Source organism: Kogia breviceps, chromosome 3 (assembly GCF_026419965.1).
Source record: "Kogia breviceps isolate mKogBre1 chromosome 3, mKogBre1 haplotype 1, whole genome shotgun sequence".
NCBI classification, from domain to species: domain Eukaryota; kingdom Metazoa; phylum Chordata; class Mammalia; order Artiodactyla; family Physeteridae; genus Kogia; species Kogia breviceps.
In genome coordinates, this window is record NC_081312.1 from 150,107,373 (window position 1) to 150,329,968 (window position 222,596).

The following is a 222,596-nucleotide window of genomic DNA, read 5'->3' on the forward strand; positions in this document are numbered from 1 at the left end:
TCAATTGTAACAAAAGCGGATTTTTAAAAAATCTCCCCTTCCACTGTTGTAAATTCCCAGGAAGACTGACCTTGTGTCTCACTGGATGCTCTGCGCCAGGCCCTGGCTGGAGCTTGGTTAATAACAACCAGCACTTATTAGATGTCAGGTTCTGGCATCTAATTAATTAATCCTCGCATTGACCCCTAGGATAGAGGTACTATTATTATCCCCTTTTACTGATGAGGAGACTGAGGCACACAGAGGTAAAGTAGGGTGCTTAAAGCCCTACAGCGGGTAAGTGGTAGAGCTTCCCCAAGATTTGAACCCAGGGAGACCTGCTCTAGGGGCAAGGATTTCAATAACTGCGTTATACAGTAAACACCCACTCACCCTGAAAGCTGAGTACCCCAGCTCCAAGGTTATGTGCCAGACATGGGCTGGGGCTGGAGATGCAGGCTGGTGCAGACTCTGCATCACTGCTGCTGACTAAGGGACTCTTCGGTCATGGCCTGCTCCTCCAGGGTACCTCTAGTGAGCTTACTTCCTGGTGACTGTTTTCTGTCATGTTTGCCAAGACCAGCTTCAGCAGTTTCTGCTTCAGAGAGAAAATATCACTGTTCTACCTCTATCAAAAGCTACCACTGCCAAATGAAACAGGCTAAACATTTTAGACTACCATCTGCTTTAGTCCTCTCAATAACCCCTTTGGTACTATTGGTACGTAGGTACTATTATTATTCCATTTTACAGAGGAAAAAAGAAAAAGTCTCCAATAAGTATGAGGTTGACTCACTTATCCAAAAATTACACAGTGAGTGCAGGGCCTGGAATAGGACCCAAGCACTGTATGATTCCAAACCCACCAGGCATTTCTGCAAGCCCACTAAACACCCCACGTGCGAAAGGGAGTCTGAGAAGACAGAAAGCCAACCCTGATCCTGGGTTTGCTACTGGCTCACACCAGAGTGACTGGCGTAAGATCCCAGGCCATGCTGATAGCTGCCCCAATATTTGTCAGAGGCACAATGAGTTTATTTTTATTTTTTTTTAACATTTTATATTTGTATCTGAGTGATACAGGTCTTTTTTTTAACTTTTTCTTTTATATTGGAGTATAGTTGACAAACAATGTTGTGATAGTTTCAGGTGTACAGCAAAGTGATTCAGTTATGCATATACATTTATCTATTCTTTTTCCAATTCTTTTCCCATTTACATTGTTATGTAATATTGAGCAGAGTTCCCTGTGCTATACAGTAGGTCCTTGCTGGTTATCCATTTTAAATGTAGCAGTGTGTACCACATGTGAGTTTATTAATATTTTTCACGAGTCTTCCTCCTTTGTGCTTGACCAGTGGGACCCCCAAGGGAGTTGGACAAGAGGAACAGGATGAAGAAGGGGGAGGGGTCTTTTAACCAAATATTATTTGCCATGCAGTTCATAAGTCTCCTTATCTGTAAAATGGGGACAGTTATAGCACCAGCACCAGGGAGTTGCTGCAAGGGTCAAATGAGCTCTGCGTGTAAAGCATTGAGAACAGCGCCCGGCCCAGAGTAATTGCTCACAAAATGTAAGGTGTGATTATTCTTATGTCAGCACCTCCATAAAAGCTGTGCCAGCGCTATGAGCACCTCCAGGGCATTTGTCCCTGAAATAACCAGACCTGCACTACCTACCGGCCTTCAGAAAGCAGAAGGCGACCATCTCTTTTGAGCTGTTTCTAGCAAAAACACATGGGAAGGGGAGGGCTCGTTTGAGGTCAGCTCCTGCTGTGCCAGGTCTCCATCTACCACTTGTGGGATCAAGTGGGCATGTGTGTAAAACTGGGGATGAGAGGTGTGGGCTATTTTCAAAATGTGCTTCATATTTCAGAGGGGTAATTGTTGATGTCAAACCTGTGTAGTTTAAGGGAAAAAAGGGAATTAATGGAAATGCAAATCATTGGTTTTGTGGATGAGAAGCTTCCTGACCAGAAGAGACCGTGCCTCGACCATTTGTGTGTCCCTAGCATGGAACCTGGCACATAGAGGTGGACGTTTATTGTCTCCCTCCACCCCACCCCACCCCCGGCCAACACCAATAGTCCCTTCCTGACTCCTGGCCAGGGCTGAGGAGCTGACTCAGTCCCCACAGCCTGGGACTGAGCTTATTAATGAAGCCAAGCCAAGCAGGCATTCCACCAAAAAGTGAACAGGATTTCCTTACCATCAAATAGCCCATCAATGTTGAAATTTCCAATGGCAAGAGACCCTTTTTGCTTTAGCTCATTTGGGTTGATTTCCTGTTGCTTGTGATGGAAAGAACGCTCACGGATTAAGTACTCATTAAATATTTGCTGAATAAATGATCGCACTTTTCTTTTTTTAATCTCTTTAGCTAAATTTCACCGAAGTAAATTTCACCAAGATAAGACCAGGCCATACACAAGATTCTCCACAACAATTTATGATACTGGAGATATCTCTGATACAGAGAAGTATTTAAAAAGAAAACTTGATTTATTTCTACCATAAATTGAAAACTATCACATAATAAATATAATTTTAATACATACAGCTACAGAATACCAAATTTATACATTAAATATACATTGAATGTATAATTCAACATATAAACTTAAAAATAACAGACACCAGCAAGAAATTCAGCTGGTTTACAAAAATCCACACCTGAAAATAAGTTCCTCCCTCAGAAGAATGAAACATTATGAACACTATGTAGTAAGGAGACACTCAGTTAACGTATCTTAGTTTAAGATAAAGATGAGGTTCTCGGTCAATAAGACAATTTCATTTTTAAAATGTTGATGTTAATCGGCCCCAAGCGTCTCAATCCACATGTGCATGCCACGAGAAAGGCAACTGAACTGCCTTCTCTGATATACATTTGCATACTTGTACATACTTCACACACTAAACAAATGCCAACTTCTGGAAGTGACATTTCTACAAATCACTGAAAAAAAAAAAGTCCCCACGAGGATCCATCCTGGGGGCCATGGCATCAGTGCAGTGTGTCCTTCCAGACAGAGAAGGGCAGAACCCTCAGTTCCTGAAGGATTGAAATACCCACGGGCTCCAAGCCCTGGCCAGGGCCCTGTGGCCTGTTTTGCCAACTGCAAAATTGCATATCCCATGTCCTAATCTACTAGATCCCGGCCAGGCCTGGCTTGGCGAGCAGCGCCCCCTGTGGGACGAGCACAGCACCACCCACGGAGCCTTGACCTGCAGTGACTATTCCGCATACCCGCCAGAGATGGTAAATGGGTTTCTTGCCATTTGTTTGTCACTAGCGATTTTAAGCTCAAAATATAGGCTGTGGGATTAAAAGAAATGCATATTTCTCTCTCGCAGAGACACTTCCTTAAGTTGGGCTAAAGTCTAAGCACCTAGAACTTGTGTGGAGATTGTCCTGCTCTCCTGTTAAAAGGGGACAGACCCCATCCCATCCCAGGTACAAAAAAAGGTTTAAGTCATTCATTCATTGGGGGATAAATGAGAGCAAGACTCTCTGAGATCAGGTGTTTACATGTAGGGGAACATCTCAGGTATCCTGCTTCTGGAAGAAAATGGTCATCTTGCCTTGGCATTTAATTGTCAGGGTTTCAAGACAAGATTCTGTCTGTTGTCCTTCAGGGGAAATTGTAATGTCTGATAATTGTAATGTGCCATTCAGTTTAGATTGGTCTGGTTATTTATTTATTTAGTCCCTCCCTGCTTTGTTCCAGAAACACTGTCAGGTGGCAGAGATTAGTTTCAATAACATAATCATTACCATCAGAGCATAAAGCCGGGAAGCAGCTCAGGTTGGCATCTGGTGGGGTCAGCAGACTCTAACCACCCAGTCCAGGTGCCCTAGCCTCCTGCAGGAGGCTAACAAAGGCCTGCCATGCCCAAGGCCCCACTACCCAGCAAACCAGCTGTGCTCCCCTGGCCACAACTGGCTGGACTCAGGCAGGTACCTGAGTCAAGGTAGCTGTGGACCAGCCAGGTCTGAAAGAGACTAAACGTCGATGAGGTGACGCTTAGCCCATGGGGGTGATCCAAACCAGACGGTGACCAAGCGTCCTGATTGCATCCTCTTTCAGGAAGCGTGAAGGGGCCATGAACATTCTCATCTGAGAACACAGGATGCCCAAGGTCACCAGAGCTACTGCTGCACCCACGTGGTGATGAGCCTGGAAGGCCATCCCAGCCTGGGAAGCTGAGGCAGCTCTCCCCACGACACCGGAGTGCCACACTGATGCAAAGTGGCAGGCACGGCTGTGATTGTGGCAGGATGGTCGCTTTGCTAGAGGCCCAGTTCTGGAAGTCATTCTGGAGGCCCAGCTGAGAGCCCATCCCCCAGCCCTTCCAAAGATCTGTAAGCACCTAATTCCCTGTACTAACTGCCTTTTGTATTAAAATATCTGGAAAGGTCTCTGTTTCCTGAAACTGAACCTGACTGATGCCAGGACCCTCCTCTGGGCTCCCAGCGCACCCTGTGGTGTAGATCACATGGCCGTGGTGGCTTAGCTTCCCCCCCGCCCTCACCCACACACCCACCCAGCTGTGAGCTCGCTAAGAGCCATGTCTGGTTTCTCTTGTATCCCCAGCACCCAGCACAGAGCCTGCAGGAAGGAGGTGCCCAATCCACATATGTCGCGCGAACCAAGGAATCTCCCCAGCGAGAACAAATTCTTTTTCACCTTCATACCCGTATCATTCAGAGTAGGAACTAGGAAACACTCTGGTTATTTCAAGCAAAATGAGATGTGGTACAGAACTTCACCAGCAAGAAACAAAGATGGCTGGAAGGGCTGGCATAGTGGGTGTTAGAACGTGACTTGCTTCAAGGTCACGCCACTGCAGCTGGGATCTGGAGCCAGATTCTAGAGGACAGGAGGCCACTGTTGCCACGGCTACCACCGTTGCTGCCACCACAATGCAAATGCAGTGACTAGAGAGTGACACACCAAGTTGGGCTGCGACAACAGTCTTGTCCTCCAGAGCTGGTCTGTGCCAGGGCCACAGGAAGACGGCCCCTGCCTCTCTTTGGCCTCTCAAATCTCTCACGAGTGTATCTCACAGGCAGAATATAAATCACACCCAGAACCATAGCTGCAAGGGCATCTGGGAAATGCACACTGGCTCCCAGCACTGAGGGCAGGGGCTGTTTCTTCATTACCCTGGGCCTGGTTCATGCTCAGAGGACAACAAGTGCTCCATCCATGTTTCTGGCCAAGTTCTCTGCCAATTTCTGTGGGTTCCCAAGAATGGGGATCTAGGAGAGGGACTTCCGGGCTACCCTTAAAAACTGCTAGCAAACCAGCAGCACTACCTGACCCCTACTCACAGGAAGGGAGAGGCCGCAGGGAAGAGAGGCTGAATGCCTGGGCCTGGGGCCTGAGGCACCTCAGCTCAGGGACCGGCAGCATCTTGGAAAGCAGAGGACACAAGCTGGGAGGAGGGCAGGCCTGGACCAGGCAAGCAGAGGAACCCTGGGCATCTTGCTGAGGAAGCCTGCTGGCTCCAGACAAGGGGGATACCCAGTGTGAGGGCCCTGGGCAAGGTGTGTAACCCCAGGAACCCACAGCAAGAGAAGACAGGGATCAGCTGCCCCTCCTTGGGTTTGCAGGGAGACTCAGTGACTCCCAACTGGAAGCTAAGGCCGCTGAAGTATGACTGGGCTCTGAGAGGCAGGACCCCGGGGGAAAACTGTGCCCCCACTGCAAGGGTCAGAGAGCAAAGGTGGCTGCTCTGACCCACCGGCACGGGGATCCTCACCCCTCAGCTATCGAGGTGGGTGGGATTTCGCTGTTCTGATTCGGCACTTCCGAACCAGAGTGGGTCAGTGTGTGTCTGGTTCCTTCAGCAACCCACGCCTGGCAGACAGCGGACTCTGACCACCCAGTCCAGGTGTCCTAGCCTCCTGCCAGTCCTGGGTCTGATGGGCTAGGAGGAGACCTGGGGGTGGGGGAAGCCACGATGAGGCCAGCCCTCAGGATTGGAATCTAAGCCCCAGCGGGGCAGGGTGGGAAGGGGAGGGCGTCGTGGAAGCTGCTGACACACTCCAGCCCCAGGGTCACCCGCGCCTCTCCCGGGGCTCAGCTTGGGAGGACAGAAGAGCAGGGGAGGCCGGGACCACCAAGAGGCAGGCACGCCCCCAGGACCAGATGGGAGCAGCAAACACTGGCTCTTGGTCCTCTCCGTGACTCCCCTCCACCCTGGAAGTCCTGAGGGGAGCTCCGAAGGCTCTTTGCCTTTCCCAGAATGCAAGAAACTGACACCATCGATGAACATCTCCAGGGGGCGGGGACACGGGGAGACTTTTCACTTCAGTCCTGCGGTAGCTTTTGAATTTGGAATGGTGAACTTGTTATTGGTCAAAAATCATACATTACACTAAACTTTACAAAGAAAAAGAAGTCATTTTTCTCCCTCCGTACATTATCTACTTCCACGTTTAACACACGTTCACCTTGACCACAGGGGACAGTCAAATCACTATGGTTCCTCGGGCAGGACCCTCGGTGTTACTGCTCCCCACCCAGCCCGTGCCACCCACAGGTGGTCTGTAAAGAGCTGCAGGCACCACCTTGGCCACAGGGACAGATCTAAAGGTGGCAGGTGAGCCAAAGGGGGCCCATCAGGCTCTTTGCCTGGGATTTTTTTTTAACGGTAGCTAGAAGAGAGGGTCAGGTCTCAAATCTGCTGCAGCCATGCACCTGTGGTGTGTAGAAAGCTGGTCTGACCCACGGGGAGAGGAGAGGAGCACCGGATGAGACCCCAGTGACGTCAGGTTCCCGTCATCCCTTCCCTTTCTGCAGTTTGGCTGTGTGAGCCAAAAAATCCCCTTTGTCTGCCAAAACTGGTTTGAATCAGGTTTCTGGTGCTTGTAGCCAGAAGAATCCTAAGTGACTGGCCTTCCCCTTTGTAAAATAAAGGGGCTAGGCAGGCTGGTCTCTGGGGTTCCTGGTGGCTTTGGCATCCGGGGTCGCTGTGCCCTGGAGTGAGCCGGCGTCTGGCTTGGATGTGACATAGACCGTTGCCCTCCATGTCAGGCAGAATGGTTCATTATTGGGACACTGAATTCAGGAGGATGGGTCAAATGAAGAAAAGGTGTTTGGCCGCCTTCTCTGGCCCTATCCTGCCATTACCTACCCTGCTGCTGGGCCAGCCAGCTCGGGGGAAGCGGACACACAACCAAAGCCTCTCGGAATAGGGAATCAGCGCATGTTACCGCCGATAAACCTCACAAGCTCCCTCTGAAGCCATGACTTTCCCCTTCTAGACATGAGGACACTGAGGCCCATGGAGATCCAGCATAATTTGCTTGAGGTCACATAGCTTAGACAGGTAGAGTCAGGGTTCAAACTCATTTTTTTCATAGACCTCTACTTGGCATTGCCACAGGCCTTCCAGGTCCTCTAGTCAGACCCACCTGGAAGGGAAGAGAAAATCCACTCTTTTCCAGGGGCTTGGCGCCCAGGGGCCCCGAAGCAGCACTGACTGCATGGATGTCAGCAGGAAGTGTCAAGGTGAGAGGCCTGAGCCAGTGTAGGTCACGTCCAGCACTACGTGGCCTAAGCAGGGGACCTCTGAGAACTACCATCGCTCATCTGTAAAATGGGGAGAAAATGCCTCCTTTGCCTCCCTCACGATCAGGTGAGCCCTCCAGTGTGGAAGCCTCAGGACACTGTTCAGCTAACTCCCTGCCCTCGTCAGAGTTCTGTGTGCCTTGTGGGGAGAGCTGGGGCCTCCCACATCCCCTGACCACAGCCCATGCCAAGGGTCACCTCCTGGGACCAGCTAGGCTGCTTCCACTTTATCTCTGCACGAGGGACCAGGGTGGCAAATGGAGTTAACAGGGGAGGTAAAAGCTCAACGGCTCCCCCCAACCCCTGCCTTTTTTTTTTAAGCAACTAATATTTTTTTCTGTTTACCACCCCCCTACACCGAAAAACTCCCACAGACTAATCGTAGAAATTTTAGAAAATATATCTTAATCAATATACAGTCGACACTCATTATTCATAGATTCTGTATTTGTGAACTCACCTATTCTCTAAAATTTATTTGTAACCCCAAAACCAATACACGCTGGGATTTGCACAGTCATTCTCCAACATGGGCAGAGCCAGGAAAATTTTGAGTGGTGGAGCGCTGGCGTTTCCAGCTGAGGTCCAGCAAGGCAGCATTGTGCCTTCTTGTTTCAGCTCTCAGATGCCAAACAAGTGTCATTTTGGCAGTTTACGCAGGGCCACTTTTTTTTTTCACATCTATACGCTTTTTGTGGGTGATTTCGCTCTTTGAAATGACCCCCAAGCCTAGTGGTGAGTGAAGCGTCGTCTGGTGTTCCCAAGTGGAAGCAGGATAAGATGGGCCTTAAGGAGAAAATACGGCCATTCGATTAGCTTTGTTCAGGCATGAGTTATAGTGCTGTTGACCCTAAGTGCAACGTTCATGAACCAACAATAAATATTAAATAAAATGTCTTTAGGTAGAAACATCCCCCAAACAAGGTTATACAGCTACCTATTGATCCACTGAGAAAAATGCGGTGACCTGAGGCTGGCAGGAACCCAACCCCGTGCTGCCCTAGGAGCGCTGGTTCAGCCTTCACTTCTTCCCCGTTTTCGCAGGACTTTACAGAGCGTGACTACTGAATAATGAGAATCACCTGTTCACTAATCTAGAGGGAGGGTGTGATATTCAGTTCAATGAAGACTGAAGGTTGCACAGTACTGAGTATAGGATAATCCCATATTGTAAAAAGTAAAATAAATAAAGCAAAGTTAAAACAAACAAACAAAAAGTCCTTCACCTGTGTGTTTGATGTTTGCTGGAACTTGGAGAAAAGAGTGGAGAGGTTCAACCTGACTTTCCTGGGTGGAGGGAGAAGAAGGTGTGTGTGGGGGATGATGAAGTCTTTTCTTTATACACCTCTGCCTTGTTATGAGAGGCGTGTGTCACTTTCGTAATGTTTAAAAGTTTCACACAACAGAAAAAAATCAGTATCCCTTTCTCCTGGTGGCGCCACCTTGTGGATACAGATGGAATTACTGACATTACTGATCCTCGCTCTGACAGGTGTCAGCCGGGACCCCAGCCCTCAGCCCCAGGTGCTCCTCAGAGCCTCTGGGGACATCTCACATGGGTTCAGGGACAAGTCGCACAGTTTGTCAACCCATCGAGGCCTCTATGCATGCCAGCACGGCACCCTGAGGGCCTGGCTCCTCTGATGGGAAGATGGAGGGTGGTCATTCCCGAAACCACAGGGAACTTTGAAGGGTGGTCAGCATGAGTGGTTAAAAGCTGGGTTCTTAAAAAAAAAAAAAAGCTGGGTTCGTAGCACTGTGTGACCTTTGATGAGTTACTCAACCTCTCTTGGCCTCAGTTTCCTCCTCTGTAAAATAGGGATGACAGGGGTACCTATGCATCAAAATCAAAGCAAACTGCTTGGCAAATACCTGGCCCATTGTAAAGACTATGAAAGCTAGCTATTATTATTGTTATTACAGAATTTATAAACTTTCAGAAGATTCCTGTGATGTTGTGATTTATAAGAAATGAACATTTGGTCCTTATCCATGCTTTCTGGCTCACAGCTCCCCAAACCCTTGGAATTTCCTGAGCAATAAAAGCAATGGGAACATCTCATGTTATAATACTTGGTCTCCTGTCCTCAGTTCCTGAAATCACTGCAATAGTGGTGGGGGCTTCCCTGGTGGCGCAGTGGTTGAGAGTCTGCCTGCCAATGCAGGGGACACGGGTTCGAGCCCTGGTCTGGGAAGATCCCACATGCCGCGGAGCAACTAGGCCCGTGAGCCACAACTACTGAGCCTGCGCGTCTGGAGCCTGTGCTCCGCAACAAGAGAGGCCGTGATAGTGAGAGGCCCGCGCACCGTGATGAAGAGTGGCCCCCCGGCTCGCCGCAAATAGAGAAAGCCCTCACACAGAAACGAAGACCCAACACAGCCAAAAATAAATAAATAAATAAATAAAATTTCCGTTTAAAAAAAAAAAAGTGAAATGGGTGTCTGATCATTCACAAGCCCCTTTCCACCACAACTGGCTTTATGTTAATGAGGCGACTTGGGGAAGTCCTCTAAAGACGGGGGACCTGGTTGCCAGAGGAAGCAGCCCTGAATAGAGGGGTGGAACTTTCAGTCTCACCATCAATTTCCAGGGAGGAGAGAGAGGCTGGCGGTGGAAGCAATCACCAATGGTCAATGAATGAATCAATCATGCCTATGTCATGAAGCCGCCATAAAAACCCAAAAGGAGAGGGTTCAGGGAGCTTCCAGGCTGGTGACACATAACCCTTCCACATGCTACCTTGCCAGCCCCCAAACTCCCCAAACTTCACAGGGACAGAGGCTCCTTTATTCAGGGCCTCGTCCTGTGTAACTCTTCATCTGGTTGTTGATTCACATCCTTTAATATCCTTTGTAATACATCAGTAATCTAGTGAGTAAATGAGTTTCCTGAGTTCTGTGCGCCACTCTAGTAAATTAATCAAACCCAAGGAAGGGGCTGTGGAACCTCTGATTTATTTCCAGTTGGTCAGAAGCCTAGGTGACAACATGGACTTGCAAGGGACATCTGCAGTGGTGGGTGGTCTTGTGGGACTGAGCCCTTAACCTGTGGAGTCTGATGCTATCTCCACAGTGTCAGATTGAGTTGAATAACAGGACACCCAGCTGGTGTTCAACAATTGTGTGCTGATGTGGGGAAACCACTACACACATTAGACTCGGTTATCAGGATCCTGGTTGGTGGGATTGTGGAACTAGAATTGTAGTTCCCAAAGGTCACATGAAAATAGCCTTCTGGCTGTAAATCCTGTTAGTCCACAAGGCCAGCCCAGACTGTATGAATCCCATTTAGACCCAAGCTGCTCCTCACCACCACCCCCATACTGACAGACAAAAAGAAGAGAACAAGAAGAGAACTCAAAGGGCTTCCCCGAGCCCATCACCCAGAGATAATCACGCTTTGGTGAGTGCACTTCATGAAGCTGGTATATTTGTACTTTTCACTACATGCAGTGGACCTACACCCGTGGCTTTCACCTGACACTACAGAGTGATTATTTTTCTGTGCCCGCAGGTAATCATTTACACAAGAATGTATGTGACTGCCTGGACACTTGGCTGTTTTCCACTGATTTCTCGCTTCACTTGGCTTTCCTCACTCCAGATGGTTTATGCGGATCTGTGGGCTCTGCCAAGGTGATGACTAACTGGCCAACAGGGCTGGGAGGTGCCCCTGTGGCACAGAAGGGCGGCATCGCTGCGTTTCAATTTAGCTGAGACGCAAACACCCACAGACGCCACCGGCACAGGCTGCTGAGAACATGGCCCTGATACACGCCACAAAATCTCTCCTGATCTAGAACCAGCGTATATCTAGAACTAAAAAGGCTTTGGATAGATGAAAATAGGCCTTTGGGGAGATACATCTTACGACCTGCTCTAGCTTGGAGTGAGATGATGCCCACTGCTGTCCCTGGCTGGCCACAGAGCAGGGGCAGGACAGGAGAAATGCAAAAGAACAGAGCCTCTCTCCCCAACCAGGCAGAAATTGGGGCCAGCATCAGTCTGGAGCAGTCTGAGTTTCCAGGGTGAATGTGGGACTTGATGGCTAAAAGGAGCTGATGGCAGATTTCTGAACATGTGTGAGGTGGGGACAGGTGAGTGTGGATCAGGGAATGACAGCGGGGCCCTCAGGGAGCCACACCAGGCTTCAGGGAAGGAAGGGAAGGGGAGCAAGAGAGTCCAGTGACCTGGTGACCAAGTAAGACCCGTGGACCTGGACCGCATACCTTAGGACATGGATGGGCAGGGTCTTTGCATCGTGATGGCCCCTCTGTCCCAAACCCACACTGGCCCCAGCAAGCTGGAGTTCACCAGCCTAGATGGGAAATGGGGGTAGGATGGAGCTCATCTATTATGGGTTAAACTGTGTCCCCCACAAATTCATAGGTTAAAGTCCTAACCCCCAGTACCTCAGAATGTGTCTGTATTTGGAGACAGGGTCTTTAAAGAAGTAATAAAGTAAAACTTAGGTCATTAGAGTGGGCTCTAATCCAATTTGACTGGTGTTCTGATAGGAAGAGGGGATTAGGACACAGCCAGCACAGAGGAAAGGCCATATGAAGACACAGAGCAAAGAAGACAGCCATCTACAAGGAGGGAGGCCTCAGGGGAAACGAGCCCTGATTTACTAAGTGCCAACTCCATGCCTGGAACTATGTGAGGCACGTGGTCCCTGACAGGGAATCCACTGCTTGTACTTAGAGCACATGCTCAGATGACCTCTACAGCACAAAGAGCTGGGCCACTTTGTTTCCTTCCCCTTCTTTTTTTTATTTTTTATTTTTTATTTTGCGGTATGCGGGCCTCTCACTGTTGTGGCCTCTCCCGTTGCGGAGCACAGGCTCCGGACGCGCAGGCCTAGCGGCCATGGCTCACGGGCTTAGTTGCTCCGCGGCATGTGGGATCTTCCCAGACCGGGGCACGAACCCGTGTCTCCTGCATCGGCAGGCGGATTCTCAACCACTGCGCCACCAGGGAAGCCCTCCTTCCCCTTCTTAACACAGCATAGGATCGTTATTGTTGGTATTCTTTGGGGTGGCTATAGAAGGCTGTTGGAGGTTAAGCGGGGCCTAAAGCCACCCCTTGGCAGACCCCTCCTGCTGGTGGCCGGGTCCCCTGCCTTTTTACCCCGTTTGGCCCTCCCCCAGCCTGTCCAGCGCCCTCCACCGTAAATTCACCCCCTGTTGAACACCAGAGGTGGCAGCCAGGAGCTCGCCCACTCTTTGGGACAATGAGATTTCTCAACATCTTCCTCTGATCGCCTTTTAACAGACATAAACATCTCCTGCTCTCCCCACACCAGATGCACACACCATTGAGAATCAAGATCTTCTCCACAGGCCCCATCAGAAAAGAAGATTTAGTCCACCTTTACTTTCTATGGTTGTCTTGCCTAAACAATGCAGGATTTCATTTTCTCAAAAGGAAACCATTTTTATATATTGAATATATAAAAATATATCCAATGATGGATATATTTTTTAGGATGACATTCCTCCTCACCTAAAGGTTCTGATATGCTTCCCTTCCCCCTGCAATAAGCAACCCTGGGAGGAAGGACCAAGGCACCCCCTGGAGTAATGCAGTACCCAACCTGCACAACTGTGCATGGTGGCCCTGGCTCAGCAGGCAATCCTAGCTGAACAAGGTTGCTCTACAAGCTGTCAAAACTGGACTGTCATGGTGCGGGGACTGCAATCACCAAGACAGGCAGAGACGCCTGCAGAGAAGGAGACAGAGTGCCTGCCTGGCTCCTTCTGAAGCCAGAGCAGGGACCTGAAACTCCTTGTTTCAGGCCCGAGGAAGGTATTCAGGCCTTGGCTGGCATCCCTTGGCTTTAGCTGGGAGGGTGACTTCAATCACCAAAGGGGACAGAGAAGCAGCCAAATCACAAGGGCTTGGCAGAGAGAAAATCAGGGCATGAAAGCAGGGAGATGGAAACCAGCAACCCTTTACAGACTAAAATCAGGAGGGGTCTTTACAGTCTGGACACATAACACACAAGCTTTAACACAGTTCCTGAAGCCCCAGATGAACTGTAGCCTGAGGGCATCCCTCTCTGGTTCACCCATTCTCTTGGGTCTGTGTACATACCTCCAACAACAGGGAGCTCACTACCTCAAGCAGGAAGCCCATTTCTTGTTTGGGCAGATCAAGTTACTGAAATCTCTGACTTGTGTAATCCTAGTATCTCAGAACGCACTCAGAAGGAGAGTGGGGCCATTGCTATAGTAAAAGCTGGCGGCTAACATGGACTGATCACTTACGTTCAAGCATTATCCTCAGCGCTTTCTTTTTTGTTTTTTTGCGGTACGCGGGCCTCTCACTGCTGCGGGAGAGCACAGGCTCTGGACGCACAGGCTCAGTGGCCATGGCTCACAGGCCCAGCCGCTCCACAGTATGTGGGATCTTCCCGGACCGGGTCACGAACCCGTGTCCCCTGCATCGGCAGGCGGACTCCCAACCACTGCGCCACCAGGGAAGCCCCACAGTGCTTTCTAACAATTGTCCCATTCAATCCTTTCAATAACCCCCATGAGGAGGGAACACCACTAGCCCCATTTTACAGACAGAAAAGATTCAGGTGCAAAAAAGTTATGAGTTGCCAAAAGTCGCAAAACAAATAAGTGATGGGTGGAGATGAGAGCAAAGGACTATGAGAATGTTGGTCTCAGGCTCAGGGTCCCCAGTGGCGCTGCTGGGGAGCTCCAGCCCCCGCCCTTGGCAGGTGCCACAGAGGTCAACACACCTCCCTGGTGACGCCAGGAACGGCTCTGGAGTCGGCCACCCTGCTCTACTGCCCTGTGGCCTCTATTCAGTTGCTGAGCTGGGGTCTGGGGTGGCAGGCCTGTCCTCAGTGAACCTTTGGGATTGGTTCCTGCCATTGACCTGCATGTCCCTGGGCCGTTGGTCCTCCCCCCCCACCACCCGGGACCTGCACTGCCCTGGCTTGCCAGCCTTCCTGTGGTGGATCCCGCCGTGGTGCTATCAACATAAAGCCTGCCCCTGGCTTGGGGCAGGTATTAGTCAGAGTTCTCCAGAGAAATATAACCAATAGGATAGATATATATTAAGAGATACAATATATATGAGAGAAAGAGAGAGAGGGAGAAGGAGAGGAGGAGAGAGAGAGAGAGACATGTATTTATAGATATAGGAACTGGCAAGTCTGAAATCCACAGAGCAGGATGGCAAGCTGGAGACCCAGGGAAGAGTTGATGCTGAAGTCTTGAGTCCAAGGCAATCTGGAGACAGAATTCCTTCGTCTTCAGGGGACCTCAGTCTTTTTCCTCTTAAGGCCTTCAACTGATTGGACAAGGCCCACCTAAATCACAGAAGATAATTTGCTTTACCCAAAGTCCACTGATTTAAATTTTAATCACATCTTTTAAAAATACCTTCACAGCAGCATCTAGACTGGTGTTTGACAAAAAAAAACTGGGTGCCAAGGCCTGGCCAAGTCAACACACAAAATTAACCATCACAGGGCAGTTCCGGCTTCTGGATGCATCCATGCCGTTCTGCCTGCTCTTTCACAGTCTTGCCTTTCAATGGACAGCATCCCCTTGGTCTCCTCTTTCTAGGCCAACCCCTTCCCCAGCCTCTGCTATTTACACAGCTTGAGGACCAAAGTCCCTAAGGCCCTGATCACTCTGTCAGTCAATGTCCCTTTTAAGTTAAGAAGCCATCTTTGGTCAGCTTTCCCCAAAGCAGACCCCAAGACAAGGATCTGCAGGCTAATGAAGTGCTCCAGGAGAACTGGGCAGGGAGTTGGGGAAGCAGGATAGGGGAGGGGTAGAAGCCCAGCAAAGACGGGATTTCCAGCAAAGTCCCAGCCTCAGTGTATTTCTGCAGAAGGCCCTGGGATGTGAGTCACACCTCAGAGTTTGTCCTTGAGGGAGCTGGGCTTTCGTATTTCTGCACAGGATATCATTGGTTACAGGCTGCTCTGGGGCTGGAGTCGAGGCATAAACTCCCAGGCACTTCAGCCCTTCAGTATACAGCTGACAAAGCTCCATTCTTCTGAAGGAGCTTGCAGGTGCTTGCCCTGGAACGTCAGATGTTATGAGAGGAATAGGAGGGGAGCTGGATGGGGACCCAACAGTGTCCACTACAGCGCCCACCTGAACACAGTGCCCCAGGGTGGTGTGACCACACAGCTCTGGGAGACTAGCACGAGGCTGGGCCTCCTTGAGGGCAAGAGCCGTTTCTTTACCACGGCACTGCCTGGTCCGTGTCCCCTATTCAAACAACATTTGGGAAATTAACAGAGGAAGGAACAAAAGTTATATCAATCAGGCATCTGCACAAGAACAAGAAACCACTCTGGTATGTTAAGCGGAAAGGAATTTCAAAGAATTTAATGTAGAGAATTAGGCAATTATAAAACTGCTGGAAGGACTGGGGAAGCAGTTGGAGGCTAGACTTGTAGGAGTGACTCTCAGAATGCTGCAGAGCTGGCCTGCCAGAGGAGCTTCCACCACTGTCTGGAAGGTAGGAGGTTAAGAGGTGGCCCATGGAATGGTTGACTTTAACAACACCCTGCTGCGGTTGTGATCCAGGAATCAAATAGTCACCCCCCTTAACTATGAAAACGCCTATAGATTCTCAAGAAGCTAAAGACTGTACACTGGAACATGTTGCTGGAAGTCCCACATCTCCGCTGCATTGCTCAGAGGTGACCGGAATATGGCCCTGGCCTCACTTCCGCCTTGAAAATTGCTTCTATCCAGAATACGAGATGCCAGGGAATCTGGATAAAGTTGTTTTAGCTTTCCAGTTTGTGCAGTACCACCTAACATTTCATGACCTTTGTTAGCGCCCTTGCCACCAAACCGTTGGTTTATGAGAAGTTTGTGGTCCACAAGGAAGATCCTTTTTTTTTTCTCCAAAACCTGCTCTAGAGTATACCATGTGAGGATGTTTATATGCAATAATTCAAAGACTTCTGTTGCTGTCTCTGGAAGAGAGATGCCAGGATTTGCCACGGGAGTAATGAAAATAAGCAGAAATATGCAAAGTATTTTGGCAGCTTTTTCTCTCTAGGAGGGTGCAGCTTCTAGAGACGTTGCCCCTGTCTTCTGAGTTAGGAGCTGAGAATGTGGAGATGAATAAGACACGATCCCTGGACTTCCCTGGTGGCGCAGTGGTTAAGAATCCGCCTGCCAAGGCAGGGGAGACTGGTTTGAGCCCTAGTCCGGGAAGATCCCACATGCTGTGGAGCAACTAAGCCCGTGTGCCACAACTACCAGGCCTGCACTCTAGAGCTTGCGAGCCACAACTACTGAGCCCACGTGCCACAACTACTGAAGCCCGCCTGCCTAGAGCCCGTGCTCTGCAACAAGAGAAGCCATCGCAGTGAGAAGCCCATGCACTGCAATGAAGAGGGGCCCCCGCTCACCGCAACTAGAGAAAGCCCACGCGCAGCAACGAAGACCCAATCCAGCCAAAAATAAATAAATAAAAAATAAACACATTATTCTGAGCTGGTTGTGGAGTGGACTGCAGACTGTGTCACAATTGCCACACAGTGACTCCCTGCAGCTGGTTCAGCAGAAGCACTTGTATTATGCCAGCTGTGAATCTTGCCCGGTCCTCAGGAGGGCTGCTTCCATGAGATGTGCCCACGGCCAGGCGCAGCCCGCGTGGGAAGGCACACGAGGCAGGAGGGCCAGGCTTGACAGGAGGGGTTTGGGTCAGGGAGTTGGCAGGGGCAGAGAACAGAATCCTCCTCCAAGCAAGCCAATGGAAAGGGGTTTATTGCAAGACTCTCCTGGGAGGGGAAGGGCAGAAGCCCTCTGAGAAAGTCTCAGGCACTCTCTCCCTGGAGCCCCAGGGCCTTTTCTCTGCTGACTTCTTTACCCATCTGCTCCATTCTCCTCTCAGCTTCTCTGCTCCCTCATCACCTGGGCTGACACAGCACTGACTCCTTCAGGCTCATGCAGACCTTCTCAGCCTGGTCTCACTTCAGTGCTCAGGAGAGACTCAGGTTGGGCCAGGGATTAGTCCCAGTGAGCCAGTGGCCATGCCTGATAAAATCAATGGATCATCAGGGGGAGGAGAGAATGCAGGAGGTGCAAACATGGCCACTTAGGCCCATCTGGTCTTTTATCTGAAGGAAGATATGTCTGGGTAAGGTTTTATGGAGGAGGTGACATTTGCCTAGAATCTAAAAGATACTCCAGAGGGACTTCCCTGATGGTCCAGTGGTTAAGACTCCACACTCCCAATGCAGGGCTTGGGTTCGATCCCTAGTCAGGGAACTAGATCCCACATGCTGCAACTAAGAGTTTGCATGCCACAACTAAGACCTGGTGCAGCCAAATAAATATAAAATACACTAAGTGTATAAAAAACAGAATTACAGGAAAAAAATTTTAAATAAGAGATACTACAGATTCAATGCAATCCCTATCAAATTACCAATGGCATTTTTTTACAGAACTAGAACAAAAAATCCTAAAATTTGTATGGAGACACAGAAGACCCCGAATAGCCAAAGCAGTCTTGAGGGGAAAAAAAAGCTGGAGGAATCAGACTCCCTGACTTCAGACTATACTACAAAGCTACACTAATCAAGACAATATGGTACTGGCACAAAAACAGAAACATAGATCAATGTAAGAAGATAGAAAGCCCAGAGATAAAGCCATGCACCTATGGTCAACTAATCTATGACAAAGGAGGCAAGCATATACAATGGAGAAAAGACAGTCTCTTCAATAAGTGGTGCTGGGAAAACTAGACAGCTACATGTAAAAGCATGAAATTAGAACACTCCCTAACACCATACACAAAAATAAACTCAAAATGGATTAAAGACCTAAATGTAAGGCCATACACTATAAAACTCTTAGAGGAAAATATAGGCAGAACACTCCATGACATAAATCACAGCAAGATCCTTTTCGAGCCACCTCCTAGAGAAATGGAAATAAAAACAAAAATAAACAAATGGGACCTAATGAAACTTAAAAGCTTTTGCACAGCAAAGGAAACCATAAACAAGATGAAAAGACAACCCTCAGAATGGGAGAAAATATTTGCAAATGAATCAACGGACAAAGGATTTATCTCCAAAATATATAAACAGCTCATGCGGCTCAATATTAAAAAAACAAACAACCCAATCCAAAAATGGGTAGAAGGGCTTCCCTGGTGGCGCAGTGGTTGAGAATCCGCCTGCCGATGCAGGAGACACGGGTTCGTGCCCTGGTCCGGGAAGATCCCACATGCCGCGGAGCAACTAAGCCCGTGAGCCATGGCTGTTAGGCCTGCGCGTCCGGAGCCTGTGCTCCGCAACGGGAGAGGCCACAACAGTGAGAGGCCCGCGTACTGCAAAAAAAAAAAATAAATAAATAAATAAATAAATAAAAATGGGTAGAAGACCTAAATAGCCATTTCTCCAAAGAAGACATACAGATGGCCAAGAAGCACATGAAAAGCTGCTCAACATCACTAATTATTAGAGAAATGCAAATCAAAACTACAATGAGGTATCACCTCACACCAGGTAGAATGGGCATCATCAGAAAATCTACAAACAACAAATGCTGGAGAGGGTGTGGAGAAAAGGGAACCCTCTTGCACTGTTGGTGGGAATGTAAATTGATACAACCACTATGGAGAACAGTATGGAAGTTCCTCAAAAAATTAAAAATAGAATTACCATATGACCCAGCAATCTCACTACTGGGCATACACCCAGAGAAAACCATAATTCAAAAAGACACATGCACCCCAATGTTCATTGCAGCACTATCTACAATAGCCGGGTCTTGGAAGCAACCTAAATGCCCATCAACAGACAAATGAATAAAGAAGATGTGGTACATATATACAGTGGAATATTACTCAGCCATAAAAAGGAACGAATTTGGGTCATTTGTTAAGATGTGGATGGAACTAGAGACTGTCATACAGAGTGAAGTAAGTCAGAAAGAGAAAAACAAATATCGTATATTAACGCATATCTGTGGAACCTAGAAAAATGGTACAGATGAGCCGGTTTGCAGGGCAGAAGTTGAGACACAGATGTAGAGAACAAATGTATGGACACCAAGGGGGGAAAGTGGCGGGGGGTGGCAGTGGTGGTGGTGGGGTGAATTGGGTGATTGGGATTGACATGTATACACTGATGTTTATAAAATTGATGACTAATAAGAACCTGCTGTATAAAAAAATAAATAAAATTTAAAAATCAGAAGGAAATACACCAAAAAAATTAAAAATAAATAAATAAATAAAAGATACTCGAGAGAGGAGTATTATAGGCAGAAAAATGGTAGGTGCACACAGAGGCAGGGAGTGAATGGTGCTAGAGTCTGGGCCTTGGGGAAATGAAGACATCTGGGGTGGTGGGAGTGTCGGGGACACAGAGAAGGGGACACAGGTCAGGTCACAGGGGGAGCTTGTATGCCTCTGAGAAACATGGGCTTTTATTCTGAAAATAGTAGAACCCCACTGAAGGATTTTAAGCAAGGAGGAGATATGATCAGACTGGCATTTTATAAGGGTCCTCGTCCAGAAGCGTGGATGACACATTGGAGGGGGCTGAGTTCTGAAGTGGAGGCCCAGCTAGAAGACCTCTGAAATCACTCAGGTGAAAGAGGAGAGTTGGAAGTAGGGTGGCACACATCCAAAGCTGAATCCTGTCTCCAGCAATTTTTAGCTGTGTGACTTTCAGCAAGTTACCTACCCTCTCTGAGTTTTGTCCCCGGAGGCATATAGTAGGAGGTCAGCACAGACTTGTTGAATGAATGTCAAGAACCTATCAAAATGTATGACCAGAGAGAAAGCAGAACACCATACTGGGGCGGGCAGAGATGCTCCTACCACTGGAGGTGTGAGCCTAGGGGGAATCTCAAGACTCTCCAAACCCCAGGGTTTGCCCACAGATCCCACCATTTCCTTTACCCATCTCTCATTCACCTTTGAAACAAGAGGCCCTTAGGCCTAATGAGAAGTTTTTTGTTTGCTTTTTTTGGTTTTGTTTTTTAAGTTTTCTGAGGTCCTACAGGTATGAAAGGGACTCTGCCTGAAAGGGAAGCTGCAGAGGTGGGAAGGGCAAGCCTGGGAAGTGACTGACACTGCCACAGAGACAAGGGGCACAGATTGCCTGGCTACAAGAACCCTGGGGAAGGTCCTGAGCCTGCCCTGTCCACCTGTCTCCATGGGACCTTCCTAAAGGAGGCCAAGGTAGCAGAGGCTCTCGTCCTAGGTAGGAGAGGAGGTGAACTTTAGGCTTGCTGACTGGCTGCCTCACTGGTGACCCATTGCCTACGTGCCTGTTTCCTGACAGGTGAGAGGACCCCATACACATGAGCGGCTAATCTGCATTGAGATGCCTAGAGGAGCTAGCAGTGAAAATAGATGCCCGGTTCTCTTTAGGCTACTGCATCTTTGTCCCCTCTATTGAGACCCCAAACCACAGCCAGGCGCGCCGCGGGTCCGGATGCTTCTCTGCTCAGGCGGGAATGCACCTGTACCTTCCGGGAACGTCGGCCAGAGGGCGCTGTTACACAGCGCTCGGAGCCGCGCTCCCGAGGGCGGCGAGGTCAGAACGGTTAACAGGAGTACCCCGGACGCATAGAAAGGACGGAAGGAGGAGGACTTAGGGTGGGAGGCTGGAATATCCTCAGTAAGTCCTGTGTCATGTAAGAGTCCTGTCGTTGTACGGCCAGGTCTTAGGGGTGCGCGGGCTTCAGCCTCCCCAGCTTCAGGTCTGGAAGCCAGGGGTAAGGGGGATGGCCGGGCAGCACTGTGCAAGCTCCAGCAGAGACGCCAGGGGGCGCTAGTCTGGCCTCCTCCGCTATCCATCCAGGCAGCAATCCGTTCTTGGAAGTCTCCGCTCTCTGTTCCCCGGCGGTCCCAGCCCGGGGGTCCGAGTCATGGGGCTTCGGGGACGAGGATCGTGCCGAGGAGGTCGCCCTCCTTCCCTCCCTCCCTCCCTCCCCGGCCTGCATGGCCCACCACCCAGCGCTCTTCCTCTGCGCCCCGCGCCCTTATACACTGCCTTTCTCCGGCGAGGGGCCCGGCCCTCCTACCCCGCCCCGCCCATGGGCTCGTCTACCACTTTCCCCTCGAGTTTTGCTCCTGGGAAGGGCGTGCCGATCCTCGAACTGGACAGGGCAGGTCGAAGCAGAGGTTTGAGTGACCTCTGAGGCTGGGTGTCGATATTCACCCGGGAGTCAGTGACCCCATAATCCCGCAGTAGGAGAGCAGGATGGTGGCAGTGCGAAGAGAACCTTCGGGAGCCGGGAAAAGATATGCTAACAGCAACTGACCCTTTCCTGGGCACTCGTCCTGGGACCTCGAGGTTTTTCCGTGGGTTCAAACTGAATGCTCGGACTATCCTAGGCTCTTCGGGGCTCAGAGAGAGAACACCTCCCTACAGGACCCGAGGGACACTCGCTAGAGCGCTCGGCAGGGCACAGGCGTCGGAACCCGATCCTCAGGCTCGCACCACCAAGCTGAGTTCCCGGAGGGGTTCACACGCTCTCCGTCTCCTCGGGTCCTGAGGCAGGAGAGGTGAGGTCGCTGCGGAGCCAGCCCTGGCACCCTGGGAGCCTGGAAGTCATGACTAAGACCAGAGCATCTCTTGTCCTTTTCCCAGTGGGCTGGGAGAAGACCTGTCACGCTGAGGAGACCAGCCTTTGAGGGCAACACGGAGCTCACGCTGGGCGCAGGACGAGGATGGCGCGCCCTTCTGTGCTTCTGCCCGAAAACTGGACCGCCTTTTTTCACACCCTTAACTCAGGAAAGGCTTGATCCAACTGGAAGCTGGGGGTCTGGGCCCCGAGGAAAGAGAGGAAGGGGAAACTCAGGCTGCAGGAGTGCAGCGGGAGGGTGGGGAAGTCGAAGAGGTGCGCTGCTGGCTGTTTCCCCTTCCCCCATTCCTGAGGCCGCGGCCACTGCCTCCTCAAAAGCTGCACAGCCGGCAAACAACAGGGTTCGGGCAAGCCCCCGGGTGAGAGCGTGCAGACTGGGAGAGAGTCGGCGAGAATTACACTAGGCCTGCACCCGTGCTCGTTCCCTCCAGACCGGGAGAGACCCAGATAACCCCGTGAGGACTCCGCCGCGGCCTCCAAAAAGGGCAGCTGAGAGCGGGAGTGGAGAGGACGGGAGGGGGCCGCCAGGGCCCGGGTTTGGCGGGCGCGTCAATGGGCGGCAGGGGCCAGAGCAGCGGCCTAATGGATTCAGGCCTGCTTGGCTGAGGCACACCCGCCCGCCCGCCCTGAGCTCTCAATAGCGGACAATGGAGTCCCGGGGTGACCTGAACAAAGAATTTGGAAGTAGTTAAACTGCAGAACACGTTCTGGGCCTGGGTGCCTCCTTTCAAAAAGAGCACAGGGAGAAGAAAAGAAAGCACTGGGGGGTGGAGGGGGTGAGAAAATGCCCAGGGGAAAAGTTGGTAGGTCGCCCTAGTTGCCGCCAGCCACCAGACGCCAGGAATTCAATGGGAAATGGGGGGGGGGGGGGAGAGTGGCCCAAGTCGGCCGGACCGCAGGGAGAGGCCGAGAAAGTTCTCCCAGAAATGGCTAGGGTTCCCCAGCAAGGCCGAGTCTTTGCTCAGGGTAGGAATCCTGACCCCAGGCTTCCACTCTGGGCCAGGCTCAGGAGCTGGGCTGCCCAGGGAGACTAGGAGAAGCTTCTCTTGGGCTTTGGATGCTAGAATGGAGGCCAAAGGGTGGGAGGGGGGAGGAGGGAGGGAGTGACTGGGCCTTGCCCTTGTTTTCCGGTGGAGATTCTAAATGCACTCTCTCTCTCTCTCTCTCTTATGGGTCCCTTTGTCTAGCCCTCCACCTCACTGGGTCTCTCCGAAACTCCTCTAGCAGGATCTCTCTGGACAGGTCTCCCTCTCTGATCCTTTCCTCAGAGCTTGTTTTTGTTTTTCTTTCTCCATCCATTTCAGGAAGGCTAGGTGCCCTCCCCCACCTCGGCTCACCCTACTCCACACAACCAGCAATCGAGATTCTTCCAATGACAATATTCTCTCTCTCTTTCTCTTTTAAAGTCAGGCCTCTGGGTGTAGAAATTAAGGCCAATTATTATTTTTATCTCATATTTTTCTGATCTTTCTCAATTTTTCCACAATGAACTGTCACAAAGCAGAAGGGGAAGTCAATTAGAAAATCAGTCAGTTTCACTGTTGTCAAAGTAATTTAGAAGAGGAGAAACAGGAGAGGTTATAGAGACCAAAAGAGTAAATAAAATGACAGAAAAAGAATGGTCAAGAAATGCGTTGGGGTGGTGGGGTGGCGAGACAAATCATCTTTCCCTCTTCTAGACCTTTCCTCAAGTTGTTCAGGAAAGAGAGAATTAGGAAGGAAGAAAGGCACTGTGGCGGCCAAAGCTTTTAGGGGGCAATGCCTCTAGAATCGGAGAGAGCGCGCCCCAGCCAGGCGGCTCCCTCCTATGGGAGGTGCTCAGTTTGCAAGGGGTTAACAGCATTGCTCGTGAACTTGGCCTGTCTCTCTGGCTCGTGATGGATGGTGAAACCCGCTGACAAGTTCAGCCGGAGGGACCTCCCCTGCTGTGGCGGCGGGAGAAACACACAAGCAGAGGGGACCCGGGACGAGCGGCCAGGGCGCGCGGGGGAAGACGGTGGTTCGGCGACAAGGCAGGGCGACCGACAAGGCGCGCTGCTCTTCCTGCCCTCTCGGCTCCCGCCTCTCCTTGACCGCTCGCCTCCTTCCCTGAAGCTTTCCGACATCACCGTGGAGCACCAAAGTTTCCCGGGGTTCCACTCTGGGTGTCCCAGAACCCCCTGCCGGCCCCTGTGAGCAAGGCTGGGCGAAGGGAGCGGGACGTAGGGAGCCAGCCTCTCAGGAGGCCGAGTTCAGCATTTGGACAGCGGCTCCGGGGCGCCGTCGGCCAAGAGCATGGAGTTTGCAGGTGCACAGCCCAGGACAGGGCGGGGAGAGGGGAGGCGGAGGCATTGGGCTTTGGAGAGGCAGGACCCAGACTGGAGCGCACCCTCCGCTCCGCACGGGACACGTTTCCCCGAGCTAAAATATCCCTTCTGAGCACACACTGGGGCTCCGGGACCGGCCAATCCAGCGTGGATACCCTCAGCCTAAACAACGCTTGCGTAGGGGAAAAGGTCAAACGTCCCCTTTCAGCCCAGAGAGTAGACGCCCCCATCCTCCCAGCTCTCCATTCTCCCCAAAGCATTCTCCCCGGATCCCTTAGCTCAGAGCTGCCAGCGAGGCTTCCAACCCGCTGCTCCCAGGTTGTTGTTAGCTCTGGACGAGTCTGGCGACGCCAGGGGAATGGAGGGCTCGAATGGCGCCGCGACTCCCCGGGAAAAGCTGGGAGGCAAGCGGGGCGGGGGAAGGAAACGCCGGGGCGCGGGGACGAGAGCCCCTAGCAGCTTGCCTCCGCCCCCTCCATTCCGCACTGGTCGGGGTGAGGGGGGGCGGGGGGAGCCGCGCTGACGTCACTGCGGGCCGTGCCCGCCCGAGAAGGCGGCGCTGAGAGCCGCTCAGAGCCCGGAGAAGCCGCGTACCGCCAGGAGCCCCCGAACCACCGCTGCCTGGCTCGCCTCCCGCGGCTCTCGGCCGTGCGCCCGCCGTGGCAGGGGCGCCTGGAGAGCGGCCGGAGCCGGGCCTGAGCCTGGGTACGCGCCAGATCAGGGGCCGCGGAGCCGCTGTCCCCGCAGCCGCCCCACCCCCGCCGCTGCCTCGCTGGCCCCCGGCCCCCTTCCCGGTCCGTAAGTGCCGCTGTTTGCTGTGTCTCAGTGAGGCTGGGGAGAGGGGGCTAGGGCGCCAGGATGGTAGTCTCGCCTAGGGCGGCATCAGGGAGCTGGTCTGGACTGGGAGAGGGGGCTGGGGCATCCCTGCTCAGCCCCCTTGGGCAGCACGGGCGGCTCTGGGCTTCCCGTTGCCGCCGGGCAGGGTGTGGGGTGCGCTCTGACTGCGGGTGGAAGGTGGGGTCAGTTTCTGGATCCTGACCCATCATCCCCAACAAATCATCAAGGCCAAGGTCAAGGGTCATGGGGCAGTGGCAAGCGCCCAGCAGTGAGGACTTTGGGTGTGAAGAGAGGGGAGGGCGCAGGGCCGATGGAAGTTGTGGGATGGCAGACAGGTTTAGCAGAAAGGAGGGAACGTTTCCGAAGTGAGGTTTCCTGGAGTCCTCCGATCTCCCCCTTCCTCCCCTCTGCCCCTAACTCTCCTCTTCCTTCGTATCCCCTCCCCCACAAAAACAACCCTGAAAGTGGCTTCCTGAAAAAAATATTTTAAGAAATAATGCAACACACAGTACCCGCTCTAGACAAGATTTATGGTACGCTTTCCCCTTCTGTATTGGGAAGTTGTTGGAAAATCCTTTCTGCTCTACTCCCCTTTCCATGCCCCAGAACAGGCCTCTTGGATCTGTCTGAGGGTGTCTCTTCCACCTCCTCCATGCCAGGCTCCAGTGAGCTTGGAAAGAATGAGGGTGGCAGTGGAGGTTGAGGCTTTGGTGAGGGGCTTCTCTGGGAGAAGTCTGAGGTGGGGGCTGTCCAGGCTGGCCCACAGCAAGGCAGGGAGGTAGCAGAAGCTGGGAGTGGCTCCAGGTCAGATCGTGGTGGTTGTGCATGTACCCAGAAATACACAGTCTGATTCTTTGTGACTGAAGAGAAATAGAGACGCTGGGGCTGAAAGGGAGCCCCTTTTTGAGCCCCTCATACCCTGAAAAAGGTGGTTTCTCTGGCTATATATATAGAGAGAATGGAGTTTAATGGTATGGCTTTCAATCAAGGAAAAGAGGCCAGAAGGTAGGATAGATAGGTGGGCACGGAGGTAGGGGTATCATGCAAAGCTCCACCGCAGGAGCCTCTGTCAGCAATGCTAGCTGCTGGGGACCCCAGGTGAGGAGTGCTGCTCTGCCCATGCCTTTTCAGGAGAGGTGTTTCCCAGTTCCTGCCCAGCCTGGGTCTCTTCAGAGCCCACACCCTGGGTGCCTAAGCCTTAGCTTCTGAGGAAAGGGAGGCTAGATGTGGGAGCCATAGAGGGCACCACAGCCCAGCTGACCAGGTGTACATGAAGGTGGATGTGGAGGGCCCTGGGGCCCTGGGAGCAGGAAGCTGTGTCCATCTGAGTTAGTCCAGTGCTGGACTTTCAGACTCCAGACAATAGGAAGATCAGCTTAATCAAACCTTTAGCCTGACGAAGGGGCAAGGGAGGGAGGGGGCAGTGCGGAAACAGCACTGTGGACTTGGCCTAGGTTGTGACCTGAGATACTGTCTCCTAATTAAGGCCCAGAGGGGCCCAGGAAAGGAAGGCTAGATCCAGGCTGAATGTCAGGTCCCATGGCTAATGGAGCTTGGGGAGGTCCATCGGTCTCAGGCTCTCAGTCTCTGGATAAAAGCAAGTCTGGTAGCAGGATAATGGGTCTCTGCACAGGGCTGTTGGCTAGGGTCAGAACTGCCTACTCTCCTTCCATTTAACCTGTTAACTCACTGTTTCCTAAAATGGGGGGGGTGGAGGGCACCCTCCTGCGGGTAGTTAGGGCCCTCGCACTGAGTTGTGTAACCACCAAGAGGAAACAGGAACTTGGGCCAAAGCCATCCCGGAGCCGAAGCAGCTGAGGTTGCCAATGGGTATGAGAGTGCTTGTGTACACGTGTGCCTGCACGGGCAAGGTATCTGCCACTTGCCTTAGGCAGGCTGCTAGATGGGTGTTTGGGCCAAGTGTGGGAGGAGAGATTTTCAGGTTGTGTGAATCTGAAGGGGTACAGGGCATATGTGTGACTGCAGCAAGAATGGGCAGATACAGGAGTGGGGGGGGGGCAGGAGCCCTTCTGTCCTTTGGTGGAGATTCAAGGATGAAAAATGAAGTCTCTGGCCCTCGGTGGAGGTGCCTAGGAGGGAAGCTTCCTCATGAGGAGCCACCTGCCAACGGGACTCTCTCTTTAGCTGTCATTCTTTTCTTCTGGTAGCTGCTGGCACCCCTGGAGCTTGGTTGGGGACTGTGGGGAGGAAGCCAAGGATGATCGGGGCAAAGGGAGTGGTGGCAAGAGAGGTCCAGCTGGCGGCTCTCAGCACCATGGCCAGGGCTCAGCCACCACCGCTGGCGCTTTAGTCTCAAGACCCAGCACTCAGTCAGCCCCAGTGCCTGCTTTCGAATCACCTTAGGGCCTGTGCTGGGCCCACGGGCCAAGGCCAGGGGATTGGCGTGGGACAAAGCGCACAGATCCCAGACCCAGTCCAATGTGCAGACAAGAGAGTGATCGGGGCCAGGGCTGATCAGGTTCTCCCCACTGGGGCTTGGAATCAGCCTGCTCGACAGCCTGACACCTCAGCTGGCGGTGCCAGGCCCACACAATGCACCTCCACTTGGCATCAGCCTGGACCATTTCCTGCCCCTGTCTAATCTGTGCATGGAGGCCGGCCATCAGACCAGGGAGACTAAGGTCAGCCCTGACCCACCAGAGCAGCCTCCTCCCCGATGCCTATGCCCTCAAGGTCGGATTTTTCTGTGGCCTCCTTCCTGGGAGTAGTGCTATAATGGCCAGGTGCTGGAGGGGGAGAGGGAGGGGGAGGGGTCGCTCATCTGGGACAGTCCCACTCAAGCAGGGCATGGGACCTTTGCTGGCTGGCCTCACCTGCCCCCCGCCAAGGGACTCAGTTTCCCATAAAGGGTAGCAGAAATGTGGCCCTGATAACAGTGGCCTCTCGCATCTGAACTCAATCCAAATCAGGCTTTTAATTCTTCCTCCCAGAGCCCCCACCCGCCCTCAGCTTGCCAGTCGGGCCTCCGGCGCCGTTGTGTTACCGTGAGCCTCGCTGAGGAGCCATTTTGTGCAGCATCCTGCTTAAATCACACTCCGAGGGGCTTCTTCCTCGCTTTCCCTTCCCCCACGCTCCCTCTCTCCCCTTCCTCTCTCGCAGGTGAGCAGTGCTTCTCCGTCTCTTCCAGCCTCCGCAGCCCCACCCTTCCCACCCGGGGTGGCCCAGAAGGACTAGGGCTCTGGAGGCCACCCACACACACCAAGAAGGGGAGACAGTGCAGGTTCCTGGAGCTGCAGGAGGAGGGGAAGTAAGGGGCGCCTCCCAATTATGGTAATCCTTTGGAATTAACTGTCTCGGGCCCAAATTCGGGTGGTTCCTTCCCCAGGGCTGCTGTCAGCCTCTCTCTGTTCCTCCACCGTTGTGGCTCTCTCTAGTTCTTGTTCGCCTTCTGGAAAAAGGAATGTGTGTGCAAAATGGGATTGGGAGGGAGATATGTAAATGCTAGGTCTGGTCTGGCATAAGATGACTAGGGTGGGAGTGAGATGCAAGCTGCCTTGGATTTAGGGTCAGGATGAAAATAGAACAAACCTGAGACAAGCGGTGGGGCTACAGGCACTTGACAAAATTGAGACCTTGGCAAAATGGAGATGTGTCATTTTTAGGGGCAAATAGGAGAGAAAAGCATTTCATGATTTAGAAAATTTCATGATTTAGAAAAATCATGAAATCCTTTCCAAGCTACCTCTTTTGCACACTTGTTTGGAACACATCCTGTGGAGATTTGCCTGGCTGTGAGTGGCTCAGTGCCCCAGGGCCCACTAAAATGGATCCTCAAGGGTACCTCTGCCCAACCTCTCAGGTGCTCTGTGCAGCAGTCTCTGATCTGAAAAAACTGGTGTGTTGACTGCTGGAAGTTGAGAATCCACTTGCCTGTTCCGCTGCCAAATCTCTCCCTAGCTCTTGGACTAAATTTTTTTCCCTGGGGGCATCTGGGAGCAAAGATATCACATTTTTCATATTTAATCTTTTGCCTCCCAGGGATGGCTGGTGTGAGAAGGTGAATCTCAGCACCTAACGCTGGAGGGTAGCCACACATCAAGGAGGAAAGGGGTGATGGTTGGGGTGAGCAAGAAGGGACGCCCATGGACCACTCACCTCTGGGAGGCTGCAATGGGGCCTCCAGGTCTGTGTCAGGCTTACTTGGGGGTGACTCTGGTAGGTCTTGGGTGGCAGCCCCTTCCCCTTGTTGAGCTACTTGCAGTGAGTAGGCCAAGTGTGTGCTAAGAGCCCTACAAGGAGGGCCGAGGCAAAGGTTTGTGCTTTCATTTTCCGGTGGAACACGAATTTAACCAGCATCGCAGTTAGGGCCTAGGATATCTCCAAGGGGCCGGCCACAGTCGGCTGTACCCTCCTAGACTTGCAGAGAGAGGAGGGACCCAGCAGCCTGGTACTGAGCGCCAGGGCCTGGACCGAGTGTAGCATGTCTCGGGAGCTTCTGCGTGCCAGGCACGCACTAATGGGTGGGAAACCGACCCACGCGCACCAGGACATTTAATTCCTCCTTCCCTTCTCACTCAGTCTCGGCGCGTGGGTTTGGTCGACTGCAAGGTGCTGGGCGTGAGAGAGGGAAAGGGAAGTTAAAGGTTAAACAGCTCCTACTCTTTGGCTCTCGGCCTCCCAAGTGCGCATCTGGCCGCTCTAGAGAGACCTTCACCACGCCCCACCAGCGCGTCCCCAAACCTTGTCACCGTAGCTCCCTAACTCTGATGGTCCACGGTGGCTGCTAGGCTCCTAGGGTCTTGGGGGAAGGCAAAGGAGTTGGGGGGAAGGCCAGACGGTGCGCACCCTGGCGCGCAGCCCTAATGCTTTCGAGAGCAGCGGGGGCGCTCCCTGCCCTCCCAGAGGGGAAGCTGTGAATGCCGAGGCCATTGTAAGGCTGGGTGGTGCGGAGCGCGGGAAGGGGGCTGGGATTTGAATGAGAGCCTGTGATTGGCCGATCCCTGGACTGACGTCACTTCCCCGCGGGGCGATTAGCCTGAGAGAGGAGGGCTGGCAGTCCAGTGCGCTGGGGGCGGTCGGGGCGCCCTAGGCTGCCGAAGCGCACCGCGCGGGTGTTCTCAGTGCGCCCCGGGACGCCGTCGGAGCGGGCAGCCGGCGCCGGTGTCCGGACGCACAGAACGGGTACCCGGGGAGGAACGCGCTAGGAGGGCGGAGGAGGGAGGGATGGAGGGAACTGGGCGGGGGCTGCCGGCCTTGGTTGTGGAAGTCAGTGTATCTGTGTGTCTGTCGGTCCCCTTTGGCTCTCCGCGTGCGCCCGGGGCTCCGAGAGCAGCGCCCGCTCCGGTTTCCGCGCCCGGTGGACAGCGGCACGTGGGGCCAACGGCGCGGCAGAGGCGGTGGCGAAGGGAGGCCCGTTTCTGTCTTTGGTTATCTAGCTGTATGAGTGCCACAGAGCCGTCATAAAGCTAGATAACCGAAAGTAGAAATGACTCTCACAACTTCTGCGTGCGAGCGCCCGTCTCGCCGGCCGCCCCGGTCCACACAAGCCTGAGGAACCTAGAGGAGCCCAGTGCCGGCCCAGCGGACTCCAGCCCGGCCGAGCGGCCGCGCCCGGACCAGGTACCTGACCTCGTTTCTCTCTCCGGGGACACTTTCCGAACCCTGGAGGAACTTGCCAGCTTTCCCCCTACTCCTCTTTCCCCGCCTCCACCCATCCCCCGGCGCCAAAGTAGGAACCCCAAAGTGGAGCGGCCCGGGGGAAGGGAGGGGGATGGGGTTGCAGAGGGGTCGCTGGCGGGGAAGGCGCCAGCCTTCGCCTTCACCCCATAAATCAGGCTGGAACAATCCTCTCCCGGAGCTGCGGACGGGGATTTTGGGATGCAAATGTGGTCGGAGTGAGACAGCGGCCGGTAGGGGGTGGGAGTGGGGGTAAGTGAAAGGGTGGGCAGGGGTCTGCCCTGCCGCTAACAATGCGTCCTTTATCGAATTATTCGACGAGTCAGCCCCTGAGCGTCATTAGCATACGGCTTGGGGGTTGCCGGAGCCTCGCCCCTCGGTGAGGTCAAGTTCTTGATAATTTGATCACTTTTCACGGGCTCTGGCAGCTGCCTTTGTGTGCAGTTGGGGGGTCTGTGTGCAGCGTGAAGCGGAGCAGAACTGGCGAGGAGTGCGCTCAATGGCTAGGGGCCGGGGCGGGAGGCCTCCCTCCCCGACGGGCCGGCCCTGCCCTGCATACAAACCGAGACGCCAGCGAGCGAGCGGGCGGGAGGGACCGAGCTCCACCCCGCCAACCTCTGCACGAGCCCTGGCTCGGCCATTCCCGCCCGCGCCTCCCCAACTTCCCGGAGTGGTTAGGCTGCAGGCAGGCTCCCGGCGCCTTCCCACTACTCTCCCGCACCCCGCCTCTCTGCTTGCAACATAAGATGTATTACAATGTCTAGCAAATAAAAAAGCAATTGGGGGAAATCTGCATTCCGTTCCCATGGCAACCCAATGCAGCACACCCGGCCACTCAAGCTCCCAGCCCCTCTTAGCTGGGCGTCGGGCTGTGGGACGCGCCCCTGCTCACTGCATGGGCATCAGGATCGCACAGAGCACACAGCGTTGGGGTCCCTTTTGAGGTCCTTGTCTGCCTCCAGGTCACTTTCCTCCCTGACACCTTGACTCGTCCTGAAGCTCAGGGCTCCCTGGAAGCTTTGGGGAACCTCCTGGGCTCCCAGGGATGAGTGGCTGTAGACCCAGCCCTGGACCCTGCCATGCCTCAGGGAAGAAAGGAGCCAATGTGGGTTCAGACCCCCTGATGGTGTGGAGGGCTTTCTAGGAATGTAGGTGTGTGAGTGCTGTGACAGGCAGGCTGTAATGAACTTGAGCCACCATTCAGACATGAACCTCCATTCCATTTCCCTTTTATACAGAAGGAAACAAATCAGGAGGCCTAAAGTGATTCCTTGGGGCTCTCACGGCTCAGAAGTGCAGAGCTGGGCCCAGGTCTTATTCCCATCTCTGCCCACTTCATTCTCCAGAGCCTCTCCCTCACTTTTTTATATGGCCCATCATTCCCATCCTCTCACCCAGAACCTGCCCACTCCCCTCTTAATAATAGAAATCTTTTCCCATTTTCATTCCTCCGAGCCTTTTTTTTTGCCTTTGCTTAACAAAAAATTTTTTTGAAAATAGGTTTTATGTGTAAGAAGCAAAAATTGAAACAGTACAAAAGGGAAATCCATCGGCCCTGGGGAGAGCAACTGTGAGGCTGAGGTGGACGGTGGAGGGAGACTTTTCACTGTATCACCTTTTGAATTTTGAACCACTTGAATGTGTTAGCTATTGAAAATAAAATTAAAATAAGAAGAAAACAAAAGTCAAGGCTGGGAAATTCAGTTGTCCTCCCTCTGTCCCCAGTTATCCCTAGAGATAATCACCAGGTAGAGAGTTTTCATGCATCCTCTGTGACACCCCCTCCCCCATTTTTAAAGGCCAGTCTCCCTTTTTCCTGGCAAGAGGCGGGCAAAGGGTGGCTATCTTGTTTCAGGATCCTGGAGGCCATGGGTAGCATCCCCTGGGCCGCCCCTCCCTTCTCAGCACACCTGGGAGCCTGTGCACTGATCGTGACCCCATTTCGGAAGAAACCAGAGCAGCTCTTCCTGCCTCCTCACCCTGTGCTCCCTGCCTTCTTTCCCAGCCAGCTGGCCTGGGTCCTGGGCTTCCATCTTCCCTTCCCACCATCTCTATCCTTTGCTATTTTGCAAGAACTAGTCCTTCTAGTAACCTGGTGGCTTTGCACACTCACAGCTGTGTCTATATAATTCAAATGTTTTTTTTAATTAACAAAAAAAATTTTTTAAACCAAGGTCCCAACCCATCTCGTCAGTCCTGAAATCTGGGTTGGGGGAGGAGGAGTCTGAGCAGGGGAGCATGCAGTTTTCTTTCTGCTTTTTACGAAAATTCGTTGATACAAACGTCCGGGTCAGGGAAAGGATCGCGGTGGGGCTTCGGGGGACAGAGAGCTCCTGAACTCTAACCTCTGGGACCCCACCCCACACCCACCAGAAGTGGCCCTCGGACAGAGGCCAACCCGCCGGATTTGTGCCTCCGGGTATGAATGCCGACCCCTAACACAGCCATGTTCGAATCCCCTCTGGACACTTGAAGTCTGAGGCACAGACTCAAAATCGGTGCCTCACCCCGTCAAATCTCATCTGGCTTGCCCAGGCCTGGGGGAGCCGCCTGGGCCTTGGCCCTTCTCGGCTCTTCTTCTCATGCCCCTGGGAGGCCTTCCTCCAAGTCTACTCTGGCCACTAGGCTCCCCATGTTTGGGCTACATTTTTGCCGCACGTTTCCGCTACCCCCACCCCACTAAAAAAGGCTTTAGGGAGCCTGAGGACGCAATTGAAGCTGCAGCTTGGAAGCCGGGATTGGTTGGGATCTCAAAGATGCTCTTCACCTAACCCCTTTCATTTAACATCTAGAAATAGCGAGCTTAGTAAGGCCCGGTGGCTCGCCAAAGATCGTAGACCAAGCCACTGGTGGGGCAAGAATCAGGGCAGCCACCGCGGTGAGTGAGGCATCAAGGGCTTCCTTCTCACTCGTCCACGAACTCCCAACCGTGAACGACCGTAGGACGACGAGGCGGGCCTCTGCTCGGCGAATGAAAAGCTGGCATCGCTGGGCGCCGCCGAAAATCAGGCTGCGGCGCGGCCAGAGGCCTGATCCAGGCCGGTCAGGGAGCTCTCCACGGCCGCGCCGGCCGACCTCCCTGGAAATGGGACCAGAGCGCGGAGGGAGCGAGGCCAGAAGGCCTCCCAGGGCCCAGCCGCGACGCTGAAAAGCATGAAGGGTCGGAATTAGGCGCTCATTTAGCAAGCGTTACTAATCCGAAGTTACAGCGCTAATTCCCTGATCCGGCCGCTCCCACACGCAGCGCTGGGATTAGAGGCGCGGTCGCCGCCTCGTCCCGCCCTCACACCCCCAAATGCGCCCGCCCCGCGCCCTCGGGTCTGCGGGCTCAGGGCTAATCCGCCGCGCTCACCCGGCCCGACCGTGCCGCGCGCGGGGCGGGTCCAGCCAGCTGGGGTGTGCAGTCCTGTACGCCTAGGTCGGGGAAAAGCAGGGAGGGGTCGGCTCTGAGCCCCGGGGCAGCCCCAGCGGGATTTATGCGCCCTCCAGGACCCAGGCGACGCGGCGCGGTCAAGAAAACCGCCCGGATTTTTCCAACCCGTGTATGCGCACCCACAGCAGAGGCCCCGTGGAGGCCGCGGCGCCATTTTAATAGTCTTCATTTCCCCCTTGGCATCTCTTTCTCGCGTGTGTGTCGGGATGTCTCGGTCCCCCATCCCGCCTAGACTTTAGACCCCCTCCATCAGCCTGGATGGAGTGACCAATCAGCTCTGGCCTAGGGTGGGATGTGCGTCACCATGGTGACGGCCAGGGCGCCCTGGCAGTGCCGCCCATCAGAGGGCGAATCTTCACTCTGCCTGGACAGGAAGGTGGTGACTGGCGGGGGGCTGGAGGAAGGCTGTGGCAACTCATCCCCACTCCAACCCTATTCTCCCTGGGGTCAGTTCAACTTGGGTCAGGCAGGGGGAGAATGGATGATGTGGGCACGGCCTTGGTAGAGACCTGCGCATGTGCTGGGAGTTGTGTTCAGGAATCTTCCCTTCCCCCAGGTGGTGTTCCCCTCTTCTTTCTCATCTTGGTCCAAAGCTCCATCTTGGTCAATCTCTCACCCTCTTCTGTGTCTCTCTTCCTAAGAGAGTGGTGTTCAGGGTCTCTCAGAGGTCCCCCCATATTGCCTTGCTATTAAGGGCTGTGATTTTGGGCAAGTCACTTTCCCTGAGCCTTAGTTTTATCATCCACAAGACGGGCTGGTGTGCATGCTCCTGATGGAAAGCACTGAGTGCACAGTGGGTGCTCTATCAATGTCAAAGCTCCTTCTCCCTTAGCAGGGAGGGCAAGATAATTGGGGACGGAACTCAGAACATAGGGATTTCCTTTCTGTCTGGGGAAGCCAAGTTTGGGTGTCTCATGGCTTCCTAGAGCCAGCTTTTCATTGCTCCTCCAGACAGCTGGGAATCGGAGAGGAAGGGAGGGTTTTTCAAAATAGAGTCAGGGCGGGGGCTGTGGCTGGGCAGTGGCTCTGAGAATGGGCCACTGCAGCTCCTATAGTGCTGGCTCGTTCCTTCCAGGCCGGTCCGGCTTAAGCACCACTTTAAGTGGTCCCGGCATTCACTGGCCAGCCCCCTCACTGCAATTGAGCTGCAGGGGTTTGAAAAGAGGGCCAGGGCCTCAATGACAGGACCTTGGGCCAGGCTAATTGGTTTTGGTTCAAGGGGATACTGGAGTTGTGAAAAGCTCCAAACTGCCTTTCCCACGCCAGAGCCAGGCCACAGTTTTAAGGAGACGGGTTGGAGGAGCTTGGGGGCCAGGCAAGAAAGCTGGGAGCCAGGTGTCTCCGGCTGATGACCTTGCTCTAACTAACGGCCAAGACATTCCTCTGCTTGGAGGGCGGGAAGTTGTTATAAGGCATTGCATGGGTGCAGGCAGGTTCTACTTGCCCTCTCTCACACACATGGCTATAACAAGAAAGGGGTCTTTGAGCCTTTGGCAAACCTTAGTTGGCAAGCAGCCTCACTTCTTCCCACTAGAATCATCCAGTAAGAGAAACGAGCAATTGCCGAGTTGTAGTTCTTGCCCACAGAACTGGACTAAATCTAGCCTGTAGACTCTGGGAGAATCCTGCACTCTATCCTGAGGCAGGCGGTGCAGTTGGTCTCATGATAACCCACTTCTGTCTCCTGAAATGTCCCTAAACCACCCTGGGTATGAGCAAACAAGGCAGAGATGGGAAACAGGGAAACTTGAGGTCGTTTTTTTTTTAAAAAACTATTATTTTTAAATAAAGGGTCAACTATTTCTTTACATTCAAAATTAAGCATTAATTATATTATGACAAGTCTATCATTATTGTAGATAATAATGTAAATGCTTTGGAGCTTATGTCTTGAGGTGTACCAGATATCTATGTGTTTGGACCAAATGATTGCACACTCGTATGTATAGTATATCCATTCTTATATATATGTGGTCTATATACTGAATCGTACACTTATATGACAATCAGTTATGTTAAGGATGGTGGCAGGGTTAAGGAAGAGCTATAAAAAGATCACTCTCATTTAAAATGTTGCATTGATTGAGACCTGGTTTTTCATGGTTCACTGTGTGTTGGAGGGAGCATTCTGAAGTAATCACCAGTGAAAGAAACCCCCTACCCTACTTATTATCTTCCACATTTTGCACCATGTTTGCCCACTTGAGGCATATGATATGTAGGAGAAAGGTACTCCGAAGACATATAGAACTCTGTGTATCACATTTTCCATTTTAATTTCAATTTTTAATTGCCCAGGGCCTAATTTCTTTGGGACTCTGCTGATCTGCACATTTGAGATTCATGTGTAAATATGTATGTGGCATGTGTGCACACCTGGGCTTCCTTATCACAGAGTGTGCTCTCTCGGTGTTTAAATACACACAATCCACACCACACACGATTATGGGCTTGCATATTTGCCTCTTCTCTAGAATCGGGTTAATTTTCCCTTCGCTAATCCTCAAACCCATTAAGTTCCCCCCCCAACCCCCGCCCCCACAAAAAACTGCACACCCTACCACAGACCAGTGGTCTCACCCCACTTCTCCAGCAGGCAGCTCTCCAGGCAGGATGCTGGAGTGAAGGTTCCTATTAGGCAGACTTCATTAATGTTACCAAATATACCCCAGCACATTTACTCGTCTACTATGAAGTATTATCATAAATGATTAAAATTAAACTGCACCTGTCAAAATAAATGAACAAGGTACAGTTAGTGATATCTTTGCCTTGATTTGCTTATTCACTAATTTGAAGAAAAGAAGGAAGAGAAATGGAGAGAAGGGAGGAAAGAAAGGACAGACTGCCGTGGGAAGGGGAGAGGAGATGTTGAGAGAAAGCAGAGGGAGAGAAAGAGAGAGGAAACCCCCTCAGTCATCTGCCCTTGGGTTTCCAGTCATTAGGGCACTCTGGGAGGCTGGAATGCAGTCTCTAACGTCAGCTCATAATGAATATTGAGGTGTGGATGTGGAAGGAGGGATTTCTTTGTTTACTGAGGAATGGCCATGGGAATGGGGGAGAGGATTGCCTTTGGGGATTAAGGAGTGGGCTTTGGTTTTATGAAGGGCCTTACTTCTTTTCTGAAGTTTTCTGCAGCTAATTGATTCAATTCAGACATTCCTCCTCCCTACCAGGCCAGCCAAGGCCGCGTGTCTGTGAGATGTGCACAGCCCCATTTCCCCATCTGCTCTGGCCCCTTTCTCTACTGTGACCCTTGAAAAGGGTGTGAACCTTCACATCAAGGAGATCACAGGCTATGGAGAAATCAGTCAGCGGCTGAGACCTTTGCATGCATGTGTGTGAGACACTGCCACATACTTATACACCTACATGTATATTATTAGAAGTATAATTTACATATAGAAACAGATCATAGGTGTACAATGCATTCACATCCATGTAACCAACACTCAAGACAGCATTTCCCTCACTCCAGAAACTTCCTCCTGCCTCTTCCCAGTCAATCCCTCCCCAACCCCCTTCATGTATCTCTTACCATGGATCTGTTTGACCTATCTAGAGTGTCAAATACATAGAATGTATGCCAGGACTTCTTAGGAGATTTTGTGTTTGTGGTCACGTCAGACTCGCATTAAACACTTTCTCCTCGGATGGGCCCAGAAGTCAGACCTGTAATTAGATTTTTTTGGTGGGCAGCTGGTTTGAGGTGGTCTTCCTTCAGGACAGCCCTGGTCTCACCCAAGGTCTGTTAATGATCAGGGGACAGGTGAACCTCACACATTGCAACTTGTCTCCCATCAGTGGCATCCAGGAGCTGATGGAGAGCTATTAATGGAAGGTGCCAGCTTTGTGCTAATTAGAACTTCCTTTCAGCTTCCATCTGCACAGGCACTGGAGCCCCTCACCGGTCAGCCTCACCTCCCCCCACATCGGCTTGCAACCTAGTTTTTGTTCCCGCCATGAATTAAGAGGTGCTATGAGTGGAGCTGTTCTCCTCTGTCTCTGGCCAAACCCAGGTTCTTTCTTTGTGTGTTGCAGCAATGTGCAGAGAGTGGCATTTCTTGAGCCTTCTCTGTCTTGTTAGGGTGGAGATGGACTGCAAATTGGAAAGGGGGTTGGGTACCACGGCCACTCCCCCAGGTTAGGCTGGTCTCACACTCTTCAACTTGGGTTTGTTTTGAAAAGAACCTTTCTCCTCTGCCCTCTGGAGAGTGTGGCTTCAGATCTTTGTTCCCTCCGTTACCCAAATTCCTGATGTCTCTCAAGTCTGGTTGTACCCACCCCATCTCAACCTTCAACTGCCATCTTTGCTGTGTCAGGCAGCCTGGGGGTGGTGGCTGTCTCCTTGATCATCTTCTTCTTCTGAAAAAGCCCAAACTTTTTTTTTTCATTTTGCTTTTTCTTTCTTTCACCTCCGGTCCAATGGACATAATTCTTTAAGTGGAGGTTGTTTTTTTAATAGAGATTTCGTTAAAAAAGAAAACAAAAGAAACATTAACATCACATTAATGTCATTTAAAGAAAAAGCACCTCTCAGCTTGGAGGCTGGGGGAGTTACAGCTTCCTGTGTGATTATCAATTGGGATAAAATCTCTTGCGGGTACCAGAGACAGGGGCATTTCCTAGTAATGCTCCTCTTTTTAGCTCCTGAATTCCCCCCAGGTCTCCATTGGGGTTGTGTATAAAAATATCATGCCCTTCCTGCCCCTTCATCTCATTTTCTCCTGCCTGAATTATCTTGATCATAATACAGGTCACCCACTTCTTTGACTGTGTAGACTGGGATTTAAAAAATCAGGAGTGGATTATTAGCCAGCATGAGGCTTTACCAGGTTCCCTCAAGGTTCTGGACCCAAGCTAAAGAGGGTGGAAATGCCTCCGGGGTGCCCAGAGGGCTGCAGAAATTCCCCATCACAGGTCATGGGGAGAACAGGAGGACGGGCTCTCCTCTGTGGCCTTTTCTGCCCCTAAGGGTGACAATCCTGAGTGGAGGCACTAGAATGGAGAACTCAGGACTATCCTGGACTGGGTTAATAATCCAGCAGTCCAAATTTCAGAAGGGCAGCAGCTGGGGGTGGGGTGGGGAAGGGATGCCCACGCCTGTGAGGCAGGATTTTGGGGCATGCTTTCAACATTACAACTCAGTGTATCCTTCACAAGTCATATCACCTCTCTGGGCTTCTGTTTCCCCATCTGTGAAATGGGAATAATAGTACCCACACCTCCAGGGGTCATGTGAGAATTAAGTAAAATATACAAATAAAGTCCTGGCATACAGTAGGTGCTGAGTAAATGATAGCTTTCTTCAGGGTCAGACAGGGGATGCAAATGAATGTCTGGATCTGAAATTCAAACCTCCACCTGCTGGAGACATAATAAAAGCACCAATGGATGTCCAAGAATCCCTTGGAAGAAATGACCAGTGCCTGCCATGTCCACTGGGCCCCTGAATCGAGAGGCAAAACAGGACTCCAAGGAGCACCCAGTGTGGAAGGGGGGGCGGCGCTGGAATGGGTATAAAGGTCCAAGCTTGGCTGGCTGAAGAGGAGGACACACAAATGTCTATAGCCTTGAAGGGAACAGATTAGGAATTGACTTTCGAGGCCAAGAGGGCATCACCAGCAGGTCCTTGTTAGTTCAGCGGTTGGGGATTTCTAATAGCTGGCGCCTGGGATCCCAGCTCCGGCAGGTTCTGGGTCTCAGGACTCATGAACATTGCTGTCGGGGCTCGGGGTGGGGGGGTTAGTCAGGATCGTTCCGGGGCGCTGGCTGGCAGGTTCTGCGCAGTGTGCTGGGCCCTAGGTGCACCCATATGCCCCATCTCACGGTTCTCCACTTCTGGAGCGAGCAGGGTTTCGCTCCGGAGGGCGGGCCTCCAGCGGCATACCTGCGGGTGGCTAAATGCCTGGCCGGTAAGGAGCGCCGGGCCAGAATCCCCCTTAGCCAGTACCCCACCGGGCTTCCCTCCTGCGTCCTAGGCGGGCGAGACTGAGGCGCAGAGAGCTGGCCTGTGGACATGAGCTGGAGGACGCATGTGTCCCCACCCCACCTTCGAGCGGACGCGGGCGCGCTTCTGGGCGGGCATGGGGGGTGCCTGATGTCTCCGCTCTGTTTTACAGCTACTCCCCTGCAAGCGCTTCCCTCTTCCGCGCCATTCCGCCTGCGCTCAGCGCCCTCTTCTCGAGCACGAACTAGCTGTGGGCACCGGCTCTCTCGTAGGAGGGCGCGCCGGAGGCAAGGTGAGTGGCAAGACCCAGGAAATGGGAGGAGGAGCTGTCTGCCTGCACCCCAACTCTGCCCTGGGTGTCTCCAAGAGCGGGCTCGCCGGCCTGCAGCCCGGAGGCTGGGCGATTCCAAGATCAGGACAGTGGAGCGGCTGTGTTTTAACCTGTGTCACCAGAAAGGCCCTAACCCTCCTCCCTAAGCCCAGATCCAACGTCAAACACACATGCGCAACGCCCCGTGAAATGGCATTAACAATACACTAACTGGCTTGTGGTGCTTTGTGATACAATTCGGCAGAGACGACGCAGAGCGCGATGTATAGCACACTGTAGGCCCCAAGTAAATGGCGGCTGTGACGGTTCCGGCCTCCGACGCGGCTTCTTGGACACCCAGGCTCCCCGCGTCGGCTTTCCGCGGGAATCGGAGGCGCGCAGTAGCCAGCGCCTTGCCCCTCCGCCTGGGGATGCGCGGCCGGCCCCGTAAGGGCTGGCACCTGTGCCCGCGCCCCCAGTCTCTGGGCTAAAGAAAAGGGAGTCACCAGCACAGACTCGAGTGCCGCAGTGGGGCACGAGCCCAAGCAAAGCAAGAATCCTTTTTAAGCATTCACACCTCGTGTACACCCGGGCACTGCCTGGGCCAACGCCCTTCGTAACCAGGAGCGCCCCCAGGCCCCGCGGCGCGGGCGCGGCGGCGGGAGGGCGCAAACGGGACGCCCGGGGCTGGCCGAGGCCGGCGGGAAAGACGGCAGGAGGCCCGCGGCCGTGACCCCTGGTGTGCGCTGAGACTCGAGTGGGGCCCGTTGCGGGGCCGGGAGGCCATTTTGAGAGCTCGAGGAGCGGCGGCAAGATGGCTGCGTGGGCACGAGGTAGGTCGCGGCGCCGCGGCCCTGCCGAACCCCTCCTCGCGCTCGCCCTGCCGCGGGCCCGCAGAGGCGGAACGCGAGTCGAGTGCGCCCGGCCCCGCAGTGTCTCGGCCGCCGTCCGCCACGGGCAGGCCCTCCGGGTATTAATTATCCCCGGGGGGTGGTGCCTTGCGAGAGAACGGCCGCCGTCTTCTTTCCCACCTCCCTACCGGACCCTCCGTCGCGGCTGCCCGCGCGCCCCCCAGGTCGCCAAGTGTGCTCCCGGCCGGAGACGAGGAGCCCCGCGGTACGCGTCGCGGCGGCGGAAAAAGAGGCTTCCGGCCCGAGCCCTACTCACTTACCTGCCTGAGGCAGGGGCGGAGACGGCCTTCCTCTCGGCCCGAGCGGGTGCAGCCGGGCTTGAGCGGGCCGAGCTGAAAAATGTCGTTACTTTGGAGCCCGGAACCGCGGGTGCTTCGCACTCTTTCCTTATTTCCGGGGAATGTCAGGCGCATGGTTAATGCCCGCTTTTTCTTGAAACCGCGAGGCCCGAGTGGCGAGCAGACCGAAGCCACCCTTCCCGGGCCTGTGTGTGCTCCGGAGCTCAGTGATAGCGGGGGCCGAGGAAGAGAGAGACCCGCCGATGGGGGCGGCGGTTTAGCGAGGGCCTCCGCGTCGCCGCTGTGGTTGGGGGCAGGCCTAGAGGCTCCGTTCGCATCCTCTGGGGCTGCTTCGGGTCCGTTGCTTCCTCCGCTGGCCCAGTGGAGCAACTTTGAGTCGCCCCCTCCAGGCCTCCGTCCAAAGGTCAGAGCTGTGGCTCTTCTGTGCCCTCCGCCCCGCCTCCTCCACCAGGTTGAATAATTTAAGCTCAGTCACTGTTGTTCTAACTAACCCAGTTGACCCACCGCTACCCTAAATCAGGTTCCACGCGTGTACATTTGTACAGACCGACCAAGGAGCTCCAGTAACGTTAGTTGTGTTTGAGTCCTGCTTTGTGCCTGGCCCGCTGCTAAGCACTTCATGTACATTAGGGCCTCAGCTTGATAAGTAGGGTGATGATTACCTCTTTGTGATTTGGGCCTTAGCTAGGATGCGGCAGAGCCAGGGCCAGGATGTAGATTCAGGGCTGTCTGCCCAAAAGCCTGAGTTCTTACCCACAGGCTCAGCACTTGCATACATATAACAGACACATGGATTCATCTGTTGTGTCTCATCTCTCAAACAAGCACCAAGCCTGTCCTGAATCCAAGCCCCCATCCCCACATCACATATGAGGGCTCACATATGAGGACTCTCCTGTCACCTCATCCCCAACCTCCTGGCCTAAAGCTCTGGCCTAAAATAGATGTTCTGATTTAATACTGTGGTGGTTCTGAGCCTCCCAGCAGCCAAGACAAAGAAGAAAGTATGATGGTTTATAACCTTGTTGAAAAAAGGAAGCTTATCAGGATTTTTAGAGATATGAACATTTTTTTCCCTCCCTAAGATTTATAGAAAATTTAAAGCTTGGTGATTATGTAGGTCAACTGCTCATGTCACAGATGAGGAAACAGCCCAGAGAGATTAAGCAATTGTCCCCAAGGTCATGAAGTTAGCTAGCAGAGCAAGGAATGGGACCCAGGGCTCCTGATTCCCGGTCCAGTTACCAACCTCTCAGGAGCGGGCTTTAGTGGGCTTCTCAACAATGGTTTAGTTGTTTTTAGTGACCCCTCAATTCCCCACTATAAACTCCTCAGACCTGTGTGCTGTCTTCTTCCTTCCTTTGCCCCAGTTCCTAGTGCTAGGCTGGGCTCACCATCGTGCGTGTCTGTAAATATCTGGTAAATGAGTGAGTGGATCTCTCTCTTAAAGACTAAAGCTCTGTGCTGCTGAGATAAGGGTGGTGGTGGAGAGATGTTCTGGTTTCAGTCCTCTGGAGGGACTTTGTTTTTTGAACGTTACATTCTTGAGCCCATGAATTCCCTAGACCTCTCTCTTTTGGCAAATGGTGTGAACTGGGTGGGTAGTGTATTTCCCCTTTTGGCAGTTGTCCGGCTCCTGACTGTCCTATCACATTGTTGGACCTAACGGGAAGGAGTTCTTTTTCTCTCATTTTTATTTATTTGTTTTATTTTATTTTTTGTTTTGGCCGTGCTGCGTGGCATGTGGGAATCTTAGTTCCCTGACCAGGGATCGAACCCATGCCCCCTGCAGTGGAAGCGTGGAGTCCTAACCACTGGACCACCAGGGAATTCCCTGGGTCATTTCTCTCTTGAAGGGACATGTTGTCAGTGAGACCTACAAGTCCCTTTATGTGAACTAAGGAGGGTTTCCCGATGGCCTCAGCACAGCTGCCATGAGGCCTGGTAGATCCATTCTTTTGTCCTCTTTGGGCAGAGAGCCCCCCTTTCTGTGCCTTCCCAGGTTTGGTTCCTGTGGCTTAAGTACAAGTCGTAGAATGTGGCTCATCAGATCCCCAGAACTTATACAGGTTAGCAGATTTTCATGCCTCCCAAAAGGTAACCTTTGAACCCCTGGCATGATAACTGTCAGTGCTGAATAAATTTGGTGAGCCTGCCATAGACCAGATTCTTTGGAAATTTGTACTGGAAACTTGTCACCCCTGGTGTGTGGGAAGGAGGTCTGCTTCTTGGTGAGCAGCCCCTATTGACAGAAATGCTCCAACAGATCCTAGCCAAATCCTGACCATCGTCTTTGGGCAGGCTCTGCCCAGGCAAAACAGGGTGGAGAGCTGAGACCAGTTTACAGCTAAAGCCCCAGCTCTGGAAGAAAAACAGGGTTCAGCTCCCCAGATTAGTTACTGTCTACAAGGATTAAAGGCCCCAAATAATGGCTGGCCTCTCCCCTCCTCCGTGCCAAGGGAAGACATGTAAATACAGCCGCACGCCAGCTTAGGCAGTAGATGTGTATAAATCGAATTTAGCAAATCAGATCATGGTTTAAATGCACTATTTAAAGCAGTCCTGCAGTGAAGCCTTTTACAAAGGGAATAATCATTTTGTGATGCTAATCATCAGCCTCCAATCTATCTCCTTTGTAAGTTCAGATGTTGGTGCACTGGGTGTCCTGAAATTGGGGCGCTCTTGTGTAGGGCCCGGGTGATGGCTGTCTGCCTTCTTTTTCTGACCTCTCATTTTAAATGGGTGCATGTCCTTGTTCTCACTGGGGGCCTCAGGATGCTTGTCACTTAGTCTGATAGTTCTCATCCATCCCACTCATCTTTTTATAATCGGATAGAGCCCACCATTCAGCTGCTCCTGGCTCCTTTTCTGAGATTTTCACCCTTCCTGGGGGAAGATATAAGCCCTGCTGTTCTCAGGGTATTAGAACCAACTCCTTCTCTGAACTGAACCTTCTTTTGTTTCCCTGAGCTTCTGGTACCTCTGGTGCTGATCATAAAGAAGATCTTAGAGTTGACGGGACACACACCGGCCTCTGAATTTAGTAGGTGAATTAAATGCAGGCACCCACTTGCTGAATAGGCACTGTCCAAAATATTCTCCCCATTCACAGCGAAATAACTGAGGCCTAGATGTTAAAGTGACTTTTCCCACAAGTTAAAATCGGGACTCAAAGGAGAACCTGTCTCCTAATTGCTATAAAAGTGTTTTATACACTGAGCCATAGTGCCTTTCTTTGCAGAGAAAATATAATCAGAGACCATCTGGGTGGGAGAGGAAGAGAATGAAGGGAAAGAGATGGATCAGAATGGAATAAAGGAAGTGGGCAGGAAGCTGGGGGCCGCAAGGAGCCTGACCTTGCTTAGCTCACAGGCCCTGATATAGTGTCTTTGTCAATGCTGCCACTATTGGCGCGTTCCTCGGTAATTATGACTGTGTGTTGGCATGGCGACTCGGAGTAAGAAGACTAGAAGCACTGGGTAAATGCACGACTTGTTCTTGCCTTCTAAAGCAGAGAGGAGCTTTTGTGGGTAGTTCCTCCAGGGAGCCGTGGTAGAAAAATCACCAGACCCAGTGCTGGAGTGTGGGTATTTACAATCTTCAGGAGCCAGGGGGCCCTGCTCAGGGGTGGCACACACAGAGGTCTTCATCGAGACTGGCCTCCCGTGCAGAGATCTCCCAGAACCTCCCTTCTGTTCCTTTCTGTTGGTCTTTGTTCCAGAGCTTGTGATGTCAAGTATATCAGTTTCTACTCTTCTCCAGGTTGTCTATTTCAAGTAGGTTTAAGTTGCAGTCCCCCTGAATTTGATTTATCATAAAATGATCTATTTCATAGGCCACGAGTATTTATCAGGAGGCTGAAAGGAAAGGCTGATGTGCCCAGCTGTAGGGATGGAGTTTGGGGCCTCCCTTTCTACACTGGAGCCCTCTCTTTAGATACTTGGGTCACATCCTCATCCAAAAATGGGGGACGTTGCTGGGGTCAAGAGTTGAGCTGTCCAGTATGCTAACCACCGTTGGTCTCATGAGCTGTAGTCAGTGCAACATGCCAAAATGATAATAAATACTGGGTTAAAATATATTATTAAAATTAGTTTTACCTCTTCTTTTTGGTGTGGCTTCTAGAAAATTTTAAAGTGATACATGTCGCTCATATTTTCATTGAGCTAGACTAGAGAATCAAGACCTCTTCCAGCCCCAATGTTCAGTAACTAATCCTGATCTACCCCTGGAAGGTCTCTGGCGACAGAGAGTTCTGTGCATGGAAAAGCCAGGCTGGAGGCTGGTGTAGCCTCTTAAATGGGGGTTACCCCTCAGTCCTTTGAGGCAGAAGGCCTGAATCCACAGGCAGCATCATGTTTTTCAGCTTTTAGGGTGGGAGGAAGAAAGCCAGTGGGTAACCCCCAGAAGAGTCTTTGCTCGGAGGTTTAGTAGTGCCCTGTGGAGTTTGTGTGGGCACAGATGTAGATAACAGGAGGGTTGCCCCAGGGGTGGAACATGCCCCCCCAGCTCCTGACCTCGAAGTGATTTCATAGTCTCCCAGATGTGTGGAAACCACAGGGCATGAGAAGGCAGCCGTGCATCCCAGGTTCGTGCCAAACCCACTTAAAGCAGGTTTCCTTTGGCCCGAGGGCTCCTCATTGCCCCTCTCCTGGCTGCCCCTCCTCCCCCGAGTCTCTGCTGCTCTCTGTGAGCTGAAGCTTCTGGGATGCACCTTGGCTCAGAGCCAGCGTCTTCTTGGAGAAGCCTCCTGCCCTGGCTCCTTGCCAAGCCTCGGGTCTTCAGAGAGATTTTCTGGGGAGGCGCTGGGCTCATCCTGCTGTCAGAGGGCAGAGAGGCCTTTTCACCTCCGGGGACTCCTGGCTGTGAGGCCAGCCTTGCTCGCAATCACCTCCCTGTCTCAGAACTTCAGTTTCCTACCCTGGACTGGGTTAAGGGCCTCTGAGCTCCAGTAACCCTTGAGGTTATGAAAAGAAGGCTCCTCACATGAGCCGGGGAGGTGAGGAATAGGCAGCCAGGAAATCATAATGAGTCATGATAATGGTGACAGGACTCATTTATTGAGCACTTATGTGTGCCAAGTTCTGCGCTAACGCTTTGCATACTTTAACTCCTTTAAGGCCTGTCTCTTGAGGAGCAGAAAGAGTAATAAAAGTAATCTAGGGGGGCTTCCCTGGTGGCGCAGTGGTTGAGAGTCCGCCTGCCGATGTAGGGGACACGGGTTCGTGCCCTGGTCCGGGAAGATCCCACATGCCACGGAGCGGCTGGGCCCATGAGCCGTGGCCGCTGAGCCTGCGCGTCCGGAGCCTGTGCTCCGCAATGGGAGAGGCCACAACAGTGAGAGGCCCGCGTACCACAAAAAAAAAAAAAAAAAAAAAAAAAAAGTAATCTAGGGTCTGCCCTTCTTTTCTAAGCCAGATGCCGTTGCGGTGATTGCATGGGGTATGTTTCAGAAGCTACAGCCCTTGGGTAGGTAGCATCTGAGTCCCCTGTGAGTCCTCATCTCCTAAGGAGTCAGCCTGGGCTTTGGGAAGCAGCAGGAGCTCATTTGGGTTGCTAGAGGATGGCTCTCTAGTGCCTCCTGCTTCGGACTGGCAATGTACTTGGATGATCCGGGTAGGAAGGCTGAGTGCTAGGCCCCTGGTGAGATGCTCAGACGAGGGAGAAGCATCCCACCCACTCCTAGCTTTCTCCTAATTGTCAGTGTGGTCCACAGCCTGGCTGTGCTTCAGTCTGTAAAGTCAGGGGTTGATTCAAGCCCACCAGTCTGCCCATGGTGCCAAGGGATTGCACCTGCCTGGGATGAGGTTGAACCTCCGCCTTCTGCACTGTTACATCCCGTGAGGTAGCATTCTGTCTTCCAGAGAAGGCAAAGGTCTCCACGTCCTCTGTCTAATCTCATCTGGTCCTTAAACAGAGAACGTTAGACCTTCTTCCTGATTCGCCCAGTTTGTTGGCACAGGACAGGAGAAGTGGTGCATGCCTCTGAGGGCGTGTCATTTCCTTGGGGAGCGCTGGGAGGCTGGGAGTAAAAAGAGGGAGGCCTCCAGTTTACAGCCACCCCTCCCTTTGAGCCTGCAGCTTCCTTTAAGCCATGTTTAGTTGTTTCTAGTCCGCTCTTCTCTCTTCTGCTGTTGGATCTTAGGCTTCAAGATCATGGTGGAAATCAACTATACTTCAGGCAGAAAAAGAAAAGATCATGGTGGTGTGAGGAAGTGCGTGTGTCTCAGTGGTGTCAGGGTCTGTGTGACCTAGTTCAGACCCCTGGGGCACACTATTTCACCTCTCTCTCTGAGCCCGTTTTCTCATCTGCACACTTGGGGGTAGTAATACTTACCTTGTGGCACTCAAGAAGTGTCAGTTTGCATCCCCCACCTGCCGCCTTGGAGTGGGTATATGTGTGTTGGGGGGAGGCGGGGGCTGAGCACGAGTGAGCCAGCACAAGTGAGCCAGCACGGCTCTGCCGCGGGGAACCATCTCACTGGTGGGCCACACGTCTGTAATGAGTGAAGACGCAGGGGAGGCAGCGATCGGGCTCAGCTCTCTGTTAGTCACTCTACAATAAGTCATGGCGTTTACTGACTGCTTCGGCTCCCAGCTCCGAGGTCCAGAGAGAGCCCCAGAAGAAGCCCTGACCTGTTCCCTGACCCCTTGGAGCAGAAACCAGCCTAAGAAGGCACACATTTGAGGTGCACAAAGCTTGACTCAGGCCATGGGAGTTAAGAGAGCAGGACTATGTGTGGGGTGGAGTCATCAGAGCAGCCTCATTGTACCCCCAAAGGTCTTCTAGGCTGAGGAGTAAGGAGGACTCCCTGAACAGAGGTTCAAAGGTGGGCATGAATCTTACAGGACTGAGTTAGAGATTTGGGTATGAAGAGCAGGTCAGATGGTGGCGGCCAAGAACAGTGGTGATGGAGGACAGGCTAGGGGAACTGGTCTTGTTACCATGTGCAAGATGGGTGTGGGTTGCTGCCAGGCCAGCCTGAGTCTAGTAGACACATCACATCCACTGTGGGCCTCTCACCGCTGTTGGCTCTTGGCCTGGATTTCAGTACCTCCAGGGCTGTGCCGTGAAACCATCCCAGTTTGTAAGGGAACTGTGGAGCTCAGAAATTGGAAGTCTTCCCATACCAGATTGTATTTTTTCTACTGCATTCATTTATTCATTCAGCTTTCATTGAGCACTATGTGTCAGGCTCTGGGCAATGCCTTGGGGATACAGAGAAGAAAACCACCATCCCTTGCCCAGTACTTTAAAGCTTGTATAATACAGAATTTCATCTATCTATTCAGAACGGGAAGGCTAGGCCCCGGGCGGGGGGGTGTTGGATTAGCGGAAACTGGGGGTATGACATTTCTCACCCATTTGCAGCTTCCTGGCTTTCCTGCCTCTCTCCATACCCCAAGAGCCTGGTAGAGCTGGGTCAGAGGCCATTTCATGCTTTGCCCTTGGTGACCTTAAGCTGCCATTTAGCCCAGGCTAGAACTTGGTTTTTTTAAAATTTTTCTTTCTTTATTTATTTTTGGCTGCATTGGGTCTTCCTTGCTGCCCGCGGGCTTCCTCTAGTTGCAGCGAGCAGGGGCCACTCTTCGTTGTGGTATGTGGGCTTCTCATTGTGGAGCACAGGCTCTAGGCACACGGGCTTCAGTAGTTGTGGCTCGCAGCTCTAGAGCTCACGCTTAGTAGTTGTGGCACCTGGACTTAGTTGCTCCGTAGCATGTGGGATCTTCCTGGACCAGGGCTCGAACCCGTGTCCCCTGCATTGGCAGGTGGAGTCTTAACCACTGCGCCACCAGGGAAGCCTGGGCTAGAACTTTAGTCTTCCAGATTCCATTGGTTCTTTATAGAACTGTCACCTCTCAATTGCCTTTTCTTCATTTAAGAAACAGCTTTGATCCTAGGAATCAGCATAGGAGTAACCTATCAAGATTTGCATTTGAGTGGTAAGGAACGTCTTAAATGTAATCAAATGATAAATTACCTCTGGGTGAATTCATATACAGAAGGTTTCTCCTCAGAAGAAATCCAACACTGTTTGGGGCCTCAAGGCCAGAATTCTCTCCTGGTTCTACTCAGACTGGTTGGGAGGTGAGCCTGCATGTAAGCATGTAAGTTAGCAACGGTGGGCACCCAGATGCCTTCTCTCAACACATCTGGCGTTTAAAAGAGTCATCCATTTAGCCACTAGGTTGGAGCCCAGCCTGTAAATGCATCCACCAGCTCTAAAGCCCAGACTACAGGATCTCATTCTCTCACTTGCCTCCCAGGAGGAGAAAGGCCAAACAGGTTTCATCTTATTGTTGTTATTACTGTTTTGGTGATTTTCTTGTTGACGTCAATGCGTGTATGTGTTTAGAAAGGTAAAACGCTAGGAGTTACGTGGCATTTGTGGTCAAACTACTTGTCACTCTGACGAGATGTAGCAGGGACCATGCCACTTCCCGCTCTGTGGAAGGTGGTTCCAGATCTTTGAATGGAGTCCCAGGTCAGTTGGAGACTCTCGGGGAAGTATCCTCCCCCCAGCTTCTGTATGGACAGGCCAACTGTTGCTGGTGGGCAAGATGAGCATATGTGAGACAGGCTTTCCTCTGTGGACAAGTAAGAGGCAAGTAGTGGGATGCGGATCAGTGCTGGACTCCACTTCTGAAACTTTCCATCTTTCCTTCCCTGAGAAACTCCAGAGAGGTTGGTGAGAGTGATTTCTCGGGAAGATGCAGTATGTTTTGCCTTCTGTGAGGGACAGGACAGTGGATGTCCAGCTGCTGACAAGGAGTGAGCCTTCCCCACACTGGGTGGCCTCTCGCCCTTCTAGCTTCCTGTGCATGGCTCTCTTAGAGGCAGTTTGAATGAATCTCATATGCACAGAGACTGGCCTTGGGTTTAAATTTGGTCACCAGTTGACAGCACATGCTTTAGTCTCGAAGCCACATGGTTGATGTTTCCTCCAGGACAAAGTACACGCATAGACCCCCATGCTAGTGCCTGACGCCTCTCCAGAGAAGCCATTTCCCATTCTGTTCTAGTCTCATGTTCCTTCTGTCCTCGCCAGAATGTGCTCCAAAGTCAGAAGACAGGGAAAGGAGAAGCAGGAGCCCTGGTGGAAGAGTCTGAAGGTGGGTCCTAGCCTGATACAAGCCATGGGCCGTGTGTGTGTGTGTGTGTGTGTGTGTGTGTGTGTGTGTGTGTTCACAGGTCATTCCAGCTGCTACTTTGACCTGCCTACACAATGAGCTCTCCAGTTTGGAGAGGAAATTTAAAAAGGGAAAGTACACCCGATAGTTCTTGGAGCCAGTTGCCTGTTAGGTTGGCTCATATGAAGTTTCTTTTTTATAGATCAAAAACAGTCAAATATTGGTGATTTTGTATGGTTCAACCTAATACATTTCCACTGCTCTGGGCCATTGGAGAGGGAGCCATTCATTCTCCATTAGTCTCAGAAGCACATTTTAAAGAGTCTCTGAGATTTTCAGCATTTGTATTCCTCTTCATCCTGCATACCCTTCTCAAAATTATTTTAACTGTAGGAAGAAATCACCCCAACCTGTGGATTCTACTGTAAGAGAAAACTACCCCAGCAAGGCTCCACTTTGCCCCAGCTTCAAGACATTTCTCAAAATGCAGGACAATCGAGATGACTTTCAAACACCTTTTCTTTCTGTATTAGAAAAAATCCTTCAGGGCAGCTCAGATAACCCTGACTAAGGGCTAAGACCAGTTCCAAACCTTTCTGTCTCAGGAGGCATTTGCTTCCATCTGGATGCCTGGAATGGTGTTGTACTTCACCTCCCACATAGCTGATAGCTGTCCTGGGAGAGAGCGGGGGAGGAGGTTGTTGGGGAGCTGGCGTGCAGCCTCTCCATAACCTTTCAGCCACCCTGGTGCTGGGCGACCAGCGGCGTGGGCTTTTGACTGAATGCACTCGCAGTCCTGCATTCATTATGCCATTGTCAGCGTGTGTGTCTGGGGCTGCCTCTGGGTGTGTGTGTTTCTTTTTGTGTCTGCGTGTCAGTGTCAGGCTGTGCGTGTCTGTTTACGTCGGCCTGTCTAGGCGGGCTCAGTGCGACAAGGAGCTGGGGGCTGTTGGTAGGAGGGAGGGCATTTCAAAGCCCCAGATCTCCCCCTCAGGAATCTCGGGGGATTTATGTATTGTATATATATTTACATGTGTGTGATAGATAGATAGATAGATAGATAGATAGATAGATAGATAGATAGATAGAGATGTCTATCTATCTATCTAGATAGGGTTTTTTTGTGTGTGCTGCTCATTGTGTAGGGCTACACGCAAGTGTCTGACCAGGTGTGGTGTAAGCAGCCAAGGGCCGGGTGAGCCCCATCTGCCAAGAGCTTACAGACTTGCCTTCCCACCTGCCCACCCGCCGTCCATGGGGAGCCTGTCCCTTCGAAGCTCACGGTCTCCTCTCTAATTTATTAGCTGGGAAGGAGGAGAAAATGAAATGTTGCCTGAAGACAATGGCCGAGACAGCAGGTCCCACCCTGCACAGTCGCCAGCACCTCTCCCCTCAGCCCTGTCTCCTCCTCTGCGTTCAGGATCTGTACATTACATTGCTCAGTCAGCAGTAAGAGGAGAAAGAACCCCCAAACCAAACTATAAAAAACACATTGGCCGTGGACATGCAGGGGTAGCTATAGGCTGTTGAAGGTAGGAGAGGGCAATAAGGCAAAGATTTGAGCCAGACTTTGTATCTGCCGGCCCAGTGGGTACAAGGCCCCTCATCCACTCTGGGGTCCCCCACCTCTGAGTCCTGGGACTTCTCCCTGCTGCCAGACAGGGGAGGGGAGAGGGGCCCAAGGCAGCTGCAGGGGCTGTGTTAGTAAACACTTTGCTGGGTTCCCATTTTCTTCATCACCCCACCCTTCTCCACTCCTGATGCCCCATTACACACACTCCCCCCACAGCATCCCTTTTTCTGTGGCCTGCACAATGAGCTCATTGTCCTGGGTGTGAGTTGAATAAGGGATCGGCAGGCCTGTTCCCAGCATTGTCCGAGGGGCTGGGAAAAACCCCAGCGCAGGCAGGAGGACCAGACCAGACAGAGACAGATGCCTAAATTAGCAACAAAGCTTTGTGCACGTCCCCCGGACAAGGGCTCGCCTTGTTTGCGTGGACTCGAGGGTGTGGAGCTGGCCGGCTGCTCGCATGTCTCCCCATGTTAATTAGTTTTGCATGCATGTCTGAGAAGGTGCCAGGGGAGATGTGTTTGCCTTTCCCCGGGAGGGGGACCTGTTTGTGGCTGTGGAGCTGAGCTGGGCTGCGCCTACCTGGGGAGCCAGGCTCTGAGCCTGGGTGGGAATCTTGGCTCCCCCATCCTGCTCTTCTGTCTCTCTGTCTTTTTAGGGGGGCTTGGCTTTGCTCCCCATGGCTTCTCTACTGCTACCCCACCACGTCTGAAAGTTGGTTAGCTCTGACTACAGGGAACTCACTGGCTTCCACCCAGACCCGGGCCAGTGCCTGTCCATCTGGCAGTCTGTCTCCCACGACACAGGGCCCCCCGGGACCAGGCAGCAGAAGCGGCCAGTCTGGGCTCTCCTCCGTCCCCAAGCCAGATGGCCAGTCTGCTTATCGAATTACGGCCTCCCCTGGCCCCAGACCCCCGCCGCCCACAGTTGAGCCAGGATCTTGTTTGGGATATGACGGAGAAGCCCTCTTTTAGGCCCTCGAAGGGGCCTGGCCCTGAGGAGGAAAGAGGTCTGGTAGACAAGGCATGAGCATGTCCTTGTCACTGGCTTGCTGCCTGACCTCAGGGAGGCCAGTTCATCGAACACCCGAGTCTCAATGTTCTCACTGGCGAAACAAGTGAGTGGCACTTCAGGAATCTCCTGGTTCCTTCCAACTCAGAAAGTCTGTGATGGTTGTGGTCATTTTAAACCTGTGTTGATTTAGCTCTCACTGATTGAGCATAATGACAGGAATGGGACCAGTGAATTCTGGCCAGGGGTGGAGCAGGGGTTAGAGGAAGGATGTTATCACCGTTGGCACTGGAGCGTGGGCCTCTGTTTTTGGAGCCGGTAGAGGATTAGGAGCTGGCAGAGCCCCTCTTCCCAGGTGCTCACAGAACTCAGCCCCAGCAGCCCAAGCCCTCCTCCTCCTGCCCCTACCCTGCAGTGGTGGGAGGCAGGCCCTGGCTCGGCAGAGGGAAGCTTGGCAGTGGCAGCAAATGGGAAGCTGGAGCGAGAGCAGCTGCTGGCCAAGGCCCTGGGTGTGTTCCGGTCGCCCCCTGCAGGCCCTGACATGGGGGACAGGGCTGGGAAGGGGCTGGATGCCTGCCGAACTGGGCCTCCGGATAGCTTTCTGGGTCGTGCCACAGCCCCTCACAGTAATGCGGGAAGGTCAGGGCGCAGGGGTGTGGAGCACAGGCCCTCCTGTTCAGGTACAGGAGTCTTAGGATCCAGCGACCAGGGCGTCTGGTTTCATGGCCCTTCCCTAGCCTTTCCCCCACCCTGCCCCACTGGCCCTGCCCTCTCATCACAGCTTCTTAGTAATTGAAAGTCTAAGCCTGGGACACTCAACAGTCCAAAAAGCCCTGTGCCAAAACCTCCAGTTCCTTCCCGTTGGGTCTTTATGGACCTATTCATCTCATTTCTTACAGACCTGGTGAGTCTGTGCAGACATAAGGGAACTTCTTTGCCTGTATTTGTGTTTTAAATATTTTGCGATGGCTTTGGTTCAGGAAGTGCTGGGGTTTTAGGGAAGAGCTTTGAACACCCAAATTCCTTCTCTTGTCCCTTCTTTGCCAGCCTCCCCCATCCCTGGTGCTCCCTCCTGCTCTCTCTTTTGTTGTGTGGGATGCATCTTGCTCTTGAGTCGGGCAGCTGATTAGAGGGACCCACAGAGAGCCTCTGGGATTACCCTCAGCAGGCGCTCAGTCCTGGCAGGGGAGGAGGCCCTGGGCTCCAGCCAGTCCCCGCCCCCAGTGCACTCACTCACTTCCTACCCCTCTCCCTGTCTCCTAGACTGCTCCATCTGGGGACCTGGAGGGGAAGTCAAAAGCTAAATGAGGAAGAGTATAGAGGTTAGAACCCATGGTGGAAACAGAGAGTAGGGTCCACAGTAGAGGTGGGGGGAGAGAAGCAAGGCAGGCAGGGCCTTGGGAGAGCCACGCACTGCCCTCCTAACCCCTCCCTACTCCTCCCTCCTGGACATTAGCTGCCTCAGCTGTAGCCCTGAGCTCCTTAATCTGGTGATCAGTGTGGTGCTCCGGGGAGGGCTGGCAGAGGCTTTAGGAGGTGACAGGGGATCTTGGGAGTCGCACTCTGCTAACCAAGCGTCACACAAAGCCAGGGAATCACATTCCAAGCATGGCTCCCCATTCCAAGGCTGGACCAGCATGGGTGGTACCCAGTGGAGGGCTGGGGCACAGGCCCTGCATGCAGCTGGAGTGACCTTGTTCTTTGTTCCTCAGGAGGAAAGCTCCCAAGATTTAGGCTCTCTAGCCCTATCTTCATGGTGCCGGTTTTATTGTTTGGTAGCTGTCCCCACCCTTACCCCAGCCCCCAAATCCTCTGGCTTCCTATCCCAGTTAGGAGAAGCCATGTATACATTGCAGGTATTCCTTTCCCTGGCTATCCAGGAAAATGCTGTCAGGGCTGGTCAGGGGGTAGGGAATTTGTTCTAGAACTAATGAAATGTGCTGGGCAGTGTGCCTCCCCTGCTTACCCTGAGCCCTGAGAGAACCCTGGGGAGGTAAGAAAATGAGGTGAGGATGCTAGGCACAAGCCCAGGTGCTTCAGAGCCTTCCAGCCCACCGGGATGGGGAGGTCCCCGACCTGGGACCTTGGCTGGAGAGGAGGGACAAGGCAGAGGCCCAGATCAGAGTTCTGCTTCTGACATCACCATACAACAGACCCCTGAATATCTGAGAGCCTTTTAACCCTCATCTGTAAAATGGGAACAGTAATCCCTACCTCCCCATGGAGTTGCTAAACACTAAATAGGGTTCATTTTCCTTCTCCTTTTCCCTTAGGTATGGGGCAGGTATGAAGGAGTTGAGCTTCTCAAAGTCGGTTGATACAGCTATGACTTGGAGGATGAGGACAGCAGTGACGTGCAGAATATTTAACCATGGGCACCGGCCAGTCAAATGGCAGCTGGCCCAAATCAGCAGCCCAGGGAGGAGGGCACAGCTGGGCTGAAAGGAGTTCATTTGTCTTTGTGTCTTTCTGTTCCATCACGTGTCTGTTCATCAGCGAGCCAGCGAGCACACAGACTTCCCTCGAGGGCAGTTCCTGACGAGGTTGCAGGATGCAGGATCCCTGATCTCCTTTGCATTTTGAGCAGGTCAGGTCTGCCTGGCATGGGGGCACCCTGCTCCACCTGGCAGAGGACCCAGCAGCAAAGGGCAGTGAGCCGAAGTCCTTCCTAGCTCCAGGCCCTGCCCTGGCTACAGCTCTGCCATCAGGCTCTGTGGGGACAAGCTTCTCCTGGGGGCTTTCACCCTCCTTACACCCACACAAGCTGCTCCTCCTCCCTGGCCCTTCTTAAAAGTACTGGGGGTGAGGATTAGGGACCTGTCCATGTTCTGGTCCATCTCCTCATGCCTCTGTTTCCTCATCAGCCAGGGGAGGTTCGTGGTCCGTACCATCTGGCTGTGGAGGATTGGGAGTGTGGTGGTGGAGTTGGTGTGGAGCCCCATTCTGTCATCAAGGAAGGCTTCTGGTCCCATGGCGGCGTCTGCCCCAGCCCCAGCCTTCCCGAAGCCACCGCTTGACACGTGGTGTGCTCTGCCAACAGTAGCTTCTTTTACCTGGTCCTTCTGTGTGCCTCGCTGGGTGAAATCCCTGCCTTTGAGGGCTCCGAATAGCCCGGTAGAGTGACAGATTGCATAGGAAGACACAGCCCTACCTAGCTGAAAGTCAGAGACTTGGACTTCCTTCTGGTCTTGGGTGAACCCCCTCCCTTTCTGGACCTGGAAAAGGAGCATTGGCTAGGATGGCATCTAAGGTCCCTTTTAGCTGTGACATTTTGTAATCTGGAAGTTTTTCCTGCTTTTTCTCTTCTGCTACCTACCAGTAACCCTCACCCCCAGCCCTCTGGCTCACAGGAAACCCAACCAGCATGGTCTCCTTCAAGTTGCCCTGGGATGCAGGGAGGCATTTCTGCACCCAGAGGCTACAGAAATGAAAACCCAGCTCACTGCTGGCAAGTGACGTGAGGCTGGGTCGTGACCTGTCCTGGGGCGAGTCTTTGGCCGGAGAGCACAAGTCTTAGCTGAGTTTGTTCCTGGCTTCTGATCTGGAGCCTTCTCTTCTGTTTCCATGTGCTCTGGCTGGTCTTTGTCCTGTGGCTCAGTTTGCCACCAGGTGACCCTCACAATGGGTTTTCATTGCTCACCTTGGGACTTGCCCTCTCCTACTTCCCTTGGCCAGGCTCTTCGGACTCAGAAGATCCAGGCCCCGAGAAGCAATCCATAGGGGAAATGCTACTTCTCAGTGCCTAGCCCCCCTCCCCAGGGCCCCCAGCCAGGTGGCTCTGCCACCAGTACAGCTGACACAAGTTCAGGCCACAGAATCAGGTGGACATGGGCTCAGGTCCTTGTTTAACCAGAGCTAGCCCTTAACCACTCCGAGCCTCTGTTTTCCCATTTCTAAAATGAGGATTTCTCATATTCATATATTTCTCATGAAGTTGCAGCGAGGCCTAGCAATGATATAGGTAAAGTTCCTTGAAAATGTAAGGTTGGTCTATCTTACCTTCTCATCCAAGCTGAGCCTTCAAAGGCCACAGACATAAACCATTGTCTTTCCTGACCTCTCGCCTTTGAGTTTCAGCCTGCTCTGCTGAGGAGGTTCCGAGACAACCTCAAGCAAGCTCCTCCCCACTAGCCCCAGGGAACAGAAATACCTACTTTCCGCCCTAATAATACCTGAATGAGATTTATAGGACATCTTCCTCCCCAGAGTGCAAAACTCCCTCTCACATATTATTTCTCTTATCTTTAGATTGTCCTGTGAAGTGTGATGGGACAGCCTGTTTTCACCTTCTCTGAAAATGGAGACAGGAGGAACTGTGGGTCTTGCCAAGGTCACAGGATTGGAATACAGAGCCATGCCGCTCCAGGACACTCGAGATCATCAGAAGGGGAAGAGCCAAGCAGAAAGGAAAGACGCAGTAGACGCTGACCTGAGGCTGCAGCAGTCAGGGGCCAGGATGGAGGAGGAGGACTGGGCCAGAGGGCATGATGCAGGCTCCGCTCCCATTCCTTCTCCTGTGGGACTTGGCAGGGGACCTGGGGAAACATGCCCCAACCCATCCTGTGGAGGTCTTTGCCTTTGACCTGTTGGCCGCCATTTTGGGCCTTGTCACATCGTGTGCCTCTTCCGTCCAAGCTGCTCTAACCTGGCCTGCAGCAAACAGAAGCTCTTCGCCATCCACATTTCCACCCCAGAGGACCGAGGGCTGCACGCTGGGAGGTTGCCAAAGCAAGGGGCTCCAGCCTTCTAGGAGTTAACGACTCCCTCTCCCCAGCTGTCCTCCCCTTGGTGCTCCTCCTTCTCCCTCCTCCTGCTCGCAGCAGGCAGGGCCTGGACCTGGGAGCCATGCCGCTGTGCTGTTGCCAGGGGAGCCGGGAGCCAGATCTGAGCTATGCAGGGAAAAGGCCCGGCCTGTCAAACTGTCTGAGATGAACCGCCGCCGTCCCCATGCAGCTGGGCTCAGACGTGTCTCAGCTCTTGTTCTGTGCCTGAGAATGGCGAAGCCCAGTGAGGTTCAAGGGCAAACTCACTATTCATTAGTCAGGGGTTCTTGACGTCCGTCTCTCCCAGGGATGGGTACCCTCCCCCGCCCCGCCTCCCTTTTTCTCTCCCTCCTGTAATACATTCCTGGGTGCCTTTGGTGAGGACTGCACACCCTCCTCCTCCTCCTCCTCCTCCTGCCCAACTCTTCTCCAAAAGCCCCTGAATAAACTCCCCCCAAGGAGACCAGGCAGGGCAGAGACAATGGCCGCAGGAAACCATTCAGGCGGGACTCCAACCACACTGGCCTGCCCTCCACATCCACTGCCCCTGTGGGCCCCACTCCCCGCTGACCCAGGGCACACCTGGACTACTACCCCACATGGGCCTGGATAGGACAGAGCCACTGGGCACTGCCCTCAGGACAACAGGTCAGTCCAGTGCTACTCGGTGGGCTCCTTGAATGCCTCCATGGCCTGTATCTCACATAGCTGCCTGTCTTGGTGCCTTTCTCTACCATCGTGTGTCTATTCTAAGACACTCTCAAACACTGTTGGTTGGAAAGTGTGAAGTGCAAAGGACACATATACTTGGTTATAAACAAATTGCACTGCTAGAAATTTACTATATGGTTAATATGCAAAAGTTCCCAAAGAAGAATGTACAAGAATGTTCATCAGAGCATTTCTTTTATAAGAATGTAAAGAAATTGAAATGAACCTATGGTCCATTCATACTGTGAAATATCATGCAGCTACAAAAATTAATGTGGTAGGTCTCTATATATTGGCTGATATGGAAGGCTGGCCAGTATATATTGTTGGGTGAATAGAATAAATCGTAGAACAGGCAATAGAGTATGATCTTATTTGTGTGTATTTAAAAGTCGTAAGTATGCTTATATATGAAGAGATTCTGGAAGTATGTATTAAAAGGCTACCTCTGGGGAGTGGGAAGGGATGAATGCACTCTTCCATTTTCTTTCCACTTTTATTGAGAAATGTAAAGAGGCTATTTAATATAGTAGGCTTAACTTCTATTAACCAACTTGGAGTAGGAGCTCCAAGAGAATGGTGGTGAGGCTGTAAGAAAAAACATCCCAGAAACTATGCCATTGGCCATTTTCGGGCCAAACAATCACATGTCATCGTCATGGCTGTTATTGTTGTTAATTAAAAGCCTACCAAGTGCCAGGCTTAGTACTTTGGGGTCTGGCTTAGGTGGTATCATTATTCCAGTTTCCCCATGCTGAAGAGTAGTTGACTGGCTTGTCCAAGTTCCTCAGCAGGGATTGGGTTGTTAGGGGGGATCCCAGTTCCACTGAGAGTAGACACATTGCCCCTTCGTCTTCAGGAGCTGCCTGTTTGGGGGGGTGGCCTTGGAAGTCCCAGTCATGCGGCCCCCCGACACCCACCTGGTCATGCGATGGAGGGGGCGCATTGCCCCCTTCTGCCACTGCCCAATAGAGGTCTCATTGTGTTGGGGGCCATTGGGCTTGGGCCAGCAGGAGGAGTGGGCAGGGCTGTGAAAGGCCTTATTTGCATAAGCAGCATGTGTCCTGAGAGAGAGAGATCACCACACGGAATGTAGAGCACTTTGCCTTCCCTGTTTACTTCACCCCAGAAAAAGTAAACGGCCTAGCAAGTGTCTCTGAGGAACAATACGGGGCTCTAGGAGTGGGAGGCACGGGTCTGGCTACACAGGAGGCAGGCCAGGACTTTGCCACTGCCACCGGTGGAGCTCTCCATTGGGTCCCTGATGGCCTGGGTGGGGTCGGGGGGAAAGGTGCCATGGATCTGGATCAAGCAGCCACCCAGAGGGCCCTGGGAAATCCGTGGGGTCCTGGGGCCTAAGCGGCACCTACAGTCCACCCAAATCAGCTGTGGAGCCTGCAGAGAGAGCAGGAAAGAATTAAAAATGGACCACATGCAGAGGGCTACAGTGACTCCTCATAACTTTATAGGCTGTCAATATTATAATTATACCCATTTTACAGATGACACTGAGGCCCAGAAAAGTTAAGTTATAGGTCCCAAGTCACACAGCTAGTAAGTGCCAGAACTGAGATTCAAAACCACCTCTCTTGGACCTCAAGTCTGTTACTCCAAACCCCAAAGAGATCCTGTTTGGCTTGACTACTTAGAGGAGGTCCCCAAAGCTGCAACCCCTCCTTGCCTACTGCCATACATAGAGTTATTAACCCCTCCTCTGCAAGGTCACCTCCTCAAATGGTTCCTTGCCTGGGGTCCTCCCGCAATTTTACCTGATGCCATCTATCTCCTGCAGTATGCCTGGCCCTGGACTGGGCAGTGGAGTGGTGGGGAGGAAGATTGTAGAGACTCTGGTTAGTTTAGCCTCTCCTTGGAGTTGTCCAGGGTCAGTAGGGTGGTCCAGATGGACTTCCTGGGGGTGGAGGCCTTGAGGCAAAGACATAACCCAGCTGGTCAAGACAAGCGTGAGTGAGCATTGGAGAGTGGGGGCTGGGGACTGGGGAAGGCCCAGGGCTTCCACTTGGTGGGAAATGGGGAGTGGGAGTGGGTGGGGTCAGAGGGTCTAAATGCTGCAGCTTCCCAGTCCCCTGGCTGCAGGTCCCCTACAGTTCTGCAGATTCTGCTTCTCCCCTGACCTGAAGGGGCCTTACAGGAAGATGAGGGCACTCCTGGGCTTGCCCCAGTGCTTCCGAGAGTCTGGCCTGATGAGGACCTCAGGGACAGCTGAAGCTGCAGAAGCAGAGGTGGGAGAGCAGAGATCTCACTCAGGCAGCTGGAATCATTGGGACTTTTCCAAGGCCAGTGGGTCCCCCTGGATGGTCCTGCGGGAGGACTAGGGCAAGTTCTGAGAGAGGGGCCTCTTCCCATCCTGTAAACCTCACCTCCCTGTTCCCAGCCCACAACAAATAAAGTTTCTTTGTAAAGCCTTCCATGTCTCTGGTCAGTTTTCTGGGGGGAGGACATGGGTGAGGAAAGTAAGATTTATCCACTAGCAAAGACAATTCATGGTGTGTCAGGTGTGGTGGATCCCTGATATGGATGGGAAGAGTGGAACAAGAAGCCTCCCAAGGCCTTGGAAAGTCTGTCTCCCTGATCTGGGCTAGGTTCCTTTGGGATAAAGGCCATTGGCTGGTCCAAGGCCTACCTTTAGCCTTGAGGATGGCAATCTTAGGTGTACTACCCTCAGAAGAGGGGCTCTGGAGGTTCTGGATTTTGAGACAGCTCCCAAGCTCCTCCTAAACCTCCATCAGTGTCTTCTCATATAATCCTCACAATGACACACACCATGCCCCCACCATAAGACTTAATCCCATTTTACAGACTAGGAAACAGAGGTTTCAGAGAGGCTAAGAAATATGCAAAGACACGCAGCTGGGAAGCAATGGAGGTGAGCTCCAGATCTCATTTCTGTAACCAGAATGGGATGCAGTGGTTCGTAAATCTGAAAGCCCTTGACAAGGTTCTCCATGTATGTGCAAAATCACAGCATTCCTTTTCACAAGGCCCTTGGACTTTCTTGTGCCAGGCACTGTTTTAAGTGCTTGTTCATGTCCTCAATCATGGTTTAATCCCCAGACATCCCTATGCAAAACTGGGCATTACCTTAATTCCTATTTAACCAACGGAGAGAGTGAGGCAGAGGTAGCTGGTGGGTGCGGGTGTGGGTGCAGCCAGGATGCCGGCACAGCCACACCTGTCCAGATGCCAGGCACTCACCCACTGCCCACGCTGCCTCCCTAAAGGCCTGGTGCTCCACCAGCCTCGCCCTGCCGCACAACCCCAGTGAAACTTCTCTCATCCCCGCACCACAGCGGTTCCGGCTGCGTACGGCCCCTGGCGGCGCGGCGGGGTCTGCATCGCCGTCCGGTAGGCGGCGCTGCCTGGGGCGCCCGGCTCCCCCCGCGGGCCGCGCTCCGCCGGGCAGCAGGCTCGGGCCCCAGGGCCCCGGGAGGAGCCAGGACCCCAGGCGGGAGGGAGAAGACTGAGGGGCGCGCGGCACAAAGAGCTTTTTATTTAAATTTGTTTAGAGTTTCGCGAATTTGCATGAAAAATGTGTGAGAAAAGCCAGCTCCGGTGACCTCATCCGCACCTGCCATTAACGTTCAATTAGCTGCTGAATAGCGGCCGCCGACGCGACGTGCAGAGAATCCGGCCGGCCCCGCGCAGCTACGGCTGCGGGCCGGGTCTAGGATGGGGTGGGAGTGGAGGGCGGGGGCGCCGGGCCCCGGCCTACTCCTGCGGGCGGGAGACCCACGGCCTGGTTCGCGCCCCTCCTCTCTGAGGGGACGAGGGGACCCCACAACCCTTGAGTCCGAGGCCGTTTGGGGCGCACCTGGGCCCAAGGACACCTGGAGATGCCAGGCTCCCTCCCGGCGCCGAGGAGGGCGGGCTCGCCACCTCCCCAGAACGAGAGGTGGACGGATGAGCCCCCGTCCGAGCTCAGATGGGTTCCCTCGCCACCTTCCGGACAAAGTGTCAAGTACAAGTTCAAGTTCAGGGCTGGGCCCGGGGGGGCGCCAAGCCTTCCCCGGTCGCCTTTGTTCTTCAAGATAATCGCTCCCAAGTCCCCTCCGGGCGGGACCCGGCAGACGCCCCCGCCCCGCCCCACCGTGCCCCGCAGGAGCCGCCTCCTCCCGCCCGCGCGGCGCCTGTGCCCTGGTCCCGGCACCCCCGCTCGGGGCCACCGAAGGGTCTGGGGGCTCGGGGAGGGGGGAGGCGCGATCCGAGTCCGTGGGAGCCTCCCCATTCCCGCAGTCCCAGCAGCACACCGAGCTTGGTCGGACGGATGCTCGCGCTGAGGTAAGAAGCCTTGGCGGGGTTCGCCTGCACCCCTTGTGCCCCGCCCCCGCCCCGGACTCTGCGACCCACAGGAACAGGGCAGGGCAGCCCCGTCGGGCCTCGGGGGTGGGGGCGCTGCCCCTCCAGGGCTCTCAGGAGTACCAGGCCTGGGGCGGGGGGCACAGAGGGCAAGGGCGCCCTGTGTCTGCCCGGTGAAGTCGCCGGCCTTTCCCAAGGGCGTCTAGCTTATCCATCTCTCATCGGGTTAGCCTCTTGGTCTCCACTTCTGTGCCGCTAGTTCTGGCTCTGGCTCCTCCTTGCTTTCTCTCAGATTCTGCTGGAGGATCCCCCAGTTAGAATCTAGCTCCCCAGGCCCTGAAGCTCGGTCTGGAGAGCTGGAGGGGTGTGTGTGTGTGTGTGTGTGTGTGTGTGTGTGTGTGCGCTGTGGACTTTCCCTCCCCCATTTCCAGCACCTAAATTAAGGACCTGGGCCAAATGGTGGTAGCTGGGGTGGGGTGGAGTGGGCTGTGACTTAGTGGCAGTGCAGGGGCCATAAGGTATGCTCCTTATTGCAGGTAGAACCTCTTGCTGTTCCTGCTGTGCCTGGTTCCTGGATTCTGTGTGGGGACAGGTATTAGCTTGTACCTCACCCCCCCCAGCACACTGCCAGGCTGAAAGGGTACAGAAGGCTTCTTCTGAGTGGCCCAAACCTTGTCCCCCATTCCTGCCTTTCACTGTCAGATAGATGCTCACTCTGAGGTTGTTTACATACTGGTGCTTTACACGCAGTTCTAACGTCCATGATATTTGGTTTCCAAATTCACAGCATCTTAGAAGTAGCAAAATAAAAAAGGGGAGATGGGCTTTTTCCTGAAGCCACACTGCTCCCCTTCTGTGTTCCTTCCCTTCTTCTTCTGTGTACTCCCCAGAGTTCTTACTTCTGGAATTTTAGTCATGATGAAGTTTCTGCCTGAGTATACTCCTTCCCATCTTCACTTGGCCAAACTTTAGCAAGTGTTTCCTCCTCTAGGAGATCTGCCCAGATTTCCCCCACGTCTCTCCCTTTCTTAACATCTTCAGCTGCACTGCCAAGTGCTTAGTACATGATAAATGAAATAGTTTCTGGATGGATTAATAAAAAAATCAAATACACATAAATTTGGAGAGCATTGAGGATTGAGGGTCTTTTTTGGTTTTTGTTTTCTTTTTAATAAACATTGGTTCAAACTGAGATATCTCCCAGGGACTCCTTCCCTCTGTTCTATTACATACAAGGTCTCATTCACAAGCAAGAATTAGCAGGAAAAGGCTAGGTCCATGTACTCTGTTAAAAAGGAGAAAAATTCTATGCAAATTGCTTTAAAATTTAAAAAAGAAGAAATACCAGCAGGGAGCCCCTCAGCCTCTCTAAGGCTTTCCCTCTCCATCTGACTGGGTTCTCTGAGGGCCTGGAGGGGCTGAGGTTTCATGTGCTGCATCAAATCCCCGACCTTCCTGCAAGGCCTCATCGGGGCCACCAGGAAGTTGACTAAAAATGGAGACTCTGACCTAGCTACTGCATGTCTTTATGCTCCCGATGATTCATCACTGATATGCTGATGTCAGAGGAGCCTAGGAAGATGTTTACATCTTTTTAAAAAGGGAAATGGAAACTTTTTCCTGCAAAACCATCTGCAAAGTTTGCTCTAGACCCTTCCTCTTCCCATGAGAACTTCTGACCTGAGTCTAATCTGATTCTCCCTGGGTTATTGTGACATCTTGGATAAACCTTTTTTTTTTTTTTTTTTTTTGTCCCAGTAGCCAAGATTCCCAACTCATGGTTGGGCAGAATGAGGAACTTTAAGGCAGAAGTTTGCAAAGGGCAGTGTAAATACTATTCTGATATAGAGTGAGAAAATAATAATTTATAATTTATATATATGAACTCATTTAGTCCTCTCAACTAAAGGAGATGGGTCTTGTTATAAGCCCCCTTTTATATAAGAGAAAACTAAGGTGCAAAGCAAACTGTCTTCAGTGTCACATCTAAAAAGCAGTCCAGGTGGGCTTAGAATTTAGGCAGGCTGTTTTAGATTCACTGTGCTTGACTTCCAACATTTGAGCTTTATTTCTGAGCTAGGCACTGAAAATGCCTCCCAAATCACATTTCACATGGATTCTCTTGCTTTCCCTATCACACAGAGACAGAAAGTAGGTCTTAGAGGGTGGGGATGAACAGCTCAACCTTTGGAATCTTGTGTTCAAACCCTGACCCTCTCTCTTACAAACTATTGATATGTGACTTTTGCCAATTCTCCATTTCCTCATCTGTAAAATGGACTTGTAAATCGATCTCAAGGGCTTGTTGTAAGGATAAAATAAGATGTTGTGCTTAGTCCAGTGCTTGAGACGTTATAAATGTATCCAAGAGTGAAAGCCATGATTATTTTAACAGCAGTCATCTTTAATGACAATGTTACTGTCACTTTGCATTTTTGAAAAACAACACTCCTGCCCCTCAGAAAACACTGTCAACAATTGGTCTCCACATGCTTTAACCAAGCATCTGAGGAGGTGCCCAGACTGTGGTAGGACAGCTGCTCCATTCTGTACGAGATAACCCAGACCCCCAGATGGTCACATGGATCCCTGGTGTCTTTGAAGGTGATGAAGTAAACGCAGACCCTTAAAATCTTGTCCCTCCTGGTGTGTGTGTGTGTCAGGGAGTGTTGGAAGAAGGATCTTGTAGATAATTGAGAGAATTAAAGGCTAAGACAGCAGACTACTAAGGAGAGAAATCTGAGATGAACAGTTCTGTTTTTTCTTTCTTAACTTTAAAATCTGGCCATTGTCTCTCCATGAGGAGAATAAGACTAGACCCTGCTACAGAAGCTGATCTGATCAGTGGGACACTTCTTCCTCTTTTCATTGAGTTAATAGTTATTTATTGAGTGCTTGTTCTGCACCAGGCATTGTTTTTAGGCACTAGGGATACAGAACAAAACAGAATAACCCCTGCCCTTGGGGAGCTGACGTGTGTGTGTGTGTGTGTGTGTGTGTGTGTGTGTGTGTGTGTGTATGGAAAGAGAGAGAGAGGGAGGGAGGAAATAATTGCCTCTGAGCAGGATCCCTCTTGGTGGGGATAGATCAACTGGACCACCCTCACTCACTCACCCTTTAAAGACAAGGGCACATGTTTTCACACAGCTGTTTCTGCCTATGGGTGGAACTGAGGAGAGAGAAAGGGAGAGAGAGATGACTCAACTTCCATATCAGAAAATAAGTAAAGGACTGAGGCAGAGATTCCTCGAGAAAAGTGCTCATCAAGCAGGCAATACACAGGTGTTCTGCCCTCCTCCATCCCATTCCTGGGCTTCTGGGACCCAGGGAATGCTAAGATCCTGACAGTGGTGCAGGGACAGAAATGGTGACAATCAGTGGAGGAAACCAAGAGGACTGGGAAGGTGTGAGGCTGCATCCAGGGTCTGGGCAAATCATATTAACAGCTTGCCCGTGACAGCATGTTTCTAAATGCATTACATATATGAAGATTAGCTCAGTTACCCTTCACCAGGAGCCTGTGAGACAGGTATCATTATTAATCTCTGTTTCAGAGATGAGGATATTGAGGCACAGAGAGACTAAGTAAAGTGGCCCAAGGCCACATAGCTGGTAAATAGCAGATCTGCGTCAGATTTAAACCCAGGCAGCTTGGATCCACCAACTCCACTACCAAACTGGTTTTTTTTTAGTAGGAATGTAAATTGGAATACTCTTTTCCCATTTTAATTAATTAATTAATTTATTTTAATTATTTTGGGGGGGTTATTTTATTTACTTGAGCCCAGCCACTCCGCGGCATGTGGGATCTTCCCAGACTGGGGCACGAACCCGTGTCCCCTGCATCGGCAGGCGAACTCCCAACCACTGCGCCACCAGGGAAGCCCATTTTAATTAATTTTTATTGGAGTATAGTTGCTTTACAATGTTGTGTTAGTTTCTACTGTACAGCAAAATGAACCAGCTATACATATACATATATCCCCTCTTTTTCGGATTTCCTCCCCCTTTAGGTCCACAGTGCATTAAGTAGAGTTCCCTGTGCTATACACTATGCTCTCATTAGTTATCTATTTTACCAAATTGTTTATCAAAGGACCATGTTTCAGAAAGAAATGTTCATTCCGTTAGGGTGAAACCAAGTGTCCTCAGAAGTCTGCAGGAATTCCTTGTGCTGCCCTCTCTCACATTTCTTGGAGCCTCAGGTTAGAGAAGTGAGGAGTCTTTTTTTATAACCCTCCTCTCTTGGCAGATGAGGAAACTGAAGATGCGGAGGGACTTCCCCCAAGGTCATTGTCAAAGTGGACATCAGAACTGTAGTTTCTTGGTACAACTCAGCCCACTCACTGCCTTGCTGGCGCTGCATGTCAAGGTCTTGGGGTGAAGAGCTGCTTCCCTTACTGCAGCCTCTTCAAGGTCAGAGAAACCTCAGTCCTTTCATCACAAGCCCAGAGAGAGGATGAGAAATGATCAGGAAGGGGTGGGCTTCCCCCACAGCAGGCTCCATCTGGCCTTGCCCTACTCCACAATAAGCCTTGCTGCTGTGAGGAGGAAGCTAAGGTAGGGGGTGGGCCCTTGGAAGAGGCAACATACACCAAGGCCAGCAGGTAAAGGAGTCTGTCTTCTAGCCTGAAGCCTTCTGGTAAGAACTTGACATTCAGTAGCCTTCACTTTACATCAGTCACTGGGATGGTGATGAGGAGGATGCCAGGTTACTGAGATATTCCTAGCTTTCCCAGGAGATAGAGATTCTATGAACAACCAACTGAAATATGTCATTTGTTTTTTTTGTTTTTTTTTAAATTTATTTATTTATTTTTGGCTGTGTTGGGTCTTCGCTTCTGTGTGCAGGCTCATCATTGTGGTGGCTTCTCTAGTTGCGGAGGATCGGCTTCAGTAGTTGTGGCACATGGGCTCAGTAGTTGTGGCTCACAGGCTCTAGAGCACAGGCTTAGTTTCTCCTCAGCATGTGGGATCTTCCCGGACCAGGGCTCAAACCCGTGTCCCCTGCATTGGCAGGGGGATTCTTAACCACTGCGCCACCAGGGAAGCCTCAAGTCATTTGTGATATAATAGTCGGAGTAACAAAAATCCATAGGAGGTTCCTGCCCCAACTTACTCCACAACTTGATAATGCTCTTCATGGGTGAAAGGGTTCCGATGCTGGGGAGGTCTGAGGTCGGACTTAGGGGGCACCCTATCAAGCAACTCTGCCCAGGGCTCCAGCTTAGCATGCCTCATGGCCTAACTCACTAGAGCGCCTGAGGGGAGGCCCCCCGGTCAGTGGGGTTTTTCTAGGGTGAGAGGCGCCACGCCCACGTGAACACAGACTGCACTTGCCCAAATGGCTTCCTCAGAAAAATAAAACAAACTTTCAGCTGGGGGAAGCGGACCTGAGGAGGCCAGGGCCAATGATTACATCCGGGCTTATCTACTTTTCCAGGAAGCGTATTCATTATATTTTTATGATTTATTCTAAATCTGTAATGCTAAGAAAGTCAATCGTGTGCGTTAGTGTTGCTGGCCCTCCTCCTGGTCACACCTGCATCTTTTGGGTGCGCCTTAAAGGTCTTGAGAATAGAAAATATAAAAACTGCTTTGCGATGCGTCACCTTTAGTTTCCACCACCTCCCCGACCCGTTCCAATCTTTCACTCCTGCCTAAATTTGGGGCCCCGTGTCGGGGCCGGCAGCCATTTTGCGGTGGGGACAGAGGAGGCCGCGCCGCGCTGGGTCTGTCCCAGGCCCACGACGCGGTTCGCCTCCAGCGCCCTGCGATCGCCGCTCCGCGCCTTTCGGGCGTAAGGAGTGGCGCGGCTCTGCCCGGCGCTCCTCAACTGACCCGTACCTTTTACTCCAGGCCGTCGTGCAACAAGGCTATTTGCATGACCTTGGAAACGCTGCGACTCGCGGGAGGGAGCCGCATCTGGCGTCTCGGGCTCTCCGCGTCTAACCGGCTGTCCCGCAAGCCCCTCCTGTCTCCTTGGAAAAGGGAACGCAGGCTCTAACCGGGGAGAACGCTTCGCCCTCGAACCCTAACTCAGGTCCTGGCAGAAGACACGAGGGGAAGCCTGGCTTCTCTAGTGATCCCTTTTAACCAACCGCGGCCGCCCGCGCGTCTGGCTCTGGGTCCGGCCCTGCTGGGGGCTGGCTGGTGGCACCGAGCTCCAGTCCCTGGCCAGTGGGCTGGCCTCCGCCCCCCTCCCTGCCTCGCCTCTGAGTTACCAATTCTGGCTTGCGCTCACACCCCGATGTCGGATTTCCCTGGGAATCGGGATTATATCTACAATTTATTCTAACTGCAAGGTTCCAAGAAAAATCTATAATGAACGTTAATATGTACAATCTCCTGGTTAATCTGCATCGAGCGGGAGAGCCGTCGCGTTCTTCGTGGTGGAAAATGAAAAAACTGTCTTGTGATGGGTCAGGTCAGTTTCCTGCCCATTATTTATGGTCAAAAGAATTTTCTCCTCACGGGGAAGTCAACTTATTTGAAATAGATTTCTCCTCTCTGATTCTCCGGACTGGAGAGAAATTATCTGTTTTCGAAACAATTATTTTTTAGAAAGAGGCAACCGGACAAGCCCGAGGAATCAGTACGAGAGTGCCCACCCCACGAGCGCCTCAGACCCCTGGACATGGCGTATACGAAGCACCCTAGCTGCCTGGGGTAGGGTGGGGTAAGGGGGGTGCAGGAGGATGAGAGACACTGGTTGCCCCGCGGGGCTCCAAAGGAAACACTCGGCCGCTCCACGTCCAAACACGCAGAGGACCGGGCTCTCGGTCCCCCAAGGCCCGTGCACCAGCTGCGCTCTCCCCCGCGCGCTAAGGCCGCCGATCGTGGGCAAAAGCTGGAGGTTCTTAGGGATTCCGGAGCCACTCTGAGGGCGAGATCGGGTCTGTCCCACGACCTTGGCGCCAGGAAGCTGTGGAAAGAGACAGACCCCAATTTTCTCCCCCTGGAGTTGAAACAAAACCTGAAAGCCCGAGGTTACTCGCACGGCCAGAGGTGGCGCCTCGGCGGCGGGGGCGGCTAGAGCCGCGTGTCCGTGCTGTTCCCAGGCCTGGGTTCTGTTGCTTTCCTAGCTGTTGAGTCATTTAGCTGGTTAGCTAATAGCCAGTTTACAGGCAGTATTTTCGAAAATGTCCAGCCTGGTCTCACGCTGAGTCCCCGCGTCCGCCAGACCGAGAGTTGCCCGGCTGGGCTCCGGGAGGAGGGACGAAGGGGGAATTCTTGGTAATTAGAGGGGAGGTTTTCCCGGGACGCCCCTCGGTGAAGTGTCCTTGGCTTCGGATGAGGAACAAAGGGCTAAGGTGCCTGCGAGCTGCGCCCCCTCGGGGCCCGGAGCGGCCCTCATTCACGCCCCTCCCCACGTCTCTGCGGCCGCGGGCTTTGTGCGCTCGGGCCGCGCGCAGCGCTGCACCTGCCCGGCTTTAAGTACCTTGGCTAAGCAGCGCGGGCGGCTGTTCTAATCGCCATCTCCAAAGTACCTGCTCATGAATAAACACCAGCCGCATTTATCAGGTACTTAGCGCTCATTGTGAAGGGGAAATTGGCCCTTTTCTGAAAGTGTCTATCCTCAACCCATCTGCACAGTCGTGGCTGCAGAACTTCCCCCACCCTTTAGTCACACACACACACACACACACACACACACACACACACACTCGCAACACGAGGCTAAGATAAACTCGCTTTTCTTCCGATAAGTGCGTGATTGAGCTGCAACAATGGATGGAAAGGAGGAGGCCGCTAGGTCAATAACCTACGTCTCTCCCATTGATAGGAAAAGTCAGCCCGCGGAACGCACCGTCTTCGGAAAGGCTAGTCCTGTGTTCTGGCTACAGGGGCCTATGGACACACTTGCATAAAGCCCCCTGAGTCCCTAAACGTTGGGCAAAATATTGGAAACGGTGGCCCAAGGTGTCCGTGGTGCCTGTCAACCTTGGCTGGGTGGGCCGCAGCTGCACCCTCCTTCCCGGCCCTTCCTATCTTCAGCTCCCCTCTCTCTCCAGGAGGGCCCCACACCTGGGTCTGTTAAGGCGTGAGCACGAAAGACAGGATGTAAGGATCTGCACAACCTCAATTTGCAAAACCTCCTGGCCAGTACAAGGAAAAGTGGCTTTTTCTGGACCGGCTGGGCTGAATGGTAGCTTCCGGCAGAGGCAACTAAGGTTTCTGCTTGCGCAGAGGTTGGTCGGCTAGGCCCGCACAACCGTGGCAGCCCCACGGAGGGTATAAAAACTGGGTAAACAGGCATAAAAATGTAGATGCCCCACAAAGTCGCACCAGTGAGTTTATAAACGCGTTTCATCCTGGCGGCTTGCTTGTTAGCCACGCATCCATTCTTTCCAGCATGTGTACGCGGGCGCGTGTTCCCAGGGCTCTGTTCCCTGGGTGGAATTCGCCAGGAAACACGATCGATTTTCTGGACCTGCGTGTGGCCACAGGCAGCTCTGAAAATGAAAGTGTTTGCTAAATGTGTAGATTTCGCCAATCGAACGTTTTAAAACGGCTTTGTCTTCATTCGGCTCTCTCGATCTCATTCTGTTTAACAAATAAAAGCCCGTAGCCACTGCCTACAGCGCGGCTTTGCCTCCCAGCCCCTGCATGGCTCCTGGCTGTGATCACGCAGGGTTCAGGAATCCGGGATGTTTAGAAAATCGTTGCTTATTGGGGTTTCCTAGCCCGTCCCCTTTACACTGAACGCCGGCAGCCTCTGAAAATCCAGGCTCCAGTCTCTTGCCAAAGAATGGGTAGGACCCTTGGGGTCTTGCTGTCCTGCTGGTGGGTGTGACTGGCTCGGTTCAGGGGAGGCCTGCGGTGGGGACTGGGTTCTCCTCGAAAGGCGGCGGAGAACGCCGGGTCTGAACACCGAGAACCAGAGATTGCAGCGGTGCGAGCTGAGGGGACTCTGGCTTGCGCTTCTCCGCAGAAAGAAGCCAGTGGCCCTGAGTCCCTAGCCCCTCCTGGTGCTGGGCCCGCGGAGATCCTTCACGAGCCCTGGCAGCGCCATCACGCCGAAGAAAACAAGCTCGGCCCCGCTGGAATTCACCCAAATACAGCCGCTCATTTTTGGAATAGACTAGAAAAAAAAAAAAAAAAAAAGATCCCGCGTCTCTTTATGGTTAAAGGGAGGTAGTTGATGGGATGAGCCATTTGCATGAGGGCAGACAAGGGAACGATGAGGGTGACTTCGGGAGATATGCTTTAAACAAGGAATGGCTCGAAATTTCCTTGTCTCCAGTTTCTGGCTACACATTGGACTCTGGTGGCTCCTGTGTTGGGAGAACCCAGGCATTTCTGTGTCTCGGCTTGTGGGCCACCTCCAGCCCACTCAGGCCCCTTTTGTGGCCGCAGAGTCTGGCGGGCGCCTTCCTCGCCCTGAGAACCAGGGCACCAGGCCGCGGGCCGCGGGCCGCGGGGCGCCTCCGGGAGGGCCAGGTGGAAGGGGTTCCCTCTCGCCCCACAGGGCATCAAATGAACCCCTTCTCCTCCTGCGAGAGACTACCGCACCTCATGTTCTAGAGGCTGAATGTCGTCTCCTGAAGTTTTATTTTATTTGGAGAATATTCTGGAATTCGAATTCGTTGTTCCCGTAGGTTTGCGTTGAATAAACTACACGGCGTGCTATATGGCGTGGCTGTGTGAGCTTCCGCAGGAATCTATGGATTTCTGGGCGGCTGACTGTGGCGAAGGGCTTCGGGGACCGGGAGGAGAGGACGATATTGGGACTGATCACCAAGGAGCGGCTGAAGCATGGTTGGGGCAATAAGGGCTTCAATCCTCTCCTGTCGGCGCCCCCATTTTCAGCCTTCTCAGCCACGCCCTTGGTTCAATACCAGCTGTCCCTCTGGGCTCCGACCCGGCTTCCTCAAGAGACCAGGGAGGAGCGGAGTCGAACTGGATCAGGTCCCGGTGGGTCTTGAGCTGGTTCGTTTACCCGCAGGCGCAGCCAGGCCCGAGGCCTGGGCAGCCATTTGGGAAACGCTGGGGTCCCAAGAGAGGCCCTCCAGGTTAGACTCTGGCCTCGGCAAAGGTGGTGAGCCAGGTCCTCTCCAAACAGCGTGGTTTGTCCTCAAACAGCCTCTCCAACTACCCCCCCCTCCCGCCGCCGCATTTCATTTTGGCTCTTCCGGACGAGTGGCCCCGCGGATGTTCCTCTGTCCCTAAGATGAGAGTGCGTGGGGTCACCTGGCCTGGAGCTGGGAAGCCTGGAGAAGGCTTGCGGGGTTCGGCCTAGATAAATCCCCAGAGCAGAGCTCTGACAAACCATACTTGGGGAGGGAGCCGTGCAAATGTGTAGGGCCGAGAATAGAGTGCTGAGGTCGCCCGAAGCTTGTTATTTGACCTCACAACTAGTCTTAGCAGACCCTTGCGTTCTCATTTCACCTCGGAGGTACGTGTGGCCCCTGAAAATTTCACGCTGCAGATATCGTGGACCCCTTGGAGGGGATGGGGAGGGATCTGTGGTCCCTGTACCGTCTGGTTTTCTGAAACCCCTCGGTTCATTGAAACAATCCTGCCCCTATCTTAAACCCGCGCCTCTTAGGTCCCCCAGCCCCCTGCTCTACCCCACTGATGCCCGGCCACCACGTAGCGCGTCTGGGTGCCCAAGCCTGGAGGATCTCGTTTGCACTCCCTGCCCCCACTGCAGCCAGGGGTCGTGCCCCTATTGTCATCCACTAGCCTTGGCGCCGCCCTCCAGGGAAGAGGGGCGACAGCGGCCCCGGCTGACCCCCGGAGGTGGGGGGCGAGGGTAGTCTTCTGAGGGTTCGGCATCCCCGTCTTCTCTTCGTGGGGTGGATGGAAGGGAAATTCTTTCCCTTTCTGGGGCTTCTTCCTGGCTTCTTTGGCTGCCCAGAGCTCTCCCTTGCCCACAGCTCAGATGGAAACGCTGAGGCCGATTGGTTCAGGTTGGCCAGCAGCCGGCGGCGGACCCTGGGTGTGCCCGCCCACCCTGGCCCCTGGCCCCTCCGCTCGCTCGTACCCGCGGGCTCATTGCGAGGCGCTGTAAGGAGAGGGGTGTTTCTAGAGACCGCGAGAGGAAAGGGGCGGCGAGGCCTTGCGGTTGCTACGCTCCCTCTGCGGAGTTTACTTTCGCAGTCTCCGTTCCATTCTGGCCAGCTCTTCCCTGGCTTACCTCAGCTGAGCGGAGTACTGGGGGGAGTAGGTTTCAGGGCGCTGACTGTTCGGGTCAGGCCTGATGGTCACGTGCCTTCGTACGGCCTCCTCCGGGCGCTCCTGTTCCAGATCCGCCGGCAGAGGGCGTCCTAGGCCGGGGAGGAACGTGTTTGGATGCCTCTCCTGGGTTCCGGGCGCCACACTGTGGGACTCTATGGTTCAAATCCACACCTGACTCCCCCGCGTCCCAAACCGACAAAGTCGCACGGACGGAGCCACAGACAGGAGCGGCCGAAGGTAGGAAGGTAGGTAGGTAGGTGAGTGGGCGGGCGGCAGCGCCACCTGCAGCGGGACTTGCGCGGACGCAGGCCACTGGACTCGCAGGCCTCTCTCTAGTCTGTAACCCTGCAAAACTGAGAAAATCGTTATTATGTGCATTGTGGAGTGTGTGTGTTTGCACACATAAATGCAGAGGCAGGGAAGGGGCAGGAGGAGTAACCCCTAACACCTGGCCCCTCCTAGCCAATTTCTAGGCTGGGGTTTTCTAGAACATTTAGTCCAAGCACCTCCTTTTAATAGTAGGAAACTGAGGCCCAGGTAGGGAATAGACCAACCCAAGGTCCTGCAGCAGTTACATAGAGTGACACAGGTGGCACAGTCCCTTGGCTGTGTTCTAAGCCTCAGTTTCTTCTGCTGTAAGCATTGAAATTATACTAAGTCTGTGGTTTGAGGGCATATCTGGAGGGATATGTTCATGTCTAGGAAGCAGCATTTGGCCACCAAGGAGGAGTGTGTGTCCATGCATGGGTGCCTGTGAAAGTATGTTGGGGCCTGTGTGTATTCACCCATGAAGGGGTACATGTGTCTGCAAGTTGTGTGGAGTTGTATTTGTGCCTACAGAAGTGTGTGTGTGAAGGGGTGTGTTTGGAGAAGTGAAGGGGTATTTGTGTTTGTGCATGGCATGTGGATGTGGAAAGGGATGATTGTGAATAATTGCACCCTCAAAAGGAGGGAGTGTGAGTGTGTGTGCACACTCATGCACATGCACACTGGCACTACGCTCCCCCCCCCCACCCCCCACACACACACCATGCTCTGATCCACTGCCAGGCCCTGAGCCTGCCCTACAGGAAAAAGGAATGAGGGTTGAGAAGGCCGAGGGGCCCAGGTTCCAGGGTGTGGCCCTGCCCCAATGCCCAGCGCCTCTAAGGGGCTGCAATTAGGCAACGCTTCTCCTGGGCTTGGGAGGAGGAGGAGGAGGATTATGGCAAATTCATTTCTATTTTCCAGCCCACTAAGCCTGTAGTGTGTCCCTGGTGTTAGCATGAGAATGGACCCGGGCTCTGTGAACCCCTCCCGACCTACTGACCCCTCCCCCCCAAGTGAAAAGCCTCCCCAGCCTCTCCAACCAGCTCCTGCAAATCCACAACTCCTAATCAGGGTAATTTAATATATTTTAAGCCCCCGGCGGCTTTATTTTCCCTCCTTTTCGAGTTTGTTTTAGGCATTCACAGCTCTCACCCTGTCATTAGACAGCCTTATTTGACGGATGGAAGGAGCTGCTATGAGACCACAGCCCTTTGTGTCCCCCACATAAGCTAGGCTTCCCTGTAATTAGAATGGTATTCCCAGCCATTGAGGCCTTTCATGAGAGGGAACAAAAACCGCCCCGAGATGAATATCCCCCAACTCTCAGCCTCCTGGCCTGGAAAGGGGCTGCAAGTTAAAGGGACCCCTTGGGGAAGGGAGTCTGGGAGCAAGGACAGCCTAGGTTCTGCCAGGGTGAGGAATTTAGAGACCATGGAGAATGGGCATTAGACAAAGGCTCGGCGAGGTTGCCCCTAAACACGTCACCCATACATACTCCCCTACATGCTCAGCCAGCCTGGGGACCTACCTGGGCTCAGCCTCTGTAGTCAGAACACCCACATGTGTCCATGGGATTGGGGACTATGCATGCTGGGGTGTGAAGGAAAAACACACACACAGACAGAGTCATCCAGACCCTGACTCAGATTTGGCTTCGCATCTAATCACACAAACACACCTAGTCATTCACGTATAGTCTTGGGGTTACATTGTAGACACACATATGCACATGCATACATGCATACATAAATGCTCAGCTACAAGATCACAATGTCACAGAACCAGGTTAGAAATGCTTGTAAATATACACGCATACCACATGCACTGTCACCCAGGCATAGAACCAGTTTGTTTGTTTTTATAAATTTATTTATTTATTTATTTTTATTTTTGGCTGCGTTGGGTCTTCGTTGCTGCACGCAGGCTTCCTCTAGTTGCAGCGAGTGGGGGCTACTCTTCGTTGCAGTGCGCAGGCTTCTCATTGCGGTGGCTTCTCTTGTTGCAGAGCATGTGCTCTAAGCATGCGGGCTTCAGTAGTTGTGATACGTGGGCTCAGTAGTTGTGCCTCATGGGCTCTAGAGCACAGGCTCAGTAGTTGTGGTGCACGGGCTTAGTTGCTCCGCAACATGTGGGATCTTTCCGGACCAGGGCTCGAACCCATGTCTCCTGCATTGGCAGGAGGATTATTAACCACTGCACCACCAGGGAAGTCCACAACCAGTTTGTTTTTGTCTTTGTGCATACACACACACACAAACCACCCAGACTGGGGTTTGTTTGTGAACACACACATACTCATATATGCATACATATACACCCCTAGGGTTATCCAGACCCCATTTCTTCTGTGGCTCTAGGACATTCACCAGCTTGTGCACGGTGTGGTGATGCCACACCCCTCTCCCTCCCCAGGATACAGACTTGCTCTGGTCATGTTCTTGGATCCATGCCTAGCCTGTGTTCAAATACAGACTGTCATGCACACTCATGCATGGACACATGCACATCTGATAACTCACACTAACGTGAGAAAACTCAGGAAAATACTCTGGAACCAAAATGCCATTACAGTGTTTTAGCATTTCCTGGCCAGCCTCTCCCAGACACTCATGGCCAGACATGCAAGGGAGTTTCCAGAGTAAACCTCCAACCAACTACACACTGTGTGTGAATTCAACCTCCAGATGGGCTGGATTCTCCGTTGGGGCTCAGGTGGGTCTCCTCATGCCCTTTGGGAAGAGAAATCTCCCTTTCCCACTTTCCCCCTTCCAACTGGGCTCCAAAGACAGAAGGCTCTCTGGTACAATCTGTAGCTTTTCCTAGGTCTCAGGAAAGGCTCCGTGGGTGCTACTAGGTCTGGGAGGCTACAGAAGGAAGAACACAACCAACCAACTGACTCACAGGGGAAGCCGTCCCATGGAGAAGTAGTGAGTGCCCCATTTCTGGGAGGATTCAAATAGGGGCAAGATGATCACCAGTCAGGGATGCTTTGGGGGAATTTGCTTAGTTCAGCCCCTCCTGTGCTCCTGTGTCAGATCCTGTGCTCAGAGCTTAGAATACAATGATGAATAACATATAAACCTGTCTTCAAAAAAACTTAGAGTCTTAAAAGGGGCAACCACACACAATATACAGGCCTGGGGCAGGGTACAGTGATGAAGCTGGGGCTGAGTGGAAAGTGACGAAATGAGTTTCTAGTTTCCACATTGGAATATTGGAATCAGGGACTGGAGTGGCCCATTTGATGTCCTGTGCCTGAGGTATAGTTGTGGCACCTTGGAAGTCCCCGTGTGGTATAAATGATAGATTCGCTGATATTCAAGGCCTCTTTCTACTCTAAGATTCTTGGACTCGCATCTGGGTCCATGGCTGTCTCACTGTGACACTCTTTCCAGGGTGAATGGTTGTTCCCTAACTCACCCTGCACAGTGTAATTTTATCACAGCACTTATCACCTCACACCAAAGCTGTCCCTAGGCCCATGATGAGGGCAGGGCTGGGGCCCACTCCAAGTGCCCAGGAACAAAGGAGAGGCGCAGATAGAGTGTGATGGATCCACTTTGAGGTGGTGATGGTTCCTGGAGTTCCTTCATGTTTCCTGGCTTCTTTATTAAGCCTCATTCTCTTCCCTCCTGGAAGGAAGGGAGGTGGGGAACTCAAACTGCTAGTGATTTGCATGTTTTAAATTTTTTTTAACCTTACCTCTCCTTTGAAATGTGGGGAAACCATCTTATCCTGGTGCCACAGGAAATGCATACCCGGGAAGTGACCAGGAAAACCCTTACGTCTCTCTCTAGATGAAACATTCATCTGTTTCTCTTTTTAGGAGAAATTCCCCAGGGAAATTAGAGAACAAGAGATCCTTTGAAGCCAATTCCTCTTTCTTTTTTTCTCTTTTTAATCACAGTGTTCCAGGGTGTAATGTAGTGGTTGGTGGCCTGGGCACTGGGGACAGCCGAGGTTCAAAGCTACTTACCAGCTATGTGTGACCTTGGACACAACTCTTGGAGCCTGAGTGTCTTCAATTATAAAGTAGAGATAATAACAATACCACCCTGCTAGGGTTGTTGTGAGGGTTTAATGAACTAAATTCATGTAGAAGAGCCCAACAATGTCTTGCATGCAGCACTTGCTCAGTTAGTGTTAGCCAAAGTGATTATTTTAAGGGTTTAAAAAAATTTATTTGTTTTAATTTATTTATTTTGGGGGCTGTGTTGGGTCTTTGTTGCTGTGCGCGGACTTTCTCTAGTTGTGGTGAGCGGGGGCTACTCTTCGTTGTGGTGCATGGGCTTCTCATTGCGGTGGCTTCTTTTGTTGCGGAGCACGGGCTGTAGGCGCGCGGGCTTCAGCAGTTGTGGCACGTGGGATCAGTAGTTGTGGCTTGTGGGCTCTAGAGTGCAGGCTCAGTAGTTGTGGAGCGTGGGCTTAGTTGCTCCGTGGTATGTGGAATCTTCCCGGATCAGGACTGGAACCCATGTCCCCTGCATTGGCAGGCGGATTCTTAACCACTGCACCACCAGGTAAGTCCCAGGAAAAATGATTAATATTAGAGTGCTCCGAACATATTTGTTGGTAGATGTGTGCATTTTTCATTTTGTTTGCATTTAGAGTAAAGTTACAGGAACATAAGATCTTCCCGGAATCTTCTCGCATGTAACTTTGGTGGGAGGAGGGTTTGGGGTCGGGGATGGCAGACAGTGGTGGTTAGAGGGTCCCCTATAGCTTAAAAAAAATAAGCTTTCCAGTTTTCGCCTCTGGTCCGGGCTCAGGTTGTTACCGAGGATGCCAGCAGGGGGAGCCCGAGTCGCCACAACGTGGCCGGCTCCTTCAAGCCGAGCTAGCGGAAATTACCCTCGACAGAGTACCCACCGTGTGCGGTGCACCCGCCAGTGCCGCACCCGCAGGATAGCTGGAAAGTTGGGGGTTCTGGTGGAGCAGTGAGGTGCCCTGCCTGGAACGAACGCTGTCGTGGAGGCCGACTTCTTGAGCGCGAGGGGCCCCGGTTTGGGTCCTGCACGGGCCTGGGCTAGGGAAGCCCAGTTGGTGGTGACCTGCGCTGGTGGAGGGCCGCGGTGCGCTCTGCTTCTCCGCTGCGCCCTCAGCACCCAGCTCAGAGTAGGCACCCAGTACTTCTCGCTTAGAGTCGCTGGGAGACTTTGTGGTCTTCGAGGCGTAGGCGCAAGGGCCTCCTTCACGGCAGTTTGGAAGTGAAAACCGTATCCTTCCCCCAGCCCTTCACGCCACCCCTGCGGAGACCCGGGAAGAGGTAAAACCTGAGCCCCTTTGCACAAGGTGGGGGTGCCACGTGGGATCTGGCCTTGACTGTGACATTCTTGATTCCACTTCCTGCCGCGCTGTTTTCTCCACCACTACCCTGCGGTGGCGGGTCCGAAGCTGAGAGAAGAGCTAATTTGGGAGCCCTGGTATGTATATATGTATATGTATGTACGTAATAGTTGTTCACAGATATTTTAAAATAACAGAGCTGTCGACAATCCATCATCGTGGCTAATTAAAAAACAGTTTGAGTCTCGGCTTGGAAATGCAGGCATCAAAAAGACTTTGAGAAACGGAATGACCTAAGATGGTTTTCTCCTCGTCCCACCGCAGGTGCGCTCCTCACCTCCAGCACCCCCGCGCCCCAAGGGTGAGGATGAGGTCTGCCGGTGGGATGTGGAGAGAGGTGGGGGAGTGAGGGGACCCGCCTGGGATGCGTCTGCTCAGCTCCTTGCCCACCCAAAAGGCCCAAAGAACTGGTCGGAGCCAGCGACTCCAGCTGCACAGCTGCGGGCAGCCTTGTTGGCCCTGCCAGTGCCTCGCCCACACCTTTTGCCCCAGCAGACTCGTCTGGAACCTGGCTCCTGCTCTCTCAGGCGCTCCGAGAGAACTTAGCTTGGAGTCGTGGAGCTACACGTTTCCATTTGTGTGACCCTGGTCGGGTCAGTTAATCCTTATGAACCATCTGGAGCCAAACTACTAACCCCTTAGGGGGATGTGGGCTCCTTTGGGGAGACTTTCAATCCCCCATTCAGGACTGAGTGCTGGATATATTGCTGAATTTTTATCTTCTTTCATCCTCATGCTCATCTGAGGAGTCTTATTCTCCTCATTTAAAGATGAAGGAGGGCTTCCCTGGTGGCGCAGTGGTTGAGAGTCTGCCTGCCGATGCAGGGGACACGGGTTCGTGCCCCGGTCTGGGAAGATGCCACATGCCGCGGAGCGGCTGGGCCGGTGAGCCATGGCCGCTGAGCCTGCGCCTCCGGAGCCTGCGCTCCGCAATGGGAGAGGCCACAACAGTGAGACGCCCGCGTACCGCAAAAAATAAATAAATAAAATAAATAAATAATAAATAAATAAAGACGAAGCAGCAGCCATTGTTCCCAAGGCCCCTTTAGAAGTTCCTGAAATGGGGTGCTGAAGCCCCTGGGAAGGAGGAGAGACACAGTAACTCTGGCTGAGGGTAGATGTCCCCTTCACCTGGAGTCTTGGTCAGAGGAACCAAAGTGGTACCCTGGACAGGGTAGGTCACCTCCAGCGCCTCACTTTCCCCATCTGTACAATGAGTTCAGAAGTTCCCACATGCCACGGAGCAACGAAGCCTGTTTACCACAACTACTGAGCCTGCGCTCTAGAGCCTGTGAGCCACAACTACAGAAGCCCGCACACCTAGAGCCCGTGCTCCGCAACAAGAGAAGCCACCGCAATGAGAAGCCCATGCACCGCAACGAAGAGTAGCCCCCACTCGCTGCAACTAGAGAAAGCATGCACGCAGCAAGGAAGACCCAATGCAGCCAAAAATAAATAAATTTAAAAATAAATAAATAAAAGACCGAGCCCCCTCACAGTGTGGGAAGGCTCCAGAGGACTCCTGGGCCTCCACTCTGGAGGGAAGGGAAGGAGAGAGGGCCAAATGGCCGGCCGGATGACCGTATGGACTTGGGCAGTTGCAGAGAGTGCTGGAGAGCCAGACTGATGCAGGGTTTAGCAGTTGAGGCCATTCCGGATGTCCAGGTTGGCTCCCACTGTGGTTTGCCAGCATCCCTAAGGCCAGAGTCTGACTCTCCACTCCCCTTCCCTCAGGGAAGCTGAGAGGAAGCTCCTCTCTGGGGACCCAAAACCCAAAAGTCATTTTAGAGAGAGAAATCTCGTGTTCCCTCCTGGCTTCCCTGACCTAGCAAGACTGCATCTTTGAGAGCCTGAGTTGGCACAGCAAGATCCCTTCAGTCTGCTGTTCCCAAGTGGTGCTCCCCAACTCCGAGAAAAGGAATCCTGCCAATCTCCAAACAAGAAAATCAAACCAGTTCAAACACATCAAGAGGAACTAGATTTGGTTAGGGCCCAGTGACGGGAAGGGCAGGAATGGAGTCCTGGCTCTCGCCATTCCATCCCGGAGAAACTCTGCTGTTGGAGGGAGAAAATCTGCACTGTCTGGAACAGTTCAGACTGATTGTCCAACTCTTGGAGAAGTAGCTTAGTTCTCCAGAGCTTTGTCAAGAGCGACTCCACGCACAGTGGTGCAGGAGACCAGGGGCAAGGGCTGTGCGAGAGGCACCCCAGATTAGGTTTCGAACAGCTCTTTCCCCCAACCCGCTGAAGACTCAGCTTCATTTTAAATTCTCCAAAGTCGGGGAAATGAACTCGGGGGTCTGTAGGGAAATTCTTTTTTTTTTTGGCCGCGCCCCGCGGCATATGGCACCTTAGTTCCCAGACCAGGGACCGAACCAGCGTCCCTTGCATTGGAAGCACAGAGTCTTAACCACTGGACCGGAAGTCCCGGAAACTCTTTTAAGAGGTCTTGCCCTCAGGCAGCCCCATCCACTGGTGTTCCCAAAGTCCTTGGGTAGCTGGCTTGTCGGCGCTTGCAGCGGCCTTGTGAGGCAGAGCGACGGCGTTATTAACTACATTTTAGAGTGTGGCAAACGGAGGTTTCCAAAGGAAGGGTGTTCGCCTAAGTCCAGGGCTGGGCCGCTTCCCCTGGCCACCGGCTTCCAGCGAGGGCGCTGGGCGCGGGCTGAACGCCGAGGCTCCCAATTCTGAAAAGGGACGGGAGCTGTCCACACTGTGGTGCTGAAACGCGGACCGCCTCTGCCGGTGTTACCGACAGAGCGAGCTGATTCAGCCACACCCCGGGCCCGCCTTCCAGCCTCGGAGACGGGCTCCTCCGGTGGAACTGAGGTGGGGGATTCTTTACGGAAGGAAAGTAATGCACATCATCATCATCCTGCCTCCAAACCTCAATAGCTACCTAACAGGCCTCACTACTTCCAGCCTTGCCCCCTCAATTCATTCCCCACTCAGCACCCAGAGTAGTTTTTTCAAGAGAGAAATCTCAGCATATTTAAAGTTTTCCAATGGTCTTCCATATAATTCAGAGTAAAACTTAAATGTTCTCACCACAGCCAAGACACCTTCTCTCCCCTTCAATGATCTAGCCCCTGCCTACTTCTCCCACCTTAAACACCTATCAGGATAGTAGTGATAGGGTGAGAACTGGCTAATTTCTCATATATTTTGAAGGCAAAACTGCTATGATTTGCTGAGGGGTTGGAGGTAGGGTGTGAGAGAAATAGTGGAATCAAGGATGATTACAGGGGTTTGATTTGAGCTTCTGTAAGGATGAAGTTTCTACTTCCTGAACTGACAAGATAGAAGTAAGAGCAGAATTTTGGGATTGAGGATATCAGCTTGGGAATTCCCTGGTGGTCCCGTGGTTAGGACTCTGCGCTTTCACTGCTGAGGGCCTGGGTTCGATCCTTGGTCAGGGAACTAAGATCCCACAACCCACAAGTGGCGTGGCCAAAAAAAAAGATAGCTTGGCTCTCGACATGTTAAGTTTGAGAGGCCTATCCGAAAGCTGAGTGGGGGGCAGGTCCCATAGGCAACTGGACTTATAGGCCTGGCATTCAGGGGAGAGGCCCAGGTTGGAGTTTTAAACCTAGGAGTTGTTGCATTATAGGTCTTATTTAAAACCATGAGGCAAGTGAAATTCCTAGGGAGTAAGTGTAGAAAGAAAAAAAATATTCTAAGGGCTGAACACTGGGGTACTTTGATTCTGAGGGGAGGAAGATGAGAATCAGTAAAGGAGGCCAAGAGAGAGAGTCTTTGAGTAGGAGAACAAAGAAAGTGGTATCCTTGAGGCCAGGGGGAAAATGTCTTAAGAAGGAAGGAGAGATCAAAAGTGTCCAATATACTGACAGGCCATGTAAGATGAGGACTGAGAACTGCCCCTTGGATATATCCTCAAAGAGGTCCTCTTTGAGAAATGGGAGTCTGGGTTGGTTGATTAGAGGGAAGACCAAGAGAGAGTAGGAGGAAATGGTAGCTGGCATTGACATAGCCAGGCAGGCTAAGAAAGAGAAAAATGGACTGGGGGCTGGCAGGTTGGCCAAAGGGATGGAACCCCATGAGGTGGTAAAGCCCTGGGCTAAACATTTTCAGCCAGATAAGTGCCCCATTGGCAGACCATGCCCTTAACCTTCCACATGCTTCTAAAATCAGCTCAGAACCTATCTGAGCCTTAATAATACATTCAGGGCACACATGTTTAGCGGAGTTTTCATTTTCCTCTTCTTTTTCATTTGAACTCAAGATCCCAGCTGATGAAATGGTTTGACATTCACCCTTGTGAGATCAGAGCTTTGCAGCCCCTTAACCTCATAGGGACCAGATTGCAATGGGCCCTGGGAGTGTTAGGACACATTCTTGCTTCCCACCAACCAGTGAACCTGGGTGGCCTTGGACCACATACCCTTTGGCAGGCCCCATGCCCAGGCTTGAGGCTCTCCAGAGCCACCTCCCTTGCTCAGCCTCCCTTCAGGAGTGCAGTAGATATCTCTTTTTGCCTTATTTTTCAAGTTGGGAAAGATTCAATGCCCCCAAATATAGTCTGACTCTCCTTGGCCTGTCATTTAGGCAGATGGTAGCAGGCTTTTCTCTCAGGGACCCTGGGCTCAGTGAGAGTCCCCAGACCTTAGGATCACAGTGATCCCCAAGCAGCCTTGATGAGCAGCCCTGAGAAGCAGAGGTGGGCTCTCTCACCCAGTGCCCACCTGTGGAACAATGGCTGTGAGTTCACTGTCTAGTGGGGGAGCACGAAGCGCCCTGTCTCTATTACCAAGGGTGGAGACAAGGACCAACCTTGTGCTCTCAGGTGCCGAGGCTGCAGAAGTGGAGCCTGCGTTCCCTTGGATGCTCCTTGACCTCTGTCACCTCTCTTTAGCTGCTCTGCGTCCCCTCCTGAAGTCATGGGAGAACTGCAGATCCAGGCCACGTGCAGCCCCCAGGCCACCCATGTGTGTGTTTCCCTGGGGCTGCAAAGGTTGCTGCTGAGAGACTAGGCCTCTGGGTACCCCCTGCCCATCCTGCCCCTTCATGAACCACACCTCCTGGCATGATGCCTCCAGGACTGCCCCTTGTCCCATAAAATATCCATATACAGGCTAAACCTAGTAATGCAAGTGTGGTGTGAGCACCAGTGGGGGACCAAGAGTCCCTACTCTGCCTCTGTGTGACCTTGGGCAAGTTACTGCCTGTCTCCAGGTCTCAGTTTTCTCATCTGTCAAATGGGGGTTGAGGAACAAATTGGAACCCATTATCTTTTCCCATCTCAAAGACTCAAGGGTAGCCCCAGCTTGCCTCCTGCTGGCACATGTAAGGCTGCTGCATCTCCAGCTCGGGCCTCTCTTTAGCCCTGGACAGCAGAATGCCTCCTCCTTCCCCAGCCCAAGTCTGAATGCATACCCTTTCCTGTCTGTCCTGGTCACCTCTTTCTCTCTGACCCTGGGAAGACTCTAGGGAGGAGATAATATTCTAACTAAATGGAGAAGAGAGAAAAATGGCATTCCAAGCATGGGCAAAAGCATAGAGTCATGGAAGCATGGCTGATTTAGAGAAGGCCAGTGGCCCAGAGTGGCTAGAATGAAGGATAAGTGGCAAGCAATGGGGACAGATCCTTCAGGGCTTTATAATCCATGCTTATACATTTGGAGCTCATGCTGAAGGCCATGGGGAGACATTGAAGGATTTAGACATGGTCAGAAGTTTCAGTTTAGAAATATTACTCAGGGGTGGTGTAGAGAAGAACTTGAAGGTTTGTGGCAAAGCCTGGATTGTCTCCCTTTCCCCATGCATGCCCAAAAGGAAGACTGCATTTCCAGCCTCTCTTGGAGTTAGGTATGGATCTGTGTCTAAGTTCTGGCCAACTGGATGTAAGCAGAAGTATCTTGTGCACCTTCCAGGGAGTGTCTCTTGTGGGAGGGAAAGTGCGTATTCCTTCTGGCTGGAATGTGCCTTGATGGCTGTTGCCTGGACCTCCTGATCTGGTCTGGTTAGGCTGATGGAAGCATGTTCAATGGGCAAGGCCAGGGCGAGATGGTGGCTACCATCTTTGGTCCACAGCTATACTCTGCTCTTCCAGTGTATTCTCCCACAGCTGCCTGAGTCTTTTGCTCACGTATCCTAAAACTGGTGGCACCTGGGCCATCTCCACTGCTTCCTTTTCCCCATGTTCCCGACTGTTAGCCCCATTCTGGAGGAGGTCTTTCTCAGGGCCATCTCTACATTTGGACAGCTGAGACAGTTTAATCCACTTAGTGAAAATAATAACAACTAATATTCACTGAACACTTACTATGGGCAGGCACTGTGCTCAGGGCTTTGCATGGATGATCACATTTATTATCTCTTAACCTTCATGCCGTCTTGCTTCTGAAACCACACCAGGGTGAAGACAACAGGAAGGTTCTGATGGAGTCAGGAGTCATTATTGAATAGAACGGATGAGGCTCTTCAGGCCCCAACCCCTGACCCACTTTAATCACCTGCTCTAGATGAGGAACCAGGCTCAGAGATGTGAACCAAGTGGCCCAAAGTCACACAGCTGGAAAGTAGTAGACAAGAAACTTCAGGTATTTACTGTGCTCAAGAGAAGCAGGTGACCCTGTGAACTTCACCTCCAGTGGAGGGATTACAAGGGTGGCTCTGGAGCCTATGTTTAAATACCAGCTCTGCCACTTACTGGCTTAGTCTCTCTGTGCCTCAGTTTCCTCATCTGAAAAAGGTGGGTAGCAGTAGTGCAACCCTCATAGGATTACTGTGAAGATTAAAAGAGATAATGCAAATAAAGCGTTTCGCATAGTAGCTATTATTATTTCTATTATTAGTAGTATTACTGTGAAGATTAAAAGAGATAACGCAAATAAAGCATTTCGCATAGTAGCTATTATTATTCCTATTATTATTAGTATTATCATGGGTCTGAACCCCTGCCCTGACCTGCCAGGGAGAATCAGGAGATAGAAAGGAAGGCTGGGGCTGAGAATTTTCTGCCCCATCACCTGTGCTGGAGGCCAAAGGATAGAGGAGGAGCCGTGTGACTGCCTGAGCTGGCAGGCAATTTACTGGAGGAGTTCATTTGGTGACTCTGACTCCAAGTTAATTAAGGATGGCCGCTAGGGGTCATTGCCATGGCGACAATTAGGCTGGGAAGGAGCCTCATGAAGGTGAGGTTTTTTTTGAAGGTGAGGTTTTAACAAGGCCTGTTGTTTTTAACTGGAGATCCCATGAAAGAGGTGTTTTTCAGGCTGCTTCCCTTTCTCCCTTCCTGTGTTTTGGATCCATTTCCAGAGTCTCTGAGGAAGAACAAGACAGAATTCTTGGGATCAGTCCCTCGAGAAAATCAACAGGTTTCTCTCCCTGGTGCTGCTCTGCACCTGAAGGAGGTCTGGGTGGCAGAGGTTTAAGGAGGGAGGGGAGGGTAGAGGCAATGAGGGCAGAGCAGAAGGTGAGGAAGGAGGATTTTATTTAAAATGGAACCAGAAGCCTTTCCTGGAACTTACAAAAGTTGTTGCTGGGGGGATGGTGTAGATGGAAATGGTGGTGGAGGAGCACCAAGCATGTTTCTTCAGAGTTGAGGGAGGAAAGGAAGGAAGGAAGGAAGTGAGGAAGAAAGGCTTCTCTTAATTCCAAGCACTTTAAAAAAGTATGTATTTTTTTCTTTCCATAGTAATATATATGCTTATTGAGAAAAATTAGAAATTTCAGAAAAGTACAGAAAAGAAAATATCCCTGCAGTCCTCCACTCCAACTTAATGACTATTAATGTTTTTGGTAACATAAGCTGAGCAGAGGCTACAGGAAGCCCAACTGAGGGAAGCAATAGGAGAATGTATATTTTTATGTTTATACCCTTTTCTACTGTTTGAATTTTCATCAGGAGAATGTCAAAACTAAGTTAAAATAGCAGGAACTTCCCTGGTGGCACAGTAGTTAAGAATCCACCTGCCAAGGGAAGGGACACGGGTTCGATCCCTGGCCTGGGAAAAGCCCACATGCCATGGAGCAACTAAGCCCGTGTGCCACAACTACTGAGCCTGTGCTCTAGAGCCCACGAGCCACAACTACTGAGCTCACGTGCCACGACTACTGACGCCCACTCAACTAGAGCCCATGCTCCGCAACAAGGGAAGCCACTGCAATGAGAAGCCTGCACACCACAATGAAGAGTAGCCCCCGCTCACTGCAACTAGAGAAAGCCCGCACACAGCAACGAAGACCAACGCAGCCAAAAATAAATAAATAAATAAACAAATTTATTAAAATAGCACACAATGCAACACTTCTGTACATTGAGATGCAGTGTACATTTTTCTCTAGAAAAATAGTGGTCATATTGTACCTACGATTTTGAAATCTAAATTTATCACTTCAAGATAACAAGATATCTTGAACGCTTTACCAGGATATTACGTTTTCTTCCTGACTTTTTTTTTTAAAGCACATTGTAAAATATGCCATCTGTACAAAGAGTAGACAGAAAAGGTAAGTTTCCTACCTGGTTCCCCACTCCAGAGGCAACCACTGATACCAGTTTCTTTTATATCTGTCCAGAGACATTCTATGTACATTCTTTCCATGTATCTGTTTTGTTTAACAATGTTAGCACACTAGTCACTCAGTTTTGCACCTTACTTTTTTCCCTTTCAAGTGTGTCTTGGAGATAGTTCCATAGCAGCATGTATAGAACAGTCTCATTCTTTTTTAACAGCTGCATTTGATACAATTCTGGACTCCAGTGCATCTCACCAGTACCCTGTTGGTGGACGCTCAGGTTATTGCCACAGATAAGGCTGCCCCGCTATATCTGAGGTTGGAGTTCTAAAGGAGACTTACTAACTCAGAGTATTACCCCATTATTTTTAATGGTTTTGTAATATTCCAGAACATAAATGGCCATGACACATTTAACAGTTCCTTATGGTTGAACATTTAAATTGTTGCCATTTTTCACAATGGGCTACCCGTGATAGTCCTTGAGGAGTCCACAGTCTGCTGGGGGAGATAGACAAGTGAACAAGCCCGTGTAATAATAATACATTGCATAGCTGCTGTGATGGTGGAGTGTCCAGGAATGGCACAGCACAGCTTGCAGAAGTCAGGGAGGAACCAGGCTGCAAGTGAGAGGAGGGAGGATGTCAGGGCTTTAGGCAGAGGTCCTGAGCTATGAAGCACTTGGCTGGTTGCTGGAGCTGGGGGTCATTAGGTATGAGCAAGAGGTAGTCCTGCCCCTTAAGGGACTCCTAGAGGGGTCTTGGATACACTTTCATACCCAGCATTTGGCATAGTGGTCAGTACTTGGTGATGTTTATGGACAAATGAATAAATAGAGGATAAAAGGAGAGGAGCTGGCAAAGTGGGCAGAGGCCATGGCTTTGATGGCCAGGCTGTAGGCTTAAACTTTGTCTGGTCAGGGATGGGGTCCGCCTGAAAGCCCTCATATGGGAATGGGAAGAGTCAGATCTGCTCTCATAGAAAGGTTCCTCTGGGAGCCCAGGTGGAATCAGGGTGGCACATAGACTGCAAACCAGGTGTGAGACACAGTAGTACTGTTTCCCCATATTCAGTATCCCTCCCTTCACCGACCTTCCCTGCAGGAGGATTATACGTCCCAACCCTGGTGAACACAGGCATGGCCATGTGACTTGTTCTGGCCAGTGAAACATGAATGGAAGAGATTTTTCAGGAGCAGCTTTAAGGGATGGTTAGTTTGGGGTCTGCCATGTTCTCATTTCTCTCCCTTAGCAATTGTGGAAGTACTGGCTGATATGGAGCTCCCTTCAGCCTGCATACCTGAGTGACTATAATGAGCACCTGCAATAGGTATTTAAACAAGAGTGAGAAATAAGTGATGTGGCTTCAAGCTACTACGATTTGGGGAGTTGTTTGTTACTGTAGCATAACAATGCTTATTCTGACTGATACAGAAGGGAACTGGATGGGGTAATTCCCAAGTCCCTTCCAGATTTGCATAACAGGCTGTGATTCTGCCGTGCTGGCTTTTCTGTGGCTTGGGCCTGTGAGTCTACTTTTGGCTTACCCAGTGATACTCAACCTCAAGTTCTTTTAAATACCTAGACTCATGGCCTTTCTGCTAGACCCACTTTGAACCCCACAAACATTTCTCAGGTGGAGAGAAACCTACAGCAGAAGTTTGCAGAGGCTGCTGTCCCTTCTGAGATATGGCTCCTGGGGGCCTTTAAGGGTCAGAAATATCAACAGCCATGTTGGGATCAATAGTAAGAGGAGGGTGTATCCTTGCTCACTAGGATTCTCTCTTTCTGAAGGGGAAACTGAGGCCGTAGTGCTACTTTAACCCAAACCCTTCATGCCATTGTACCGAGAAGCTGCCTTCCCAATAGGGACACATCTCACAGAGCTGAAGGTCCAGAAGAAGGATGTCCTTGGACATTGTAGCATCAGGGCTCAGTGAGCTCCCCAAGGATTCAGGTCCTCCATCTCCATCCTTCATGTTAGCTTTATCCTCAGGAACATTCCCTCTTCGTGATTACAAGGTGGCTGCTGGTTGTCATCAGGGACATGGGATTACTTTCTTGCAAGTGAGAAGATGAGGGAAAACTCTCTACCCAATCCATGGACCTGTACTCCTCACCAGGGCAGATGGCACTGACTGGCTCAGACCAGCTGTTCCCAATCCCATCAGGTCTAGTGCCCCCTTTCCATAGCAAATATTACTATCCTAATGAAATCTGTAGAAAATAGAACCCACTAACACATATAATTGCAAAAATATCAATGCAATGCCCTAACTGTAAAGGAAAAACAAAAGGAAATGTATAATGAAATAATATGTATTTCAAGATACATCCTAAGTATTTATCAGGTATTCTTTTGTTTCTTTAATTTTATTTATTTATTTATTTTTGGCTGTGTTGGGTCTTCGTTTCTGTGCGAGGGCTTTCTCTAGTTGCGGAGAGCGGGGGCCACTCTTCATCGCGGTGCGCGGGCTTCTCACTATCACGGCCTCTCTTGTTGCGGAGCACAGGCTCCAGACGCACAGGCTCAGTAGTTGTGGCTCACGGGCCTAGTTGCTCCGCGGCATGTGGGATCTTCCCGGACCAGGGCTCGAACCCGTGTCCCCTGCATTGGCAGGCAGACTCTCAACCACTGCGACACCAGGGAAGCCCCAGGTATTCTTGATTCTAGAGTATTCTAGAAGACATGATGAAACAATCAGGTGCCTTCACCTGCATAGAAGACCTCCATGAGTATGGCAGTGATGGATGCAGACAGATACAGATGGATTGTTTTGGTGACTAAAATGCCACTGCTATGTGACTGTGTTGAAATGGTAACTTTTGAAAGATTCTAAACAACACAGAACATAAGCTTCCTCAATGTACACAGTGGTGGTTGTGCTATGGTGTATATTCAATATATATATTAAAGCCGTGCCAAAAAAACTTTCTGTTAACATGTAAAGTGAGATTAGATCCTAGGCTCAGATTTTTCACCTATGTCTCTGTCCCATGGGACATTTGAAAGTCATGTGGGATTCAGGCCAAAGCTTTGTTCTGTGGAACTTTCAGGGATTCTAGCCCCCACCCCAGCTCACCAAATATTCACAGTGCCCCCATCATCATGACAACCAAAAATGTCTCACAGAAATGTAAATGCCCCTAGGAATACTGCTGCCCTTCTGGAAAACCTCTGGTTGGTCCAATCAGGAATGCTTTGTTGGGGGAATTCCCTGGAGGTCCAGTGGTTAGGACTTGTTGCTCTCACTGCCAGGAGCCCGGGTTTGATCCCTGGTCGGGGAACTAAGATCCCACATGCCGCACAATGAGGCCAAACAAACAGAACAGAACAAAATAAAACAAAAACAGGAGGCAGAAAGACAGGGTAGGCTGGTCCTGCACCCACTGAGACAGAATGAGTCCTCTCTCCTTGACTTTCTCCAGGACACTCAGGTTTGTCCAACTCTTCCTACCATACAGAATCCCTTTCCTGCTACTATCTCAATGGACCTTGCCTCCTGTGGGTTACTCGGCTTTTTAAAAACTAATTTGTAGGTAATCTTTATATATTATAGATACTATTCCTCTTTTTATTTACATTGTTGACATGTTTTCCAATTGTCATTTTACTTTTAACTTCATATGAGGTATTTTTGGCTTCATGTAAGTGTTTAACTTTTATGTAATCAAATCTGGAAATCCATTTCCTTGTGTACATCAGGACTGTGAGGCTGGATGAACTGGTGGTTTTCATGAGCTGACAGGAAGGAGGCCTGCTGGGATGAGGGAACTGTGCTACAGAAAGGCCAGCTCACCAGCCTGTGACACAGGCAAATGTCCAGAGGCCTAGACCAAACCTCCCCTCCACTCCTCCCCCCAGGAAGTACAGCCATTTTCAGGGCCTGGGATGAGGAGTTCTTCCTGAATCCTACCAGTATTACTTCTGGAGCGATGAATGACTGACAGTTCTGTCTGAGGAAGGCTGAGGGGTCCCTGAAGGTCTCCTGGCTTTGGGAGTGGGTGTTCAGGGCAACAGTGGAGCCAAGCGGAGGCCGCCGAGGGCTGGGAGGCAGAGGAAGTGGGGTGAGTTTCAATGCTGCAGCTAACTGGCTGTGTGGCCTTGGAGCAGCCCCTGCCCCTCTCTGGGCTCAGCTTCCTCTTCTGTCCAAGAAGGGGGTTGACCGCCATGGTCTCAAGGTTTCCTTTCACTGCAGATATTCTACCACTGTTTCTCCATGTACCCCTCCCTTGAAAGAGCCTCACTGTGGGAGCTGCCTCATCCTGCCGCTCATCTTGGGCAGGAGGGGTCCTTTGTGTGAGGATGTCTAGGAGTATCCATAGCCCTAAAAATTTGGCCCAAGATGTGACTTCCCTGGTGCCTGGCTTCAGCCCTGGAAGTACAGAATGGAGGCAGGTCCCACAGGGCTCCCATTGGGCATCCCTTCGCCCCCCACATATCAAACCTATTAACACTAACGCACACTGAATATAATTTACTCTGTGAGGTACGTGGCAATTGGCTTATAGGCACTTATAGGCACTATAAGTTCTGTTCTGTAGGTATCTAATCAAACATTTGTTCATTTGGATGTTGCAGTTTTCTTTTAAAAAGCAACACTTTTGTTTTCATGCCCCTTATATTTTTGTAGCCACAGAAAAGCTGATAAGCTGAACCCTGTGCCTATTGCCAGGCTGGTGACCCCTAGCCTTGGGCTTGCTCCCAACCCCCAGCCCCCCAGCCTCCCAGCCTGGCCCACGCCCCCTCCATCACTCCTCAAGACCTCCTCAGTCTTCTGCAGTTCTCCCTGCTTCCAGTCTCTGTCTCTCCAACTTTCCCTACTCAACACAGCCAAAGTGATCTTAATTTCTTTTCTTTTTGAAAAATATTTATTTATTTGGCTGTACCGGGTCTTAGTTGTGGCACGCAGGCTCTTTTAGTTGCAGTACGTGGGATCTAGTTCCCTGACCAGGGGTCAAACCCGGGCCCCCTGCATTGCCAGCGCAAGTCTTAACCACTGGGCCACCAGGGAAGTCCCTCTTTTTCTTTTTTTATAAATACAATTTTCAATTTAATAATTTTTGTTTAGTTTATTTTTCAGAACGGTGATTCATTCACATGTCTCAAAATTCAATACGAACAAAATATACACAGTGAAGTTTTCCCTCCCACCCCTGTGCTCAGCCACCAGTCCTACCCCCAGAGGAAACTACTGTCTATCACTGTTGTATATCTTCTGGATAAATTCTGTGAATACTCAGGAGTGTATGTATACATATTCTTTATTTTTGCAGCCCCCTCTTTTCTTTTCTTTTTTTTTTTTTTAACACAAATGACAGCAGGATACTTTTCTAAGTGCACCTCCAACCGGACCTTTGTGTGGCTTCTTAGTGTCCCGCATCGCAAAGCCCAAACTCTTTGGGCTGGGACTAAAGGCGCTCCGCAGCCCGCCCCTCTTCTGACCGCTCCCCAACATCCTTGCTCACCTCCAGGCCTGTGCACACCTCTGCCTCCGCTCGGAGCACCCTTACCCTGCTCCTGGTACCTTCTGCTGTTCTTCAGGGCTCAGCTTCCCTGGCTCTGCACGCTGCTCTGGCAGTATCCCTCCTGCCTATGTGCGCATTCAGCGCCCGCCACGGGCCACCGCCGCTCTCTGCTTCCTTGTGAGTCTCCCCCGCCAGGCTGTGTGATGTTCCGGGACAAGAGCCTGTACCTTACTCATCTGGAATCCCCAGATCCGGGCCCGGTGCCTGGCACAGAGAGGGAGCTCCCTCCGCAAACGTCGCCCAGTGGGTTCGGAACGGTATGACAGGCGGGGATCGCTTTGCTACAGCGGCACCTCGTGGTAGGCCTCGGAAGTGCAGCAGGAAGGGGATACTGGGGCTAGGGGCGGGGGTTCCATGGCTCCAGATGTCCCTTGGGGTCCGAGTCGGAGACGGTCTCCCGCCCATCCACTCTAGACCCCACCTTGCCCAACGGCGCCCAACCTAGGCAGAGCCCAGTGGGCGGGTGACACGCCTTTCCATCACCGGGACTGCCGTCGGCTAAGGAGATTTGCCTACCCCATGATCATTGGCTTTGGGCACTTAGCAGAGAGAGAGAGAGAGGGAGGGAGGGAGGGAAGGAGGGAGGGAGGTGTGTGTGTGTGTGTGTGTGAGCTAGCATGTACCCTGAGCCGATACTTAATACCACTCCTCTTCTATAAGACCAAATTTTAGCAGTAACAATCATGAAATGAATAACAATAAATAGCAGGCAGCCAAAATTTTCTTTTACTGAATTTTGTATATACACTTATGCCATTTCAAAAAAAATAAAATTAAAAATACAATAATCCTTATAGTACAAAAAGGGGAAAAATGGATACATACTTTTAAATTACATTATTTTTAAAAGGGGGGAATATATATCTACATATTGGTCTATCTCAGTAATGAATACAATTACATTAGAATTAAATCAGAATAAAAGACTAACAAGTTAAAAAGAAGAAACTTGATTTCTAAACAAACTGTTCAAATTCGGTAAAATATTTCCTGTGTAATCTAAAATGTACACTTTCCTAACAAAACTATTATGTCCTCACAACTCACACTCTAATTCACTGTTTTAAATGTTAAATACAAATAAAACTAAGCAATTCAAGTCCTGTATCTACAATTTCATCATCACAGAGCTAGTGCTAGGCGACACAAACTGCACCTGAAAACACTCAGTTGATTCCAAACACCAGAACTGGATAAGGGGCCAACTGCATGGAGCTGGGAGTTATTGGGATTAACTTCCATGTAGAACACAGGGTTAATTAAAGGATAAGTAATAAAAAATGTGCTGACTTGAAGCCTATTTATTTATTATTAAAGCCAACAGATTAAGACACAAAAGGACACATGTTATATGATTCCACTTATATGAGAAACCTAGAATAGGTAATTCACAAAAACGGAAAGTAGAAAGAGGTTACCAGGGGCTGGGGAATGGAGATTGGAAGTTATTGTTTAATGGGTACAAGGTTTCTGATTGGGATGATGAAAAAGTTCTGGAAGTAGTGGTGATGGTTATACAACATTGTGAATGCACTCAATGCCATTGAACTGTATGCTTAAAAATGGTTAAAATAGTCACAATAAAAAATAGAAAAAATGATTAATTTTATGTTATGTATTTTTACCACAATAAAAATCATCTGAAAAAAACCAAACAGGTTAGAATTAACAAAATAATTTTGGGAGGGGGGAGGAATATCTTATCACTGATGTGGTTAAAGAATTGCCAGTGGGGGCTTCCCTGGTGGTGCAGTGGTTGAGAGTCCGCCTGCCGATGCAGGGGGCACGCGTTCGTGCCCTGGTCTGGGAGGATCCCATGTGCCACACAGCGGCTGGGCCGGTGAGCCATGGCTGCTGAGCCTGCGCGTCAGGAGCCTGTGCTCCGCAACAGGAGAGGCCGCGACAGTTAGAGGCCTGTGTACCGCAAAAAAAAAAAAAAAAAAAAAAAAAAAAAAGAATTGCCAGTGTGCAAGGGGTTGGGGGAAGCAGACTGAAGGTGTGTTTTACTATGGTTTTCAAGTTCTCTACAGACAAGGTACTTGCCTGCCCCCAGGCTGGATCCCTTGAGACAACTTTGGTGTGTTTATCTTCGTGGGTCCAAGGTGTGTTTGTCCCTCTTTTGTGTCTGAGTCTGTGAAGTCTGAGTCTTTGGGCTTCTCATGTGTGTGTGTGTGTCTCTGTTTATGTCTTTTTGTGTGTATATTTGTGTGTCTGTCTACAGTGAGATGATCAGGCACCCATCACAGTGCCTATGATGAGGATCCAACAACTGTTAACTGCTGTGTGCTTGTTTGTGGGTTCTCGTCTTTGTGTCTCCATGGTTCTGATGGTGGTGGGGTTTTGGTGTCTCTGTGTACAAGTTTCTATGTGTGTGTATGGTGTGTGTGGTAGGTACATGGTGACTGTCTCCATCTCTGCTCCTCCTCTCTGGCCTGTGTGGGGGGGTGCCACAGTGGATGGGCTCATAGGGAGGGCTGCTGCTGCCCCCAATTTTGTGGCTTAGGGTTCCCCCAGAGCTGCACTGGTGGGAGAGGGCACCCCATAGCTTGGCTTTCCCAAAAGCCACACCAAAAAGTCTCTGACATTTTGCCTGAGACGGTCTTCCTAGTGACTCCCAGTCCTTCCAAAGTCCCAGCTAGCCCTGCACTTGCTCATCCACGGACCCCCAAATTGGGCAGTAAGGAGTGGACAGCAAACCACCCCGGCAGTGGGCAAGCCCTCTTGAGGTCACCTCGGTCCACCCCTTTCACAGAGCTAGGAGCATGAGTCCTTAGGGCAAGTGGCCCGGGAGCCACATGGGACTCCAATCCTGGGTCTGGAGACCCGATGCATGCCCCTCCCCTCGGCCCATCAGTCACCTCTCTGGGCCTGAGTTCCACTACCTTCAAAGTAGGCACAGTAACTCCAGTTGGAATATCTCCCTCCTTCCAAACACAGCCCTAAGCAGGCTTCAATGCAAGCCCCTTTCAAGACTAACAGGATGAGCCTTGTGAAAGGTCTTCAGAGCAGTTGATGAATAGGTAGGGGGTGGCTGGGGGCCGGAGGCAGTGAGCCAGGCAGGCTGGGAATCCTGTAGCTTCAGAGTCAGGAGGGAGCGGACCTGACTCACAAAGGGTGGGGGGCACACTTCCCTTTCCAACTCTGAGGTTCCCAAGCAGGGGGTAGCGGGAAGCCTCAGCTTCCTGAACAAAGGTCAGCCCCCCTTGCCGCTGATGCTCTTTTGGGAGCCTTGGCTTTGGCCAGCAGGGAAGAAAGGCTCCTTCTCTCTGGGTCGTGGCAGGCCTGGCACAGGGCTGCCTGGGAAACAGTGTCCAGTGTCTGGCTCCAATGGGCATTCAGAAGCTCAGGGCCTGGCAGGCTCTGCCAGCTACCAGAAATAAAGGGGCATTGTCCCTTCCTCACCGGAGCCAACGGGTCTTTCCTCCCCTGCTCTTGGGGGCCCAGTGGACTCCCTGCTCCCAGGGTATTCTGGAACCCAGGGGTGTCCACCGTCAGGCACCAAGACCCAGTTCTGAGGGAAGAGGGCTTGGGGAATGGGCTGGGACTCCTGGTTCTCATTCAAGTGCTCAAGTGTGGGGAGAAAGAGTTCTGGATTCAGAACCACCCTCTGAGCTACAAGATGGCCTGACTTGGGGCTGAGGGTGTGTGTGGGCACCAAGCAGCCAGGACACAGGGCCTCTCAGATGCTCCTGGGGTCCAAGTTCCCATCTGTGTGGTCTGGCACAGCTCTGAACTTCTCCCTATAGACTCCCAAGCTAGCAAGAAGCTACCGAAATCTTTCACGAATCCAGAGTTTTGAGATGGGCAGCTCTACCTGCACTCCTGAGTTTAGGAAACCTGCTTGCAGATCAGGGAGATACTGAAGCATCAACCAGACAGCTTGTGTGGATCCCGTGCCCACGGTGGAGACAGCTTTACTGGAAGCTCTGCCTTCGGGGAGTAAGCAAAGCTGATGAAGAATGACACTTCCATCCTTTCATCCACTAAAAACCAGGTGGCGGGACTTCCCTGGCGGTCCACTAGTTAAGACTCCACGCTTCCAGTGCAGGGGGTGCAGGTTTGATCCCTGGTCGGGGAACTAAGATCCCACAAGCTGCGCAGCGTGGCAAAACCAAGCAACCAACCAAGCAACCAACCAACAAACAAAAGTAGGTGGCTAAAGGCAATGTGGACTGGACCCTGGAACAAAGGACATTAGTGGAAAAACTGGTGAAATCCAAATAAGTCTGGAGTTTATATCATCGTATTGTAGAAATGGTAACTTCCTAGTTTTGACAAATGTACCATGGTCGTATATGAAGTTAATGTTTGGGGAATCTGGATGAAGGGTATACGGAACTCTGTACTACCTGCAATTTTTCTGTAAGTTAAAGTTATTCCAAAATTTAAAAGTTACTTTTTTTTTTTTTTTTTTTTTTGTAGTACGCGGGCCTCTCACTGTTGTGGCCTCTCCCGTTGTGGAGCACAGACTCCAGACGCGCAGGCTCAGCAGCCATGGCTCACGGGCCCAGCCACTTCGCGGCATGTGGGATCTTCCCAGACCGGGGCACGAACCCGCGTCCCCTGCATCGGCAGGCGGACCCTCAACCACTGCGCCACCAGGGAAGCCCCTAAAAGTTACTTTAAAAAAGGCCAGATGGATACTATAGAAGGAGCCCTTATTGCACACCACTTTCGCCCCAACATACAACGGTTGTTACTAAGATCGCTGGAAACCTTAGTCTGAGCACTACTTTTGGATACAACTTATTTAGAATTAATGACCATTCTGCATTCAAACAGGGCCTAAGAAATATAGTTGCCATTTATAGAGCATATCCTATGTGTCAGGGCCTGATACCCATCACCTCATATAATGCACACGCCATCCTACAAGCGTAATTTCTGTACAATCACTGTTTAGAGATGGAGAAACTGTGGTTCAATGGGTTATAAAGCCCGTTGAGATCACAGAGCCAGAGCTGCAGAGCCCAGGCATGCTGACTCCCGTATCCGGACACTTCCGGAGTTCTTCCCATAGTCCCAGGTCCCCAGGGTGAGATTCCTACCTGATAACTCAGTTGGCTAAGGACATGGCTCTTGTGATGTGATTGGCCAGTGGGGGGTGGGGGGATGGCTCAGAAGAGGAGCTGTTTCTAGGCCTCCTGGAGCTTCCCATGGTTTGTAAACCAGCAACCTCTCAGGGGGTCCATCTCTCATCAGAGGCTGAAGACCTTTCTGAAGCCCTCTCTCATCAGTCATGAGTTCCTGTTGCTGTCCTGGAAAGTAAGGAGGCAGCATTTTAGCTCCCCCCTTCGCTCCTGGTGGGGACTCTTCTCGTACTTTCCAGGCCCCTTGGCCAGTGTGTGTGTCGGGGGAGGGGGGCGGGTTTCCCTCAGCTTTCATTAAGTCTTAGCACAGCTGCCCAGACTGTGGTTGACTGGGACCCAGCAGGCGCCCGTGATGGGGCGGTGGAGTGGGGGCAGGACGCCTGGGTGGGCGGCAAGTGAGAGCTGGCTTCCTGGGGCCTCCCTGGGTGCTGAGCAGCGTGGCCACTTCCGAAGGCCCCTTTGTTCGCCCCTTTATCCAGAAGAGTGGCTGCGATTGTATGGGTACAAAGAGCCTGCGGGCCTTGACTTCCCACCCCTGCCTGTGGCCCAGCAGGGAGAGGGTTTCCCAGGCTCCGGTGAGTCAGCCGGAGACTCAGACCTTCTACTTCTGGGTCCCAGAGCTGTTCATTCATCTAGCCTGCATTGGCTCCCCTGCCCCTGGGCCCCGGCTATTCACACTGGCCACCATCTCCCTGTCCCTCCTGTACTCACATCGGGACACACACAGCAAGCAGTTCCCGCGCTAAACAGGGGAGACTCCAGGAAGATGCGGCTTGCTCCATTCACCTGCTGCAAAGTGTTTTTGGAAGGTTTGCTGACTTGTAGGCAGCCGAGGATGCACAGGGTGTGGGCCTCCCCAACAGGCAGCTGGAAAGTGGGGTAGGGTGGGGAAGCGGGCCGGAGGCCTGTCTGTGGGGACTTGCACCCACCATGAGCATATGCATGGCTGCCCTGTGCCAGAGGAAAAACAGAGTAAAGAAAGGAAGAGGAAGGCAGGACATCTTGACCTCCACCTCCCCTCCTCCTTGAAGCACTGATATGCCGAGCCCTGGCCTCATATAATGGTGCTCAGTGCTCCCAGTAGTACCCCTTCTTATAGACAACTAAGCGTGAGAGAAGGAAGTGACTTTCTCAAGGACTCACAGCTCAAAAGTGAAATTTAAGGCCATGGGTCTCTGATCCTTAAGGCCATGCTTTTTACTACAGTTCAGGAGAGAGAGCAGGAATGCCAACCAGGGGGCAAACTACATGGCCATGGCCAAAGAGCCTGCTCTGGGGCTGGCTGCTTTGGCCTCATCTGTCCAGACTACCCAGCCCCAGTGATCCCCTGGGAGTGGCCACCTTTACCTAGTGGGAAGGTTCTGGTCCTTCCAGGAAAGAGCCAGAAAAGCCTTTCCACCTGGTTTGATCTCTTGCCTCTCTGTCTGCCCCTCGCCTCCAAAGAAGAGCAGGGGTACTGCCCCGGGCGCATGAGCACACCCTGGGCCTGCTAGCGGGGGGAAATAATGGCTCGTCTATAGGCCAATGGCTCTCACCCGACCTGTTTTCCTCTAGGTCAGGGGAGGCAGTGACTCAAGGTCTAGTGGTCTGTCCCTGGAATCCAGAAGGGCAACCCCAGGGGCCAGACTCTGGACATCAGCCCTCTAGGAAGAGCCCACCATGGCTCACCTCCCACAAGCCAGAAGTCCTTCAGGCATCATGGTAGCTAACTCATTCCTGGTCTCCTCTGCACAGATGGGAGCAGCCCAGCTGAAACTTCCTTCTCGTTCCTCCTCCTCTCCCTTCCTCCACTCTCTCCTACCTCCAAACATCTCCAGGGGCCCAGGATTTGAAGCTCATAAATGGTATTGTCAGCACAGCCTTCCACTCATCAACCCAGAGTGCCCACAAACCATATAGCTCACACCGGAAGGAAGCCTTGGGTTTCTTCTCCTCCAAGCCCCTCATTTCACAGATGGCCCAGAGATGGGATGCAACTTGCCTAAGGTCACAAAGCCCAGTGCACTAAAGTACTATGTGGCCACTTGTCCATGGGAATAAAAAGAATCATAGCACCATTTATTGAGCACCTACTAAATTTTAGGTCTTGTGCTAGGCATTTGTACCTATTGCATGATAGCAACCCTTTAGAATAGGTACCACTATTTCCTTTTATTTTGCACCAGGGAGCTGAAACACTGAAAAGTCCAATTACTTGTCCAAGGTCACACAGCTAGGAAGTGGAAGAGCAGAGATTCAATCAAGCCCTGTCTGCTCAGGCTCTGACCGTTAATGAGGTCTGCTAGGATCACCTGCTCCAGCTCTCTCCTGCTTAGGACCCATTGGTCACTGACTCTCTCAGAGATTGCTTGAGGCCAAGCAGAGGCCTCTGTGTTATGCTAGACTGTCCTCTGCCAGCCCAGCCCTGCAGCCCCATCACACACCTTGCTCCTGCTGGAGGTGCTGCCATCAGTTCCACCAAGGGACTCTGTCCTGCTTGCTCAGAGCCTTCAAATGAGGGCAGAGGAGCATCCTCGGAGAACGGGGGTATGGGGCTCAGAGCCTCTCCCCTTCCATCTGTCTGCCCACCCAGGAGCCCTCCCTCTGAGATGTCACATGAATTTGGCATTGGCAGAAGCCCAGGGCAGAGGAGGGAGTGCAGCCACAGCTGTGGGAAAGAGGCGAGAAGGAGGGAGGCAGGCAGCCAGAGACATCCCCAACCTCTGGCTGTCCCTTGGAGCAGAAAGGGGCCTGTCAGATGTGGGAGGACAAGGACCTAACGCCTGCCAAGGGAAGGCACTAAGCTCGGGCCTCTTGCAGCCCTAGAGGGTCTGACCCCAGCTGAGCCAGTGTGGGGCAAAGCAGCAGGTTTGCAGGGGAAGCAGGGGGTGCTTGGTCCAGCAACCAGGTTCTTACCCTTCACATGGTGTCCCCTGCATTCGTAGGTCACAGGACGCCTGGGGGTGAGGAATTAAGGGATCCAGGCAGCAGGGAGCCCCTGTTGCTGGCCTGCTGAGCATCCCAGACTAAATGGGTACAAACCTCAGGGCCTGAGAGGAGGAAGAAAACTGGTCCATTTGACAGATGAGGAAACTGAGGCCCAGATAAGGGAAGGGACTTTTATGGGTTCAAACATTAGACTATAGGTAGTTAGGGCTCTTGACTGTTGGTGGAAAGGATTCAGGGAGGGCCACCAGGGGATCTCCCATACAGGGTCTCCAGCCCAAGAGAGCTCAGAGTCTAGAGGATGCTATCGGGAGACTGGGGGCAACTTCTTCCTGGGACAAGGGCTTGGGTCCAGAATGCTCATGGGGGTTCCCTGCAGCACCAGAGCTAACCTACATGGTATCTCCATTTGAATTAGAAAAGAAGACCCATTTCCCTAACCACCCAGACTTTCTGCACCCCAGAGCTGAGTGCCCTTGGCAACCTGGCCCCTCTCCACCCAGTCTTCTTTTCTAACCATCACCTCTCTCCACCGCATTTCCTCTCTCCTTCTACCCTCCCATTCTCTGAGCTCAGCTGTGCCCCTATCCCTATCACCTCCAGAAGTCCAAACTCCCCAGCAGGGCTCACACAGGCCTATTAGGAGCCAGCCTCTCCATCCTTCCACGTGTCCCCTGCTCTAGCTGCACTGAGCTGCTGCCGTGCCCTGAGCAGACCCGCCTCGGCATCTGCTGTGTCTTCTGGCCAGAACTTGGTTCTCCTTCTTTGCCTGGACTGCTCCTGGGCATGCACCAAGGCTTAGAGGCCCCAGTGGCTGAGTTAGCTGCCCCTCCTTCGGGCTTCCCCTTACACGGGCCTTGCCTCACTGTACCCTCACATGATGTGCTGTCTCTCTCCCAGGGGACACAAGGCTTCGGGGGTGGGGGCGGAGCCCATGTGCCCCTCCCAGCTGCATCCCGGGGTCTAGGCCCATAATACAAATTGCTACTATCTAATGAGTGTAATGAGTGTACCCTGTGTGCAAGATACAGTGAAAAATGCATCACACACAACACTTCAGCGACTCTTCACCATGACCCTTTGGGTTCTATTACTAATAATTAATAATAAATGCTATTATTAAGCCCATTCCACAGGTGAAGAAACCGAGACCCAGGGAGGTTATGCACTTTCCTGCCAAGTCTTCTATCACACGCTCCACCTCTGAGAAAATGTGAGGTAAATGAACTGGGTCTGCGTGGAGAGGCAGGGGGGATCTGGGATGCTTCTCTCACCAGAGTGTGGCACCAGGTCCCTGATTCCATCAGGGACTAAGTCCCAGCCCAACGGGCTCCAGGATCTTCTCAAACTAGCGCTGGGTCCTAGCCTCAGCTTTGTCAAGAGATGTGTGAGTCTTATTCCCTGAGCTTCTGGGCTACTCCTGTAAAATGGACATTGTGGTCCTGCCCTGGCTCCCCGGCACGCTGGTTTGAGGGGCTCAGACAAGATCCTGGATGTGAATATGCTTTGACAATGGGAAAGCTTCACACAAACAGAAAGCAGTGTTTGGTATTAATAAAAGCTACTGGCCTCTCTTTGGCTTCTGCCGCCCCCTTGTCCAGGGTCTGGGGCTCCCCAGACTGCTGGGGACAGGGGTGCTTGGGCTGTCTGGGGGTCATCAGTTCCCTCTCCTTGCTGGATCCTGATGCTCCTCTATGTCTTTGTGGGAGTGGGTTGGCAGCCTACCAGGAGATGTAGGACAACGTCTCTAGATGTTGAACCCTAGAACATGTAGGGTTCTAGGCCCTGGGAGGCCCCTTGCAGCTGTGTGCTGGGAGCATCAGCAGGGAGCATCAGTTTCCCCCGGTGTAAGATAAACTGTTTTAGGGCTTGTCATGAAGCCCAAGTGGGGAAGTGGGTTTAAAATCCAGCCTGCACTCAATCCCCAAGCTGTATGCCCTGCAAGCGCTGCCCAGAGGGGGCGCCTTTTCCGAATTTTCGCACAAGACTTGTCTGGGCTGGCAGCTGAGCTGGGGTGCAGGTCCTATCAGGAGAGAGGCAGCCTGCCATCTGAAACCCTCCAGGACTCCCTGGGGTTAGGGCACTTTTCCAGGCATGGATATTCAGCAGGTCTCTGAGGCAGGCATGAATTTGCATCCCCAGTTGCCCATGAGGAACCTGGGTAGGTGATGTGTGTGGAGGTGCTGCTGGTAGGCCCTGGGGCCTGGGCTAAGATCCACCATCCATCTGCCCCATGGTCTGAGCATCACCGGCAGACGTGGCTTCCGGATGCCAGGCCCTCCTCTCCATCCTCCAACCCTCCTCTCTTGGAAAGAATGAAACAGATAATAAAGTTCTATTTCCATCACATTTGCCATTTCCTGGTCTAAGTTAAGAGTGTCAGGAAATCAATCTGACAGGAGGGACAGTTTATAGAAGTGATTTCATTTATTTTACTCTCAATATCAAGGAGGCTTTGCAGGGAATAAACTTTTCCTCTAGGTAGGCTGGTAAACTCTGACTTGTTTGCAAGCTTATTTTAAATCTGTGGTATCATAGGAATAAGGCTAGTTTGGGGCCTGGTTCCAGCTCACACTTATTCTTGACTCATCTGAGTTATTAATTTTGATGGCACTTGTACCATCATGCACACGATCATCTTGATTTGGGTTTCTTGCATTCCTGTGACTGGTCCTGCACTGGTGGAGCCCCTTCGTTTCAGGGGCTGTTTTCTGGAATTCAAGAGCTGCCAGTCACAGCTCAAGAGGAGGCTTGGATCTGCAGATCCAGAACTCAGGGTCAGGCAGCACTGCCCTCCTTAGAGGTGGGATGGTGCCCTGGCTTCAAGGTGACCAGGGAGGGGAAGATGTCCACATCCCTTGCCACAAGAGCCTCTGGGGCGACAGGGCAGGGGTGGGGAGTAGGGGTGGAGGCTTGGTCTCTTGATCTTTTAGCCCCCTGAGGCTCAGTAAATTAATCCGCTAAAGAGGTTGGGTTGTTTTTTTATCTCACTCCCAACACCCACACCCACCCCTCCAGTCTCCTTTATACACCCTGGGGGCTGAGAGAACAGACAGGACTAAAACCCACAGAGGGGTCAGAGGGGAAGGCCTGGCAATTAACCTCACATCCTGAGCAGGGTGGGGTCAGGGGTCATTGAGGTGGGGGGAGGGGCTGACCAACAGCTGCCATGCCCAAGAGGAGGCCTCCAGGGGCTCCCACAGGCGGGATTCCAGCCAGGCCCGAGCTGGAGAGAGAAGGACAGGAGGTTCCAGCTCTCAACCACCCCCTGCACCCTCCGCCAGGCCTCCAGGAAGCGTCTTTCTCACTTCGTTCCCACACCACACAGGGCCTGTCCTGCTGCCGGCCAGGCCTCTTCCTGGGCTGGGACCCTGCCCCCAACCCCATCTTGGAGAGGCAGCTGATTCTCCCCCACCGCCCCTCCCCGCTCTCTACTTTCGGAGGAGAATAACCTGTGATAATTTTTTCTTCTTCTTTCTGGCAACTAATGGACTCCTTAAATAGCAAAAATTGCGGCCTGTAATTAAGATCTTGCTTTTTAAATGATTAATCATTGTAACCCCTTTGAGCAGCATCCTACTTTCCACTCTTCTCACATTGAAATGCAGATCATTGGCAAGGGAGGGAGGTACTCCCAAGCCACTGAGGAGCAATTAAACCTTCCCAGCTGTCACTCGTCCCGTCTGCCTCCCGGCCTGTCCAGACGCCTTGGAGAGCATGTGGGGCCCTGCTCTGAGTGCTGCACTTGCCAGTGGCCTGGCTGGGGCCTCTGGGAGGTCTGCCTCCAAGCCTGACCCTGGGTGGCAGCGCAAGCACTCTTGGAAACTCCCGGGAAAGCAGATAACGTTTGCTGAGCACTTTATTTATATTTTTAAAAATATTTATTTATTTATTTGGCTGTGCAGGGTCTTAGTTGTGGCACGCGGGATCTTCATTCACATGTGCGAGATCCTTTTTCTTTTTAGTTGTGACATGCAGAATCTTTAGTTGCGGCATATGGGGTCTTTAGTTGCGACATGCGAACTCTTAGTTGCAGCATGTGGGGTCTAGTTCCCTGACCAGGGATTGAACCTAGGCCCCCTGCATTGGGAGCATGGAGTCTTAGCCACAGGACCACCAGGGAAGTCCCTGTTGAGCACTTCTAATGTGTCCAACTCTTTAATAACGATCTCATTCAATGTTCACAATAGCCACCTAAGAGAGATGTGAAAGTGGCCCAGAAAATGCTTTGCATTCTACAAAGCACCAACATTTATCCGCCCAAGAAGTGTTTTCCAAGCCTTTCCTCCCTTTGATACATACATGGACTGACCACATGATTTGGAGATGGTACCTCATTAGTGCTAGGAGACTTGGAAGCCACACGTCCATACCTGTCATCTTACTCAAGAGATTGCTGGGGCCTAGAGGTTAAGGGAAGTGGCCAAGATCACATATCACACATACAGCACTTAGGAGGATGCCAGGCCCATGGTACATGCTCGTGGATTTGTTCAATGAGTAAACATGGGCAGATGTACTTCTTCCTGTAGGGCTCTGCTGCTGCATTTTCCAGAACCGACTTGTGTATGTGTGTGTGGTGTTGGTGGTTGGCAGGGCCCCGTCCCCTCCTTTGTAATGGTTTCAGAGGAAGAGGCAGGGGAGAAATACAGCAGATACAAGCATGAGCAGGGCTGCCATGTGTGGTCATGAACTATCCCTGCATGAGAGCACCAGCTGGGAAGGCTGATAGGCCAGTGCCCTGCTGGCCAAGCCACGATGGGTGCATCTAACTACTCAGTGATCCATCCTCACTAAGATCCTATCAGCCACATACTGTGGGTAGGGGGTGGCATCCAGCCCATGAAGGACAAGATATAGCAAAATGACAAATGCATATAAGCTTTGGCCCAGCGGTCTCCCTTCTGGGAATTTGTCCTATAGATACGCTCACACTTGTGAGAAATGACTTATGAGCAAGGTTATTTGTTGCGGTGACATTTGTAAAAGCAAAAGGTTGAAACAAGGCAAATGAGCCTCAAGAGAGGACTGATTAATGTCATCCTATGAAGCTGTGTAAAATGAGGGAAAAATCAGAATACAAGTTTGTATGGGCTTGTTTATATATAAAGAAACTCCGGAAGGATACAAAAAAAATGAATAACAGTTATTACCTTTTTAGGGAGTCATGAGAACAGGGCAGATGGGAGACAGGACATGAAGGAGACTTCTCACAGCAAACCTCTTTAGTTTTATACTAGGTGAAAATATCAGCTTTTGCAAAAAATTAAATATGAATGATCTGAAAGGCTCTTGGTGGTGCGGTACAGGCTCATACAAATGTCACCACCCCTGTGGGTTCTCTTTGGTGCCCGCTCTTGTGGGAGGTGTAGGTCAGGTGACACCACCTGTGGCCTGTCTGCAGGGGCATCCAGGGGTGGAGGTGGTGCAGAACTGCAGCTCCCTTTCCTTCCTCAGGGATACCGATACCCCCAGCTTCCTTGGCCTCTTATTCAGCTGGTCTCATGTTGGGACTCACCCCATAATCCAGGTATGGGCCCACCTTTGTCTTGCACTTAGGAACATCAGGGTGGTTCAAGGCCTCTGCTCCAGCCGTACGTGACCATGGCATAGGCACACGTACAACCACATACACACAGCCAAACAACATGTGCTTACATGCACACAGGCACACCTGGGCACATAGGCCTTGCTTGGGCCAATATGCAAGTCAGGGATGCCCCATCAGCCACAGTCAGGACCAAGGCACTGAGGAGGGGTGAGTGGGAACTCAGAGGGAGGGCTGGAAGAACCAAGAGAACTGGTCTCATCCATCCCAGGCCATCACCTCCCACTGCCTAGACCCAAGTGGGGAATGAGGCTCCATATCCCTTGGGACTGTGAGAAGTAGTGAGCCTTTGAGCTCAGGGGTCAGACCACACTGATACAAAGCCCAGCCCTGCAGCTTGCTCCTGGTGTGCCAAGTGCTCTTCTAGGATGTGTCATCAACATTGGCAGGTCTGCAAACTGAGGCCCAGAGAAATCGACTGGCTTGCTAAGGTCCCACAGCTGGTAAGTGGCAGAGCCAGGATCACACCCGTCAGGGTGGCCCAGCAGCTGTGCTCGTCCCCACAGCGCCAAGGGGGCCACCTCTCAGCTTTGAGGGGCTTTTTGAGGTGTTTGTGCATGAAAAACACAAGAGGTGCACAAGAGGTGCTCAGTAAGCAGGAGAGTCATTATTATAGCCGTTTCTGCTCTGTACTCCTGTAAGAGGCAGCTCACCGGCTTTCACTCAGGACATGATACATGGTGGCCAAAGGGTCAGTTGTCTAGTCCCCTAGTCCTGCTGGGCAAGTGTCAGGACAGGTGTCCCAGGAAGCATGGGGGTCCTCAGGAAATGCCTTTGCTGCCCAAGACCCCCAGAGATGAGGTCTCCTTGGGCGAGGGCACTTCACGAGCAACCACCATCTGGGAAGGGACAGCCTGGCTCACTGTGCCCAGAATCATTGCTCTGTCCCAGGTCTTCACAGCCCACCATGGCTGTGTCACCTCCCCTCAAGGAAGTTCTGAGAGGCACAACCCCTTCGGTCACTCTGAAAGTGCAAGCCCAGGAATATGAGCCCTGGGCTGTCCTACTGTGTCAGGTAGGATTGTTTCTGCTGCAAGTAACTGACAGCCTGATGGACAGGACAGGGGCTTAAACAAATACAGGCCTATTCATCTCACACAGTAAGAGGGTGGTGATCCCCGGGTTGGCCTGGTGGCTCAGTGACATCAGGGTTCAGCATCTCTGGTCACCCTGGCACTTGAACCTTAGGCTCTCCTAATCCTGTCCCCTCAACAGTGCTTCACACTAGCACATCAGGAGAAAGGATCAGTGAACACTAATCCCACCCAGTAGCTGCTAGAGGCACTGGGCCACCTTGCATCGACAAAGGCCTGGGAAGGGGGCCTGGTTGATACAGGGGGACTGTGTAGTTCCCAGATTGCCCCCCTCCCTGGCCTGGCCTGGGGAGAAAGGAAGGGAGGTGAGTTATTCCTTTCTCTTCCCACCCCTACCCCACCCCGCATTCCAGGACACTTCCCAGAGCTGGGTCAGGCAGCCCAGCCTGTTCCCATCCTCCCTGGGCATGATGAATGCCAGGGCCGCTTATAGAGTCACAATCGCCAAATTAGGTTGCCAAAGCATCCCAGGCCTGGCCTGGAAACACCTCCCCAGTTGAAAGGAGGCATGTCTGGACCGAGCAGACGTCTTTATTCAGCTGTAATTGACGTTTCACAGACGTCTGTAACTCCGTCTGGAGAGACACAAAGCGCCCCCATGCTCAGCCCAGGCAGCCTTTTTATGTCGCCCCCTTTCATCTGGCAGTCAAAAGTGTACGAGCCGCCTGGGCCATCCTAACCTGGTCCTTGGGCCAGGACAAAGGCAGGCACTGCACACAGAGGCTGCCTGGTGGGCCTTTACCTCCTGGAGTGTGTTATGCTAATCCAGCGACAGCCTGGACCCCTCCTGCATATCGATGGGTGGCTGTCAGCCTGGCTGGGACAGCCACTGGGGATCCAGAGAGTCCCCACTCACCCAGAGGAGGGGTGGCCCTGGCCAGTCAGGTCTGAGAGAATGGGTCTGCTTGGACCCAGACTCAGGCAGCTGAGGCAAAGGGGGAAGGGATGTTGGTGCTCAGCAGGGGTTCTTAGCCTGGCATCCCTGCCCCCCAGTGGGAGGGGCATGTGAACCTCTCAAATGGTAGGCAAATCTATGCACAGGTCCTTTTCTCTAGGGAGAGGGTCCATAGCTTTCATCAGATGCTCCAAAAGGTGAGTCTTACTGCTGGGCTCATCCAATCTCCCATTTTACAGATGGAAAAGCTGAGGCCCAGAGCTGGCATGCTTTGCCCAATGTCACACGATAAGTTGGTGGTAGCACTTGGGCCCCTACTCTTGCCCAGAGAACTCTCTGCTGTCACAGGCAACACATTCCTGAGCTTACAGAGGCAGGCAGGTAACTGAGGAGGTATCCAGGTTCAAGGAGAAGGGGCCAGCAGGACAGAGGAGTGTGCAATGGTCTGCCAGGGACACAGCTGCTCAGCCATAGCCCAGTGTTGCCAGGTCCTCAAGAGGAAACTTAGATTTTGGGAATTGCCTGGCACCACAGTGGTTAAGAATCCACCTGCCAATGCAGGGTACAAGGTTTCTGAGCCCTGGTCCAGGAAGATCCCACATGCTGCGGAGCAACTAAGCTCGTGCGCCACAACTACTGAGCCTGCACTCTAGAGCCTGCAAGTCACAACTACTGAAGCCCGCATGCACTAGGGTCCACTCGCTGCAACTACTGAGCCCGCATGCTGCAACGACTGAAGCCCGCGTGCCTAGAGCCCGTGCTCCGCAACAAGAGAAGCCACTGCAATGAGAAGCCCGAGCACCGCAACGAAGACTAGGCCCCACTCACCGCAACTAGAGAAAGCCTGCACACAGCAGCAAAGGCCCAATGCAGACAAAAAAAAGAAAAGAGAAGAAACTTAGATTAAAAAAAAATGTGCTACCATTTTCTGTCGCTACCAAAATAGATAGCTAGTGGGAAGCAGCCGCGTAGCACAGGGAGATCAGCTTGGTGCTTTGTGACCACCTAGAAGGGTGGGATAGGAAGGGTGGGAGGGAGACACAAGAAGGAGGAGATATGAGGATATATGTATATGTATAGCTGATTCACTTTGTTATACAGCAGAAACTAACATACCATTGTAAAGCAATTATACTCCAATAAAGCTGTTAAAAAATGTGAAATTTGCCAATTAAAAAATATAGATTCATATTTTAGAGCCACTGGGTGGCAGGGTGATGATGGGATACATGGCCCTCAGGCTGCTGAGTTTGAGACCTTTGCTTTTGACCTCACTGAGATCCCCCATCCTCAGTTCCTAAGACTGCAGCAAGGGAGGCTTGAATGTGGCCACCAGTGCAGATTCTCCCTATGCACAGGTCCCCGCCGGCCCAGAAGTCAAAAGCAGTCTGTAATGTGGGCTGGTGTCCAGAAACCCACGCTACTTGTCCTCAGTGCCCTGGTGCACATCTGCAGCCCTCTGACTGGGTGGCTTCTGCTTTCAGTTGTCAGCCTCAGCTGAGATGTCCCATCGCCAATGACTGCAGTTCCTTGCCTTTCCTGAGCCCCACTGTTTTCCCCACTTGAGGCAGAAGTGACAGGTTAATGGCAGTCTGTGCTGGTCTCTGCAGGGTGCGCTGACCTTCCCTTTGGGCTTGGCATGATCCCACAACACAGATCGTCCTCCAGAGGGGGCAATGGGGAAGGGGAGGAGACCGAGAGGGAGAGAGACAGAGAGGAGAAGAGAAAGAAAGAGAGGGAGAATCAGGCAGATACACAGAGAGAAACAGCGAGGAAATCAGAGAGAGATACAAGGGAGATTGGGGATGGTGTTGGAGACAGAGGAGAGAGATGGGGAGAGACACAGGGGACAAGCCTGACACAGCTGGAGAGAGTCAGAGAGAGACCTACAGACAGACATGGAAAGAGACCCCAGAAGAGAGGAGGAGAGAAGGGCAGGAGAGGAGAGAAGGTAGGGGACACACACACCCAGGTGCCCCCAGGTCCCCTTCCCCAGGCTTCCCTTGTCAGGACTGTCTCTGCAGTTCCCAGAGGCTCTGAGGGGCAAGAATCAGAGCCCTCTGAAATGATTCCCTCTTTGCTCTGAACCCTGGGGCCATGCACACCTGCATTGGAAGCTCAGTGGAAGCCGGCACTATCTCTACTCTGGTCACTGACAGACTCCAGTCCAGGGCCGACATGTTCCGAGGGCTCTGAAAGGCAGAAGGGCAGCTCTCACCGGACTCCAGGGAGGTGCTGCAGATAGGGAGCCCCACCCACCTGTCAAAGGAGTTTACATTTATTTGGGAAGGATGAGACCAAAAATTTCAAATTCTTTAAAAAAATCCTTTAAAAAATGTTATTGGGCTTCCCTGGTGGCGCAGTGGTTGAGAATCCGCCTGCCGATGCAGGGGACACGGGTTCGAGCCCTGGTCTGGGAAGATCCCACATGCCACGGAGCGGCTAGGCCCGTGGGCCGTGGCCACTGAGCCTGCGCGTCCGGAGCCTGTGCTCCGCAACGGGAGAGGCCACAACGGTGAGAGGCCCGCGTACCACAAAAAAAAAAAAAAAGTTATTAAGCTTTTAAGATGATAAAGAAAAAATGCTTGCCGTGACAACATAGGAAGAGATCAAGTGAAGAGTAACAATTCTCCTCCCCTGCAACATCCCCAAGCACATTCTAGGGTTCAAATCCAGAGCCCTCTAAGCCAGATTCACAAGTGGTTCCCTTAGCCTTCCCTCCCCTTGGCTCATGGGACTGGGGCTACTGGGGTTGGCATTCGTGCCAGCTCTGCCTGCAGGACCCCTTGGTGGCATCTCTTAGGAACATACAGAAGGGCCAGGTCTTTAGTGAAGCAGCTTTTCACAAGTACCCATGTACGTAAGTGCACAAGCATGTGCACGCACACACTTGCATGTGCACACACAACACTTCTTCCAGGTGTGACTCCTGGTGTGTCCGAGGGGTCAGCTAGGTGACCTTTCATTACAATCCTTGGTAATAGTCAACCAGAAAGGTTAGAACACATATCGGGTACTGGTGTGCTGCTCATAACCGTGGTCTTTGGGACACTTGACCTGTGTGCCTTGGTGCTCAGTGACTCAAGTGGGGAAATTTCAGGCACAAGAGAAAGACAAAGTGCTGGGCCAACAGGGGAGACGTTTGAGGGGAAAGATGAGAAGATGGGCCAGACGCATCCCTTTGTGTCTTTAATTACTGATATCTTCTTCTATCAAGCATTTACAGTGTTGTTTATCTCATGTGCATTTAATTATGTGTATAGACACTCAAAATATTTTTAATTAAAAATACTGAATACATTTGAAAATGTACTCTTTCTTGTATCCTACATATTAGCACATCCATTTATACATGTATATTACTGTTCAGAGCTGTATATGCAAAACCATGTATACTGACTTGCTGGGCAAATTTTAAAGGCCCACCAGGGGTAATATTTTTTTTCAACTATTTAATTTATTTATTTATTTATGGCTGCTTCGGGTCTTAGTTGCAGCATGTGGGCTTCTCTCTAGATGTGGTGTGTGGGCTCAGTGGTTGCGGTGCACGGGCTCTCTAGTTGTGGTGCATGGGCTTAGTTGCAGAGCGTGGGCTTAGTTGTCCCAGCTTAGTTGCCCCGGCTTAGTTGCCCTGAAGCATGTAGGATCTTAGTTCCTTGACCAGGGATAGGACCCATGTCCCCTGCATTGGAAAGTGAACTCTTTTTTTTTTTTTTTGGCTGCGTTGGGTCTTCGTTGCTTTATGTGGGCTTTCTCTAGTTGTGGCGGGGGGGGGGGGGCGCTACTCTTTGTTGCTGTGCACAGGCTTCTCATTGCGGTGGCTTCTCTTGTAGAGCACGGGCTCTAGGCGCACGGACTTCAGTAGTTGAGGCGCACGGGCTTAGTTGCTCCGCAGCATGTGGGATGGGATCTTTGTCCCCTGTATTGGCAGGCATATTCTAAACCACTGCGCCACCAGGGAAGTCCCGGAAGGTGGATTCTTAACCACGGGACCACCAGTGAAGTCCCCCACTAGGGGTAATTTTGACTATACTGGATGTTGACTTTAAGTAATGACTCTAACCCCACAAACGATAAGACTCCACTGTGCCTATTCCCTCCTCTCTGCCAAGCCCCTCATTATGCCCTGGGGGAGACAGAAACAAAGGTCCCACCTTGTGGGATATTGTATCCTATTGGGGGTAGCTGTATAGGCACATAATGAGAATATACTGTGATGTGTGTCATATGGGAGGTGTGTCCATGGGGAAATGGCATCCAGGAAGGCTTTGTAGAGCAGAGGACACTGGAGGAAATTCTCAGAGGGGGAGTAGGAGAGGTTATGGGCACTAATAGTTTCAGCCTTGCTCCTGATGTCTGGGAGACAGCCTGAGTTCAAAGCCTGGCCCTGACACATACTAGCTGTGGGACCTTGGGCTAGTTACCTCATCTCACTGGACCTAACATCCACAGCAGATGCTGTTGGTCACCCACCAGCAGGCATTTCTTTGTCCTTGAATGACTCTAATTTTGTCCCTGGCTCAGGGAAGGGGAACTGAGCTCCAGCCCCAGTCCTAGCCTCCGGGGGAGGGTTCCAGAAGATTTAAGTCCTTGTTCCCTTGTCAGTGATTGGTTTAGGTGTTGAAACATACTGCACCATTGACACAACTGCCTAACAAGCCACCTTGACACTTCAAACAACAACAATCATTTCCTTTTTTATTTATTTTTGGCTATGTTTGGTCTTTGTTGCTGCATGGGCTTTCTCTAGTTGCGGTGAGCGGGGGCTACTCTTTGTTGCAGTGTGTGGGCTTCTCATTGCAGTGGCTTCTCTTGCCACAGAGCACGGGATCTAGGTGAATGGGCTCAGTAGTTGTGGCTCACAGGCTCTAGGGCGCAGGCTCAGTAGTTGTGGCGCACGGGCTTCATTGCTCTGCGGCATGTGGGATCTTCCCGGACCAGGGCTCAAACCTGTGTCCCCTGCATTGGCAAGCAGATTCTTAACCTCTGTGCCACGAGGGAAGTCCCAACAATCATTTCTTTTGCTCAATACATCTGTGATTGGGGCAGGAATCAGTGGGATGGCTCATCTAGGTTTCATGTGGTGTCAACTGGGCAGTTTGAGTGGAGCTAGAGGATCAATCACACGGCTGGAAGTTGGGGCTGGCTGTGGGCCGGTCACTCAGCCTAGCCTGTGGGCCAAGGGCCTCCATTCCTCCTGGCTTGGACTTCTTCAGACATGGACGCTGGGTTCCCAGAACAAGGGTCCCAAGAGGCAGGAAAGAGAAGCTGTCATTTCTTAAGGTCTGGGCCTGGAAGCTGGCACAGTGTCATTTTGTCCTGTTCTATTGGGCAAGCAGTCACCAAGCTCAGATTCAAGGGGAGGGCACAGACCTCACCTCTTGATGAGAAGAATATGGAAGAATTGGGCGGGGCATGTTTTAAAATTGCTGTAGCCAGTGAAACATGGGGAAAAGTCTGTTGGGGGGGTGATTTCTAAGAAAGGTTCCTTTGCTCCCCAAAAGAGACATAGGCTTAACTGAATCACAACTGAGAGGCCAACATAAGAAATGAGACTATCCCAAGAAGAATAGGATGATCATACGCTTGACCCTTTACAGTTATATTCTTAGTTTCATAAAATTCAGGGAAAGGAGACCATTATAATAATATCTCCTGCAGTTGTTATATTTGGGATCATAACAAAGCATGCCTAAATTACATATAATTATGTGAATTATACTTAAAATTCTGTAGTATTTCAATATTTGATGGGAAAACTCAATACTGTCAAGATGTCAATCCTTCCTAAATTAAAGTATAAATACAATGCAATACCACTGAGATTGGAATTTAGAAACATTCTAAAGTTCATCTGGAAGAGCGAATGTGAAAAATTAACCAAGAAAATTTTGAGAGAGAAGTGTTCTCACAGGACACAAAAACACATATAAAGGGGTGTATCATAGCATGAGTTTTAATAACAAGAAATTGGAAACAACTTCAATGTCCACCCTCAGGGGAATAGTTAAATAAATTAGAGAGTATGTCTCAAACTTGAGCATGCATCAGGATCACCTGGAGACGGTCAGGCCCTGCTCGCAGAGTTTCTGTAGGCTGGGGGAGGGAAGGCTCAAGAATTTTGCGTTTCAAACAGGTTCCCAGGTGATGGTGATGCTGCTGGTCCAGACCACACTTTGAGAACCCCTGAATTAGAGACTCTCTCTACTAGAGAATACACTGAAACTGATCAAAGGACAAGATGTGTGTGAGTTGTAAAAGATAAAGAATAACATCAATTTTCCCTCCCAAAACACAAAAACTAAACTTAATCAAATTATGTGTGTGTAAAATTTCACTTAAAAAGATGACTGAAGGGAAAAAAGACAGGTAAGGAAAAGGTAGATGGTTGCTCTTCTTGCCCTGGACATTGCTGGGTCTGCATGCGATGCTGCAGCCACCTTTATACTGGCCTGACGTTGGAGCCAATAGCAAGGAGGGAGGAGCCATGAGAATCACAGGAAAGCATGCCCACAGCCTGGTGTATCCCTGGAACTCTCGTTATGTGAGTTAATAAGTCCTCATATGGCTTAAGCCATTTTTTGTTGGGGTCTTCTTTTACTCACAGCCCAAACTGCATAACTGATACAGTAATGATTGAATAAGATCATATAAGTGAGTGCTTTCTTGGGCACTTGACACATAGCCCTCTTCCATCCAGCCACCTTTTACTGCACTTATTCTGGAAAAGCTTTCTGGGCTGGGCCATAATAGGAAATATTGTGAGGAAGCTGGCAGATTCTTTGACCTCCAGGAGCTCAGAGTGGATAAGGGGAGCCAAAAGAAGCAAAAGAAGGAATTGAATGGTTCACGCAACTGGGAAATCTAGGAATGGGCTGGCTTCAGGTGTGGCAGAGTCCTGTTACTCAAATGATGTCAATTGGTCTCTTTTTCAATGTGGCTCAGGTCTCTTTGTGAGCTAGCTGCATTCTGTCCTGCTGTGGAGCACTTCCTCTATGCAGTGGGAGGAGAGCATGGATTTTGTCAACCATAAGGCTTGCATCCTACCATCTGAGCAAGCCTAGAGGAAAGAGAAGACTCCTCTTTTCCCTGCCTCCATATATAAAATCCCAGGGAAGGAGTCTGACTAGCTTAGCCTGTGCCATGTGCCCTTATCTGGCCAAAAATTGTGGTCAGGGGATGGCATACCATGCTTGGCCTAACGTGTATTGTGTGGGTGTTTACATATATAATTTATGTCATATATGTGTATATATATATATATTTTTAATCTATTGTGTTTTTTTAAGATTTAATTTTATTTTTGGCTGCTTTGGGTCTTTTAAAAAATGAATTTACTTATTTATTTATTTTTGGCTGTGTTGGGTCTTTGTTGCTGCGCATGGGCTTTCTCTAGTTGTGGGGGCTACTCTAGAGTGGGGGCTACTCTTCGTTGTGTTGCACGGGCTTCTCATTGTGGTGGCTTCTATTGTTGCGGAGCACGGGCTCTAGGTGCGCGGGTTTCAGTAGTTGTGGCTCATGGGCTCTAGGGCGCAGGCTCAGTAGTTGTGGCACACGGGCTTCATTGCTCTGAGGCATGTGGGATCTTCCCAGACCAGGGCTCGAACCTGTGTCCCCTGCATTGGCAGGTGGATTCTTATCCACTGCGCCACCATGGAAGGCCCTAGTCTATTGTTGTATAACAATATTACCACAAATGCAGCAGTGTGAGACAACACATATTATCTCACAGTTTTTGTGGGTCAGGAATCCTGGCATGGCTTAGCTGGGTCCTCTGCAAGCCTGCAATCAAGGTGCAGGCCAGGACTGAGGCCTCATCCGGAGGTTCAGCTGGGGAAGGGTCCACTTCCAAGTTCATGCAGCACTTGGCCAAATTCAGTTCCTTGCACGTACAGGATTAAGGGTTCATTTTCTTGCTGGCTGTCACCTGTCCTCAGTTTCTAGAGGCCATTTTCAGGTGGGCTGCAACATGGCCACCTGCTTTATCAAAACCAACAAGGGAGTGAGAGAATCTAGTAAGATGGGTGCTACAATCTTTTTTTTTTTTTTTTTTTGGCCATGCCATGCAGCATGTGAGATCTTAGTTCCCTGACCAAGGATCGGACCCGTGCCCCCTGCAGTGGAAGCTCAGAGTCTTAACCACTGGACCACCAGGGAAGTTCCTGGGTACTACAGTCTTATGTGATTATATCACATCATCATATACATGTAATCACATACATCCTATCACCTTTGCTGTATCCTGTTGTTTAGATGTAAGTCACAGGTCCTGCCCAATCTCAAGGAGATGGGATTCTGCATGGGCATGAATACCAAGAAGTGGGTGTCATGGGGGTCACCTCAAGAGTTTGTCTCCATATAGTATATATACATACATATATATGTTTACTGAATATAGTTTATTACACATATAGTTGTTCTCTACTTGCTATTCTCCACCTCATTCTCCCAGTGTAGCCAAAATTCATTCATTCACTTAACAAGTACTGATCAATCCCCTGCAATGTGCCAGGTTCAGTCCTAGGAAGATGGATTCCTGTTCTCATAGGACTTATATCTACTGGGGGGAACTGATAGTTAACTAATCACACAACGAAATACATCATTACAGACTCCGTAAATGCTATGAAGAAAAGTTCAGAGTACAGTAAAGGCATATAACAAGGGGTCCTGTCCTGGTCTAGGGCTCAGGAAAAGTTCCTCTGAGAAATATTTCCTGAAATTTAAGGATGAGTAGAAAATGCAGTGCACAGGGAGTCAATGCAATGGGGCAGGGTGAGTAGAACACTCTAGGCAAAGGGCCTATGCAAAGGCCCTGAGGCAGAACTGTATGACTAATTCCTAGAACTCAATGAATTCCCTGAGGTTGGCATCCTGAACAGCAAGGGGGAGTGGAGAATGCTGTTCCTGATCCTGTCACTCTTGGTGCTTAAAACTCTTCAATGACTTGTTCTCAGTACCCTTAGTATAATATCCAAACTTGCTCTTGGGTAGCCCCCTGCCTTCCACTCTGGCTGCATGCCTGACCACTCCTGACCACTCCTGAGCCACTTCTGTCACCTCCCAGAAGCTGGCTTCTCCACCCCCAACACTTTGCTTGAATAATTCCTATTTTTCCTTCAGGACACAGATTAGACATCATGGCCTCTGGAAAGCTGGGTTAAATATTCTCCTGTTTGTCTCTGCAAACCCATGGGTTCCATGCAGGTTTTGTCAGGAGGGAGGGGAGTGAGGATGGGTCATTGTTCCATGGTCTCCTCTCCTCCCTCCCTCACAGGGTCACTTGGAGCTGGCTATGGCCCTTGACAGATATCACTGATCTGCTTGAAGCAGCCCTCTCCACATAACCCTCCCCCATGCAGGATCCTCAAACCCTCCCTTCCTTTGTCTCTTCCAGTGACCTAAGAGTGGTAACAGCCTAGCTGTGACTAAAAGTGTGTGATTAAAAGCTAGACCTCTGGGGCCATAGTTTGAATGTCAGCTTTGCTACATACTTAGCTGTGTGACTTTGGGCAAGTTACTCAACCTCTCTGTTCTTCAGTTTCTTCATGAGGTAAAATGAGGATAATAATCGTACTCCCTTCATAGAATTGTTATGAAGATTAAATGAATTGGGACTTCTCTGGTGGTCCAGTGGTAAAGAGTCCTCCTTCCAATGCAGGGGACGCAGGTTTGATCCCTGGTCAGGGAACTAAGATCCCAAATGCCGCAGGGCAATTAAGCGCATGAGCCACAACTACTGAGCTCGTGCACCTCAAAGAGAGAGCCTGCATGCTGCAAACTATAGAGCCCACACGCTCTGGAGCCTGCGCGCCACAACAAAAGATCCCGCATGCTGCAACTAAGACCTAATGCAGCCAAAAATAAAAATAAAATAAATAAATCTTTAAAAAAAGATTAAATGAATTAATATATGTAGAGTACCTAGAACTGTGCCTGGCACAGAGTAGGTGCTTTGTGTTGTTGTTATTGGTCTTTAGTCCTCTCCTGGCCTGACCAGTTACTGTATCATTGCTTTTATTTTTTTATTTTTTATTTTTATTATTTTTTATCATTGCTTTTAGACTTGCCTCCTGAATAGGGCTGTGGAACCTGAAGTTGGAATGCCCAGGGCTTCCCTGCACCCCTGTCTTCCAGCACCTGGCCTAGTAGAGGTCAAATGGCAACTGCCCAGTGACTTGGATTTGATCTAAGAAGATTTCTGACCATCATCTCATTCAGGGATAAACATGGACTCTGGCCTTTTCTCCCAGTTGGGGAGTGAGGGGTGCCAAGCTGTACCTGCAGACCCTCCCTTGGATCTCTCTCCCTGCCCCAACCCCCAGTGTCACCCTGCACCCCAGCCTCCTGACAGCTCCAGGTAGGGCAGATCCTAACAGCCCTGAATGGAACAGTGAGGAGGCACCTGGTGGCTAGGGGGTGGGGGGTAGGGGTGGGCAGTAGCCCTGTGAGCATCTGTGGGGGGAGGGCACTCCTCACTTTCAGAGGGACACCAACAAGCCAGGTGGGTCCAGCGGGGAGTGGCCAGAGTGGGCATGGCCCCATCATCTGAGATGCAGAGGTGTTAGGTTGCCACACCCAAGGGAGATGGGAGGGGTCCTCACATGCTGAAGGGGGGGCCTGAGGAAGGGAGGGTAGTCCAGAGGGCAGGAGAATGCAGCCAGTGCAGGCCCCGGACAGGGAAATTATCTGTATCTGGACTGTTGACAGTCACTATTCTTAATGTCCACCATGGCTCCCAAGCAATGCATCCAGTGTCTGACCATCTTTGTGGCCGTAGCTCTGTGCTGACTGTAGAGAATGACTGCAGCTCACACCAGTGTGCCCATGCTAAGGGTCCCATGACCATGCCCTTCTGAAACAGGAGGTAAGGAGGCAGGGCACAACATTTGAAGAAATGACATAGCCCAAGGACATGACATAAACTGATTAGAACCAAGTGGATCCAAGATGGCAGACAAGTCGACTTCCAGTAGACCTTGAGCCTCAGTATACACTCACTGAAACACATCAGCAAGCTAAATGACACACCCACAGGCACCATGACATTTCCAAGACTGACCATAAGTATCAAAAAGTGGGTGGTGGCCCAATTCTTGGAAATCCACCTCCTTCCTGAAATAGCTAGAATCCTCCTCCCACTCATTAGCCTATGAAATTACCCACCCCTATAAAAACTGACAACCCCAAACCCTGGTGCCTTTCTCACCTTCTGAGATGGCCCACACTCTTGTGTGTTTCTCTCTAAATAACTCCACTTCTTACCTATCATTTTGTCTCTCCCTGAATTTCTTCTGCGATGAGACGTCAAGAACCTGAGCTTCATTAAGTCCTGAAACCAGGTGTGTGATCTCAGTTGGAAGACTGTGGGTTTTGGCCAGGTTCGAGTCCCAGCCGCGTGGGTTCAAGTCCCAATCTGAGGTGCACGGTTTCACTTCCGGGGTCATCTTAGTTCTCTGCATCCTCCATGCCTCAAACAGAACCCTGCTGACTGTCAGTTCTTGTTTGCTGCTTGAAGGAAGGAATGAACGCCAGTGGTGGGGCCGGGGCAGAAGGGACAGAGAGATCAGATAGACCTGGGTTCAAATTTCTGCTCTTGGGGCTTCCCTGGTGGCGCAGTGGTTAAGAATCCGCCTGCCAATGCAGGGGACACAGGTTCAAGCCCTGATCCGGGAAGATCCCACATGCCGCGGAGCAACTAAGCCCATGCGCCACAACTACTGAGCCTGAACTCTAGAGCCCGGGAGCCACAACTACTGAGCCCATGTGCCACAACTACTGAAGCCCGCGTGCCTAGAGCCCATGCTCCACAACAAGAGAAGCCACTGCAATGAGAAACCCACACACCATGACGAAGGGTAGCCCCTGCTTGCCACCAGTAGAGAAAGCCTGCGTGCACGAACGAAGACCCAACGCAGCCAGAAATAAATTTAAAAATAAATTAATTTAAAACAAAATTTCTGCTCTTCACCTACTGGCTGTGTGACCTTGGGCAATTCATTTAGCTTATCTGAGCCTCAGTTTCTTTGTGAAATGGGAAGCCCAGGGCCTACCTCCCTGGATTTCTCTCAGGCTCAATGAGCTGCTGTGTACAAAGTAGTGACACAGTGGCTTGTGCCTGCATAAAGGCTCAGTAAACTGATAAGAACTTTTTCTGAGTCTCTGCACATCCCCACGTCCTGCTGCAACTTACCCTTTCAGGATTCCATCTCTCCGGCACCTCCCAGGTCCTATCCAGCTTCCAAACCACTCAAGTCTCAGCCTGACCCTCAAAGGATCAGGCATAAACACAGAAAGCTGCCCACCTTCACCCTGAAGGAAACTGGAGGCCAATTCTTCTGTCCTCTATGGCGTCCTTGCCTCCTTCCCCATCCTTCATCTTGACTGGCCAAAAAGGACATCCCAGAGCACAACCCAAGCTGAAAGTTTCTAGAATTCATGGGAAAAAGCCCCATACTAGTTAGGGGAGAGTTCCCAAGGTCTGGGTGCCCCACACTCCCAGCCTGTCTGCTCCCTCGAAAAGGGTCCCAGTACCTCCTATTTTCCCAGCCAGGAGGCCTGCCAGTTCCCACATTACCACATGAATGGGCCACAAGGCGCCCTGTCCACTCGAGCAAACAATTTGGCTAGCAAATTGACACAATTAGGAGAGACAGAGAGGGAAGAAAGCGGCCGGCTCCCACAGCAGCCCGCGGGCAGCTCCTGCCGAGCTCCTCCTGGGCTTTGTGGGCCTGGTGCTCAGGGCTGATTAGAAACCTTGTGGCCTTTTCAAGAGCCCTAAGTGATTGGCCCCCTTAATCTGATTACAACTTGCAGAGCCCCTCCAGCCGCCTCTGAAGGGCCGTTCTCAAGCATCCTGCTCGATGGTGCACACACACACACACACACACACACACACACACACACACACACTTAGCACCCACTCAGGCCTGCTGGTGGAGGCGCTGCCTCTTTCCTCACCATGTCTCACCTCTTTAGTCAGGGACCTCTGAGTACCTCTGAGCTGGCCTAGTCGCTGCCTTCAGGCCCCATTCCCCTCAACACAGGCCCTAAACCTGACACACAAGGGGACTGACACTGCCCCTAACACACTGGGTCACCTATCTTTTTTTTTTTTTTGTAATTTCTTAATACAATTTTAAAAGTTACTTTCCATTTACAGTTATTACAAAACATTGGCTATACTCCCCACATCGTACAATACATCCTTGAGTCTATCTTACACCCAACAGTTTGTACTTCCCTCTCGCCCACCCCAAATTGCCCTCCCCCCACCCCAACTGGTAACCACTAGCTTGTTCTTTATATCTCGGGTCACCTATCTTTAGAGTGTCCCACTCGGATACACTGCCAAGGCCAGGGGCACACGCGTACACTCACACCCCATGGGCATGCCTCCTCACCACCCATCCCTCCTCAGAGCGGCCACTCCCAGCATCCAGGGCAAGATACCCGACTCCACCAAGGGCAGCGCTCTCTCCACAGCAGCTGTATTTCTGGGGCTTCTCGGGCTGCAGCTCCCAGGGGATTAGGCCCAGCAGGCAGCTTGGACACAGCTCAGGCACAGGCTGCTTGGGTTGCCCCCCCTGGGAACTCAGCTCGCAGGGCTACCGTCAACAGCTTCAGCTCTCCACATCCACTTTCTAGCTCTTAATCCCCGGAGCTGAGCCACAATGGCCCCTTTCCCCATACTTGCTCCTGGCCCTCACAGGCCCCAGCCTGGCCTCCCAAACCAATCGGAGCCTTCCTAGACCGCAGCGCAGGATGAGGGTGGGGTGGGGGACAAAACTGGCCCAAGGCGGAAGGGGACAGAAGAGGAGGCTCTGGCCTTGTTAACTAACCACCCCTACCCCAAGAGATGCAAGACGGGCATGTACGTAAGGGTGGGTGACATGTGTAGGGCCCTCAGGGGTGAGCCCCATGCTGTTGCACCCCATCTTTCAGGCCATTCAACCTGGAGGCCCTGAGAAAGGATTCTCCACTTAGGAACCCCACTCTTTTCTCACACCATCCTGAAGACCCTCATCTCCTGGCTGGGCGAAGACCCTCATCTCCTGGCTGGGCCAGGAACCAGAGAGTGGGAAACATGGGGTCCTGGTTGGGACATTGAAATCAGAGGGACCTGGGCTCCAGTGTCACTTTAGCACCACCCTTAATAACACTGTGACCATGGACGGGTTACTTATCCTCTCTGGACCTCAGTATCCCCACCTGTGAGATGCTGGGAGCTGCTGGGAGGTTAAATAACAGGGCCTAGAAGGTCAGCACAGTGCTCAGCACATAGTCAGCACTCAATACATGGCTGCTGTCATCATTTGTGAGTCAAAACAGGAGGGGACTTGGGGTACAGCCACCAAACAACAGATGTGGGGACAGTCCCTGGGTGTACCCCTGCAGCCCTGCTGGAATCTGGGCTCTGCAGGGTCCTGTGAAAACCGTCGTCACAGCTGTGCCCTCCAGGATAAACCTGCCAGTATAAGCCTCCCAGTTGTCAACATTTTAAAGACCTCATCCCCAATCACATTACCCACAGCTAGTTTGGGTAACAGGGGTCCAGACCCAGGTCTCTCTCCCTGCTGAGGCCTGGGCTTAGGCTCCCAGGGCAACCTCGACATTACCCTGAGGCGACTACGGGACCCTTGCCTTCAGTGCCCTCCTTGCACAATCCCCAGAACCCGGGTCGTGTCATCAGGGGAAGGGGCCCCCCCAGAGCCCCCAAAGCCTGGTCCTGTCTGGGCCTACTACTGGGCGGGACTGCCAGCCGGACCTCAGGGCCGTCAGGCTTCGGGATCTCCTCCAGCCATACTTCTCCCGCGCCGCCGCCCCTCCCAGGCCCTCCGTGGGCATGTCGGGCTGGGCTGGGCGGGGCCAGCTCTGCAGGGGGAGGGAGGCGGGGGTGAGGATCAGCTGAAATCAAAGCCGCCGCTCCCCTCCCCACCACGCCGCACCCCTGCCGAGCTGCCGCGCACCTCCTTCTTTGTCACAATGTTTTTCAATCCGGTGAAGCAAACTGTCCAATTAGAGCCGGGGCCTCCGGCTTCCATCTTTGCCGACGTTTAATTAACACGCTCCTCTTGGCAGCTGCTGACAAGTTCCAGAAACAGGTTGTAAAGGGTTTTTGTCTTTACCCAGCATGGAAAATGAGGGGTGTTACGTCGCGGGAACATGAATAGGTTGCATTTCAGCTCCTCCTCCCCTCCGCCTCCTCCCCGCTCCTCTGGCAAGGGGAATGAAGGCCTGAGTGTGTATGTACGTGTGAATTGCGAGGGGGACGGGAAGGGCGGATTTGGAGGCAGGAGAGACCTTCTTCTCCCTCTCCCCTCACCCCTTCTTCCTTGAGTCTTTGCTCCACAAAGGATCTGGATTCTGCTTCTTTTTCTCCAGCTGGCACACTTTTGCCTCACCTCCTTTTTAGCCATACCAAACCTGGCCATGCTGATTCCCATCCCTGGGTCTCTGCCCATGCTGTCCCTTTGCCATCCTTCTGGTAAACTCCTATTCAGCCTCCAAAACCCTGCACAGGTGGACCACTCTGGTAAGCCACCCGGGCATTGAATGCCTGCCAGAGTTCAGGGTGGATTCTGGATGTCAGTTTAATCCCCCAGCTACACTGTGAGCCCCCTGAGGGCAGGAACCCTATGTGGTGGCCTTAATAAGTGATGGAAGATCTGAATTACTGCAACATTCTCCCAATGTGGAGGGAAAGCAGGACTGGCATGGCAGGGAGGAAGGCGGGAAGGGTTGGGGGAGGTGGATTGGCCACAAAAGCCCTATCTCCCTACTCTCTCACCTGCCTGTGTGCCCTTGAAAGGGAGCCGGGTCACATGGAGGGCACAGTGGGCATGGTAGTTTCACAAAATGGGCGTTTCTGGGGTGGCTGATGTGAAGTAAGGAGGGGCCTTGGGGAAAGATCCCAGTCCAAAAGCTGAGCCCTGCTGGAGGAGGGTGGGGGGCAGGTTCCAGGCTGGGCAGACTCCAGCACCCTGAATTCTTCCTCTTCAGCCTGGGATGACTTTCCTTGCAGTGTGAGTGGCAGCTTGGGGTGGGAGGTCAGGACTGAGGCAGAAGGTTTCTTGGGTCTTTTTCTCCCTCAGACTGGCCCTGTTGGAGCATTAATACCCATTCTACAAAGAACACCAAGAACGTTTTATTCACGGAGGCTACCATCTGCATGGCACAGAGAGGTCTGGAGGATTCAGGGGGCATGGGAGATACTGGCTGAGGGGCAGGAAGGGAGTGGAAGAACCCAGCAGTTGGTGGTTGGCAGCTACGTTATCTCCTAGGAGGGCTCGGGTCCACCTCCAGCCCCCAGCCCCACTCCTGCCTGCTTTTCTCAGGATGTGGCCACCAAGACCCCTGGTGGCAGGCTTCCTGCAGCCAGAACCTGGCTTGGATGCCCACTGTGTCTATAGCTCCTCCTGCATTCTCAGGCAGGTCCCCTGGGATGAAGGTGGAGGGAGAGATGGAGACACCCCAGACCAGGCCAGCAGGTGGAGTGCCACTGGCCTTGCTCTTTTGTTCCCAGCTTGATCAGCACTGGCTCCTTGGGGAACACTGGAACAGTCTGTGGAGCCTGCAGGGAGAGAGCCAACAGCAGCGGGCCACTGTCATGTTCTGCAGTAGCCCCTTGGGTACCTTTTCCTTTTCTGAACGAGATGGGCAGCATTAGAAGCAACTGGTGACAGCCTCTCTTTTCTCTTTCCTTAAACCCCAGCATCCTCTCCTGCCACATCACTTAGCCTGTGTCCCAGACACAGCTCTTTCCAAACTCTGGTCTTCGAAGAGGTCAGATAACTACGATAAGAGCAATGATAGTGACCTGGAGAGACCCCAGTTCCTCCACTTGTGTTGTGTGGCTTTGAAGATCCTGAACCTCTCTGAGCCTTAATTTCCTCATCTATTAAAAAGAGGGGGCTTCCCTGGTGGCGCAGTGGTTGAGAATCCGCCTGCCGAGGCAGGAGACACGGGTTCGTGCCCTGGTCCGGGAAGATCCCACATGCCGCGGAGCAACTAAGCCCGTGAGCCATGGCCGCTGAGCCTGTGCGTCCGGAGCCTGTGCTCCGCAACGGGAGAGGCCACAACAGTGAGAGGCCCGCATAACGAAAAAAAAAAAAAAAAAAAAAAAAAAAAAAAAAAAAAAAAAAAAGAGGGAAGTAACTGCACCTGTCTGTAGAGATCTCTGAAGGGTCAGATGCAAAAGGCATGAGAAAGGGCTTGGTGCATTCCACAGAGGGAGCAAGGAAATGTTAGTTGATGGAAAAAAAGGAAAGAGAGAGAGATAAGGAAGGAAGGAAGGATCTCGCCTGAGTTGATCTACTGAATAGAGCCAGACCTGTCATCTCCACTTCTATAAATGAGGAAAGTAAGGCTCAGTCTCTGACCATATATGGTCACCTTCCATATATGCCTTCCAGTCCAGGGTGCTTTCCACAAATTCCCGTGTCTGTCCAGTAGGCGCATAGTCTGACTCTGAGTGCCTCTCCCACCAACCCCAGCATGCCGCTGTGGGTGGGTGGGTAGGGGGTGTGGGAGCTCACATCCTCATTTCTTGATGCTTTCTTTTTGCTCCTTTGCTGGTGGCATCTGATTCCCAGAGTTGGGCCCCCACTGACAAGCCAAGCCCATGCTCACCTGCTTCTCACTTGCCCTGGGAGTTTAAGGTTCTGAGGGCTTGAGGGTGGGGTCCTCAGAACAGAAGACAATACTCTTCTGGTCCTTGGGTATCTGCAGAGAGAGGAGGCAGCTCCGAGGGCCCTGCCCCAGGCCGGGCAGGTGTACCTGGTGGAACTAGAACAGGCTGGGCAAGTCAGGAGCAGCAAATGGTGTGTGGCAGGCGCCACCTTGTGATCACCGCGCAGTTTGCATGCCGCAAAGCAGGGCAGTCTTTCACACAGGTATCCTGATCCTAGTCTACTTAGCCACTGTCCAGGGTGCTAGGGCACTGCAAGGCCAAGGCACAGTCCTTGACCCACTAGAGCAATGGGAAGGCATTCAAGTGAAGTGCACAGTGACAGTAAGAGTTGTAAATGCACGCAAGAGACTGATAACCCAGCCTGGGGGGATTCCAATTGTGCTGAACACACTTTTTGAAAGAGGACCAGTAGTGTGCCAGGTGAGAGGCAGCATGGCAAGCTCCCTGAACCGCAGGCAGGTCCAAAAGTGAGGTAGGGGGAGATGCAGGGGAAGCCAGAAGTGGATTGGTAGGTATAGTAGGGGTGGGGCAGATCAGCCCAACCTTGGCCTCAAGGCTCAGATTTGATCCTAAAGACTCCCTCATCTGTTGTCCTGGGGAATATCTGTCTCACTTCTGTCCTCTGGGAAGCCACCTTATCTCCCAGGTAGACTACCCAGAGGCCAGGGGCCATGGGAATGGCTTGATGGTGGCTTACTTCCATCGACACGGAATTATATTACTTGAAACTGAGCACTGCTGAAGAGTATATAGCACGGAGAAGGTGTGAACTTAGAATAAATTATAAAGATCAAAATAGAACCAAGAGGGAATTCCCTGGTGGTCCAGTGGTTAGGACTTGGAGCTTCCACTGCTGCGGCCGCCCTAGTTCAATCCCTGGTTGGGAAACTAGGATCCCACAAGCTGTGCCATGGCAAAAAAAAAAGAAAGAAAGAAAAAAAAAAAGAAAGAAAGAAAAAAAAAACCAAGAGAGAACCTCTACATATGGGAATTGATAATGTTTTTTAGTTTATTTCATCAGCATTAAATCTGTGTGGTTTCTAATTGTGGTGTCTGAAATAGTTTAAGTTCTGACTTCAAATATAGAATGAAAATAATTACACTGCTAAAAAATTAAGTTTATTCAGAATGTAATAACACAAAACAGTTCTTATGATAGAGAGATAAAGAAAAAGAGCAGGATACCAAATCGAGTATAATATCATCTCAGCTATGTATGAAAAATCAATGCCGATTTTTTAAAAAGGGCTGGAAGGAAATACATCGAGACTATTAATAGTGCTTGAATGAGGGTGATGGGATTTCTTTCTATTTTTCTCTATTTCCAGATTTTCTTTAATGAGCTTCTATTATTGTTATAATATTAAAAATAATTTAAAGAGAGTGAATTTAAAAGGCTTATTAGTTATGTACATAAAATTGGATTACCCTGAAAACTTCTGGTATGATTTTAAGAATACAGAGCCAATTAATCATAAGAGACACAAATCAAAACCACAATGAGCTATCACCTGGCACCTGTCAGAATGGCTATCATCAAAAAATCTACAAATAACAAATGTTGGTGAGGATGTGAGAAAAGGGAACCCTTGGACACTGTTGGTGGGAATGAAAACTGGTGCAGCCACTATGGAAAACAGTATGGCAGTTCCTCAAAAAACTAAAAATAGAACTGCTATATGATCCAGCAATTCCACTCCTGGATATATATCTGAAGAAAATGGAAACACTAATTTGAAAAGATATATGCACCCCAATGTGCATAGCAGCATTATTTACAATAGCCAAGATATGGAAGCAACCTGTGTTCAATAACAGATAAGCAGATAAAGAAGACGTGGTATATATAGAGAATGGAATATCACTCAGCCATAAAAAAGAATGAAACTCTGCCATTTGTAACAACATAGATGGACCTGGAGGGTGTTACGCTTAGTGAAATAAATCAGAGAAAGACAAATACTGTACGTTATCACTTATATGTAGAATCTAAAAAAATAAAATGAACAAATGAATATAACAGAACAGAAACAGACTCACAGATATAGAGAACAAACTAGTGGTTATCAGTGGGAAGAGGGAAGGAAGGAGGGGCCAGATGGGGTAGGGGATTAAGAGGTACAAACTACCATGTATAAAATAAGCTACAAGGATATAGTATACAGCACAGGGAAATATAGATATTATTTTATAATAACTTTAAATAGAGTATAATCTATTAGAATATTGAATCACTATGCTATACACCTGAAACTAATATAATATTGTAATTCAACCATACTTCAGTAATAAAATAATACAAAGCCAAATTAAAGACAATGATGGGCAGGCCCTTGTCTCAGGGGCCACAGACACAGGCTAGGTCCTTGCCCTTGTCAAGAGGGGGAAGTGCAGGAGGCAAGAAGGGCCCTCTGTGTCATCCTCCATCACCTAATGCAGGTAAATACCTCTAATAATGATTCGAGGGGAGGAAGGCCATCCTGAAGTCACAGAAAGCCCAGACTGTGGCATGTTTTCAAAGAAACTTGAGTTCTGTGACATTCTACTACTTTTAGCTTCTAGAACAATGTTTCTCAAGTTGGATTTTTGTACTGACACTTCTCTGGATGCTGGGAGAAGTGTTAGTACAAGACCACCTGGGAGCTTGTTCCCATGCAGAGTCCCAGGCCCTACTGAAATGGAATTGCTGGGCTAGCATCTGGGAAACTGAGTTTTTACAAGGTCTCCAGGTGGTTCTTATGGATACAGAAGCGAAGAACTGCACTGTGATTCTGAACCCAGGCTGTATATTAGATTCACCTGGGAGGTTTTAAGGTACTAAAAAATTCTAATGCCCAGGCCCTTCACAAGGCCAATTAACTCCAAGTCTCTGGAGGCTGAGACCTGAGCTTGGGAAGTTCTTAAAGCTCTCCAGGTGATTCCAATGTGCATGTAAGGACCCAAACCCACCACTAGTCTTGGGCAGTGGTTCACAGATGAGTTTTTCATCAGAATCACGTGGAGGGCTTGTAAACAGGGCTGGGCCCCACCTCTTGAGTTGTGAAATTAGGAGCTCTGGGTGGGACTTGAGAATCTATATTTCTCACAAGTTCCCAGGTGGTACTGGGGAGCACAGGGCACTATGCTTTGGGAATTACTCTAGAATGAAGCCTTCAACCCCCAGGAGACACAGCCTCCTGGATAAAGGAGCAGGATGACACAGGCTCTGTCCCCCAACCCTCAGCTTCCTGCTTCCCAGGCCCCAGTCCAGCTGATGTGGCCCAGGAAGAGGGGAATGCAGCCACCCTTGTGTGGGGGGGACAAGTCAGTAAAACTCACCTCCCAGTAGATTGCATCCTCAAAGCAGTTCTCATCAGCAGCTTGTCCCCAGAATGGCAATTTCAAAATGACCCCTAAAGGAAGTTGGAGGTCAGGGATAACTTCTTCTCTACCTACCCAGCCCTTTCCCTTGACTGGAACAACCCCCTCAGTCTCACTGCTATAAGTGCAAAGACAAAGCGTTTCCGGGAGCCACAGCTGACCTCTGGCACACACTCTTAGGTACCCCAACCACAGGCCCCACCTTCTCTGGCCCAGCCAGCCCCTCACCTACGATGATGCCGCCCACCAGGGCCATGGCCAGTGACACAAAGAGACCAGCAGCCTGGAACTTGCCCTGTGTGCTTGCGTTCCTGCTCGGTGTGGAACTTCCAAAGCCAAAGGCAAGGGCAAGCCTGGGGGTGGAAACGGGGCAGGTCAGGGCCCCACGGAGAGGCCAAGTCACTGCCTACTGCCACCCCACACACGAGTGGAAACCAAGGCTCAATAACCCCTGGGCCTCAGGCTTCCCGTCTGCAAAATGGGGGCACTGGAAAGATCAGATGGTCTCTAAGATTCTTATGGAAGGACAGAGGTGAGGAGAGAAGGCCCATGAAATAGTGGTCCAGACTGGGCAAGAAAGGGAATAGAGACACAGTCTTGGACCCGAGAGGAACAGTAGAAAGGAGGAATGGAGAAGGAAGGAGGGAGCTCAACCTCCCTCAACCTCCTCCATTCTTACCCTTCCTGCCCATACAGCTCAATGCTGGCGGAGGCTGCCGTCACAGCACCCACAATGCCGCCTATGATGCCGGGAATGCCATGCAGGTTGTGAATGCCACACGTGTCCTGGATCCGCAGCCGGGACTCCAGGAATGGCTGGAAAGGGGAGATAGGTGCTGCTCAGGCAGGGGGCTGTGGCACGATGTGGGGGGGGGCAGGATTCTGGAGGCTCCAAATACAGAGAGACCCCGGATTCCCCAGCCCCCCAGCCCCTCCCTAAGGACCGCCCCCCACTGTCAGGAACACAGAGATCCCAGCATTCTCCAGCCCCCAGCCCCTGGCCTGGGGGCCTCACCGTCAGGTACACAAAACCCAGGGTGGAGATGATGCCGCAGATGAAGCCGACGATGAGGGAGCCGTAGGGCATGAGCATCATCTCGGCGGCGGTGCCCACGGCCACACCTCCCGCGAGCGTGGCGTTCTGGATGTGCACCTGAGCAGGGCAGGCAGAGCAGGCAGGAACTCAGTCCTCTCCCAGAGTAGCGTCCTGGAGGAGCTGACCCAGAGCCCAAGTTGACCTCCTATGCATGGGTGCCACCTGGGAGCCAGGGATGGCTCAGAGTGCATCTCAGCAAGCCAGGAGACCACGGAGGGCTCCGGCCTGGGCCCAGGCTTCGGACAGCCACCCCTGTGTTCTCTGCACATGTGCCACCCACACCAGCGCTCTGGACTTTTTCTGTGTGCACAAATCAGTGTTCTTGTGTCCATGCCAATGAGTTCCATCAGCACATCTGCATGTTCCCCTTGTATCTGGCTGCCACACATCCCTGTGTGCCCAGGTTTGCATGTCTGATGTTCTCTACATGCCCGTGTACCAACGTCAGGCACCTCTGGGGCCTATTCATTCACACGCACCCATGTCAGACTCTGCGAGCCTACACCAGCACCGGCTGACTCTCTGAGCGCCTACCTGCGCCATGGACTGTGTCACTGGCTGGCGGGGATGTTGTTTCCTCTCCACAACAAGCCCAGGAGGTAAGTACAGTTATCTTTTGACGTTTGCAGATGAGGAAATTGAGGCACAGGGAGGTTAATGGACTTGCTGAAGACCACACAGCTAGCAAGGGGCAGAAAGGTGTCTTGATCCAGGTCTTCATGAAGCCAGAGCCCCTGACCTTGACCCTATTCCATGTCCCTCTCTGCATGTGCCCATGTCAGCATGTCTGATTCTCTTCCCCCTGCTTCCTGAGTCCCCACCTCTCTGTGCAGTGATCGGCCAGTTCAACCAGGGGCTCCAGGCTGTGTCCCGGAATAACGGGCACTCCTGGCAGAGTCTCAGCACACACACGTGCGCAGGTCTAGAAGCTAGTGTCAGAAGAGCAAATGGAGAGGTGGTTGTCTTTTCACAGAAAAATCTACCAACACCCATGGGGTCTGGCCCCTCCCACTAATGACAGAAACACATGTCCCAGTGGCGTGATATGAAGGACACTGGGTAACACCACATTCCCACAAACCTCCCAAGTGCGTCGAAGGGATTCCCCCTTTGAGTGTGTGGGATGGGGCAGGTGAAGGCAGTGCTAGGAAGGCTGAGGGCCAGTGTCTGGAGTATCAGAAGTTGGCAGAGGGGAGGTGCTCAGTCCAGAAGAGCTGTCAGCACCCAGGCTGTGGGGAGGAGAACGAGAGGAGCCCGTTCACCCAGAGCAGCGGCATAATAGAACCTCCAAGAATGTGGTTCTGGGCTCTGCCTAAAGCCAGCTCTGTCATCTGGACAAATCATTTCTCCCGGAGCCTCCGTTTCTTCATCTGCAAGATGGGTGCGATAATCCTTATGCTGCCTGCTTCACAGCGTTGTCGGCAGGGCATGGTGATCAGTGCCCACTGGGCACAGGCAGTCGTGGCCGCAGCTCCCCCCGAGGCTCCCCACTGCTCCCCGGCCCCCCACCCCCGGCCCCCGCTCACCATATCCAGCTTGCCCTTCTTATGCAGGACGCTGGACAGCACCACCGCAGTGAGCACACAGGCTGCCAAGGAGCAGTAGGTGTTGATGACAGCTCGGTGCTGGGCGTCTCCGTGATTGGACACAGCTGAGTTGAAGCTGGGCCAGTACATCCACAGGAAGAGGGTGCCTGGCCAGACCAGACAGGGCCGGTGGGCCCGGGAGAAGAGGTGTTAGATGGGCCCAACGGAGCTCAGGCCGACATCCTGTCCTTTAGCTACAGAGATGACAAATGACTCACACGCCCCAGCTATTTGCCACCCATGTAGCCTTATTCATGCTGGGATCTTCTTAGATGGCCCTCCCTGCCTTACTTACTACCTAACTCCCACTGAGCTTTCCACTCTGCTCCAGGAAGTCTACCTTGACCCCATAACCGGGCAAAATGCCTCCCACCCGGCTTCCACAGCGCCTTGAGGGAGAATCTTTTTCTCCACTGTAGGGAGATTATCTGGTGGCATGGCCATCTCTCTACTACACTGTGAGGCGCTCCTTGGAGGCAGGGCTGGGTTTTAAGAGACCAGAGAGGGTGGCTGATATGTATTCTCTGGAATGAGTGGACACAGGAAATAGGAATGTACACCTTGCCTAGCCCGGGGATGGAGTGAACAGTTCCTGGTTACCACTGTGTCTGCCCTGGGACATCCTAGGGAACACACAGGATGACTGACCGACTTCTTCCAGCCCCGTGGGGGAAAGGGACAAGTATCTGGGATCCTGGAAGAATCCACAGGCGACCTCTCTCTGCTCTTCCTCCAAAGGGAGCTGGCAGCCACCTCACAGACCACATGGGGCTCAGCTGTGAACATGGCAGCCTGAACGCCTCATGGTGACCTTCACCCATCATGGTTCTCCTCACCCGTCACAGTGGTCCTCACCCAACATGGCAGCCCTCAGTCATCATGGTGGCCCTCAATCATTATGGAAGCTCTCACCGATCATGGCAAAGAGGTCCGAGTGGTACACAGAACTTTGCCTGTCCTTGCTCTGATATAGGTTGGGTCGGTAGAGGATCCAGGTCACTGTGAGCCCAAAGTAAGCGCCGAATGTGTGGATGGTCATGGAGCCCCCTGCATCCTTCACCTGGGGTACAAGGGGCCTGTAAGATTCTGACACCTCCTCTCTCTCCCTCCTGAGAGCACTCTCCCACCTCCCCCTTCCCACAGACAGAAGTTCAGCTGTCTTTTGACTCCAAAGGCTACAGGAGGGAGCCCAGGGCCCCTTATAGACCAATCAACTGGGAAGGGGAGAAATTGGGGATCCCCTGTACAACTATACTTCAATAAAAAAAAATAGGGGCTTCCTGGTGGCGCACTGGTTGAGAATCCGCCTGCCGATGCAGGGGACAAGGGTTCGTGCCCCGGTCCGGGTAGATCCCACATGCCGCCGAGCGGCTGGGCCCGTGAGCCATGGCCGCTGAGCCTGTGTGTCCAGAGCCTGTGCTCCGCAATGGGAGAGGCCACAACAGTGAGAGGCCCGCGTACCACAAATAAAATAAAATAAAATAAAATAATAAAGAAGGGGATCCATGAACCCAGGCTGTAAGCCTGTCAGCAAAATGCTAGGGCATCCTCACCCAACAGATGAGGTTTATGGCCAGATGGGGAACCCAGGCCTGGAGAGGGACTTGCTCAGTCACACAGCTGGCAGAGGTAAAGCCAAGTTAGGACCCAGGGTAGCACCCTATCTAGTCTGTCACCCACTAGTTTCCAGCTTATCTTAATTCCTGGGACCTCGCTGCTGCCCTCTGGGGTCTCCCCTCTCCACATTTCCTCCTACACACCACTCCTGGCCCCACACCACCCCATCTGGACTGCCATTTCCCGTCTCCCCTTCATCCTATCATGCTCCTTGCCCTCTAACCTCCCAGCCAACCTCCCACCGTCCGCCCCATCCCCTCTCCTCTCCCTTGTCCCCCAGAGTCAGAGCAGGCAGATTTGGTGCCCCCCCATCTGTCCATTCCTGGGCCTCCTGCCCTACCCGACTCAGCCCACTGCACCTCTGGACCTTAAGTCTCAAGTTCCTCCTTTACAAAGTGGGGCAGGTCCTAGTGACTTAGCAGGGCTGTCTTGAGGATGAAACTAGGCAACTTGTGTAAAGCACTTGGCAAGCATGTGGCACTCCACAGGGGTGTATGATTGACTGATTTAGTCTTCCTCCCTGCCCCCAACCTCCCCTCTCTTCCTCTTCCTCTTCCTCCCCACTCAGGAAATCCCAATCAGAATCACAGACTCGCTTCTTCGTTTTAGATGGGAAACCCAACCTTGTGTCCAAGGTCACAGAGCTAGTTGTTGAATAGTTGACAGAGCTGAGTTTCCTGACCCCCAGCCTGGTGGGTGCCTCTACTAGCTATGTGACCTTGGGGGAGCCCCTTACCCTCTCTGAGTCTCAGTCTTCTCATCTGTAACATGGGGGTAATAATTGTGTCTATCTCAGAGATGAGAATTAAATGAGATAATCCATGTGAAGCATTCAGAGCAGGGCCCAGGCAAGGGCAAGTGCTCCTTAACTGTCAGCAGTCATTATTGTGTTTAAACTTGGCTCAAAGAGAGGCCAGAAGACTGTCATGCATTGAAAGAATTTCTGCAGCAGATCAGGGAGGGGTTTTGAGGGCCAAAGGAGCCTTCTCTGCCTCTAAATTCACACCCAAGATACTACTTCTCAGCCAATTTCAGATCTCATCTGTTGACCCCACTGTGTACCCCCTCACCTAGCCTCACTTCTTTCTCTCTACCCACCCCAACCAGTCTCCAAGGCCTATTTTCTCACCTTCCTTATAACTCTTGTATCATCCACTTTCTTCTCTTTGTACTAACCCAGTCCCAGTCCCATTATCTCTCACCAGGGTGACTAAAACAGCCTCTTAACTGGATCCTTTGCCTCCAACTGTTCTCTTCACCATAGCCAAAGTGACATTTCCATTACATGTGTCTGACCGTGCCACTCTCCTGCCTGAAACCTTCCATAGCTCCCGACTGCCCTCATGATAAAGTGGAGACTCTTTGGGACTTCCCTGGTGGTCCAGTGGTTAAGACTCTGTGCTTCCAATGCAGGGGACTCGGGATCGATCCCTGGTCAGGGAACTAAGATCCCACATGCCGCATGGTGCAGGCAAAAACAAACAAACAAAAAAATAAAGTTGAGACTCTTTAACATAGCCTCTGAAAGTCTGAAGATCCTTGTTCCTCTCCCTACCCCATTTCCTTTGCCTCAAATGCCCTCGCTCATTCCTTTGCCTGGTTATCTCCTACTTGACTTCTAGCTTTGATATCTCTTCCTCCAGGAAGCCTTCCTGACCTGCCAGGTGCTGGTTCAGGCCTTGCTCCCCTCCCTCCAGACCACCTAGCCCTGGAGCTCAATCCTTGTCTCACTGTATGGTCACTGTCTATCTGCTTCCTGGCCCCCTCACTAGACTGTGAGCTCCTTGGCATCGAAACAAGAGTCCTGCTCACCTCTGTATCCCAGTGCCTGGAGCATTGCCTGACATGCAGTTAGACTCCAAAATTCATTCCCTTGACAAATATTTCTTGAGAACCTATTAGGCATTGGGCCAGGTGCCAGGAATAGAGATGGTCCAGATAAGATAAGGTTTCCCATGCTTATCAGATAAGGATACATGCTATGAAGAAGATAAATTAAGGCAATGAGAGAGAGAGTGACTGGAAAGAGGTAAGGTAGAAGGCAACACGGAGTAGGAGAATCTGGGAGGGCCTCTCTGAATAGGTGAGATTCCAGTTTAGACCACAAAAAAAGGACTGGGGGGGGATGAGCATTCCAGGTAAAGGGAACAGCAAGTACAAAGGCCCTGAGGTGGGACCAAGCTTGGTGTGTTTGAAGAGCAGACAGCAGGGTATGGCCAGAGCACAGAAAGATGGGGACAGGAGATGATAAGCTTGGAGAAAAGGCTGGGACCAGAACATGTAGGGCCTTATAACAAGTTTGGATTTTATTTGAAGTGAAATTTTAAAAACCAGGGTTTTAATCCAGGGAATGGTCTTATATGCATTATTAACAGGTCACCATGGCTGCTGGTGATTAGCCTGAGGTGGTGGGTGGGGCAAGGATGAAGACAGGGAGGGAGTTACTTCCCGCCACCATCCAGGGGTTAAAACTCTGCGCCTCCACTGTAGGGGGCGCGGGTTCAATCCCTGGAAGGGGAACTAAGGTCCCACATGCCGCCTGGTGCAGCCGCCAAAAAAACAAAAAAGGATGAAGACCGGGAGATGAGTCAGGAGGAAGGGATATGGTGGCTTGGACTAGTCTGGTGGCTGAAAAAAAATGACAAAATGCATGATTGAATGTAGGGTGGTCTGAAAACAAAAACCCTGGAGGTGGGACTTCCCTGGTGGTCCAGTGGTTAAGATTCTGTGCTTCCACTGCAGGGGGCGTGGGTTCGATCCCTGGTTGGGGAACTAAAATCCTGTGTGCACAGCATGGCCAAAAAAAAAAAAAAAAAAGAAAAGAAAAAGAATGGAAATCATGTGCTCACAATAGTGGAACAAAAAGGATTAGAGTCCTGGATCCCAGATGATACTGAGGAACCACTATACAAGCCCTGATCTCCCTGCTTCTGAGAAATAAACTTTTGTATTAAAAAACAAAAAACAGGGCTTCCCTGGTGGCACAGTGGTTGAGAGTCCGCCTGCTGATGCAGGGGACAGAGGTTCGTGCCCCGGTCTGGAAAGATCCCACATGCCACTGAGCAGCTGGGCCCGTGAGCCATGGCCGCTGAGCCTGCGCATCCGGAGCCTGTGGTCCGCAACGGGAGAGGCCCGCGTACCGCCAAAAAAAAAACACCAAAAAACAAAAAACAAAAAGACCCCCAAAATCCTGGGGGTTTTCAGGCAGAGTCCAAATATAGAGGAGCTGGGGGCTAAGAAATGGATGGGGTCCCTGAATAATCCCTACACCTGCAAATATACCAAAGAGGTGTCTGAGCAAGAGTCAGTAGCCTAAGGTGCCCCTTACCTGGGCCAGTGAATTGGCCAATCCCAGGGGGCATCATTCCTGCCATAGAGGTCCATGTGAATGGCACCTCTGGAGTTGTGCAACCTGTGAAGCTATACATATCCACCTTGGCCACTCCCCTGGGAACTTTTCTTACTGATGTGCCCCTTCAATATACTGCGCCTTTTTCTTGGCACAGCAATCTGGGAATATGTGTGTGGAAGAGGATGTGCAGGAACATTCCATTTTTTCCATCTGATATACAGGAAAGAGAAAGAAGAGAGAAAATCAACATGTGAGGAACCACTGCTCTGCCTAGCTGGTGGACGGATGTACCAGGTAGACTATCATTCCTGCCCAATAAATGTCATTACTCCCGCTTTACAGATGAGGAAACTGAGATTCAGAAGGTTAACTGACTTGCCAAGCTTGAATTGAATTCAACTAGCATGTCTCCCCAGCCCTCTCTCTGTCCCCCTACTGCCCCCCACAAGTGTCCCTTCCACCCCCATCCCTGTTCTGACCCCTGCTCACCTCTAGCAGGCTGAGGAGAATGAACTCATTCACTGAGAAGAGGGTCACTTGGAAGAGAGTCATGATGAGGAGCTGGACAGGGCTGACTTTGCCCAGAACTGCCCCAAAGGCGACACAGACAGAGCCCACGCAGAAGTCCGCATTGATGAGGCTGTGGGGAGACAGGTCAGGGGAGGGGCTGAGGCCACAGCAAGAAGTGGCCCTCCAAACCCTGGGGTTGAACCTAGACTTTGGTCACTTGTGGGTTTGGGCTTACGGTCTAAACTTTCTGAGCCTCAGCTTCATCATCTGTGGTAATGGGCACATAGCATCTTACAGCTACTCTAAGAATTGAAAGAAATAGCATGTGAAGTATCCAGCACAGCAGTGGTACATACTAGATGCCACACCCTTCCTTTGTGGCCCCATCTCAGGCCCCCACCCCTCCTTGCAGGCAGCTTGCGCTTAAGGCATCCAAGTGGTCTGGCTGATGTTGTTGAATGTGGCCCATATTTGGGGCCTTGCCTTGCCCTCCATCTTCTACCTGCCCTTCCAGAACTTCTCACCTGCCTCCTCTTCAGGAAGCCTTCCCCAATTCCTCTAACCAGATGTGGTCTCTGCCTCTGAATCCTTATCTCTCACTCTGCACACACTTCTCCTGCTGGCTACCAGGGCCTTGCTTGGGTCTGAGTTATCGTGAACTCCTCCTCACCTTACTTGGGAGAGAGGCTATGTGTCCAGGGAAGAGAGAGGGGCCTTCCTGCAGGCAGTAGGGAGCCGGAGGCTGGGTGGAGGGAGGGGGCATAAAGGCCAACAGAGAGAATGGAGGCAGAGGGGCACACAGGCGCTCCTTAAGTCTGGACCCTGAAAGCCCAGCCAGCCAGCAAAGGCAGACATCATGTGGTCAGAGGAGACTCTGTTTCCACCCGTGTGTCCGCTTTGCCTAACCCAGGCCTCCATGGGCCCTGCCAGCAGCAACACCGTCCTGGATTCCAAGGCAGACTCTCAGCGTGGCTCTCTGAGTCATGAGCTTTGTTAATTGGGGATCGTGTAAGGACAGCAGGGGCTACTACTTCCTTAAGACGGTCACATCCAGGGGAGTGCCCCTCCCCCACGTTCAGAGGTGTGTGTGTGTGTGTGTGTGTGTGTGTGTGTGTGTTTGTGTGTGTGTGTGTGTGTGTGTGTGTATCAGGAGGTGAGAAGTAAGAAGCCAGCTGATTGTAGGGTCAGTGAGTGGAGTGGAGGCAGGGCACTGTTCCTCAGGGTCCCTCCCAGACAAAGGATGTTCACTGGAATGTATGCTTCGCTATGAGCCTTGTTCACTGCTGAGTCCCCAGGGCCTGGCTGCATGAACGATGACAGCTGCTAAGTGCCAGGCACCTAAATGCCTGCTCAGTACTGCTCAGGCCCTCCTGTACCACACCCGAACCAATGATGGGAAATGGAGGCTCAGAGAGGCCGAGTTATTTGCCCCAATTCCCATAACTGCAGCCAGAAGACCGTCTGACAGAGATGACCACTAGGAAGGAGTGAGAGGGAGAGTACAAAAGCCCACACCTGGGCCATCAGCTCCCTGGAGATGGCGATCTGAATTTCACCTCTTGGGCAGGGCCTGCAGAGGTGAACTACCCTGGAGTGACAGGTAGGATCTGGAGGACTCTGCAGCAGGGACAGGACAGAAACCAGGAGAAGTGTCCACAGGTCAGGTCTGGGGGCAACATGCTCATCTTAGCCCTGGGCACCAGAGATCAGCTCTGGCTCAGTTGGTGAAAATCATTTCCCAGAAACCTAATTTGCCAAAACTCAAGTTGTCAAGTGACTAACTTGTTAAATAACTGGTTCAAAAACATTAACTCACAAAAGTTTACAATAATTCTCTCTGAACATTTTTAAAAGCTGTATACTTTTGTTTTGCATTTAGCCATAGCTATTTTGCTCTGGTGGCCAATTAAATATATTACAGATATTTTTATGCTTTGGGTCTATGGCTTTGGGAATGAGAATTTCTTGTGTATCTTAAACAATAGAGTGATATGCATGTCACGGATTTTATATACAAAAAGATTGACTTCTTGGTTCCGAAACATTTTCTATCTAGTCGACTATTTTTCCTGTTTCTCTTAATTCATGGAGTCACTAACTGGCTTAAGTGAATTAATATTTTGCAAATATTTGGCATATGTTTAATTTAAAATTTCAGGCACCTGGCTTATGATACATGGTTGGTGCCCTATATGTGACAGCAGGGATTTGCACTTTAAACGTGGTTTATACCAATTTGCCTCTAAACCCTTTCTGTGGACTTGGTTTTCTGATTTTGTCCCATGCAACACAAATTGCTATAGGTTTCATAAGTTGCCATGGCCTAGAGAGTTTGATAAATGAGTCATTCAGTGAGGTGACTGCTTGACAACTTGGTTTTTGGCAAGTTGGTAAATTTATTGTATAACCTGGTGGTGGTGTTGGGGGGAGGGACACACTGAGGCTCCTAGGAGGTCTCCTCAGACAGAGGGAGGGGCTGAGTTACCTGATGGGAGGTGGTGGTGGTATTCACCAGACCAAGAGATTATCACAAAGTGATGAGGATAGAGGTGAGAAGACATGGGGATAAGATGCCCCCTGGAGGCTGAGGCAGGGAGGGGCTTCAGTCCTAGGTCTCCACACCTGCCTCACAGCTCTTTCCTATGCTTGTTCTGTGGGTGGGGATACGGGCAAGTCAGGGAGAGGGCAAGGCAGGGAGAAGCAGCACTCCATTCCGTCCGCAATGAACCTTAGGAGGCTGGTTCAGGCAGCCCCACACTCCTTCCCCTCCTCTGCCACCCGCAACACCGCCCCCTCCATGGGTTCCATGGGCTGAGGTCTCTCAGGGCAATTTTGATGCTTGATGTGTCAAAGGGGAGGGTCTGGCTCTGGCCCCTGGAGAGAAGAAGCCTGGCCTTGTGTCCCTGCAGCCTGCGTCTTAGGAGGAGGGAAACCCTCCAACAGCACTTGGACACCATTAGAACTCCCACCCTGGGGACTCGTTGATCCGGAAGTGAGTGAGTGAGTGAGTGAGTGAGTGAGTGTGGTGTATGTCGCAGGGCCCCGGGTACCCTGGTTGGACGATGAGGAGCCAGCTCACAGCCCCAAGCCCCGGGTTCCGCCCCTGGACCCTCCCCTCACCCGGGGCCCCGCCCACTGTGCCCGCCCCGCAGTCCGCGCCGCGCTTACTTTTCCACGCCCAAGTAAATGTAGCTTCCGTCAAAGGAGTGGAACCAGCCCTGCATGAGTAGCGCCCACTGGATGCCGAAGGCCGCCAGCAGGAAGTTGAAGCCCACGGCGCTGTAGCCGTAGCGCTGCAGGAAGGTCATGAGGAAGCCGAAGCCCACGAAGATCATCACGTGCACGTCCTGGAAGCCTGCGGGGAAAGCGCAGCCGAGGGTCTTGGCGGCCTGGCGAAGACCCGCCATAGTCCTGGGTCTGGGCCAGCTCTGCCCGACACAGAGCCTGTGTCTTCCCTGCCACTGGCCGGGCCGGGCTGCCCCGCAAGCCGGGTCCCGCCATGCCCGCATCTGGATCCTGAGGCTAGGCACAGTAATGAATGGCTCTATTGCAAGTAGAGGAGCCACTACTACCCCCATCAAGTCATAAAATACAAACTACTATGTATAAAACAGATAAACAAGGTCCTACTGTATAGCAAAGGGAACTATATTCAATAGCCTGTAATAAACCGTAAAGGAAAGAATATGAAAAAGGATGGACTTCCCTGGTGGTGCAGTGGTTAAGAATCCGCCTGCCAATGCAGGGGACATGGGTTCAGTCCCTGATCCAGGTGTTTTGATACCACCTAGAGAGGTGGGATAGGGAGAGTGTGAGGGAGACACAAGAGGGAGGGGATATGGGGATATATGTGTACGTATAGCTGATTCACTTTGTTATACAGCAGAAACTAACACAACATTGTGAAGCAATTATACTCCAATAAAGATGTTTAAGGAAAAAAAAAGAGGCTAAAGAGACATTTCAAATAAATTCAACACCTAAAACTAGACTGGATCCTGGACTTGGCTAGGGTGGGGAGTGGGTGCGGGTACAGGGGAGTGCTACAAAGGTTGTTACTGCGCCAACTGACAAAATTATATAGGGACAGTATATTAAAGTACTGTGCAATGTAAATTTATGAAATTGATTACTGTGGTTATGGAAGAGAATACCTCTATTCTTAGGAAACAATGTAGAGTAATTAAGGCTACAAGACCATAATGTGTATAACTGACTCTCAAGTAGTTCAGGGAAAAAGTAAGTGTGTGTATGTGCTTGTGTTTATGTGGGAAAAGAGAGAGAGAGGGAGAAGAGCAGATAGCTTAATCGGAGTTAAAGAGTATACAGTGCTCTTTGTACTATTTTTGTCTTAGCAACTTTTTGTAAATTTGGAATGATTTCCAAATTAAAACATTTTTTGAATAAAAGTGCACTGCAGGGCCCACCAGACCTGGCCTACCCGCCTGCCTCCTCATTCTTCCTTTCCTCAGTCCTCCCCTCCCTCCTGTGCCCCAGGGTCACTGGCCTCCCTTGTGCTTGGTCCCACTCCGGGTCTTTGCCCGTGGTGGTCCCTCCACCTGGGATGCTGCTCCCACAGAATGGCCAGCAACTTCTCTTCCTGCAGATCTTGGCAAAATGTCACCTTATCACAGAGGCCTTCCTGACCCCTGAGTTTAAACTTGGTTCTTTCCCTCACAGCACCCTCTTCTTTCTTTTCTAGTTCTTATTACAATTTGTAGCTAGGTTTGTTTGTCTAGCCCACCAGACTATAAAGCTCCAAGAAGGCAAGGCCAAGCCTGTTTTGTTCACTCTGGTATTCTCCATTGTCTATGAGAGTGCCCAGGTAGATGCCCCATAAATATCCAGGAATGAATGAATGAATGAATGAATGGTTACTGTCATGATCTCAGCAGCACCCAGATATGCCAGCCTAGGGCCCAGGTGGGATTTCACCATCAGGGGAGGCTGCAGGCCTTCTACCGTCCAAAGTTTCCTACCCACTGGGTGGATAGGCCCTGGTGCCCACAGCAACCTGGTAATGCTTATGCTTGCCAGCCCCCATTTGCCCTCATCTGTCTCCCCTGCAGGCTTCCCTGAGGCCCAGGCCACAGCCATAGACCCCCTGGCTAGCAGCCACCAGGACGAGGCTGAGAGAGGAGGCCCTGGCACATTGTTGGGTAAGGGTTGAGGGCATAGCTGATGATGCAAGAAAGCTGTGGGTGTCGCCCCAGTATGGTGCTCTGAGCTTTGTGCTTCTTGCGCAGACCTACACAAACAAACAGCAGCTCAGCTTAGGTTCACAATGTGTGCAGCTGATTTCATGTATTACCGTGTTTCATGGTTTATCACGTTTCTAACTGTTGTGGAGGAAGCTGAGCTAATGTATGTGAAGCACCATACACGGTGCTATGGTTATTCTTGGGAAGAACTGATGGGTGACAGACTGGAAAGAGAGGGAGAAGACACATTCAGACCAAAATTACGAAAGCAGGGAGGGGATGTGGCAGGAGGGCAGAGCTGTGGGTAAACACAGGGAAGGAGGAGGAGGTTGCCAGGGTGGGAGGGAGGTGCTGGGACTACTGCTGGTCGTGGGAGTCTGAGATGACCCAGGGGGTGGCGGGTGGCGGTGAGTGTCGGGCAGGGTAGTGTGGGAGGAATGGATCCTGGCCTTGGGGCTTGGAGCTGGGGTCTGAGATCAGGCAGACCTGCAGACAGAGCTGGCAGCTGGAATGTGGGAATGGTGAGTGGGAGACAGAAGCCAAGGATCTGCTAGCTTGACTTGAAGCTAGCAGACCAGACAGGGAAGCTGCTGGCAAGGAGGTGGCGGGAACCCCTGGAAAAAGGTAGCATCACAGAAGGTGGGGGCCATTCAAGGAGCGGGGTGTCAGCTGTTTGGTGGCAGAGGAAGCATGCGGGCAGGGGCAGGGCTGAAGAGCACTGGAGGTGGCCTTCCTGGGGGGTGATGTGTAGTTTCAGGGCTGCCTTCGTTCTCCCTGTGGAGCAGGAGAAGAGAGGCCTCAGCTTCCCAGGGCTTCTCCCTAACTGTCCCCACCTGGCCAGTTCTCCGTCCTTCTCTGTGACTCCCTGGCTGTCCTGACCTCTGTCTCTGACCCTCCCTGCAGGTGTCTCTTTCTTCTCCCCCCACCTCAGGCACACAGATGCCAGCTTCTCTCTCCTTGGGCACCTTCCTTATTCATTCTCTTGCTCATCTCTCTTTATCTCCCAAAGTCCTCACTAGAAGTACCACTTTATTAACTTATATTTCATAAAGTTTGGTGCTACTGAAAATGCTTTTAATAATAATGGTCTGGGGACTTCCCTGGAGGTCCAGTGGTTAAGACTTTGCCTTCCAATGCAGGGGGTGTGGGTTCGATCCCTGGTTGGGGAGCTAAGATCCCACATGCCTTGTGGCCAAAAAACCAAAACATAAAAGGGAAGCAATATTGTAACAAATTCAATAAAGACTTTAAAAATGGTCTACATCAAAATAAACAAAAAAATCTTAAAAAAAAATAGTGTGAAGGTCCAGAGTGCATGAACTTCAGCAGGGACACACCTCTCTGATCTGCAGTTTCTTTTTCTGTAAAATGGGGGATAGTAACAGAGCTCAGAGGTGTGTGGTGCACGTTTAATTGGTCATCCAACCAAAGCCCTGGGCATAGGCCTGGCCCTTTAGCTGTTGTGCAATCATATTAGCTACTGTCATACTTCTCTTTTTCTCTTTCAAGTCTGACTAGGTGCTTTGCAACGGGTTGGCGACCTGCTGGAGGAGAGTGTAAGTTGATAAGACACCTCCCCTCTTCCCCCTCCTTCCCCAGCCTGGAGTGACTCAAGCAGCCCAGCCCAGAACCTGCTCTCCGCTGGGAGGTCCCTGATAGGGCGAGCCTGGCACCTGGTGTCCAGCTCGGAGAGCTGCCACAAGGGGGCACCAGTACACAGCTGTTCTGCACCCGCTTCCTTGCTCACTCTTCCCTCAGGATGGGTCCCTAATGAAGCTGGCCTGAAGCTGGCCAAGTCTCAAAAATCTCTGAAGCCTGAGGACAAAGCTTCCCATGCTGGTGGGATATGGCAGCTCTCCCTCCTCTGCTGCCTCAGCACAGCAGGAGTGGTGCCCTGCAGCAGCCTGGGTACCAGCCCTTCCCATGCTCTATAGGCCAGCCCAGCCTAACCTGTTGCCTTTGAAGCCTACTGGCCAGCCCCTCAATTCCCCAAGGCTCTGTGTCCACCTCTCCCATGCCTCAGAGCAGACCACAGAACCACCCCATCACTGCAAAATCTCCTGGGGAGGTGGCCAGGGAGTAGCAATGCGGCAGAGACTGGGGGAAGCTAGTTGGCTGTGCAGTGGGAGGGCTTGGCCTCGTCCCTGCCTGTGCCACTGACCAGCTGGGCAAGTCTCTAACCTCCATCACCAGCACCATAAAATAGAAACAAATACACTCCCTGCCTGACAGAGCATGCAAAAAGCACTTGTAAGTGGGGAGAGCACAAAGGAATTTAAATGCTATAATAGTTCAAACGAATATTGGAAGAGACATTCCTCGGTCATATCTCTAAAGGGATGCTGAGCCTGCACTTAAACACCTTCAGCAACAGAGCCCTCACTCCCTTCTGAGTAAGCTCGATACCAGCATTTACTATCCTCTGGTTTCATGCCATGAGACGTGCCCTCCCAGCCACCCGTCATCTTCAATCTTCCAGGAGAGCCTGTGCATTAAATAACATTCCCACTTCACAGATGAGCATATTGAGGCTCAGTATGGTTAAGGAGGTGGCTTACTCCATTTAGTGATGGACCCAGATCTGTTTAATTCCAAAGTCAGCCAGCAGGTTACACTGCCCTCTGCTTGTGGGAACATTGGTCTTTCATTAAATGGAGTTGAATCTGAGGTTCAGGTTCCCAGGAGCACAGGTCAAGCCTTGTTGCCTCGGTTTCATGAAACAGTCCTTCAGGTTTGAAACTGTGGCATCCTCTACCTTGGGTGATCTCCCTTCTCCCTTAGTTTTCCCAGGAGGCTTCAAGAGCCGAGGCTCTGTTGGCTCCTCCTCAGGCCAACCGCTCCCAGACACTGCCTGGAGACCCTCAGGCCCCAGAGCACCAGCCCAGGAGGAAGTTCGTGTTCAGCAGCCGGTGCCTGCAGCACGGCACCAGGGCAGGTCCCCAGCTGGTTCTGTGCCTGCCACCAAGGGGCCCACGCTTGAGGAGTTGTCCTCAGGCACTCCCGGGCCCCAGCCTGAGCCAGCTGGAGCGGTACTCCTCTGGAAACCGAGATGCCCAGTGGACTCCACTAATCCCTTGGGCAGGAATGAGGCCCACACAGGTGTTGACAGCCTGGAGCCAAGAATTCTGAAAGTACCACAAGGGCTGCCCTCACTCCCCGCCCCTGGGGATTGCCTTGAGGCCCAGGAATCCAGGCACGGGGCCCCACCTGGGCTCCAACTCCTAACCATGGCCACCGGCCACTGTGAGCAAGTGGGGCAGGAAGTGAGGGGAAAGGTGAGACTAGGGGGAGGAGAGCAGTCCAGGAGGGTGGGCTCAGGTCCCCGGAGCTCCTACTCTGGCTCACTAGTTTCCTAGTTGAGTGACTTTTGCAAGATACTTCCCCTCTCTGGCCTTAGTCTCCTCATCTGTAAAATGGGAGTCATAACATTGCCTTCCTCATCCAGTGGCGGTGATGACTTATGGACAGATTGCATGTTTGGTCTGAGTTGCCGCCACTACTTCCTGCCCTTGCCAAGGAATCCTGAGGCCGAGATTCTCTCCCTACGCTACTCTCCTCTCTGTCACTTCCTGCTCAGATGACAAAGAGCACCCCGGCCCTCACAGAGGCCGTGGCAGGAGAAACTCAAGGCCCTCACTGATGGCTGGGACTACCTCATCCTGCTTAGTGACCTCCCTCCCAGTCTTTTCACAAACTTGAGCTGCTCAGTCCACACCCCCGCATGCTCTTTCCATGGACGCCTTAACTGCCCTGCTTTCCCCTCCTCACCAGCCCACTGCTCTCCAGGAAGCTGTCACAGATCTCTTCTGCACAGAGCACTTGACCCCCTCACTGAGGCCTGGGGTGTCGGGGTATACCTCTCTGAGCAGAGTGGCCATAAGCCCTGGTTTGCTGAGACAGTCATGGTTTATGCCTGTGTCCTGGCAAATTACTACTAGCACAAATTTCCTACCTCTTCACTCTCCAAAGTGTCATTTGGTTGAAAAATTACACGGTCACCCTATAGATAAGTGATCACTGAGTGAATAAAGGTAGAGCATGCAAGGAAGTGGGTGGGTGTGGAGAGTGGGGATAGGAGTTGGGGAGATGTGAGGATTGTACCCCCTACTGGCGTGGTTCTGTAGCTCCTATTAGAGGGTCTTGAGACCTTCCACTGTGCAGACACATGGAGGACCTATAAATGCCCATGGGAGGCCTTGCCCCTGATGCTTTACCAAGGGGCTGGCTCTGTGGCCAACAGAGAAGCAAGAGCTGGGGGGAAGGAGTGAAACAGGCAAAGGAGGGTCTCAAGTTTGCCTGCCTCACCATTTGCTGGGTCAGTCCCCCACCAAGAAGCATAAAAGTGGGCAATGTGAAAGGTGGATTTGGAGTCTAAATTCCAAGGCTATAGCCGTCAAGATCTCTTAAAACATGGCCCTGAGTGGAGCCCAGTAGAGGCTGTGGTGTCACCAACGCTGGCCACCCTCTTCTCTCACCTCCCTTCTTTTAGGCACCATATTTCTGTTAACGAAGCCTATGATTTTGCTGGCTTTGGGGGAGGCACTTAATGTGGCTGGCTCCCATGGGGCCTACAGTCTCCTCCACCTCTACTTCTTTTCATGCAGGCTGCCATCCTGAATGTGTGTACTTATTTAACTGGATCTGAGTACAATGGGTAGAATCCCATTACTGAGGGTGTACAAGCCATGGAGGGAAGACCAGTTTGTATAGGTGACTGTTCCAAAACCAACAGTTCATGACTATGTGAGCACCAACAGTTAGAAAGATTGTCTTTGGCTGCTGGTAAATGGTGTGGAAAACTAGAAAGCACAAGGGCATGAAGAGTCCTGGGCTGGGAGTCTGGAGGTTGGGCCGACCCGAGTGACCTTGGGCCAGTTCTTCTAACTCCTGAATCCTAGGGCCTCTGTGTTTAGTGCTTTTCTAGTAATTGCTCCATTATGAAGTGAGGATTCCATGCCCAGCACCATGCCCGAACTTGATGTGCAAGGTCTCAGCCCACTCCTGGGAGGTAGGATCTATTATTATCCCCACTGGACAGATGAGGAAATTGAGTTTCTGCATTGTTGACATTTACCAAAGGCCACCCACTTGGTTAATGGCAGAGCCATGATAGAGGTGAGGTCTGGTGCTTCCAAGGCCATGCTCTTAACCACAGCACCACAGACGCTAGAGAATTCGGGGCCGCTCTTTCTCCCTCTCCAAGCCAAAAGATGGTAGGTGCCGCAGTCCCCCACACCTCTCCCAGCAGCTGGGCTGGTAGGCCAATGAGCGACCCCTGCAGCCCTCGACACTGGAACTACCCCCTTAACATGGAGAGCATGGGCACAGCTGGATGAGGGAACCAGAGTCACCCCACTGGTCGGTGACCAAGATGAGACTCAGGTCTTTGGAAGACATCAAGAAGGGCTCTCTGACAGGGAGGTTGTAGGTCTCTGGCGGCACCTGGAAGGAGTGAGCTCTCCCCGGTGAGTTTTCAGGGGGTGAAAGGAATTTGTGCACATCGGGCCACTTCCCAAGCTTGATCTCCAGACACTGGGAAGTCCCCCTGGTGGGGAGCCTAAGAGGGGCGGGGCAGGGGGCTGTGGGCAGCATTTTCTCCTCCGGCTCCCGCGGCCCGATGTTCCTGAGCAGCAGGCTGCGGAGGTGAGGCCAGGCAGGGCCCTCGGCCCGGTGGGGACAGCTCGGATGTGCCGCAGCTGGGCCTGCAAGGTGGTGGGACTTACTCGGGTAGCGATAGTAGAATTCGTTGTCCAAGTCGCTGGAAATGTTCCTGGACATCCTCTCCTCGATCCAGTGGGGGTCGGCATCCGGGTCGTAGCGCACGAACACGCCGAAGAGGACCACCAGGGCCACCTGCAGGAGCAGGCAGATGACCGGCAGCCGCCAGCGGAGATTGGTGTTCCAGGCCATGCTGCAGGGGGCGCCTGGCCGGGACGGGCAACAGGCAGTTCTCACTCTCGGAGAGGGGAGAGGCTTTTAAGACTTGGATCGGGGCGGGGCGGCCGCATCCGGTTGCGGAACAGCTGATCCGGGGGCCGCCCGCGCGCTTGCCCAACCGGCTAGGGGACCCGCGGCCCGCGGCTCGCCCTCCGCCCAGGGACCCCCGCGCTGGGGTAGCGGTAGCAGGGACCGAGAGGCCAGAGGGCAGGGATTAAGGCATCCAGCCTCTGTGGATCCCATAGATACGGGGCAGCACTGCCTTTCCTCTTCTGTTCCGGTGAACAGAGAAAGAAAAAGCCTCCCACCGAGATAAAAACGAAGGCATTCCCGGGAATAAATCATCATCATCATCATCATCATCATCATCATCATCATCATCATCATCTTCATCATCTTCATCTTCATCTTCATCTTCATCTTCTTCATCGCCGTGCCTTTCTTTTCCTGATTACAAAATTCACACAGGGTACGTGAAAAAACAGGAAAGTTCAAGAAACTGTCACAGACCAGGGTAGCCTGAAGAGACATGACAAATCAATGTGATGTGGTACTCAGGATTGCATCCTGGAAGAGAAGGAGGATGTTAATGCGAAAACTGGAGAAACCCAAAGAAAGTCTGAAGTTTAGTTACCTTAGTGTTGTACCCACGTTGGTTTCTTAGTTGCGGCAAGTGTACCCTGGTTATGCAAGTTAGGAGGGACTGGGTGAGGGGTACAGGGGAACTCTCTGTACTATCTTTGCAAATTTCCTGTAAATTAACATTATTCCCAAAGAAAAGGGCATTAAGAAAAAAAAATCTATATAAAAGATTGTAGGAACAGTTTAAGAGCTTTTCACAAGTTCATTTAACTATGATCAGGAATTATCTATTGATTACTATAAGTGATCTTGATATGATTCAAGATAGAATTTAACCTTGGAATTTAAGTTAAATCTTTGCTTAGTCCGTATTTTGTCAAAATAAATTTGATTTTCTAATTTTTCTTTTTTAAAAATATTGCTTTCCCTTTATTTATTTTTTTCACACACACGTACACTGTATTTTATTTTTACAAGAGATAAATAAACTGACACCAAGCATTGTAGATGGATGACCACAACAAAAGCAACAATGAAATAAAAAACGCAACAATGATTGCAATTACCAAACAGGAAACACATTCATACTATGTTATAATATTGACATTCAGTCCAGTAATCCTCCACTGTAACAGCTCCTTTACTTTGCAGTGAAAATTGATTTGTATATTTTTTTGCCTCTGAGTCCTTGTGGGATTCTTTTTTTATTCAAACAGAAAGTCACAAAAATTATAATCATCCTCATCAGTTCACTCAGTCCCATGTAATTAATTTTTTTTATCTTGATCTTTTGTTAGCACTTTTATGAATTCATCAGTTAAAAAGAAAGAAAGAAAGGGAGGGAGAGGGGGAGGGGGAGGGAGGGAGGAAGAAAGGAAGGAAGGAAGGAAGGAAGGAAGGAAGGAAGAGGATTCTTCTGCTGCCTTTAGTCCTAGCTCGCCCCTGAACTTGGGGGAATGACCTCCTCAGTAGCATTTTGATGCTATTGCACTTTACTGAATGTCCCAGGGCAGCTGTCCTCTTCACTGGCTGCCGTTGGTCTTAGTGGTGAACTGAGCTCTGTTTTTCCCTGGAGTGGCTAGCAGTTTCATTTCTGGTGCCCCTGGGGGGAATGGCCACTGCTCCAAAAGCCTAGGGAAAATACCTCCTCCCAGAATACCTTCTCTCCAGCTAACATAAGCCCAGGCCAGCAGGCTGCCCCATCTCAGGCAAGGGCCAGACTCTCTGCAGAGCGCTTGTCCTCCCAGGGTGATGGCAGGAGGATGGGAGCTCCCTCCCTGGGCCATTCATCCACTTTCTCCTCTCCTCTATCTACAATCCATTCATTCATTCATTCAGTCAGTCAGTCATTCACTCTTTCTTTGTAGCGCTGGCCTCACATCATCTGCTTATTTATCTGTCTGTGGTCTGTCCCCCTACATTCAGTCCCCAAGGGCAAGGGCCCCTAGAAGAGATTCTAGCTCAAGGTAGTTGCTTGTTAGTGATTTTTTGAGTGAATGAATGCATGAATAGATGAACTCTCATTTTATTTAGCTAATCAAAACATGTACTGAGCACCTACTGCATACACAATGCAGGATCAGACCCAAATAGCTGCACAAATATGCACCCCCCCCCCCAGTTTAGTACTATACAAGAGGAGGCACAAGTAATTTGCCCCAGTGGTTAAAGCAGAATTAAGCACTTTCCTGTGCAGTTGAGAAGAGCTTGGTGGGCATCAAGGTGATCAAGGTGGGCTTCATGGAAGAGGTGAACTAATCTGGGATTTGTAGAGCAGTTAAGAGGTAGACCTTTCCCCTCTGCCCTCTGGCTTCTCTTGACTCACCCACATCCCACTAGTTGATTCCAGGCCACCTCCCTGTCCCGGACTAGTATTTCCTCTTGCCACCAGCAGGCTGGGATTCTAGGCTTCTCCTCTGAGACCAGGGTTCAAGAAACTGGCTGCTCAGGTCTGTTGGGCCAGGCAGGGGTTTACCACAGGAGCCAGCCACTTCCTTCTAAAATGTGAGTGTCTTGACAAGTAGGAAGGATGAGTGGGGATTGCCGGGAAAGGATGGTTTCCTCCCAGCCAAAGAGAGGCAGGGCATGGCAGCCACGTTGGCAGGCAGGAGGGGGGTTGTGTTTTGGAGGCAAAGGTGATTCTGAACTGCCCTGGGAAGCAATTCTGGCTACACCCCATTCCCTTCATCTCCTGAGAGCCACAGAGAGTGTCACCTCCCCACATTCATGGGGCGGTCTCCAATGTGGCTGGCCTCTTCTTGGAGAGTCCAGTGAGTGGCAGCCCCCTGGGCCAGCTGAGAGTGGCCAGAGACAGACCAGGCCCTGATCATCACTTGCAGGGCCTAGGAAGGTCACTCCTTCCAGTGCCTCAGTGTCCCCACTTGTAACGCGGAGACAAACACAACTGCTTTGAGGAATCCCAATGGATCACTGCTGTGGCCTCAGGGTTCCTGGCCAGGCCTGAATTCCAGACAGTGAGTGACAAAGGGGGGGCTCTTGCGCAGGGATCGTCCCCTCTACACCCCCACAGGGCAGAGTTCTCTCTGAAGCCCAGATGGAAATGCTGTCCTTCAGACTTGAAAGTCCCTGAGACCTTAGACAGTCAGGTCTCTAGGAATTCACGGTTAACAAATAAAGTACAGTCAGTAAGCAGGGGTATGGCCAAACTAGAGTGCCCCTCCACTGCAGCTGACCTGGATGCCCTGGCTTCCCCCAAGCCAGCCACTGTGTGTTATTTTGCCAGCTGCTGCATTAGCCTTTAAAAGTATTTGGAGACTTAAAATGAACTACATTTCTTGCAAAGTATATTCCTTTCCGTATCACAGAAATTATTTTATGGAAATGTTAGCACTTCTGTACCAATGTTGAATAAAATTTAAAAAATTTTTTTAAAAAGGGTTAACACTCTCCTAATGAAGAACCTCCAGGAACCGCCTCCCCATCTCCCATCCGCCACCCCCCACTGCTATACCAGCCGTTAGATATTTTGTCTATTTCCTCTTCACTCCCTCCATGATTCAACATTTATTGCAAACCTACCATGAGCCAGGTCCTATGCTAGGTGCTGCCCTCAACGTGTTCCTGGGCCTGTAGGGACTAAAGAGACATCCAAACATCAACGATTAACGTAGCACAGCAGTTGTAAAAGTAGAGGCCTGTATAGAGTCCCCTGGGGGCACCATGGAGGTAGGAAAGGTCTACCTGTGGAGGAGTCTCAGAGGACTGGGTCTTGAAGGATAAGTGGAAGATCGTAGTGAAGGACAAAGGGGGAAGGGAATTCCCAGAAGAAGGACCAGCATGTGCAAAAGCAGAGGTCATCCATAGGATGTGGAGAGAAAATGTTAGAACTTGTATTGAAATTAATTTCTAGTCTCATGCTTTTTTATTTTCTATTTTATAGACATATTAACATAGTGATACATATATGGTTTTTGTTGTTGTTGTTTTTGGCTGTGCTGCAAGGCTTGTGGGATCTCAGTTCCCCAAATCAGGGATTGAACCTGGGCCACAGCAGTGAAAGCCAGGAATCTTAACCACTAAGCCACCAGGGAACCCTCCTGGTTTATTTTTTAATATATGTATTTTGAGGCGCACCGCTCCCACATTTTCTACTGATGCATGATCAAAACTGTTGCCAAGGTTGGCTTGAGACATGTTGTGTTTGAAGGGCCTGTGAATGTCCAAGAGGCAATGTCTAGGCTTGGAGCTAGATATGGGTGTGGGTCAGGCAGACAGCCTTGGGTGCTGGGGGTGAGGAAGGGAGAGGGGTTTAGATTGTGTGTTTACAGAGATAAGGCAGAGTGGAGAAAGGAGCAAGTGGTTCTTAGCCTGGCTGAATCTGGGGAGCTTTTAAAAAGCACTCACTCCCAGCTCCTTTGATTTAATGGGCCTGGAGTAAAGTCCAGTCATCATCTTCTTTTAAACTCCCCAAGTGATACCAATTGCAACCAGAGTTGAGAACCACTGCCCTAGATCAGTGTTCCTTAAATTTTCATGTTGTATATCCCCTAAAAGAATTTTGGAAAACTACATACTTTCATATTTTTAAGTTGACATCTAATTTTTTATCATAATTTTAATAGCTGTAAAAATATAATTTCCTACATGTTGTATATATTTTCTCCAGAACCTCAGGGTTGTAGATTTGGTTTATTTAATTTATGGGAAATGTCTGCCATATAAGCTAATTGGCAAAGCCAGAATTCATCGTCAAGTCAGTCAGCCCAATCAGACTTACTATCTGTCAAAAGAAAATCTGGATTCATTTTTCAATTCAAATAAATGTGTTAATACATAGCCTCATGATAACCATCTCACTTTCATATTCTAGTTCTAAGCTAAATAGTGCACAGAGCCTTGTCACCTAGAATTTGTCCCTTCGATGGAATAAGATGCTGCCCCTTCAATATTTATAGCCAATGCTCTCTGTGCTTTGTTGAGGGGGATCTCTCCCTCAGAAGTGTGCACTCTCTAATTGCTCCTTTGTTTGGGTCCGTAGTCTGCACTTGTCTAAATGATGGACCATGGCCCAACTGAGATTGAGTGAAAGGTAAGCCTTACTTGGAAAGGTAAGTGAAGTGGGAAAGGACAACTGGCTTGATGTTTGACTGCAGAAGCAAATAGATTCATTTTAGAAAAAGAGGACAGAGAGGAGTTGAGGATCTGGAAGTTAATACCTCTGAAGTTGTTCATGATAGATCCATATATATGGTAACTTGACTTACAATAAAGACAGCTATGCAGTTCTGGGGAGGAACCAATGCTTTTTTCTCTGCATACTCATAAGGGAAAAAAATTAGCTCTGACCCCTTCCTCACACCATACACATAACTCAACGTGGATCATAACCTAAATGTGAAATTAAACTAATAAAACCCTTGGAAGAAAACATGGGAGGAGATCTTCACGATAAGGCAATGATCTTTTACGTAGGACATAAAAGGCACTTACTAGAATTTTTTCTAATTGGTAAATTGAACTTCATTAAAATAAAAACCTCTGCTTATGAAAAGATGTCATTAAGAGAGTGAGAGAGCAAGAGAAGATTTTCACAGTACATATCTCTGACAAAGCACTCATGTCCTGAATATATAAAGATCTCTTCAAATCAATAAAAGGACAGCCAAACCAACAAAAATTTAGGCAAAAGACTTGAAAAAGAGGTTATTGAAAGGGCATATGAAACATATGAAAAGATACTCAACACCATTAGTCATTAGGGAAATGCAAAATAAAACCTCAATTAGATTCTCTGATACTCTCATCAGAATGGTTAAAATTTAAAAGACCAGGGCTTCCCTGGTGGCGCAGTGGTTGAGAATCCACCTGCCGATGCAGGGGACACAGGTTCGTGCCCCGGTCTGGGAAGATCCCACATGCCGCGGAGCGGGTGGGCCCGTGAGCCATGGCCGCTGAGCCTGCTCGTTCGGAGCCTGTGCTCCGCAATGGGAGAGGCCACAACAGTGAGAGGCCCGCCTAACACACACAAAAAAAATTTAAAAGACCAGCAGCACAAAGAGTTGTCAAGGATATGGAGCAGCTGGAGCTCTCATACATTGCTAGTGGGAGAATAAATTGGTAAAAACCATATATACCCCTACCCTATGTCCCAGAAATTCCACTCCTAGCCATATATCCAAGGTGAGATAGTAGCTGCAGTTCAATCAGCGTGCAGGCAATAAGGGGATAAGATGTTGTAGAAAATTTAGGACAGTGATAAAAATGACTAAAAGTCAATCTGCTTTATTGTCACCATGCACAAGGACCAGAAATTCTAAACAGTGTCAGTTATAAAATATCCTTCCCCCTAGAACATCTTTTCTTGGTCTAAGTTCTAAACAATTGCTGCAGTTACCAATGAGTTAAATATATATATATATGCTTCAAATTAGCACATTTATAGTACTTATCCTTTCTTCTTTTTGGCTGCGTTGGGTCTTCGTTACTGTGCCCAGGCTTTTTGCTGTGAGCGGGGGCTAGTCTTCATTGTGGTGCATGGGCTTCCCATTGCGGTGGCTTCTCTTGTTGCAGAGCACGGGCTCTAGGTGTGCGGGCTTCAGTAGCTGTGGCTTGCGGGCTCTAGAGTGCAGTCTCAGTAGTTGTGGCACATGGGCTTAGTTGCTCTGTGGCATGTGGGATCTTCCCGGACCAGGGATTTGAACCCCTGTCCCCTGCAGTGGCAGGTGGATTCTTAACAACTGCGCCAACAGGGAAGTCCCTATAGTACTTATTCTTTAATAAGCATTGCATTGTACATGGAAGTTAATTTGGAGAATGTCCAGATATACACTTGGCCCTCAACACACATGAATTCTGTGTATTTATTTATTTAGTGAGGTTTTTATTGTGGTAAAATATAAATACTCTAAAATTTACCATTAAAAATTATTTATTTACTTATTTGGTTGCACTGGGTCTTAGTTGTGGCAGGCAGGTTCCTTATTTGTGACTTGCCGGCTCCTTAGTTGCAGCATGCATGTGGGATCTAGTTCCCTGACCAGGGATTGAACCCAGGCTCCTTGCATTGGGAGTGTGGAGTCTTAACTACTGTGCCACCAAGGAAGTCCCTAAAATTTGCCAGTTTAACCATGTTTAAATGTACAATCCAGTGACATTAATTACATACACGATTTTGTGCAACCATCACCACCACCCATCTGCAGAACTTTTTCATCTTCCCAAACTGAAACTCTATTAAACATTAATTCTCAATTACAATCTTCCCCTATCTCTTGGTAACCTCTAATATACTTTCTGTCTCTGTGGATTTGCCTATTCTAGGTACCTTATGTAAGCGGAAGCATATAGTATTTGTCCTTTTATGTCTGGCTTATTTCACTTAACATAATGTTTTCAAGGTTCATCCATGTTGTCACATTTATGAGAACTTCATTCCTTTTTATGGCTGTATAATGTTCCATTGCACCTGTATTTATTTTGAGAATAATTTCCTAAAGATTCAGAATCATTCAAGCTTTTTCAATTCACAGTTCCTCTGTCCATTCACTGTGGTATTACATATTCCTGCACCTAACCATATATTTGAAATAAATAACAGTAGCACAATGATATTAAAGACAAAGAAGCAGAACCTAAGTTATTTTAATTCTATCATTTTATGTGATTATTGGCCTTTTTTTTTCTCTTTTGGCCGGGCCGAGCAGCTTGTGGGATCTTAGTTCCCCCACCAGGGATCGAACCCAGGCCCTGTGAGTGAAAGTGCCAAGTCTTAACCACTGGACTGCCAGGAAATTCCCTATTGGTATTTCTGTGTTTAAAATTTAATACAGTAAAACAGTATAAACTGGTATATGTTTTTTTGTCTCCTTTAAAAAAAGTTAACATACTTAAAAAATATTAATTCTTTTTGGGGGGTTATGGTAATATTTATTTTATTCTTAATTTTTTTAATGGTGTGATGACATATACATGAAGTGCAATAAAATTAAAATGTCATTTTTATGTTGTTTTTCTTGTCATCATTATTATTATTAACAATTTCATTATTGTTGCTAAAAATAATTTTGTTGTATAGAGAACTGGAAGCATTTAAAATATCCATTCCAAGTGTCCAATATTCTAGGTATGCCACTGGATATACTAAAGAAAAATGAATGAGTATGTCCACCAAAAGATATGTATTATTCAGAATGCCCATAGCAGCGTTGCTCATAAAAACCTCAAACTGTAAATAACTCAGATGTCCATCACTTAGAGAATGGATAAATAAATTGTGGATTATTCACACAATGGAATACTACATAGAAATTTAAAAAGAACTAACTACGTATACATGCAACCATACAGATATCTCTTACAAACATAAACGAAAGAAGCCAGGCACAAAAGACTCCATTTCTATAAAGTTCAAGGACAGGAAAAATTAACTGATGGTGAAAGAAGTCAGGAATAATGGTTACCTTGGGGAGGGGGTGGCAGTTATTGACTGGGGATGGCAGATATCCAGATGTATATATTTATAAAAAGTTATCAAGCTTTACACCTGTGATTAATGCATTTCACTATATGTAAATTACTCTTCAATACAAAAGAAAAAAAAAATGTTAGCTTCAAAAGTTCAGGGATTTTTGTCTGTTTTGCTCAACTCTATCCTCAGAGATTAGAACAGAGCCTGACACATGGCAGCACATAGTAAGCACTGAACAAATGAATGAACTTAAGATTGGTCTTATTACACCATCATGTAAGTCTTGCAAGGTTACCTTTACTTGTCTATCTCCCCCAGTGGATTTCTGGCCTTGGGGATCAGGGACCTGGTGGAGCAAGGCTGTGCCTGGGATTAGGGTGGTTTGACGATCTGGGTACCTTTTTTCCTCCAATTCCCTTTACGGGAAGGTAGGTTGGGCTCTGAAACTGGAGAGCATTCAGGATGTGCTCTAAGGGCTTTGAGATGGACCATCAGTGATAATAGAATAAAGGAAGGAGAGAAATAGAGACATCTGTAGCTACACTGACCCCAACATCCTTCATATCCACCTACCTTAGACCACACTCCATGGGCCCTTCTCCTTCAGCCCAGGGTCCCTCTTTCCCTGTTGGCCCTGGTGGAAGGTCTCTGCAGGCAGCAGCTGTAGATTCTGCTCCATCCTGCCCCATCTGATGAAAGCCCCTTCCAACCTTATTCTGTCTTTTCTGAATTAGCCTCCATGGTGGACACTCCTTTGTCATTGACTCCAGCAGTTTCCCTCCAATCCATTTCTCTCTCTCTCTTTTTTGAATATAATTTATTGGCAAAAAATTTTAAATCATACAGCCATGCGTGTTTACTTGTTCTCCTTTCTTTAAACAGTTTCAGTGGGTCTCTCTCTTTGCCCTTGTTCCAAACCTCTCATCCTGGTCTCCAGCTCCCATGTTTGAGCTTCCACGGTGACTCATACTGACACTGATCTCTTCAAGGTCTATGTTCGCTTGGAACACCTTTTAAAACTAGGAAAATTTGGAGAGGGTAGTGGCTTTATCCACATGGACTAATCACCCATGAATGGGTCTTTTATCAAATTATGGTCTAAACATGGCAAGTGGATCAAGACACCCAGGAAGGGTCCTTGGCAGAGGTGAAAGTAGTGAGAAAGGTCCCCAAACACATTCCTGTTCTCCCACGCTTTTGCTAAAAGTGGCTCCAAGTGCTTAACAATGATGGAGAGACAAGTCTAATCACATCTTTCTAAAAGGTCTGGATCTAGAGCTGAGAGACCAGTTTTTAAATCTTTGCTTGTAATAAGCAGAACACTGGATTAAATGCAGCAGAAAGGATCTGGGCTTAAAAGAAGAAAAGAAGAAAAGAAAGAATTGCCAAACTGATGGTGAGCACTTCAGAACCTGGGCATGACCCTACAGGAGCAGTTGGGCCAGCTCCTTTCAGGAAGTCCTTACCACAAAGACAAGTGCTGATTCAGTTGCATTTATGGAGTGAAACTAAGCCAAGCTCTGTAGTCAGGGCTGCTGCCATTGTAGGGCCAGGTGGGCTGGGTTGCCAGGGAGGCAGTGGCATGAGATGGCCAGGGATCCTGCCCCAGTCAAAGAGGGTTTCTGGGCAGGGCTGGTTCTGTGGAGCAGGAGGGCCAGTCAGGAACCTGAAGCTACAACAGACTTGCCCATGAGGGTTGAGTTCTTGCCCATTTTCTTTCCTGATCAACTGTTTTTCATTTATCAGGATCCACCACAAGTACCACCTCCTCCAGGAAGCCCTTCCCTAGGACTCTGAGTTCACAGCAGTGAACTCTGGGACTTGGCTACTTCCTTCTACAGACTGTTAGTCTCTTGAGGGGGGACAGAGGGTGATTCATCATTGTGTCCCTTGTGCTTGGCAGGTGCTTGGATATGTAGAGAAATGAGAGAAGGAAGGAAGAAGGAGGAAAGAATGGAGGGAAAGAGAAAGAAGGAGGATGAGAGGAAGGGAAGGATAAAGGAACTGAAGAGGGAGAGAGGAAGGAAGAGAGAGGGAGAGAAGAAGGAAGGGAGGAGGGCAGGAGGGAGGGACTCCTGTACCTAGAGCTTACACAGATGCCCAAGGCTCACCCCTGCTTGATGGTCAGTGGTTTATCAACAGCAACACTACCCCAGGCTTTGCAGCATCTGGGACTTGGGCTGCTACATATTTCCTGCCCCGTGCAAGCCCAGCCCAGGGAGAGGGGTCAGGCAGGCTGGTGGTTGCTGAGCATCAGAGCTTGGGACTATGGGGTGTTGGGATGGGCACAGGCTGACAAGTGAGCGTGGACAGCTCTGGGGGCCAAGGGAGAGTTTGGGAACAGACAGGACTGGCAAATTCTTATTAGGTCTAGTTCTTGCTCATTTCTATTTGATTCATGTAATTTCAGAGCTGTGTTCTTAGAGGGAAATGTGCTTTCATTTAATTTTAATGTTTTCCACAAAATGACAATAGTATTATTGTTCTGCCTGAATATAAAGGAAAGAAAGCTCATGGTTACCAATACAAAGGAAAGAATATAAAAATGACCTAAAATCCCAGAGACAACTATTGTCAACATTTTGCTGCATATCATTCTAGAATTTATATATGTATTTGATTTATATATTTGTATATTAAAATATATAAAAGATTTTTTGAAACAAACAAAAATGGAATCACACTGTACATAGTGTTTTGAAACTTCCTTTTTTCCATCCAATAATGCCTATGAACACTTTTCTGTATTAGTAAATAAAAATTTCACATCATCATAGTGGTTGCAAATATTTTAGTAAATGAAGGTACATAATTTATTTATTTAACCTCTTTGAACATTTAGAGTATTCCTCCCCATTTTTTTTTTCACTGTTAAAAGCAAGTTTTGGGAAAACTTAGCCCTTGTCATTTGAAAAAAAAAAACACACAAATATACTATAAAAGACAGCTGATTTTGAACTACAAGTTTTAGAAATAACTTCTTTGATAATTAGCAGCAGTATCATTCAAATCCGACTTTGTGGGGAAAACAAAGAATTGGGCAATAGCTGAGATTGAGATAATTGATAGTGAGCTGTGGAAAGGGAGACCTTTCATCCTGAAACAGGATTTTTTTTTTTTTTTTACATCAGTAGACCTCTCCAAATATAGTTGTTTTGAACAAGCTGTTGCCTGTAATCATTCCGTCTACCAATCTCTTTTTGTAATTGTACCCTTTCAGGGCACCCTTGGTAAGTGTTAGTCAACAAACACTAGGGATCCCTCCCTGTTCCAAGCACTGTGCTAGGTTCTGGGGATGGAGCAGTGAGCAAGACCCACCCACATCTCACTCCCTGTCAGGCTTAGTGGCAAGGCCTTCAGTAAAGACAGGCTGGGTCTCTAACAGTCAGCCTTCTCCCCTCCTTCTGTGGCCCTGAGCAGCAGCTGGGATCAAGGAGTTCCTGGGTGCTGACTCCCTGCTACCCACTCCCTGGGAATGAGAAAATGCTTCTCCTAAACAGACCAGGATGTTGGAGTCCCCTGCCTCCTCCCTGCAGCTGCTCCAGATAACCTGCCCCTCCCCGGATGCCACTGCACAGTACATACACCTTCACGCACAGGGTGTTGGTATTGTTATTGAGATCAGACAAGTTTCCACAGTACATACACCTTCAGGCACAGGGTGTTGGTATTGTTATTGAGATCAGGCAAGTTTCAGATTTGTTTCCAGTAGGCTAGAAGAGAGCTTAAAGGTCACCTTTGGTCAACTGACCTGGCCCACTGAAGATTGAATCTTCTCTCTGATCTCTACTTTAGGTGACAAGAAGGACACCTTAGGTGGCAAGAAGCATTTTACCTCTCAAGGTCGCCCAATTACTCATTAGATACTGCTGTTTAGTAATCTATTCAATCAAATGGTGCATATTGAGTGCTAGGTACTGAGTGCTTACTATGCGCTAAGAAATAAACCAGTGAATAAACAGACAAAAATCTCTACTCCTGTGAATCTTACCTTCTAATGGCATGGAGTGGGGAGGACAGGAATTAAACAAAATAGGTAAATTACAGAAAGCTAGAAGGTAATAAATGCTCTAGCAAAAAAAGTGGGGGGAAGAGTGTGCTAAAATGGATCAGGATAGCAAGGATTGGATTGCAATTTTAAATAATATTAAAACATTAATGTGTTATCAGCTAATAATAACTAATAAATGTTAACTAATGAGTGAGCTTATTAGCAAGGTCACAGGATACAAGGTCAATATACAAAAATTAAAATTATTTCTATACATTATCAATAAACAATTGAAAATTGAAAAAAAAATTTTAAAGCATTATTTACAGTAGCACCAGAAAATATGAAATACTTAGGTAGAAATCTAACAAAATATGTGCAAGATCTGTATGCTAAAAATTACAAAACACTGATGGAAGAAATCAAAGAAAACCTGAAAAATGGAGAGGTACCTCATGCTCATGGGTTGGAAGACTCAATAAAATTATCCCCACACTGATCTGTAGATTCAATGTAATTCTAATAAAAATTCCATCAGAATTTCTTGTAGAAATTGACAAGCAGATTTTAAAGTTTATTTGGAAAGGCAATGGGACTAGAATATCAGAACAATTTCAAACAATAACAACAAAGTTGGAGAATTCACATTAATTTCATGACTTACTCTGAAGCTATAATAATCAAAACAGTGTAGTACTGGTGAAAAGATAATATAGATCAATTGAACAAAATAGAGTCCAGAAATAGACCAAGACATATATGGTCAATTGAATTTTGACAAAGCCACAAATGCATTTCAATGAGGAAAGGATAAACTTTTCAACATTGGTACTAGAACAATTGGATATCCATATAAAAATGAAAAATCTCAATCCATACCTCATGTTACTTACAATATTTAACTCAAAATGGATTTTAGACTTAAATGTAAAACCTAAGACTATAAACTTTCTCAAAGAAAATAGGAAATCTTTGTGACTTTGTGTTAGGCAAAGATTTCTTAAATATGATGCTAAAAGCATTACCTGTAAAAACTTTTTTCTTTTTTGCGAAATTGTGCTTCATTAAAATGAAGAACTGATTTTTGAAAGATGCTATAAAGAGAATGAATAGATAAATGACAGACTTGAAGAAAATATTTGCAAGTTACCTATCTGAAAAGTGACTTGTATCTGAATATAGAAAGAACTCTCAAAATCCAAAATACAATTCCTCAAAAATATCAAAAGTAGAATTACCATATTAACCAGTAATTCTACTTCTGGGTATATACCCCATAGAAATGACAGCAGGGTCTTGTAAAGGTATTTGTACACCTGTGTACATAGCAGCATTATTCACAATAGCCAAAAGGTGGAAGCAACCCAAATGTCTGTTGATGGGTGAATGGATAAACAAAATGCGTATGCATACGATGGAATACTATTCAGCCTTAAAAAGAAAGGAAATTCTGACACATGCCACAACACGGATGAACCTTGAGGACATTTTGCTCACTGAAATAAACCAGTCACAAAAAGACAAATACCATATGGTTCCACTTACACGAGGTACATAGAGTAGTCAAATTCATAGAGACAGCAAGTAGAATGGTGGTTGCCAGAGGCTGGGGAAGAGGGAAATGAGGAGTTCTTATTTAATGGGTATAGAGTTTCAGTTTTGCAAGATGAAAAAGTTCCGGAGATTGCACAACAATGTGAATGTTTTTTTGTTTTGTTTTTTGCGGTACGCGGGCCTCTCACTGTCGCGGCCTCTCCCGTTGCGGAGCACAGGCTCCGGACGCGCTGGCTCAGCGGCCATGGCTCACGGGCCCAGCCACTCCGCGGCATGTGAGATCTTCCTGGACCGGGGCACGAACCCGTGTTCCCTGCATCGGCAGGCGGACTCTCAACCACTGCGCCAACAGGGAAGCCAAGCCCTGTGAGTGTACTTAACACTACTGAACTATACACTTAAAATGGTTAAGATGGTAAAAAAAATTATTTCTTAAAGCAAAATATAACAAAAGATAAATCTATAAAATGTGCATATTCAGCCTCTAGACACTGAGCAGCCTTAGTAAATCCCTGGTTTATACAAAAGCCACAAACCAGCTGCCCTTGGAGCAAATCCAGACAATTGATATACTCTATCTTCCACAGTGCCAACATTTAAAAACAGGAGATTTCTCATACATTTCTTTTTTTTTTTTGGATTTCTAGCTTCTCTTGAAATATTGGAAGAAGTGGCCTTGCTGACTTCTTATTCTGTGTGGCAATAAATTTACATAAGTGCCCACTCAGAGCTCTTCACCCCGTATATTACCTGCCTGTTCACTCACTGTAGGCATCTGAATTTGCCACCCCTGTTTTGATCTTTATCCCCGATGGGCTTGTGATCTGTAGCAGGTGTTTGTCATACTTTTTGGCTGACCAGCATTTAAATCTCCTTCCAATGTTTGAGGAAAGTCCTTTCTGATGAGGCATTATAGAAGTGGAAAATTCCAGGTACATTCCCAGTTTTCCTGGAAGTTTGGGAGCTGACCTAGTACCACTCATCAGGAGCATCAGCCACAGACTCAGAATTGGAAGCAAAGTAGCAGGGACAGTGCACAGCTTATTTTGGTGATGGGTGGTAGCTGCAGCAGTGACCATATACAGTCTCTAGGGTTGTCATGGCTACAGTTCTTGTGGTATGTCCAGTAGTGGTGGTCCAGGGGGTGTCTAGGGCCTGTGATGGTCTTCCCTGGATTAGTCCCATAATGTGATTTTGGTCATTGATCCCGTGAAGTCTCTAAGCCTGATTTTCTAATCCCACATGAATTTAAGGAAGGATTTCTTCCTTCTTTCCTTCCTTCCTTCCTTCCTTCCTTCCTTCCTTCCTTCCGATTCTGAGATCTACCCACAAACATGTAAATAAATTCCTTTCTTGCCTAACTCAATTGGAGTCAAGGGCACTGGTTGATATAGTAGCTGGGACTTGTTAAAAGAGAAGTCCCTGGGAATTCTCTGGCAGTCCAGTGGTTAGGGCTCAGTGCTTTCACTGCCGTGGCCTGGGTTCAATCCCTGGTCAGGGAAAGACGAAGTTCCCGCAAGCTGCACAGCATGGCAAAAAAAAAAAAAGAGAGAGAGAGAGTGAGAAAGAGAGAGAAGTCCCTGAGAGAAGACCCCATGGACTAGCTCTATTAAACAACCTTCCTCCCCACAGCCTGGTTGTTTACCTTTTCTTGGATCCCCTCACATTCAAAATCTGTAGAATAACTATTATTTTCCCCCAGTTCCTTGACATAATTTGAATGGATCTCATTTTCCTAAAAGGAAAAGCATCCTATGAGAACAGAATCTTTCTAAGGGAACAATTCAAATGAAGAAAAAGCCAAACAAGGCTGTCCACTGCAGTGTTACTTCTAATAGTGGAAAACTGGGAGGCAACTAAGTGTCCAACAATGAGTGACTGATTAAATAAATCCAGATGTGTTCTCCAGGTGAAATATTACAAAGACCATGAAAATGGTCTCTGGCAGCAAGGAAATGTTTATGAAACAATGTGAAATGAAACTTGCGTAACATTTGTTTACAAAATATAGAACTATATATTCCTATGCTGAAGACTGGAAACTATAGAAAAATTAAAACAGCCTTGTCAGAGTGGTGGAATTTTTTCGTTTAAAATTTCCTTTTAAAGTTGTTTCTGACAATAAATTCTTAAAAGGAAAAAAAAGTTTCTTACCACTAGATCTGCCCTGAAGGAAATGCTAAAGGAAAAGTGCTTCAGATGGAAATGAAAGGCCGTTAGACACTAACTTGAATCATATGAAGAAATAAGATCTCTCCTAAAGATAAATATATGGACAATTATAAAAGCTAGAATTATTATAATTTTGGTTTGTAACTCCAGTTTTTGTTTTCTCTATGATTTAAGAAACTAGTACATTAAAAAAATTGTAAGTCTATGGTTTTAGACACATAATGTATAAAGATGTAGTTTTCTAACATCAATAACTGAAATACAAGAGAAGACAGTAATGCAGGAAATGAGGGCCAAAAGAGTCAAAAGGCATATAGAAAACAAATAGCAAAATAACAAAAGTATGTCCCCCCTTAGCAGTAATTTCTTTAAATGAAAATGGATTAAACTCTTTAATCAAAGGACAGAGATTGGTAGGATGGATTAAAAAAAAAACATGATCCAATTATATGTTGTCTACTAGAGACTCCCTTTAGATCCAAAAACACAAATTAAGTTGAAAGTGAAAGGATGGAAAAAGACATTCCATGCAAATAGTAACCAAAAAAGAGCAGGGGTGGTTATACCACCCCTATCAGACAAAATAGGCTTTAAATCAAAAAAGTTTATAAAAGGCAAAGAAGGAATTATCTATCAGTAAGAGTGTTAATATAGCAAGAAGATATAATAATTATACACATATATGCATCTAATAACAGACCATCAAAATATATGAAGCAATGGAATATTATTTAAGCTTACAAAGGAAGGAAATTCTGACATATGGTACAACATGGGTGAATCTTGAAGATATTATGCTAAGTGAAATAAGTCAGACACAGAAGAACAAATACTGTATCATTTCACTTGTATGAGGTACCTAAAATAGGCAAATTCATAGAAACGGAAAGTAGAATCATGGTTGCCAAGGGCTTGGAGAAGGGAGGAATGAGGGGTTATTGTTTAATGGGTACAGATTTTTAGTTTGGGAGGATGAAATACATTCTGGAGATGGATGGTGGTGATGGTTGCACAACAATGTGAATGTGCTTAATACCACTGAGTTGTACACTTAAAAATGGTTAAAATGGTAAATTTGATGTTATGTATATTTTAATCACAACTAAAAATAAATTTTAAAAATCTAAAAGGAAATTTAAAACCTATGGGAGCATATACAAGGCACTATTAAGGTGAGTATCTGGAATGGAGGTGGGGAATAAAGTGAGAAGTAGGTGGATAGGGAAAAGTAGTGGGAAGGGAGACTTTCACTGCGTTCCTTTTATGTTGGTCTTTTTTTTTTTTTTTGCGATACGCGGGCCTCTCACCGCTGCAGCCTCTCCGGCTGCGGAGCACAGGCTCCGGACGCACAGGCCCAGCGGCCATGGGTCACGGGCCCAGCCGCTCCAAGGAACGTGGGATCCTCCCGGACCGGGGCACGAACCCGTGTCCCCTGCATTGACAGGCGGACTCTCAACCACTGCGCCACCAGGGAAGGGAAGCCCCACTGTATTCCTTTTAATACTCTTTCAATGAATGTATTGCCTATTCAAAACATTAAAAATAGAATAAAAAAATTTTAAGGGATAGTTCTTTCTGATGTTGAGCAAAAGTATGTCCTACAACCATGTTGAACAAATCAAATCCTCCTCTAAATGACAGCATCTTCAGCTCTCTGTTCCTCCTTCTCAGTACTGGGGGCACCGATCACTACAGAGGGGTGTCTGAGTTGGTGGGCTCTCTGGTGGACACTTGTGGTTTGGGGATCTCCAGCACCTACTCCACACTGTCCTATAGCACCCTACATCTCCTTTGGAGAATCTCCCACTGTGTGCAGTCTCTGTGGAGGACAGCCCAACTTCCCACTATGAAAGCAAAAGGTACCAATGAGTCCTCTCTCTGTCTACACTGGCCCAAGCAGAGGAAAGCATGTGACTCAACCCATCAACTCACCTTTCCTGGGCTTTGCTCTTCAGAAGGCTGCAAGGAAGCTGAGTACCTAGTGGTTGCATTTATTCTAGCAGTGGTGGGCTATACTAATCAGATTGGATACTTCTTACGTTCCTCCTTCATGTGGGTAAGTGCTGCCCAGGCCTCCAGACCTTCTTGTTTCTGGCCTATTTGACAATCCTGGCCTTCCAGCCTCCATCAATTCTATGAGCCCTAAAGGTGTCCAAATTTTTTTATTCTTAAGCTAACCAGAGCCAGCTTCTGTAGTTTATGAATGATAACAGCCCTGATTTACATATGAACTGGGGGGAATGTGACAGATTGTATTTTCCCAAGATGCCCTCATCAGTCAATTTCTCCCATCCCACCCACTGATCGACAATATAACCTTGCCAATCCTTCCATGGAGTGGTGGGGGTATATGGCCCCTCCTATTGAATCTGGGCAGGCTTCCACAAATAGAGTATGGCAGACGAGTTGCTGTGTGACTTCTAAAACTAGGTCATAAGAAGACAGGCAGTTTTGGCCTGGTCCCGTTGAGATGCTTGCTCTGGCAAGGAAGTCAGTCCCCATGTAAGAAGTCCAACTACCCTGATGCAGGACAGGCATATGTAGGCAGTCTAGCTGACAGTCCCAGATGGAGCTCCCGGCCAACAGCCAGCATCAACTGCCAGCTGAGTAAGAGAGTCATCTTGGACATCCAGCCCAGCAGAGCCTTCAGATGATGACAGCTCCATTCAACAATTGCCTGGGAGGCCCCCAGCAGGAACGGCCTAGATGAGCCTTCTCACATTTCTGACCCAAAAAATCATGAGAAAAAAAATTGTTTTGAGCTGCTAAGTTTGGAGATCATTTATTATGCAGCAATAGAGACTAGAAACTCTGGCTTGCTTGCTTGTCTTGCTCCAGAGAAAATTCTTTACTCTCAGCAAGGAGAAAGATAACAGGATAAAAGGCCTCCATTTATTGAGTCCTGCCATAAGACAGGTCCTTTTCATAAACCACCTCCTATAACCCTCATGATTCTATGAGCTGGGGACAATTACCCCTGGTCAAAAAGAGGAAATGGGGGTTCTGAGGGGATAAGAAGGGTTAGTTAAGTGTCACACTGCAGAGCTGGTGTTCTTTTTGCTGGAGCAAAGCACCCGAAAGCAAGACTAAAGGCGCAAGTAAGAAGAAAGTTAAATTTAGCAACATGATGTCATGGGAATAAAGATTACCGAAGCTATATGGTCATTTTTCAGGGATTCAAGGGCCCATAAGGCTTCACCCCATGCACCAGCCAGTGACAGGTGGAACATGTAGTCCATTAGGTGGGGCTGAGGAATGAGAGGTTTCACAGATCCTTCCAGTTACAGAAAGTTACAGGGAGTGACCTTCTGTGCCTTCACACTTGTCTGTCCATCACTGCCTTTGGTTCTCAGACAACTCTGTTAAGACCCTTCAGCAGAGGGTTAATTTTAAGATGGAAAGAGATGATGCATTAACGTGAAGATGGGGGAATATGAGGCTTAGTAATACCTTGGTGAGTTCCTACTATGAGCTGGGCACTTTATGAACATTATCCCTAGCCCTACAATATTGACATCTTATCCTCTATGACAGGTGGAGGCTCAATTGCAGGTGATTTAGTTGTTTGTCCCAAACATCACACAATAAGGAAGTGCAGGCTAAAGAAGGGCCCCCCTATAGGGTGAAGTGCAGGGGAGGAGAAGGTGGCTGACAGGCAGCAAAGCCCTGTTGACACAGAGCCCTGGGCAGAGACACCAGCCTAGGGCCCCTGAGAGCTGTGGGCGCAGACAACAGGACCTGGAGGAAGAGCTAGCAGAATGCGGGGTCCCCAGAGGCCGTGGAGTCAAAGATGCTAGAGAAGGGGCAATGTCCCCATAAACCTATTGTTTGGCCAGAACCCCCAGGGACCCACATCTCACATTCATTAACTCCCCAGCTAGAATAGGCCGGTCTGATCTAAGCCCTTCAATTCAGAGATGAGGCAGCTGCAGCCAGAGAGGACTCGCCCAAGGTCCCCCAGCTTGTCAGCAGTAGGGCAGGACAAGAGTCCATATTTCTTACTCCTGGACCACTGCTCTTTCAGAATCACCTTCCCTTGGTTCTGGAGATCAAACTTGGGCTATAACTAAGGTGACCCTAATTATCATCCAAACCAGAGTGAGAGGGGGCATTATTAATCATTACACCAGGACAGCAGGTGTAAACAGGACTGCCATGGGCAAATGGGACAAATGATCACCCTACCATGACAGCTGAATACCACCCACTTGCCCTCTAGGAAAGCTTCTTTGTAGTCTTATGGCTGAAGGGTCCTGAAAACTTATCATCACCTTCCATACCCAGTGAGGGGCCAGAGGACCGAGCAGTCTTGAGGGCTTGGCCTTCCCAGGGGTTATCAGGGTGCCCCAGAACTGGCTGCTCCATAACTGGCCTCCCTCCCACCTGGAACTGTGTATGCATAAACAGAGGCCCCATTTGTACTGTCCCCTCCTATCAGAGGGCGAGTGCCTGCCAAGGCCAGCAGAGCTCTGGTTTCAGGTGCTTCCCTCTGGGTGATGCCCACTGAACCAAAGCCCTTCTCACCGTGGAGCTGTGAACATGGGGCCCTCCAGTGGGGCCCAGGGCAGTGGAGAAAGGGTCTCTCCTGGCCTGGTAGCCAGGTCACAGTAGAAACTTTAGGATTGAGGAGCGCACCTGAGTGTCTCCGGCTAGCTGTGCTGTTTCATTCCCTCTTTCTTACACCTCTGCCTTCTCTCTGATACTCACAAGCTTCTCAAAGTTTATTGTGCACACGAATGTCTTGTTAAAATGCAGATTCTGGGGGAGTGGTGGTGTGATGAATTGGGAGATTGGGATTGACATATATACACTAATATGTATAAAACAGATAACGAATAAGAACCTGCTGTATTAAAAAAATAAAATAAAACTCAAAAAATAAAAAGGGTAATCATAAGAAAAAAAATGCAGATTCTGATTCAACAGGCCTGGAACAGAGCCTGAGTTGCTGTTTCTCTAACAAATCCCAGGTGATGCCAATGTTGCTGGTCCAGGAACCACTTGGAGTAGCAAGGTCATAGATGTCCTCCTTTCCAGTTCTTTCCCTGCATTCATGTGGCTCCTCCTTCTTTAGATATCAGTGCAAATGACCCTCTTCAGAAAGGCCTGCCCTGACTACCACCTAAATGAGGTCCTTCCTATGATCCTCTCACAGCATCTTGCTCTCTTCTTTCAGAGCAGTAATCAAAATTTGTCATTTGTTTATGTGTTTGCTACTGATTGGGGGAGATTGTTACAGTCTGTCCCCAACTGATCATGTCTCTCCATACTCACGTTCTTGGGAAGCCTCTCATCATAATGATTCTGGGACCTGGCCATGTGAGTTGCTTAGGCCAATGGCACATTAGTATGATGATGCAATCACAGACTTGAAAAGCACATGTGTGTTGGGCTTGCCTTCTTCAAACACTGCTGTCAAGTGAAGAAGCCCAGGCTAGCCTGCTGGAGTACCCTGGCCCAGCCAACCACTACTGCCAGACCTTGGAGTAAGGCCACCCTAGATCAACCAGCCCCAGCTGCCCCACAAGCTGACTAAAGCCACAGGAGTGAGTCCAGAAGAATCATTCAGCTGAGTCCAGCTCACATTGCTGACACACACAGTGGTGAGCAAATAAAAAGGTTGTTGTTTTTAAGTCACTGAGTTTGGGGGTGGTTTGTTACACAGTATTAGATAACTGATATGCCCATTTAGTGTCTCCATTAGGGCTGGGACTAGGTCTGTTTTGTTTGGTATCTTATTCCCACTGCTTTGATTCATGAATGAATGAACTAACCAGGATCTGTCTGATTCTAAAGCCCATGAGTTTCTGCTCCACCACTTTGTTCCCAAACAAGGTGCTTATCTTGGGACTAGTGGGGTCAAGAATAGGGCATGTAATCTAGCCTAGACCAATCAATGCTTTCTAGTTCACAGTGATTGATTAAGAGATGTATCCATGACCTAAGCTAATGCAATCAGACTGAGACTCAGGACATTTGTTGAGGATGCTGGGGAAAACACCTTCTCTACCCCAGTCAATATAAAGGGGAAAATATAGTTAGGGATGATTTTCAAAATCAGAACAAGCCAGTGCAGGAAGTAAGGATTTAAAGGCTCCTGGCTATGCTGGGCATTAACACTTTAGTTACATTTTAGGGAGGTCCAGGTGGCTAGGTGTATTACTCAGGGTTCCCCAGAGGAAAAGAGCCAATAGAATACATGAATATAGGAAGAGATTTATTATGAGGAATTGGCTCACATGATTAGGAAGGTGGAGAAGTCTCATGATCTACCGTCTGCAAGCTGGAGACCCAGGAAAGCCAGTAGTGTAATTCTAGTCTGAGTCCTAAGTACTGAGAATGAGAGAGCCAATACAGTAAGTCCCCTACATACGAACCTTCAAGTTGCGAACTTTCAAAGATGCAAACATGCGTTCACATGTCCACTCACGTAAGTTAGTTCATGTGTCTCTGACATTATCTGTAAAAGTCAGGTACCTAGGCTAACTTTGTTGGATTTACGAACAAATTGGACTTATGAACACGCTCTTGGGATGGAAGTCGTTCATATGTAGGGGACTTACTGTAGTATAAATCCCAGTCCAAGAGCAGGAGAAAACTGATGTCCCAGCTCAAGCAGGCAAGTAGGAAGCAAAAGGGGTGAATTCCTCCTTCCGCCATCTTTTTGCTCTATTAAGGACTTCAATGGATTGGATGATGCCCACCCACATTGGGTCCACCATTTAAATGTTAATCTCATCTGGAAACACCCATAAATAATGTTTAACCTGGGCACCCCTTGGTCCAGTTAAGTTGAACATAAAATTAACCATCACACCAGGGGTTACTCAGATAGATTGGGATAGTGGCTATTTACCAGTGAGCATAGAAATTTTCCAACATTATAACTATTTGTATCAATGTAACAGCACACTGTTACTCTCAGTGCTGTTAGTTCTGAGAGCTGTTTGAACTGTCTGAGCATGGAGCCAACACCCAGGAAGTGATCCTGAGAAATGTAGAGAAAGAAACCAGGCCTGTTCAGAGAGCTTAAGTCTTAGGCAAACCCTTGTCTGATGCTAAAACTACTGCTGATCTTTTTGGTCCCAGGAACCCAGAGCATCATTTTGGGTTTTTTTGGGTTTTTTTTTTGTTTTTTCAGAACATCATTTTTGTTTTAGCCAGTAGGTCTGGAGTTTCTGTTGCTTGCAACTGTCGGGATCCTAACTGATAGACCTTTTTTCTGGTAATACAACTCTCTTTGAAGGTCAACCAGAGGATCCAATCCAGATATTTTAAAATTAACCCAAGCTTAAACCAGACCAACAGGGGATGAATACCAGGGCTAACACACCACTTCCTGCAGAGTCACCTTTACTCTGCTGTGCTTTGCGGAAAAAAATGTTATGCAAAACTCAGCACCAAGTCTGTTGCAAAGCTCATATTGAAGGGGTGGCTCCCTACTTTACACAGGGTCATTTTGGTCTTTTAGCTGTGCCTCTTCTAAGCTGTGGATTCATTTTTTACTACATAGACACTATGTAGTATGTAACTAACTAGTTGTCCCTTTTCCCCTTGCCTGCCAGGAAACCGGAAACCCAATACACAAGCACTTATAGCAAAAGTATAGAACTCCATAGTGGGTTTTTTGTTTGCTTGTTTGTTTTTAATCGTAGCCTTGTTCCTCGTTTAATTTTATGTTCCTATCCTTGTTTTCCCCATCAAGGGGAAAACTTTACTTTTTATTTATATAATCTTGCTGCATTTCATGTATCCCTATGTGGAAATAGGAATTATATATCTTAAAAAAATCACTTTGATTTAGGTTTGATTAAGATGAAAAGACACTACAGGGAAGAGTACTGTTATATCAATTACTTTGAATTTTAGTAAAAGAAAGCGAAAGGGGATGGAAGAATATTTAAATTCCAGGGATCTATAGAGCAAAAGGAATCAAGACACCAGACAGGTGGGAGAAAGCTCCTATTTACATTTTAACCTCTGTCTCATTTACTCCTGAGCAAACTAATACAGTTCCTCTTGAGATGGTTATTTACGGTTAAGTACAGAGGCTCCACACTGGGGAAACCCTGGAAACAATGTATTATTCATTTAATATATAAAATGCTTGTTGAAGGAACTGGAATTTGCTAACTTAGGCTATAAATGAACTAACTACAGGCCCTTCTGTTAGAAAAATCTCAGACCCCTGAGTGTATCTCCTCCTTTTACTGGCTGTGCAAGTTAAAAAAAAAAAAAAGTGGCTCTAGCAGATTCAAACTCAAACACAACATAGAGCTTGGGTTCTCCAATAATCTTAAACTGATTTAAGACCTTTCTGACCTAATACAAATAAGTAAAAAACAAACTAAAATTAATTAAATGAGCACTATCCTCAGTTGTCATAGAACATGTTGAACAGTAGAGGGAAATGGGCACTAAAATCATGAAAGGGGAATCCATGAAGTGCTCTAGAAGGAAGTGTTTTCTGGGGGTTGGACAGGACCTGACAGCAAGGGAAGTAAAGAGAAGGGAGTCAGGGAGGATGAAGTTAGAATGTCAGAATCAGGACAGGGAAGGGGAACACTCCAGGTGGTAAGTCCAAAACGCAGCAGTCTGCAGGGAGGTGAACCTTCCAAGTGCCACTTGTACAGAGTGATGCCTTTGAACTAACAGCTAACATGGCCTCTGTTTTCATGTGGGGCCCATCTGAAGCATCCCTGGTATTTGAAGAAAAAGATCTCATAATCCCCTATCTTGCCTGTGACTTAAATTGGCTGAGCGTCCTTGCTCCCACCTTAAGATGGGTCTCAATGTGTCACATCCAAAGGAAACACCAATCCTACTTTGAATGTCTTGTTTATGAATTTCCTGGGCTTGGGGTAGGGGACGCAAAGGAGAAATCATCTCTACCAATGTCAACCAAAATCCTCTTACCCATTTCTACTCCTAGACATCCACTTCTCAAGGCAGCTTCGACTCCTCTGGCTAAGAAAAAACTTTTTTTGAAATTGTAAAACTGGTTCTTTTTTGCATGTGCAATTAGAGAAAGCTAGCTTGTTAAATTTTTTTTTTTTTCCAGAATTCTGACCCTGAGGGGCAAGTCCTACTAGGAGAACTTGATATTCTCTCCCTGTGCCTTGAGACTAGGACACTCAAGAACACTTATCTAGACCACCTCTGATTCCTGAAACTGAGGGGAAAAAAACAGGGAATGAAGCCTTTTACAATTTTTCTTATTCCAACTGTTATTTATAAACCAGTGAGTTTTATATAGTGATATCTGATTCATGACTAAGTTTAGAAAATGAAGCTAGATCTTTCGTTGTGTCTGTCTGGATATGTATATATGTCTCAGTATTTGTCTTTGGATAATATTGCTGAGGTTAATTTGTAAATTATATGTAATTCCTAAAGATCTGATATGTCCTGGTAAAATGTTATCAGTGATAATTCTAATTATTATCATAAAGTGTTGTATGTCACAACAGTAGCCAAGTTACTTTGTCAATTGCATTGTAATCAGATTTTAAATGTGCCTTCTTAAGTCTTTTGTCATTATAGACACTTACAGTTTCACCCTAATACCTTTGCAAAAATGCTTCCTCTTCAATAAGACTTATAGAAAGGACTTTTGGATTAATACAAGTTTCTGACTTTCAGACCATAATGCTGAACTGGGTAAGAAATTGAAGAATCCTAATGAAAAACCTGATGGCTTCATAAAGCTGTTAAAAAAAAGGATTAGTTACATAGGACTGAGTGAACTGACAAATATGGTTATAATTTTTATGGTTTCTATCTGAAAAATTTACTGGTTTAAATCTGTGTTTTCCAGGTGTAAGGAAAATCTTCCCCTCAAACTAATTATGGCTTACAGTAATTTGGTAAATTATACTTTTGCAACCAGAATTGAAACATTTATCTTTTCTCTCTCTCTGCTCCCTCCAGAGATTGGAAACTCTTAGGTTCCCAGCAGCTTTAGCAGATAAATTAGGCTGGCTACCTCACCAACAGGGCCCCTGCACTGGACCGGCCTATAGAGAGGACTGCTGACCTCAAACTCACCTTAAAACAACACTCAAACAGAGGAGAAACTACACTTGCACTAGGAAGAGAAGAAGATGACATCAGAAGTAAACAGCTCAAGATCCTGGACCTGACTTGTATGATCATTTATAATGTTTTCTTGACTTCTTAGACCTCTGCATATGAATCAAATGTTTTCCTATCATGGGTATGATCCTATGCTAGTTTTAAAAATCAGTCCAATTGTTGGGTTTGTGGCCAATTACCTGTGCCTAGTACTTCTGAGTTTCCTTGGTAGATTTCGCCATTCCAAGGCTCTAATTGGTTGGCCCTTAGGAAATTTTTGACAGTGTGGCCACAATATTCTTTAGACTTTATAGAGAAAAAATTAAGTCATGTTCAGGCCACTGTTGATATTACTAGATGGGATCCCCTCACCTAACCAATTAATAATACCTGTTCTGACCTTGGCCATAAATATGAATTTTCCTCTATTACTCAAGCTCAATCAGAGCAACAAGCAAAATTTCAGCCAAGGAATAAAACCTCTCACAATTATGGGATGGATTTATGTAGTTAACACCAGGCTATGGTAATTTAAGTATAAAGGCTCCTCTATGTTGGGAATAATTAAATCATACTAAGGATAGTCAGTCTAGTAACACTAGGAAACTGGGCTGGGTGCCTTATGGACAGTGCCAATATATAATTTCCCTGAAAGATAAGGATTGGTACAGAACAGACTAAGTCAGATGACCTGGGATATATTGGGCCACACCTAATGGAAGTTCTTGACTTAATTCTTACTTATGAACTTACTAATACTGCTAGCTATATGTTTTTTATATTGCCTGTTTTACAAAATTGTTGTTTCTTACACTACCAAATGTGTGACTGAGCCTCTGATAAAATGATAATATATGGTTCCATATGAGATCAATGATTGTAAGAGTGTAACTCTAGATATGGGAAGAAGCAACAAGAGGGAATATTTTCCTTGACCGTAAGAGACTAGTAAGACAGGTGGTCCAGAGACTTTCTGCTGCTTGTAAGGTCCAATAATAGTACATTGAGTAGCCTATCAGCAAAATCTTCACCAGACCTGGGAATGAGCATTCCTGGCACCATGGGACAAAATGGTCATGAAATGCCTCCCAAACCATGGTTAAATTTATAACCACGGGGAGGCCCTGTCACCTACAAATTGGCACTTGCCATTGGCACTTGCCATCTGCCTCTACAAAGATTAAATCATGAGCCGCTGCAGCTGCTGACCTTCAACACCCCCTGAAAGGAGTTCAGGGTGGAGATCAGGAATGAGGCACTCTGTGCTCTGGGAAAAACTGGCAGAACAAACCTTCAGATAGTTAGACAGTTTCAGGAGAAGGTTTTATGAGCCCAAACTCTTGTACCTTCTCATACCCAGAGAAACACTAACATCATTAACAGTGACATCTGCTTTGGCTGTTAAGGAGAGAATTACAATTAAAAGTCAAAATAGAGTAGCTGTGGTTCAGACATCCAAGGAAATAACTAGGTGACACCATGGGTGTGATTTTAGACAAGTCCTTGTATTGCTAAGAACTTGAGTTTTCTGAGCTATGTCAGACTTGGGATGCCACCAGCCACCGGTTACTGCAGCACTAGGGTGTCAGTTGGTCCCGCCCAGAACACTTCAGTTCTGCCCTGAAAGGATATATTTAAAAACTGATCGGTGTGTCCCTTTAATACAAGAAAATGGAAACTGAACAGCCAGAGGAAACCTTTCCCAACACCGAAACCAATGGTGGATTTGATAAACGCCCTGCTAAAGATAGGAAGAGGAACAAGCTTTTAAAAGATCTAGAAACACTGATGAGATGGTTGAATTACGCATTCTACTGCAGAGCAAGAATGCTGGGGCAGTGACTGGAAAAGGAGGCAAGAATATTAAGGGTCTCCGTACAGACTACAACGCCAGTGTTTCAGTCCCAGACAGCACTAGCCCTGAGCGCATACTGAATAACAGTGCTAATATTGAAACAATTGGAGAAATTCTGAAGAAAATCATCCCTACCTTGGAAGAGGGCCTGCAGTTGGTATCACCCACTGCAACCAGTCAGCTCCCGCTCGAATCTGATGCTGTGGAATGCTTAAATTACTAACACTATAAAGGAAGCGACTTTGACTGCGAGTTGAGACTGTTGACTCATCAGAGTCTGGCTGGAGGAATTATTGGCGTCAAAGGTGCTAAATTCAAAGAACTTCGAGAGAGCACTCAGACAACAATCAAGCTTTTCCAGGAATGTTGTCCTCAGTCCACTGACAGATTCGTTCTTATTGGAGGAAAACCTGATAGGGTTGTAGAGTGCATAAAGATCATCCATGGTCTTATATTAGAGTCTCCCATCAAGGGACGTGCTCAGCTTTATGATCCCAATTTTTATGATAAAACCTATGATTATGGTGGTTTTACAATGATGGTCGATGACCGCCGTGGACGTCTCGTGGGATTTCCCATGCGGGGAAGAGGTGGTTTTGACAGAATGCCTCCTGGTCAGGGTGGGCGTCCCATGCCTTCATCCAGAAGAGATTGTGATGATAGGAGCCCTTGTCCAGGACCTCCTCCACCTCCTCCTGGACGAGGGGGCCGGGGTGGTGGCAGAGCTCGGAATCTTCCTCTTCCTCCACCACCACCTAGAAGAGGAGATCTAATGGCCTATGACAGAAGAGGGAGACCTGGAGACTCCCTCTCCAGGGAGTCTTTCCATGGCATGGTTGGTTTCAGTGCTGATGAAACCTGGGACTCTGCAATAGATGCATGGAGCCCATCAGAGCCGCAGATGGCTTATGAACCGGGTCGTGGCTCATACGGTGGTCTTGGCGGACCTATTATTACTACACAAGTAACTATTCCCAAATATTTGGCTGGATCGATTATTGGCAAAGGTGGTCAGTGGTTTAAACAAATCCGTCATGAGTCAGGAGCTTCAATCAAAATTGATGAGCCTTTAGAAGGGTCCGAAGATCAGATACCATTACAGGAACACAGGACCAGATACAGAATGCACAGTAATTGCTGCAGAACAGTGTGAAGCAGTATTCTGGAAAATTTTTCTAAGACTAGTGAAGAACTGAAGGAATCCTGCATCCTTTTTTTTTTTTTTTTAAATCTGCTTTTGTTTAAAAAGCCAACATTCCTCTACCTCGTAGGTGTTCTGCATTTGAGGTGTAGCGAAATCTTTGCTGTTCACCAGATGAAATGTTTTAGTTCCTTACAAACAGGGTTGGGGGTTGGGGGAGGGTGCACAAAAACTAACACTGAAATTTTGAAACAGCAGTAGAGTGAGTGAATTTTAATTTTTGTTCGTTGTTGGTGGTTTAAAAAAAGTCCCCCCATCTAATTATTGTGAACACTTTGCTTTGTGGTCGCTGTAACATCTGGAGGGGTGGGACAGGGAGGAAAAATAACAATAGTCCATATGTCCCTGGCATCTATTCAGAACAGTGTGTAGAATGTAATGCTTTTTTGTAAGAAACGTTTTATGATTTTAAAAATAAAGTTAGTGAACCTAAAATAAAAAAGAATCTGCCTTCCACTGCAGGGGACACGGGTTTGATCCCTGGTTGGGAAACTAAGATCCCATATGCTGGGGCAACTAAGCCCATGTGCCACAACTAGAGAGAAGCCTGCGTGCCACGATAAAGATCCCACGTGCCGCAACTAAGACCTGACACAGCCAAATAAATAAATAAATATTAAAACAAAAACAAAAACAAAAAAACTCCATCTCTGATTCTAGTGTACTTCCAAAATTGTACCCTGGAATTCCCTCCCCCTTCCTGCTTCAGCCTGAGAGTTCCTCCTCTCTCCCCTAGGTATTAGTTTCACCTTGGTTTTCTCTTCCCTTTCTGGGCTGAAAAGTCAGTGAGACTTCTTCCTAAAATAGCAGGAGACAGGTTTGCTTGTATTTCTAGTTAAAGAAAAAAAAATTATATGTATGTATATCTGCCACATATCAAACATTGCAGGGCAGGGTATAGATTTAGTCATACACTTCTAGAAGAAAAGGATCTTGGAGAGCATCTGGTCCAACCACACTCTGTAGTTGAGGAAAACTGAGGCCCAGAAAGAGGATGAGACTAGTCCAAGGTCATACAACGAATGAGGCACAGACCCAGAGGCAAAACCGTAGTCTTCTGGTTCCAAGCCATGGTCCTCCCCTCCCCCACCCCACCTTCACTCTGACTCTGTTCCCTGGGGTGGAAAGTAGAAGACTCCAGGGAAGGATCTGGCTCTTTAAAACCATCCCCCATTTCCAGGCAGAAGGGGGCCTGTTCAGTGAGCAAGAGCCAACCCCCCTGGAGGTGACCTTGGGGGAGGGGAGGGTGCTCTCCAGAGAGATTCTGATGGCTCAAGATAAAGGAGATCTGCAGGGGGAGGGGAGCCAGCCAGCTGAGACTATCACGTGGAAAGCAGAAAGCAGTGAGGCCTGCTTCAAACCACCTACTCACCACCCTGGGTAGGAGGCGCGTGGGGAGAGAAGGGGGGGTGAAGAGGGGGAGCTGCTGGGGAGGGGAGGAAGAGGCACGGTGCCAGGACTTGCAGATAAATAGCCCCCTCCCTACTGCAGAGGCCCTGGACTGACAGAGGCCTGGAATCTGGGTGCGGGTGAGCTAGGTCGGTGCCCCTCTTCACCCACCCTTAACACCTGCAGATCCTTCCCTCCCCTAAAGGGGTGAGTTGAGGGAGGAGGTGTGGGCAGGAGGGAACTCGGCCTGGCTGCCAAGCGGCAAGGTTGGGAGGGGGCAGCCGTGGGGGTGTCCCGAAAATCACACACAGCATTTGGAATCACGCAGGTGCAGATTCAAATCCCAAATCTGCCACCTCTTTCAACCGCGTGACCAGGAGCAAGTCTCTGAGCCAGGTTCCCTCATAAAATGGGGATAACAATGCCTGGTCCTTGAGAGGATGACGAGAAAATACACGTTCATGTATGGTACAGACGGGGCTCAGAAAATGGAAGGAAGTAGGAGGAAGAGTGGCAGCTGCCTGCGTTCAAATCCCAGCTCCACCCCTTTCCACTTAGCACAGGCCTGTCAGATGCCTATTCCCTCTAATAGAAAGTGGGGTGGCTGTAACATCTACCTGATAGGAGTAAGTGAATGCATAGGCAGATGTGAAAGGCTTAGGACAGGGGTCCTGGCTCAGTGGGTGCTCCAAAGCGTCAGCTTAATTTTGCCGCTGCTCTTGCACTGTGGTGGGCACAGCCAGCCTGTTGTACCCCTCGGAGACTCTGGACACGTGCTAGGCCTAGGAGGTTTTCCTATCAATGGAAACATTTATATCACCTGGGGAAAAAATGTTTGGCCTCAAAATATGAAAGGAAAAGTGCAAAACCAAAACTAGTGAATGCTTTGTGAAGTGTCTGCAAAACACTATTATTTTAACCTCCTTAACTGTCTTCGCAAACATTTAATAACATTTGAAATCCATTTATATGCTAGATTTTCTCATTCTACAAGAATCTAAAGGATGACGACTAAGAATCAGAACCAATCGGAATGTAAGTAACTTGTAACCAGGTAACTTCAAATGCAAAATTGTAAAAATTATTTTCGTAAATCACTGATAGAGCTGAAAATGCAAACATTTTCAATCTGTTTCAGAAATATATATAAAGTTTAAGGAAATCAGTGGGAACAATACACTCAAAATTCAGGATGGTAGTTTCCTCTGTAGTGAGGGGAGGGTAGCAGAGAGAGGTACACAGGATATTTCAACTATCCTGGGAACATTTTATTGCTTAAGCTGGTGGTGAGTACCACAGGTTTTTATTATCTTATTCTTTATTTTATTTATGAAAAATGTAATAAAATTTTACAATATATTTTTGTAGCAGAAAGAAGAGAAAGAAATGTCCCCACATCATTTCAAATGATTTTAGGGCAAATTTATATTTAATGTGTAATGTGGAGGCATTTCAACATGCTCTACATAATGTAAGGCACGGCTCGCAAAAGTGCAAGTCCCCAAGGCCCTGCCTCTACCTATGGTCCTCCAAGCCCCAGACCTCTTACCTGGGAGTCAGGTGCTCACTGTGGAACCTGCAGAACCCAGCAGGGGTTCAGTTTCTTTATTAAGCATATATCTGTCTATGAAGTACAGATAAGTATATTTCTCCCTATGTACTAATTAGGGAGGTCAGATACATAGAGTTGTGAGAAAGCCAGAGAGTTGCAGAAAAGTAGGAATCATGTGTAGGATTGGAGGTCTGAGCAGGCCTGGTTGTCCCCCCTACAAGCAGGTCTAAAGTGGATCCATCTGTGTGTGACAAGGTGCTGGCTCAGCCAAATGGCCTGAGAGGACAGCCTTCTTCACTTCTAGGGAGAGGAAGCATCTGCCTGACCCCTGACAATTATAGAGAGATGCTGATAGGCATGCAGGGTAAAGAGCAAACTGTGAGACTTCAAGGCCAGGCCTTGATGGACAGGGAGTCAGAGAGGGGAGGAATGCAGAGTGGGGAAGGGCCTCAGGGTTGAAAGAGGGAGAGAAGGGGGTTGTTTATTATCTGCAGTGTAAGCTGGACTCCACAGAGGGTCACCAGGCCCCACCCGGAAAGCCCGCTTGTTGGAGCTCCCAGGAAAAGGAAAAGATCTTAAAAAAGAATCTGGGAAAGATGCCAACTGTCCTCTGGGTCATTCCTCTGGGATGGATTTGATTTGGGGCCTTGTTTGCCTTGAGATTAGGAGCCAGGGTCCAAGGAAGAGATTAGCCAGCACCTGATCCCCTTTGGTTATCCTGGATGTGAAAAAGAAAGGTACATTGGTCTCTGTTCCAGCTCCTGACACAGGGCAACCTGAGTGTAAAACAAACAAATAAACAAAAAACACCCTTGTAAAAAAGTGATAAGAGCATTAGGAGCATCTTTTGTTCTAATATTTGGTCTTTGACCTGTCCCTGACACAGGGCTCCTAAATCCCTTGGAATTTTCTGGGTGATAGGAGTGTCTTTTGTTCTAGTGAGGTGACTCTGGGTGGGCTTTTGATGGGGTCTGGTCACCAGAGAGATCCAGCCATGATTAGAAGCTTGGAATTTTCAGCCATGCTCTCCATTCTCTAGAGAGGGGAGAGGGGCTGGAAAGGGAGTCAATAATTGATCATGCCCATGTGAGGAAACCTCCATAGAATCCCAGTAGTGTGGGGTTTAGAGAGCTTGCAGGTTGGTAAACACATCCATGTACTGGGAGGCTGACATGCTCCAGCTCCACAGGGAGGGAAAATCCTGCGCTCCAGGGAACTCTACTTAATGCCTTGTAGGGACATAAATGAGAAGGAAGTCCAAAAAAGAGTGGATATATATATACATATAGCTGACTCACTTTGCTACACAGCAGAAATTAACACAACATTGTAAAGCAACTATACTCCAATAAAAATTAAAACAACAACAACAACAACACAAAAAACCCAAAGAAAATCCTATGCTCAGGACCCTTCCAGGCCTTGCCCTGTGTATCTCTTCATCTGACTGTTTATCTGCATCCTTTATCATAGCCTTTAATAAACTGGGAAACGTAAGTGTTTCCCTGAGTTCTGTGAGCTGCTCTAGCAGGTAATCAGATCCAAGGGGGAGGAGGTTATGGGAACTTTTGATTTGTAGACAAGTTGGACAGAAGTTGTGCATAACTTGGGGACCTACTATGTGCCATTGGCATCTGAAGTCGGGGGCAGTCTCATGGGACTGAGCCCTTAAGCTATGGAATCTGACACTCTCTCCAGGTAGATAGTGTCAGAATTGAGTTAAATTGTAGGACACCCAGCTGGTGTCACAGAGAATTGCTTGTTAGGGGAAAAAACCCACACAACTGGTGTCAGAAGTATTGTGAGTGTGGTAGTAGTGTGAGAGGAAAGGAGAAACACAGGTGGTGGACTGAGGTTTTCTCTATTTAAAAGGTTTCCCACAAAACTCTTGTAATCAACCAGCAATGGGAAAGAGGGCTAGTGGTGCAGGCTGAAGGCTGGACTCCAGTGCAGCCTCAAATGGGGCAGGAAGCCCAGAGCCTTGGTTAATGACAGGCCACCAGTAAATTAAACCCTGTGGGAATTGTCTTGATTCATGGCGCATACAGTCCCTGTTGTCAAGGGTCTAAAGGCCACTGGAGAGAGAAGGTCAGCAAATAGACAACAAAGAATGTAAATACACCGATTACCTTAATTTACTGAAAAGTTATAGGAAACATCATTCTTAGTGGAGAAAATAGGAAGCATCCTTTTTAAAATCCAGATGAGGACAAGGCCCTCTATCATCCTTTCTATTTAGCATTATTCCAGAGGTCACAGTCAGGTCATAAAACTAACGGAAGGATAAGGATTGGAGAGGAGGAAATAAAACTATCCTTGCAAATTATGCGATTGTCTGCATGGAAAGCCAAAAGATGAATCTACAAACAAGCTGTTAGAAATAATAAGAGAATTTAGCAAGATGGCTGACTACGAGATCAATAATAAATACATTGTACATTATAATAATAATGGCAAACTTTTATTGAATTAACTATTTCCGGGTGCCACATGCTTTATATTTACTCTGTGCTAAGTGCTTTCTATGGACTGGCTTGAGTCCTTAGAACAACCCTCACTTTAAGAATGAAGAAACTGAGGGTCAGAGAGGTCAAGTGAATTTATCATAGCAACACAGCTGTTGTGGGGTGGAGGCTGGACCGACTCTTGAACTCTCCCTTAACCACGACCACTATCCTACATACTCAAGTGTGCAAATCTCTGACGTCCAGGGTGGGACTCAAGATCTAAGGCCCTTCTCCCATTCTCCATACATCATGAAAGTTTTCATGTGTGAACAGAGAGAAAGAGAGAGAGGAGGAAAGCCCCAGTAAGAACTGAAATTGAATTCCCCTCCAGCCTATTGGAGTCAGACTTAAGCTGATTTAATGAAAATAATGAAGTGTGGTGCTTCTTGCACGCCTGTGTTGTAACTCAAAGTCTTGCATGCCATTCACCTCTTACCTTATTTAATTCTCAAAAGATCTGTGCCTCCATTTTATCAATGAGGAAAGTGAAGCTCCTAGAAATTCAGAGACTTGTTCAAATTCACAGAGCTGGGAAGTGGCACAGTCAGCATTCAATCCTGAGCATGCCCTCCTAACCTCACAACACTCTAGACTTTTCCAAGGAACTAGAGGGAAAGGCAGGCAGGTGCACAGCATCCCTAAAGCATGTGATACATGAGTGTGGGGAAGACAGGCTGGGAAGGGAGCAGTTAGTTAAGGAGGGGCAGAGACAGCTTCCTGGAAAGTGACCTTCAAGCTGAGTTTTCAGGAAGGAGAAGGAATGAGTCAGGGAAAAAGGATGGGGAAGAAAGATACAAAGTCCCAGAGATGAGAGTAAAACGGCAGATTCTATCAACAGCTAAGAGTTCAGACAAGAGAAGAACTGACTGAGGATGAGCCTTTTATAGTCACCAGTAACCACTGACACAACCGACAAGTAAGATCCCTTGGAGGGACTTCCCTTGTGGTCTAGTGGTTAAGACTCCATTCTCCCAATGCTGGGGGCATGGGTTCGATCCCTGGGCAGCAAGATCCTGCATGCTGCATGGCGAGGCCAAAAATAAAAGACCCCTTGGAGAGCAGCACAGTGGGGACCTTGCCCGGCGTTGCCCCTCTAGGCAGTGCAAGTGGATGGCGGGAGCTTGGCCTGGTGTCAGCTCTCAGCAGTCCCAATTCTTCAGGTTCCCCTCCCTTCCTTTCAATTCTCAGGGCTGCCTGGCCCTGGCTCTGTCCCCTGCTGAATTATGACACTGCATTCCCAACATGCCTCATGGCCAAGCTGGGCCAAGTCATACCATTTACTTCAGTAATTCTCAAACTTCAATGTGCATTCAAATCACTGGGGATGGTGTTAAGATGCAGACCCTGATCTGGCACGTATGGGATGGGGCCTGACATTCTGCATGTCTGCCATGATCTCAGGTGTTGCTGGTCCAAGGACCACACTTTGAGTGGCATCATCTAGGAAACTTCACATTGAGCCCCATGTCAGGCACCACTGTGCTAACTACTTTCTATACATTTTCTAATATAATAATTACAACATTGGAATTGGAACTTACTCCTCTGAAATGGAACTTACTGTTTTTACTTTCCAGAATAGCGAACTGAGGGTCAGAAAGATGATTTTTTTTTTTTTTTTTGGCCCCACCACCTGGCTTGCAGGATCTTTAATTCCCCGACCAGGGACTGAACCCAGGCCACAGCAGTGAGAGCACCAAGTCCTAACCACTGGACCACCAGGGAATTCCGAGAAAGATGAAATATTTTACAAAGTTAGTAAGTAGCAGAACTGGGCTTTGAACTTGAGTCTGTCTGACTTTATAGCTCATACTGGGCCTCCTGGTCAGCAAGACTGCTATGGACTGAACTGTGTACCCCCTCCAAATTCATATGTTGAAGCCCTAACTCCCAGTTGGCTACATTTAGAGTAATGAAGTAATTAAGGTTAAATGAGGTCATAAGGGTGGCACCCTGATCCAATAGGATTAGTGTCCTCATAAGAGGAAACATCAGAGAGCTTGTTCTCTTTCTCTGCCATGTGAGGGCACAGTGAGAAGGTGGCCATCTGCAAATCAGGAAGAGAGCCTGCACCAGGAACTGAATTGGCTGGCACTTTGATCTTGGTCTTCCCAGGCTCCAGAACTGTGAGAAATAAATTTCTGTTGTTTAAGCCATCCAGTCTGTGGTATTTTGTTATGGCCCAAGCAGACTAAGACAGGGGCCCAGCTGCTGCAGATCAGCCAAGGATGCCAATTAAAATGAACAGCTACCCTTCTATGGAATGTTGCTCTGCCCAAAAAGAGCAGGACTGGGGCAGAACCAAAATGATGATGATAATGATGATGATGATGACGATGATGATAATTCACACCCAAGCCAAAGCCACCTGTAACATTCACAAATGAAAACACATAAAAACAAGCTCAGAACAATAGAACCACCCCAAACATCACAACCTAAGTCCAAACATTTTCCTTGAGAAGACAGGAAACGGCACAGCAATCAGGTATTACCCACTAATTTGCTGCACATGCTGAGATGGCTGAGTCTGCAGCCTTGTAGAGTGGCCAGGTGAAATGAAGAAACAAAGCCCTGGCTCTTACAGTTTAGCCAAGCCCCCTGTGCCTGCAAGTCATTGGAAACCGTGAGTGTGGTAGGTTAGATACCTGAATCATTCTCCCAGTGAGAAAATGAAAAAACTGAATACTGAATAAAATATTCAACAAAATATCTTTTATTTATTATTTTTTAATCTTTGGGCTGTGCCATGCAGTATGAAGGATCTTAGTTCCCCAACCAGGGATCAAACCCATGCCCCCTGCAGTGGAAGCATGGAATCTTAACCACCGGACTGCCAGGGAAGTCCCCAAAATATCTTTTAAAATGTTTCACTGAACTGACACAAAAAATAGTAATGCACAGACCTCAAAACTGGGTGTAGGGCTTCCCTGGTGGTGCAGTGGTTGAGAGTCTGCCTGCTGATGCAGGGGACACGGGTTCATGCCCCGGTCTGGGAAGATCCCACATGCCACGGAGCAGCTAGGCCTGTGAGCCATGGCTGCTGAGCCTGTGCGTCCGGAGCCTGTGCTCTGCAACGGGAGAGGCCACAACAGTGAGAGACCTGCATACTGAAAAACAAAACAAACTGGGGGTAAAGGAGACCCAAGACCAGCTGGTACTCTGAGGCTTTCTGCTGGACACTGGAGACTGTGAGCTTGTACTTTGATGGCTGCCCCAGGTGAGAGATCAAAGACAAATATTCAATGGATGACCATGAAGAAATAGACAAATCCAGAATGTGGAACATACTACAAGATCATTCTTTGGTTTCATCAAAAATCAATGTAAAAAGAAAAAGTGAGGTGAGGGAGGGAAGGAACAATCCTAGATTAAAGATAAGAGATAAAATAACCAAATGCATTGTGTGTTTCTTGACTGGATCCTGGTTTGAAAACATAGCTATAAAAAGTATTTTAGAGTCAATTGGAGAAATTTTAATGCACTGGGTATTAGCCAGGGTTAAGGGATTATTGTTATTTTTTGTGGGTGTGATAATGATATTGAGTTATTTAGGAGAATGCCTTTTTAAAAAAGAGATACATGCTGAAGTATTTAATATTGAAGTATCATGATGTCTGTTATTTATTTTAAGATAGTTCAACAAACACATATAAATGAAACAAGTATGACAAGATGTTAAAATGATTGAATTTAGGTCCCAAGAATATAGGTAGTTATTATACAATTCTTTCCTCTATATTTAATGTTTGAAATTTTCCATAATTCAAAGCAAATTTTTTCAACAGTAAATGGTTTAAATCAGGGGTTAGCAAACTTTTTCTTCAAAGTGCAAGATAATAAGTATTTTAGGCTTTGTGGGCCAATTAGGTCTCTGTCACATATTATTTGGTTTTCTCTACAACACATTAAAACATTAAAAAAAAATTCTTAACTTGAGGGCCATACAAAGATGGGCCATGTGCCAGATTTGGCATACAGGCTATAGTTTGCCAACCTCTGTTTCAAATAGGAGATTAGATATAGTAGAAGAGAGGATTAGTGAACTAGAAGATAGAGCTGAAGGAAATACCAAAAATCAGGTCAGAAAGACAATTTAGAAGTCTTAAATATGTAAATTCAGAGTTCCAGAAGGAGATAATTGAGGGAGTAGGGAAGAGAAAAATATGCAGAAATGGTGGCTGAAATTTTTCTAGAATTGTTGAAACATACTAATTCTCAGATCAAGGAAGCTCAATGAATCCTAGGCAAATGAATAAAAAGAAACCCAAACTCAGGTACATCACTGCAAGACTATTACATGCGCATGTGCATGTGTGCATGCACACACACACACAGAGTGAGAGTGAGAGCAAGAGAGTCTAAAAAGCAGCTGGAGAGAAAGCACAGATCACCCACAAATAAATAGCAATTAGACTATGGCCAATTTCTTGATGGCAACAAAGGGAACCAAAAGCGGGTGGAATAATAGCTTTAATTTGCTAACAGAAAATAACTGTTGACCTACAATAATTCTATACCTAGTAAAACTCTCTTTCAAGAAGAAAGGTGAAATAAAACCATTTCAAACAAATAAAAACAAAGTGTGCTGCCAAAAAAAATTCACTAAAGAAAACTTAAAGAATGTACTTCAGATATCCTGGATATAAGAACTGAAATAAAATTTTTAAAAGAGGGGCTTCCCTGGTGGCGCACTGGTTGAGAGTCCGCCTGCCCATGCAGCGGACACGGGTTCGTGCCCCAGTCCAGGAAGATCCCACATGCCGCGGAGCGGCTAGGCCCGTGAGCCATGGCCACTGAGCCTGTGTGTCCGGAGCCTGTGCTCCACAACGGGAGAGGCCACAACAGTGAGAGGCCTGCGTACTGCAAAAAAAAAAAAAAAAAAAAAAAAAAAATTAAAAAAAGAAATGGTGAGCAAAGATGTTAACAAATGTGTATAAAACTAAGCACATATTGTCTGTATAAAAATATTAAATACTGTGAAATTTTTTTGTGTGTGACAAGGGAAACAGGCTACAGTGCTGGATGAGGATATCAAATAAATTAAGAGAGTGTGATTGGAATGAAAGAATTCTAAGTTCCTTATGTATTTGGAAAGAATGCACAGATACTGATTGAACTTTAGACTTCACTATGTTAGGTATGCATGTTAAAGAAAACACTACAGGGACCTCCCTGGTGGCAGAGTGGATAAGACTCTGTGCTCCCAATGCAGAGGGCCTGGGTGCAATCCCTGGTCAAGGAACTACATCCCACATGCAAGCCGCAACTAAGAGTTCATATTCCACAACTAAGGAGCCTGTGTGCTGCAACTAAGGAGCCCACTTGCCTCAACTAAATAGCCAGCAAGCCTCAACTAAGGAGTCCTGGAGCCACAACAAAGGAGACTACCTGCTGCAACTAAGACATGGTGCAATAAAATAAATAAATAAATATTTTAAAAATAAAAGAAAATGCTACAAACAGGAAATAGAATAGTCGTTTCCAGGGGCTGGGAGAGAGGAAAATGGAGCTAATAATGTATCCATTATTATTTAATGGGTACAGAGTTTCACTTTGGGAAAATGAAGTTCTGAAGATAGATGGTGGTGATGGTTGCACAGCAACTTGAGTGCACTTAACACCACTGAATTTTATACTTAAAAATGGTTAAAATGTTAAATGTAAATTTATCGTTATGTATATTTCACCACAGTGAAAAGAAGAAAGAAGAAGCTAAGGTAATCATCAAAAGAACAGACATAATGAATGTAAGTTGCAAAAAGGTAGGACGGTGGGAACAATGGAAGGAAAAAATATTTAAAAATCAAAAGAAAACAAAGAAAGGAGGTTAAGTTCAGAGGCAGGCACAACTAAATACTGTATTGTTTAGGAACATGTATAAGTGGTTCAAACATACAAAACATCAGGGGAATAGATAAACCAGAATCAGGATAATGAGGAGGAGGAGGTGTGGAATCAAGGCGGGACACACAGTGGCATCTAAGACATTGGTCATATGTTATTATTTATTTATTTATTTACTTAATTTATTTATTTTTTGTGTGGTACGCGGGCCTCTCACTGTTGTGGCCTCTCCCGTTGCAGAGCACAGGCTCCGGACACACAGGCTCAGCGGCCATGGCTCACGGGCCCAGCCGCTCCACAGCATGTGGGATCTTCCCAGACCGGGGCACGAACCCGTGTCCCCTGCATCGGCAGGCGGATTCTCAACCTCTGCGCCACCAGGGAAGCCCCATATGTTACTTTTTAGCTGGGTGATTAGTATATAGAATTTCATTCTATAATTTTTCTTTAAATAGTTCAATTTTAATAATATTTTGTATGTATAAAATATTTTATCATTATAACTACAATCATAACTTTTTTCAAGAAAGAAGGAAAAGGTAGCTGTAAAGGCAGATTAAAAATGGGACTCTGGGGCTTCCCTGGTGGCGCAGTGGTTTGGACTCAAAGAGGTTAAGTGAGGCTGCACATGTGGTCAGAGGAGAGCTATGCAGTCTTACCAAGACGTCAGGCTCCTCTGGCTCCTCATGTGTGCTTGTCCAGGGAACTGAACACACAGAGAGCCACTGAAAACCCTTGAGGATCATAAGAAGAGACCCCTTATGTCCATAGAAAGCCTAGAGAAACGGCCTCATCCTCAGACATTCTCAGAGTAAAAAGCCCTCCCAGAAATTAGGGTATAATTCTACAAACGCAATTCCCACTCTGCTTCTTACCCTTATGAGTAAATAGTAGAGAGTATGTGAAGGAGATGATATGACTTTGGGCAAGTCACTTAACCTCTCTGTGCCTCATTTATTTATTTATTTAAATATTTTAAAATTTTATTTATTTATTATTATTATTATTTTTGGCTGTGTTGGGTCTTCGTTGCTGCGTGCGGTCTTTCTCTAGTTGAGGCGAGCAGGGGCTACTCTTCATTGTGGTGTGCAGGTTTCTCATTGCAGTGGCTTCTCTTGTTGCGGAGCACAGGCTCTAGGCATGTGGGCTTCAGTAGTTGTGGCACACGAGCTCAGTAGTTGTGGCTTGCAGGCTCTAGAGCACAGGCTCAGTAGTTGTGGCACAGGGGCTTAGCTGCTCTGCAGCATGTGGGATCTTCCCAGACCAGCGCTTGAACCCATGTCCCCTGCCTTGGCAGGCGGATTCTTAAGCACTGCACCACAAGGGAAGCCCCTATTTATTTCTTTTAATATTTATTTATTTATTTATTTATTTATTTAGACCATGCTGGGTCTTAGTTGCGGCACACGGGATCTTCATTGTGGCATGTGGGATCTTTAGTTGCGGCAGGTGGGATCTTTTAGTTGTGGCATGCAGACTTCTTAGTTGCAGCATGCGAACTCTTAGTTGTAGCATGCATGTGGGATCTAGTTCCCTGACCAGGGAATGAACCCGGGTCGCCTGCACTGGGAGCACAGAGTCTTACCCACTGGACCACCAGGGAAGTCCCCGTGCCTCATTTAAATGGAGATTATAATGGTGCTTACATCATGGAGTTATGAAAATGAAATGTTAATATATATGTGGTTCTTAGGACAGTGTTTGGCACAGAGTAAGCACTAACTGTTGGCTACTATTACATTATTCTTATCTGCAGCCCAAGTCATCCAGTGACTCCTCCTGAGTTTCGGTATGGCTGAGTGGTAGATTGCCTCCACGTGTGTCTGGGAGTTAAGTTCCTGCTTCCAGTCCCAGAGTAAGGCAGGAAGTTTGGGCAGACCCAGGTGGTTACCAAAGAGGTTGGTCTGGGTGAGCTGAAAATGCAGTGACGTCAGCAGGTGGTGAAAATCTCCGCCTTTCACTCATTGTGTGCTATGAGGGTACGCGTGGGTGGATGGCTGGGGCCCAGGATGTGTGTGGGTTTCATTCCCACAGTGGTTTCGGGAGAGCTGAGTCAGAGAGCATTTTTTAAACATGGCTGCTATAAATGATTTGATTAATTGATCTGAATAATTCTACATACTCTTTCTCAATATTCTGAATTTATGGCTGTGGTTTTCTTTTCTTTTTCTTCTCTCTCTCTTTTCCCCCATATCCACTGAACTTGGCCTCTGGGGATTATGGGGATCACAGGATCATAGTGTGATCAAGGGATCAAGATGATACCGTCCATTGAGCTCTGGGATCATCCGAAAGAAGTATTCATCATAGGAGATCCTTAAATGTCAAACTGGCCCAGAGGAAAATCTACTAGGCTGGCTTGACAAGTTTAGCTCTCATTTCTCTGATCTGATTAGTGAGACTAACTCTTTCAAGGCAAGAAACATGAAGTTAATTGCCAAGGTAGACAGGACAATGCTCTTTTTGGAGACTTCAGCAACACACAGTGACTCCTTCACTCAGCACCTCTCTTGCTGATGCCTCCCCAGCACCCTGGGGCTTCACATCTCATTGCGGGGGGTGACTCCCAAAATGACCCAGGGTTTGGGGAAGTGGAGGGCTTGGGTGAAAAGGGCTCTGAATTCATCCCAGGCAACGTTATCTCCTTCCTCTTCAGTCACAGGCCTAAAAGAGATAAAGTGGCAAATCACTCTGGATTCTTGGTTGCAAACGATAGAACCCACTCTGGCGAGCTTAAGTAGAAAAGGCTTAAGGTACTTCTAAGAGTCTCTATGAGGGCATGAAGCCAGGCTTGGCAGCTGTGACAAGGCAGAGCTGCTGTAAAGAGATACCACTGCTGCCCTGAGTGTGGAACAGGTGTGACCCCTGGCAAGACCGACGCTGGGCTCACACTCCGCTACTGCTACCTCTGGAAGCCAGGCACTTCCGTCCGCCTCCACCCTTGCCAAACTGGGTGGGGCTCAATTCCCAAATCCAGGCTCTGAGGTTGCATCTGATTGGTGGACATCAGGTCACATGTCTGGGCCCTAACTGCAAAGGAAGCTGGGAAAGTGCATTTCGGGTTTCTACTTTACCAGAGGCGCAGAGTAAAAAGGTTGAGGACATCCTAAAGAAGATTGGTTGGGGGCGTCAAGAGGAATGACCGATGTTAACATATAATCAACAACTTAAAAATCACATGACTAAGACTCCCTCAGAACCAACCATACTACCTTGACAGAGACCTTTGGGTCGTGACCAGCTGCGTGGGTGTAAACCCACCCTACACGCCCTCAAGTTCTTACTCTGCCCCGGGAGTCTATAGCATAAGGGTGGACCCTCCTCCTCCTCATCAGGGGCCTTCATTCCCTATGTATCCCAGAAGCATTGGTTTAATTGTTGCTTTTGTTTGGGCCTTTTTAGGCAAACTCAAATGACTTCAAGTGCCAGGCAGGTAAATAAGTGGGTGAAGTGAGCAGAGGAAGGGTAACTTGGGACAGGAGAGGAACCTAAAGAACAGCCACTGCTCAGGGTCCGATGTTTCCATCTGGAAATATGGACCCTGGGCCCAGATACTGTGAAGTTTCCAGAGAAACCACAAATTTGGATTTCTTTACATGAAATCTCCAGATTTTTTAAATGTTTGATTAAACACTTGATTATTAAAATTTTTTTATTGTGAAAAATGTCAAATATACAGAAAAAGAGTGATGGTATAATAATCATCCACATCCAAATTCACTCATCACTCAGATTTAATGCTTTTGATGTTTTGTCATATTTGTTTCATCTATTTTTTTTTCTGCTTAAGTATTTTAAAGTAACAAAATCAAAAAAGCTAATAAAATATTTTCATCCTTAAATACTTCAATAGGTGTCTCTTTAAAACATAGATGTTTTCCTGAATAGCTGCAATAATACTTAAGAAAATGAACAAATACCTTGTCTTTACTCAAATTTCTTTTACTCCCCCAAGATGACTTCTTTAGATGGGTTGTTCAAACCACAATCCAATAGAGGACCAAGAATTGGATTTGGTTGTTACTTGTCTTAAGTATCTTTAATCTAGAAGAAAAACTGGTCTGTTCTGTTATTTTTGTGTGTTTCTACTGACAGTGATTTGAAGAAGCCACACCAGTGTCTTGTTGACCGTCCTGTCTAGATATGTGTTGTTTCCTTGTGATGTCACTTCAATTGTTCCTTTATTCCCTGCATTTTCTGAAAACTGGAAGTTAAAGTCTTGATTAAATTTGGCAAGAATATATCCAGGTGTTGCTGACTCTGCCTAATTCATCAACCCAGAAAGCATGGGATGATGTCCTACTAGTGGTGATGCTAGATGAAGGACTAGGTTAATATGATCCCTCCCGTTGTAACTTTACATTTGCTTCTTTAGACTGATCATTTCCCCCAAGAAAGCATTTACCTAATGATTTTAGCATCCATTGACCTTCCTTGCCTGAATCAATTGTTTCATTAGGGATTGCAAAAGGGTGTTTTTCTGATGCTATAATTTCTTTGACATTTATTAGCTGGCATTCTTCTGTAAATAAAAACTTTCATAATCAGCTGGGACTATTCAGTTATCCTGAAATGGGAACTATTGATTCCTACCACAAGGCATTGTCAGGAACCACATCACAGGCTTCCAAGAGCTTGTCTCTGGGTGATTATTTCAGTTTATTCAATTTGTTTATCTACATTTTCTATGATAAGTGAGTATCACTTTTTTTAAAGTTTAATTTTTAAAATTTGTTTATTTATTTATTTGGGGCTGAATTGGGTCTTCATTGCTGCACGCGTGCTTTCTCTAGTTGTGGCGAGCAGGGGCTACTCTTCGTTGTGGTGCTCAGACTTCTCATTGAGGTAGCTTCTCTTGTTGCAGAGCACGGGTTCTAGGCACGCAGGCTTCAGTAGTTGTGACATGCTGGCTCACTAGTTGTGGCTTGCAGGCTCTAGAGCACACGGCCTTAGTTGCTCTGAGGCATGTGGGATCTTCTCTGACCAGGGCTCGAACCCATGTGCCCAGCATTGGCAGGTGGATTCTTAACCACTGTGCCACCAGGGAAGTCCCGAGCATCACTTTTTTATTTTAAATTAATTAATTTTATTTATTTATTTTCATCCGCGTTGGGTCTTCGTTGTTGCGTGCAGGCTTTCTTTCTCTCGTAGCAGTGAGCGGGGGCTACTCTTTGTTGTGGTGCGCAGGCTTCTCATTGTGGTGGCTTTTCTTGTTGTGGAGCATGGGCTCTAGGTGCGTGGGCTTCAGTAGTTGTGGCACACGGGGTCAGTAGTTGTGGCTCGCGGGCTCTAGAGCGGAGGCTCAGTAGTTGTGGCGCACGGGCTTAGTTGCTCCGCGGCATGTGGGATCTTCCCAGACCAGGGCTCGAACCCACGTCCCCTGCATTGGCAGGCAGATTCTTAACCACTGCGCCACCAGGGAAGCCTGTGAGTATCACTTTTTAATAAATAATATTTAAGAAATGAAATCAGGATAAACACACAAGGATACTCAAAGAGTAGCCATACTAGGTAAGCAAACAAGAACTGGGCTGACCCAGGACCATGCCTTTAAGGTCAGAGATGCTTAGACAAGAGAACACCAGCCTTGTAGGTACCTGCAGGGATGTTACACATCTACTCATCAACTCTGATTCTCACAGTATTCACTATCATCCTCACCACTCATAGTTACCACACTAATCACAGGGTGGGGAGGGGCAGGATGGGGTGACCAGGGCAGGATGTCATAGGCTCTTAGCTGAAAGAGTCAAGTCATCTTTGTCTTTGTCTTTGAGAGCCTTTTGATTATCTAGCCCTTCCCAGCCAGCCGTACCCTACTCCACTCCTGCCAGTTCTGGCAAAAACAACACAGGCTGGTGCCCTTGCTCTCAGGTCAACTGAGCAGTCACCCAACCTGGTAGTCAAAGCTAGCAGGCCAGGGGGCAGGATGGTGCCCCAGTGGCCTGTGGTTTTCAGCATGTAAGTCTTGCACATCTTTTGTTAAATTTATCCTTAAGTATTTTCTGTTTTTGTTGTTGTTTTGCTGTTAATTGGCTTGCTTTTCCAATTTCACTTTTCAATTATCGACTGCTAAAAAAATACGTAATGCTTCACAAATTTGCATGTCATCCTTGTACAAGGACCAGGTTAATCTTTTGTGTCATTCCAGTTTTATTATATGAGCTGCCAAAGTGATGTTATATCTGTTTTATAAGATCCACTCTTGTGAACTTTTAAGTAAAAATACACTCCAGACAGGTAAGTCCCTTCTCTCCTGAGGCCTCCTGTGCTCCTAGACACTGCCACAGACCCCTACCGGGGGCATATGGGACCTCTGCCTGGAGAGTATACCTTCTGCTGCATCGTTAGCTGGCTCTTTCAGCCTGGATGCAGTCTGCGTTCTCCACTGCAAACTTCACACACTCACACCAGCTAAGATTCTGCAAAATGGTTCAGCAGTCCTAAAGCAGGGTGCAAAAATGCCAGGGGCTGACTTACTGGCTCGGTCCTCACATGCACCCCCAAATATTACTGGAGAGGAGAGAGACAATCCCATCTCATGGACCTAAGGACAGCCAGAAAGGGTGAGAAGGGAGGCACATCTGACAGGCTTTTAAGAATTCATTTCTAACCCCCTCAGCAGATTTTGAGGGGGTTAGAAATGAGCCTTTTTGAGCCTTAAGGGGAAGACCATGCCTTCCCCAGAAGCCTGCAGGTGCTTCTGGAAACCTCTTTTCAGCCTCAGATGAGACTATCTGATGATGTGCTTTCTGGTCTGCTGTGCTTTCTAAACTAACCACCGTTAAATCTCCTTTTTTCTTTTTTTAAACTGTAGTAAAATACACATAACATAAAATTTACCATTTTAGGACTTCCCTGGTGGTCCAGTGGTTAAGAATCTGCCTGCCCACGCAGAGGACACAGGTTCAATCCCTGGTCTGGGAAGATCCCACATGCTGCGAAGCAACTAAGCCGTGCACCACAACTACTGAGCCTGCACTCTAGAGCACTCGTGCCACAACTACTGAAGCCCGCACGCCTAGAGCCCATGCTCCGCAACAAGAGAAGCCACTGCAATGAGAAACCTGTGCACTGCAACGAAGAGTAGCCCCCACTCATTGCAACTAAAGAAAGCCCGCAAGCAGCAACAAAGACCCAAAGCAGCAAAAAATAAATAAATAAATAAATAAATTTGTTTTTTTTAAAAAAAGAACGAATTAGGGAATTCCCTGGTGGTCCAGTGGTTAAGACTTCGTGCTTCCAATGCAGGGGGCATGGGTTCCATCCCTGGTCAGGGAAGTAAGATCCCACATGCCGCGTGGGCCAAAAAAAAAAAAAAGAAAGAAAAAGAATGAATTAAAAGCAGGTTCCCCAGTCCTCCACACCCAAACCACTTGGCAGCCCCAAGATGAATGGTGTGATAAAAATCTTACCTTATGGCTTCTATTAGCTAGTCCAGGCCTCACTGGCTTAGCCCAGCTTAGGGCTGTGAAACTGCAGGTCTACTGGCCTAAGTGGAAGGATGGGTAGATTCCTATGGAGAGGGGCCCTCCAGGTCAGCTCCAGCCCTCCCCTCTGCTCTGGCCATGGCTCCATTAGAGAGGCTGCAGTCCTGCCCACCCCCTAAATTGTCTGGGGTCTGCATTAATTCCCAACATTCCACCCCAGACCCCATGGCTTCCCTGAGCCAGGGAAGGATGGGCAGGATGCCATCCAAGACCCTCCAAGAGTAGGGAGGGGAATTTGAGCTCCTTCCTCAAAAGTGAAACTATCCCTCCTTGGGCAGAGCCTGAGGCTGACAGTTGGTCATCAGGGTGAGAATTGCCCCAGTCTGTGTGCAGACTCAGGATCTTTGCAGCGTAACTGGCTTCAGAGAAGGAGTTTAGTCTTAGAAGGAGTTTCAGCCTTGCTCAGTGGCTCCAGAGCCCCCCATCTGCTTTAGTCCCATCTCTTGACAGGCTTCTGTGAGGAGCCTGGGCTACCTCCCCAGGGGACCTTCCTTTTGTCCTTGGGTTCTCACAAAAGTGAATGGACCCAGTGTTCCAGACCATTTCCATAGGACCCAAGGTGAGCTGTTTCTGGGCTCCGTGCAGTCCTGATAAGGCAGGCCTGGGACATGCCTCACTGGCTTCATCCACGGCTTGGCTCTCTTTGCCAGAAAAGGGAGGGCCAGTCCCACAGGGCTCTGAGATTGTACTGGCCCTCAGACATGGGTTGCCTAGGTACTACTGCTGGGTGGGAGTGGAGATGGGGTTGGAGCGAGACGGTAGGGGTCCCAGGCCTCAGGCTAGCAGGGGTCAAGAGAGATGATGGGGCAGAGGTGAGGCAAGCACCACTCAGCCTTATACCTACACTTCTGCACCCCACTCCACCCTCCACCATGCTGAACTGCAGCACTGCCCCTCCAGTAAGTACAGGGACCACTCAATCATCTGTGTGATGTCCAGCAACATCCTTAAGCATTCTGAGCTGTAAAAATGGGGATTCTAGAAAATACCCAGAAGGGTTTTTGGAAGGTTAAATATGAATGTTCTTTGTGTAATGCCAGACACTCAGAAAGTGTGCAATACACATCATTTTCCTCTCTGCTTTCTTCTCTATAACAGTTTTATGCACATTGCTTTGGTTCTATCAGGGAAGCTAGGCAAGCTGGCAGTTCCCAGAAGAGGTGCGGAAGCTACCGTCTTCTCTTTGTGCCCAGAAATACTGTCACCAATGGATGGCTTCCTCCAGAGGCCACCAGCTAACACTGGAGTAGTGACACCCTGGGCGGAACCGATGGCTGGGTAAATGGCTGCTGTAGAGGAGAAACAATGTCCCCGAAGACCCACCCTTTACCCAGACCCACCAAGGACACCTATTCTTCATGTCACTGCCAGTAAAAATTCCCATCTTGAGACTCAATCCAGTTCAGTTAGAATCTGTGGAGGTGGGACCAGCTTTGGGTATTGTTTAAAAGTCCCCAGGTGCTTCTAATGTGTAACCAGGGTTAAGAACTACTGGTCTAGTCCAACCTCCCCATTGTAGAGATAAAAACACACAGGGGGAAATAAAAACAATCTCAGAAAGGTTAAAAGCAATAAAATATTTAAAGTGACAGGGAGAATTTAGTGCAAAGTAGGTGCCCCAAAGAGGGAAGCTATTATTATTTCTATTATTGCTCTAGACAGAGCTGGCTTCAGGGACAGGTGACTTGCACAGTCACACAGGCCCTCATGCTTAGAAGAGCCCTATGCTTGGTTTAATGCTCTGCTGTTGCTGTTTTGAAATTTTTAATTTTTTTTTAACAAGGGGGTCCCACATTTTTCACTTTGCACTGGCCCTGGTCCAAGATCATACAGCTCTTGAAAGCAGAATGGATTATCAAGCCTTTAAAGAAAGTTGAGGAACACATTCAGAGCTCAGAGGCTTGCTGGGTGTGGGGATGACCTGGGTTCATTGCCCAAGGAGCTTCCCTCTCCTGTTCATTCCATCACAGGGAGAAGGGTGCCCTTGCATCTCTTGGAGGAAGCAGTGTAAGAGCTTCAGAGATCCCTCCTACTATTTGTGAAAGGCCCTCTGGAGGAAATAATGCCTGTGAATTATTGTGGGGAGTGCCCAGAAGCATGACTGTCCCTCTAGATGCTACAAATATGTGACTTCCCATCCCTTTATTGGGAAGAGAGGGACCCATGTGCTCCCAGTACAGCCTTGTCAAGTCCTTTTTTTCCCCCCCTGAGAGGCCCATCGTTAAGTTCCCAGACTTCAGCTTTTCTCACACAAACTAAGAGGAAGTAGTTCTGGGGAAAGGTTTCATTCTGGAGCAGGGTGTGTATGCTTCAGAGCCCTTAGTGAAGTGTTGCTGCTACTGCCCTCTGGTGGTAATATATCTGTATCTGCCCAAATTCCTAACACCCTTCCAGAAATACAAAAATGCTTGATAACACACTACAATTCAATTAAAAAAATAATTTATTGCTACTCTGCTAGACACTAGGGATGCAAAGATGAATAAAACACAGTTCTTGCCCTCATAGTTTATAATGTGAAACAAACTCCTAAAGAGATAGCTTGAATTATAGTGCAGTGTGATATTTTAATAAAAACAATGACTCCCGACTTCTGGTTCCAGACAAAATGGAGTAGACATATTTATTCCTAGTCTTCCCACTAGTAAAAGCTAAATATACCCTGGACATTCCACATAAACAAACATAAGAAGACTCTGAGAGTTTGAGAGAAGAGGCAGACTGGCTAGGGCTCTCTTGAGACCCAAGAAATGATATAGCAGTGAGTACCCTGGGCTTCCTTTTTGCCTTTTATATCTAACTGGATACTGGAGAAGCTGGCAACCTAATATGTCAATGGAGGCAGGCAAAAAACAGCAAAACAACAACAAAGCCTGCTCTCTCTAGTCAAAAGACGAGGAAAGAGGGCTTCCCTGGTGGCGCAGTGGTTAAGAATCCGCCTGCCGATTCAGGGGATACGGGTTCGAGCCCTGGTCTGGGAAGATCCCATGTGCCGTGGAGCAGCTAAGCACCACAACTACTGAGCCTGTGCTCTAGAGCCCTTGAGCCACAACTACTGAGCCCTTCAGCCACAACTACTGAAGCCTGCGAGACTAGAGCCCATGCTCCGCAACAAGAGAAGCCACCGCAATGAGAAGCCTGCGCACCGCAACGAAGAGTAGCCCCCACTTGCCTCAACTAGAGGAAGCATGCGTGCAGCAATGAAGACCCAATGCAGCCAAAAATAAATAAATACATTTTTAAATAATAATAAAAAAATAAAATGAACTGCTTAAAAAAAAAGAATGAAACAGAAGCTATCACTACAAACACTGCAGACGTCAAAAAGATAATAAGAGAGTACTGCAAGCAACTCTACTCACATAAATTTGATAAGTTAGACAAAATGGACCAATTTCTTGGAAAACAAAAACTACTATAACTCACCCAACATAAAATATATCATTTGAATAGCCCAACAACTATTAAAGAAGTAGAATTTGTAATTAATAAACTTCCCAAACTCATTTTGTAATATTTAGTTGTGATAAAAATACAGAATATAAAATTTATCCTCCTAATCCTTTTTAAATGTACAGTTCAGTAGTGTTAACTGTATTCACATTGTTGTATAACAACTGCCCAACTCATTTTATGAGGCCAGTGTTCCATGATACCAAAGCCAGACAAAGATAATGTAAGAAAATAAAGCTATAGACCAGGATTCTTTGTGAATATAGATGAAAAAACCTTCACAAAATATTAACAAGGAGAATTCATCCATACACAAAGATAATTATATACTATGACCAAGTGGGATTTATTCCTGATGCCCAAGGCTGGTTCGATATTAAAAAATCAGTCAAGGGACTTCCCTGGTGGTCCAGTGGTTAAGGCTCTGCACTTCCAATGCAGGGGACAGGGATTTGATCCCTGGTCAGGGAACTAGGATCCTGCATGCCGCATGGCATGGCCAAATAAAATTTAAAAAAAGAAAAATCATTCAATGTAATCTAACATGTATACATACAAAAGTCTCATGACCATATCAATAGAAGCAGAAGAATTTGACAAAATTTAACACCCATTTCTGATAAAAACTCCCATAAAACTAAAAATAAAGGGAAAATTTCTCAACTTGGCAGAGAACATCTACAAAACAGCTAACAACAAACTTAATGGTAAAAGGTTGAATGCTTTCCTCCTAAGATCAAAAACAAAGCCAGTATGTCTGCTTTCATCACTTTTACTAAGCCAGCTCAATTAGGCTAGAAAAGGAAATAAAGGACATATAGGTTGGAAAGGAAGTTGTAAAACTGCCTCTATTTGCAGATGCCTTTATGGGTTACCTAGAAAATCCCAAGGAATCTACAAGAAAAACAAAAACCCCCCAAAACTCTCATAGAACTAACACATGAATTTAGTGAGGTTGCAGGATACAAGATCAACATGAAAAAATGGATTGCTTTTCTATATGCTAGCAATGAATACTTGGAAACTGAAGTTAAAAATACAATACCATGTGCAATTGCTCAAAAACAAAAAAAAAGACTTTAGGTATAAAGCTAGCAAAACACGTATAGGACTTGTATGTTGAAAACTACAAAACAAGTTTTCTTTTTAACCAAAAAAATCAAAGATCTGAATAAATGAAGAGACATTACCATGTTCACATATGTATTGGAAGACTCATAGTAAAGATGTCAATTTTCCCCAAATTGATCTATAAGTTTAAAGCAATTCCAGCAAGATTATTTCTAGATATAGGTAGGCTTTTTCTAAAATTTATATGGAAAGGCAAAAGGAACTAGGAGAGCTAAAACACTAGGAGAGCTGCCACATTATCTTACTATAGACAGAGGTTGTCTCCTCCCATTTTAGGCCCGTACTCAATGCCTGCATTAAATTCTTCATGCTTTAGGGACTTCCCTGGTGGTCCAGTGGTTAAGAATCCACCTTCCAATGTAGGGGACGTGGTTTGATCCCTGGTCAGGAACTAAGATTCCCCATGCCGAGAGGCACCTATTCCTGTGCGCTGCAACTACTGAGCCCACACGCTCTAGAGCCTGTGCGCCACAGCTAGAGAGAAGCCCGAGTGCTGCAACGAAAGATTCCTATGTGTCGCAACTAAGACCCGACGCAGCCAAAAATAAATAAATGTTTAAAAAATAAAATAAATTATTCCTGCTAGAATGGTTTCTGAGTCATGCACTGAACCCTCAGCCCTTTTTTTTTCCAGGCGATCCTCATCATCTTGATTTTAACTACTTACAGCTCTGTATGTCCCCTAAGCTGACCCCATCTCCCACCCTTCCTTGACCTCCCTACAGTGTCTTCCGGAATGGTAGTGTACCAGGAACAAACTCCCCTATGTCCTCAGCCCTTCACCTTCCTGCTCCACTGGAAACCTGGCTAATGCCTGTGGATATTACTTCCAGTGTAGGCTCCCCAAGTAAGGGCTATTTTCCCTTTCATACCCCTTATTCCACCTGGCCTGCAGGTGGGAGTAGCTGTCCTCCTTTCCCCTTCTCCGTAAAACCCCAGCCTCTTTGACATTAGACTATACCCTACCTTCTTATCACAGTCATCTGTAGATCTCTTCCTCTTCACTGAGCATTTTGGCCACTGGCTCACTGTCTCTCTCCACCACTGCTCCTGTCATCATTCCTGGTAACTTCAGCATCTGTGAAAATGATCCATCCAACACTAGACCTCTCAGTCAATCATAACAATCTCCCCGAATTCCCCAGCCTCCCTTGCAGCTAGAGGTAGTGCTATGTGACCCATTGAGACTTAAGTCAAAATCTGACGGTGGGGTGGTTTCTGTGAAAGCTTCGCTTTCCTGCCGTGGGATCTGCTCTCTTCTTCCTAACTTGAATATGAATGGGGTGTATGAAGCCTTCTTGTGATTATGAGCGTGGAAAAAGCAGGAGGATGGCACACTTGTTGGTCCTGACATCATTCAACCAAGGAACTCACACCAGAAGCCACTTACCTCCAATCTTCTTGTTATATAAAGGGGAAAAAAGCTATTTTTTAAGCCATTGTGGTCAAATTTTCTGCCCTTGCAGCTGAAATAATTTCTAATCAGTAAACCTCTCCCTGGCGCACATCCTCAAATCCCTCACCTTCCTCTTTCACCTATTGTTCTTGTCCAGCTTCACCAAATCCTGGGGTGTCTAAGGCTGCAAGTCATTCCCCAATATCCATTCTCCCATTTTCCCTTTAGTAATAGAACCGCAAAGTTGCCACAGAGCCCATGGTCACCCAGAAAAAGGGAGGAGCCCACCCTTCTCACCCACCCTTCTCACCCACCCAGACATCAGGCTACTGCACTACTGCAATCCTCTCCCTCCCCATCCCTTTTCTGTATCGTCAGATTTTCAGTCCTTTTTTTTTGGCCATGCTGTGCTGCTTGCAGAATGTTCCCTGACCAGGGATTGAACCCATGCCCTCAGCAGTGAAAGCGCCAAGTCCTAGCCACTGGACCGCCAGGAAATTCCCCTTCACTCACTTCTTGATCATTCCCAACCACATACATTGTAATGTCTCCTACCTTAAAAATACACACACACACACACACACACACACACACACAACATTTCCCTGGCTACCACCTCATTTCTCTGCTCTCCGTTATGAAAAATCTGTTGGCCAGTGAGAGCAGTGAGGTAGGTGTCATGGTCAGTGGGTGTGTGACAGAACTTGCAGAATAGGAGAGAATGGTTTGAAAGTAACTACCAGAGGCAGTAGTAGAGCATTCTTTTGAGAAATACTGCATTGCCAACATTCCTGATGGCAGACAGGATGGATGATAGTTTATGAAAACAGATAGACCCTGGAGAATGAATTGAAAAGTGATTGACTGGGATTCTGAAGAAGTTTTAGGAATACTTTAACCAATTAATTTTGCTTATATTCTTTTTTCTTTCTTTCATATGTACAAGAGTGATAAATGATTTTTTTAAAATTATGTCTACATAAATCTAAAGGAGTTCTTTCATATATAAACCCCCCAAATTTGAAGTGATTAGAAAACAGTGGGTTATTATAATTGGCTGAATTTTTCTTTTAGTGTGACATAAAATAATAAAATCTCACTACCTATATTATCCTACAGTTGATAAATGATAAAAACTCAGATAAATGTTTACCTGCTCTATGAAAGCTCTGCAAAATACTGTCTAGTACACAGTGAACACTCAATAAACTAGCTCTCACTATGACGATATCTTCCAGTGGGGGTGGGAGTGAAGCTTTCTAGTATCTAACTGGACAGACCAGTGCCTTAACCTTTTCTCTGGTAAGATTTTTTTAAAATTAAGGACATGTATATCTCTATTTTCCATCATGATTTTGCATTTGGCTCCAATTTTGGAGCACTTTAGTCCAAATATTCCACCACTGTCCACAGTGATGTGGAATATTTCCTCTGCTGTTTATTTCATAGTACAGAAATAAGCATTTAGCAAGTTGCTGTTTTGATTGATATGTGACCTCTTTAAAATAGGAAACATTTTACTTTTGTCACTACAAGAAAGGTGCTCAGCTGCTGAGTTTTCACTTAAATTAGTTAAGCAGTATGGCAAGGAGGTTTCTTACTTTTATTTTAAATAAAATGTCTTTTATTTTAAATAAAGAGACTTCAAATGTGTCTGGGCCACAAGCTCACCCCCCCCCTATTTCCCATTTATCACTAATGCCTACCATGTCTCATTTCCTTTACCTGTCTGGTGCCTAAAGGTATCCACATTTTCCAGCAATGATAAAATGCTTCTCTCACACTCTTACCCCTCCCAGCCTGGTGTGAGGGTGGCATATCTGGAAACCCCAGCTCACTGTGATGGTTTCTTTTTGGATGGTTTCTTCTTTTGGCAATACTAAACATTCAGTTTAGCGTTGAACTGTCTCTTAAGCATTCTGTGTATTTTTGTTTTAAATTTCCCCTAGGGAAAAATATTAAACTTATTCTTCCTTTACATCCATCCCTCACTTCCACTAACAGTAGGCAGATAAGCAATAACTTTTCGTTAACTAAATAAAAGGGTAGAAGATAGGGAGAGAAAGAGAAACAAATATTAAATAAACAAACAACCTTTAAGGGAGATTGTTGAATGGAGAGGGGAGAAGAAATGCGGATTAAATAGCCAGATCCTGTCACTGTTTTCAGTGAAGACCTAACCAATCAACTTTACTCTTAAAAGTATACTAAGTTCCTCCTTATGAAGCTGGTTTTTCAATCTAGGTTGCAAGCATTGCGCCCTGGGAAACTGCTTTTTGGAATCTGAATTTAATTCCATTTGTGGTTCTGCTGTGTATAAAATCATGGTGGAGATTCTTCAATTGCTCTGAGGTTCAGTTTCCTCTATTTATAGAAGCATGAGTTTAATAATAACTCTTTAGAAGTTAGCTTGGCGAATAGGGAGGAAAATCCTGTCCCAGGGCCTTTGCATTTGCTGTTCCCTCTTCCTGAAACCCTCTTCTCCCAAATGTCCACGGTGCCTCTCTCCCTATCCTGCATACTCCTACCTACTTCATATTCCTTTTTCCACTTAATTCTCCGCCAAAGATTTTATCACCACCTAACATATTATATCTTTTACTTATTTGTTTGGCTCCCCCTATTGGAATGTAAGCTTCCCAGGGGAAATATAGTTAGCTCTTTTGTTCCCTGTAATGACTATTTGTTGAATGATGAACAACACAACGGGTGTGTACAGTTTTAGTAACCACCTGACACATTAAGACTAAAAAATGTTTGTGACTCTAAAATGACAGTCGGTGGATCAGGAAAAGTCCATGAATAAAATAAACTGACAATCTACGAAGTATCATTGGTGGTCTTTCTTGAAACAACTGGTTCAGAGAATCTCAGGATTGGAAGGATATTTAAAGGTAGGCCAGTCCTAGCTAGAGAGAGTTTAAATTCTCCTCTGCTGTTAGAACAAATAATAGGGATTTCTCCCATCTGGAGTCACAAACTTCTCTACAATTGAGGATTCTTCCATTTGCAACAAAAGGTTCCTTTTCATTAAGAGTATTCCCCCCCTCCTTGAATGTAAAAGTAAAATAAAAATATAGAACTTTAACTTTTTTTTTTTTTTTTTTTTTTTCCTGCGGTACGCGGGCCTCTCACTGTTGTGGCCTCTCCCGTTGCGGAGCACAGGCTGCGGAAAAATATAGAACTTTAGAAAATTAAAAGAAAAAAAAATTTTTTTAATTACCATCTCGTTACACAGATACAATTAAAAACAACTTTCAGTACTCAGTATTATCTTAACAGTTCAAAAAAATACACATAGGTAGATAGAAAATTTGGGGATCTCATTGCATGTGCGGTTTTGAAGTTTTTTCCATCTAACATTACATATAAAAACATTACTTTAAAAAGCTGCACGATGTTCCCCTTGGGGGTGCACCATACTTTATTTAATCATTCCCAAACTGTTTCCATTTTTTCTCAAATTAAACTTTTATCCTGATCTTCGATTACCTTCTTCAAGAGAAACGCTTAGAAATTACTAGGGCAAAGGAAGTGAACTTTTTTAAAAAAAATAAATTTATTTATTTATTTATTTTTGGCTGTGTTGGGTCTTTGTTTCTGTGCGAGGGCTTTCTCTAGTTGCGGCGAGCGGGGGCCACTCTTCATCGCGGTGCGCCGGCCTCTCACTGTCGCGGCCTCTCTCGTTGCGGAGCACAGGCTCCAGACGCGCAGGCTCAGTAGTTGTGGCTCACGGGCCCAGTTGCTCCGCGGCATGTGGGATCTTCCCAGACCAGGGCTTGAACCCGTGTCCTCTGCATTGGCAGGCAGATTCTCAACCATTGCGCCACCAGGGAAGCCCCAGGAAGTGAACTTTTAATTTTTAATATTTTTTTCTTAAATTACATAAAATTTAAGTCTCCGCCATCAGATCCCGCTCCATAGAAAGTCTAGGGTGGCTTTAAACCAGTTCGATTCAAACCATCCCAAATTCTCTTCCCCTACTATTTTCAAGGTCTTAGTAAACCTCTCCCAGTACAATCGCACGGACTCAGTCCTCCTTCGGAAGAGAGAAACTTAGAGCCACTGGCCCCCAGCACCACCTCTTTAAATTTTAAAACGAAGGCCCAGGCCAATGAACGTTAAGTTTCTCCCGGAACACAGTGTCCCGCCCGCCGTCCCGCAGACCACCAATCAAGCAGGGTTCTTCTCCATCACCCTCCCAATCAGCGCCAAGGATGAAAGTGGCTCACGTAACTTACGTAAGGCAAGCGACCAATGGGAGCTGACTTTGGGGGTTAGCTCCGCCAATGCCAGCAGCCCTTGGAGAGCGCGGGACGCTTTCGACCAGAGTCCCTGAGAGAAGCAGAGAATGGCGCTGGTTCTTTGAAGCGAGGGCCTAGGAGAGAGCGGCGCCGGACCCGGCTCTAAACCTGAGGTGGCTGCGCGGCTGACATGGCCTGCTGTCACAACGTAATGCTGCTGCTGGACACCGCGGGAGGCGCCGCTGGTGAGAGCCCGGTCCGGCGGGTCGCCCTGCGCCTCCTCACCTATCTGAGTTGCCGGTTCGGCCTGGCCAAGGTCCGCTGGGCCTTCAGGTTCTTTGACTCTCAGGGTGCGCGGAGCCGGCCTTCCCGCGTGTCTGACTTCCGCGAGCTGGGGGTCCGCTCCTGGGAGGACTTTGAGGAGGAGCTGGAGGCCAGGCTCGGGGATGGCGCCCACGGCGCCCACCTGCCGGGCCCGGCGCCCAGGGCCACCCACACGCACAGTGCCCTTATGGAGACGCTGCTAGACTATCAGTGGGACCGGCCCGAGATCACATCGCCCACGAAGCCGATCCTGCGTAGCAGCGGGAGGAGACTGCTGGACGTGGAGGGCGAGGCCAAGGAGGCCGAGTCCGCCCTCGGCGGCTTTGTGAACGCCGTCTTCCTCCTAGCCCCCTGTCCGCATTCGCAAAGGGAGCTGCTGCAGTTCGTGTCCGGGTGCGAGGCCCAGGCCCAGCGCCTGCCGCCTACTCCTAAGCAGGTGATGGACAAGTTGCTGCCCAAGAGAGTCCAGGAAGTCATGATAACCCGAAAAATCACTTTGTACTGGGTGGATACCACCGAGTGGCCTAAGGTAAGATTACACAGCGAACTCAGATTTTAGTACGTGGTGCTGATGAACTAGAACTTGACAGCGTCTGCAGAGCAGCTCGTGGACCCAGAATGAGACTAACATGACCAATAGGTGTCCCTTCAGAAGGAAAGTTCTGGGGTCACAAAGAGGGACATTCATCACAACGGGATAGGTAGGTCCTCTGTACCTACAGATTCAACGCGTTTGAGGTCCTTCACAGTTTGGGCCCTATCTGTCTTCCCAGACTTAATCTTTCCTACACACGACCCTTATTCCGGACCGTTGAAACAGTTTAATTGGCCAACAGGCCTTGACGGCTTGTTTTGTCTTAACAGTGAAACGCCACTGCTGTGGCAGTTTAAATCACACTCATTCTTTAGGGCCTTTGCCCACATGGCAACTACTCAATCTCAACTTCTGAATATCCAAACACTTTTGTGGCACTTCCCCTTTCTCCTTTATATGTTCTAGTCATGCAGTCCCTCACCTTCCATCTAGCCTAGAAATAACCTCAGAGGCAGGCACACACATCTCTGTATCTCCTGCAGATATGTCGTTGCTTGTTATAGGTGTTCAGAAAATATTTGTTGACCAAATGGACAAATTCTTATGTACTTACAGTCCTAAATGGCTAATTTGTATTTTCCTTGAGGCAGTGGAGCCCCTGCTCTAATGACAAGTATAAATTTCTACCTCCATCATTTTCTTCCTGTCACTTCACTTTGTCAGTAAATAACTTCATTTGAGGAGCCACTACATTGAGTACCGACTACATTGTTTTAGCTGCTGGGGATGCGGTGGTCAGCAAAGTGGGGTTTACCTTTTGGAGGAAGATATATTATACAGATATGGTTAACAGATTAAACAGATAAACAAGTGATAGGATTTCAAATAATGCTGTCAAGAAAATAAAGCTGAGTAAGGGGCTGACGGTGGGGCAGAGGAAGTAGAAGCAGGAGACAGTTGTAAATAGGGTTGTAGTCAGGGAAGGCCTTTTTGAACAGAGAACTGAATGGTGAAGGAGGAGGATAGTGAAGGTTGGGCAAGAACATTCCAGGCAAAGAGAAGAGCCAGTGTAAAGATTTGAGCTGGAAATGAGCCTAGTTTGTTTCAGAAACAAAAAGGCAAGGAATGCTGAAACCTAGTAGGCAAGGGCAAGCATAGTAGGAGAGGAAGTTAGAAGGTAGCAGAGGCATATCTGTAGGGCCAAGGTAATAAATTCGGATTTTGTTCTAATTGTTGGGAAAGTGGCTTAACCAGGTGAAAGATGTGATTGCATCTGTTGGAAACATATGTCACGAAAGTAGGGGTGGGTTAAATTGCAAGGTTGCAAATGGGAAATGAGCAGATACTTAACACAAATAATGATATAGTGGGTTAAAATTTCCAAATTGCTTTCAGATGCAAAGCCCAAGGAAGGCTTAGCAAATGCAACGTAAGGCAGCAGTGGCTGGTCAAAAGAAAAGGAAAAGGCAAAAGTGTTTAAGGGAATGGTAAACATTGACGGAGAAAATGGGATCCTAAAACTTAGTTTGTTTAACGCAGCAAATCAAGTGTTGGACACAATACACAACATATAAGGGCTCAATTTGGGAGAGTTGGTATTAAATCACATCAAAGACTTTGTGCTGGAATTGTATTTTATCAAATACTGGCTAGAAATAAGTCTTAGCAGATTGGGCTTGGAGATTCTTTTTCTCTTTTCTGAATGGCATTAAAATAAGTAGGTTGACAGGATCTTTTTAAAGATTCTTCCAGTTCGCACATCCCATCATCTGTGGAGATGGGTCTTCTCTGAGGCTTCTTAACATCTGTTATGTTGTTTCCCATAAGAAAAAGCCCATCAGATAATCTTAAGCTTTTCTGGAATTTTTTTTCTGGTGTAGATCTGTCTTTTCCTGTTCAAAAGCCTCTGTGGAGGCAAAAGGGAGACTTAGGTTCTGTCCTTGGGGAGCTCTCACTATGAGGGTAGAGAGAAGAGAAGAGAAATTCCAGGGCCTGCCATGTGGAGCTTACAGTCTGGGAAGTAAAACTGGGAGAAACAGACTCAGGGAGGAGGGAATCCAAGCACACAGAACTCTTGCAAAGATATAGGATAGAAGGGAGCACCAGAGACCTCTCTCACATTTTCCACTTTATGCCCCTGATTTACTCAACACATACCTGTTGTTGAACAAACTGCGAGGTATGCTGAGTACTGGGTGCACCATTAGTGAGCCAGACAGATGTGGTCCCTGCTGTCTTGGAGCTTATAGTCTTGTGGACATTTATAAATCCCTATATTTGAAACTACCACTAGGACTTGTCTGTTACTTAGCCCATAATGTACATAAAAATGAAAAATGTAGCCATAACCTATATACTGGTTGTGGGTTGTTTTTTATCATGTTCATATATTTTTAATCAAAGCTAATGCCCTTTTTAGCTCCTTTTAAAGTTTTACTTTTCATTTGCCAAGCAATTTTATTTTTCCTGGCTGGTCCTCTGACTGAAATAATTTCAACAAATTTTTTGTTTCCCTTTGGTGGAAAATCCTAATCAGGATCTATGACACCTGAACTGGCTTACCATTCTCCCCCTTGGCAGTGAGCACAGGTGTGGATATATGGGTGGTAACATCAAATACTAATTGATTAATCTATCACAGCATTTTCCAAACTGATAGGCATAACCAAAACAAAAGTTTGGCAATACATTGCTTATCTTCACTACATGTGATAGTTTCTGTTGTGCTCTGATATTTTCTTTCCTGGTTTTTATCTTTAACACAGATCTTAACCCATTCAGTTGATTCATCATAGGGTCTGTCCAAGTTCATCAGGATCACAATCCTCATTTTATTTTTATTTATTTTTATTTTTTTTATTTTTCCAGTACGCGGGCCTCTCTCTCGCGGAGCACAGGCTCCGGACGCGCAGGCTCAGCAGCCATGGCTCACGGGCCTAGCTGCTCCGTGGCATATGGAATCTTCCCAGACCGGGGCACGAACCTGTGTCCCCTGCATTGGCAGGTGGATTCTCAACCACTGCGCCACCAGGGAAGCCCACAGTCCTCATTTTAAAAGCACTATCCAAGAGAGTCGTGGGTTCTTAGACTGGACTATCATTACCTTGATGTGAACTTGGGCACCCTTTGAATTTCAATATAATGGAAAGTTTGGAGAGGACCTAGAAGACCCTTCTAGTTCTAATTTTTCACATTCACATAGCAATTTGTGGTTCACAGTTGTCAACTCACCCGTGGAGTAGGCAAAGCAGCATGATCAATGTATTCTAGGGTAGGTGCTCCTTCATGTGCCCATAGTACCTGAATATTGTCATGGTATATTGTGATTCTGAGTTAAATATTTCATGTTATTGCTTTTTTACTCACCCCACCCTTGACTTTAAGATCATAGAAGACAGGGACTATGTCTTGCTAGTTCATGGTATTATCATCCTGGGTCCTTGGACTCTTTAATCAATAGAAATTGATAAGAGGCCAGATGAGAAATTCAGTCAAGGCTTTACTGGGACTCGTGCTGTACAAGGGAGCAAGAACAAGAAACGGGCCCTTCCTACTCCCCAGAGGGGGGCGGGGGCCTGGTTCCTTAAATGGGGGTGTAGTAGGAGCAGATTGGTGGGCTGGGCAGGAAGCGTAGCTTAAGTGGTCTGTGCACCCCCTTGGTACTGTGTGCAGGGATCATGCTCAGTACCCTGCTTTTGCTCTCAGCGCCTCAGAAATGGCAGTTGATTTATGGCCTTTTTGTATCCTGTTGTTCATAATTGCCCTGACTGCATGCAGTTATTTTTAGTCCCTTATAGTTTCTTTGTATTGGTTTGTCCAGGTGCAAGCACTCCAATAAAGGGTCCCATGTCCCAGCCTATCTCAATGGCACATAAAGGTTGCTCAATAAAAGTTTGCTGAAAGAAGGTTGGATGAAGAGTCAGCTCTGTGTGAAGGAGTGAGGAATGGCTTTTACAGAGACAGCAGGGTTTGAGCTAGATAATGAAGTATAATAAGCATCCAGTTGGTGAAGATGGAAGGGGAATACACAGCAAACAGAATCAGTAAAAACATGGAAGCATTGTAAAATGTGGCATGTTCAGGAAACAGCAAATGGTTCAGTGTGCCTGGAAGGTAGGGATGGGTGAGGGAAGGATAATGTGTTTGGAAATATTGTTTAGAGCTGGGTTGTAAAGGGCTTTATGGCTATACTGTAGGGAAGTGGAAAGCCCTTCAGAGTTTTTACAGAAGTAGCATGATCGGATATGTAGTTTCAAAGAATACTTAAAACAAAGGAGGAAAGATTGGAGGCAGAGCACAGACTGTAAGCTGCAGTAAGAGTCCACACTTTAGTGGAAACACTGAAGATAGAACTGAGAAGACCTGTTTGGTCTCCACACAGACCCGTGGGTGCGGGCAGGGTGGGTGAGTTTGTGGTGATCACCCTCTAAAGGAGGTGCTCCTGCATCTCTCCTGTGACACTTGGCCGCCGTTGTGTTGTGGAGGACATGATTTTTTTTATTAACGTGTAATGACTTTGCATTCCTTCTAACGTTTTATGATTTCTCCCTCGTGAGTTGCATCACTTCTATTCCTTGACAGAAGATGGAATTGAAGTGCTATTTTCACTATATAGGTGCTTTCTTGAAGGCATATTATATAGCAGTTATTCAAGGCATATTATATAGCAGTTATGCAAGTAATGGGATGCTGGCCATTATTTGTGTTTGGTTCAAGAAATACATTAATTGTGTAATTTGATCCTTTAATGTACATATCAACTTTACTTTCTCCTCATTTCCCTTAGGTTTATAAATGCCTAACTTACAATAACCCAAGATTCTTTGTCATTTTTATTTTAGTTGTGGGAATCTCCAGACCACCTTGGGTACTGGACAGTATGTGAACTGCTCCACCATGTAGGAGGCACTGTCTTGCCATTTGAAACTTTCAGCCAGGATTTTACTAAAGCTGGGGAAACACTGCTTGGTAGTGAAAGAAAGCTGTCAAGGGAACCTCACCTCTCTTCATGGATTTCAACTCTGCCAACTGATTCCACTTTAAACTGTTTGCTGTATAATTCTCCTGAGTATGAAGCCTCATTTCCACAGGTGGAAGGAACATTATTTTTCCCTGTTGAAGGTAAGCAAATAAGACTTGGGGCCAGGGGCGGGGGATGAGTGGTGATGGGGTGGTTGGTCTGGGTTTCATTCATTTCTGCAAGGCAGACCCATGAATTCTTTAGAATTTAGAATTTCCAGCAGCCTAGGCACTCCATTAACGCTTGTCATTGAAAGATATCTAAGCAAAATTAGAGATACCACAGGAAAGGACTGAAGTTTGGTACAACTGTAAGCCCATGTAAAAAGGACAAGTGAATGTTTTTAAAGAGTTTCCCAACTTTTTGCAAAGAAGGATAATATTGTTCAGGTGCCCAAGCAAATGGGTAATAAGGTTTCACTGCTTCATAAAAGAGATTGATAAATTGAAGATCATAGAAAATCAGTGATTGACTCAGAGAAGAAATAACAAATTAGTCAGTTGAAGCAGAAAATGATGCCTGGTACCAGGAAGAGCCAGCATGTTGGAATGTTCATAAATTTGCTTTATCATATGATTTGCTGTATAGTGAATCAAATTTCTGAATCATTATGTAGTCACATAAATAATACCATATAGAGATATATACATAAAACTATATTATATATAGGGCTTCCCTGGTGGCTCAGTGGTTGGGTGTCCACCTGCCGATGCAGGGGACACGGGTTCGTGCCCTGGTCCGGGAGGATCCCTCATGCCACGGAGCGGCTGGGCCTGTGAGCCATGGCCGCTGAGCCTGCACGTCCGGAGCCTGTGCTCCGCAGCGGGAGAGGCCGCAGCGGTGACAGGCCCGCGTACCGCAAAACAAAACAAAAACTATATTATACACTATGGACAATTTAAGGAAATTTCAAGAGTAGTTTTGAAACTTTCAGCCAGGATTTTACTAAAGCTGGGGAAACACTGCTTGGTAGTGAAAGATGTTAAGGGAACCTCAACTCTCTTCATGGAAAGCAGTTTTGTCTTACATGGTCTTTAGAATTTAAACTCGTAAGATAGGATGCACTGTATTTTATGGATTTAAGAAGCAGTGGATTGTGTGTGTGTGTGTTGCTTGAATACTTATTTCTAAGTTATAATTATTGAGAAGTTCTGAAATCAAGTCACACCATTGTAATTCCAGTCATATACAGCTTTACCTATAGAGCTGAATGACTTACTATGATAGCAGTAGAATGAGGGTTGAAGTGTGAACAAAGTGACAATACTAGTACCTTGGCTGGCAATCTAATTTTTTTCTCTTACTATTAAGTCTCTTATTAGGAGCTACTTCTTATATTAGAATTTCAATATTCTTCATTTCTAACAGGCAAAGAGATTCAAGAAACATGGACAGTTACTCTAGAGCCCTTGGCCATGCATCAGAGACATTTTCAGAAACCAGTCAGAATTTTTCTAAAAGGCACAGTGACCCAGTGGTCCCTCCCAACAAGCTGCACTTTGGGCACTGATAGCTGGATGCTACAAAGTCCAGAGGGTAACAAATCAACTCAGAGGATGTTATTTCAGCAGCTGGTAAACAGGCTGACTGCTGAAGAGTTACATCTGGTAGGTATCTTCCACATGGCAAGTTATTCTGGTCTAATAACACACTGGTAAAGTGAAATAAGTGCATTTATGAAATGCCAAGGAGTACCCTACATAACACAGTCTCAGTGAAACAGATGATATTTTTGCAAGTATTATAGCATCGTGACAATGCTCATTATTGAAGAAACAGCTTATAAAAATTGCATGTACTTTGAATCCAATTAAACCAAATTATATTCACTAGGGAAGAGGCAGTGGGCCAAATGGAATGATTATATTAGGGCAGTGAAGTGATGGGTGGTTTCTCATTTTTTTAATGTTGCATTATGTATTTATTACCTTTATGTAATATATTTCATTTTTTAAAAAAACCCTACATTGTAAAATTAGATATACTAGTGTCCAGTAGTTATGCAAATTTAGTAATGTCTTCTGAAAAGGAATATATACATACCCAGATTTGATATAAATTTAGTAATGTCTTTTGAAAAGGAATACATACATACCCAGATTTGATATAAAGGTGATGCTAATTTTTTAACTACCAGTAATTCCTTACCTTACTTTGTCTTTTGCTTTTGTAACCTCAGAAAGCTTTTATCTTCTGGATTCCACTGTAAAACATTCCAGAGAAAAACTGGGTAGTCATTTGGACAAATGTTGTTCTAAGAGTTGTGTGCTCTGACAAAGCACTGGAGTCAGGGCATCAGGTGACCTGGATTAGATCTCAGCTCTGCTGCCCACCATGTGGTCTGAATAAATCCCCTTAAGTGGTAGAATTGATTCCTAGTTAAGAGCATGGGTTTCAAATTCATACACTTTTGGCCTCTGCCTCTTATTAACTGGGTGACAAACAGGTTGCTTATTCCTCAACCTCAATTCCTCCTCTATAAAAAGGGGAGGGCTTTCCTGGTGGCGCAGTGGTTGAGAGTCCGCCTGCCGATGTAGGGGACGTGGGTTCGTGCCCCAGTCCGGGAAGATCCCGCGTGCCGCGGAGCGGCTGGGCCCATGAGCCGTGGCCGCTGAGCCTGCGCGTCCAGAGCTTGTGCTCCACAGCAGGAGAGGTCACAACGGTGAGAGGCCCGCGTACCGCAAAAAAAAAAGGGGGGGGGGGATAATTTTTTTTTTTTTTTTTTGCTGTGCCTCATGGCATGCAGGATCTTAGTTCCCCAACCAGGGATCGAACCCATGCCCCCTGCAGTGGAAGCACAGAGTCTTAACCACTGGACCGCCAGGGAAGTTCCGATAATAATCATTTTTACTTCAGAGTGGTTATGAGAATCCAGTGAGTTATAATAAGTGCTTAGTAAATATTCCTAATACCCTTAGGTTTTTCTTATCTGTAAATTGAGGGATTAGGATTAGATGATCAGTAAGTTCAATTCTAGCACTAATATCCATGAAGTCTGTCTTTTCCAGTTTTCTTTTATATTAATCATTGGATGAAACTATCATTCTGTCTTTTACTAAACTACATGCCTTTTTAGACATATGTCAACAATATTCCCAACTAATTAGATCTTCTTATGTAGGTTACCAGTGTGGACCCTGGTGAAGACTGGCCCCCCATCACTGGAGTTATTTCCCCCTTCTCTGCCAGTGCTACAATTCTCACTGTGTTCCACACCAAGGAGGCTGAATTTCACAGACATTTTCTCCAAACAGTTGTGGCAGAGAGCCCCCAGGATTCAGCTTCCCTTTTTTCTGAGGTTGTGGATGGTGTATTGGATCAGATTCACAATTCACTTGAAGATCCTGCTACCTCAGGTAAGCTTCTGAAGCAATAACTACCATACTCTAGGTTAGTGGTTTACCATCTTTTCTAGCAACATAACTTTTTTTCAATGTGCTCTTAGTAGAGCCCAATATCTGTTATAAAACAGATATTGTTATAAAAGTAGGCTACAATATTTCTGGCAGTTTAAATCATTATTTATAGAAATCCTGAAGCACTTCTGAGGCCAAAGGCTCAGTGAAACCAGTTTGAAATCGAAGGTATAAGAGGAAACCTGATTTTTAATATGTTTAATAAAGACTACATGTAAAACTGTTATGATTCTGTCTTCCACTTTGTTGCACTGTTACTGATATGATACAAGCCTTATTTATGCTAGATAGATAGAAATATAATCAATTTGATATTTCTTCCATTCATATTTACTCAATAGATTTATTGAGTGCCTGCTGTATGTCAGGCTCTGTTCCAGGGGCTGGGAGTACATTAGAGAACAAAATAGACAAAGGTCTCTGTTCTTAAGACACTTATCTAGTCAGGGGAGACAAGACAATAAATTAAATAAGGAAATTATATAGTATGTTTGAAAGAGTTAAGTGCTATAGTTATAAAGCAGAGAAAAAGGAATGGGGAGTGTTAAACAATAGGAGGATTGTAATTTTAAACAGGCCTTGTTAAAAAAGTGATATCTGATCAAAGGCTTTGAAGGAAGTGATAGGGATAGAACATTGTAGAAGCCATAGTAAGTGCCAAGGTTTGTGTGTCTGGTGTGTTTGAGGAACAGTCAGGAAGCCCGTGTTTGCACATTTTCATAGACAACATAGGCCTGTTGGGATTGGGGGTGCAGCTGAAGGAACAGTGTTAATGATGCTGCTTTGTCTGTCCTTTGGAAGAATGCAGTCAGTCCAAGGGAGGAGCAAGTGCTTGGAATTATTTGCTTTGCTTCTAATGCCACTTTTCCTCTTCCATCTCTGCTCCTTTGTTTCTGTAGCTCCGCCTACTCCAGAATGGGCCCAGCAGGAGCTTGGCCGCACAGCTCCCTGGAATTCTGCTGTTGTGGAGAAGTGGTTTCCTTGCTCTGACTTTAGTGGCGCCAGTTCAAATTTGATGGAGTCATTTTGGTAAAACTTATTTTTTTTCTCTGGGTATTGATTATTGAAGTCAGCTCTCAGTTATCTGCATGTGAGTTTGTTGTTGTTCTTAACAGACCACCTTTTCTGAGTATAGTCCAATAATATTAAAAACTAATTACAAATGGAGAATATTGTTTAATGGGTATAGAGTTTCAGTTTTACAAGTTGAATGCTGGAGATGGATGGAGATGATGGTATTATGAATATACTTAATACCACTGAATTATGTACTTAAGAGTGATTAAGATGATAAATTTATGTTGTATATTTTATCAGAACTAAAAATTTAGAAAAAGTTAATTACAAAAACAAAATACACTCATAGATGTCAGGAAATATTTAGTATTAAATCTCAGTAAAAAAGGAAATTAGCAAACTTGAATAATGCAGCTAAATTTATACTTAAAGGAAAATTTAAAGTATCTTTTGAAGAGAAAAATTAAAAACCAATTAGCTGAGACCAACACACAAAGTAATACAAGAGTAAACCCAAAAATTAAAAAAAGAAGGCAATAATAATCAAATAGAAATCAAGAGAAACAAAAGATGATTCTTTGAGAAGCCAAATAAAATAATCTATAGCAAGATTGAGCTACTTGTATGAGCAGTCATAAATAATATTGGAAATGTAAAAGATATGGCAGAAATTCAAAATATTAAGAAGTAAAGTTGAGGTTTATTTTTTTCCATAAAGATACCCAGTTGTTCCAACTCCATTTGTTAAGACAATCTTTTTCTCAATCACTGTGGCACCTTTGTCAAAATCAGTTGACCACCAACGTGCAGGTCTATTTCTGGAAAGAGGCTAGTCCAGAAATTATGTTAATACCACATTATCTTGAGTAGTGAAATCAGGTAGTCTGTGTCCTCTCAACTTTGTTCTTTTATTTTCTCAGAATTGCTTTGGCTATTTTAGACTCTTTGCATTTCCATGTAAATTTTAGAATCAGCCTGTTTCCACACACCCAAAAAAGGCCTGCTAGGATTTTTGATTGAGTGTGTATTGAGCTTATAGGTCCATTTGGGAAGAATTGACATCTTATAATAATGAGTTCTGATTCATGGACATGGTACAGCTCAAAAAGGCTAAGAGCATAACAGGTGCACCTTCCCATATGAGATAGCAAAATTTACCATAAAGCTCTAGTAAATAACATAGTGTGGTATCAGTGCAAGGATCAACAGACCAGCAGAGTAGAAGCAGCAGGGAAAGAATAGACTATTCAGTAAATGGTGGTGTTAATGATTGGCTATCCAGAAGAAAAAAGATGAAAAATTAGATTTCTACTTCACAGCATACATAATGATAAATTACAAATAAACTGAAAAACCAAACGTGAAAAGTAAAAACTTTAAAATTGTAAGAAGGAGAAACACTAGGCTAAGGATGGATTTCTCAAATAAGACCTAAAAAATTCAAACCATGAAGGAACACATATATGACTATAATGAATTTTAAAACGTCTATATGATGAAGACTAGTCATAGACTCGGGTAGCTGTAATCCATATAACCAGCAAAGGATTAGTATCCAAATTAGTACAGATCTCCTAAAAATAAGAAATCCAATAGAAAATTGGGCAAAGAATGTGAACAAGCAGGGTTTCCCTGGTGGCGCAGTGGTTAAGAATCCACCTGCCAATGCAGGGGACACGGGTTCGACCCCTAGTCCAGGAAGATTCCACATGCCACGGAGCAACTAAGCCTGTGTGCCACAACTGCTGAGCCTGCGCTCTAGAGCCCGCAAGCCACAACTAGTGAGCTCACATGCCACAACAACTGAAGCCTGTGTGCCTAGAGCCCATGCTCTGCAACAAGAGAAGCCACCGCAATGTGAAGCCTGCGCACTGCAACGAAGAGTAGCCCCCGCTTGCCACAACTAGAGGAAGCCCACGCGCAGCAACAAAGACCCAACGCAGCCAAAAATAAATAAATAAAATAAATTTTTTAAAAAATTGTGAACAGGCAATTCACATGAGGAAATCCAACAGAGCTGTAATTTGGAAAGATACTCAGCGTAGGCAAGCGGAAATTAAAACCACAACATGGAAAAACCAGATTCTATTTTATACCTATTAGATTGTCAGAAATTAGCATGTGGGGAAATGAGCACTTTTTAGATGGTAGAAGTGTAAAATGGTTACAACCATTTTAGAAAACAATGTTCCTAGTAAAGCAGAAACTTCACATACTCTGACACTCAGCAATTCTACTTCTAGGTGTCTGCACTGAAGAAATTTTTGCACAAACACAAGGAGAGCTGTGCTAGAATGTTCATTTCCAGTGGAAAGGACTAGCAGACTCTCAGCAGGGAAATGGATAAATAAATTACAGTATAGTTATACAATAGAATATTATACATAGATTAGTAAAACTGAATAAACCAGAGCAACATGTGAAAAATATGTTGAGTGCAAACAAAATTGCCAAAGGATGGTGTTGTATGATACCATTTTCATAAGATTTACAACATATGAAACAGCAGTTTGTTTTGTTACATATGTATGTCTCTGTAAATAAGGTACGCACGAATCTAGGAATACCTCTGGGAGGAAGGGATGGGAAGAAATTGGGTGAGGCTTTCTCTGTGTCCATGATGCTTAATTTCATTTTTAAAAAAATCTGAAGCAGATACAGTAAATTAACGGGGGGAAAAAGCAACCCTCCTCACTGCTCAAGGAAATACCAGCACACTTAGGAGAATTAGGCTGCTTCAGACCTGCTGCTTGTATGAACTAATTCAACTAATGGCACCATAACTTTCTCCTACTTTTAAGTCAGATGATATAAGATAATGGAAGATAATGAAATAGAAATAATACATTTTGAAAGTTGTGCTATTTTCATTATTTCCTTAGTGACTGATATTTAGCTGTAGGCGGCAAAGCAGTTAATAACTAATCATCTCCCCTGCCCTATTTCTTTCCTTGCTCATCAATCCCAAATTAGTTTACTAGAGTGTGAAATAATTATTCAGAAGTTATTCTGATACTCTACACTGTATTACATCATCTTGTACCTTAATGTATGGAAACTGGGTAAAAATTATGGAGGCCCAGAAATGAGTGAAATAGTTGCCATAATTAGACATGTATCCTAGGACATGAAGAATAAAAGTCAATACTGTATGTGTTAATACATTAATGGTTTTGTGAACAGGTAGCTTCTGCCTCTGAATTTATACAAATCATAAATGAGAAGAGGGACATTTTCCCTCCTGAGAAAAAATACTTTTGAAGGCATCTTGTGGAGACATCTTTTTTTTTTTTTTCTTCTCTGTACGCGGGGCCTCTCACTGTTTTGGCCTCTCCCGTTGCGGGGCACAGGCTCTGGACGCGCAGGCTCAGTGGCCGTGGCTCACGGGCCTAGGCGCTCCGTGGCACGTGGTATCTTCCTGAACCGGGGCACGAACCCGTGTCCCCTGCATCGGCAGGAGGACTCTCAACCACTGCGCCACCGGGGAAGCCCTGGAGACATCTTTTGATTAGCTTTTAAAAGGATAATGAATATTGTTGTTGCTTTGTTTTTAAAGCATTTTGGAAAATCAGAATTTCAGCTTTGTATTAGACATCTTGACTTATTCACAGGTTACTACAGGCTGCCTCATCTAATAAGGAAGAGCCTTCCAAAACTGAAAGTGAATTGACACGTTGCCTCTCTGAGCTCTACCAGAGAAAGTCTCGTGAAGAATACACTGTGTCCAATCAGGAAGACAGCAAAAAGAAG

At 48.8% G+C, this 222,596-nt stretch overlaps 2 protein-coding genes, 2 long non-coding RNA genes and 2 pseudogenes across 6 annotated transcripts in view; 4 read left to right on the top strand and 2 right to left on the bottom strand.

Annotated features, from left to right (window-relative positions):
- Positions 1 to 25,052: 25,052 nt before the first annotated feature.
- Positions 25,053 to 61,467, top strand: LOC136793844 (uncharacterized). Of its 2 annotated transcripts, XR_010839822.1 has the most exons (4): positions 25,053 to 25,278; positions 40,510 to 40,629; positions 50,908 to 50,971; positions 57,819 to 61,461. It is a non-coding gene; the product is annotated as an uncharacterized lncRNA (long non-coding RNA). The 2 variants fall into 2 exon arrangements; XR_010839823.1 differs by lacking the exon at positions 50,908 to 50,971 and having other exon boundaries at positions 57,819 to 61,467.
- A 13,161-nt stretch (positions 61,468 to 74,628) lies between these two features.
- On the top strand, positions 74,629 to 121,766 carry LOC136793942 (uncharacterized). Its single transcript, XR_010840041.1, has 3 exons — positions 74,629 to 74,787; positions 80,083 to 80,274; positions 119,883 to 121,766. It is a non-coding gene; the product is annotated as an uncharacterized lncRNA (long non-coding RNA).
- A 4,178-nt stretch (positions 121,767 to 125,944) lies between these two features.
- On the bottom strand, positions 125,945 to 150,178 carry RHCG (Rh family C glycoprotein). Of its 2 annotated transcripts, XM_059056650.2 has the most exons (11): positions 149,956 to 150,178; positions 142,200 to 142,386; positions 139,011 to 139,161; positions 134,465 to 134,612; positions 133,493 to 133,659; positions 131,886 to 132,023; positions 131,550 to 131,686; positions 131,099 to 131,223; positions 130,829 to 130,902; positions 127,450 to 127,542; positions 125,945 to 126,391 (listed from the first exon to the last, which is right to left on the bottom strand). In XM_059056650.2, the coding sequence occupies exons 1-10, from the start codon at positions 150,140 to 150,142 to the stop codon at positions 127,474 to 127,476; spliced, it is 1,383 nt and encodes a 460-aa protein (XP_058912633.1). In that variant the 5' UTR covers positions 150,143 to 150,178; the 3' UTR covers positions 125,945 to 126,391; positions 127,450 to 127,473. The 2 variants fall into 2 exon arrangements, with proteins under 2 accessions (XP_058912633.1, XP_066886828.1); XM_067030727.1 differs by lacking the exons at positions 125,945 to 126,391; positions 127,450 to 127,542 and having other exon boundaries at positions 130,665 to 130,902; positions 149,956 to 150,176.
- Positions 150,179 to 178,135: 27,957 nt separating this feature from the next.
- LOC131752342 (heterogeneous nuclear ribonucleoprotein K pseudogene) lies at positions 178,136 to 179,503 on the top strand (annotated as a pseudogene).
- Positions 179,504 to 196,896: 17,393 nt separating this feature from the next.
- On the bottom strand, positions 196,897 to 196,997 carry LOC131753911 (U6 spliceosomal RNA; annotated as a pseudogene).
- An 11,727-nt stretch (positions 196,998 to 208,724) lies between these two features.
- The window catches only part of TICRR (TOPBP1 interacting checkpoint and replication regulator), an 88,902-nt gene continuing 75,030 nt past the window's right edge, over positions 208,725 to 222,596 (top strand). Inside the window, exons 1-6 of the mRNA XM_059056577.2 lie at positions 208,725 to 209,387; positions 214,235 to 214,514; positions 215,782 to 216,020; positions 217,535 to 217,769; positions 218,729 to 218,858; positions 222,458 to 222,596. The exon at positions 222,458 to 222,596 is cut by the window's right edge and continues 1 nt beyond it. Of these exons, the coding sequence (XP_058912560.1) occupies positions 208,725 to 209,387; positions 214,235 to 214,514; positions 215,782 to 216,020; positions 217,535 to 217,769; positions 218,729 to 218,858; positions 222,458 to 222,596 (1,686 nt within the window). The remainder of the gene's footprint in view (positions 209,388 to 214,234; positions 214,515 to 215,781; positions 216,021 to 217,534; positions 217,770 to 218,728; positions 218,859 to 222,457) is intronic.

Bases quoted from the DNA above. Each gene is read 5' to 3' on its own strand.
- RHCG (XM_067030727.1), bottom strand. From the start codon at position 150,142: ATGGCCTGGAACACCAATCTCCGCTGGCGGCTGCCGGTCATCTGCCTG. The intron at 131,687-131,885 runs GTGAGGCCCCCA...TCCCCTTTCCAG, and splicing joins TGGGTTTTGTGTACCTGACG to CCATTCCTGGAGTCCCGGCT. The intron at 130,903-131,098 runs GTGAGGGGCTGG...AACTTCCTTTAG, and splicing joins GGTGGGCGGCATCATCGTAG to GGGTCATTTTGAAATTGCCA.